Source organism: Podarcis vaucheri (assembly GCF_965113315.1).
Source record: "Podarcis vaucheri genome assembly, chromosome: 2".
Taxonomy (NCBI): domain Eukaryota; kingdom Metazoa; phylum Chordata; class Lepidosauria; order Squamata; family Lacertidae; genus Podarcis; species Podarcis vaucheri.
In genome coordinates this window covers 24,727,461-24,957,231 of record NC_138760.1, presented here as the reverse complement: position 1 = coordinate 24,957,231, position 229,771 = coordinate 24,727,461, and the positions used below count along the sequence as shown (strand labels likewise).

Genomic DNA, 229,771 nt, shown 5'->3' with positions numbered 1-229,771 from the left:
GCCGTATATAAGCCACACATTTGAAAGTAAAAGAGATCCACTGACTCGCTTATTAGGAAGATGCTATGAGAAAGGTGTTTTCCTCAGCGAATATAATCCCTGGAGTAGCTTGTTTTGGTTTAGCTTTATATAATTAGGAATATACTTAAGCTGAAATGAAAAATGAAGTACGTGGAAAGAAGTCTATCCGTAAACAAAGTCTTCAGCTTTGTGAAGTGGATTTGAATAATCTTCGTCTTACAAATGCCTTGAAAATTTACTCCTCTGGTGAGCCTAAGCGTTCTTAATTGGTGGCATTTTGGCAAATACCAGGTTTCCATTTCTCCTAGTCCTCTATTCCCCCTGCACCCATACCGCTGTCTCTGCTGCTGGCCCACAGCAGGTGTAGAGGGTAGAATAACCTGCTGTACAGGGATGAATGAATTAACTCTTAGGTCCTGTGCCAAATGTTTGCAGGAAAGCACCCAAATACGCTCCCACTGCAGCACAAACTTTTGATCACCATTTTTCTTATCACTTGCCCTTTCTCAAAAAAAGGAAAAAAAGAGCTTAGAGTGGCTAACGAAATTCTTAGAAAGACGGTGGCAAAATGAGCAGGGAGCGTGCCTATGTCTCTGCGGCATTGTTCGGTTTTTTAAATGAAAAAAAGTTTATGTCCGGCTCAGTCGCTAGCAGAATCTGGGAGTGGGCGGTCCTTGTACCTCCCCCAGCATAACAGTCACGTGACCCCCAGCCTTCTCCTCCCTCCCTAGAGTCTGTCAAGACTGGCCCGGACGGGCAGGGGTACCTTTACCTTTACCTTTAACCACACCAACACCTGACAGCAGCTTTCTCTAAGTTGCTGCCTTCCAGTTGATGCTGATCTTCAACTCTCATGCTTTCTGGGCCGGATGGGAGTTGTGGCTCAACAGGAGGGCAGCTGGTCTGGGAAGGTGGCATGGATGTAACAGGCATCATTCAGCGATGTGGCAAGCAAAACCTGTTATTCTGCCACAAGCTTTCAGAGCCACAGGGGTCCTGCCTAGAATAAAAAGTGGGCTAATTAACCACCTTACTTGGTATTGTGTTCAAATTGCTGCTTGATTGCTATTCAGCAAAAGCTTTAGGTGTTTTAGCTGCCCCCACCTGCTAAAAAGGATTCCCAGAAAGGGGCAAACTGCAACCTTGTCATCCTTGGCTGTTTCCAGGATAGGACACCTTGTTAATATTATATTTTGTTAGGCTAAGGTTACCAGAATTTTTTCAATGAATCCAGGGACACTTTTCAACTTCAATGGATTTTGTATGGGGACTGATTTGTAAATCCGGGGACTGTCCCCAGGAAACGGGGACGTATCAAACCGGCTTGGACTGGTTCAAACCGGACTAAACCAGTTCGAAACGTTCTAGACAGGTTCCAACCAGCTTGGACCAGTTCAAACTGGTGAGACCAGTACTGACCAACTTGGTTTGGTTTCTACCAGTCCAGTCTCAACCTGTTCCAACTGACTTGGACTGGTTCAAACTGGTCTAAACAGGCTCCAACCAGCTTGGACCGGTTCAAACTGGCTTTGACCAGTTCTAACCGGTCTGAACCAGTTCCAACCGGTTTAGACCGGTTCCAACCAGCTTGAACCGGTTCAAACTGGCTTTGACCCGTTCAAACTGGATTCGACCGGTTCTAACCGGTCTGAACCAGTTCCAACCAGTTTAGACCGGTTCTAACCAGCTTCAACCGGTTCCAACCGGCTTTGACCAGTTCCAACCAGCTTCGACCGGTTCTAACCGGTCTGAACCTGTTCCAACCGGTTGAGACCGGTTCCAACCAGCTTCAACTGGTTCAAACCATCTTTGACCAGTTCTAACTGGTTTTGACAGTTTCCAACTGGCTTCAACTGGTTCCAACCGGTTTGAACCGATTCTAACCCATCTAGACCAGTTCCAACCAGCTTGGACTGCCCAAACCGGTTTCAACCGGTACAAATCTGCTGTGATGGCCTGGGAATCTGATTCAGAATCTGAACCTGAGGAGTCCCAGGCTGCACAGGAGTCCCCACCTCCAGGGGCGGCTGAGCCGGGGCAGGGGCTTGAATCTGAAGGGCCTGCACCTGTGCCGGATCCTCAGGAGCAAACACCAGATGTATCCACTCTGGCTCCAGAGGTGATTGAGGGCCCATTGCCTTCATGTGCGCCTCTCCCAGCCCTGTCAGGGGATAGTGAAGCTGCCCTTGGGTCCAGTAACCCTCCAGCCTCTTCTGAGCTGCAAAGGCTCAAGGCAGAGAGGCGGGGGGGAAATAAGTTCTCTGAGGAGGAGTGCTCACCTTAAGGCCAGGAGAGGCGGATCACCTGTGGGCCGGGATCGCCCCTGGCCTCAGAGGAGATAAAGGCCAGTCAGCCCAGTCCCAGGTTGCGGGAGCAATGTCGTTGGAAACCTGTTTCTGCCAGCACCCAGACCTGTTCTTCCAGAGTTCCTGTCCACACCCGGCTTCTTGCTTCGGACTCCGCTTTGCCAGTTCCAACCAGCTTGGACCGGTTCAAACCAGCTTCGACCAGTTCTAACCGGTTTGAACCGGTTCTAATCGGTCTGAACCAGTTCCAACCGGTTTAGACCGGTTCCAACCGGCCTCAACCGGTTCTAACCAGTCTGAACCAGTTCCAACCGGTCGAGACCGGTTCCAACCAGTTTAAACCAGTTCAGACCAGCTTTGACCGGTTCTAGCCGGTCTGAACCGGTTCTAACCGGTCTGAACCAGTTCCAACCAGTCTAGACCGGTTCCAACTGGTCTGAACCGGTTCAAACTGGCTTCGACCGGTTCTAACCCGTCTGAACCAGTTCTAACCACTCTGAACCAGGTCCAACCGGTTTAGACCGCTTCCAACCAGCTTCAACCGGTTCCAACCAGCTTCAACCGGTTCATAACGACTTTGACCGGTTCAAACCGGCTTCGACCAGTTCTAAGCGATCTGAACCAGTTCCAGCCGGTTTAGACCGGTTCCAGCCAGCTTGAACTGGTTCAAACCGCGTACGACCGGTTCATACCGGCTTTGACTGGTTCTAACCGGTCTGAACCAGTTCCAACTGGTCTAAACCGGTTCCAACCAGCTTGGACCCGTTCCAACCAGTTCGAACTGGTTCCAACTGGCTCAGATGAGCTCTAACCGGTCTGAACTGGTTCCAACCGGCTCGGACCAGTTTCAACCGGTCTGGACCAGCTCGGACAAGCTCCAACTGGCCTAGATCTGTTCCAACCAGCCAAGACCTGTTTCAACCGGTCTGATCCGGTTTCAACTGGCTCGGACCAGCTCCAACCAGTCTGAATTGGTTCCAACCGGCCGGGACCTGTTCCAACTGGCCTGGACCTTTTCCAACTGGCTTGGACCTGTTCCAACCAGTCTGAATCTGTTCCAGCTGGCCTGGACCCATTCCAACCGGTCTGAACCGGTTCCAACTGGCTCAAACCAGCTCCAACCGGTCTCCACCGGTTCCAACCAGCTCAGACCAGTTCCAACCGGTCTGAACCAGTTCCAACCGGCTCAGACCAGCTCCAACCGGTTTGAACTGTTTGCAACTGGCCTGGACCTGTTCCAACCAGTCTGCATCTTTTCTAACTGGCCAGGACCTGTTTCAACTGGCCTGGACCTTTTCCAAATGGCTTCAACCCATTCCAACCAGTCTGGGCCGGTTCCAACCAGTCTGAACCGGTTCCAACCGGCTTGGACCAGCTCCAACCAGTCTGAACCAGTTCCAACTGGCTTGGACTGGTTCTGACAGGGCTGGGCTGGTTCTAACTGGCCAGGACCCATTCCAACTGGTCTGGGCCGGTTGCAACCAGTCTGAACAGGTTCTAACCAGCTCGGACCAGTTCCAACCGACTCGGACCAGTTCCAACCAGTCTGAACCAGTTCCAACTGGCTCGGATCAGCTCCAACCGGTCTGAACCAGTTCCAAGTGGCTCAGACCTGTTCCAACTGGCCTAGACCTGTTCCAATCAGTCTGCACCTGTTCCAACCGGTCTGGGCCAGTTCCAACTGGTCTGAAACAGTTTCAACCAGCCTGGAGCTTTTCCAACTGGCTTAGACCCATTCCAACCGGTCTGGGCCAGTTCCAACCGGTCTGGGCTGGTTCTAATCGGACTAGTCCTGTTCCATCCAGCTCGGGGCAGTTCCAACCAGTGTTGGCTAGTTCCAATTGGCCTAGACCTATTCCAACCGGCCTGGACCTTTTCCAACTGGCTTTGACCTGTTCCAGCTTGTCTGGGCTGGTTCCAACCAGCTTGGGCCACTTCCAACTGGTCTGAATCGGTTTCAACCGGTCTGGTCTGGTTCCAACCGGACTAGTTTTGTTCCAACCAGCTTGAGCCAGTTCCAACCAGTGTGGGCCAGTACCAACCGGTCTTGGCCAGTTCCAACCAGCTTGGACTGGTTGGAACCGGCCTTGACCTGTTCCAACCAGCTTCAGCCAGTTCCAACTGGTCTGAACCGGTTGGAAAACAACTATATCTGGGAGGCATCCCGTTGAGCTAGATAGACCATTTGTCTGACTCGGTGTATAAGGCAACTTCTTATGTTCCTGTGCTGATAGTTCAACTATATTAGAAATCATTATTAGCATTACTTTTGTGTGAGAATACAACCAAGCGAACATTCTCACTTCCCCAAATAGTTGCAGACAAGTAAAGTGTGCCACAGGCAACCCAAACATATTCCCTTGTTTCCTGATCAGTTGTGGAATTGAGTCATCTGTCTATATTGGGCAGGGAATTTGCTTTCCAACTTTGTAGAATTGTGCATTTAGCCAGAAGTGTTACATAAGAAACTGGGTCCCTTTTTTCCGTTTAGAAAGCCACAGGAATATAAACCAGAATCACTGAAATGAAAGTTTTCCAATATGGTAAAATGCATGGAAACAGCCCTGTAGCGAGTGAAGTGTTATTATTATTGCTGCAACCCCGGTGCTGGTTGCTGTTAAGATGGCTAACCATAATTAGAGACACTGGACCTCAATTGTGTTTTGATCATTAAAGTAAACAGTTTTAAATTATTTCATAACAAACTGTGACCTTATACGCACGTCACACTAAGCCACATTTATGTGTGGCTTTTTTTTTCATTTACAACAAGGAAGGGGGGAATTCTTTTTGAAAGATGTCTAAAAGAGCTTAGAAGTTGGAGGAAAAGATGTAGGTTCTGACATTCTAGTCACTGGCCAATCAGGCTTATGCTGAACTTGAACCCAGGCAGGGAATTGTATGTGTACAAGTATGGTTCCACTGGGAGAAAACTCCTGCTATGGTGTGGAGTGAATGAACACTAAATTAAAGAGCCAGTTTTTGTTGCGATCTATCATAACATGTAAGGGACGCGGGTGGCGCTGTGGGTTAAACCACAGAGCCTAGTGCTTGCCCATCAGAAAGTCGGCGGTTCGAATCCCCGTGACGGGGTGAGCTCCCATTGCTCGGTCCCTGCTCCTGCCAACCTAGCAGTTCAAAAGTACATCAAAGTGCAAGTAGATAAATAGGTACCACTCCGGCGGGAAGGTAAACGGCGTTTCCGTGTGCTGCTCCGGTTCGCCAGAAGCGGCTTAGTCATGCTGGCCACATGACCCGGAAGCTGTACGCCGGCTCCCTCGGCCAATAAAGCGAGATGAGCGCCGCAACCCCAGAGTCGGCCACGACTGGACCTAATGGTCAGGGGTCCCTTTACCTTTATCATAACATGAAGTGGTGAGGAGAACAGTTCAATGGCAGAGCACATGCACTGCAGTATGCTTGTCACAGAGCTAAAATTCTCAAACTTTGGTTCCTAGGATTCCTTGATGCGAGGGGGAAGCTAAAGTGAGAGAAGTGTGGGTGCAGAAACCTATGACATTTTTATCTGTCAGCTTGACTGTAGAAAGTAAGACTCCCGTCTGTTGCTCCACCCACTTTCCCCCTGGCCTTCCTCGCTCACTGGCATGCAGCATGTAAGGGAATGTGGCGGGGGGCAGGGCAGGAATCCCCCTGCTTTAAGGTGCCGTGAAAGTCGGTTATGCTGCAAAAACCAAAGCAGGCGACCCCTCCAAAATCCATTGTTAACAGTTCTGCAGCAGCTTTTCCTGTTCCACTCCTTTTGCAATCCTTTTTATACAGTACACACACACACACACACAGAGAGAGAGAGAGAGAGAGAGAGAGAGAGAGAGACTTTCCACCTGCTGCAGCAAGTAGCATACTTTCATTTTACCCCACAGTAGCAGGTGGGCAAATGGGGTAGGGACAAGCCCCGCTGTCACATTATTAAAGGTAAAGGGACCCCTGACCATTAGGTCCAGTCGTGGCCGACTCTGGGGTTGTGGCGCTCATCTCGCTTTATTGGCCGAGGGAGCCAGTGTACAGCTTCCGGGTCATGTGGCCAGCATGACTAAGCCACTTCTGGCGAACCAGAGCAGCACACGGAAACGCCGTTTACCTTCCCGCCGGAGCGGTACCTATTTATCTACTTGCACTTTGATGTGCTTTTGAACTGCTAGGTTGGCAGGAGCAGGGACCGAGCAACCGGAGCTCACCCCGTCACGGGGATTCGAACCGCCGACCTTTTGATCGGCAAGTCCTAGGCTCTGTGGTTTAACCCACAGCGCCACCTGTGTCCCGTCACGTTATTACACACTTTTTAAAAAGCAAACTTCCTTGATATGTGTTCCATTGCACAGACAATAATATCTTAAGTAGGTTTAAAGAACACAAACTATTCACATAAGAATTTGAGTGAATAGAAGTCTCGTAACTAGCGTTTAATCATATACCGTAACAGCATGTTGAAAAGATCAAAGGTGTGTGGTGTGTTTTGTTTTTTCTTCCTTTCAAAGCAGTAAGCAGAACTCATTAATTTGATGCGGACTGTACCTTCTGGAACAAAAGGTGAGGGGTGAATTTGGGTTTCCCTTTTAAAGAGACGTGTCCCACCGTTTTGTACTTAATTTCAAAATGTCAGCAGATAAGAGGTTACTTACTTCATTTCACTGTTAAGATTTAGACTCTGTCCTCCAAGCCTATTTTCAGGACTGCTTGTAATGAAGCGTTAAACACAGTAAAAACTCATACACAAAGGCTAAGAATAAGCTTATCTGTACAAAAGCAGACTAAAAATAACAGCCACTGAATATTTTGGTGTTTTGTTTTGTTTTTATAAAAGAGGGCATTCCTGAAGCCACAAGTTTTGCATATCCAGGGAGGGTTTGAATATGCTCATCAATATATGAGCTTTTAAACAGGGTGGGGTATTGTTTTTGTTTGTTACTGTGGCATGCATTTTTTTGTGCTTTCGTGTTGCAAACTGCCCTGTGCTCCTTGAATGAAAGGCGGTATAGAAATTTAATAAATGAATAAAATAACGTAAATATATCAAGGAGCTCAGAACAACTGCTGGCCCTGTGAGCTAGGTCTGACTGCAAGTATGGGGCTTCCTCAAAATCACACTGTGTGCTTAATTCCTAAGTGGGCATTAAAACCTGGCTTTCCAGTTTCCCGGTTTTTTCACCAGCATGCATTTGCACTGTACTTCTGAATACCAGTTGCTAGAAACCACAGAAGGGCAGAGGGTTTCCCACAGACAGGCACTTGTGAGTACAGGATGCTGAGTTACAGGGGTGTCTTACACATAGAGGCTAGTGGCACGGGGCACCGGGGCGCCAAGTTCTGGAGGGCGCCAGGGCAGAGGCGGAGGCTGGACGTGGCGCTTCCTGGCATCAGCTCGCTGCCCTCGCCCGCTTCCGCCATGCTGCGCCAAAGCAGTGCCGCGCCCGGAGCCTCCGTCTGCCGTGACCACTGCAGCACGAAGCAGCCAGCTGAACCAAGAGGCACTGCATTCAGCCTCTGCCTGTTCCCCGCCACAGGAGCTGCCCTCCAACCGCTGCCCGCCTCCTCCAGCCCCTCCGGCAGCACTGTCCTCCCTAAAAATCTGGGAACCGCAGGGGGGCTACAGAAGGAGCTTTGCACCACACGCAAGATATGCTTAAGACAGCCCTGCTGAGCTGGATGGGCTAGGGGCCTGATCCCACAGGCCTCTTCTCATCTTCTTATGCCACAGACAAGTCCCTATTTGGTAAACTCCTGTCCCTATTTTATCCCTTGCTTGTTGGACTATTGTTAATGTTGCTAACATTACAATTCATCGTTGTCTAGGTGCCTTTTCCGGCAGGGTCCTTAAATGTTGAACCTCTGGGAGGGGGAGCCGCCACACCTTGATTCTAGTGTGCACCCACCTATGTGAATGTGTGTGTAAGCCCAGACCCTCCAAGGGTCCCTATTTTCCAGGGACAGTCCCAGATTTAGAGAAGCTGTCTGATTTGATCCCGGAATGTTCCACTTTTCCTTAAGATGCCCCTATTTTCATCAGAGAAATGTTGGAAGGGCGCAAAGTATTGGAAGACACAAGATCTACCCACCCTGGAAGAATGGCAGATGAAGGTGATAGATTACATGGGACTGGCTGAAATGACCAGCAGAATCCGTGACCAGGGGAAAGAGACGGCGGATGAAGACTGGGAGAAATTTAAAATTTATCTCAAGAAACATTGCAAAATTAATGAATGTTAAAATGTTGAGGTTTTTGAAAAAAGGGGATTACAGCTGTAAAAGATTAAGTAAAGGAAAAGATTAGGGGGAAATTATGATGAAATTAAGGGGTAAGATTTGCTGAAACAAATTTGGAAATTGGGATGCAGAAAGGGGAGGTATGGGGAAGTCAGTGAAGTAAGGTTTAAGAAAAAAGGATTTGAAATTATACATGTTTGTTTATGTGTTTGTTTGTTTTTATTGTGTAATGTTTGTGTTTATAAAAATTGTGGAGAACCAATAAAAAATTTATATATAAAAAAAGAGAGAAATGTTGGAAGGGATGGAGTTATGCGACTCCCGAGCTAAGGAGATAAGTAACTATACAACCTTTAGAAGGCATCCCTGTATAGGGAAGTTTTTTTAAAAAAAAAGTTTAAGGTTTTATTATCTCCTGGTGGATTATGAAGTCCAGGAAGCATGAGGCCTCGATGTGCTTCCTTAATAAGGTACGAGTGTATAACTGAGGAAAATTTAAATCTGAAATCTGCTGCGTATTAATATAGCAGGCCATTGTGTTCTGCTGTAAGAGACTTGCAAATCTGGTGCTGTTTTTTAAGATCACTATTGGTGAATTGGCAACAATTAAGTAACAAAACCAAAGCGTATTTGGAATACTGCAAAGGGAAGCTTTTTAAAGGCTTATTATGTTTCTATATATGTTGGAAGCAGCCCAGAGAGGCTGGGGCAACCGTGTCAGATGGACAGGATATTATTATTGTTATGTACTGAAGTTCTCATCCTGGCCACCAGGGGTATCGTGTGTGTATAGTTTTCACTCAGGTCCACGTCAGTTAATTTAGGCGGGAAACCCTGGGTTGTTGTTGTTACAATGTTGACAGCCGGCTGCCTATAAAAGCAGGTCGGCTGAGCTGTTTGCTGTTCAGTTCAGTTCCAGCTTACTTATAAAGAACTACTTGGAGAAATCTTTGTGTTGTCTACTATGTCCACCCACTATTTTATTATTATTATTATTATTATGGACATCCCTATTTTCATCAGAGGAATGTTGGAAGGCATGTAAGCCTACTGATGCTGAGGTATAGCCATGAGTTGCCATGTTAGCACAGCCGCACTCTCAGAACGGCCAAACCCCAGTTCCCTCCTCCCCCTGATAACCAATTGAGCAAACAGAGCGAATTACTTTTTAAATTATTCTTCTTCGCATAGTGACAGTGCCCCGGGGAGTGCTGAGTCAGTGCGTTTGCCGGCAAGCGAAGCGCCCCCCCCCCCCGCTTCTAGCCAAGTTTCCTAGACACCTTCCCATCCCTCTCGGTTAGGCCTGTCACTCCCACTAAAATTTACAGAGTCAAGAAAGGCATGGGAGGAAAGAGGGCTGTCATTTTGTTGTGCTGGGACTGGAGAGAAAGAAGCCCTGGGGTGAACCCACAAGGAAGATTGAGGCGCTGAGCAGAGCTTCCTATTTACACGAGTGGTTTGAGCCAGGACAATTGCATGCATGGATTGGGGGGCAGGACTCTTCATGCAACTCTGGTGTAAAAATCGCCAGCTTGGCAAAGCCGGTTTGTGTGTCTCCTATAAATACACCACAGTTGGTACAGACTATCATTTATGGCGGTTGTGCAGGATAATAAAATAATTTTGGGACATGGTTGCATAATGAGCTTAAGAAAATGTTTAAAAGAGTGTTCCCCCAAATCCAGAAGACTTTCTTCTGGGAATAGTAATGACAGAAATCCCAAAGAAACAAATAACATTATGGATGTACATATTTGCAAAAAAAAATGGAGAACAGATACAGTACCACCGAGAGAAGAATGGCATGTCAAAATATTAGAATACATAAAACTAGCCAGTATGACAGATAGATTAAGAAATAAAGAGGGTAAGACACTGAAGGAGGACTGGATATTATATACGGATGATATGGAAAAATATTATAACAAGAAAATAATAGTAACAGGTTGAAAAAATACTCAGCAGTACATGAGATTATGTAAGACAATGAAAATAATTTAGTAGTATTTATTCAACTTATGCACTGCCCTATACCTAGAGGTCTCAAGGCAGTTCACAACAAGAACACAACATATAAAATCAAATGAAAAGCAGTAACCTAATAACACCCCCCCTAAAAAAAGCCACATTATAAAAGGGTTTGGATGTAAATCCGGTCAACCAAAGGCCTGGTTAAAAAGGAATGTTTTTGCTAGGCACCATAATGAAGGAGAGCATTCCACAGACAGGGGGCCACTGCAGAGAAGGCCCATTTTTGTGTTGCCACCCTCTGGACCTCTCAAGGAAAAGGCACACGAAGAAGGGTCTCAGAAGATGACCTCAAGGACTGGGTAGATTCATATGGGAAGAGGCAGTCCTTGAGGTATAGAGGTGCTCCAGCCACTCCGGGCAGCTTCCAACATATATAAGAACATAATAAAAACACTTTACAGGATTGCCTTCAGAGAGCTCAGGGGTCGGATAACTCCATACCCTCCAACCTTTCTCCAATGAAAATAGGGACATCCTGAGGAAAAGCAGGACATTCTGGGATCAAATCAGAAACCAGGACGCTTCTCTAAATTGTCCTCTAAATCGCCTCTAAAACAACTCCCCCCCCCCCCAAGCTCAGCAACTTTAAAAATTAATTAAAATCTCAACTTTTTTTGTTTCCGGATATTCACTTTTTGAAATATGGCAACCCTACATCCTGGACCTTCACATCCCAGGTTTTGGAACAGTTTAGAGGTGCTACCTTTTTCTATGTCAGGTTCCTGCACTTTGTCACAGCTGAAGCTTTTTCCACTAATGAACTTCTTTCTTGGGGAAAAGCCTCAGCTGTTACCCGTTATGAATCTCTCCATTACTGAGAAAGGTAGCAGACCTGTTAAACCAGAGAGAATATTGATCCCTCAATAGCTTCAAATTAAACTGAAGACCCCCCCCCTTGAGGTTTCAAGATCCAAATTTGGCCAAGATTAGAAAACGAGATATTCTCCGGGCCGAATGACTCGAGCTGGGGCAGAGAGATAACTTATTTTAGTTTAGTGCTGGAGTCGATCACCGTCTAAACTTTGCTGCTCAGTTTTTCTCAGAACAGATCGCTATCTCTTGGTGGATGATCAAGTCCAGGAAGCAGAAGACCTTGGTGTGCTTCCTTAATAGGTAAGAGCCAGGTACATGGCGTAAAACGGGGGGAAATTTAATTCTGAAATCTGCTGTGTATTAATATAGCTGGGCACTGTGTTCTGCTGTAAGAGGCTTGCAAATCTGGTGCTGTATTTTAAGATCACAATTGGTGAATCGGTGACAATTGAGTAACAAAAGCAAAGCATGTTAGGAATACTGTATAGGGAAGCTCTTTTAAGGTTTAAGGTTTTATTACGTTGTGTTTTTTAAAAAAATAATATTTATTTGATTTTACAAGTATAAAATTATAACAATGCAATCATACACATCCGGTGCTTTTTTTTCCTTAAAAAAATGTTTAGGGGTACTCTCATTTTGACCCAAGAAAATCACCATTTTTTAGTTCAAATTGGGAAAAATAAATACAGTAAATGGACAAAAGTACAGTGGTACCTCAGGTTAAGTACTTAATTCGTTCCGGAGGTCCGTTCTTAACCTGAAACTGTTCTTAACCTGAAGCACCACTTTAGCTAATGGGGCCTCCTGCTGCTGCCACGCCGCCGGAGCACGATTTCTGTTCTCATCCTGAAGCAAAGTTCTTAACCTGAAGCACTATTTCTGGGTTAGCGGAGTCTGTAACCTGAAGTGTATGTAACCTGAGGTACCACTGTACAAAGATTCACAAAATGTTTAGGGGTATGCTTACCCCTGCATCCCCCCCCGGGGGGGGGAATCCTCATGTTTATACAATTCTTGTTGTCTGTCTGTATTCATTTACCACTACTGTTAGTTATATTAGTTTCCTTATACATTTTGCTTATTATTTTCATTATCCATCACTTTTCTTAATCTTTCCCGTTATGAGGTTTGTTTCCAATTCTACTGGTTTTACTATTTCATCTTATCTTTCCTATATACAACATAAATTTTTCCCATACTTTTTGAAATGTTTCCTCGCCCTGTTGTCAAATTTTCCCTGTTAGTTTGGCTATTTCTCCATATTCCATTACCTTCTGTCGCCATAAGATTGGACTTTTAGTCACTTTAAAGAAACCAAGCTTGTAGCTGCATCCCTACACATCCTTCCGATACTTTTATAGCCTTTCTAACCTCGCTCTCCTTTGCTTAACTTGTTCTGCAGAGCGCTGCAGATATTGCCAGTGCCATAGAAATAACAGCATCTCCAAAAGCAGGTATCATTAGGAATATGATGTGTCACTCGGTACAAGTGACATTTTCTTCATGTTTAGGAATTGGGAGAAGGTTAAATACTGTCGGGTTGGTTTTTTTTTAACCTACTAAGCTTTAGCAAAGAAGATTTTGATGTGTGTGTGTGTGTGTGTGCGTGTGCACTCTTGAATACAGATAGACCTTTTTCTATTGCCACCTCCGATTGCTACTTCTGTTGCTTTTAAATGCAGATGCCTTTTTTTATTCACATATATCTGTTCTCATATCCTTTCACAGGCAGCCTGCCTGTAAGCACAACAATAATTGCCAGTGCATCAGGCTTTTAAACTATGTTTTGTTCACTTAGATAATGAAAGCTCATGAAAGTGCTTAAAGTGGCCCGAAATACTCTTGGAGTTTTCTATCCCTTCTCCCCAAAATCACTGTTGTTGTGGGCGGAAGGGGTGGAACTATTAAAAGCAGCACAGATAATAATTCTGCACTCCAAAAGAAAAAGGGGGGGGCCCTATGCTAACTATGAGTTAGAATAGGGCACATTCACAGATCTCAAAGCAGTGTCAGTACATAGCATAATATCCAATGTATTTTGTAATCTTGTGCATAGTTACCTGGAAGTAAACTTCATTGAGTTCAGTGGTGCTTCCAATTCCGTTATTCCTGAAAGAAAGGCCTCTGTTTTGTTTTGTGGTATGTGTGTGTGTTTTTGAAACGTCAGCTTCAACATCATTTTGAGCTCAACGTAATCTCCCAGGGACATGGGTGGCGCTGTGGTCTCAACCACAGAGCCTAGGGCTTGCTGATCAGAAGGTCAGCGGTTCGAATCCCCACGACGGGGTGAGCTCCCGTTGCTCAGTCCCTGCTCCTGCCAACCTAGCAGTTTGAAAGCACGTCAAAGTGCAAGTAGATAAAAAGGTACCGCTCCAGTGGGAAGGTAAATGGCGTTTCTGTGCGCTGCTCTGGTTCGCCAGAAGCGGTTTAGTCATGCTGGCCACATGACCTGGAAGCTGTATGCCAGCTCCCTCAGCCAGTGAAGTGATATGAGCGCCGCAACCCCAGAGTCGTCCGTGACTGAACCTAATGGTCAGGGGTCCCTTTACCTTTAATCTCCCAGAATACTGCCTATTTCTAAGCCTCTGTTGATAGACTCATCCTCCACAAATCGGTATAACCAACTCTCACTTGTATCTAAGATAGCATCCACCAGATGTTTTATGATAGCATATTTCATAAAATAATTGTGTATTTGGGTGAAGGTGTGCTCTTACTTTGTTCTGTTTGTCCTGGCTCCCCCACCAGCCAGTTTCGTTGGGCCGACCCTGTGCTCTGGAAGTATGAGAGAAGCAGGAAAATGTCTTTTTATAAACTTACTTCATACCGTGCATGATTTTATAGACCTCTGTCATTTCCCTGCCTGCTTAGTTGACTTTCCTGCACCTTGCAAGCTAATAAACCCCACAAGGAAAAAATTTAGGTAGTCATTTTAGGAAAGAGCCTCAAGCCTTTCATCGTTTTGCTTGCCCAACTCCATCCTTGTTCTGAGAAGGAGTAACCCAAATTGCTACAGTATTCCAAATATGACCAGGCCATAAATGCATTATAACAGTGATTATAATAACGGGGTGGGAAGGTAAATTAGGTTCTCTTGGTGATTTGATCACCAAAGGTTTCTTATTGCCAATGGTAGTAACAACAAATTTATTTTCCCCCCTCCAAAAAATCCCCAAAACCCCCTCATCCTGCTGACATGACGATATATTGTGTTACCAAGGAGTAACCAGCCATAAGTGGGTTTTTATGTGGCATGACAGTGAGCTCAGTTCAATTCTGATATTCAAAATAAATTCCTGAGCTCACAATCATTAACCACGCTCTGTTTGGTGGATCTCTGTTGTTGTTAAAACAACAAGAGCAACAACCCAAAGCTGATTCTGCAAGCCTGAAGATCTGCCCATTCCTGGATTTTAAGACCTTATTTCCAAACCCATCTTCATTGCTGCTGCTTACAGAGTTGGTGTTTTAAGTGAACTATCCACACGAACCTAGGCTCTGTGTCCTGGATCTTAACCCCCAGTTCCGTTTAGATCTCTATTAATGTTATTATTTTACCCATAAGTGCTTCACTTTTCACTTACATTGCCATTTGTGTTGTGAGATCTAAAGATGAAGGACAGTAGACAAATTCAATAAACAAATAAAATACATTGAATCTTTATTGCCAGTTAGCCCATTCATCTTGTTTGGAGAGATCCCTTTAGTGTTCTAATTGGTTGCAATAATTTGGTGTCCTCTGCAAACCTGCAAATTTGGCTGCATCACTGGTCAGTCTTAGCTATGCAAAATGTATAAATATTTAAAAAACACACCAGCCCTCATATGTGACCTGGGGTGGAGGAACCCCATTGTTTAACTCCCTTCATTGTGAGGGTTTCCCATTTACTTTCTGTTTCCACTACTGTATTTAACCAGTGTCTCATCCATAAGAGACCAGCCCGATATGCAGTCCATAAGAAGACCAATCCTCTTATTCCTTTTTTGCTTTCAGCACAATAATTATAATCTTCTGGGTAATGAACAACTTGAAGGACAGTTATTCCATTATTTAATGTGATATAAATGTATGAAAACAGTTTTAGCAGGTGTCAGAATGTTGCAATGTCAATTCCACCTCCCTTACTTTTTACTGCTTTAACAGCTGTGTGATGAGCAGAAATTCGGCGCATGAAACTTCTTTCGTGAATGCATTCTTCCTCTTAAGAGGTCCATGTAAATATCTGAGCCCATGCAGAGGGGGTCAAAGTATCTGATTTTCTAAAATGCTATATGTTTTTTGTAAGCTTCTTTGGTTCAGTCTGCAACCCATTGAACTCAATGGTACTCCTGAGTAAGCTTTGCAGAGGCCTGCACTGGTAAATAAATTATAGATCCCCCCAAAAAGTCCCCCACAGCCTATCTAGTCGAGTGTTGTCTATACTTCCTGGCAGTGGCTGATCAGTGTTTTCAAACAGGAAACTTTACTGATGCTCCTCGGAAATGACAGGGGTTTAACCCTGAGTATTACAAGAGGGACGCGGGTGGCGCTGTGGGTAAAAAGCCTCAGCGCCTAGGGCTTGCCGATCGTAAGGTCGGCGGTTCGAATCCCCGCGGTGGGGTGCGCTCCCGCTGCTCGGTCCCAGCGCCTGCCAACCTAGCAGTTCGAAAGCACCTCCGGGTGCAAGTAGATAAATAGGTACCGCTTACCAGCGGGAAGGTAAACGGTGTTCCGTGTGCTGCGCTGGCTCGCCAGATGCAGCTTTGTCACGCTGGCCACGTGACCCGGAAGTGTCTCCGGACAGCGCTGGCCCCCGGCCTATAGATGTGAGATGGGCGCACAAACCCCAGAGTCTGTCAAGACTGGCCCGTACAGGCAGGGGTACCTTTACCTTTACCTTTATTACAAGAGAAATGCTCTGCACCTATTGAGGGGGGGGGGAGGAGGCAAAATAGGCTGAGCTACCTGGGTTGCCCATCATCAGGGAACTCACAAACTCTGTCTAATAGTAGCCCCATGACACCACAGAACTACATTCTGGCACTTCAAATCACAGTGGCTCTGAATGAATCACATTTCCCCCAGCGAAAAGGACATTACATTTTGAATGCTGGCCTGGCGGAAGAATGCAATATCCATGAAAGTCTTGGATTGAACATTTTATTCTTTAGAGAAAGTGTGTGGTTCCTGCAGACACACATTTTTTGTTGTTTAGTCGTTTAGTCGTGTCCGACTCTTCGTGACCCCATGGACCAGAGCACTCCAGGCACTCCTGTCTTCCACTGCCTCCCGCAGTTTGGTCAAACTCATGCTGGTAGCTTCGAGAACACTGTCCAACCATCTCATCCTCTGTCGTCCCCTTCTCCTTGTGCCCTCAGTCTTTCCCAGCATCAGGGTCTTTTCCAGGGAGTCTTCTCTTCTCATGAGGTGGCCAAAGTATTGGAGCCTCAGCTTCAGGATCTGTCCTTCCAGTGAGCACTCAGGGCTGATTTCCTTAAGAATGGATCGGTTTTATCTTCTTGCAGTCCATGGGACTCTCAAGAGTCTCCTCCAGCACCAGAATTCAAAAGCATCAATTCTTCGGCGATCAGCCTGTGCAGACACACATACCTACACACATACACACACAACCCACACAGCAGCATTACGTCTTTGTTGCTTGATTTTCCAAGAAGGACCTAACATTTTATTCTGATCTTTTTCAGACATGGAAAAGAACAGTCAGGCATTTGAAAGTTTTGATGAAGGGATCTGAATTATGTTTCAAACTGCCACGGTTTCTGTTTTGCTTTTTTTAAAACTCGCCTCTCAGGCAGTGGCGTAGCGTGGGTTGTCAGCACCCGGGGCAAGGCAAGTAATTTGCGCCCCCTCTGCCCTAGGGGCAGAGAGCTGCGAGTGCGAGCGCACACACACACACCCCCGATGTTGCGCCCGGTGCGGCCGGCCCCCCCTGCACCCCCCACGCTATGCCACTGCTCTCAGGTGCTGATCCCTCAGCATAACATTTTCACAGCTACCTCCTCATTTTCTACCATGAGGGCTAGAAACGCATACATTTTTTTAAAAAAAATGAAAGTTAGGGTTCCCCACGGAACCTGAAGGAGGAATACAGAAATGAGCACTTTTAGACTGCTTGGCCGCTTCTCTCTCCTCCTGATTCCATCTTCTTTCCCTGCCTCATTTTTTTTTACCTTCCCATTGTACCCAGAAAGTATTTTCACCGCCCATCCCACACATGCTGTTCTGGAGACAAAGACTCTGCTTAATAGGTCGGGTGCTCGCCTACACAAGAGTAGGAGATGGTACTGGAGAAGCAGGTACACAGTGAGAGAACACCCCCGACCTTGTCACTCTGTCTTCTTTTGCTGATGTGTAGATCAAACTTGCCTTCACTTCTGTTGCCGCTAAAGACGCCTTAGATTATTTAATTGCCAGTGGGACGGGGACAATTCTAATAAACCCAAGACCTCTCTATCTGAAACAGGCTGTTGTGTGAGCAATGGACCCAGACCTTGTTCTGAGGCGACTTTTATTACTAACTGTACTTGTGTGGAGGACGGTCACAAGAGCTGTGTGTACTTCACGTTTCTGCAGAAGCAGAGAATTTGGCAGTGGTTGGAGAATCTCAACTTCTGCTTTAAAAGAAGAGAAAAGAAAGACAGGCTTCTAGCCCCTTTAACTACAAACAAAGGCCGGTTACATTTCACAAGCCAGACAATAAGCTAACTAGGATGTCCAGTGATCAGATCGGGGCGTTAGTTATGAGGTTTTAAAAAAATCCTCATCAATAGCACAATAAATAAAGTAAATTAAAGTAAATAAACCCCTCTGCTCATTTTGTGTCTTAGGCTGCAAAAATTAGGTTACTTAGATGAAGGAGTCCGACGCTTCCACCTTTAATACATAAAGTGTAGATATACAGTGGTACCTCAGGTTAAATACTTAATTTGTTCCGGAGGCCCTTTCTTAACCTGAAACTGTTCTTAACCTGAAGCACCACTTTAGCTAATGGGGCCTCCTGCTGCCGCTGTGCCGCCAGAGCACGATTTCTATTCTCATCCTGAAGCAAAGTTCTTAACCTGAGGTACTATTTCTGGGTTAGTGGAGTCTGTAACCTGAAGCGTATGTACCGGTAACCTGAAGCGTATGTAACCCCAGGTACCACTGTACATGATTATTGCTCCTAATATCACACACTACAAACAAATACCTCTTTCATCTAGAACAACAATTGAAGTGCACAGTCTGTTCTGTTACAACTGGCCAATAGCAATTTGCTCCAGTAGAGGCTTATGCACAATGATCCCATCAAGTGTTACTCCAGCGTAAACCCAGGCAGGGTCAGTTATAGCAAAGTAAACCCAGTCAGCAGACTAGAACCACTTGCATTTCACGGCTTCCCAAACACACTTTCAGGATTAGAATGGGGGAAAGGGTGGCCATCAGAAAGGACATGAAAGCCAAAATTTGTGCACTGTCTCTAACCTGGCAAGTATCTCTATTTGTTTTTCTTAAAGCAGGGCTATCCTGCCTTTCTGTTTGACAGTCTGCCCCAAAGGCAGCGAACAGTCATTTAAAGCACATTAATAAAAAGGACAAATTACAAAACAAGCCAAGTAATTTAAAACAGCAGCAACGAAATCAAAGCCAGTGTAATAAAATCGTCTGGGAACCACATGGCAAATGAACCAAAAGCACACTGAAATAAAGCAGTCTTAACCAGGCATTGAACCATCGCAGGGCGGGCGGGGGGGAGAATCAGCCCCACAGGCTGGGCACTGCAAGCAAGAAAGCCTTGTCCGGCAAACCCGCCAGCTGCACTTGTGATAGTGGCATGGGAGTTGGGTGGCGCTGTGGTCTAAACCACTGAGCCTCTTGGGCTTGCCAATCAGAAGGTCGGCGGTTCGAATCCCCGCGACAGGGTGAGCTCACGTTGCTCTGTCCCAGCTCCTGCCAACCTATCAGTTCAAAAGCACACCAGCGCAAGTAGATAAATAGGTACCGCTGTGGCAGGAAGGTAAATGGCGTTTCCGTGTGCTCTGGTTTCACTCTGGTTTCTGTCATGGTGTCCAGAAGCGGTTTAGTCCTGCTGGCCACACGCCAACTCCCTCGGCCTGAAAGTGAGATGAACGCCACAACCCCATAGTTGCCTTTGACTGGACCTCATCATCCAGGGGTCCTCTACCTTTTGCCTTTAGTGGCATGGGGCACAGAGCAGGGGCTTCTCAAAGACCTCAGCAGATTGGGGCGGCAGACCAAGTGTCTGTCTTTACAAAGGACATGTGGCTGACAGCCCTATACAGTGGTACCTTGGGTTAAGTACTTAATTTGTTCCAGAGGTCTGTTCTTAACCTGAAACTGTTCTTAACCTGAAGCACCACTTTAGCTAATGGGGCCTCCTGCTGCCGCCGCGCCGCCGGAGCACGATTTCTGTTCTTATCCTGAAGCAAAGTTCTTAACCTGAAGCACGATTTCTGGGTTAGCGGAGTGTGTACCCTGAAGCGAATGTAACCTGAAGCGTATGTAACCCGAGGTACCACTGTATTTGAAGGGCTGCTGGGTTTAAAGATCAAGAATCATAAGGCCGGGAGAGCAGGGCCCACAGCTTAGCCACCTGTGGCCGAGAATAAGATAAACATCGGAAGCTGCCTTATACTGACTGATTCAGACCATTGGCTCGTCTACCGCAATGTAGTCTACGCCATGGTTTACCAAACTTGGGCCTCCAACTGTTTTTGGACTACAACTCCCATCATCCCTAGCTAGCAGGACAAGTGGTCAGGGATGATGGGAATTATAGTCCAAAACAGCCTTACCTGGAGATGTTGGGGACCAAACAGGGGACCTTCTGTGAGCGATGCTCTGCCACTGAGTTATATCATTTTCCCCAAACAATTCTGCATCAAGCAGTTCCTCTGGAGATAACCGGTGTGATGTAGTGGTTAAGAGCGGTGGACTCGTAATCTGGGGAACCGGGTTCGCGTCTCCGCTCCTCCACATGCAGCTGCTGGGTGACCTTGGGCCAGTCACACTTCTCTGAAGTCTCTCAGCCCCCAGGAGGAAAAAAGTGAGTGTTATGGTGCAAAAAATACGGTAATCCTTTCTTTTTTAACCTTGCCTTTTTCCTTTCTTTAATCCTTTCTTTTTTTAAACCTTGCCTTTTTCCTTTAAAAAAATTCCAAGAGCCACCATAAAGGCAGATAATGTTGGTTTTTTTAAAAAAAAGAAGGATTATGAGTAAATATAAATTCAACAATTTTATAATTCAACAAATTCACCCCTCTGAAAGAATCCACTTATTCTCAAATCCCTTACTAGGTCTGGGGGCTGCTAAGTAGATTCTCAGAGAGAGAGAGAGAGAGAGAGAGAGATATTTTGGCTTCAATCCTGAACCATTCTGGAGGGAGCTGGTTGTGCTTCTCTTGTGGGACCTGTTGCCGAGAAACAACACTGAAGGCCAAATCTGTGCCTTTGTCATGCAGGAATAGCAGCAGGTGATGCATCGGAGTGAGACAGCTGGAGTCAACTGCTATGAAAGAAATCAATGTTGGGATGGGCATGTTTTGAACCAGGCTGCTTATATAAACTCTTTCAGAGGGTTCCAACGCTTACAACTTACATGTGCTGCACGTTGTATCTGTTCAATCTTCTTTGTTTCAGTGCAGCTTATAAAAAAGAGGTTTCTAGCCCTCATGGCTTTTGAAACTTCCTTATTGTAGATTGAACAAAGGCTTGCAAAAACAGAAGATCTGCTCATTGAAAGCGAGTCAAACAATCTTTTTGGCACTACTCGGGAGTAGGCCTCCATGGGTGCAAGAGAAGCAGGGGCCAGTGGCGTAGCGTGGGGGGTGCAGGGGGGCCGGCCGCACCGGGCGCAACATCTGGGGGTTAGGGTTAGGGGGCGCAAATCCACGGGTTAGGGGGCGCAAATTACTTGCCTTGCCCTGGGTGCTGACAACCCACGCTACGCCACTGGCAGGGGCATCATATGAACCTGCCCGCCCTATGCGTCTGAGACCCCATCTGTACTACAGTGGTACCTCAGGTTACATACGCTTCAGGTTACATACGCTTCAAGTTACAGACTCGGCTAACCCAGAAATTACCTCAGGTTAAGAACTTTGCTTCAAGATGAGAACAGAAATCGTGCTCCAGCGGCATGGCAGCAGCAGGAGGCCCCATTAGCTAAAGTGGTGCTTCAGGTTAAGAACAGTTTCAGGTTAAGAACGGACCTCCGGAACGAATGAAGTACTTAACCTGAGGTACCACTGTATGCTCTATCACAGCATCGCACTTTAAACTGTCACAGCTTCTCTCAAAGAATCCTGGGAACTTGTAGCTTATAAAAGGGTGCTCTGGGAGCAGGTGGCACTGTGGTCTAAAGCACTGAGGCTTTTGGGCTTGCCGATCAGAAGGTTGGCAGTTCGAATCCATGCAATGGGGTAAGCTCCTGTTGCTCTGCCCCAGCTTCTGCCAACCTAGCAGTTCAAAAGCACACAAGTGCAAGTAGATAAATAGGTACTGCTGCGGCAGGAAGGTAAACAGTGTTTCCGTACACTCTGGTTTCCGTCACGGTGTCCCGTTATGCCAGAAGCAGTTTAGTCCTGCTGGCCACATGACCCGGAAAGCTGTCTGTGGACTAACGCCAGCTCCCTCGGCCTGAAAGCGAGATGAGCACAACAACCCCATAGTTGCCTTTGACTGGACTTAACCGTCCGGGGTCCTTTATCTTTTTTTATATAGTAGTATTGGGGGTGATGTTACTGGCTTACCTTATAGGGTTGTTGGAAGGAGTACTGAAATCACGTGTGTGAAGTGTTTTGAGCACTTGGGGAAAGTAGCATATTGCGATATGAAGTCCCTTTTACCTGTGGCATATTAGAAGCAGGACCCTTGAATCCATCCGGCAAGACCATTGAAATAAACAGGACACACCTGTTCATGTGACTGCTTATTGGAGGGTGCGTTTGTGTGCAGCAGGTATACAAGTTAAGGACCCTCTCATCTGTGCAGTATCAACAACAGCACAATAGAGCCATTGTCGTTGCTGGTATCCCTTAGTTTTTAAAAACCACCACCACCAAAAAAACCAAAGCAAACACCACAGCTGAATCTCTTTACTCAAGCTGAGTTAATTTAAATACAGGTGTTGCCATTGAAATTTCTTTCTACTGAGTGCAGGAGTGAGGAGGTGTTAGAAACAACCAGGGGCTCTACGAAGTATTATTTCACAAGAAGAGAGTGAAGGGCTTTCCTGCTGAGTTAAACTGCTCCCTTTGGAAGAGGAAAATAACAGGCATTGATTCTTGTTAACAGGCTCCCCCAAGCAGATGAAACTTCAGGGCAACCTTTATAGGGTGATTTTTTTGGGGAGGGGGGAAGAGGGAGATGTAGGGACTTCCAGTGCCTTTGGAATAATCTGTTTTAAAAGTGTACAGGTTGAACAGGCATTACTTGGGTGCAGAAACAAGCAGGCAGCCAGGCAGCCCTAGTCTCAAAGCAGCACAAATTCACCCCCTCCAAATCTAAATCAGCCGTCAGCCAGCCAAATCTGCTTTTGTACAGCTCCTCTCGCACAGATCAAGACTGGGCAAACTGGCTTCTTGCTTTCACCCCTTCCCACAGTGCAGACAGAGGTGATTTGATGTGGCTCTAGAGGAGGTGCAGAGATTTCTCCAGTTGGCTCAGTATAACAACACAGCTTGCAATCTTTGCCAGATTTCATTTGGGCAAGGCATGCTTTGCATTTTGCAGAATCCAACATTGAGAGCCAAACGTACAGTAAAGAAGACACTCGTACTATTGCGCAGCCATTGCTGTTGTCATGTCTGTGTGGAAGAATTTCCTGCACTCCAGCAAAATCGGAAGTGCAGGAAGCTGCGCCCCCCAATTTAATCCTCCCATGCTGTTTGACAGTGCAACTGTCTCCTTTGGGAGGTGGTGGACTCTCCTTCCTTGGAGGTTATTAGGCAGAGGTTGGATGGCCATCTGCCATGGATGCTATAGTTTAGATTTTTGCATTGCGGGGGGTTGGACTGGATGACCCTTGGGTATCCCTTCCAGTTCTGTGATTCCATGATTCTATGCTGTGGTGTCTGTGGGGAAAGGCAATGGATGTTCAGGCAGGTAGATTCTGTTCTCAATGGTTTAATAATATGAGTAGCCATGAATGGAAAAGAAGTCAGTAGGGACTGGAAACCTGTCCTTTTTCTTACTTGGCATCTGTCTCTGGAGTGCACCTTCAGGTCAAAAACTTTGTAGAGTTAAAGAACCTGCTCTGGATGTAGATACTGAAACGGGAGAGACATGTTTCATTGCAGCTGGGGCAGATGAAGCTGTCCAGTTGTGCTAATGGAGGGGTACCATGGTTTCTTCTTCCTGTGCACCTCCCAGCGGTCACTTCTCCTCTGGTCTCCTCTGGGGATGCGGGTGGCACTGTAGTCTAAAGCACTGAGCCTCTTGGGATTGCCAGTCAGAAGATCGGCAGTTTGAATCCGTGCAGCAGAATGAGCTCCCGTTGCTCTGTCCCAGCTCCTGCCAACCTAGCAGTTCAAAACCATGCCAGTGCAAGTTGATAAATAGGTACCACTGCGGTGGGAAGGTAAACAGTGTTTCCGTGTGCCCTGGTTTCCGTTACGGTGTCCCATTGAGCCAGAAGCGATTTAGTCATGCTGGCCACATGATCCAGAAGGGTGTCTGTGGACAAATGCCAGCTCCCTCGGCCTGAGAGCAAGATGAGCGCCGCAACCCCAGAGTCGCCTTTGACTGGACTTAACCATCCAGGGGTCCTTTACCTTTATCTCTCCTCTGGTCACTGCTGTGGATACACAAACTGTCTACAGGTGCTGCGGTCGTCTCTGGAAGGGATTTGCACATGGCAGGGTTGATGTTGCTAGGCTTCATGTCCTGTTTGCAGACCTCTTTATAATACAAAGTTGGTCTGCCAACAGGCTTGGTGCCAGCTCCCCATTGAGCACGTCCTTGAGGATCCTGCCATCTTACCTTTCGTGGACATGACCAACCCAGGGCAGACACCACTGAGACAGGAGTGTGCAAACATGCTGGGGAGAGCACACATTTGTTTGAGACTCTGCCCCGCCATGTGATGCCTCAGACCTTCCTGACACAGCAAACGTGAACGAACATTGTCCCCTTTCCCTTGGACCATTCCCTTTAAGTGTAAGGAAAGAGGGGTTAGTTTTAGTTACTTAATTTTAAAAGTTTGACACACTTAGACTTAGTGGGTGAGCTGCTCCTGTGATGTGCAAAACTTCAGCCAATTTATTTCCATTGTACCAGAAGCGGTTTAGTCATGCTGGCCACATGACCTAGAAAGCTGTCTGTGGACAAACGCTGGCTCTCTCAACCTGAAAACAAGATGAGCGCCGCAACCCCTTAGTCGCCTTTGACTGGGCTTAACTGTCCAGGAGTCCTTTACCTTTACCTACCTTCTACTAAAGGCACAGAGCTGGCATATAAAGTGCAATCCCTAAAGTTAAATTATTTTGCCCAATTTCAGCTTTATAGCTTGCAATACAGAGCCTGTCAAAACCCACTGCTGTGGAGTGGCGTTCTGATATTTGAAAACACCGTATAAACTGGAGAATCTCTTCCCTGCTAACTCTGGAGATCTCTGTAATATTCCACGGCCTCTCTCACTGTGGACACTTGGAAGATGCTATGGCCGGGTAGAGTCACATGAAGTGCATTTATGGCAGCCTCCCATGTGAAGACCCAATGCTTTTAAAGAGTGCACATTGGAGCTAATTGCTGGGGGCCGAGGGGTTCCCCCAAAGTTGACGGGTCTTGCCATTCAAATGGTGCACATGCATCTCATCATGTGATCAATTATGCAGGGCAAGGCTTAACCCCCCCCATATTTTATTCAAGTTGGCACGCCTGAGGGTGCGTGTTTTTCATCCTCAGTCCATTTCAGTTCTCTTTCTTTCTTCAAAATAACAGACCCAGGTTTTAGTTACAGATGGGTAGCCGTGTTGGTCTGCCATAGTCAAAATAAAAAAATTCCTTCCTGTAGCACCTTAAAGACCAACTAAGTTAGTTCTTGGTATAAGCTTTCGTGTGCATGCACACTTCTTCAGATACACAGATACTTGTGTATCTGAAGAAGTGTGCATGCACACGAAAGCTTATACCAAGAACTAACTTAGTTGGTCTTTAAGGTGCTACAGGAAGGAATTTTTTTATTTAGACCCAGGTTTTGTGCGTGTGTTCTCTGAGACACGTGTAATCTGCCAAAGCAAAAAAACAAAAACAAAACAAAACTCCAAACTTGCAACTCTACAGGTTGGCTGTCCCTTTAAGGGAGAGCCACCGGGTGTGTCTTAAGTAGCTATGGTAACTTTCAAGTTGAGGATGCTGCGCGATGCTCCGGGTGGCTGAAATTGACGAAAGATGGTTCGGAAAGGGGAGGGAGTGGGCTTCACTTAACAGCCGCTTCTTTCCGAGGATTCGATTAACCGCTGGCCGAGGAGCTGCCAAGTCACGCGAATGACAAAGCGGAGCAACTTTCGGCTCGGGGACGGTTTGAGGATCTGCAGAAGAAGAAGTGGCGACGGCAGGAGGAGGAGGAGGAGGACGGCGGCGAAGGCGGCTCTGCGCTGAAAAAGGCAGCGCCTGGAAATTATGCCCCGGGCGGCCAAAGCTTTGCTGGCGATCGCGACGCCTGGCAGTTTCTGGGACTTGCCGTCGGAGTTGCGAAGGCGCACAGACCGGAGCGAGCCGGGGACGAAGATGTTGGCGCTGCTGCAGCGGGGACTGCCGGGTCCCAGATGGGGGCGCGAGGAGAGGGCAGCCGGTGGGGAAGAAGCCCTAAGCCCCTACGGCTCCGCGGATGGGGACGCATCCTAAGCAGGTGGCAGCCGTCGGGGGACTTCCAGCCGGGATCTCCGGACCACGACCCGGGCTTTCTTCTTTTTCTCGCTCCGTCCAGCCCAGCCACTTGGAGGGCTGAGCCGGACTTCGCGCCAGGCCACGACCGAAGGGGACTAGGGTCCGTCTGCCTTTGGAGTGGCTGCTCATTTAGGAAGGGAGGGCGCCCCCTCTCCTTTTTGCCGTTTCTTTGCCGGATGCGCTTGCCTTGCTGTCTGGGCACGGGCGAGATCCGAAGGCTGGGGCAGCTGTAGACTTGGCAGCCAGCCCCGCTGCGCCCCACAACGAGTGGGAGTCGGGTGGGTGGAGAGATCCTCTGACTTGGGGAGACTAAGGGTGTTTCTTCCCCCCTCCCCCCTTCCCCCACGACTTCTGGATCTCTTTTTCTCCCAACCATTGGACGATGGAGAGGTCCTCGAGCAAGTCCTAAAATGCCGGTGATGAGGGGCCTCCTGGCTCCCCAAAACACCTTCCTGGATACCATAGCAACCCGCTTTGATGGCACGCGTGAGTTGACTTCCCACCCTCTCTTTTTTTAAAGTCCTCTCCCCACCCCCACCCCCAAATCCCAACCTTGTTGTCTTGGCCTCCGTAGGCAAGCTCGAGGGCTGTCACGTCTAGTTGTTTCCTCTGCAGAAGACCTCCACTCGCTGGGGAAACATCTCTCCAAACTATGTTCAGGTCCCCCTCACTCTTACCACTCACAATTCCATTCCTGAAACCTTTCACCCGAGCCAGCCGAGATGGGCTGCTCAAGGAAGCGGTGGTGATAGTGGGTTAGCACTCATTCGAGCTTAGAGGCCTGTTTCGGAGGCAACATGATTCCTGCATGCAAAGCGGTCCTTCTGGGTGGGGAAGAGCAGAGCAAATTAAAACGGCGTGCGTGTGCATCGTGCAAGGGGACACATGCTGGGAACCTGCAACTAACTGTAGCTCCCCAGGGTGTGATGTACACGCAACACACTTGTGCATTTATCACATGTGGTGCAAGCCTCGTATGGGCTGGGTGCTATTCTTGAGTGGGCTGCAAATTCAGTCAGATTTCTCCCCCCCAATCTCAATGGACTCTCCAAAAACCTATACAAAGGTTGTTGGCGTTTTGTTTTGTTTTTACGGCTTGCAACTGGGGGTTGTCAGTTACAGACCGTGGCCGCAGAAACAGTATACCTTTTAAAGCACATTCTTTCCCTCAAAGAATTCTGGGAACTGTAGTTTTGTTGAGGGTTGCTGGAGGGTATATTACAGTGCCCAGAATTCTTTGAGGGAAAGAATGTGCTTTCAAGGTATAGTGTTTGTGAACACACTCCATGAGAGGGCTGCTATGCCTTTTAAGATTTGTGCTAAAGGTAGAATTTCATCAAGTGGAAATTCTCTCTCCCCCCCCCCCCCCATTCACTGCACCACTGTGGCTAAGGAGAGCAGCATTTAGTGGAAATAGTGGCTTTTATGTCACTTACAGCAATCTCTGGAGTCTCCATTTGGTGACCCAAGTGATCAGGTATCAAAAATAGCTTTTTCTTTTTTTCTTTTACTGTGTTCAGGATCTTTTTTTCCCAGAATTTAGGCCTAGGATTCCTAGGGGATGAATATGTCCTTCCTTTCTTTCTTTCTTTCTTTCTTTCTTTCTTTCTTTCTTTCTTTCTTTCTTTCGGTGCTTCATGTATAAACCTGAGAATGCAATGTGTGAATGTGATAGACGTGTTTGCAAACCTGTGTGTCATGAGATACACTCCTTAGAGCACCATTATGAACTGCACTTTCAGGTTGTATACACTTGTGGGTTGTGTGGCATGTGAAATGGACCTTGGCTATCTTGCATCGTGTGCACCTGAAATGCAACAACCAGGTTTCTACAGACACAGGTCATCTGCAAGCTGCGGTTCCCTGCTGGGTCTACACTTGGCAGCAAACCTTCATTTGTCATCCATATTCTGTGTGAAATGGAGAGCTGGGCAAAGAGTCCTTTTTTTAACAGGACTGGGCTTTGGAAAGGTTGACAGTTCAATTTACGCCCCTGCCATTCTTTTATGGAGAGTGGTCTGTTCTGTGGCGTCAGAAGGGTGTAGCTAGAGATCTGATTTTTCATTTTGACTTTCTTCCAATGAGCTCAGGATGGCATACTCAGTGTCCCCCTCCTTTTATCTCTCACAACAACCTTGTGGGGTACGTTGGGCTTGAGAGGTGATGACTGACTGGCCCAAGATCTCCCAGTGAGCTTCTCCTCTGAGCAATGGTTTAAACCTGAATTTCCTCACTCCAAGCCCACGACTGCAGCCACTATCCCGGGACTTGGGTCTAAACCACTGAGCCACTTGGGCTTGCTGATTGGAAGGTTGGTGGTTCGAATCCCCATGACGGAGTGAGCTCCCATTGCTCTGTCCCAGCTCCTCCCCACCTAGCAGTTTGAAAGCACGCCAGTGCAAGTAGATAAATAGGTACCACTGCGACGGGAAGGTAAATGGTGCTTCTATGTGCTCTGGTTTCTGTCACGGTGTTCCGTTGCGCCAGAAGCAGTTTAGTCATGCTGGCCACATGGCACAGAAAGCTGTCTGCGGACAAACACCGGCTCCCTCGGCCTGAAAGCGAGATGAGCGCTACAACCCCATAGTCGCCTTTGACTGAACTTAACTGTCCAGGGGTCCTTTACCTTTTTTTACCACACAGTCTCTTGAAATAATCCTGCAAAAATAATTATTGTCAACATGAAAATCTAAAGAATAGAGGTGAACTGAAATGGCTGGATGTGTGTGTGTGTTTGCTAAGGGGCAGGGTGTCCTTTTTGATGAGGGAAGTGTCCTCTTTACCTTTTGTTGCGACGTTTATTAGTGTCTTCTTTTGGAGAGCTTGGAAGGCCACACTTTTGCTAAAATGGGGGCGAGTCAAGGGATGGACCATGTAGATTTAAGCAAGGTTCCCCCAACTCCCCTTCCTTAAACAATTCAGGCATTGTTGAGATGGCTCGTTGTACTATGGGGAAGAATCAAGGGTTCTGGGATGAAGGACTGAGTCACACAACCTTTTTAGAGAGACTTTTTCATCACCAGATTGGCTCCCCCACCCCCCAGTTGAGCAAGTTTGAATTGGCTTGTGATGACAGGTGATTTGACTTGGCAGCTCATGATCTCTATTCAAAGCTGTATACAATTAATTGCAAAAAACCCTACAAAGAAACCACTACCATATATAAAATAATGCACCACTACCGTATAGAAAATAATGCACAACTTGAGTGTGGACCATGGTGTGTGTGTGGCTAACCTGTGCAGGGGCGCTGACTTATAAAAAATATTGGGGGGGGCCATACCAGGGTCCATACTGGCGGCAGGATGGCAGTGGTGCTTTTGCATGCAAGAACCGGCCTGCCCTCCCCAGGCTTCGCGCCGGGAGGCGGCCACCCCCTCCTACCAACGTCACCTTAGCCGAACCCAGAAAAAAAGCCCCGCTCCGGCAGCGGGAACTCCTGTCCCCTCCATTCTCCCCTCACCCCGGTCCCTCGCCGGCGACGAATATGCCGTTCCTCGGCCCCGCGGCTCCATTCCTTTCTAAAGTCCCACCACTGGGGGTCTTCCTCTGACTGACCGACCTGCCCACCCCTTCTCAGGAGCTCCCGGTCACTTTGGGAGGCACGCGCCGGAGTCCCCTGCGCAGTTTTTGGCAAGGTGCCTAATAATTTTCTTAAATTATTGGGGGGGCTGAGCCCCCCCAAACGAATTTTTGAGGGGGCTCGGGCCCCCTCAGGCCCCATGGAGTCGGCGCCTATGAACCTGTGGCCTGCCAGATGTTGTCCAACTCCCATCAGCTGCAGACAGCATGGTCAGGGATGATGTGAGTTGTAGCCTGACAACATCTGGAAGGCCAGGGGTTCCCCGCTTTCAAATGGACACATATAGAAAAGATAAGGACATACTGAGTTTTCACCACACCAGCCCAAGCTAGGAACTTGTGCTTGACTTCCCAATGACTGTGGCTTCTCACATCAGAAAAGGCTTGGATATGTGATCACCCCATGCGCCTTTCTACACCCAAGTTGCACATCAGTTGCTACATGGAAGTACCTTCTGGATAGGAATGGTGTGAAGTGCTCTCCTAAATTAGTACCGAATGCATCCTGCGCCCTGTGGCTGGCTATGTTTAGCTTGGAGAAAACAAAGTGAGCGGACTTGAAGTATTGGAAGGGTTGCCACACAGAGGATGGAGCAGGTTTTTTGCAGTGTTCTTCAGCCTTTAGTCTCCAGATGTTGTTGGGCTACAACACCCATCATCCATGGCCAATAGCTAAAGCTGGCTGGGGATGATGGGGATGGGAGTTTCACAACATCTGGGGTCCCAAAGTTAAACACTCTTATAGGACAGGACCAAGGGGTGGAAATTACAGGGGAGCAGATTTAGGATAAAGATTAGAATAAATCTCCAACAGGCAGGAGCTGTTCAACACTGGAACAGACTGCCTCAGGAGATGATGGGCTCTCCTTTGATGAGAGCATTTAAGCAGAAGTTGAGCAGCCAACTTTCAGGGATTCTGAAGCTGGCACCTGCATTGCAGATTCTGCAGTGAGCAAGGGAGTTAGACTAGATCTGCAAAGATACCTTCCAACTCTGGGTGGTATCCATCTCAATAATTGCAAGAGCGGAATAAATTCTAGTTGCACAGTTGGACTTTCCCCTCTCTCCTCCCCAGAGAATTCCTAGATGCCAAGATCCAAGGTTGGGACAAGTATACTTTGGCGAGAGAACTCCAGCAGAGATTTTAAATCACAAAATATGCATCAAAGTATGGAGATATAGGCTATTAGGTAAAGGTAAAGGGACCTCTGACCATTAGGTCCATTCGTGGCCGACTCTGGGGTTGCAGCGCTCATTTTGCTTTACTGGCCGAGGGAGCTTCCAGGTCATGTGGCCAGCATGACTAAGCCGCTTCTGGTGAACCAGAGCAGTGCACGGAAATGCCATTTACCTTCCCGCCGGAGCAGTACCTATTTATCTACTTGCACTTTGACTTGCTTTCGAACTGCTAGGTTGGCAGGAGCAGGGACTGAGCAACGGGAGCTCACCCCGTCGTGGGGATTCGAACCGCCGACCTTCTGATTGGCAAGCCCTAGGCTCTGTGGTTTAACCCACAGCGCCACCCACTATTAGACCTTTAAAATATACTCTTGTGAGTTACAAAGCTTCCTCCTTCCCCTAGCATAGAAAAAGACCACACGTTTAGGTAAGTTTAAAATTGTTTACTTACAAACTCTCCAAAGGTCAGTTTCATGTGCTTTTCCATACTGCATCCAGGAAAATGTTGCACATGCAGTAAAACTTACCTTAGTTACAGTGTTGAAAGTTCCTAAATTGGTATAGGAACTCAAGGAAGACTTGTTAGAGCCATGTGGCTAAGCCGGAACAACCAGTTCAGACCTCACATGCTGAGTTCATCAGGTAGACTGATTGCCTTCCTCCCAAGGAAAAGGGGAGAAACCTAGCTAAGCCTGGCAGGACAGCTTACTATATGGCATTAACCCCTTAGTGCATAAATTAGACTTAAGCATGTTGAATATACGAGGCTGGTTAGTCCACAATTAGTAGGTGGTGGTTTTTTGGTTTAAATTATCCCACATTTTAGCAAGGAACCCTCCAGTCTGCTTCCTTGCCTTGCTGTGGTTCTAATCAAGTTAACAGGAAAGGATGAGAGGAGGGGAAAGGATGGGGGGCTTTTCCTACCCTGCATTCTTATGTGCATCCACACATGCACCAATTCCTTTTCTACTATTTTCTCGCTGTACCTCCACCTGACTTTTCCTATGGGAGAAACACAGAGGCCAGCCCTACCATTGGGCAGTGGAAACCAGCCCATTAGGGCAAAAGGGGTACTGCTCCACCAGCTTCAGCCTGCTCTCCTCTTTAACCCCAGCCCTTGTAGAAGCCAGAGGGGAGGAGCATGGTGACAAAAGTAGGAGGAGTTGCTCTATCGGTCGTTGGCTCGGGCTTCCCTGCCTTCTAGTCCCAATGGCCAGTAGCCACTGCTGCCATTAGGCAGAGTGCAGTGACCTCCTCAGACAGCAGATGCTAGGGAGCAGTTCCTTGGCTGTTCCCTTCTTCGGAGGACAGAGCTGTGTCCTGCACTCCCCCCCCCCGCCTCGCAGCCTTTGACCCTCAGATGCAAGAGGTGGGGGTGGATACTATGACAACCCTAGTACTGAAATAACGGCCAGTCCAGTTCATGGAATGCTTGGTGGTGAAGGGGGAGGGGGATGAGGAAGGCGCCATCTTGTCCTTTGCCTCAGGTGGCAAAATGTCTTGGTCTAGCCCTGAAGCAGTATTATTGATTCATTGAATTTATATACCGCCCTATACCCGGGGGTCTCAGGGCAGTTCACAGAAGAAAATCAAGATATAAAACCACAAAATACCTAATAAAAATAAAAAACAATCACCCAATGACACCCCTCCCCCAGAAAGAGCCACATTTTAAAAGGGTATGGGATGTCTCACAGATCAACGAAAGGCCTGGTTAAAAGGGAACGTTTTTGCCTGGTGCCTAAAAGCATATAACGAAGGCACCAGGTGAACTTCCCAGGGGGGGACCATTCCAGAGACCGGGGGGGGGGTTACTGTAGAGAAGGCCTGTTCTTGTATTGCCACCCTCCGGAAGGAGGCATATGAAGAAGGGCCCGGGTAGGTTTATATGGAAAGAGGTGGTCCTTGAGGTCTTGCGGTCCTGAGCCATTTAAGGCTTTATAGGTCAAAACCAGTATTGCTTTCCTTTTTCATCTGGAGAACCAAAGGAGGGAAGCTTTCGCCCACAAAAGTGGTTCCTGGTGTGGGCTAGTTTTTGTTGGTTTGTGATGGTGGGGCATGGGAATAATCAGTTGAATATTTCTGGAATAACTGCTCATCCATGCTTCCTTTTGTGCCATGCTTAAATAAAGTTTACCAAATAGAGCCTGAAGTAAAGGAATGTGTAGTAAGATGCCCCCCCACCCCACCTCAGGAGCAACCAAACTTCACAATGTCGCATGTAAGCTTTTGAGATACACAGATCTCTTTCTCTAAAAACTGAATCTGAGGAAGTGTTCTGTGTATACATTTAGATTGTTCCGTTTTACTGTATGAATGATTCCTATACGCTTCCAAAAGTATTTTCTCCTTTCCCTTTCCCTCCCACCTCTCAGCCACCCATTTTTCTGAATGTTTCCAATTCCACCAAGGGAGCTACCGCCACTTTGCAGGTGCCCCTAAGCAAACTATTGTTTTTCTTGTCTCCAAGACAACGTCCAAGCTGAATCATTTGCAGGTTGGTTATTTGGGACTGAGAGCAGCCTTACAGAGGAGCAAGGAGAAGGTACACCAAAGGAGAAATTAAAGGAAGCACCCAAAATGTACCGGGAAACTTTATGTAAGAGTATCAGCACACTACCCTGAAATCCGATACAATGCAGGCTAGCATAATTAATGTTCCAAATTAAAGAGAATATCCAAGCTATAGGCAAAGGGCCCCTCTAGACCAGGTTTGGTCTTTTAATTGGGTGTATTCTGCAACAGGTCATTGATGCAGTAATAGTGCATTTGTGGTGTATTTATACTGAGTGATTTACAGTGGTGCCTCGCAAGACGAAATTAATTCGTTCTGCGAGTTTTTTCGTCTTGCGAATTTTTTGTCTTGCGAAGCACGGTTTCCCATAGGAATGCGGTTTTAAGAAAAAGGAAACAAACTTGCAAGACGTTTTCATCTTGCGAAGCAAGCCCATTGGGAAATTCGTCTTGCGAAGCAACTCAAAAAACCATAAACTCTTTCGTCTTGTGAGTTTTTCGTCTTGCGAGGCATTCGTCTTGCGAGGTACCACTGTACTTGCTTTATTAGTGGTTCTTTGATGCTTCCCCAATGTCAGTGCATTGCTGCTGTCTGGAAGTATAGCGCAACAAAAGTGGGGCAAGGCTATCTGGAACATTTGTCGTATTAAAAAATAATAATACAGGGTTTCAGAGGAAATCAAGTGATGTGCACTAATGGGGGGGGGAGCAGCATGCCTGCCCCTAAACTTTTGCAGGTGCAAACAGTATTAAAATAAAAATCAAGTACAGTGGTACCTTGGTTCTTGAACACAATCCATTCCGGAAGTCTGTTTGACTTCCGAAATGTTTGAAAACCAAGGCGTGGCTTCCGACTGGTGCAGGTGCCCCGGAAACAATAGCTGACAGCCGCGTCGGATGTTCGGCTTCCGAAAAATGTTAGAAAACTGGCACACTTACTTTTGGGTTTTCAGTGTTCAGGAGCTGATTTGTTCATTGACTAAGCCGTTCGAGAACCAAGGTTCCACTGTATAGCCCCTGATACCATCGTAAGCACAAATAATCATGAATGCACAATAACAAGGATGGTTGGCTGGGGCTGGGGCCCACTAGGAAGTTTACCACGCAAGTCCCATTGCAATGATTAGCAACAGCAACATTTCTACAGTGTTTGCAAATTATGTGCCTCTATTATTAAAAAAATAAATCAAAGAAGTGTCCCGTATTTAAAGACATCTCTCTTCTCTTCTCTTCTCTTCTCTTCTCTTCTCTTCTCTTCTCTTCTCTTCTCTTCTCTTCTCTTCTCTTCTTTTCTCTTCTCTTCTCTTCTCTTCTCTTCTCTTCTCTTCTCTTCTCTTCTCTTCTTTTCCCTTTCTGGTCAACGGATTAAAGTGGTGGCAGCCCATTTGGTGGTTTTGTTTGTTTGACCCAAGCACAAGCTAATTGGGACCAGCCCTCTTGGGAATGCAGTTTGCCCAGGGCTAGGATAGCCTGGATAGCTCAGTTGGTTAGAGCATGGTGCTGATGATGGTAAGGTTGCAAGTTCGATTCCCGTATGGGACAGCTGCCTATTTCTGCATTGCAGGGGGCTGGACTAGATGATCCTCAGGGTCCCTTCCAACTCTAAAATTCTATGCAGAGGAGTTTGGCCAGCTAGGACTTTCTGAGAAAAAGCTCTGTGTGTTTTGAGGGAAGTTGTAGGGGTGCGGGAGGGAGAATTTGCTCCGAGCCGAGCTTACTGCATCTTAAGCGTACGCCCTGCAGAAGGCTTCTTTCCGCTTCACAAGTTTGATCTTCAAGTTCTGAAGAAACTCTTGCATCTTATTCCCTTAAGAGAAGCTTCCATGAGACAGTAGCAGCATCTATCTACCTCTTGCCCATGGGATGCGCTTTGCTTTGCTTTTCACACCACAGGAGACACACGTGTATCACGGTCTCTCTCTGTCTCTCCCCCCATCCCTATGTTCTGCAGAGCTGCTGACCCATATCAGCAGATTAGCCTGTTCCCGCCCATTGCACCAGACCCTTCTAGTCTTCTTCTTCTTCTTTGGCAATCACTCATAGCTGAGTAATAATAATAATAATAATAATAATAATAATAATAATAATAATAAATTTTATTTATATCCCGCCCTCCCCAGCTAAGCCGGGCTCAGGGTGGCTGAGTAAGGTTGTCTTCCATAAACACAGTTTTAACAGTGAGTCCATAAGTGACTGTGGAGGCCAATTCTGGATCTACACGTTCTTCCACAGTGGGGACATAGGTTTCCGGGCGGGAGCTGATCACGGTGAGGGTTTGCCAAGCGTGCCTTCCTCTTAGCACGTTTCTCCCTTTCATCCTGAGTTTGAGTGTCTTCGAAACTCATGACACCTTTGGTAAAGGCTGTTCTCCAAATTGGAGCGCTCTCAGGCCAGCGTTTCCCAGTTGTCAGTGTTTATACTACTTTTTTTAGATTTGCCTTGAGAGAGTCTTTGAACCTCTTTTGTTGACCACCCGCATTACGCTTTCCATTTTTAAGTTCAGAATAGAGTAGTTGATGATAATCAGGCATCCGCTAAACATGACCAGTCCAACAAAGTTGATGTTGGAGAATCATCGCTTTGACACTGCCAATCTTTGCTTCTTCCAGTACACTGGTATTAGTTCGCCTGTCTTCCCAGGTGATGTGTAAATTTTTTGGGAGACACACCATTGATGGAATCTTTCAAGGAGTGGGAGATGGCATTCATAAGTGGTCCACGGTTCACAAGCATACAGTAAGGTTGGTAGTACAATAGCTTTGTAAACAAGCATTTTGGTTTCCCTGCGAATGTCCTGGTCCTCAAACAGTCTGCACTTCAATCACTCGCAGTACCAAAGGAGGGATGGCAGAAATCCAAAAGGAATAATGAGATGGCGGGGATCGCAGGTCTGTAGCCCAGGAGTGCAACATCTGCCTTTCACAAGCCTGGATAGCTCAGTTGGTTAGAGCTTGGTGGTGACCATACCAAGGTTGCAAGTTTGAGCCCCTGTGCGTATGGGACAGCTGCATATTCCTACATTGCAGAAGGTTGGACTAGATCAGGCATAGGCAAACTCAGGCCTGCATATGTTTTAAGACTACAATTCCCATCATCCCTGACCATTGGTCCTGTTAGCTAGGCATGATGGGAGTTGTAGTCCCAAAACATCTGGAGGGCCGAGTTTGCCTATGCCTGGACTAGATGTTCATCAGGATGCCTTCCAACTTTATGATCCTGGGTGTAGTTGGTGAGATCTCCATTGAAAGGCTCTGAAGGTTAGGGAAGACCTCTGCCTGGGGGCCTAATTTTACGCTATATCATCACTACAGCACAGAGAAAAATGTACCAAGGAAGGAAGGAAAATCGATACCTGTGTAGCACATAATTGGGAGAAACTATTCCCAAATGTGATCTCTCTCTCTTCCTCACTCTCTCTCTCTGAAGCAAAAGTCGTGGTCCCTGGGTCAGGCAGTGGCAACCCAGCGGAGAAAGAAGAGCACAAGCTGGCTGGCTGTAGAAGCGAATGCCTTTGAGCAGGCTCAGCTCTTTTCTATTTTCATATTATGTAGCTAGCCTGCTTACGCAGAGAAAGGTACTCTTAGGAAACCTGGGTTACAGGGCTTGATATCAAGTTGTAGAACAGATTTAGTGTGGGCTGTAGTGTACCAACAAGCCCTCTTTCTCCCCCTTGTTTTCTTTCTCCTCCCCTCCCCTTCCTCTCCTTGCAAAAGCAACTTGGTCACATAAATCTTTTGGGAGGATATTTTCAGAGCTCCTATGCCCGTGGTTGGAAACTGACATTGCAAGATACTATGAAGTTTTGGTCCCCCCCCCCTCTCTCTCTCTTTCTCTCTCTCTCTCTCTCTCTCTCTGTGTGTGTGTGTGTGTGTGTGTGTGTGTGTGTGTGTGTGTGTAAGAGAGAGGGAACTTGGGCTGGTGTTTAAGCCGTGGAGTCTGTTGCATCAAGTCACCCTCTTAAGGTGGAATGTGGAAGGAGGCAGCAGGCTCTAAGAGGTGCTATTTCACACCTACACCTGCTAGAAAGGAGAAACATTCAATGGTTTACCCCTAATTTTTTTTTAAAAAATCTGGTTTTTATCTTGGATAGCAGCTGGATTTTATTTTTAATTTTTTTAAAGCGGGATCTTGGAGAGCCACGGCCATTCAAGGACCCTCCAGATGACCTGCTTAATCAGCATTCATCTTGCTTTGCTTGCACAATGCTTACAGACTGGTTAGACCCATGGTTCCCAACGTGGGGCACATGCTGCACAAGGGGGCAATTCGAGCTTGTTTAGACCAAGTTAATGGCCTTTTAGGCTTCCTCCACATAAATAGGAGTTCACTTTTTGAATAATAAGATTAGTATATGCCACGAGGGAGGTTGGGCATCATGATTTTAGAGAGGCTTAGGTGGGGCATGGCCAAAAAAAAGATTGGGAACCACTGGGTTAGACTATGCCCAGTCTATGTTGAGTATTTGTTTTGATTTGTCCGCAAGGTTGTTTATACACCCTGTCACTTTCCAAACCACCAAAAGACTGATTCTTTTTTTTTTTAGTGAATTTGCTGTGCTAGGGCAACAGAATGCTGAAATCCATTTTCACCGTGCAATTGCAATTGGATCCCTCCTGCAAAACAGTGACAATCTGGAGACACCCTCAGAGACCACAGTGCTGGATGACAGCAGCCAGTGGTCTTGCTGAGTTCTACTTCCTTATCTCCTTTGCTTGGAAGGCTGCAGCTCCAAACAGGGAGCATAGGAAGTTATGCAGGGCTTTGGTTCTTAAGTCTCACGCAGAGGAGGATTGCATGGAAGCTTGCCAGGAACAAAGGGCTACGGCACCGCTGTTGTTGCTTAAATTTGTCACACGGGTGTCCTTCCTCCACCTTTCCCCTTCGCTCTCCTTCCCTTGTATGGCTTGTCTTTTTAATTTGTTAGCCTGAGTGCAGGACCTGCCCCCATTTAATGGATGTGAATGGCTTTGGGAGACGTTTGCCAGAATGCCTAGGGAGGGGATTCCGCCAAGAGGGGGATTCCACAGGGGGAAAAGCCCTGCTTCTCACACTTGCTCTTCTTTTTGATTAAAAGTAAATTAGGTACGTTCGGGCTAATGTGCTTTTAGGTGTTGTTGTTTAGACATTTAGTCATGTCCAACTCTTCGTGACCCCATGGACCAGAGCACGCCAGGCACTCCTGTCTTCCACTGCCTCCCGCAGTTTGGTCAAACTCAAGCTGGTAGCTTCGAGAACGCTATCCAACCATCTCGTCCTCTGTCGCCCTCTTCTCCTTGTGCCCTCCATTTTTCCCAACATCAGGGTCTTTTCCAGGGAGTCTTCTCTTCTCATAAGGTGGCCAAAGTATTGGAGCCTCAGCTTCACGATCTGTCCTTCCAGTGAGCACTCAGGGCTGTTTTCCTTAAGAATGGATAGGTTGGATCTTCTTGCAGTCCATGGGCATCAATTCTTTGGCCACCAGCCTTTTTTATGGTCCAGCTCTCACTTCCATACATTACTACTGGGAAAACCATAGCATTAATTATACGGACCTTTGTTGGCAAGGTGATGCCTCTGCTCTTTAAGATGCTGTCTAGGTTTGTCATTGCTGCTTTTAGGTAGACTCTGGCTTTAGCAAGGCTGTCTGAGCTAAGATTTGAAGACTGGAATTTCCAGTCTAAATCCTTTGGGCACTGGACCGGATGCACCCATTGCCCGATTGAGAAGATATTTTGAACTACAACTTCCACCATCCCTAGACATTGACTATGCAGGTTTCTGAATTTTGGGCGTTGGGGTTGGGAGGTTTTGAAATCCAACAACATCTGGATTTGGAGAATGCTGCCATGTTGCAGATGGCTACTGGTTTAGGGGGAGCATAAAAATTCATACAAGATCACCCCATCCCATGAATTTCTCTGCCCATCACTGGCCTTGCTGAGGATTCTCCAACATACAAGCAACCGATAAGCCATGCTATCTAAATGGAATGTCCAGTTTCAGAAGCAGTTACTGGGGGACAAAGAATGAGGACAGCTTTTGACTTCATGTCCTGGTTGTGGAGAGATCAGATTTAGTCACTGATAAATGGTTGCAGAGTTATCGAAGGACTGGCCCTTCCGCTAACGCCACGACACTGCTTTTTTGTGTCCCTTTCTTCAAAGAGTTTTCCTTTCTGGATGAAGCATTCTGGATCCACAGTATATTAAGGTCTATGGAAAATGTCGGGTCAAGACAGTTTCTCACAAATCCTTAATGCCCCACCCAGTCAATTAAGGTTTATATACTATTGTTGTACTGTGTATTTTGGGTCTATGGACCGCAATGAAGCTGTGTGTGTTTTAAGGCCCACATCTAGGGTTGGCATCCATGTCCTGGGAGAGGCTTGGTTTGCTTTTAACAGCCACATATTATGTGGAAATCCAGAAGTCATGTGCCCATTTCCCAGCGATGCTGTAGTGTGAAAAGCTGCACCTGCCAGACTTCTGCCTACTTTACTGTTAAAGGCAAGACTCTACTTGCATTCTTCTGCTGGTTGGAGCATCCTGTTGTTGTTGTTTAGTCGTTTAGTTGTGTCCGACTCTTCATGGCCCCATGGACCAGAGCACGCCAGGCACTCCTGTCTTCCACTGCCTCCCGCAGTTTGGTCAGATTCATGTTTGTAGCTTCGAGAACACTGTCCAACCATCTTGTCCTCTCTCGTCCCCTTCTCCTTGTGCCCTCCATTTTTCCCAACATCAGGGTCTTTTCCAGGGAGTCTTCTCTTCTCATGAGGTGGTCAAAGTATTGGAGCCTCAGCTTCAGGACCTGTCCTTCCAGTGAGCACTCAGGGTTGATTTCCTTCAGAATGGATACATTTGATTTTCTTGCAGTCCATGGGACTCTCAAGAGTCTCCTCCAGCACCATAATTCAAAAGCATCAATTCTTCGGCGATCAGCATCCTAGCATTTAAAAATGCATGTTCTTTCCTCCCCCCCCTTTCTCTAAAGCAATTTAAGCAGTTCCTATAACAATACTACTACACTGTGTGTTTGTTTTTTAATTTAATAATAGGGCACACCTCTGTAGCATGTATAAGATCATTTAAATCAATTGGGGCATTTTAAGAGTGGAATACCTTTGCAAATGTCTCTAGGCATGGAAGCCGGGCCGGGGGGGGCGACGACAATGCCTGCATCAATCTATAAATAAATGATCCCTCCATGTAGTACTTAGTAATATCACTGCAGTTGGGCTGCTGTGTAATTTGAGTAATCTGGGTCCATCTCCTGCACCCTTTCCTGTTATTTTGGGCGCAATTAGAACTCTACCACGGCGACATGAACACGCACGTTGAACTCTGGCATTCTGTGCCCACTTTGTACAGTGTGGTTTGTATCTAATGGTCTTTCTGGATATATTTTTTTTAAGGTGGGGTAATAGTCTTGAATGAGATGAGTGTGCTGCTAGCCTGACCTGCTGGTATATTTTTAAATCCTAGGAGGATTGGAAGTGGGAAAATAAAAGTATTCAGAAAGAGAGGCTTTTGGGTCTTTTTCCTGTTTCCCCCCTCACGTATCATTATCACAAGGGTTAAACTCTGCTAGATGCAGAGAGATGATCCCTCATTAGCGGGCATTGCAAATGTGCCTCAGCTTTGAGATGAGCTGATATTAGCTCACACTTTTCCTTCCTAATCATTGGCTAAATTAGTCAGATTTCTGCAACACTGATAGTTACCATATCTCCCTAAAGAAGATAGATCTGCTATGTTAAATATGTGTGCGTGCATATGCGGAAGCATAAACACACACCTGTTACATAAAACGGATGCAATAGGTGCAATTCTATGCATGTATCCTTGAAAGAGGGACACGGGTGGCGCTGTGGGTTAAACCACAGAGCCTAGGACTTGCCAATCAGAAGGTTGGCGGTTCGAATCCCCACGACGGGGTGAGCTCCCGTTGCTCGGTCCTAGCTTCTGCCAACCTAGCAGTTCGAAAGCACGTCAAAGTGCAAGTAGATCAATAGGTACCGCTCTGGCGGGAAGGTAAATGGCATTTCCGTGCGCTGCTCTGGTTCGCCAGAAGCGGCTTAGTCATGCTGGTCACATGACCCGGAAGCTGTACGCCTGCTCCCTTGGCCAATAAAGCGAGATGAGCGCCACAACCCCAAAGTCAGCCATGACTGGACCTAACCGTAAGGGGTCCCTTTACCTATCCTTGGAAGAAGGTCCCACTGTGTTTGATGAGTTTTACTTTCAATGTGCATAGAATTGCAGGCCATATTGCTGTGGAACAGTTGCATCCCCCCCCCCGTGCTGCGGAACAGTTCTGCGCTCTTTGCTTGCTTTCTAGGCTTGGGTCTGAACAGTTTCCCCCCCTGCCTCCAAGGGAAAACTCACTCTTTAGTGGTAGCTCAGAACAAATGGCAATCGGGGGCAAATCTGAATTTCTGTTTACTCTGATTGAATGCCAAAGAGAGGTTTTCCTTGGAGAAAAGCAGCGGGACAAGGCAAAATGTGGATAAGCTTTGAGAGACGGAGCTAGACATCAGAAACTCGGTTTGAATGTTACCTCAGCTATAAACTGAACTTTGCGGCCTTAGACACCCCCTCTCAGCCTCAGTCCTTCCCTGTGAAATATTGTGGGGGGCATAATTATACTAACTTACCTTCCAGGGTTGTTGTTGTTGTAAGGAATACTGCAAGGTAATGTACACGGGTAGCGCTGTGGTCTAAACCAGTGTTTCCCAACCTTGGGCCTCCAGCTGTTTTTGAACTACAATTCCCACCATCCCTGACCACTGGTCTTGCTAGCTAGGGATGATGGGAGTTGTAGTCCAAAAACAGCTGGAGGCCCAAGTTTGGGAAACACTGGTCTAAACCACAGAGCCTAGGGCTTGCCGATCAAAAGCTCAGCAGTTCGAATCCCTGCAACGGGGTGAGCACCCGTTGTTTTGGCCCAGCTCCTGCCTACCTAGCAGCTCGAAAGCACATCAAAGTGCAAGTAGATAAATAGGTACCATTCTGGCGGGAAGGTAAATGGCATTTCTATGCACCACTCTGGTTCACCAGAAGCAGCTTAGTCATGCTGGCCATATGACCCGGAAGCTGTCTGTGGACAAACGCTGACTCCCTCAGCCAGTAAAACGAGATGAGCGCCACAACTCCAGAGTCGTCCGCAACTGGACTTAACAGTCAGGGCTCCCTTTTCTTTAATGTACATTGAAGCCCTTTGAATGCTTAAAAGTGCTATCGAAAAGTTAAGTAGTAGTATTCTTATTCATTACAGGGACATATGGTGTAAGTAAACCCATCTCCTATGTTTTAATGCTGCACAATGCTATTTTTATATAATCCACTTGGAGATTTTCTTTACAGTCAAACGGTAGCTGCATTTCATTAGGTAAAGACCGATTGAATGTGTTCTCATGCCTTGAGAGCTTACACATGAGCAGAGCCTTTTAAAGCCTTTGGAAATTTCCTTACATAGCCTACTATGACATGTGTTCTTTGGGCAGCGCATCCTCCCTCCTCCCTCAGATCTGTGGGGGAGGCATAGCTCCATGCGCCACCTTTAATGGCAGCGCCACTGCCGCCACCTCCTCCTCCTCCGCCTCCTCTTTAGTGGTGCCCACACTCCAGAAAACTTTGCAGACAGAGGAACGTCTGGCCATTTCACTGTCGGCTTTCTGGCATTTAGTTCTAAACATGGGTAATTCTGGAAGGCTGTTAAAATAAATAAATAAATAAATAACACTGGCTGGTGACAGTTGGTGTTGGGCTTTTTGGGGTGTGTGGGTTTTATTTTTGTTTTATTTTTATTTTTTTTGCCTGCCAGAATGCAGGTTGAGGAAAAAAACATCTTTGTGTTTTTATTTATGCTTTGCTCTATTTTTTGATACCGGGTTTTAAATGTTTAGTATTATGCTTTGTTTTTGGATTTTTTTAAAATCACAGTTCTGCATTGCTTTTTTGGGTGCTGCTGGGGTGGCAGAGAGAAGGGTGTGGCGTACATGTTTTTAAATTAATATTTTCCACATTCACATGATATGCATGGCCTCCACCCCTGCCACCTCTGCCAGCCAAGTGCCAATTGCTGGGAACAAACAATAGATATCTATAAACACCATCAGATTGGCTGCTGTGTGATGCAATATTAGGCTGACCTTTCTGTTTGATCCAGGAGAATGTTTCTTATTTTCTTGCCCTACTGGTTTTTTTTAAAAAATCTTATGCTGTTGGATAGAAGCTCACAGTCTATTTAAGGTAAAGGGACCCCTGACCATTAGGTCCAGTCGTGGCCGACTCTGGGGTTGCGGTGCTCATCTCGCTTTATTGGCCAAGGGAGCCAGCGTAGTTTCCGGGTCATGTGGCCAGCATGACTAAGCCGCTTCTGGCGAACCAGAGCAGTGCACGGAAACGCCGTTTACCTTCCCGCCGGAGCGGTACCTATTGATCTACTTGCACTTTGACGTGCTTTCGAACTGCTTCAGTGTTGGTAGCAGCATGCTGATATTTTTCTTTTTAATGTTGTCTTAAAGAAATCAACAATTTGCAAAGGAAGGGATGCCTCAAAAAGTGAAGCCAGAGGCCTTGGCGAAGACCTCTTTCCATGAATCAAATGAAAACCACAATGTGCTCCGTGGAATACAACTGTTCAGGACCTTGGACAGTTCAGCATTCCTGAGAGATCTTGAACTGAAATTTGTGTGTGTGTGATGTTTTTTCCAGTTCTAGCTGCTAGCAAGGCTACAGCTCCTAGGCAAGCAGGCCGCTTAAACGTTTTCCACCACAGCACCTTTTAATATAAAAAGTTTGGTACAGTTTTCAGGCATGATGACTAGGGGCGGAAGCCTTAATTGGTTCAATCAGTAGATTAAACAACTAAAGCTTTAGTTGATTAGTTGGTGGTAGGAAAATTTAATTGGTGCGGCTGAGAGTTAAAGGCACATTTTCTTTCTTTTAAAAAAAAGTTACGTTGGTTCCAGCTTGTTGATTAGAACAGGGAGTAGAAAAGAAAATGTTAAAAGATGGCTTTTTTCTTTAACTGCAAGTTATCTCATGCTTCTTTTAACATACGAAACAGGGCACCCGTGTTGAGCTATTGGTAATAGGAAGAATATCGTCAATGAATAAGCGATAGGTCGGTTAAAAAAGAGTTAATTTTTAATCAACTAAAACTGGGATTGGCTGACAGCCCTAGTGGTTACTTTTGAGAATCTTCCAGATTACTTTTATTATGGATGCTCAGAGCACTCTTTCAGCATTTAACTTCCAACAACTCTGATGTGTTACCACATGTTGCTTAACATATGACTTTCCCAGATTTTTTTTGGGGGGGGGATGGAGTTTTCCTTTCCTTTCTATATTTCTCACACACGTACTTAGTTCACCAGAGTCTCTTGAGACAGGAGCGTATGACGCCATTGTTTGAACGAGCCCTTTGTATCTCCATGGGAATGTAGACTTTAGGCTGAAAGAAATTAAAAGAAACTGTGTGTGTGTGTGTGTGTGTGTGTGTGTGTGTAAATTTAATTCAAATTCTCAGATTACCGATAAATACCCTTCAGTCAAAGCGTTTTAGTTGCAATTTCAAAATTTAAAGGCACCCAACAACTGAAGCTTAAAAAGAGAAAGAGAGAGAGTTCATCAACTGGCTTTAAATCAAGACCAGGATATATTAGGGTTGTGGTGAATTTTTGCCCATGAACATTTTGAGGGCAAAAGGCTGGAGGGGGGAAGTATTTCATGATCCTCCCTCATATGCTGTTTCATCACCTATTCAAAGCTGCTTATTTCTCCAATCTGTTACTTTGGTGCTGTTTTCATTTATGAACAGGGGCTTCTTTCTGAAGTGATCCCAGATCACAAACCAGATTTTAACTATATGACGTGGTCTTGAGGTGAAAACAGAATGGGGGATGGATGAATGGTATCGTTCTGAATCATGGGTAGGCAAACTAAGGCCTGGGGGCCGGTTCCAGCCAAATCACCTTCTAAATCTGGCCTGCGGACGGTCCAGGAAACAGCATGATTTTACATGAGTGGAATGTGTCCTTTTATTTAAAATGCATCTCTGGGGTTATTTGTGGGGCCTGCCTGGTGTTTTTACATGAGTAGAATGTGTGCTTTTATTTAAAATGCATGTCTGGGTTATTTGTGGGGCATAGGAATTCCTTCATATATTTTTTTCAAAATATAGTACTGCCCCCCCACAAGGTCTGAGGGACAGTGGACCGGCCCCCTGCTGAAAAAGTTTGCTGACCCCTGCTGAATGGTACTGTGTACATGCTAAACTTTTAAAGCATGTTTCCTCCCTCAGAAAAATTCTGGGTGCTGTAGTTTGTTAATAGGAAGGACTTCGCCCGGAGTGGGGGACAATCTCCCCCATTGGAGCAACTCTTAAATCTCCCTCACCTTTCTCTGCTGGCCCCAAAGGGAAATTCTGCTTCCCCGAGCTGAACTCGGTATACCCCTGTGCTTTTAGCATGTGCATTTACCTCTTGCACACCCACACCCCAGCCCACCAATAGCAACTGTTCCAGTGAGCTGCACTCCCCGACAGACTACTTTCCCTGAGTAGGCGAAGGGACATCGCAAGAGGAAGGAGCACACGGTGTCCTGGGGTATAAATAGCTCCAGCCGTGAGTTGTAACAATAGCTGCACCACCTGTGCTGGGAACAAGTTGCCTATATGCAGGAGGGAAGCTGGTGTCAGTTCTCCCCATCTCGCTGGCACATGCATACCCCCTGAAGGTATAGATTTAGTTGTGTGTGTTGCTCCTATACAGAAGGAAAACTCTGGATTTCCTGTGCAAGGTCTGTGGCTTTGCATTACTCATTAGGCTAAGGGTACCATAGCATAGAGTCCCAGTCCTATACTACAATGTTCTGATGGGAACCTCAGCTGCCAGGGGCAATTTGTCTGAATAATAATAATAATAATAATAATAATAATAATAATAATAATAATAATTAATGCTCCACCCATCTGGCCAGGTTTCCCTAGCCACTCTGGGCGGATCCCAATTAAAAACACAATGAAACATCAAACATTTAAAACTTCCCTAAACAGGGCTGCCTTCAGATGTCTTCTAAAATTCTGATAGTTGTTTATTTCCTTGACATCAGGTGGGAGGGTGTTCCACAGGGCAGGCACCACTACCGAGAAGGCCCTCTGCCTGGTTCCCTGTAACCTCACTTCTCGCAGGGAGGGAACTGCCAGAAGGCCCTTGGAGCTGGACGTCAGTGTCTGGGCTGAACGATGTGGGTGGAGACGCTCCTTCAGGTACACTGGGCCAAGGCCATTTAGGGCTTTAAAGGTCAGCCCCAACACTTTGAATTGTGCTTGGAAACATACTGGGAGCCAATGAAGGTCTTTCAGTTAATATGGTCTCAGCGGCTACTCTCAGTCACCAGTTTAGCTGCCGCATTCTGGATTAGTTGTAGTTTCCCCCAGCATGGGGGGGGAGAGTGAGAAGCACCCCTGCCCTCTAGGGCCATGGACCCAATCCAAATTGTTCCTCTCCCTCTGCTTCATTTACCCTTTTACAACACCAGAGGTCTGATCACAGGCTCTCCCCCCCCCCAGTCTTATCTAGTTGCATTGTGAGGGTTATGCCTCAAAAATTTATACAGCTCCAAATTTGGCGACTGTTCCCTTATTGGGGGATCCCTTTTGACTAGATTAAGATGAACAGCTGAGATGGTGAACGGGTGCCTTGTATGGACACACCATTCAAAGGAATAAGCTCATGTGTCACTGATGAGCAGCAAGGTAGAAAACTGCAACCTCAAACAACATTTTGCAAGGAATGCCAAGGTGCGCATTGCAACCTCGCCACCTGGATGCAACATCAGAACTTTTCACACATTATTTCTTTTTTAAAAAAAACGAAAACCCCATGATAGTTGAAATACTTGTTGCTGCTCTTCATTCACACGTGCCACAGCTTCTCTGAAGATGGCATTCACTTTAGGGATTTACTTTCTGAAATCCTGAGGACCGGAAACTTCATTTTAATCTATTTTCGACCAATCTGCCATTCTGTCAGTTTGAATCCCAGGGTGCATGATGCACGAATGTCAAGGAAAAGTATTACAGCAGCCAGGGCCGGCCCACCCACCAGGCAAGTTGAGGTGACGGACTCGGGCGGCAGGATTCACCGGGGCAGCAGATCTGGCCTCCAAGAAACCCAGCTTCAGCCACCACGGCTGCAATGGCAGCAGGAGCTGCAGCACTCTCATTGGATGCCAGATCTGTCACCTAATTGGCAGCCCCACCCAATGCCTCTTCCACAGCGGCTCTTAGTGAATAGGGGGCACTGCTGGTCTTCCCCAACCCCTAGGGAGGAAATGGCAGGAGCTGCCCTCAGGGGTCCCCTGAGCTTTGTACCTGCCCAGAGTGATTCAGAATGGGCCACTTCCCCCCCCCAGTGGCCTTTGATTCCCAGTTCAACCATCAGGTCAGGTTGGGTTGATTCTCACCTCTGCTTTTTCCTGATGTATATCTTCATTCTCACCTTGTTCCCAGTGTACATCTTCCCTTCCCCTCTTCTTCCCTGATTGGAGGGGGGCAATTCTGTGATTCGCTTCAGGTGCCAAAATATCTAACACCATCAGGCACAACTTCAGACCCTCCAAGTATCCCTATTTTCCTTAAAGGGTAAAGGGTAAAGGACTATTAGGTCCAGTTGCAGACGACTCTGGGGTTGCAGCACTCATCTTGCTTTATTGGCCAAGGGAGCTGGCATATAGCTTCTGGGTCATGTGTCCAGCATGACTAAGCCCCTTCTGGCGAACCAGAGCAGCGCACGGAAAGTCCATTTACCTTCCCGCCGGAGTGGTACCTACTTGCACTTTGATGTGCTTTCGAACAGCTAGGTTGGCAGGAGCAGGGACCGAGCAACAGGAGCTCAGCCCGTGGCGGGGATTCGAACCACTGACCTTCTAATCGGAAAGTCCTAGGCTCTGTGGTTTAACCCACAGGGCCACCTTAGGACGTCTCTATTTTCATTGGAGAAATATTGGAGGGTATAGAGTTATCTGATCCCCGAGCCATCCGAAGGCAATCCTGTATAGTTGTTTTTTAATGTTTTATTGTGTTTTTATGTATGTTGGAAGCCACCCAGAGTGGCTGTGGCATCCCAGTCAGATATTTGGGGTGTAAATAGCAAAATGGAATGGGACGTACCTATTTTCATCAGAGAAATGTTGGAGGGTATGCAGCTTATGTTCTAATTTAGCAAATGCAGAGTAGTCCAAATCGCTGGCTAGTATTCTTGCAGTTCTTTTTGGCACAACGTGCTGCAAAGAACATTGAATTGTTTCTGATGTTTCCCACCCTCTCACCCTAGCTGTATACAAATAGGCAATCAAGTTGTATTCCAAGCCAACGTATGGCGCAACTTCTGTCCAAATAGCTTACAGTAGATGGGGAAGTCGGTGGGATGAGGGAGAGGCCAAATGAGCCCCCACGGTGGGGCAATGGAGGGGGAAGCAGGGCTGGCATGACTGGGAATCTGCCCACAAGGGACGCAGTGGTCCTGCTGCAGTGAAGAGGCAGCCTGACTGCTGGAGGGGAGTGGTGCCAATGAAGGCATCTTGCCTGAAGCTGACACAGGAGTTGAGTGACAGTGATGGCCAAAGGAAGGCACCAAGAGGGAGAAGAAGAGGGAAGCGGCTTCTCGCATTGGAAGCAGGGGAGTGTAGAGAATAGCTTGACAGGGAGAGGGAGAATAAAGGAGGCAGATGTGTGCTGTGAAAGAGGAGGAGGTTGTGGCAGGGGCTTGCAGGAGATCCCAGCTCACTCTCTCTCTCTCAGGACCTCTGGAGATCCTTCGCTGCACCAGACCTGGTGACTCACAGCCATGCATTTGACCCACCCCAGGGGGGCCTTGCTAAACCCCTCGTTGCTGCTGCCTGCTCTGCTTGGAACTGAAAAAGCAAGAAAGAGGATTGCCCAGCTCGCACCGGGTGGTGGTGGTGGGGAAGCAGGGTCAACAGTAAGGTTAAATACAAGGAGCCAACGGGCCGAGTGGGTTGCTCAGGGTGCCTGCTCCCTCTTTTGCTTTCGTCCGCTGCACTTAACCAGATAACTCCCCGAGGACCCCAGAAACCCGGCTGCTCTATAAATACCTAACCCATCCCACATTGCTAATAGTGAGTAACAACAGCAGGCAAATTACAGAGCAGGTCTCGGCGTTCTCGTAGGCACCAACTCAAGCAGATCTAACGGGTGCATGCGAAGCCTGAAATCTGCTGTCACCCTGGGTATAATTAGAGGGGAGAGAGGAGCTGGGGGAGCACAGTTAAAACAGCCAGGAGGAGGCGGAGGGGTGGGGGGGGGCTCCTGCCTGCCGCCACCACCCTGCCACCCCACGTCTTAATTGCCTTTTAATTTCAAAAGAGCTGCAGCGCGGCTCGGAGCGATGTACAACAGAGCAGTAGGGAGGTGGGCCCTCGGAGCTGCGTGTTAAACGGCGATGCTCACACAAAGCAAGGCTGCCTTGAGGGTGAAGGGTGTGGGGCTGGGGTTGTGGCGTTGTACAGAGGGCCGGGCCAAAAGCGTGGAAGGAGGAGAGCGCTGGAAAAGAGCAGCCCAGGGTCTGATGCAACCATGGCAAGTTCACTTGGTGGCAGAGGGAGGGAGGGAGGGAGAGAAAGGCCTCGTTTCACCTTAACGAGAGAGCAATCGTGTAGGCTGGCGCCTTTGCATGCTAAGGGCTGCGTGCCTTTGATATCTGGTGCAAGCACGGAACAAGAACGCAGAATGGCACTAGGCACAGAAATCCCTAGAAACTGCAGTCTTTAGAAGCAGGTCTTTGCATAGCAAATCGGAGTTCCAAAAGAACATGAAATCCCAGGACTCGTAGAGTTAGAAAGGGACTGCGAGCGTCACCCAATCGATCTCAACAAGTGGTTACCCATCCAATTTGAAACCAGACTAGACCCTGCTTAGCTTTGCAAATGTGCCAGCAGTTTTATCGCTGCACCACTAGGGTCGCCTGAGGAGAGGAGGGGCTTCATAATAATATTAATATTCATAATTTATTATTTATACCCCGCCCATCTGGCTGGGTTTCCCCAGCCACTCTGGGTGGCTCCCAGCAGAATATTAAAAACACAATAAAACATCAAACATTAAAAACTTCCCTAGGCCTTCAGATGTCTTCTAAAAGTGGTACCTCGGGTTACATATGCTTCAGGTTACAGACGCTTCAGGTTACAGACTCTGCTAACCCAGAAATAGTACCTCGGGTTAAGAACTTTGCTTCCGGATGAGAACAGAAATCGCATGGCGGCAGCGGGAAGCTCCATTAGCTAAAGTGGTGCTTCAGGTTAAGAACAGTTTCAGGTTAAGAACGGACCTCCGGAACAAATTAAGTACGTAACCAGAGGTACCACTGTAGTTGTTTATTTCCTTGACATCTGGTGGGAGGGCGTTCCACAGGGCGGGTGCCACTACCGAGAAGGCCCTCTGCCTGGTTCCCTGTAACTTCACTCCTCACAGCGAGGGAACCTCCAGAAGGCCCTTGGAGCTGGACCTCAGTGACCACTGGACCTTCAGTGCTCCTCACCCCTTCCCCCTAGCTAGCAGGAGCAGAATATTGTTGAGAGCAAGCAAATCAGTTCAGTTGCACTTCATCAGAGCAATGGTTGCAGAACCCAGCTTTTCGTGATAGAGAGTTTGGGCTACCCTTGGTACTAAACGTCTGGGTGGTTTTTGTTTTGTTGTGAAGAACACAAGAGTACATGTAGCTGTGAAGTTAGGGACCCTGTGCCTTGTGGTGCAGGCTCTTTCTGCACCAGGGATCTTTCCCGGGCACTGAGATAAAGCCGCTGTCTCTTGGAAGGAGGGACTGCTATTTATAAAGCATTTCCTCATCTGGTGCTGTTGATTACAGCTGCAGCCGCAAGCATATAGGCAATTATAGGTAGCAGCCTAGGGCAATCATTTGTAAGGTTAGCACCTCTGTTGCAGCAGCAGATGGAATGGCCCTTCGCTGCAAAGTGCCACTGTGATGCAAAGAAGGAAGGAAGGGAGGGAGGGAGGGAGGGAGGAAGGAAGGAAGTTAGGAAGGAAGGAAGGATTCATTCCTGTATAGACAGTGAAGTATTGGGAGGCTTGGCAGTGGGCGAAGGCAACCTAGCAGCATGATGGGATGGGAGAAGTCCAATGAGAGATTTTAGTAAACAGTAGGAACCAATTCCCATAGAGGCTGCATGCACAGCTCATGACTTCCCCCAGAGAACTCTGGGACAGGGGTCAGCAACCTTTTTCAGCCGTGGGCCGGTCCACTGTCCCTCAGACCATGTGGTGGGCCAGACAATATTTTGAAAAAATAATAGTGAACGAATTCCTAAGCCCCACAAATAACCCAGAGATGCATTTTAAATAAAAGGACACATTCTACTCATGTAAAAACATGCTGATTCCCAGACCACCCGTGGGCTGGATTTAGAAGGCGATTGGGCCGTATCCGGCCCGCGGACCTTAGTTTGCCTACCCCTGCCCTGGGAACTGTAGTTTAAGGGTGCTGGGAATTGTAGCACCGTGTGTGGTAAACTAGAGTTCCAGGAGTCTTTGGGGGAAGTCATGGGCTTTAAAGCATTTGGTGGGTGGGTGGCACTGTGGTCTAAACCACGGACCTCTTGGGAAGGTCGGCAGTTCGAATCCCTGTGATGGGGTGAGCTCCCATTGCTCTGTCCCAGCTCCTGCCAACCTAGCAGTTCGAAAGCACACCAGTGCAAGTAGATAAATAGGTACCATTGTGGCAGGAAGGTAAGCAGCGTTTCCATGCACTCTGGTTTCCGTCAGTGTTCCGTTGCACCAGAAGCGGTTTAGTAATGCTGGCCTCGGTACTGCCTGGTTAGTGTGACCTGCAACAGGTCTGGTTCTCCATTTGCGAAATTCCCTCCCTGGGGAAGTGCATGTGTCTCCCATATTATTAACACTCACAGGGAATTTAGAAGCATCCCTGCTCATCCAGCAATTTGATGCTGTTCCTGGAATCCTTACTTTGAAATGCTTAGCTGTGAGCATATGTTGACTGATTTAAAACGTTTTTAGGTGTTCTTAATGTGTGGGGTTTTTTAATAATAATAATAATAATAATAATAATAATAATAATAATAATAATAATAATAATAATAATAGAAAAGTTGTATTGTTTTGCTGGTTTGTAATTTGATGCCCTGGGCTCCTCCGAGAGGAAGGGGAGTTAGTAAGTAGTAATAATATTAATAATAATAATCATCCCCATAGGTATGTGTATCAATAATAATAATAATAATAATAATAATTTATTATACCCCACATATCTGGCTGGGTTTCCCCAGCCATTCTAGGCAGCTCCCAATAGAATATTAAAAACACCAAAAACTTCCCTAAACAGGGCTGCAGCTCAGACTGACACATCACGCACCTGACAACGTGGACTGCAACTCATGAAAATCGATGCCAATAATACATTTAAGGCGCAAGAAGACAAACAAGCGCGCACACGCCATGCATTTAAATCACATCCAAAACCTATAGCTCCCCCCCTCCAATCCTGGAGACTGTAGTTTGTTAAAGGGTGCAGGGAATTGTAGCTCTGCGAGGGGAAGCGAGTTCCCAGGATTCTTTGGGAGAATACATGTGCTTTAAACATATGGCGTGTACGCAGCCTTTGCTGTTTTTGCTGTAACACGCACTAATAAGCCACCCCCTGTCGTACAGTGGTTGCAACCTATGAGGCTGAGTGAAAGAGTGGGAAGGGCAAACAGAAGTCATGGACTGGGTGGCTGGAATATAGTACTGGGGGACGACGACACTGATTTACATACTTTTGGCTGCAAACGTGGACTTCTGCCTTTATTCTGAGTGGATTTATTAGGACGGTAGGTGTACCAAGGGCCAGATACAGACCATCACGGCAGCATCCCAGGAGAGTTATTTGTCTGTGATATGATGAAGGATCCTGCAGGAATTGAGAATTGTCAAACCTTCGGGCAGCAGTCAGATTTCTGTGACAGTTTCCAAATGCCCAGGACGTTTCTGTGATTTGCAAAACTGCCGAACTTGCAAGGACCGGCCTCGAAAATGCTATTTTGGGTTCCTTATTGCCCTCCCTTCCTGCTCTCGCAGTAGCCAAGATTTGAGGAAACTGGGTTGTGCTTTGCTTGGAGTGTGCTAGTGCCTCTTGAGATTGCCCCCTGGTGGGGCTGCCATTGTGAAGGGAAGGCCATTAACGACAGTGATGGCAAACAGGCAGGCTAATTGAAATAAGCAAGTTTGGAGAGAAGAGAGTCCTTCCAGCTGAATTGCAAGGAGAGGGGCTCTCCAGCTTAAACTGGAGTAGGTGAGATGATACCTTCTATCGTACTGGCTTGCCTGTGGAATATGGAACAGAATGTTTCCTGCTTGGCAGGGGGTTGGACTCGATGGCCCTTGTGGTCTCTTCCAACTCTATGATTCTATGATTCTTCTATGATTCTATGCAGGCTCTGGCGTTGTTCAGAATGAGAGTTGGCTGCAGGAGCCAGACAGATGTCACTCAGGTTTATAGAAAGGAGTGGGGTCCCTTAGATGTTTGGGGCAAGGGCACCTTAACTCGGAGCAGAACCTTTAGTGTGGTTGCCTGTTTTGCGGAATAGCATTTCTGAGATTTGACAGGAGCCCACTCTCTGCATTTCTTCCCCTGTGTTGGCAAAATGACAATTGCCCAGCTCTGAAGTTTCCTTGCCTAGGCGTGCCCCTCCTGTTCTCCCGGGTTCTCCCTCCGCATTGCTCAATCCCCACTACCTACCCCTCTGCCGCCCAAGGATAGGTGGGCTGGCTTATTTAATTTAGTAGCCTTTTGACTTCTTTGGAGCATCCTGAAGACTCCTGCTTTTCCAAGTACTTGCGGCTTTATCAGTTGTTAGGTGAGCTAGATGAGAAACTTGTGCCATTGAGCTTTATTAACTTTGCTAGGGGAGAGAATGGGGACGCGGGTGGCACTGTGGGTTAAACCACAGAGCCTAGGACTTGCCGATCAGAAGGTCTGTGGTTCAAATCCCCGTGACGGGGTGAGCTCCATTTGCTCGGTCCCTGCTCCTGCCAACCTAGCAGTTCGAAAGCACATCAAAGTGCAAGTAGATAAATAGGTACCACTCCGGCAGGAAGGTAAACAGTGTTTCCGTGCGCTGCTCTGGTTCGCCAGAAGCGTCTTAGTCATGCTGGCCACATGACCCAGAAGTTGTACGCCGGCTCTCTCAGCCAATAAAGCGAGATGAGGGCCACAACCCCAGAGTCGGACACGACTGGACCTAATGGTCAGGGGTCCCGTTACCTTTACCTTTTTTAGGGGAGAGAAACCATAACTCTTGGTGGCAAACCACCTGCATTACATATTGAAGGTCCATGGTACCTGGCCTCTTCAGGTGGTGGTGGTGAGAAGAAGAAGAAGAAGAAGAAGAAGAAGAAGAAGAAGAAGAAGAAGAAGAAGAAGAAGAAGAAGAAGAATTTATTATTTATACCCTGCCCATCTGGTTAGGTTTCCCTAGCCACTCTGGGCAACTCCCAGCAGAATATGAAAAACACAATAAAACATCACACATTAAAAACTTCCCTAAGGGCTGCCTTCATATGTCTTCTAAAAGTCAGATAGGTGTTTGTTTCCTTGACATCTGATAGGAGGGCATTCCACAGGGCGGGTGCCAATACCGAGAAGGCCCTCTGCCTGGTTACCTGTAACTTCACTTCTTGCAGTGAGGAAACCGCCAGAAGGCCCTCGGAGCTGGACCTCAGTGTCTGGGCTGAACGATGGGGGCTGGAGATTCTCCTTCAGGTAGGGCTGGGAATGTCCCCTTCCTGAAACCTTGGAAAGCCATCCTTGCAGACCATAATAGTGAGCTAGATGGACCAATGCTCTGACTCAGTATATGTCAGTTTCCTATGTTCCTAGTTTGGGTTTTGCTTTATTTTGTATTCCACTAATTGTTCACCCCTACCCCCCCCCCCACCTTCCTTCTTCATTATTTTTCAAATTAACTTTTTTATTATTTTGGAGAATAAAAGAGGTTGGCTGGTTGCTTTAGGTCACTGTGGTTTTATCTCCCATGAACAAGGCTGCTTGGCCAACACACTCACAGAGTAAGGATTCTCCCAGTAGTCTCCATAGCAGGGGCATATTCACCTACAGAGAACCAGGCAGAGGGCCTTCTTGGTAGTGGCACCCACCCTGTGGAACACTCTCCCATCAGATGTCAAGGAGATGAGTAACTATAATTTATAAACCTTTAGAAGGCATCTGAAGGCAGCCCTGTATAGGGAAGCTTTTAAATGTGTAATGTTTTACAGTGGAACCTTGGTTGTCAAACATCTCCATTGATGCACGTTTCAGCTTTCAAACACCGAAAACCCGGAAGTAACTGCTTCGGTTTTCCAAAGATTTCCAGTAGCCGAATGTACCTCACGGCTTCAGTGTTGAGTTTGCCTATTGTATTGAGGCTTCAGCTTTCAGTTTTCGTTTTTTGAACATTTTGGAAGTCGAACGGTCTTCCAGAATGGATTACATTTGAAAACCGAGATTCTACTGTATTCTGTTTTTATATATGTTGTAAACCACCCAGAATGTCTGGGGCAACCCAGTCAGATGAGTTGGGGTATACCGCAAATAATAAAATTGTTGTTGTTGTTGTTACAAGCTTACACTAGGTTAATGGGCTTGATTGGTGAGAATGCTGAGAACGCCCTGAAAAAGATCCTTAAAACACACATACCCCTCATAGAACTACAATTCCCAGAGTTCCACGAGGACCGGAGATAATTCTGGAGCCAGTTTAAGTCTGTAGTCCTAATGTATCTGCAGGTCCTTCCCACAAGAGAGAGTCTGTCACTGATGGCTCCACATGTGTATTCCTGGAAACAGCTCAGTTGCACTGTGTCACTGCTGGTTGCATGACCCTGTCTCTCTCTCTCTCTCCCTTCCCTGGTGGCTCATTGCCTTGGTACCCACACAACATCTCCTCAGAGGTTTGAGATGAGCACATCTTGCCTACAGGTTCGGGGATAAGCTCTCCCTTTGGTGTGGAGTCAAGGAGGGGCAGGAGAGGCCCGATTTCAGAGGGATATGAAATTAGCAATGTCTGAACTGTTCTAGGAGATATGGCAAGGGAGAAGGTTGAAATAAGAAGTGTTAAAAGAGGTGTAAAAAAATAATAATTCAGGAACACAGAAAGCTGCCTTCTACTGGGTCCGGTGATTTATCCATCCATCCCTGCACTGACTGGCAGGGATTCTCAACAGGGTTTAAGGCAGGGACTTCCCCAGAACTAACTAGCTGGTTCTGCTCTGCTCCCTTGGGAGAATTCTGCTTTGAGCCTTGGAGAAACAGGTCTGTTGGTGGTGGTCTCCTTGTCAGGGGTGCCAACTTGAATAAAATATTGAATAAAAAACAAAAATATCACATGATGGGCATACCCACCCCATTTGAATAGCAATGTCCATCAACTTGGGGGGGGGCTGGCACCCTCAAATATTTTATTGTGGGACGTCGAAGGGACCTCTCCCCAGTCTTTTGGAAATGTAGCATTATTTTTAGGTTATAAGTTTTGCTTTGGAAATAGATGGGAAACTTCTAGCTACTAAAAAACATTTTTTGTTTAGGCAACCCTATCCAGAGGTATAGAATGTTGTGTGTTTTAATCTGGTTTCAGCTGATTGCTGGTTTTAATTATTTTTGAATTTTTAAATAGTCGTTTTTAACTGCTTTTTAACATATACTTTTATTGTTCTGCTCTTTCCGTAAACCACTTTGGGGTCGTATTACAAAAAAGCGTTATGTAGATTATTATTTTAAAAGTATTTTCTATTAAAGATTTCTTGGTTTCCAAAAGCATGTGCAATGTCTCTTTTTTCAGGTTACATTTTCTACAGATCAGTTTCATTTGTTATGTAGATAGAGTGGTACCTCGGGTTAAGTACTTAATTAGTTCCGGAGGTCCATTCTTAACCTGAAACTGTTCTTAACCTGAAGCACCACTTTAGCTAATGGCCTCCTGCTGCCACTGTGCCGCCGGAGCACGATTTCTGTTCTTATCCTGAAGCAAAGTTCTTAACCCGAGGTAATATTTCTAGGTTAGAGGAGTCTGTAACCTGAAGCATATGTAACCTGAAGGGTATGTAATCCGAGGTACCACTGTATTGTGAAATCAGTCAATCAATTAAACAAATTCTGCTTTAAAGCAGAGAGCAAGTGCTTAATCCTTTCCCTGCCAGCTGTTTCCCCTTTTAAACCCAACCCCCTCAAGCTGCTTTTCTCTCTAATAAAAAAGTTCCTTCCAGTAGCACCTTAAAGACCAACTAAGTTAGTTCTTGGTATGAGCTTTCGTGTGCTCATACCAAGACTTAGTTGGTCTTTAAGGTGCTACTGGAAGGAACTTTTTTATTTTGACTATGGCAGACCAACACGGCTACCTATCTGTAACTGCTTTTCTCTCTGTAGGGGTAAAGATGCCACGAACCAGCCTTCCTTTGCTCCTGATTGGCCACTTCTGGGTTCCACAGAAACTTGTGTAATGTGTAGTCTGGCCTTTGACACACAGAAAGGCCTGGGTAGTTATGAATGCCAAATCAACTAATCACCTTCACCAACTTTCAGTGCTTATAAACCAGGGGTCAGCAAACTTTTTCAGCAGGGGGCCGGTCCACTGTCCCTCAGACCTTGTGAGGGGCCGGACTATATTTTGAAAAAAGATATGAACGAATTCCTATGCCCCACAAATAACCCAGAGATACATTTTAAATAAAAGCACACATTCTACTCCTGTAAAAACACGCTGACTGTCCGCGGGCCAGATTGAGAAGGCAATTGGGCCGCATCTGGCCCCCGGGCCTTAGTTTGCCTTCCCATGCTATAAACCTTCCTATATTAATGGGTTCGCTCACTCAGGTTTTAGGCATGACCTGGTGTGTGTCTTAAATTGGCTTGTCCCGTTCCTCTGCTGTTTGTAAACTGCCCCACTGCCAACCCTCTTTTACACACACACACACACACCATTTCTTCTGCTGTAGCCACTAGGCCTCACTCTTCTGCCTGTTCTGGCAAAGCCCTCGCTCTTTCACCCTCCTCCTCACCAAACAGCCTTCTCTAGGATCCATTTCCAGCATCCCACCTCCACACAGACTGATCCTCTGGATATAGTAGGGACAAAGAAAAATGCCACTCCAGCACCATTCCTATTCAAATCTATGCAAATGAATCAAGGCGGCCGGGGGGGAGGCGGAGGGGGGAGGGCTCTGGCTCTCCACTGGTGAGAAGTTGGGGGTTTGAGTCCAGATGCTGCAGGCGATGACTAACTCTGCATGGAACAAACAGGGTAAAAATAGTCAGAAACTGGGGATGTACCAGATGGTGCCAACTCCTGGGGAGACGGTGGGGAAGAGGAACTAGGAATGTTGACTCCCCCTCCCCTCCCTTCCACCCCATACTGGGCAACTGGAGGATGGGACATGATAAAGCATTTTTACATTCCCAACTCCATTCTGCATCTATGGTTCCTCAACGCACCTTCTTCCTTTCCATTACCGGGTTATTTCCCCACTCTTTCCTGATGCCAGTGTTTCGTGAATGCTTGCATTCCTAACCTTGCGAGCCTAACCTTTTGATTCCTAACCTTGAGATTCCTAACCTTGAGAGCCAGTGTGGAGTAGTGGTTAAGAGCAGTGGACTCGTAATCTGGTGAACCGGGTTCGCGTCTCCACTCCTCCACATTTAGCTGCTGGGTGACCTTGGGCCAGTCACACTTCTCTGAAGTCTCTCAGCCCCACTCACCTCACAGAGTGTTTGTTGTGGGGGAGGAAGGGAAAGGAGAATGTTAGCCGCTTTGAGACTCCTTCGGGTAGTGATAAAGCGGGGTATCAAATCCAAACTCTTCTCTTCTTCTTCTTCTTGCACAGCTCCCCAGGTCCCCTTCCAACAGTACCAGGAGTTTCCCGCCTTGCCACTGGTGCTGCTCCCTATATCTCACTTAGCCGTGCATTTTCAGTAGTTTCAGTGTTTATGCATCGAACATACGTGCTCCTTTTCTTGCACATGTTGCACCATGAATCCGTTTCTGATGGTCGCTGCTGAAATCCGGGGCTGGTTGCATTTCGCTGTGGTATGTGCAAACAGTTGAAAAGAGCTGTGTCGTCGCAATGCCATGCATTGTGAAAGTCACTGATGGCTTGGTGTCTGTGCAGTATGCACAGTGTGGGTGGTGCTGTGGTCTAAACCACTGAGCTTCTTGGGCTTGCTGATCAGAAGGTCGGCGGTTCGAATCCATAGCTGTCAACCTTCCCTTTTTTTGCGGGAAATTCCCTTATTCCAGAGCCGTTTCCCGCTGCTTCCCGCTGCTATCCCGGATTGTTAGATATCCCGTAGACTGTCCCCAGGACAGGTGAGGCTGCTGATCCCTTATTTTTGAGGCTGCTGATCCCTTGTTTTCAAATCTGAAAGTTGACAGCTATGTTCAAATCCCCACGACGGGGTGAGCTCCTGTTGCTCTGTCCCAGCTCCTGCCAACTTAGCAGTTTGAAAGTATGCCAGTGCAAGTAGATAAATAGGTGCCATTGTGGCAGGGAGGTAAACGGCATTTCCGTGTGCTCTGGTTTCCATCACAGTGTCCAGAAGCGGTTTAGCCATGCTGGCCACATGACCCTGAAAGCTGTGTGTAGATAAACGCAGGCTTCCTCAGCCTGAAAGCGAGACGAGCACCGCAACACCATAGTCGCCTTTGACTGGACTTAACCATCCAGGGGTCCTTTACCTTTACCTTTTTATAGTTGAGCCCTTAGTTCAAATATTCAGCTGAGAGCCATGGAGTGTTTACATCATCAAGCAATGAGATGAGATCTGGGGGTTTCCATGTGTTTTATTGTGCATTCATTATTTGGGCTTGTGAATGGATAGTTCCGTTGGTTAGAGCATGGTGCTGATATTGTGTCAAGAACATGTTGCAGAATATGCCCACAATTAAACATCATAGATGTTGACCTATAAAGCCCTAAGTGGCTCAGGACTGCAATACAGTGGTGCCCCGCAAGACGAATGCCTCAAAAGACGGAAAACCCGCTAGACGAAAGGGTTTTCCGTTTTGGAGGTACTTCGCAAAACAAATCTCCTATGGGCTTGCTTCGCAAGACGACAATGTCTTGCAAGTTCCTGCTGGTTTTTTCCCCTCCCCCCCTTTTCTAAGCCGCTAAGCCGCTTATCAGCTGATCCGATCAGCAGATAAGCCGCTAAAAGCCGCTAAAAGCGCTAATAGCTAATTAGCTAATAACGCAAATCCACTAATCCGTCAATGGGCTTGCTTCGCAAGACGAAAAAACTGCTAGACGAAGAGAATCACAGAACGGATTCTTTTCATCTTGTGAGGCACCACTGTACCTCAAGAACCGCCACTTTCCATATGAATCGACCCAGACCCTGAGATCATCTTCTGAGGTCCTCCTTTGTGTGCCTCTTCCTCGAGAGGTCCGGAGGGTGGCAGCATGAGAACGGGGCCTTCTCTGCAGTGGCCCCCGTCTATGGAATGCTCTCCCTAGGGAAGTTTGTCTGGGGCCTTCATTACACACCTTTGGGTGCCAGGCAAAAACGTTCCTTTTTAACCAGGCCTTTGGCTGACCTAATCAACAACCTATACCCTTTAAAATGTGACTCTTTTGGGGGGGTGTTATCAGATTACAGTATTGTTTTAATTTTTATTTCATATATTATGACCTTTTGTGAAATGCCCTGAGACCTCCGGTTATAGGGCAGTAAAAAAGGTAAAGGGACCCCTGACCATTAGGTCCAGTCGTGACTGACTCTGGGGTTGCGGCGCTCATCTCGCTTTATTGGCCGAGGGAGCTGGCGTACAGCTTCCAGGTTATGTGTCCAGCATGACTAAACCACTTCTGGCGAACCAGAGCAGCGCACGGAAACGCCGTTTACCTTCCCGCAGGAGCGGTACCTATTTCTCTACTTGCACTTTGACGTGCTTTCGAACTGCTAGGTTGGCAGGAGCAGGGACAGAGCAATGGGAGCTCACCCCGTTGAGGGGATTCGAACCGCCGACCTTCTGATCAGCAAGTCCTAGGCTCTGCGGTTTAACCCACAGTGCCCCCCGCGTCCCCGACAGGGCAGTATATAAATTCAATAAACAACAACAACAATAACAGCCTGGAAGGGCCCCAAGCGGTGTGAATGCCAGACCAAAGGCTAAGGAGTAATGACTTGCCCAAGTAATTCTTTGGCTTAGGTGGCGGGTTCTTGAACTAAGATCTTCACCAGAACCAAAGTCACCCAGTAGGCATCTCTCCCTCCCTCCCTCTCTCTCTCTTGCAGACAGCAATTTTGTACTGGGCAATGCCCAAGTCCGTGGCGCCTTCCCTGTGGTCTACTGTTCCGATGGCTTCTGTGAACTGACCGGCTTCTCCCGGGCTGAGGTCATGCAGCGCTGCTGTGCCTGCAGCTTCCTCTATGGACCTGACACCAGCGAACTCGTACGCAACCAGATCCGCAAGGCGCTGGACGAGCGCAAGGAATTTAAGGCAGAGCTCATCCTCTACAGGAAAAGCGGTGAGTCCTTTTTTCACAGATGGGGCTGCCCTGGTAAGGACCTCGTGACTCTGTGGGGCGTAGTGGGGAGGTGTCTCTCGTATGTTGGAGTGTAGAAGTCTGAAGTCTGGGGCGGGTTGCTGGATTGGCCCTTTCACAGCAGCAAAGTGGAGTCTTGGGTGTGGGAGGATATAGATCCCTTGTTTTCAAATCTGAAAGTTGACAGCTATGTTCAAATCCCCGTGACGGGGTGAGCTCCTGTTTCTCTGTCCCAGCTCCTGCCAACCTAGCAGTTTGAAAGCACGCCAGTGCAAATAGATAACTAGGTACCACTGCAGCGGAAAGGTAAATGGCATTTCCGTGCACTCTGGTTTCTGTCACAGTGTTCCGTTATGCCAGAAGCAGTTTCGTCATGCTGGCCACATGACCTGGAAAGCTGTCTGTGGACAAACACCGGCTCCCTTGGCCTGAAAGTGAGATGAGTGCCACAACCCCATAGTCGCCATTGACTGGACTTAACCATCCAGGGGTCCTTTACCTTTACTTTTACCTATTGGACCAGGCATCCCAGTAATGGCAAGAAAGAGTAGGTGAGGCACAGACAGGCTGTTTAGCAGCTCTTCTCAAACCCTAAGGTCTCCAAGGGAAGAGAAGGTGAAAGGCAAGGCAAGGCAATTGACCCATCTGTCCAAGTAGAGTCTCCTCTGTTCTGTAATCTAGACCAGGGGCTCCCAAGATGAGGTGTGCTTTCATCCAGGTGGTCCACGGCACGTCTGCGAAGAGCACTTACAATTTCAATTCTACAGGAGTCAAACTGTAATTCAATAAATTGCAATGCAGCCAGATACAATGATCAATAGAATACAATGGAAACCCATGCAGCATCTAGCACAGTGCATTACAGTTGCTAAAACAGTTATTACCATCTGACAAACAAGACTGCTTGTCTCCTTAGGTGTCCCCTTCTGGTGTCTCCTGGATGTGGTGCCTATCAAGAATGAAAAGGGAGAAGTGGCTCTTTTTCTAGTCTCCCACAAAGACATCACAGAGACCAAGAGCAGAGCACCTGCGGACAACTGGAAGGAAGGAGGTGAGGAGACAGACTGGCTAGGGAGAGCAGAGATTGTCCCATGGACAGGTCATTTTAGAGAGTGAAACTTCTTCAGCCAGGGGTCTTAAAAATAAGTTGTTGGGTGAAGTCCCATATGCTCAGAGACTTGGAGCCTGTTCATTGGGGGATATAGGAAGTCCAGAGCCCTTGTTCTTTAGATGTCCCTTTTATGAAGAGGCACTGCTGGTGAGGCTCGCTGACCTCCTGCAAAAGCAAAAATTAGACCTTTTCCTGTTAGGCAAAGATCATAAGACAACCCGGATGGCTGCCAGATTCTGGGTACAGATCTATAGGTGCAGACCATCCCCCGACTCAAACTAGTTCGTTAAGAAAATCCCCAAACTCGGTTCCATGGGTGATTCTGGGTCATCTCTCTGTGGCAGCTTATCTTAAAGTTTTAAGTGTCTATACGCTTATCGCATTTATAAATTTTTAATTTATTGTTGTACATTGTTTTAAATGTTTGCTTTCCTTCTGGGATTGTACCCCTAAGTGTGTTTTATAAGCTGGTCTCCGACCGTAATATAGAAATATATATAAAATTGTTGGGTGTGAGGAATTCAAATCTGAAGGTTATTTTTTTGTGACTGGAGACATTTAGCTTGGTAAGTCTTTGTTTGGTGAAGAAGCACATAAACTGCTTTTTAAAAACAAATTGTTACTGGTTTTTAAACAAATACAAGAAGCACTAAACAACTTATCCAGCAGTACATCTTAATGATGTTTGCTTTATCCATTGTCTCTAGACATGCACTTACACGTTCAACATATTACTTAATGTAACCACTCCACTGAGAATATTGAGTGGTTGGTGTATTGATTTTGGTCATTAGTATAGTTAAAGAAAGGGGTCCACGTTTCTTGGAAGGTATCTCTATTCATTGTGCCTTCAATTGTCCTCCTGTGTCTGCTGAAACACTCAGACATTGCTGTATCCCAGATATTATGGTATTTTCCTATAGGTTCAGGGGTATTTCAGTCTGGCTCTTCTACTGCTGAGCTATCGCTAATCGTGTTGTGGTCAATAAGAAATAAACTGCATTTAGGAAACGGTAGAATTTTAATTTTGCCTTCTGAAAATGTCAGGTAATTTCGAAATAACAATAACAACAATAAATAAATAAAATAATATTAATATGTAACACAACTGCAAGTACTTGGCAATTGTTTCAAATGATTTCTGTGCAGTTTGAGAAACATTTTATTTGCCAAGCAAAACTAAAATATATTAATTTGACCCAAATATCTTTCGAATTCCCAAGACATGTTACAACTTTTTAGCATCCTCATTTTTGGAATTCAAAAGCTGAAAAATTCAACACACCTGAATTGGGCTACGGCAGGGTAATGAACACGATGCCTTCAGGATGCTGCTGGACTACAAATCCCATCATCATTGACCATTGGCCATGCTGGCTGACGTTGATGGGAGTTGTAGTCCATCAACATCAGGAGAGTACCACATCCCCAAGCCATGGTTGGACCAGAGAGGCCTGAGAGCTCTTAGAGATTGTGCGATGGAGAAAGGTCATATTTCAGTAGCTGGTAGAGAGAGGAAATCCTAGGGAAATTGCTGATGTGGGGAGTGTATCCCACACCATCCCCTATTTTTTCCTGTGCCTTTACATCTTTAGCAGGGCTTCATGTGAGATAATTTTAGCAGATTTCCTTCCTTCTGACTACCAAAACATGCTGCCATTTTTAGCCCGCAATTCTAAAAGTGAAAGGCAAGCATTCCTTGAACAGATGCTAAAGAAGGTGTGAATTAGGACAGGTAAAGAGGAGGAGGAGACAGACAGAGAAAATAAATAAAAAATACTGCTCCAAATGACTTGAAACTTTACCAGTAGAAACCCCCACAAACACACACAAACACACACAAACACACTGTAACAGAGTTAGCAACACACAGTCCCGGGCCTGGCTCCTGTGTCTTTAATAGCAGCGTGACAGGCAGGTGAAGTTTGTTCCACCCTGTGGAACACCCTCCCATCAGATGTCAAAGAAATTAACAACTATCTGACATTTAGAAGACATCTGAAGGCAGCCCTGTTTAGGGAAGTTTTTCATGACTGGTGTTTTAACGTCTTTTTAATCACGGGTGGTGCTGTGGGTTAAACCACAGAGCCTAGGACTTGCCGATCAGAAGGTTGGCGGTTCAAATCCCTGCGACAGGGTGAGCGCCCGTTGTTCGGTCCCTGCTCCTGCCAAGCTAGCAGTTCGAAAGGACGTCAAAGTGCAAGTAGATAAATAGGTACCGCTCTGGCAGGAAGGTAAACGGCGTTTCCATGCGCTGCTCTGGTTCGCCAGAAGCGGCTTAGTCATGCTGGCCACATGATCCGGAAGCTGTACGCTGGCTCCCTTGGCCAATAAAGCGAGATGAGCGCCGCAACCCCAGAGTCGGTCACGATTAGACCTAATGGTTACCTAATCTTTTGTTGGAAGCCTCCCAGAGTGGCTGGGGAAACCCAGCCAGATGGGCAGGGTAGAAATAATAAATTATTATTTTATTACAATTACAATTACTATTATTATACCTACATCTCTGTGCTGGGAAAAACAGCTCTGTTTGGGTGCCCTGCCCACAGTGAAGTGGCAACCCTATTTATTTGGCATATCCCGGCACATGCAGCGGTGAAAAGGTGGACTTGCGTTAAGTAACTCTCCCCCTTGCTGGAAATTATCTGAAAATGTTAAGTTTCCCCTGTCCCCCATGTCAATGTAGTTTCTTAAGTACATTGTACTTTAATGCTCTGGTCCTGTCCAAATATCTTGTGATGGTTCTGGCATCTGCTGCCCAAACCCTTCTGCTGATGCAACTGTGCTGTTTGTTCTCTGCTGCCTCCACATTCAACTCCCCTGCCAAGGGAAGCCAAACGCTGCATTCTGAAAAAGTTGCCCATATTTTGGCATAATGTATGTTGCTTTTGCTAGCTGCAAAGAGGGACAGCGAACAGTGTACCAAATTGGATCCCTGCCCTGCACCTGGGGAATCTTGCACAGCCTTCTCTGGCATCTGAAATTTCATGAAAACTGCCCATTCCAGCCTCCCTGATGACCATTGTTCCCTGTGTTTTTCATTTCACAGGGAAACATGGTTGGACAGCAGCAACTTGCAGGTGGGGGCCGTGGAGTTAATAATAGTACAGTCGTACCTTGGTTTTCGAATGGAATGCGTTCCGGAAGTCCGTTCGACTTCCGAAACGTTCGGAAATAAAGGCGCGGCTTCCGATTGGCTGCAGGAGCGTCCTGCAGCCAATTGGAAGCCATGGAAGCTGTGTCGGACATTCGGCTTCCGAGGCAAAATTTGAAAACAGGAATACCTACTTCTGGGTTTGTGACATTTGAGTTCCAAGTTGTTTGTGAACTAAGCTGTTCAAAAACCAAGGTACGACTGTAATGTTTATTTATTCATTCATACATACCCCGCCCATCTGGCTGGGTTTCTCCAGCCACTCTGGGTGGCTCCCAACAGAATATTAAAAACACAATAAAATATCAAACATTAAAAACTTCCGTAAACAGGGCTGCCTTCAGATGTCTTCTAAAAGTCAGATAGTTGTTTATTTCCTTGACATCTGATGGGAGGGCATTCCACAGGGTGGGTGCCACTACCGAAAAGGCCCTCTGCCTGGTTCCCTGTAACCTCACTTCTTGCAGGGAGGGAACCGCCAGAAGGCCCTCAGAGCTGGACCTGAGTGTCCGGGCTGAAAGATGGGGGTGGAGATGCTCCTTCAGGTATACTGGGCCAAGGCTGTTTAGGGCTTTAAAGATCAGCACCAACACTTTGAATTGTGCTCGGAAATGTACTGGGAGCCAATGTAGGTCTTTCAGGACTTCTTCCCTAGCAACTCTAGGCGGATCCCAACAGAACACTAAAAACAGAATAAAACTTTATGTTATATAGTCTCAGCAGCCACTCCCAGTCACCAGTCTAGCTGCTGCATTCTGGATTAGTTGTAGTTTCCGGGTCATCTTCAAAGGTAGCCCCACGTAGAGTGCATTTCAGTAGTCCAAGCAGGAGATAAACAGAGCATGCACCACTCTGGCCATTTTACAGAGGAGCCACACTTCAGAGATGTAGGTGGGCAGCGGGTCACAAGTGCATCTGCAAAATCCAATTTTTTTGCAGGTACAATAACAGCAATTGCACATTTCTGTGTGCCCTACAGGTGCACAGAATCATGCAATTAACACAATCATGCAACTAGCGCTGTATTTAGCTTGATCCTTGGGCACACTTACCGGCAATGTCTTTCCCAACCTTGAGATAGTGAGCATTGAACCTGGGACTCCTTTTTTGCGTGCATACCATGTGCTCTGCCCCTGAGCTTGTACAGAAACATTTAATTTTTCACCTAGGTCTCCCATTAACTTTACAGGCATTTGTTTGCTTTACTCTCTGTGAATTGTGCCCCTGGGTTTTGTGCGTGCAGGAAGAGGTGTTTTTTCCCCCCTTCTCCTACATTTGGAGATGCATGTCTAAAATAATGTGTTTATACTCCTTCAGAGCAGCAATGCCACACGGAGGATGGCATTACAGCCAATTAGTTCTGCTAGCTGGCAGAGTTACTCTGCTAGATGGAATTTCTGACAACTCCTTTGTGTGTGTGCAAGATTAGCATTGTTGCCTGTGCATTGTCGTAGCTAATGGGTAAAGAGGAGCGTATGCATGCCAGCGTAGAAGGAGGGTATAGACAGAAGACATACGGCAAGACATTCAGGCACACAGGAGAGATATCTGCAATCAAAATCTGAGCAGGATTCTCACTGAATTCCATAGTGCTTGGAACTGAGCTATAGGATTGTCCTGTAAAGTATCTTATCATTATTAAGGACTTAGCATATCAGTGTGCTATGGAATCAAAAGGTTTTGTGTCTCTCTTGTAGGAAATGCGTCCTTTTTTGCGTGTGCGTGCACACACACATATATATGCACACCCCTTGGTAATGTGATGTTAATGAGCAGATAAACATGAGTATGGTCATAGAATCATAGAATTGGAAGAGACCCCACGGGTCATCTAGTCCAACGCCCTGCGATGCAGGAATCTCAACTAAAGCATCCATGACAGATGGCCACACAACCTCTGCTTAAAAACCTCCAAGGGAGGGGAGCCCACCACCTCTGGTGGGAGTCTGCTCCACTGCCGAACAGCTCTTACTGCCAGAAAGTTCTTCCTGATGTTTATTTAGTCAGAATCTTCTTTCTCGCACACGAAGGCGTTTTGAGTCCTGCCCTATAGAGCTAGAGAAAACAAGCTTGCTCCAGTGTGTGTGTGTGTGTGTGTGTGTGTGTGTGTGTGTGTGTTCTCGTGAGCATGCTGAAAGCCTTGTCATTGAAACTTAAGGATCTACATATGCATGAGATTCAGGAGAAATGGAGATCCACTCTAGGCAACAATAGAGAGGAATGTGTGGAATCACCCAGAAATGCAGGTGTGACTTTCAAAGTGTTGGTGCTGACCATTAAAGCCCTAAACAGTCTCAGCTCAGTATACCTGAAGGAGCGTCTCCACCCCCATTGTTCAGCCCTGACACAGAGGTCCAGCTCCAAGGGCCTTCGGGCGGTTCCCTCACTGCGAGAAGTGAAGTTGCAGGGATCCAGGCAGAGGGCCTTCTCAGTGGTGGCACCCACCCTGTGGAACGCCCTCCCGTCAAGGAAATAAACAACTACAATGGTACCTTGGGTTACATATGCTTCAGGTTACAGACTGGGCTAACCCAGAAATATTACCTCGGATTAAGAACTTTACTTCAGGATAAGAACAGAAATCGTGCGGTGGAGCCGCGGCAGCAGCAGGAGGCCCCATTAGCTAAAGTGGTGCTTCAGGTTAAGAACAGTTTCAGGTTAAGAACGGACTTCTGGAACAAATTAAGTACTTAACCTGAGGTACCACTATATCTGACTTTTAGAAGACATCTGAAGGCAGCCCTTTTTAGGGACATTTTTTATGTATGATATTCTATTGTGTTTTTAATATCCTGTTGGGAGCCGCCCAGAGTGGCTGGGGAGGCCCAGCAAGATGGACAGAGTATAAGTAATAAATTATTATTATTATTAGTTGTTGTTGTTATTTTCCGCTGGGCACATGCACACCTCAGACTTGCCCCTTCCATAAGAATGTAAAGGAGCATCTCTTATCTTAACCCACCAAATGTCTGCCCTTGTCAGGTGGACGGCGACGTTACAGCCGAGCTGGGGCCAAAGGCTTCAACGCCAACCGTCGCCGGAGCCGGGCTGTGCTCTACCACCTCTCCGGGCATCTCCAGAAGCAGGGCAAAGGGAAGCGAAAGCTCCACAAGGTATGTTTGCATGGGCAAGGGAACCTTTTTAGATTGCCTGGGCTGCCTGCGGTGCTTTGCTGTCCACTTACCGCGTGGCCTGGACTGTGTGGGTTTTGATGCAGGGGCAGCCGATATGGGAGACAGCCCTGTGATTTGGAGTGGTGACCGCTCTTGTTCTTCTCTCCCCCCCCCACCAGGGTGTCTTTGGGGAGAAGCCTGCCCTCCCCGAATACAAGGTGGCTGCAGCGCGCAAGTCCCCCTTCATCCTGCTGCATTATGGGACCTTCAAGGCCGGATGGGATGGCCTGATTCTGCTGGCCACCCTGTACGTGGCTGTGACCGTGCCCTACAGCGTTTGCTTCAGCGGCACCAAAGATGAGGGGCTTCCGGAGGCGGCTCGGGCACCCCCCAGCATCTGTGATCTTTCGGTTGAGATCCTTTTCATCCTAGGTAAGGAGCTCAGAATCGGACGAAAGACTGGGAAGGGGCCATTACTCAGTGTTAGAACAAGCAGAAGGTCCTAGAATCAGAGAATTGTAGAACTGCAGAGTTGGAAGGGACCCCAAGACTTATCTAGTCCAACCCCCTGCAATGTAGGAATCTCAACTCAAACATCCATGACAGACGGCCATCCAGCCTCTGCTTCAAAGCCTCCAGTCAAGGGTCTCGGCTTCAGTTCCCAGCCTATCTGTCAAAGATGCTTCACGGCCAAAGGAATGCATACAGCAGTTAGGTCACTCTCCGATGTCTTTTCTCTCTGAAGTATTTTGTATTTTATTTTACAAGTATCAAATTATTACAATACAACCATAGGTAAAGGTAAAGGGACCCCTGACCATTAGGTCCAGTCGTGGCTGACTCTGGGGTTGCAGCACTCATCTCGCTTTATTGGCCGAGGGAGCCGGCGTACAGCTTCTGGGTCATGTGGCCAGCATGACTAAACCGCTTCTGGCAACCCAGAGCAGTGCACGGAAACGCCACTTACCTTCCCGCCAGAGCGGTACCTATTTATCTACTTGCACTTTGAGGTGCTTTCGAACTGCTAGGTTGGCAGGAGCTGGGACCGAGCAACGGGAGCTCACCCCATCGCGGGGATTCGAACCGCCAACCTTCTGATCGGCAAGTCTTAGGCTCTGTGGTTTAACCCACAGCGCCACCCGCATCCCCATACAACCATACACATCCACATTTAAAGAAATCTCTAGACTTCCCACCTTCCCCTCCATTTGTCCTGCTGTTAACTTTTTCAACTGCATATTTTTCAATAGTCCATGTTTTATATGGCTCAATTATCTCCATAATTCTTGCTAAATTACAAGTGTTATTGCAATCCTGCTGTTGTTTTCGTCTGCTTACAGTGATCTCCAAGATAAATTACACATTTTCCCCATTCTTTGTTAAAGTTTTGGGTCTTCTTGGTTCCCAAGCTTTCCGGTTAGTTTTGCCATTTCGGCATAATCCAACGGTTTAATTTGCCATTCTTCTCTGGTAGGTGCTTTATCTTCTTTCCATCTCTGGGCTAGTAGCATCCGTGCGGCTGTCGTCGCATACATACTCTTCATTGTCAAAGAATGAACACTTACCACTGTTTCCGTGGCTCCGAATACCCACGCACGCCAGTCTAGAGTCTAGGCAGCTATTCCCATGTCCATGCTTCATGTAACACTTGCAGCAACTGAGGACCACTCCAGCAGTTTATGAACCTTCCCCCAACGGGCTGCGCACATGCCGCCGGAGGCTATGCCCGCATGGAAGCTGCCTCTGCTCTTCTCTCTTCCGTTCCCTTCTGGTTCTGGGAGACAGGGGCGCAGGAGAGGGTGGGGAAGCGCCTGGTTCCTACCCTTTCCTGGGAGGTGGAGCCAGACGTCTCCGCAGTCAGCGCTAGGTAAGCACACTGTGGTTGACTGAGTAGCAGTATTTGCAAGATCTCCAGCCTCTCTTAATCCACAAGAAAAAGTTTACAGTGGTACCTCGGGTTACAGATGCTTCAGGTTACATACGCTTCAGGTTACAGACTCCGCTAACCTAGAAATAGTGCTTCAGGTTAAGAACTTTGCTTCAGGATGAGAACAGGAATCGTGCTCCGGCGGCGCGGCAGCAGCAGGAGGCCCCATTAGCTAAAGTGGTACCTCAGGTTAAGAACAGTTTCAGGTTAAGAACGGACCTCCAGAACAAATTAAGTTCTTAACCCAAGGTACCACTGTATTCACAATATGACCTGTTCCTGTTTCCAGCTTGTGTGATTTGTTTTAACTTTTATACGGATACGGAGTTCCCTTTGTTTGTTAAACCCTTGCTTTGCAAGGGACTGAATCCGCTCACCTTTGCTGATGTCAGGATCCCTCTGCCAAGTTCAAGAAGCAAAATGGCTTTGTTCACATGTGTGTGTGCATGTAACAGATACCAGACTTTCGACAACAAAGAAGCAATGCGATATGCGGTGCCATGCTTGCCAGCTGCCAACCGTGGCTGATTTCTCCATTTGTTTATTTCGTAAAAGTTATATACCGGTTGATTGGGGCGGGGGGGGGGAGAAAACACCCTCAAAGTAGTTTACAAAAAACTAAAACTATATAATTATTACTTTTCATTTCATTTCACTTTAAATTTGTATAACTCCTTTCTATAGTACTACACACAAGGCAGTTTATAGCGACAAAATATACAGCGAAGAACACACACCTTATAATAATCTGATCCAATACAAAAGGTCATAATAAAACATAACATTAAAATGGAACGACTTATATCTTCTTCTTTCTTCTTCGGCAATCGCTCATAGCCAAGTAAGATTGGTATTACCAGTGAGTCCGTAAGTGACCGTGGAGGCCAATTCTGGATCCACACGTCCTTCCACAGTGGAGACATAGGTTTCCAGGTGGGAGTTGATCACAGTGAAGGTTTGCCAAGCGTGCCTTCCTCTTAGCACGTTTCTCCCTTTCGTCCTGAGTCTGAGTGTCTTCAAAGCCCATGACACCTTTGGTAAAGGATGTTCTCCAATTGGAGCGCTTGCAGGCCAGTGTTTCCCTGTTGTCAGTGTTTATACTACATTTTTTAAGGTTTGCCTTGAGACAGTCTTTAAACCACTTTTGTTGACCACCAGCATAACACGTTCCATTTTTAAGTTCGGAATAGAGTAGTTGCTTTGGAAGACAGTAATCAGGCATCTGCAACAATCTATTAGAATATAATAGTATGCAATAAAATTAACTCTCAGAATATCAGCAAATAATAAACAGAAATTCACTCTTAACAATTACAATAAATAATTACTAAACTATGATCAATAAAAATAACGGCAAGTCAAATTGCCTGAAATACCACAATACATACAAAACCACGTAAAAGGATCAAATTGAGAAACAAAGACACAAAACTTATAAAACTATTTTTTTTTAAAATCCTAGCAAGTAAAACAAACTACAGTGGGTACCTCAGGTTACAGACGCTTCAGGTTACAGACTCTGCTAACCCAGAAATAGTACCTCGGGTTAAGAACTTTGCTTCAGGATGAGAACAGAAATTGTGCGGCAGCAGCAGGAGGCCCCATTAGCTAAAGTGGTACCTCAGGTTAAGAACAGTTTCAGGTTAAGAACGGACCTCCAGAACAAATTAAGTTCTTAACCCGAGGTACCACTGTATTTAATACGTTATAAACTGAAACCCACAATAAACTGAAAAGCACACCAGCATTCTATATATCTGGGAAGGCTTCCCTAAACAAAAATGCCTTTAGCAGACACAAGTAATAATACAGTGAAGGCGCCTGCTTGATCTCAGTGTGCTGGCAGTTCCAAAGTTTAAGCGCTGCCACACTACCTCCTAGTGCTTACATGCAAAGGTGTAAAAGTTTCCCTCCCTCCTCTATCCCTCCTCTTGTGGTTCCCTCATTGCGAGAAGTGAGGTTACAGGGAACCAGACAGAGGGCCTTCTCGGTAGTGGCGCCCACCCTGTGGAACACCCTCCCTTCAAATGTGAAGGAAATAAGCAGCTATCTTCTCTTTAAAAGTCGTCTGTTCAGGGAAGTTTTTAATATTTAACGCTGTTCTGTTTTTAACACTTGATTGGGAGCCGCCCAGAGTGGCTGGGGAAACTCAGCCAGATGGGCGGGGTATAAATAATAAGTTGTTGTTGTTGTTGTTGTTGTTGTTGTTGTTATATCACAACATCAGGCAGAGATTCTGTCTAGCAAACTGCTTCCTCAACCAGCAGGCGCCTTTATAGCTCACATTACCTCACATTACCTCAATTCAGTAATTTCCAACAGACACTGTCTTCACATTCATTTCTGAGTCATCAAATGATAGGTCCATTGGTAGAGCACACACACACACACACACGAACGAACACACAATACAACACTTTAGTGTGCAATCATTAATTGCTCCCATTTATCAGGTGAAGCAGTTAAGGCAGAGCCATCTTCTTTACTATTCATGGTGATTTTCAGCCCACAGCCTCCGTCCTATGCCTTCCTCAGCATTTGAGCTGAAAGTGTGGGGATGTTCAGGGTGGCAGGAGAGGATATATTGTTTATTAATATCCTTTTTACATTCCCCTTTTTACATGCACAGCAGATAGCTGGTTGCAGGCTCGTGTGAGCTTCTCACTAATATACAGTTCAGTCTGTCTCAGACTGAATCGTACATTCCTGGTAAGCTCCCTTGAATCCCTCTTAAAAGGATAAAGACACCAGAGTCTTATTGATAAGTAACAAAAGGAAGGTTTACTCATGATCAGGCAGAGCACAGTGTGATCCCTGGAAGCAGACTTAGTAACAAATATGTACATGTGGATCTACCCCATAGGGAGGAATGATCCCAGTGCTTTGGCTAGCTGGAAGCTAGCAGAGCAGTCCTAGCTAGAAGCTGGTCAAATGAAGAATAAGAGTGAGGTGTGCTGCATGACTCGTCCTTTTGTTACTTGGACAGGTTAGGTCATGCCCACCTTCTATCACATGCCAAAGGAAGGATGCTCCAGCCAGGAGGAACAGAAACAGGAAGTTTTGATTGGCTGGACCAAACATTCCCTTGCATGTCTTCTCTAGCATTACAAGGAATGTTGTACTTGACTGCTCCCAGTGGAGTACATCTCACAGAAAGGAGGCAACCAATCCCGATTAAAGCTGTGTTTCTTTATTTATTTCCATTTAGCTTCACCGCAAGCCATAGTCTAGCTCAGCAGTGATGGGGAAACATGCCCTGCTTGACTCCAACACCCATCAGCCCCAGCCAACATGGCCAACGGTCAGGAATTATGGGAAATGTAGTGCAATAGCAACCACAGGTGCAATTGCTGCGGACTTGCTCCTTAACATTTCTGCCCTTTCTTTCCAGATATCGTGCTGAATTTCCGCACCACCTTTGTGAGCAAGTCAGGGCAGGTGGTATTTGACCCTCATGCCATTTTCCTGCATTACCTGACCCGCTGGTTTGTACTGGACCTCATAGCAGCACTGCCGTTCGACCTCCTCTATGCTTTCAAGGTCAATGTGGTGAGTTTTGGGTGAGGCGCTGTGTTACAGGATGCAAAAAAAGGGCTGAAGTCTGCAGCTGCCCGTAGATCTCCCGCTGGTGCCTGGTGCCATTTTGCTGGGCAAAGCTGGTATTATAACCTAGTTGGGTTTGGGGTTTTCTCCTACATCACTCCCTGAGACTTGTCTCTCTCCCTCAACATTTAATTTACATGTAAGCAAAAACAAAACCAAAAAGCTGGAATATGTTTCTGCAGCAAAGTCATGCCTTCCGTCCCTATGGATTACAAGAACCGTGATTCATCCGGCATGAGAGAAATCTACTCTGTATATGCTCAGAGGTGCTCTTCACCCCAGGCATGAATTAAAATAGCCCATGCTAATGCATCGTACGGTTGGTTCAAGTTATCAACATTGTCTGAACCACACTTCAGAGCCCAGTGAGGGCTAATAATCACTAGCATCTGGGCTTAAACACTTTGGAAAAGGTGGCAGGTCCTTCCAAGCTCGGCAATGGCCCGATGGGATTGGTAGAATCACCTCTGTGGCGATGTACGGCCTCCTCAGCGGGAGACATTAATACAACGATAAAAAGAAACCAGCTTGCTGAAGATTCTTAGGTGATTGCCCAGACATGATGTTAAAAACATGAATACACTGGAATGCACCTGTTTTTTGTTTTGCGAACTATAACAGCTTCAGCGCTGTGTGTGTGTGGGAGGACAAGCAGGACTGCAAATATTGTATGTGGGGAGGCAAGTTTCCTCTCCCCCCATCCCCTCCATGGTGCGGTTCTGCTTAAAACCCCTCCCCACTTCAAAACTGCTGTTAGCGCTAAGCCAGAAGCTTCCCTTTGCTCCTATGGAACTCTTCGCTCTTAAACAAAGGCATAGTGCTTCCCCTTTCCTAGGGGGCTGTCCTGCTACCTGGGCTCCAACCCAGTTTTGAGCTCTACCCACCCAGCTACATGCCCCCCTCCCATTTTTCAGATGACCTCCCAGTTTGTGGCAGGCCTATATCCAGAAATGTGATAATGAGATGGCCACTTGGGCTGTTGGCTGGTGTCTTGACGGAAACGGTAAAAACCTAAATCTAAGTGTGATGCACTTTAAAGCTGTTTAGCTAATTAAGCTAATTCATTAGCAGTCCTGGCATATATTTTATTGTTATCCTTTTCCTTACTCTTCCCCCCCCCCCAAAAAAAGTCATGCTTTAAATTTTGGGAGGAAAGATAGTAAGCTTACATACCCTCCAACATTTTTTTTTTATGCAAATAGGGACATCCCATTCCATAATGATAATTTTACTGTTTATACCCCCACACATCTGACTGGGTTGCCCCAACCACTCAGGGCAGCTTCCAACATAAATAAAAACATAATAAAACATTAAACATTCTCTGTACAGGATTGCCCACAGACGGCTCAGGGTTCGGATAACTCCACACCCTCCAACATTTCTCCAATGAAAATAGGGACGTCCTAAGGAAAAATGGGACATTCCAGGATCAAATCAGAAACAGAGGTGGCTTCTTTAAATTATAGACATCCATGGAAAATAGGGACACTTGGAAGGTCTGAACTTGCATTTAATTCAGAGGGAGATGCATTCTGAAGGGGCAAGCTCACCACCCCCACCCACCCACCCACATCTACTTGAAGCCCCATTCTTGAGGATCCCTTCTTCCATCACTAGGAGCACCAACCTGTCCCCACAACCGTGGGTGCCTGGGGCCATGGGTGCCATTTGCCCTGGCACCAAAATTTGTGGGTGCTTGTTCCCTTGATGGAAAATTTTGTGGGAGCTCGGGCACCCAGGGCCCCAGGTAGTTGGCACTTATGCCCATCACCCTCCCACAATTTCCCCTCCGTCAGCCCTCCAGGACCTCCTCTTCTTCCATGGTTCGATTCCCACCCCGGCCATCCACATTGCAGCCCGAGGGGCCAATGCAAGTTGACGCAACTTCTCTCTCTCTCTTTCCTTTTCCCTCTCCTTCCCACCCCACTCAGTACTTCGGGGCTCATCTGCTCAAGACGGTGAGGCTCCTGCGGCTGCTGCGCCTGCTGCCCAACCTGGACCGGTACTCGCAATACAGCGCCGTGGTGCTGACCCTCCTCATGACCGTCTTTGCGCTCCTGGCGCACTGGGTCGCCTGCGTCTGGTACTTCATCGGGCAGCGCGAAGTCGAGAGCAGCCCCTCTCAGCTGCCCGGGATCGGTGAGTGGTTGTTTTTCTTTTGGTCTTTGCTCTTCCCGCCACATAAGCAAGCATTGTGCGACTCAATGGGGGCGTGCACACGTGTGTGTGCATGTGCGTGCGTGCACACCCGTGCATGCAAACCGATGCTGCAGGTGCCACGTAAATAATAGTCCTGGCGCGCACGCTCGCTTTCGCTTTGGGGGCGATGAGTTCTCCTATAATTACTGTTGTCTACCTGACTCCTGGGACTGCGTGACGGCAGGCTTAGCAAGCAACCGCTGCCTTTACCTTGCCAAATCTTCCGGGACTCGGATCCTGACAATCAGCGGGCGGAGCCTCGGTGCTCCAAAGGTGGCGCTTATTGCCACTTGGCGCATAGTCGGGAGATCTCTCCCAAGCCCCTCGCTTACTTGATCTCGTGGGATTTACTGACACAAACGCACACCTTTTCTCCCCCCCCCTTTTTTTTTAAAAAAAAGCAAGCACTATTTTTTTCCCTTGATAACTGCAGCTGGCGCAACTGATGTCGGCGGGGTTGTTTTGGGGCATGTTTTGGGCTCTTCTTGTTTTTAGCAAGAGATGGAAAGGGGCTGTTCGTGCATTTCTGTGGAGCTTGCCTAAAGATCCCAACTTCTCCCAACTTCGGAAAAAAACAAAGCGAGTGAAAGGAAACAGACCACGCCCCTCCGCTGCCCAATTTTCGTTTGCAGAGATAACGGTGGGCAGAGATGAGCAGAGATCTCGTGCCCCCACCTCGTGTTCTTAAATGAACGAGATGCTAGCCAGGAAGTAAGCCCAACTGAATTCAGTGGGGGCTTGTTGTTTAATCGTTTAGTCGTGTCCGACTCTTCGTGACCCCATGGACCAGAGCACGCCAGGCACTCCTGTCTTCCACTGCCTCCCGCAGTTTGGTCAGACTCATGTTTGTAGCTTCGAGAACACTGTCCAACCATCTCATCCTCTGTCATCCCCTTCTCCTTGTGCCCTCCATCTTTCCCAACATCAGGGTCTTTTCCAGGGAGTCTTCTCTTCTCATGAGGTGGCCAAAGTATTGGAGCCTCAGCTTCAGGATCTGTCCTTCCAGTGAGCACTCAGGGCTGATTTCCTTCAGAATGGAGAGGTTGGAGCTTCTTGCAGTCCATGGGACTCTCAAGAGTCTCCTCCAGCACCATATACACACACACACACACACACACACACACACACATTTAAATGATGCTACACTCTTTTCCAGATCCTTGGTTTCTTTGAAGGTTTTCACCAGCTAGCTTTCCGGAGGAGAGGACCTTTCTAATACAGTGGTGCCCCGCAAGACGAATGCCTCGCAAGACAGAAAACTCGCTAGACGAAAGAGTTTTCCGTTCTGGAGGTGCTTCGCAAAACGAATCTCCTATGGGCTTGCTTCGCAAGACGAAAATGTCTTGCGAGTTCCTGCGGGGGGTTTTTTCCTCCCCCCCTTTTTCTAAGCCACTAAACCGCTTATCAGCTGATCCGATAAGCCGATAAGCCGCTAATAGCGCTAATCCGCTAATCCGTCAATGGGCTTGCGTAAACCGCTAGACGAAGAGAATCACAGAACGGATTCTTTTCGTCTTGCGAGGCACCACTGTAACCTGCTTTCCCCCTTCCTCTTCCTCCCAGGGTGGCTGCAGGAGTTGGCCCGTCGCCTCGAGACGCCCTACTACTTGGCTCAGAGGAACAGCAGCGCTGAGGACGACTCCACCAACGGGACCAGCCCGGCTCTGAACGGCAGCACGTGGGAGCTTTTAGGGGGGCCCTCGCTGAGAAGCGCTTATATCACCTCTCTGTACTTCGCCCTCAGCAGCTTAACCAGTGTGGGCTTTGGCAACGTGTCGGCAAACACCGACTCGGAGAAGATTTTCTCCATCTGCACCATGCTGGTGGGGGGTGAGTAAGGCCCTAAGCCTGGGGCGGCAGTGGGCTGGGAGTGAGGAGCATTGGCAGGTTTTGTTTTGCTGTTTTATTAAAAAAAGAAAACAACAACAACATGTCATTCTGCTCTTCCTCCTCGTTTCCCTTTTCGTAGCTCCTGGGCAATCTGGTTATCATGACAACCACGGGGCAAGCACCTTCTATAAATACGGCTTTTAACTTGGTGCTGTCCCAAAAACCCAGCAGCAAGGCAGTACTGGTGTTTTGAGAACCTTCCCTTACGGCAGGAAGGTAGTTTCATGGCCCCAGTTCTTAAAAATGGTTGGTTCAATACAGGCCAGAGCCAGTGTGGTGTAGTGGTTAAGATCAGTAGATCCGTAATCTGGTGAACCGGGTTCGATTCCCCGCTCCTCCACATGCAGCTGCTGGGTGACCTTGGGCTAGTCACACTTCTCTGAAGCCTCTCAGCCCCACTCACCTCACATAATGTTTGTTGTGGGGGAGGAAGGGAAAGGAGAACATTAGCCACTTTGAGACTCCTTCGCGTAGTGATAAAGCGGGGTATCAAATCCAAACTCTCTCTAGCTGTTGTCGGACTTCAACTCCCAGCAAGCCCCAGCAAGCATGATCAATGGTCGGGGATGATGGGAGTTGTAGTCCAACATCAGATCCCACCAACCCACTGTCCTTAGATGGAAGAAGGTAGGAAATAAACGAGAAGGGGGAAACGTGAGGATCTGCGGATAGTATCCACTCTTGCCAACCATCAGCAAGGAGGATGCAGGTGGGCCCAAGCGTTGGGAGTTTGTGGCATTCTTGGACAGGGACGGGAATGTCCACAAGCTTAGCCAAGGCCTGCTGCACTCATGCCTACTGTCCTAGAAAACGAAAGCAGAAAGTCCCGGGATGCTGGCTTCTGCACCCAGCACCTGTTTCTGTGCACTGTGGAGCGGTCTCAAAATAAGGGAATACCTTCAGCTTCCGCTAAAGTTAATGAACTGGAGGTGAAAAGCCAGTTCCCCCTCACCCCCAAGAGGATTACAAAGAGAGAGAAATACGCAGCACAAGGTCTCATCTGCAGCTCTGTTTCTACTGAGGCCTGCAAATGCAGCAGAATGAGCTTGGAGTGAGATGGGTTAACTTCTGAGGTGGTGGAATGGCCTGTACTACTTTACGCTGCGGGGTGTGTGTGAGAAATTGTGTTTTTAATGCTCCCTTATGTGAAAAGCAGGAACGCGGGTGGCGCTGTGGGTTAAACCACAGAGCCTAGGACTTGCCAATCAGAAGGTCGGCAGTTCGAATCCCCGTGACGGGGTGAGCTCCCGTTGCTCGGTCCCTGCTCCTGCCAACCTAGCAGTTCGAAAGCACGTCAAAGTGCAAGTAGATAAATAGGTACCACTCTGGCGGGAAGGTAAACAGCATTTCCGTGTGCTGCTCTGGTTCTCCAGAAGCAGCTTAGTCATGCTGGCCACATGACCCAGAAGCTGTACGCCGGCTCCCTCGGCCAATAAAGCGAGATGAGCGCCACAACCCCAGAGTCGGCCACGACTGGATCTAATGGTCAGGGGTCCCTTTACCTTTTTTTATGTGAAAAGCACCAAAGCAAGTAGAAAACTAGTACAGTGGTGCTCCTTTTTTAAAAAATTACTTGCAGGGAATTTAATTTCCTGCTTGGGGGGGGGGGCGTTTCAAAAAAGTGACCCACCACCTGCAGCCTGAAGAGGTACATTCTACTACCTCAGAATTCTGCAACCTGCGTAGTAGTAGTAGTAAATTTATACCCCTACCATCTGGCTAGGTTTCCCCAGCCACTCTGGGTGGCTCCCAGCAGAATATTAAAAACACGAGAAAACATCAAACATTAAAAACTTCCCAATACAGAGCTGCCTTTAGATGTCTTCTAAATGTCAGATAGTTGTTTATTTCCTTGACATCTGCTGGGAGGGCGTTCCACAGGGCGGGTGCCACTACCAAGAAGGCCCTCTGCCTAGTTCCCTGTAACCTCACTTCTCGCAATGAGGGAACTGCCAAAAGGTCCTCAGAGCTGGACCTCAGTGTGTGGGCTGGACGATAGGGGGTGGAGACGCTCCTTCAGGGCCGAGGCCGTTTAGGGCTTTGAAGGTCAGCACCAACACTTTGAATTATGCTCGGAAACGTACTGGGAGCCAATGTACGTAGGTTGCAGGTCAATGGATTTTTGTTCAGGGCAAGGCAGGGCGGGGAAGACCAGTGTCTTAGCCGCCATGTCTTGCTTGTGCTTTTAGGTCACATATAATGCTTGGACTTTGCACAGGTAGGCAGAACAGGGTAAACATTTATCTCACGTTAAGGGGTGGCAGAGGGGACATTCTGCTCCATGTTTGGTGGACTACCTTTGACGCCGCTTTCCTCCCTCTCCTCTCCCTCCCCCCCCCCCGCCCCAGCCTTGATGCACGCAGTAGTCTTCGGGAACGTGACTGCCATCATCCAGCGCATGTATGCGCGCCGCTTCCTCTACCACAGCCGCACGCGTGACCTGCGCGATTACATCCGCATCCACCGCATCCCTCCGCCGCTGAAGCAGCGCATGCTGGAGTACTTCCAGGCCACCTGGAGCGCCAGCAACGGCATCGATACTCGTGAGGTGAGGCGGGAAGCCTGGGTGGGGTGTGGGCCCGAACCACGAGGAAGAAGAAGAAGAAGAGGAGTTTGGATTTGATATCCCGCCTTTCACTCCCTTTAAGGAGTCTCAAAGCGGCTAACATTCTCCTTTTCCTTCCTCCCCCACAACAAACACTCTGTGAGGTGAGTGGGGCTGAGAGACTTCAGAGAAGTGTGACTGGCCCAAGGCCACCCAGCAGCTGCATGTGGAGGAGCGGGGAATCGAACCCGGTTCACCAGATTACGAGTCTACCGCTCTTAACCACTACACCACACTGGCTCTCCCACCCAGAAGCTTTCCCACCCAAGGGGCAGGGGATTGGGAGGAGACAGGGAGAGCAGCTGGTGAGGAAGTAGATTAGGGCACCTCAGCAGTGCGCAAGTGCCTCAGGAACGCCGGCAAAGCCTTCTGTTCTGCTGAACGCTTCCTAAAATCAAATCCAATGCTATACTCCTGGACACCATGCAGTTCAGGGGAGTGGCATAGTCCCCTTCACTCTCTGCTTCACAGAGTTGTGATGAGGATAAAATTGGGCAAGGGGCATGATGTGCCATGCTGAACCCTTGGGGTTTTTTCTGGGGGTTGAGATATGACAGGAAGAGTGGAATACAGTGACGTAGCAATGAATGCATAGAAAAAGTGATTTGGCTATTAAGGGGGCAAGGAAATAAGAGTAGGCGAGCATAAACTAATGGAAATGTTTGCTCACCCCCAGTCCTTGCTGAAATCCGCCCTCGTCACCCTACACACTGTCAGTGCTTTAACCTTAAACCAGGCACCCCCAAACTCAGCCCTCCAGATGTTTTGGGACTACAATTCCCATCATCCCTGACCACTGGTCCTGTTAGCTAGGGATGATGGGAGTTGTAGTCCCAAAACATCTGGAGGGCCGAGTTTGGGGGTGCCAAACCTTGCATTCCATTCAGAATCTTCCCCTCCGACCATCTTTCATTGCAGAACAGCTGCATCAATGGTTCCCTAACTTGGGGGGGGGGCTTGGTTCCTTGAGCTCCTCCCCAGCACTCCCTACCCTGTAAACGAAAAAACAACAACCATTAATCAGAAGAGCGGTTTGCTCGACCCACTGAGGCTAGCATAATAAAATTCGACACAGAAACAACTGCACATTTATTCAAAATCCAGTTAAAATTATTTCATTTATTCACTTGATCCAGTGATGCCAGCTTTTCAAAGTGTTATGCAGTGGTACCTCGGGTTACATACGCTTCAGGTTACAGACTCCACTAACCCAGAAATAGTGCTTCAGGTTAAGAACTTTGCTTCAGGATGAGAACAGAAATTGTGCTCTGGCAGCGCAGCGGCAGCAGGAGGCCCCATTAGCTTAAGTGGTGCTTCAGTTTAAGAACAGTTTCAGGTTAAAAACGGACCTCCGGAACAAATTAAGTACTTAACCCAAGGTACCACCACCAGCGTCTCCTTGCTACCCCCTTGCTTCTTAGTGCCCCCCTAGGGAATCCCACTGCCCACTTTGGGAAAATCACTGAGCTAGAAGGTAGTCCATTGTATCAAACTGGCCTATCAGAGCCTGGTGGGGAGGAGGAAAGGGAAGCACACCTGTGAGACCTTTTCCCAAGGATGCATCTAGTGCAGCACCCTGTCCTCCCAGCGGTCACCCAGATGCCAGTGGGAAACCAGCGAGGAGGATTTGAGCACAAGCGCTCTCTCTCCCTTTCCCGTGGCTTCCAGCAACTGGTATTCTGGAGCATTGCTTGGGTGTGGGAAGAGCTGTGTGCACATGGTGCTAAAACAGAAGGCGGGAGACATCAAAATGAGCAGCTGAATTCTGCGGCTTGTGTAAGACCTTCATATCAAGCCAAGCCTGTGCGCTGGGTTTTTGTGTGGTTTTATTCTGCTGGTCATGGAGAGGGGAAGAGCAGCAGCAGTGTCCTGGCCAGTGGAAACTGCTTCCGCTAAGGTACATGAGGTTTCACAAAACCTTCCCGTATCTTTTCAAGCATACGGGCTTGAAACCTGTTTCAAAACAAAACAAGCCATTGTTCGTCAGGTGCTGTTTGGTGCCCGCTGCAAAATTCCGCACTATCTCTGAGCTCAGATAGAAACGTAGCAGATGCAGGTGGAATTAAACAGTATGTTTGTTTTGCCACATTGCCATCCCATCCTTACTCCCAAGGGATTCAAAGCAATGTAGAAGGTGTTATCCTCACGAGTCATGACGACGTGTACAGTCGTACCTTGGTTGTCGAGCGCCTTACGAGTCAAACGTTTTGGTTCCCGAATACCACAAACCTGGAAGTGAGTGATTCGGTTTGCAAATGTTCTTTGGAACCCGAACGCCTGACGTGACTTCCAATTGGCTGCAGGAAGCTCCTGCAGCCAATCAGAAGCCACACCTTGGCTTTCTAACGTTTTCAGAAGTTGAACGGACTTTCGGAACACATTCCATTCGATAGCCAAGGTGTGACTGTATCAGCAATGGGTTGTGTGACTGGCTGTGGGTCCCACAATGAGGAACAACAGAGGCTTTCGATCCAGACCACCCCAGTCCAAATCTTGCATTCTAATGGTGACTTACATTGACTCCCTGCATTCAGGAAGAAAGATCTACTGCTCCTTGTAAATCTTGGGCTGAATCACTCTTTCCAAAAGCCTCCTTCCAAAAGCTGGGGTTGAAGGGTAGAGCCGTAGAGGCCATCCACTTGGGGGACTTGGGGTGTGTGTTTGTTTGTTTGTTTGTGTGTGAGAGAGAGGGGGGGAGGGGGGGAGGGAGAAAGAAAGAAAGAGATAGAAAGGAATGTGTGTGTGTGTGTGTGTGAGAGAGAGGGGGGGGAGGGAGAAAGAGATAGAAAGGAATGTGTGTGTGTGTGTGAGAGAGAGAGAGAGAGAGAGAGAGAGAGAGAGGGAGGGAGGGAGGGAGGGAGGGAAGGAGGAAGGAGGGAAGGAAGTCACTATGGTAAGAGACCACAAACCGTAGAATCTACTCTGTAATTTTCATTTTGTCCTCCATTGTGATGTGGTCTCTACACTTGAATTTTATATACTTGGTTGCCATTAGTGGCGATGGAGGGTGTTTGGGCCCAGACTCTCTTCTCTCACTTCCGTCACTTTTGTGACGTGCTTTTGGGGGAAAGCAACGGGGAGTGCACCACCAGTCCATGTGTTGATGATGGTACCAGTCGTGATGCTGCCACCGTGACCATTGTCTCCCTTTCCTCCCTCCAGTTGCTGCAAAGCCTCCCGGATGAACTTCGCGCAGACATCGCTCTCCACTTGCACAAGGATCTGCTGCAGCTGCCCCTCTTCGAGGGGGCCAGCCGGGGCTGCCGGCGCTCCCTTTCGCTCAGCGTCCGCACGTCGTTCTGCACGCCAGGGGAGTACCTGATCCGGCAGGGGGATGCCCTTCAGGCCCTCTACCTTGTCTGCTCGGGCTCCATGGAGGTGCTCAAAGACGGCACTGTGCTTGCCATCCTAGGTACAGGGACCTCTTTTGTTCCTGCCCCTTCTCTTCCCTCCTAGAAGGGGTGGGGTATTTGATGGCATTTGGGAGGGAGGAACAGGCAGGTAGACTCCTCTGCTTAAGAGCTGCTGCATGTGGAAAACCAAAGGTTCAGACTAGGGTCTTCTCCTTGACATGAGAGCAGGCCTTCTCTGCAGTGGCTCCCCATCTGTGGAATGCTCTCCCCAGGAAAGCTTGCCTGGCACCTTCATTGTACACCTTTAGGCACCAGGCAAAATCATTCTTTTTTAACTAGGCCTTTAGCTGACCTGATTTACCCTTTTAAAATGTGAGTTTTTTTGTGTGTGTTGGGGGGTGGGTTGCTGTTTTTATTTTTATTAGGTATTTTGTGGTTTTATATCTTGATTTTATTCTGTGAACTGTCCTGAGACCCCCGGGTATAGAGCGGTATATAAATTCAATAAATAATAATAAAGTTTTTAGATGAAGGCGAAATTTAAGCATATCACTCCGCAACAGCATCTTGAAGTTTTATACACCGCCAAGACAACTGGAACATTTCCACCCCAAAGATGAAGATCAGATTCCCATTCTGTTCTGTGTCCTCAACTCTTAAGCCCCGCCAATGCCACTTTCCAGTTTGGGGGTTCCTTTAGCTCCTTTTGAAAACCAGCACCCTGCTTCTCTTGCTAAGGCAATCCAGGTAGGTGCTGCAGGTTGGCAGACCCAGGTGTGCACCCCCCGCTCGCAACAGGGTTCCACAGAACTAGCTCGACGGACCTTTTGATGCCAAGGGAGAAGGTGCCTCATTCAAAACTGCGGCTAGTACTATTTTGCGAGTTGGATCTCACAAATTGCCTTTCGTTCTTTCAGGTAAGGGGGACCTAATCGGTTGCCACATCTCATCCAGGGATGAAGCAGTCCAGGCCAACGCGGACGTGCGGGGCCTCACCTACTGTGACCTACAGTGCCTGAGCTTGCCTGGCCTTCTTGCCAGCCTGGAGCTCTACCCAGAATTTGCCAGCAAATTTCGCCACGAGCTCCCGTGCGAGCTCAGCTACAACCTGGGCGGAGGCAGCAGCTTCCAGGTGAGTGGAAAGAACAGCTGCAACAGGGAGGAAAGCACTGTAAGGAGTAAGCAACAAATGCCTTTGAAAGGGTCGTGGGTGCACTAAGGCCCTTCAATGTGACCTGTTTATTGAGCATTCGTCCTGATTTGCTTGCACAAAGGGTTGGATTGTGTCTGGGTCTTTACTGAGCATTTGTTCTGATCTGTGATATGACAATCATTTATTCTGATTTGCTTGTGGGATGTTTACATGCCTGCCTTTTAGTCATACATTCATTCCATGTTGTTCAATTCATTTTCCTGTTGCTTTCAAAACTGCATAATGTCCAATTTTTTTAAAAAAGTAGATTGGTGACAGAATCCCCCAAACCACTATAACTGTGCAAACCTAGTTTTCCAATATGCACTTGAACTCTTCCTACAAAACAGTGGCTTTGTGGAGACACCCCTTTGTGACACTGTCATTAGGCAGAGCTCTTTCTTCTTATTGCCCTTTCAACTTAACCTAGAAAGCATTTATCCAGATGCAGCCTCAGATACGACTGGCCAACTCTTCAGCACCCACTCCAGAAACAATCCAGAGCTAATAAATTACTTTCCTAGGAGTCTGATGGGTGTCTAGGAGGTTAACCTAGATTGTGTCTGGACCAGCCTCCTTGGCAACATTGGGTCATCTGGGGAAGGTGGTAACAATTAGAGAGGCGAGTTCACCTAGTTCCTGCTTGCTTGGACACACCTAGCACAGCTGGTGCATTTACCACTTTTATACCATTAGCTGAACTCTCAGCCATTTCTTCTCTGACCCTGGCATCCCCAATTTCTGGGGAGAAATGGGGATGCAGGGTTGCATCCATGGCATGAGAGCAACGGTAGCAATGATACGATTGCTGCATTGCCAGGACCTAGATAGCGTAAGGAATTTTCCCACCACCCCACAAAAGTGTGTCTGCAGACCACATACCAGCAGTGGTCAGAGCCCAAGTATGCCTGCATCCATGCACATACACATCATACTTGCTTGGATTCCAGTCTGTGCACTGAGCAAGGGTGTTCCCTTTCTGCACAGCCAGCTTGCTTTGCTTCCATGCTGTTTAGTAGAAAAGGGGAGCTTTCTCGCCCAGCAGCAGTGGGCTCCCTCTTTCCTGCTCTGCTGAGCTGTACTCTCCACTCCCTGCCGTCTCCCACACAACATACATGCACGTAACACACAGAGAGAACTCATCTGATTGAAGGTGGCAGCTCAGCAGTGGGGAAACTGTAGCCCCTGATCAACGGTGGGCCTAGATGTATCTCGGCAGTACTGAGCCCAATCTGGATTGATTCTGGACCTAACACAATGGATGGCCCAGAGCCCAGTCTGGAACTGACTTGAAAGAAGTGGATGTAGTAAATGAACCAGGGATTCTTTCTGGATATAGTTGGCAACTGTAGCCTCACTATGAGGACTCCAAAACTGGTCTTCGTCTAGTCAAAAGATTAAGATGGAAGGCTCTGTTCAAAGTGAAGAGGTTTTTAATATCCACATGTATGTCAGGTCAGTGGAAAACCCGCATAAACACTGCAATGAATGTCACTCCTGGATGCAAGAATTCTGCTGCGTGCAAATGCAGAGAAGGTCACCATTGGTTTGGGCTTCTCTTGCACATGCATCTCTCTTGTAGAATCATCTCATTGCCTTATGCTCTATAGTCAGTGTCTAATCATTTCCCCCTTTTGCAGGGGACAATTCAGAGAAGGCAGCAGGTTGTAAATGCGGCAACAGAAAAAGGCTGCATCTGCTTTTTCTTCCTTTGCAGGCTGAGACCCCATCGCTGAGCAACAGGGCACCCACCGCTTTGCTTTCCACCTTGGGGAAGGACTCTGATACTTCGTTCCCTTCACGCCGTAGAACTCCGTGCTTGCCCACAGAGGCTGTGGACGAGCCCTCCAGCCCCTTGCTCCCCTCTTCTGCTGGAGGCCACAGCAATCACCCGCCACGGCCAGGCTTTCCACGCCACCCACCTCCTGAAACTTCCTCACGTCCCACAGCGTTGCGGCTACATACAGCTCCCTGCAGTGGCCCCCCAGACCTCAGCCCCAGGTAAGGAGCACGCAAAGACAGACAAGATGATGAACAGAGCAGTTGAATGGAGAACACAGGCAGTGGCGTGGGATAGCCTAGCTTGTTGTCTAGGCTCTGACAATCTCTGGGTAAGATTACTGCAGTGTGTTATATGTGGGACTGCCTTTGAAACTGCAGCAGGTAAAGAATTTAGCAGCCAGATTGCTGATCAGGGCAAGATGGTCTGCAGGTGTAACAGCAATGTTGGCATGACTGCAACGCCTACCAATTAGTCTACAGGCTTATTTCAAAGTGCTGCTTTTGACCTATAAAACCCACAGGCAGCTCAGAACCTGCAAGAACCATCTCTCCCAACATGAATCCGGACACTGCATTCATAATCTGACACCCTTCTCAGTGGGCTGTCTCCAAGGGAGTTGCAGAGGGTGAGGACACAAGAACAGGCTTTTTCAGTCGTGGCTTCCAACTTACGGAGTGTCCTCTCCTCGGACGCATGCATGGCACCCTTATTGTATGCTTTCAAACTGCAGGCAAAAATACTTCTATTTACCCAGGCCCTTTGGTCTTTAATATGGAGAGTAACCAGTTAAAGGACGAGAATAAAAAGAAATCACAGGCATGAAGCGGGGTGGTAGGAGTTTAGACACAAAAACAGACACACAATTTAGGTTTTGTTTTATTGCTGTTCTTATATTTGGTTTTAATGTTCCTTGTTATTTTTATCCCTGTTATTTCTATTTTTATCCTGTAAGTTGCTTTGAGACGCTTCAGTGTAAAATGTGACTGATACAGTGTAACAGATGAATAACGTGCTTCTATAGAGAGAGTTCCCAGCATTTGAGTTCTCACAGAGAGGGGGCATGGAAGGGTTTTTGTCCTGCAGGAAACATCTGCTGCCCATGTGCCCTCAGTCCCCATCTGGCGTACCTGAGCCACCTGCGGCACTTGTCCCCTAAGAACCTGCCCTGCCCCTCTCAATGTGTTCTGTCCCATTATTGGAATGTAAGCTTATTGGAGTTTTCTGGTTACTCCGTAGGGACAGGCTTGGGGATCTGGAGTATAGAATTCCATCCTCCTAGGGCTGTATTTCAGCTGCTCTTTCCCCCCTTCCTATCTCCCTCTGAAGGGTTGTAGACGGCATAGAAGACGGATCCGGTTCCGACAAACCCATGTTTAGTTTCCGCCTCGGTCATTCGGGCCCGGACTACAGCAGCCCTTCACCTGGCACAGGTAAACCATTCTGCATGGCCTTACAGGGAACAAGGCATGATAATTAGGAAAACGTGGCAGCAGCACACAAGTCAGTGAGCTCCTGTGGGCTTCATTTCCCATGCCTTTGCTAAACCAGTCCGCTTCTCTTCTTACAGACAGCGGCCTGCTCACAATCCCCCCAGAGCTATCTGGTGCCGACACCATTGAGAAACTGCGTCAAGCGGTAAGGTTTTTCTTGTTTGTTTTGTTTTAAAGTGGTTCATATACAGGCCTGGGCAATGTATTGATACATTGCCCAGGACTGGTATGAGGGCCAGACCGTGATGGTGGCTTCACCCGCCAGTAGGGCTTTCAACTATCACCAGCCAAATGGCAATAAACCCTGATGTTGAAAAAAGCTGCATTGGTGCCAGATGAAACTGCCACAGCTCTCACAGCGGGAGCTGAGGCGCTTTAACCCAGGCACCCCCAACCTGCAGCCCTCAAGGTGTTTTGGCCTACAACTCCCATGATCCCTATCTAACAGGACTAGTGGTCAGGGATGATGGGAACTGTAGTCCAAAACATCTGGAGGGCCGAAGGTTAGGGATACTTCAGGGCCTCGTGGGCTGCGGCCAATACTGCTGGCCCCAGACTGCTGCTCAGCTGGGGGATGGAAGAGCTCCTGCCCCAAGCCCCCCAACGCTTGCAAGGTGAGCTACCTTGCCTGCTTGCCCCCCACTCCCCGAAGACTGACCAAGCGGTGGGAGTCTGTCAGGTTCTGTGCATTTGACTGCCTTCGCCTGTACGGGTGCACTGCCTCTTTCGTCTGGGGGGGGGGAGCGGGTGTCCTTCACCCCAGGAGGAAAGACGCAGCCCACCCTCCCAGGCAAAGTCCACAAGGCGTGCGGTGCAAAGCCACCCTATCTGCACCTTGCGGAGAGGGGCTGCTGGCAAGTACTGGACCTGCCAGCAGCATCAACAAGTCCTGACACTGACTGGCTGCCTTCCACCGGGAGGATGGGCTCTGTCTTTCTGGGAGGAAAGGCGCAGCACACCCACCTTGGCAAAGGCAGCCAGGCGGTAGCTCTGCTTCTACTCATGTGCAAGCAGGGTCGGGGGTCTCAGCTGGGAAGGGGGAGCACTTTAACGGAGCCCCCTTCCTTGCTGTGGGCTCCGTAAAACTGCTTGGCTGAGGCAAGGGCAGCAGCGTGCTCCTCAGCCAAGCAGTTTAAAGAGGGAGGAACAAGCTGTATTGGCACCTCGCTGATACAGCTTGTTTCTCCCTCTACAGAGCAGAGTGCAATCGTGGTTTCACCAGCGATATACTACTGAGTGAAGCTGTCATTGCAGTCTCCCCTCCCATACTGGTCTTGGGCGATATTCTTCTTTGGTGATCACTCGTAGCTCAGTAAGATTCTCTTCCATAATCATGGTTTTAACAATGAGTCTGTAAGTGAGTTTGGAGGCCAATTCTGGATCCACAAGTCCTTCTACAGTGGGGACATTGGTTTCGAGGCAGTTGATCACGGTGTGGATTTGCCAAGCGTGCCTTCCTCTTAGCATGTTTCTCCCTTTCGTCCTGAGTTTGAGTGTCTTCAAAGCCCATGACACCTTTGGTAAAGGCTGTTCTCCAACTGGAGCGCTTGTACGCCAGTGTTTCCCAATTGTTGGTGTTTATACAGTGGTACCTCAGGTTAAGAACTTAATTCGTTCCGGAGGTCCGTTCTTAACCTGAAACTGTTCTTAACCTGAAGGACCACTTTAGCTAATGGGGCCTCCTGCTGCCACCGCACGATTTCTGTTCTCATCCTGAAGCAAAGTTCTTAACCCAAGGTACTATTTCTGGGTTAGTGGAGTGTGAACCTGAAGTGTCTGTAACCCGAGGTACCACTGTACTACATTTTTAAAAATTTGCCTTGAGAGAGTCTTTAAACCTTTTGTTGACCACCAGCATTACGCTTTCCATTCTTAAGTTCGGATCTATTGCCCAGTACTATATCACGGGTGAAACAGCAGATGCTCCTCTGGTGCCAGAGAGACTCAGAAGCAGCTGGCAGGCAGCTTCGTCAAAGCGCTTCTCTCAGTGGAGCAGTTTAACCTGCGAGGTGGGGGCTTGATCATCTGAGAAGCGGGGCAGTTTAAGCAAGCTTGCTTATCAGCTGTTCAAGCCCCCCTCCTCCAGCTGGCACAATTGCCTCATTTGCCTTCACATGGGCAGGCCTCCTGGGAGAAAGAGGTGGCCCGCCCATGGGAAAATGGGCAGGCTCTGTGCACTTGGCACAGTGGCTGCCTTCAGGCAGGAGGGTGGGCTATGTATTTCCTCCTGGAATCAGGAGTTAGGAAACTCTGCACCCGCTAGGAGAGGTATGGGCACTGGAGAGATATGGGCGCTTCCTCCCTAAGGTGGGGAGGAAGAAGCAGCCAAGATACACCAATATATCACAATGTCTGGAATGTATCACAGCATTTAGCTGCTGATGTATCACAATGTTGAAAACCAGATACAGTCATACCCTGGCTTCCGAACACAGCGAACCCGGACGTGAGTGTTCCGGTTTGCGAATGTTCTTTGGAACCCGAATGTCTGACGGGGCTTCCGATTGGCTGCAGGAGCTTCCGTTCGACTTCCGAGGTACGACTGTATGGCCCAAGCCCTACCCCACTTCCAGGTTGCTATTGCGCCCAAGAGAAGAGTATAAGCAAACAGAGGCTGCTAATACTCACCCAGTTTCTCCTTGTCTCGCTTCCCAGGTGGCCGAGCTCTCTGGGCAGGTTCAGCAAATGCGCGAAGGTCTGCACTCCCTTCGCCAGGCCGTGCAACTCTTCCTTCTCTCCCAGACGCCGACGCACTCGCGGGCCGACCCTTCCGCCTACATGCCCTTTCCTCATGCAGATGCTACTCCTGCCACGCCTCTGCTAAGTCCGCTCCGAGTAGACACAGGACTCCCGCCTGCCTTCTGCCCCCACAGCGTCCCACCCGCCCCCTGTCCCAACGGTGCCTGTGGCAGGGTACAGTGGATGTGGGCACCGCCGGCCGGACAGAGCTCGCCCTGGCCCGGCATGTACTGGGCACGGGGGCCAGGCAAGGACTCCGAGACGGTGCCCATTTCGCCGGCGGGGCACGGATCCAAGGACCAGGGAAGCAACGCACAGCTGCCAAGCCAGCTCCAAAGAGAGAGCTCCCTTTCCCGAGCTTGCTCCCCCACAGACCCTACGGGCCTCACGGAAACCAAAACTTCCAGGACTCAAGCCTGCGATTCCTCAAGCCTTGAGATGGTGCTGATTGGTACTGGGGATGATGGGTCTGTGTGCGGCGCCCCCTGCTGGCCGGAGGAGGAAGGCACAGGCCTGTGAGTCTGCTTTTGGAAACATTGGGGGGGGGGAATGTCTTGCAATACTGGGTGCTAACTTGCTTGGGGGGGGGGGAGAGGAGCCGAAAAGCCCCCATATGGCATTTCAAGAGAGGGCTGCAGCAGCTGTCAACACAGGGACGGGAAGAAAGAACTGGAACGCAAGCTTATGAATACTCTGCAGCAGGCTGGAGCAAAAGCAAGACCCAGAAGCTGGACCTATCCTGCCTGGATCGGGAAAATACATCCATTTCAAACTCAGATGCTTGAAATATGCAACTCTATATATATGTGTGTGTGTATGTACAAATACACATGTTATATGTGTATGTACACAGCCACCCCAGTTTTAGCTTCTCTTCTTTCTTCTGGCACTTTTGATTGTTAGCCATGGGATGGTGGGGGAGATAAGGCTGTGAATCCCACTGTGCATGCTGTTCCTCTGGTGGGAGGGCAGAGGACTTTCCTAGCCATCTGCAGCACTCGGGCTGGGCTAAAGCGGGCACTCGTTTTATAAAATAAAAGTACGTTTTGGACTCTGACCTCATGGTTTACTAGCTAATTACTCTAGCTTGGGGTTTATTGTCCTCAACACCAAGGGAGGGGTGAATGGGGGGTGATAAAGTGAACAAGTGGCATGTTAACTAGGCCTGGCCGATGTATTGATACATCACCCAGGGGCAGAGCGCAACGGCAGCTTCACCCAGCAGTATATTGTGGGTGAAACCAACGCCGCTCCCGTGTCTCTCTGCCACCATTGCTGCTTTCAACATCAGGCCACTGGTAGCAGCAGCAGTTCCACCAGCGATATACTGCAATCCGCCCAGAGTGGCTTGGGAAACCGAGTCAGGTGGGTGGGGTATACAGTTGTACCTTGGATCCCGAACGCCTTGCTATTTGGACGATTTGGCTCCCAAACGCCGCAAACCTGGAAGTGAGTGTTCTGGTTTGCGAACGTTCCTTGGAATCCGAACGCCTGACAGGGCTTCCGATTGGCTGCAGGAGCTTCCAACAGCCAATCAGAAGCCGCCCTGACTTCTGGAACGGATTCCATTCGACTCCCAAGGTACGACTGTAATAAAATAATGAATACTGTCGGGTCAAGCTGCCATTGTGCTCTGCCCATCATACCACAAGAGGAGGAGCTGGCTGCGTCGCTAAGGCCGATACAGCTTGTTCCTCCCTTGTCGTCTTTGAACTGCTCCACAGAGGCATAGGAAGCCACATGCTCCTCAGTGGAGCAGTTTAAAGAACCCCCCCCCCCCAACATACGAGCCAGAGTGGGGGCTGCATTAAACTGTTCCCACTCCCCAGCTGAGTGAGCCACGATGCATTCTTTGCACACGAGCCAGAGAGGCATCGGGGCTCACTCAGCTGAGGGCAGGAGCCTTTGCACCCCACAGCTGAGCAGCTCCAGCAAGAAACCTGGATCAGGCAGCCTGTTCACTCAGCCTGTTGGGGAGAAAAACTCTCTCTGCCCCTAGCATTGGGAGCAATCTTCATCATTCCTGGTACCAGGGTGAAACTGCCTCATTGCAGTGTTATCACCAGATTGCAGTGCTGAAAACCTGAACACCGCCCAGGTCTAATATTAAACCCTCATAGTTCAAAAGACATTCACACCATAAACCAACTCTTCTACAATACTGAAAGAACCACATCTTACACACATCAAGAGGAGCCCCTGATTCTGTCTACAGAAGCTACACAGAATAACAAAACATAATTAGCACAACTGATACCTAAAGAATGTTTGCCAAAAGATTGGCAGCATCAGAGAATACAACTCTGGGTTTCCTCTCATGACCAAAGCCAACTCTAAACACCACACTGGAAACTTCAGTAAAAGCAGCAGGTGGCAAAATTATAGCCTGCATTATAAACACTAGGCGTGATCTGATTTCGCCACTGCTTTTTAAACAGAAATCATTCTTGACAATTGTCACAGTACCCTTCAGAATCTTATGTGACCAAACATAGTTAGGCAAACCAGCTATTCCACTCTTCCTTTAATAACTTTGTGAAAATTAAACTCTAGACTACGCTGCAGAGAGAGACAGGCAAGGCAAAACATGAATCACTACTGCTGCAGAATAATGTAAAGAGAGCATAGTATCAACTGACAGACCTCAATCATTGCATGACTGCTTCAAAACATGTTCCTCCCTCCACCCCAAATGTGAGAATCTATTTGGCAAGAGCTGAAAAGATGGTTGTGTACAAAGAAGCAGGCCACCAGCACAACACAGAGTAGTGAGATTTGCAACTATTTATTAGCTTGTTTTGACACTTACTCCCCGGCCCTTAATCCTCCATGGTGGTTTTCGTCACTCCGTCCCAAAGTATCCAGCGCAACAGCCGCACAACCCTCACCAGCAAATGCCCCACACTGCCAAGAACACCCAAACAAGGTGCTGGTCTAAGGCCTGGCTCATACCTTTCTTTTACATAGATCCGCTGACTGATGAAGCAGAGCTCGTCCTCCTCCTCAGCCGCAAAGGAAAAGGCCCCCAAGAAGTTTCAGTCCTAGCCTAAGGCAGGGCAGGCTCTATATAGCTGCATCTTCATCATTAAGCATGGTGGTCCCTGCTGGCAAAAAGAGTCCGGGGCAGGGGGTGGGCAGCCACACACAGGTCCAGTGGAGCCTTGGGCTTGATCCAAGCCTCAGGGCTGGGCAATTTTGGCAGCCTCTGCCTTAATAAGCGCAATCAGGTCTTGGTTGATGAGGAAGACAAAGCGCAAGCTTGCGATCTAGGGAGAAAGAGAAAGGCTGTCAGTCTGGGTGGGGTGGGGTGGGGCGGAAGGGAAGAAGTGAAAGCGCTGCATCTTTTACAGCAGAGCTTTCAAAACTTGTCGTGTTGGTGATACACTTTTTAGACGTGCATCATTTCACGACACAAGGAATTCAGTTTTTCTAGCAGCCGACACGCTAATGTGCCACAACACACACTTTGGAAAGCTGTGTTTTATAGCCTAGCCCACCTCACTGAGAGGCCAAATTGGCTGCTGCAAGAAACGATGTCTTCCCAAACCGGAGGCTCTCTGGACAGGTAATAAACCAACCTCAAGGAAGTTGTCTACCTTCCAGCTAGCACCAGGCTCTTGGCGGACAGCAGCTGAAGAAACTACACCCCAGCACTTTTTATTTATTATGTTTGCTGGTTCTGTGCAGAATCAAAATTCACAACAGGCAAGGGAGTCTAGCATCCCATGGATTTAGGGCCGGGCTCAGCTGCTCTGGATACTGGCACCATCTTGTTATGGAACCATCAACCAAGAAGACTGTGAAACCTTCCACCACAAAGCAGCCCTGCCCACCTCCAACAGCTCACCTCCACCACTGAGTTGTTGCTGAGCTTCCATTTGCTGCCACAAAGCACCGGGCGCCCATCCACATAAATGGGCCGCCGGCCTTCGTTTGCCAGGAAAAAGTCGCCATTGTTCTTCAGTTTGATGACACCTGTGTGTGCGCATGGAGAGATGAGAAGTTAGACTTTCCAAGCAGAAGGAAGAAAACTGGCCACAACTGCTTGCAGAGAATGCCTCGTAAGTCGAGGGTAATTGAAACGGTGTGTTTTGTAGCAGGTTAGAGACCCTGAATCTGCAATATCCTTATTGGAAATTTTGGCTCTCAAAAGTGCGCAGCTCAGGTCAATTTTTCCAAGGCTATTTTAAAATGTGCAAACTGGGAAATGTCACTGAATTTGGACTTTCCTAATTGTGCCTTTTTAAACACAAATATTATATTAATTATATTATATTATATTATATTATATTATATTATATTATATTATATTATATTATATTATATTATATTATATTAATTATATTATATTATTATTATTCACTTTGTGTTGCAGCCTCAAGGGCCAGCAATTTAATCTCAGGCAGATCCAACCCCCTTCTACCTGATCATTTGCATTTACAAGTTGTTTGCTAGAATAATAATTTATACCCCACCCATCTGGCTGGGTTTCCCCAGCCACTCTGTGTGGCTCCCAACAGAATATTAAAAACACAAGAAAACATCAAACATTAAAAACTTCCCTAAACAGGGATGCCTTCAGGTGTCTTCTATAAGTCGGATACAGTGGACACTTGGGTTGTGAACGTGATCTGTGCGGGAGGCACGTTCGCAACCCGCAGCGCCGCGTCTGCGCACATGCGAGTTGCCATTTGGTGTTTTTGCGCATGCGCCGAAACCCGGAAGTAACCCGTTCGGTGCAGTGCGCAACCCGAAAACGCGCAACCTGGAGCATCTGTAACCTAAGGTATGACTGTAGTTGTTTACTTCCTTGACATCTGATGGGAGGGCATTCCACAGGGTGGGCGGCACTACCGAGCAGGCCCTCTGCCTGGTTCCATGCAACCTCACATCTTGCAGTGAGGGAACCGCCAGAAGGCCCTCGGAGCTAGACCTCAGTGCCCAGGCTGAACGATGGGGGTGGAGACGCTCCTTCAGGTATAGTTAAAAATTCTACAGATTTCCATCTAATGTCTTGGAAGTCCTCATGTGGCCTTCAGTTACCAATTCCTGATTTAGGGCAAGGAACAGCAACTGCCTCACCTGCAATTTCTGACACAGCAAAAAGCCCAAAGGCACCTTGATATCACATGGCATTCACATCAGGAACCACGGAGAGAAATTAAACAAGGAGGCGTAACTTATCAGCCATACGCAGGCATTCAAAGGGCTGCCTTCCCTTTCCATCCTACCACAGTTTCACACCCCTTGTCCTACAAAGTCCTTCTCCCCGAGCAACTCAAAGGCAGTAACCCAATCTCAAGCACCTTGCTTGCGGGATATTTTCCAGGCTGGCCCCTCGAGCGCTAGATCCACATCAATCTGATTGTCTTTGGTGGCTCTGCCAAGTGTGATCTGGAAGAGGAAACAAACAGAAATGTTCACCGTGTGTCAAGGGGACCAGCATTTTGCTCCAAGGAAATTGCAATCCACAGCCATCAAAATTAATTAGCCAAATCAACACGGCTATGGCAATCGTTCCATCAGCGCAAGCATTTTACCTTCCTTGCCAAACAGATCAACCCCCCTCTCTCCTCCCTTTGCGTGCTGTTATGGGGGTTCTCCTGACCCCCTCAGAACCAATTTAGGGGTGAGCAGTGGAAGCCCCATTGAGCTAGCCGAAGTTCCTGTGTGGGCTTCATTAACTGATTCTGGCTCACTGCGTTTTCCAGCTGAATTTGCGCATTGCATTCTGACATGGATATTGAAGCTGCTGTTAGCAAAAGCCTGAAATCTCTTGGGAGGCTGATTCCAGATTCCACATTTCAGATAAAGTTGCACCATAGCAGAAGAGGAAAATGGAGCTCCTTAGAAGCAGAATCATACTGAAGATACTTACTTGTGAAAAGGAGTTCTCCAACTCTTGAATGTAAATACACACACAAACACCCCTACAACTGTTATTTTTGGCTTAGAAATATAGTTGAGAATTCTGTAGAGGCTACAAATTTATATATATTGGTAAAAGGTAAAGGACCCCTGGACGGTTAAGTCCAGACAAAGGTGACTATGGGGTTGTGGCGCTCATCTCATTTTCAGGCCGAGGGAGCCAGCGTTTGTCCACAGACAGCTTTCCAGGTCATGTGGCCAGCATGACTAAACTGCTTCTGGCGCAACGTAAAACCGTGACACAAACCAGAGCGCACAGAAACACCATTTACCTTCCCACCGCAGCGGTACCTATTTATCTACTTGCGCTGGCGTGCTTTCAAACTGCTAAGTTGGCAGACAGAGCAATAGGAGCTCACTCTGTCGCAGGGATTCGAACCCCCAACCTTCCGATCGGCAAGCCCAAGAGGCTCGGTGGTTTAGACCACAGTGCCACGCACCCACGTTTTAAAATAAGTGTCAGACACTGATGTTCTGTTCTGTTAATGTTGGCTCTGTTACTGACAGAACTATATGCAACTTGCTCTCTCTGATGCAATCCTACCTTGAAAAAGCTCTGCACTGTCTCAATCTAAGCCAAACGACAGACTGGACTCACCTCCCGGGAGCGCATGAGATAACGCACCATTCTTCCACGCAGCACAGCCAATGTTTGGTTATCAAAATCAGGGGAACTCATTCCTGGGAGAAAGAAAAAGAAGGATTAGACAGACATGGCCATTTGAAGGCCATGGTAACCAAAGCATACTGGGCAAGGAAAGGTGGGTTGTGTCTCCAGGACTCTTACTCAGTTGCTCTCACCAAAGGAGCCCTTTATTTAATAGTACTAGTAGTTATTGTTGTTATTGTTGTTGTTTATTTGCCAGCCACTCTGGACAGCTTCCAACAAAATATGAAATATCAAACACTAAAAAAACCTCCCTGTACAGGGCTGCTTTCAGACGTCTTCTAAAAGTCAGATAGAAGTTGATTTCCTTGACATCTGATGGGAGGGCGTTCCATGTTTATTCAATGAAAATTTATATATTACTGAATAAAAAAATCAACCTCTATGAAGTATTCACTCAAAAACAGCAGTAACAGCAGACTTTAAAAACAGTAAAAGGTAAAGGTAAAGAGACCCCTGACCATTGGGTCCAGTCATGGCCAACTCTGGGGTTGCAGCACTCATCTCGCTTTACTGGCCGAAGGAGCCAGCGTGACTAAGCCGCTTCTGGTGAACCAGAGCAGCGCACGGAAATGCCATTTACCTTCCCGCCGGAGCGGTACCTATTTATCTACTTGCACTTTGACGTGCTTTTGAACTGCTAGGTTGGAAGGAGCAGGGACCGAGCAACGGGAGCTAACCCCGTCGTGGGGATTCGAACTTCTGATCGGCAAGCCCAAGAGGCTCAGTGGTTTAACCCCCAGTCCCTTTAAAAACAGTAGGCAATATTATTATTATTATAGAATACAACATTGTAAACTGTGTTGAGGTTTCTTAGAGTAAAGCAGTATATAAATAAAACTATGAAAATGGAGGCAAAAAAGCTTTAACAAAAACAAATGCACATAGGAACATGAAGCTGCTCTTAGCAGACGTCTTAGCAGACGTCAAAAGCAATAAACAAACGCGCTTGCCTAATGTTAGCTGGAAGTCCCAGGGGAACAAGTGCTGCAACACTAGGAGATGGGTTTCTCGCCCGCGAGAAGAGACATGGTGTGCCTCTTCTCTCACCTGTTATGCTGTCCACCAGCACCTGCCACTTGTGGAGCTCTTGCTCCAGTTGCCGGATTTCACGCTTCTGTCTCCGGTCTGCCACTGTCAGTTCTGCGTGGAGAAAGGCCACAAGCATGAGGAACAGATTTTTGAAAGGAAAACAAAAGGAAGGTAACTTCAAATAAATAATCATGAAAAACCAGGAGAGAGAAAGAGAGAGAAGTGGTCTTGGGGCTGGATAAATTATTCCACTGCAGGTAAAGCTCGCTTCCGTCTAGGGTTGGACCTACATTGTTCTTCTAAACGTTTTCAGATTTAACATTCTATAATGCTTAATGCAGTTTCCCTTTGCTGGTGGCTCGCTGCTCTGCAGCGCCCTCTGGCGTTTTTAACACATTTTTACCGTTATAAACCACAAGTGTAGATCCAGCCTGCAACCATTAAGGCAAGACTGAGGAGGCGGGGCGAGGAGAAAGCTTAGCTCCTCTCTCTGCAAGCACCCAATCCATGTTGAGAGAGCTGGCCTCCACAATGAAGGGGCGGTTTCCTTACATATAGAATATGTGAGGCTCAGTCCTGCTACCTGCCCATAGCTGCCCAACAGGGATTCTAACCCATTTTAAAAGTGATTCCGAATTTACAGATCGGAGTTTTTTTCAGTTTCCTCCAAGAGCTGGCTCACAGGGATACACCATCCAGAGTCACAGAGAGTTTTATGGAGACGGAGTCATTTGAAGAGCGTTATTTTTGCTCCACCTCTTGAAACAAACAGCACACAACTCACCATGCTCCAACACCTCGTCTCGGACATCCCTAAAGAAGAGAGGAGGGAGGGAGAGGGAGAGAGATGTTAGATCTTGAATTGTTAACTGATCACTCAACTCCAGTGCCTGGGCCACAGATAAAATATATATATATTCTCAAAAAACACTAGCCTGTGTTGGCTGGATTAGGGCTCTACCATGTGCATGTTGAGAGAAGCACAGTACAGTGGTGCCTCGCAAGACGAAAATAATTCGTTCCGCGAGTCTTTTCGTCTTGCGATGTTTTTCGTCTTGCGAAGCACGGTCCGTCGCAACTACGCCTCTTCAAGCGGCTTTTTAAAAAAAGCGCAAGACGTTTTCATCTTACGAAGCAAGCCCATAGGGAAATTCGTCTGGTGAAGCAACGCAAAACCGAAAAACCCTTTCGTCTAGCGAGTTTTTCGTCTTGCGAGGCATTCGTCTTGCGGGGCACCACTGTAATGCTAAAAACTGCAGCACAGCAGGAGCCAGACTGCTAGATGAAAAATGAGGAGAAACAAAACTCACCATGGACTCCACTCATTAACTAGTATTACCCTAGGTCTGAAAGGCCCCACATCTGCTCTCTCAAACAGGTGGCCTCAGGCATTAAGTCACACTGTGTCCTCATCTGGACAATGACAGCAGCAGCGACTTGTCTCGGATTTTAAGCTTTAAGGATGATGTGTGCCAACTGGGCACCGTATTATATGTTATGCTGCCCCCTAGTCTCCCTATCTAGAAATGCTTTGGTTTTCCCAGTGTTGATCTGATCAAGCCTTAGGATCAGTTAGAATGCATCAATTAATTGCTCCCACATTGAACATCTACCTAATCCGGTTTAGACCAACTTGTTTAGGGGGAAAACCCCTCTCTATGGCCGCCTTCTTGGTCACTTTGTGTTGCAGCCTCAAGGGCCGGCAATTTAACCTCAGGTAGATCCAACCACCTCCTATCTGATCATCTGCATTTACAAGTTGTTTGCTATAATAATAATTTTTAATTTATACCCTGCCCATCTGGCTGGGTTTCCCCAGCCACTCTGGGCGGCGTCCAACAGAATATTAAAAACACAATAAAACATCACACATTAAAAACTTCCTGATACAGGACTACCTTCAGATGTCTTCTAAAATTCAAAATATATTTTTTAAAAATTGTCCAGTAGCACCTTAGAGACCAACTAACTTTGTTCTGGGTATAAGCTTTCATGTGCATGCACACTTCTTCAGATTCAGATTCTAAAAGTCAGATAGTTGTTTATTTCCTTGCCATCTGAAAGAAGGGCGTTCCACAGGGAGGGTGCCACTACTGAGAAGGCCCTCTGCCTGGTTCCCTGTAACCTCACTTCTCACAGTGAGGGAACCACCAGAAGGCCCTCGGTGCTGGACCTCAGTGTCCGGGCTGAACGATGGGGGTGGAGACGCTCCTTCAGGTATACTGGGCCGAGGCCGTTTAGGGCTTTAAAGGTCAACACCAACACTTTGAATTGTGCTCGGAAATGTACTGGGAGCCAATGTAGGTCTTTCAGGACCGGTGTTATATGGTCTCAGTGGCTGCTCCCAGTCACCAGTCTAGCTGCCGCTATTCAAATTGCATTCACGTTGTAAATAAAAAAATGAAGATAGATTCCTATTCAAGCGTGGACTGGATGTGAGTTTAACTAACCCTTAGGCTAACATATGTCCAGGCTGGAACCTAAGGTTCTCCAGCCACTAAGCCAGACAAGCGTAGGCCAGGAATACTGATGGCAGAGCGTTTCTAATGAACAGAGGGAACGCAACTGGCCTTAGCCGCACCCCTTTCACATAATAATAATAATAATAATAATAATAATAATAATAATATGTTATTTATACCCCGCCCATCTGGCTGAGTTTCCCCAGCCACTCTGGGCGGCTTCCAATCAAGTATAAAAAACAATAGAGCATTAAATATTAAAAACTTCCCTAAACAGGGCTGCCTTCAGATGTCTTTTAAAAAGCAGATAGCTGCTTATTTCCTTCACATCTGAAGGGAGGGCGTTCCACATGGGAATACAGGAATACAGATGGCAGAGTGTTTCTAATGAACAGAGGGAATGCAGCTGGCCTTAGCCACATCCCTTTCACTTACTTTAGTTTGCTGTCATCTATCATGTCTTCGGCATCGGAGAAGTTGAGCACCTGGTCTCCTTTGGGCAGTGGCTGCACTGGAAGAGACCAGAGAGGGCAAAGGACGGTTCAGAATCGTGGCACAAGCCGCAGGTTCCAAACTTTACCTGGCAACAGATTAGCTGGCCATACCTGTTTGATCATCCAAGAGGTAGTACTGCTTCATGAGTTGCCAATGCGTCTGTAGGACCTTGGCAGTGCGGGAAGGGTAGAAAACCTCGGGGTGTTTGTGCAGGAGGTCCTGGAAGGTGTCCAGGGTGGGTTGGCTGGTCTAGGAATAAGAGAAAGGAGGCTCAAGCAGGAAGAAAAGAACCTCCGCCAAAGGCTGCTTTCTCACATTTATTTTCCACGAATAGAGACTTTAACTCTAGTTAAGCCCATCAAGTTAAAAGTCAACTGTCAAGAATACGCACAGCTTGCAGACTTAACATAGAGAACAAGAAGAACATACGTTTAGAGAAGATTGGAAAACGTTTATTGAATATATGGGAAATAACTGTGTACAGCTGAAAATGCTGGCAGCATTAAGATAAATTCAACAGTGTAAATAAGTTTTGATGGATGTAATAATGGAATCCTGAATGGTATAGTGTTTGTAAAATATGCAGGGATTTATGATATGTAAAATGAACCATAGAAAGAGAAGAAAGGAAGTCACTGATATTTTAAGGATGTAAAAATGAGTACTTTAAAATTGTAAAACAGAAAATCTAATAAAAATTAGGGGGGGGGGCGAAAGAACTGTCAAGTTTTCTAGAAAGACGAGAATGAAATTTACAGGCCGCAAACTTTGTGTAGCCATTCAATCATCTCAAAATTATACAAGGGAGGCCTTCAAGAAATTGTTGCTGCGTGGAATGTTTCTGTTTGGGCTTCCAGCTTAGCCAGTGAATGCCCTTTGAGAAACTCTGTTCCATTATCCTTCGTCCCTTGGTCTTTTTGCAGCATCCCCCACCCCAGTTACAGAGACAGGGCATTCTGCGCCCTCGTTTCTGGTTATCTCCCTCTCTTCAGGCTCATTTTTCTAATGATTATGACCATTTCTGCAAACCTTAGGGTTTCCCCCAAACCTGCTGACAACCCTCTTTCATGAGGAAGTGGTGTCATTTTGGGTACATAAAGACAACACTTAGAAATGGAGTGTGCTATTAGTATACAAGATATTACAATCTCTCTCACACACAAATATTTACACACATAAAGAAGAAAAGGTTTGTAAATGCCAGGGTGGCTGTTATATCAAGCAAGCCACTTGCTATACAGGGTACGGCAAAACTCTACCAAAAATCATCAGGGAGAAAAGGAGCTACTCTGAACCCTGCCTTCCTTTCCTCTAAGGCAGCCTTTCTCAACCTGTGGGTCCCCAGATGTTGCTGAACTACAACTCCCATCACCCCTAGCTAGCAAGGCCAGAGCTCAGGGATGATGGGAGTTGTAGTACAACAACATCTGGGGACCCACAAGTTGAGAACTGCTGCTCTAAAGCATGGGTAGGCAAACTAAGGTCCGGGGGCTGGATCCGGCCCAAACGCCTTCTCAATCCGGCCTGCGGACAGTCCAGTAGAATGTGTGATTTTAATTAAAATGCATCTCTGGGTTATTTGTGGGGCATAGGAATTCGTTCTTTCCTCCCCCCAAATATAGTCCAGCCCCCCACAAGGTCTGAGGGACAGTGGACCGGCCCCCTGCTGAATGTTTGCTGACCCCTGCTCTAAGGTAACCAGGGCTGCAGCTAAGTAGCCGTTCTTGATGCTTACCGATCCCACTTTGCTTAGCAGCTGCTCCTCTGCTTTGCTGAAGAGCACTTTACTCTGCATAGAGGCTATGGCTTCCGGATGCAGCTGCCGCATGGCCTGGCAAGACAGCCTGGTGGAGGAAGGGGAAAAGAGAATAAAAAGGGACCAGTCGCCCCACACCAAACAGCAACCAGTAGCATTCACCCAAGAAAATATAGAACTTAAAAAAGAAAAGGAAAACATAAACAGGGGTGTGTAGTTGGTTTTCTATCCTCACAAATGCCAAGATGGACCCATAGGGAGTCTCATTTGTGCAATCAAAACCCACTTTTATTAGGGGTAAACACTCTTCAAACTTCCAATAAGCCTCATAAATGCCTTAACCCCAGAAACACAAGCAAAATTGCCTTCTTAGGTGAGGTTTGGATATGCCAAAGAGGCAATTCACTTTCAGGCACTGAGGAAGCAGGGAACAAACGCTTCCCAGTGAAACCAGCTCTGCTCTCAGCAGCTGTTTGGAAACAAACAGTGCTGCGATTCCATCTTTCAGTGCCATCTCGTCAAGAAGCCTGACTTTATTTTTAAAGGGGACTAAATTGAGAATATCGCATCCTTCCTCCTACTCTGTAGGGCTGCAGAACGGAGAGGAAAGGACAGTAAAGGAACTTCCTTGCCCATACACAGAGGCTTCCATTCCAAAAACAAACTTCAAAGGCAAGTCCCACTCATTTCAAAAGAATTTACTTCCAAGTAAGAGCGTTTATGAAAACTTTCGGAGCTAGGAGAAAACCATGTTCCTCCACCGGTATAACGGATTGTCTTCCCTCCCATCACAAGCTGATCTAGTCCTGGATGGTCCATAGATGCCAGACAGAAAAGGAAGCACTTTGTTCTTGGGAGACAAGACACCCTTTTAATAGGATCAATCCCCGTACCTCCCACTCTCAGAAACATGACTCTGTGCAGAGGAGAAAACTTACTTGGAAATCACGGGGTCATACAGCAGAGCGTACCACCTCTCCTGGATCTCCCGCAGATTAAAGCGGCAGCTGAACTTCACTCCCAGGTGCACAGAGGTCAAGTCATTGGTCTTCGGAGAGGAAGAGAAAGAGAAATTACTCTTGGGAATACAGTGGACGCTTGGGTTGTGAACGTGATCCGTGCGGGAGGCATGTTCGCAACCTGCAGTGTTTGCAACCCGCGGGTTGTGATTTAGCGCTTCTGCGCATGCACAAAGCGCGATTTAGCGCTTCTGCACATGCGCCAAAACCCGGAAGTAACCGTTCCGGTACTTCTGGGTTTGGCACGGTAAGCAACCCGAAACGTCTGTAACCCGAGGTATGACTGTAATGGCTCTTCCTTGTATGTAACAGATGTCTGTGAAGCCTGACCATACGAATCACAGTCGCTCACACAGAGATGCCCAAATCTCCATGGACAACCATGCTCCAGCCTAGGGCAAGCAGACTATTTTGAAAAAGACAGAAAGGAACCCAAGGAACCCCATTGGCTTCAACTGCTTTGTGCTCAAACAGAACACACTGGACGACGAAGTAAGAGGGTTATTGTTCTTATTTTGTTTTTATGTATTGTGATCTTTTCTGTGAACCGCCCTGAGACCTCCAGGTATAGGGCAGCACAATACAAATACCTTTATTGGCATTACAAGTTAAGACATTTCAAATCACTAGGATAAATTTAAAATGGGCAGGGGTGAGGCTGTCGAGGGTTACAAGGCACTCGATTGTTCTGTTTCACCCTGTCTATTCCCTAGAGCAGTGATGGCCAAACTTGGCCCTCCATCTGTTTTTGGACTACAACTCCCATCATCCCTAGTTAACAGGACCAGGGGTCAGGGATGATGGGAATTGTAGTCCCAAAACAGCTGGAGGGCCGAGTTTGACCATGACTGCCCTAGAGGGATGAGTCATTAGGAACCCTTTTGGGTAAGATGGAGATTTAAAAGGGCAGTATATAAATTTAATTAATAAATAAAAAGGTAATTACTGAGCAATGTTGAAAATGCATGGAATTAGAACACATGAGAATATATATCAGCGGTTCTCAACCTGTGGGTCCCCAGATGTTGTTGGACTACAACTCCCATCATCCCTGAGCTCTGGCCTTGCTAGCTAGGGGTGATGGGAGTTGTAGTCCAACATCTGGGGACCCACAGGTTGAGAAAGGCTGATATATATATGAAGCTGCCTTATATGGTCCATCTAGCTCACGTACTGTCTACACAACCTGGCAGCAGCTCACCAGAAAATGTGGGAACGCAAGGCCCCAGGAACATACCCAGGCCAATATGGCAACAGAGAATGGGCTCAGGGCATTACATATGTCATTATTTTAACATCTGCACATGGAAGACTGCCTGGGAGCCTCACTTCAGTCACTACGAGTTTCTTGAAATCAAATACTGTTCCTGATCCACTGTGGATCTTGATTTTAAGAACGCCTGGCATCCCTAGATCTGCATCTATCTATATGTCTTAACCCTGTTCTGCTACCTGAAGCACAGCGTTGATCAGCAACAAATCATCAGTGGGTTTCCAGCGGCCCAAATCCTTGTTGACCTGCAAGGGCTGCTTGCTCTTCTTCATCCGCTTGGTGAGGCTGGGGTTTGGAGCTGGGCTTGGAGTGACAGGTGCAGAGACAGATTTGGACACCTGCGGAAGCAGAGGTTGGCATACAGACTACAACAGGCACAGCAACACAATGAAGCCAAAATGTAGCAGAGAGCCGTGGCCACTGACAAATTGCATCACAAGGTGGGGGGCACTCGCAAGAGCACTGGACAGCACTGAGATGAAAATGTTTGCAAGGATTTCAAAAGCATCAAATTTGAATAATGTGGCCACAGATCTGCTATGGTGGCTCTTAACGAGGGCGGTACCGTATTTTTCGCTCTATAGGGGAATGAAGGGGAAATGTGTGTGCGTCCTATGGAGCGAAGAAGCCATAGCCCCGTGACCCTCTCCCGGCTGGAGAGGTGGAGCGCGGCTATGGCAGGAGCCTCTTTAGCCACACACCACTTCTTTAGCTAAACAAGCCCCCCGAGACCCTCTCCCGGCTGGAGAGGTGACGGGCGGTTTTGGCAGGAGCCTCTATAGCCGCGCGTCACCTCTCCAGCTGGGAGAGCGCGCGCACGGCTAAAGCAGCCCCCCACGACCCTCTCCCGGCTGGAGAGGTGACGCGCGACTATGGCAGGAGCCTCTCTAGCTGCGTGTCACCTCTCCAGCCTGGAGAGTGCGCGGGGGGGGGGGGGCTATGGCAGGAGCCTCTCCGCTGCGCGCCACCTCTCCAGCCGGGAGAGCGAGCACGGGGCTAAAGAGGCTCCTGCCGTAGTCGCGCGTCACCTCTCCAGCTGGGAGAGGGTCGCGGGGGGCTGCTTTAGCCGCGCGCGCGCGCTCTCCCAGCTGGAGAGGTGGCGCGCGACTATGGCAGAAGTCTCTTTAGCCGCACACCACCCCTCCGGCAGGGAGAGCGCGCGTGCAGCTAAAGCAGCCCCCCGCGACCCTCTCCCAGCTGGAGAGGTGACGCGCGACTACGGCAGGAGCCTCTCCAGCAGCCTGGAGAGCACGCGGGGGGCTATGGCAGGAGCCTCTCCGCTGCGCCTCTCCGCTGCTCCCTGACCTGTTCTTTGGGGCTGGTGGTGGGCTTCCCCCTGCCAGCCCCAAAGAGCAGGTCGAAAGGAACCTGAAGCCTGGAGAGCGAGAGGGGTCAGTGCACACCCACCCCTCTCGCTCTCCAGGCTTCCAAGGTAGCCGCCTGAAGGCGACTGAACGCACCTTAAACGGCACCTTGTTTTAGAGGGGGAAAACAAGAGGGGGAAAATTCTCCCCCTCTCTGCGCAGCGCCTCCTGCCGCTTCGTTGAAGGGGTGCTGGGCAGAGAGGGGGAGAATTTTTTCCCCTTGTTTTCCCCCTTCTAAAACAAGGTGCGTCCTATTGTCCGGTGCGTCCTATAGAGCGAAAAATACGGTATATGTCACCCAACTCACCTTCTTCTTCTCACTGGAAGAGGGTTCACTGCCAGAGCAGCGCCCTGGCTCCACCCCACTGGGGCCCTTAGCACGGCTGGATGATTTGGCAAGGCTGCTCTCTACCAGTTCATCATCAAACTTCTTCCGCTTGATGAACCTAGAATGAGGAAATTCTGTATTATATTGCAGCAAGTTACCTCCACCAGTGGCCTCATCAGCACTGCTACAAACAATATGAATATGGGTTGTCAATGGAACTTCCTGAAGGCTGAAGTCCACAAAGGGATTCAGAATGACTGGGGGGTTTCCCCACTTAAAGGAATTTGTTTACAAGTCCAGTGAAGAGGAAGAAGAAGAACAGCAACAACAACATTTATATCCCGCCCATCTGGCTGGATTTCCCCAGCCACTCTGGGCGGCTTACAACATATATAAAAACCTAATCAAACATCAAATATAAAAAAGCAGAATATCTTATACAGACTATAAACCAATAAATCAGTAGGAACTAATAATACTAATTGTAATAGTAATAATAAGAATGCTAGTAATAATAATAAAGTTTACAGTTATACCCAAATTCAAATAGCCATCAACCCCATGTAAACATTTAACCAACCCCAACCCAACAAAAACAAAACATAGGAACAAAAATTAGAACTATTTAAAACGTTATAACACATTTTAGCCAAGAGTTGTTCCAGCAATGTCCCTCCGGCCTCCCAGGAGCCTTTTTTAGCTGTTCGAGGCGAGTCTGGGCCCCAGCTCCTAGGCCAGGTGGAAATGGGCCTTGCAGCACGGAGCAAAGAAATCAAACAAAAATGGTCAAAGCCTGGACCGTAAGGGGAAATGAATAAGGTGCCAGGTTACAACTCTGAATGGGGCATATTTGGTTCTGAACCCACCAGGACCACACTTGCAGTTACAGTGGACGCTCGGGTTGCGAACGTGATCCGTGCTGGATGCACGTTCGCAACCCGCAGTGTTGCGACTGCACACGCGTGGGTTGCGATTTGGTGCTGCTGCGCAAAGCGCGATTTAGTGCTTCTGCGCATGCGCAACCGCCGAAACCCGGAAGTCACCCATTCCAGTACTTCCGGGTTTCGGCAGTCTATAACCTGAAAAAACAGAACCTGAAGCGTCTGTAACCCAAGGTATGACTGTATTTATATGAGCCCTTTGCAAATAAGATAAATACAAAGGGGCTGCAGGCAGCACCGCTCCTCCTAGCTTCTCGTATGTTGAGGCATAACTTACAGAGTGGAGGACAGAATCTTTTCCACCTGTGGAAACTCCCTGTGTGATTTGGAAGTCAGGGTTCTAAACTGTCCACGACTAGAAAAGGCTCTCCACTTCAGAAGCCATCCCTCAACAGACACGGGGCCAGACTAGAAAACCTAACCAACAAACTGAAACTAACACGGGGACCAGCAAAAGAGGATCGCTTCACCCCTTTATCACATACACATCTCAACAAAACAACATAGCGCCCCCTATAGAATACAAATTGATATAGCTAACTTGACGCAACAACCCCCTCCTACACAAAGAAAACTCACTGCAAGCAACTAAATGCACCCAATCATGCTACGGGCTCTCCAAGCTCCCACGCTGCCAACAAAATCAAACAAACAGGTAAAAGAACCTATCATCACAATGCTGAGACAAAAAACTCTGCACATGCACTAAGCAAAAGCAAGAAAAATCTCATGTCCACTTCTTTCTCACCACCACCGCAACCTCACAATGTCTATAACAGCAGAGTCTCACACCAAACATAACTGACCTGTAGAAAGGACTCGATGAATTGAGAACAAAGACATTGTATGTACCCTTGTTAACTATGAAAATACTTTAATAAAAAGAACTATTTAAAAAAACCCACAGATACAGGGCCAGGAGAAGCTGCTTAACTTAAGGAATAGGGTAAAATGCACAGCTTCTTTAGAGCCATGTTGTCCCTTCATGTGAGTCGTATTGTAGGATTGTAGTCACATTGTTTCAGGTTCCTCCTCCTAATTAAAAGAGCTTTTAGGGTTTTATGCTGTGGCCCCACAGGTGAATTTCCCAGTTATCTTCAGAACAGTAGAAACCCCTAGGGGGAAAAGGAGCCAGACTATTTATCTACCCTTTAGCACCTGGATTTCAGGGGGGGGGGGGAACCATAGCCAACCCATAATGATCTCTATTCTATTCAGCTGCTCCAGTCTCCAAGCTCAGGCACCAGGTGTTCTCCTTTTCCCTAGCTCAGAGGTTTTCAACCTTTTTGAGTCCGTGGCTCCCTTGACCAACTGCATTCTTTCTGCGGCACCCCTGTGGGGCTCAGGAGCCCAGTTATGTCACCCCTTGCCTGCAGAGCTGCAGCCTCTCACCCTTTTTCAAACATGCCCCCTTGTGCAATGTGCCCTCAGCCGTCTCTCCTCTCCCCTCTCCTTGGAAGTCCTCTGGGTAGCTGCTGCTGCTGCTGTCCCTGATCTCTGACCCACCCACTCCGCCCCAAAGAGAGGTGCCTTCTCATGCTGCCCCATGGGCCTGGGAAGAGGATGCCACCAGCCTTAGCGGCCTGAGGGAGACTGGCCAAAGATGAATGTGAGGCCAGCACCTTACATTGGGAGGCAGCAATGGCAGCAGCGGGCACCGCCAGTCCTGTATGGTGGAAATACTCCCCTTTGGAGCTGGGCACTCAGCTCCCAGGCAGGCCTTGCATACTGTAAGCGCAAGGCCAGCATGCCTAGGCTCCCACTTGTCCGTCCATTCCCAACAGCAAGGACTGGCTGGCTGGGCTTCCTCGCCCACTTGCTTGCTTACTCTGTCCACCTCAGCTCCTGGCAACCAGCACCCCTTGGCCAGAGGCACCATTCGCCCAGGGAGCTAGTAGCCAGGGCTGCTGCAACAAACAGCCGTGCAAGCCTTTGGGAGGCAGAGACACGAGAGGGCATCAGAGGGAGGGAGGGATGGAGGGACAAAGGCCAATATTGCCCTGAATATCACTCAAGGCATCCCAAGGTGCCACGGAACACTGGTTGAAAACCACTGCCCAATGTTGCCTCCCCAACCCAGGATGGTACCTGGAAGAACTGCGCCGTTTTGGAATGGCACCCGACACTTGTGAGGAGCTCCTTTTTTGCCCTGCCAGGGACTCTTCGTCTTCAGAGCGGCTGGCTGTGCCCGACGCCATCAGTCTGGAATACAACACGTCTGCGACAGAAAAAAAGAAACAAAATCACTGGCTGCACTACTGCTCTGTTTTAATACCATGCTGGGCTAATTTTAACCATGCGGCGAATACTGGATGCTGCAGATGATAAGCAGTAAGGTCCCTAGGCACTCATTCACAGATTTGTCGATTGATTCACCCATAACCTGGCAGCCCCAGGCATTCAGAAATCAACGGAGTTTGGTTGTGCTCCACAAGAACCCTTTGTTTGTGTACAGTGGTACCTCGGGTTACAGACGCTTCAGGTTACAGACTCCGCTAACCCAGAAATAGTACCTTGGGTTAAGAACTTTGCTTCAGGATGAGAACAGAAATCGCGCGGCGGCAGCAGGAGGCCCCATTAGCTAAAGTGGTGCTTCAGGTTAAGAACAGTTTCAGGTTTAGAATGGACCTCCAGAACGAATTAAGTTCTTAACCAGAGGTACCACTTTATTCCTAAATACATTTACCTGGAAATGTAGCACCCGAGAAACCTGCTTCTAAGGAAATGTCCTCAGTCACTCTTTTTATTATTAGACAGAGAACACCTTCCATGGAAATGGCTTCCACAAATCTATTGTCACAATGTTAACACAGTACTAACATTTGGGGCGATCCAAGGAAGCTGAATGCTGGAACATTCAGGATACACAAAAGGATGATTATTCAACATGCTCTACATGGGGCTGCCTTTGAAGGGACATGGGTGGCGCTGTGGGTTAAAACACAGAGCCTAGGACGTGCCGATCAGAAGGTCGGCGGTTCGAATCCCCGCGACGGGGTGAGCTCCCATTGCTCGGTCCCTGCAAGTAGATAAATAGGTACTGCTCCGGAGGGAAGGTAAACGGCGTTTCCGTGTGCTGCTCTGGTTTGCCAGAAGCAGCTTTGTCATGCTGGCCACATGACCCGGAAGCTGTACGCCGGCTCCGCCGGCCAATAAAGCGAGATGAACGCCGCAACCCCAGAGTCGGTCACGACTGGACCTAATGGTCAGGGGTCCCTTTACCTTTACCTATGTGGGGCTCCCTTGAAGACAACTTGGAAGCTTCAACTGGTGCAAAATCCAGCAGCCACATAGCTAAGAGCAAAGGCCGTGGGGATGAGCAGTCGTCTCCCAGCACCACCTTCTAGAATTCTAAAAACAGGCTGGCCGTTGGGGCAAACCAGAGGTTGAGACTAGGGAGGCCTTTGGTCTGATCCAGCAGGGCTTTTTTTTCGATGTGGCTTTTCACATCATCCCCTGCCTGACCCCTTTAACTGGGAACTGAGCCTGCAACTGAACTAGCACCAGAGAACTAGTTTCAGTCCAGGTCGTCTGGAGCTGCACAGCAACCACCCACTCTTTGCCCCCCAAAAGGGTATATCTGCAGTGACTGGTAGTTGCTACACATTCACTCAGTTTACGGCATGCCCAAACATTTATAGAGCTGCCATACGTCCGGAATTTCCCAGGCATAGACAGTCGTCGGAAACTGTGTCCAGGCGGAAACCACTGAAATCTCCCGGAAAATCCAGACAAATGGCAGCTCATGCCAGAAATGTAAATTTTGAAGAATTCCATTTTTTAAAAAAGCACTCAACAACTTTCCCGTCTGGGTTTTCACTTTTTGAAATATGGCAACCGTATTTTTAAGTTTTAACAGGGTTGTGTTGCTTACAGCTGGGACAGCTGAGCCAGGGCTCTTAAACCCAGGGTTGTGGGTTCAAATCCCACATTGGGCAAAAGATTCCTGCATTGCAGGAGGTTGAACTAGATCAGTGTTTTTCAACCACTGTTCCGCGGCACACTAGTGGTGTGCCTCGTGATTTTTTTCATGAAATAAGTGTGCCTTTGCCCAAAAAAGGTTGAAAAACACTGGACTAGATGACCCGTGTGGTCCCTTCCAACTCTTATTCTGTGGTGAAGCAGCTAGTGTGACAAATTTGCGCCAGGGAGACAAAAATTCAGAGCTCCACTCAAGGGCATGGACAGTTAATTAAATCAGTATGGGGTTGCCGTATTTCAAAAAGTGAAAATCCAGACACAAAAGTTGTTGAGCTTTACAAAATCTCGAAGAACTTGGACGTTTCTGAGCGATTCGGGGGGGGGGGGGGTGTGCGTCCGGGAAATTCCGGACGTATGGCACCGCGGGTTCTAATCGGCGGGAGCGCGGGCAGAAGCTACTCAATCTGCGCAGGCTTGCAGGGGTTTCGCCCTGAATCTCGCTCAAACCCGACACGAGGGGAGAAACGCAGGCGTCGCGCGCCTGCGCAGCGCCGCCGCCCTCCCTCCTCGCCCGCTGTCGCGCATGCGCTTTCCACCCTCAGCACTGCCGTTTTCGCCCTTAACCGACTGTGGGAAATGTTTCCCCCGCTTAACGGTGGTCCACCTCCGAGGTTTTAGAAAAAGTTGCCCCGAAAATGCCTCACCATTCCCGAAAGTTACGACGGCTCCTGCCTCTCTCCGACGTCCATCTCGGAGACGCGAAAGAAAGCTGAATCACTTCCGGGGGGGAAAAGGAAGGAGTCCACGAAGCCACTTCCGGTTTGTCATAGAGAAGCCCAAGCGAAGCCGAGACGGCCATCTTTGTTAAAGGTACAACAGTTGTTTGGGGTACCCCAAAACCGCGTAAACAGCATTTCCATGGCAATGTGCCGCGAACATATTAATTTTTTATTATTATTATTATTATTATTATTATTATTATTATTATTATTATTATTATTATTATTATTTTATACACACACACACTTTTATATTTTCTGTTTTACAATTTAAAGTACTCATTTTTACATCCTTAAGATATCAATGACTTCCCTTCTTCTCTTGCCTTTTTTAAATTACTGATTTTGTAATTAATTTATTTGCATGCCGGCTGCTAGGCATGTTGGTTTTGATTCTCAATAAATTGGAACAAACGAAAAGAGGTGCTTACTAGCCTGTGGAATTCACTGCCATATGAAAGGCTGAATGGCTTAAAAAGGGGTTTAGGCAAATTCATAAACGTATCAATGGCTGTTATGCATGATGAATAATAGAACCTTCGTGTTTAGAGGCAGTTTAGAATTGTGAATGGCAGTTCCTGAGGAGCAACAGCAGGAGAAGAGGGTTGCCTTCATGTGCTGCTTGGGGGCTTCTCGGAAATACCTGATTGGCGCTGTGGGACACAGGGTGTTGGACTAGATTTGGTCATCTGAGTTTGTGAATGGAAATTGGTCTTTGGGCTCCAAGCTATGTAGTGCCCAAGTTCTTCTTTACTGTGCAGTCCTAAACTTAGTGGGTTACTGCTAAGTAGACATATATAGGATCGCGCTGTAGGGTTGCGCTGTTAATCCTGGCAACGGTCAGGCCAGGGCACACATAACATTAAGCCAAAACATGGCTTAGTGCAAAAGCACAAGCTTGCAGCTTCCCAGGAAGAACATCGTGGTGGCTTTTTCTGCTTGTCCAACCCTGCTAATGTGCTGCTCTGAGCTAAGCTACGGTTTGGCTTAGCATGTTGTTTGAACCTCTGGGTAGAATCTAGACACATATAAAAACTGTTCTGAATATGCTTTGCTTTAAAGAGTTTTGAAAAATGCATTGTGTTCTCCATAAGGCTCACCATTGCCATCTGGCAATATTGTATATTGCACTTAAAACACACTTAAAATGTTTTACAGTCATACCTCGAGTTGAATGTGCTTCGGGTTGAGGGTGTTCGAGTTGCGCTCCACGGCAACCCGGAAGTAACAGAGTGTGTTACTTTCGGGTTTCGCTGCTCGCGCATGCGCAGATGGTAAAAAAGAGCGTCACACGCATGCGCGGAAGCGGCAAAACGCGACCCACGCACGCACCGTCGCGTCTTGCATTCCAGAACAGATCCTGTTCGCATCCCGAGGTACCACTGTATTTGTGGCTTTACAGGCATACTTTGGATCCCAAATGCCTTGCAAGTCGAAAGTTCTGGCTCCTGAACGCCGCAAACCCGGAAATTAGTGTTCCGGTTTGCAAATGTTCTTTGGAACCCGAACATCCAACGCAACTTACAAAGCTTCCAATTGGCTGCAGGAGCTTCCTGCAGCCAATCGGAAGCTGCGCCTTGGTTTCTGAACGTTTTGGGAGTAGAACGGACTTCCGGAATGGATTCTGTTCGACTTCCGAGGTACCACTGTATAGCTGTGTTCCTCCAGACAAACCACAAGTTATAACCAAGGTTCATTCTGTAGGGTAAGGTAAAGGTAAAGGGACCCCTGACCATTAGGTCCAGTCGTGACCGACTCTGGGGTTGTGGCACTCATCTCGCTTTATTGGCCGAGGGAGCCGGTATACAGCTTCCGGGTCATGTGGCCAGCATGACTAAGTCACTTCTGGCATACCAGAGCAGCGCACGGAAATGCCATTTACCTTTCCGCCGGAGCAGTACCTATTTATCTACTTGCACTTTGACGTGCTTTCGAACTTCTAGGTTGGCAGGAGCAGGGACCAAGCAACGGAAGCTCACCCCGTCGCGGGGATCCGAACCGCCGACCTTCTGATCAGCAAGTCCTAGGCTCTGTGGTTTAACCCACAGCGCCACCCGCGTCCCTATTCTGTAGGGTAGCCACCCTCTAATAACTAGCATGCTTGAGTCTAATTAATACAATAAGGGGTTAATGCAGTAGAGTCAGCTGTCCTGCCAAGCTTAGCCTACCGTATGCCATTTCTGCTCACCTCTGCATGTGAATTTGGCGTGTGAGCAGCTCTGGACTGTGGGATATAAAGCTGTCAGTCAAGTCCAACATTCCAAGAGAGGACTAACTGCCTCTATGTAAACTAAGCCTGCCTTCAGGAATAGCTCTGTAAACCTGAATGAATATGATAGTAAAGTAGTTTATGTTAATATGATTCAGATTCATGTGTGTTTTCTTTAAGAGGGGCAGAAAGGGATTATCAACCAGGAAGGTAAATAATTATCGATAGGACTCAAACGAGTTAGCAACCTGCTTGTCGTTGCATAAACTCAAACAGGGGATCGTTTAAACTCTGCTAAATTATATAAACGTTTCCACACAGATTGCTCCCTCCAGCTGCCTGGCTTTTACCAGCCTTTTTCAGACTAGAATGGAGTCTGAAACAAGTACTCTTCTATACCAATAGTTTTGGAAAGTCAGCTACGTTTTAAAGCCTGTGCATCTTTTTCTGACTGCTGTATGGAAAAGCACATGACTGACCTTTGAAGAGTTTTGTAAGTAAACCATTTTATAATTTATCAAACAGGCTAGGGAAGTGGGATACTTTGGAAATGACTATTAAAGGGGACATTTCGGAACTCACTGGAAAGGGCACATTTTAAAATATTTCCACACTTTTCTTGGCTCCATGTTTTGCCATGTTAGAACTCTGCTGGGGTTTTCTCACCAGAGTACTTGCCCCAGACTTGGGTCGTAGTTTCCAAGGATTTCCAACCAGCGGCGTAGCGTGAGTTGTCAGCACCCGGGGCAAGGCAAGTAATTTGCGCCCCCTAACCCGGGGCAAGGCAAGTAATTTGCGCCCCCCCTAACCCCTAACCTGCCGATCTGAGGCGAGTTGCCGCTGGCGCTGCCGCCCAAACGACGCCGCTTGCCCAGAGGAGGAGGGGGGCAGAGAGGCGAGGAAAATGCAACATGGCCCAGCAGCTGCTGCAGCAGCAGCGGAGGCGGGGCTGTGAGGAGGGGCTGCCTGGCGCGTCCTCCGCGGCGAGCGCTGAGAGCAGCTGCCTGCCGGGCGCCTTCAGCCCGGGCGCGCGCACAGCTCATCGGTTCCGTGAGACATGGGGCTCTGCTACAGCCTGCGCCGGAGGCTCTTCGGCGAGTCCGGAGGCAGCAAGCGCGCCCCCCCAGATGTTGCGCCCGGTGCGGCTGGCACCCCTGGCACCCCCCACGCTACGCCACTGTTTCCAACACATTCTTGGTTGGACAAGCTTATGGTTTGTTTGAAGAAGGAAACCTATTGCATTTGCAGAGTCATGATTTGATATAGCATTATGTCACAACTGCACCTCAAAATCTTTCACCAGGGCAGCTCACACAGTACTTTTGTTTGTGTATATACAAGATATGTTATGCATTAATTAAGAGTATAAAGTGTGAATATGTATATATGCAGTGTTATTTTTCTAGATAACGTCGACCATGAACTTCTCTCTTGTTCTCTTAGAATGGCAATGGTGCCCACCTGAAAGGTCAGGAGCTAAGCGCTAGTGAGCGCAAGCTGAAAAATAGTCCTGAATATAAGACTTTTTTAAACAAGATTTTTTTAAATTGCTGTAACTCACCCTGTCTCTCTAGGCAGGTGGGGCTGTACATTAAATATAAGCTTTGTTTACATCTTGTCCATATGTTGCTGTGAATTAGTCTTGATCATATTTGCTTTTTCCTAGCTTCCTCTAGGCTTGCTGCCATTAATCCCCACCCACTCTTTAAATGATGGTTAGTCTCCTTCTGCTAGAATAGTTTTCACAATATTCCAGAAAGTAGAGCCAGAGAATAAGCAGGTCATTTTTGCAATGAACAGCTATATAGGATTGTATTAACGACCTGGAACTTTATTTATTTATTGTCATGTGCACTAAAGGGCCAGATCTGTCAATAACTCCAACCACCAGTTACACTTTCAGCAGCACTTTCTGGAGCACATAGGTGAGCATGTTGCCTTTCTGAGGCAAATAAACAGAGAGGGAAATTGAGGTGCTTATAGGCGCACATTGCAAATGGTTTGTTCATTTGTGAAATAGTTCACATTTTTACACAGGGGAAGCAAACTTGGTGCCCGCCGAATATGGAGGACTCCCAACTCCCATCAGTCTTAGCCAAAATAGCCAAAAGCAAGGGATGATGGGAGGTGTCGTCCAAAAACCCTTGTAAGGTACCCTATTATAACAGATCTGGGTCCCTACAGAGGAAGTGCCAAAATCAGGGTAGCTGAGCTTTTGGAATCGGTTCCTTCAAGTTCCTCAGTTGCTCCATCTGCCTAATTGATTGTCCCTCTTGCACACCCAGCCCCAAGTCATGTATGGGCAGTAAATTTGCTCTCTCTGCCATATGCTGGGCTGATGTTACCATGTGAACTAATTTTATTTATGGCTAAAATCCTCAGTGCAATTGTTGTGGTTTCAATAGCGTCTTCTGTTGCACGTTTTGGATCCAGCAAATGGATCCAGCAAATGGTTCCATTAAGACAAATTGGTAGGCCCCCTCCCTTAACTGTCTGGTAGCTGGAAAAACAAAGACCCTTGTTCAGAGCTGGAAGCTGGAAGCAGCAGGATGGAAAGCCAAAGAGAGAGAGAGAGAGAAATGCTTGATTTCTGTTTGAATCCAAGGTTCCAGCTATGGGAGATCCAAGGCCTTCTTGGGAGTGTGAATGCTGTGAGCCCCTCCATCATAGCTGTTGTGTTTTGGCATAACATGCAGTTGTTTGGGAGCATGACAAGGAAAAATAAACAACCCAAGTGTGCCTGCAGCCTTTTCTCAGGGTCCCTTGCAACTGAATGTCACCCTGAGGGATTTCTGTCCAGATGTTATTAAGAAGTTTCATGCTTAACGTATTACACTTCATCAGCAGGCGGCTGGTTTTCAATCCGCAGGCGCCTTCTGTGTTTTTCAAGCAGCGTAATCCAGATACCATGCAGGAGGTTGTGTTTGGGAGTTTCCCTTCTTTTCTCTTAGCCCAAGTAGGGGAGTTGTGTTCCCTTTATCAGCCAGGCACTTTCATTTTGCTGCCAACCTTCTGAGAAATGCAACATAAACCCACTGCAGCCAAGACCCTGATCACAGCAGTCATTTAACAGCAAAGAGGTTTGCAGCACAATAAAGATTACCAGATTTATTGCGTGGCATAAACTGGAGTGTGGACTGGAGACCTTATGCTTCGGTGGATCTGTAGTCTTTTGAGATGCCATAGTCCTTTGCCGTTTCTACTGCACTAACTCTGGCCTCCCTTCCAAAAGCCATTTAACAGTGGGTTGAATGGGTTTGCTGCAAGGTCTTGCTTTTATGAGTTTCAGTAAATGCTCCAAGGTGGAAAGCTCTTGCCCTGCATTTTCCACACCTTATTCTACCCACTAGTGATTCTGGTCACATCCACACGCCCTACACTTAAAACACTCTTTATACCACTTTAACAGTCGCAGAGAATCCTGGGAACGGTAGTTTTGTTATTTTACAATCAACAATCACAAAAAGGTAGATCTGAAAGCAATGGCCGTCTGCAAATTGTCACCATTTGCGTCTGACAAGAGATTGGAAGGGACAGTCCTTCCCGCAAAATTCAGATTAGTATTAACACACACACCCCGACCTTGGAAAAGGCACAGCTTGTTGGAAAGCATGGAGTTGAATGTAGGATCTAAGGGCACCAGTAAAAAAAGGGTTATTGGCACCTGTTCTTCTTGAAGAGTGGTCAGAAGGGGTTCTAGAGCAGTGAACCCTTTTAGTAAGGATACTGGGAACCCAGTGTCTCCTATACCCACCAACTTCTGATACTTTATGATTTAAAGAAATCCATTTTCTTCCTGCATTAAACATCTACGTCAACAGTGTGGTTCAACAGATCAGACCCTCCAAGTGTCCCTATTTTCCAGGGATGTCCCTGATTTAGAAACCATCCCAGTTTCTGATTTGATCCCGGAATATCCCACTTTTCCTTAGGATGCCCCTATTTTCACTGGAGAAATGTTAGAGGGTTAACTGAGCCCTGAGCTGTCAGAATGTATAGGTAAGGGTTTTTTCTTTTTCTTTTTCTTTAAAAAAAGTTTCATTATGTTTTTATATATGTTGGAAGCTGCCTGGAGTGCCTGGGGCAACCCAGTAAGAAGTGTGGGCTATAAATAGTAAAATCATCATTATGGAATGGGACGTCCCTATTTTCATCGGAGAAATGTTGGAGGGTGTGGTAGAGAAGGGTAGGGGGCTTGACCCTGGCTGCCATTTTTATCATCCAAAATTTCAGTGACGTTTTCAATAAGGGCTGTGAAGTCTTCTGCTTATCCTGCTCACCATCCTCACACTACCCTAGCGAGGCAGGTCACTGCCTACCAAAGTTACAAAGAAGGAACTGTCAGCAAAGAGGTAGGGGAGTTGTCTAGGCCACCAAGGAAGGAGGTCTGTGTGTGTGTGTGTGTGTGTGTGTGTGTGTGTAAGTGCGCATGTGTGACAACCCAACTGAAGTTGCCACTGCCATATGGTGACCGAGGAAGAGAGCGAAGGGGCTGGGAGGTATCCTTCTGCATTCATTGTGTGGCACAATTTTTAAAAATGTTTTTCCTGCAGGCCCTGCCCTTGCCACTTTGTCCCCTACCCAGGCTGTGGTTATTAGCATATGATTAAGACTGGCATTGATATCCTTCCAGAATGACAATAGCCTTCCTTGTTTTTGGAGAAAGCTGCAAACCATACCAGAGAGCCACCAACGTTATTGAAGAACTTCTGTTATTACACCAGGGATGGAGAACATGTGGTTCTCTAGATGTTGCTGGACTACAATTTCCCATCATCCTACACCATTTTGGCAGCACTGGTTGGGATTGATGGGAGCTTGAGTGTAACCTCATACAAAAGGCTGCAGGTTATTCACTCCTGCACTAAAGCATGTTGTCTTAAACCCAACCTAGTTCTCAACTTCAGGCATCAAGGCTCTCCAATATTAGTTAGACAAAATAAATTACAAAAAGCTAGCATGAAGAAAGTGATCTTGCTCAGGAAGGGGGAATCTCTCGTCTTCTTCACCAGGGGTGGTTGGGTGTGTGTGTTTTTTTGGCTTTGAACCCTTCTAACACACCCAAGGAATCTAGGTTCTTCTCTTTCCCAAAGAATCAGGTCTTGTAGCAAATGTATGCCCCATTTGCAGTGGGGTAGACAGTGACAGATGCTATTCCAACTCTCAGCAGCAAAATACAAAGTTCTGTTCCCAGCAGATAACGCTTTAGGGAACTAGAAATAGAGGGTTCCTCCTACTGCTGGTTCAGTTTTCTGCATCGGCTGCTACCCAGCTTTGCAAGGAAAAGCAGAATACCAGAAAAAAATATCCTTAGCAACCTTTGGCCTTGCAGAATCTGTCACCATAACCTCCATGGTTAAGCACGTGTCCCCCTGAATCTCTGCTGAATCTCCCACAAGAAACGGGCAGTCCAGTGTCCGCAGATCTTCCAGAGAGGAGAGCAGGCAAGGAACCCTACTATCAGCCAGGCTGGTGCCAACACAAAGGTTTATCCAGTAGCAGCTCTCTCTGCCAATCAGAAGCATGCCACAGGGAGGCCAGGGCAGGGATGTATCTAGGCCGAGACAGGAACGTGACCATCGCCCTCCGCATTCCAGTTAGTGACCCAGTCCTTCTTGGTAATGGTGCCCGTCTTCTCCTCCCGGAAAAGCTGGCGCTCCTGGTGAGGAATCTTGACTGCGTGATACTGCGGCACCTTGTCTTCATGGTAGCGGGCACGTTTGAAGAAGCCAAGCTGCGGAAGAAGAAGCCACAATATTCAATCTATGAAAGTAACAAACAGATTCCCTAATGGAACTGCTGGAAGGCAGGGAAGGATGCCCGCTGTTTTGCCACCAACCCATGGGCTGCATCCAGGAGCTGTAACCAGCGGTGATGATGTATGTTCCCATGGGTCCTCTCCAGACCCCGTTCTTCATCCCCTGTTCACCACACACCATGCATTGGGAAGACATAGCCTATTAGCATGCACTTTTGACACTCACAAACACTCGTGAGGATTCATTCATCAGGGCACTCTCACCCCCTTGCAGCCATCTACAGATTTCCCCTCCTGTGTGCATTTGCTAGCAGATTACTGAAAAACGTCTTGCACTTTTGCACCACATCCAGGGGGACGTTTACCATATTCTGGGCTTGTAGGGTGGAACCTGTGCCCCTCCAAATGTCGTTGAACTACTGCTCTTATCATTCCTGGCCCTCTGTCATGCTGGCTAGCATTGGTGGAAGAAAGTGTCCCATCAACATCTGGTGAGTCACAGGTTCCCCAACGCTACTACAGCACAGGAAATATTCTGGACAAAGGCAGATACTCTGACAGTCCTAATGGGAAGCCAGGCGTTTTGGCAGTACACATCCTGTCAGCTGTGGTAGCTTGCAGGGATGGAGGAGATAAAAGCAAGACCAGATAGAAGGACCTGCATGTCTGGACACTGGAGGTTCAGAAGTGCTGAATTAGGGTATCTGTTCCCATAAACCATCTGGGTGTGCCCCTGTTGTGACATAGTTTCTAATCCCTTGCACATTCACACACAAACCCGGTATCAGCTCCACGATCTGAGAGTTAGGTGGGATCAGGGGCAGGATGTCCTCAGTGGGCCCACCTCCTCCTTGCTGTCACTGCAGTCCATCCACTTGCCATCCCACTTTGGATCCAGTGCATCCAGAGAGAAAGAGAGAGAGGAGAGGCAGCAGCTCCTTGTCCTTGCCTCTAGCTGCTGACTTACTTAGAACAAGCAGTGCCACTAAGGAGAACACGCAGTAGAGCTGGGGGGTTTCAGGGGTTTGCAGTGGGTTTGGGGCCTCATTGGGTGCCCAGCAATGCCATCCAGGCACCAGCTATCTTAACTAGCCTGAGGATTTTGTAGACTGTCATCTGCACTTGTGAGCATATACCTGAGTAGCAGCTAAGTACTTCACACTCCTGCTTTTTTTGCATGCATGCACCCAACTCTCAAGGCATTTGCAGAATTATATTCTGCTACACACTCACATGCCGTCATTTCCAACAGCATTTAGGCTTTTGGTGCTACTGCTTCCTGAAGTCCTTGACTATCTGTGGATTATTTCATGGCTATGTATTGTTAACAGTCAACATCCTCACAACCCACCAAGAAATCCACATGCACAAAATAATGGTAATCTTGTATGTTACGATCTGCAAAATCCTCCACACACACACACTCCCGGGTGCACTGAGGGCATACTTTGAAGTCCACTGGCCTGCTGTTTGCTTGCACATGCACTAATATTTTTAGTGAGCTCACATTAAGAGCACTCCATCACTTGTTATTCCCATTCCCACATCTGTGCCCTCACTCCTACACACGTACAAGCAGAGGGTCAGTCAGGTGGCGAGGCCGGGCATTACCGCTAGGCCTCCATGGCCTGCCTATCGGCATCAGACGGCTGTATGGCCAGCCGAGCCCGGTAATAGTTCGTGGAGTATTTGGATTCCCGGCTTGTCCTCTTGAAGAAGCCGCACTGGGAGCGAGGAGAAGTATGAATGGCGTTATCAGCTTTGCATATGACCTGTCTCCAGGGATGGGGTCTAAAGGCCTGAGCAGCAGCAACAGGATGGCATCCTAAGACTCATCCGTGTTCATGGGTACCACTCAAGCGGACTCCATCTCCCATCATTCTCCACAGGGTAGAGGCTTTGGGTTCCCTGCCACCAGGCAGTTAACTTCAAAATGTAAATCCCATCTGATACAGTCCAATTGTTTTGAAAGAATGTGACCTCGGGGCTCTGCGGCTGTGGGGAATGGCCTCTAGGGGTTGGACGTTTGTTGCAATGGGGATAATCTCCAAGGGTCTTTATCAAGGCAATTATTTGCAATAATGGACTTTGTTGTCCAGATTCAAATTTTAGTGTGATGAAGTAAACTGGAACCACCTTGTAAACTCTGCTCCAGCATCACAGAATCGTAGAATTGTAGAGTTGGAAGAGACCCTGAAGATCATCTAAGTCCAACCCCCTGCAATGCAGGAATCTCAGCTAAAGCATCTATGACAGATGGCCATCCAACCTCTGCTTAAAAACCTCCAAGGAAGGAGAGTCCACAACCCCTGGAAGAGGGGCAAATCCCCACAGAACCACCCTGGTCACCGCTGCCCCTTTCTCCAGGCCAGCTCACCTTCCATAAGATGGAGACGAGCAGCCCCAGCACTAGGATCCCAGCTAGTACCGCAATGAGGATGATCCACCAAGGCACGCCTCGTGCCACGGCTACGCTGGGATCCAAGTAGACCATCACTGGGATCTGGGGGGGAAAGCAAGGTTGCAGAAAGTGAGAGAGCAAACCAAAATGTGGTGAAGAATGGCAGCCTGAGCCACTGCTCAGCTCAGCTGTAAAACCACCTCCCTCTCCGAGGAACAGGCACCCCTATCACTGGCACTTTCTGAAACAAAAGACTGTGATCAAACTAAGGGTGCTTACAGACTGGTAGTATCTTTGGACAGTCTGCTAATGCTATTTGCATAGGGAGGAGGTTCAGTCTGCATGGCATCCCATGCCAATACTGTTAGCAACACTCTGGGCTATGTGCATAAAAGCCCGTATCTGATTTAAAAGGCTGGTTTTCTTGGACAGTATCTCACTCCTCATTTTCGTATCCTTCCCCCCTCCCTTTTTAAATGGGCATTGCATATTTTACTGGGACAGGAAGAAGTGGAACTGCTGCCGAGACCACATAAAACCGGTCTTGAAAGACCTACACTGGCTCCCAGTACGTTTCCAAACACAATTCAAAGTGTTGGTGCTGACCTTTAAAGCCCTAAACGGCCTCGGCCCAGTATACCTGAAGGAGTGTCTCCACCCCCATCAACTCAGTCCAGACACTGAGGTCCAGTGCCGAGGGCCTTCTGGCGGTTCCCTTGTGAGAAGCCAAGTTACAGGGAACCAGGCAAAGGGCCTTCTCAGTAGTGGCGCCCGCCCTGTGGAATGCCCTCCCACCAGATGTCAAAGAGAAAAACAACTACTGTACCAGACTTTACAAGACATCTGAAGGCAGCCCTGTTTAGGGAAGCTTTTAATGTTTAATAGACTATTGTATTTAATATTCTGTTGGAAGCCGCCCAGAGTGGGTGGGGAAACCCAGCCAGATGGGCGGGGTATAAATAATATAAATAAATAAATAATCATATCATTTCAGTTAAGATTCCTCTTCTCTCTGACCCGGCAGCAGCAACGGGGGGGGGGGGGAACAGTGAGAAAGGCATAACTAGAAATCATTTATTCATTTATTAAATTTGTACGCTGCTCTTCGCCCAAAGATCACAGGGCAGTTCACAACCTAAAGATACAAACTGTCCTTGGCTGCAAAGTATTTCAGATTGCGCAAGGAAAATAGCAAGGGGCAAATGAGCTCCAGTACCTGCGCCGTGGCATCCTTCAGAACCAGGTTGCGGATGGTAGATTTCACAGTGATGCTGGCTCGAACAATCACTTCCACCGATGTCGTGTCATAGTACTCCTAAGGGCAAAAGGGAAGAGGGCTCAGAACAACCAAAAGTCATCATAGGATTGTAGAGTTGGAAGGGACCCTGAGTGCCAACTAGTCCAACCGCCTGCACTGCAGGAATCTTTTGCCCAATGTGGAGCTCAGACCCATGGCCCTGAGATTAAGAGTCCCCTGCGCTACCAACAGAGCTATCCCAGGGAATGGACAAGCCTGTAGTTAGGATACTGAAAACCATTGCCATGAGTATTGCAAGGGTTCCCTCGCGTCCAATGCATGACTTCATTTTAGGTTCTAAATGGCCCTTTTAAGTGGAACGCTCTCATCTAGGATTGCAAGCAATTACCACTGTGAGCCAAGCCACACAATTCATGGAGGTACTCCCTAAAACATATTATTGGTAACCTGAAATTAGCTGAGCAGGGAGAAGTCCTTGATTTGCGCAGTCTACCCCAGAGGTTATTTAAGGGACCAGGTGGTGCTGTGGGTTAAACCACAGAGCCTAGGACTTGCCAAATCAGAAGGTCGACGGTTCGAATCCCCACGACGGGGTGAGCTCCCATTGCTCGGTCCCTGCTCCTGCCAACCTAGCAGTTCAAAAGCACGTCAAAGTGGAAGTAGATAAATAGGTACCGCTCAGGCGGGAAGGTAAATGGCGTTTCCATGCGCTGCTCTGGTTCGCCAGAAGCAGCTTAGTCATGCTGGTCACATGACCTGGAAGCTGTACGCCGGCTCCCTCGGCCAATAAAGCGAGATGAGCGCTGCAACCTCAGAGTTGGTCACGACTGGACCTAATGGTCAGGGGTCCCTTTACTCCAGAGGTTTACACATATTGCTGTTCATCTAATATCCAGCAGGAGGAGCCCAACTAACCTCTAGGAAGGTGCTGTTCCAGAGACGGCCCCAGATGCTGAGCACAGCTGAACGGTCAAAGCTGTAGAGAGGACACTGGAAAAGCTGGCAATGAGCAGTGCCCACAGCACAGTCCTGAAGCATGAGACAAAGAGTCATCAAGTATTTTAGTACCAGTCGGTTTGCCAGAAATTATATCCTATACATCAGAGATCCATCAAAACCCAGGTGTTTAAGGTTGTTGTTTAATGAAAAACGGGTTAAGAGACAGCAAAATTTGAGTGGAGGGCCGGCAGACGTAATGCTTTCAACGTGAAAAATCTCACTCACCAACGTGACATTTTTTTGCTTTCCCCAATAAGTCAGTGGCCGGTTGGCAGGCACCTCAGGCGGCTCCGCCTCTCGCTTCTTCCTACCCTGGTGAAGAGGCTCCTGAAGAAAAGAGCAAGGGATTGGGGACACTTTAGAAACGTGTCGTTTTCTGATCACAAACCAAAAACTGGTCCTCACCGCTGCCTCAAGGAAGCAACCGATTTGAAGGCAACTGTCAAGGAGCCATTAAACACACACACCGGACACAAGGCAGAGAAAAACCACCAGCAAACTGACACACACATAAATTGATGAATTGGACCATGGGTAGGCAAACTAAGGCCCGGGGGCCGGATCCGGCCCAATCGCCTTCTAAATCCGGCTCACAGACGGTCCAGGAATCAGCATCTTTTTACATGAGTAGAATGTGTCCTTTTATTTAAAATGCATCTCTGGGTTATTTGTGGGGCATAGGAATTCGTTCATTATTTTTTCAAAATATAGTCCGGCCCCCACAAGGTCTGAGGGACAGTGGACCGGCCCCCTGCTGAAAACGTTTGCTGACCCCTGATAGATTAACATTAGGTCTTTGCTTTTGAATTAGGAAGAATGTGAAACAAAGTCAGCCCTATGCTTTCGCATGGCCAACTGCGCCCAGAAAATGGGGCTTTTGAATAGAGGTGATTAGAACCTGACCGTGTCTTGGTATGGGAAACAGCATACAACAAATCCTTGTGGATAGAAAATGATCTGTGATTTAACCAGTTAACAAATCTTCATTGATTGGGAGAGGAAGCAATCCTAGCCCCTCCTCTCCCATCATGTTAGTTGCTGGAGGGAGTTAGGCTATGGCAGAGTTGTCTGTCCACTGGTATCCTAAGAACAGATGAGTGGCCAGTGGTACATCTATTTTGCATCCACCTGCCGGTTGTGTATACGACACAGGGAACAACAAAAACCAGGAACCGTGCACTTCGTATCAATGCAAAAACAAAAAACCACATCTCTTTCTACAGATAAATTTCCCACCCAGGAAGGCAGAAATAACTGCAAAAAAAGAACGGGCAATGTTTGGACATCCCTAGGAGAAATCATGAATACACAATATTAATTGTGCTTTCACTATTACACACAGCAGGTATTTATTAAGAACCTGGCAGCAGTGGGAGGACCTGACTACTGTTTTTATGTTCATCATAAAAACGACAAATGAACCTTAAAAAAACAACAACCCCATGGCAACTAGTACCAGAATCAAAGACACATCTGCCTGGAAGAGAGGAGATGAGTGCTATCATCAACTGCTATCATCAACATTGCCTGCTTATCATGCAACCCCTGTTTGTCAAGTTCCCACGGCACCTACCAGAGCCAGATTGAGTGAGTTGGGTTTTGGGCTGCAGATCGTGCGATGCTGCGGCTGGGTCGATAGCTCCAGCTTCAGTGGGTAGAGGAGCCACTTTCCATTTGCAATTTCATGGGGCCACATGACGTTGAGGAAAGCTGAGCCCAGCGTATTCAGGGACTGGCCTTGGTTTGAGACCTGGTGTGTTGACAGAGAAGGACAAGCTGTGTTGGAGGAGAATGAAAGGGAAACTGGGTGCCGAAGGGAAGCAAACTCCTCCTCCAACCTTGCGCCACCCCCTGGGTTTTACTCCATATAAACAAGGTTACACTTGTGTGCTTTGCATTAAGCTGGACTCAGTACCCCCTCCAATAGTTATTAACACGAGTGAAATCCCCACCATCCATAAATATGCATTGAAAAGGCACATACATATTTCATGATTAATCTAAGTAACTTTGATTAAGATTATTCTTTGTATTTGTGGGGTAGGTGAGGGAGAAGATCTCCCCCATTATATTCTCCATTGTCAGCACTATCAAAACCCCAGAAAGAGATTTTTGGAACAGACACTGGCACCGCCACAGGGACAGAACCCTGAAGTGGAAATATGTTGGTTATTATCTGGCTGTGATCTGCTTGTCACATGCAAAACAGCCCTATTTTCTAAAGTCGCTAAAAAAGTACTCATGCCAGCTGTATAAAAGACAATACTGTGCAGGCGATTCATTAATTTGACTTATTGTAAATGGATCTATATCTCTGGGTTTCTTTTAACAGGTTTTAATTGACTTGCTGGATCTGTAACTGAATTTGTAATGGCTTTTAGTCACACACAATAAATGTTCGCTTGATTGATTAAGATTATTGGAGCAGGATATCCCATTGATATACAGTGGTGCCTCGCAAGACGAAAAGAATCCGTTCTGTGAGTCTCTTCGTCTAGCGGTTTTTTCGTCTTGCGAAGCAAGCCCATTGACGGATTAGCGGATTAGCGCTATTAGCGCCATTAGCGGCTTTTAGCGGCTTGTCGGCTTAGCGGATAAACGGCTTAGCGGCTTAGAAAAAGGGGGGAGGAAAAAAAACCGCAGGAACTCGCAATACATTTTCATCTTGCGAAGCAAGCCCATAGGAGATTTGTTTTGCGAAGCACCTCCAAAACGGAAAACTCTTTCGTCTAGCGAGTTTTCCATCTTGCGAGGCGTTCGTCTTGCGGGGCACCACTGTATAGAGAAAGGAAGAAAGTAAATCGGCAGTTGCACAGGGAGGACACAGTAACCATAAATAAAAAACCCACAATCTCTTTCTCTCAAACACCCTAGATCCCATTCCCTATTCAGAACAGACCCCCACCTCCAAACCTCCTGAGTTCTAGCAGTAACTGGCTACAATACTCTAGAAATACTCTGATTGAAGGGTTTGCGAACGACGGCTCAAGGCTTCGATCTGGAGGGGACAAGTGTCACTCACCGTCACTTGGAGGAGAAAAGGACTGCCCACCTCGCTTTCCCTCTTCATGGCACTTTCGCCCCGCACCACCCCGCTGAAGAAGAGCTTATTTGGTTCGGCCACTCTGCAGAGAAAAAGAAGAGATCGTTTATTAATTAGATTATTTATTCTCTTCCAAGGAGCTGAAGGTGATGTACGTGGTTGTTGTCGTCGTCATCCCCATTCCATCCTCACAACAGCCCTATGAGGCAGGGTTAGGCTAAGAGACGGTGACTGGCCCAAGATCGCCCAGTGAGCTTTGTGGCTGAGAGGGGATTCAAACCCTGCTCTCCAAGGTCCTAGTCCAACACTCTAACCATTACACCACATGAGGGTACATGGGAAGCTGGAGAAACAGAAGCCCCGGGCACATCACAGGTGCTGGGAACTGTAGCTCTGTGACAGGTCTCCTCCCATCTCTCAGCATCCTGAACAAACCTCAATTCCCAAGATTCTCTGAGGAAGCCATGAAGGTCAAAGAGGTATAAGAAAGCTTTAAATGTATGGGGTAGACGTGACCTCAATCTCTGCTAATCTGCTCTGTATGGATGCGCATTGAGTTTTGTGCACAAGCAGCGTAGCTTTTTCGATTTATTCTCTTTGGCCATGTGAACAGGCCCCCTGGCCAGGGCCGGATTGAGGTTTGATGAGGCCCTAAGCTACTGAAGGTAATGGGGCCCTTTATATGTCCAGTTGTCCTTTGTCAACAACAAATTGTCGCTGTTTTTTGTGTTGGATATATGCTGTGTGGTAATTTATGGACCTAATAGGTATGTAGGTTTTATTTGTTTTTCCTCTTATATTTGGAAATGTACATCCAGTTCCCCCCCTTTAAAAAAATTTTTGGGGCCCCAAGAGAGCGGGGCCCTAAGCTAAAGCTTGTTTAGCTTATATGTAAATCCGGCACTGCCCCTGCTACCAATGATTCAGGACAGAACCAGTTTATTTTGGTGTGCAGTTCACCACCCTAAGTGGAGAAAATAAGGTCCCGTGAATGTCTATGATTGGCAGAGAAGGTCAAGGCAGGCTAGGAGCAGGGATTGACTTGTGTATGAAGGCAGCCCAATATACTCTTATGAACAAAATACACATATTTAACACATTTGCATGCGATTCCTCTTACAATGCAACTTTTCCACCATTGGAGCGTTTTGGAATGGGCTTCATGGAAGAATGACATGCGGGAATTGTTATATCAAAATTTAAAATACAAGGTAGATTTTTTAAGAATGACCCATGAGCAAATACAGTGGTACCTTGGTTCTCAAAAACCTTGGTTCTCAAACACTTGGGTTCTCAAACTCCAAAAACCTGGAAGTAAGTGTTCCAGTTTTTGAACATTTTTTGGAAGCTGAACATCCAATGCGGCTGTTGGCTTTTGTTTCCGGGGCACCTGCACCAATCAGAAGCTGTGCCTTGGTTTTTGAACACTTCGGAAGTCAAATGGACTTTCAGAACAGATTAAGTTTAGCACTTTTGTTTTTGCTATTCATTTTGCATTTTTGTTTTTGAGGCTTTTTGGTTTAATTTGTTTTTGTGACTGTGTGGAACCCAGTTCAGCTACTGGTTGATTGATTGTGTGATTGTGGAAGTGGATAAAATCCCCCCATCCAAACAATGACTATCATTAGTGCAGGTAAGAAAAAAAATTAATTGTAATTTTTATCATCTACAATACTGTCTTAATTATGTTATAGTACAGTACATTGTTTATTGCTTTCATTTTATGGATCAATGGTCTCGTTAGATTGTAAAACTCATGTTAAATTGCTGTTTTAGGGGTTGTTTTTTAAAGTCTGGAACGGATTAATCCGTTTTGCATTACTTTCTATGGGAAAGCGTGCCTTGGTTTTGGAACGGACTTCCAGAACGGATTAAGATTGAGACCCAAGGTACCACTGTATTAAATTCCAGGTGGCTTTTTATCATGCATGCTTCTAGAACGCTTCTGTTCTGGATGCATCTCTCAGCAGGTGCAAAACTTTTTAACACACTGACAATGAAGTAGCGTTAACTTGAACTGGATGGGAACTACCCCCATGTGACCCTTACCCAGAAACAGAGAGAGGAAGTTCCATGATCACGTGGGCACGTGCTTGCACTGGCGCCAACCCAGGCTGCTCTGAGATCCTGTGGAAGAGAAGAGAGTTGCAGGAGTTTAGCTTACAGGTCTCTCCAGACATCCTGTTTTATTGCGCATTCGTGCTAATTAGCGCTTGTGGTGCTATCACGAGGATCATATGCAAGCTCACTTTCAATATTGTTTGTGCCTAAAAGATTTCAGGGTAGTCACAATGCTTCCTGTCACCGCAGATGCTGCCGACATCCCGTACGTTTTTTTTACAACAACACTTACGGTTTAATTTTGTTGTACTAAAGCCCCTCTGGATTGCAATGTGGTAGTAAAGGTAAGGTAAAGATAAAGGACCCCTGGACGATTAAGTCCAGTCAAAGGTGACTGAGCGCTCATCCTGCTTTGAGGCTGAGGGAGCCAGCGTTTGTCCACAGACAGCTTTCTGGGTCATGTGGCCAGCAGGCCTAAACCGCTTCTGGCGCAACGGGACACAGTGTTGAAAGCCAGAGTGCATGGAAACACCATTTACCTTCCCGCTGCAGCGGTACCTATTTATCTACTTGCACTGACGTGCTTTCGAACTGCTAGGTTGGCAGGAGCAGGGACAGAGCAACGGGAGATCACCCCATCACAGGGATTTGAACCGCCAACCTTCTGATCGACAAGTCCAAGAGGCTCGTGGTTTAGACCACAGTGCCACCCGTGTCCCCACTGGGGAAGTATGGCAGAACAACTAATAAAGCAGGCTAAACCAACCAGCAATTATTGTGTCAAGAACAGTGCTTTTTTGCCTAGAAAAATAAGTGCCACTCACCACATTTACAATAAGTGCCACACTTTTTAACAACAACAAAAAGAGGTGCCAATACTGCGTACCCTTGAGTATCCCCTGAAAAACAGCACTGGTCAAGAATATTTTGCAGAATACAGTTTCAATAAACACCAGTTTGGATGGAAGTAGCCCAACGACAGGGACTGATACCCCCACATGCCAATCTCTGCTACCTGTACCCTCTCTTTCCCTTGATAAACTGCCTGACTCCTACTGCAGCCTCCCCATCGCCCCTGACCTGAGGAATTTCTACAATCCCCTGATGATAGCAAAAGATACCTAAATCAAGGAGTTCCAAAAACATAAGCAAACCCAAGTTGCTTAGCAGTTTATATTTCTTGGAGGCTGACCTTGCAAGATCTGAACTCAGGGCCATCAAATTTACCCAAATAAGCTTGTACAGGTCTTGCACTGCTTGTGGAGGAGCTCCTGCAATGTGCTTTTGCTTTGGCTCTAGCAAGCTCAGCTCTGGGGAGGAAGGGACGCCCTACTCACGTGCTAAGGTTTAGCCCTACTTCCAGCTCGGTGGTCTCCAAGGTAATGCCTGAGGTTTCCAGAACAAGGTAGAATCGGACCTGAAGAGAGAAATGGGGTGGGTTTAAGGTGAAAGTAAGAGCTGTGAAAGAAGCATGGAGGGGAGGGGAGTGGTGGTGCAGATCTGAACCTCACCTGTGTTCCACGTTTCATGGGGTTCCCAAGCTCACATTCCATATAAGAGGCACTCTGGTTAGACATACAAGTTGGGGCCTTCTCCTATGAAAGACAAGGTTTTTCTTTCATCACCAGAAGGTTTGCAGAGCTGTGTGTTTATCTATGCTAACAAGAAAACAAAACCTACCAACCCACAGTGGCGTAGCATGGGTTGTCAGCACCCGGGGCAAGGCAAGTAATTTGCGCCCCCTAACCCGTGGATTTGCGCCCCCTAACCCGTGGATTTGTGCCCCCTAACCCTAACCCCCCGATGTTGCGCCCGGTGCAGCCGGCCCCCCTGCACCCCCCACGCTATGCCACTGCGAACCCACACCGATCTAAATCCTGCACCAAGGATCCCAAACAATTCAATGAGAATAAATGGCTGCATATTATCGGCTCGAACAATTTCCACACCCCAAAGATCAGATTTCAAATAATTTAGAAAAATATGGCAAGGACTGAAGCAATGGAAAGATATGGAAATTGCCATTCATTGTGCTATATATAATAGCTCAATAGCCTATACAGTGGTACCTTGGGATGCGAACAGGATCCGTTCCGGAGCCCCGTTTGCATCCCGAATAGAACGTAAGACGCGACTGTGCATCCTGCCGCTGCCGCGCATGCGCGTGACATCATTTTGACCATTTGCGCATGCGCGAGTGGCGAAACGCAACCTGAAATTCTTATCCTGAAGTGTATTTATCCTGAGGTATGACTGTATTACTCTAAGTTACGATTCAAAAGTAGCCCAACGTGTTCCCTAGCTTTTCTTTACAATCGTGTTAAGAGCTCCAAGAACTGGAGCTTGAATTTGCTTCTTTTCCCCTCACCATTCCCTTTGTATTGTGTATTTGTAAGCCCGTGGGTGGGGACTGCCTTGTTTTTTTAACCATTTGACTGTAAGCAGCTCTGGTAGCCTTTTCTGGCTTAAGAGCAGGGCGATTATGTTTTGCAAAAATATTTACAGCAACCTCAAACTCCGGTCAGCCTCCAACCACAGAGGTAGCTGCCTCCTTTGCGGAAGCAGCTGGTGGAGGCTGGTCCATTAGGGTAAATGAGGCAGTGCTCCACACACCTGTCTTGAATCCCCCAAGGCTCCGCCTCTCATTAGTTCTGGCTCCACTTACTGTTGGCCTGCCCTACCAGTCCCAAAGAGCACCAGGCGCCGCTGGAAGCATCTCTTCTGAGTGCCATCAGATCTGTGACAGCCAATCCCATAGATCAGCTCTTTCCTATGCTCCCCTCTGTGGACTATACAGTACATTACAGCCATTTCCAACGTGTACCATGGCATCGTAGAGGCGCAAAGCAGAATAGGACAAGGTAGGTGGCAGAGAGACAAGCAGCATGGCTTCGTGGGCATCGTCTCCATCCCGCTGTGGCTCAGCTGCATCCGAAGGAAAGTTGGTGACATGGATCTCAAGGGCTACGACTTTTTGGTCACTCATGGAAAAGACATCCAAGCCATCGTCGCCTCTGGAGGAAAGGAAGAGAGGTTACCATGAAGGCCTTGGGTTTTTTTGGGGGGGTTATGCCTAGGTGAACTGGTCCTGGTCTCAACCAGCTGCCTGTTAAGGTTGACCTCTGCAGCATCCCTTCACAAAAATCTAGGAGGGATGCCATTGTGTTGGAGTTGCACGGTAAGGCACAGCAACTTGCGTGTTTCTGCACTCACAACTACTGTGTGACACCAGAAACGTTTCTGCTAAAATTATTTTTAGAAAAAAACATTTTTGTACCACCTTTTAGCCCCAGCAAGCCCCCACCCCTCCAGTGATTTACAAGAACAGAAAACACAGCAAAACCAAATAATCACATCAATGCCAAGTGAGAATTCATACTCTGCTCTTACCTGGGCAGGGGATGGAATACAGCGTCATCAACACGAGAACAGAACCGGTAGTTCAGCTGCAAGTTGCTCTGACAGATCTTGTCCTCCCCACATCCCTGCTTGAGGAAATTCACCTGGGGGAACACAACACCCAAAGGTGGGGGGGCATGGCAGAGCTACAAGCGGGGGCAGCTCCAGAAGCACTCTTACAAAGACCCCCTACAGGAGACAAACACTGGCTTAAAAGCTGCAATAGTGCACAACCCAATGCACAGTGCAGATCTTTGAACAAGCCAAAATGCACAGGGGAGACAGAATAAATGGCAAGACATAAGGCTCCTCATTTGTTTCTCTCAATGAAACATGCCTTTGCTGCTCACGTGTTGAAGGGGATCCAGGCTTCAGCCTTGGATCCAGCTGTCACACATGCCTACCTCTGTCCTCTGAGTGCTGGGTGGCACAACATTCAGCACCGGCATTAGTGGGCCCAGCGTGGCGCCCTGGGCCTGGCGCTTGCTGCGGGCATGCTTGATGTTGTAGTTCATCATCACCACAATGGGATGCAGCTTGTCCCGGACTTGGTCCTGCAACAGAGGCCATTGTTGTTTTTTATGGAGAGAGAAAATTCCCATGACTCCCTTTTCTCCCACAAAATGACAACAAATTCCAACCCCCTGCTGCTCAGATCCTGTCCAGGCCCTAAACAGATTAGTCAAACGTGTTCCTGCCTCCTGACCCGCAGCATGAGATTGTATAAAGGTAAAAAGATAAAGGACCCCTGGATGGTTAAGCCCAGTCAAAGGCGACTATGGGGTTGCGATGCTCCTCTCGCTTTCAGGCCGAGGGAGCCGGCGTTTGTCCACAGACAGCTTTCCCGGTCACATGGCCAGCATGACTAAACCGCTTCTGGTGCATAAACACCGTGATGGAAACCAGAGAACACAAAGACGCCGTTTACCTTCCCGCCACAGTGGTACCTATTTATCTACTTGCACTGGCATGCTTTCAAACTGCAAGGTTGGCAGGAGTTGGGACAGAGAAACAGGAGCTCACCCCATCGCAGGGATTCAAATCACCAACCTTCTGATCAGCAAGCCCAAGAGGCTCAGTGGTTTAGACCACAGCGCCACCCATGTCCCATGGGCTTGTATACTACCCAGTGACCCAGCACAGGATTTCTAACTCAGGGATACTAGAAAGCTGGGGTGTGGGAGAGATAGTGTGGGTTGTAAGCCTAGTGCTTAAACAGGGCTGCCATACCGCTCCCTTCAATGCCCAAGTTCCTTTATTCCTCAATTACTTTTAAGTGGCTGAGCTCCCAAAGCTATTGCAGGTGGTTCTAACAGCCCAAGGATGCTCCAGTGAGGGACCCACCTTCAGCTGCAGTGTGGCCTTGGTACAAGAACGGACATGTTGCTGGGGCAGCTCCACTACCCCGGAGAACTGGTGCTCGGCGTCTGTGGGCTTCCGGTTGTGGAAGGTGACTCGGGAAGCCTGGCCTGATTTCCGGCGGTCGGTATCAGCGTCAAAAGTGTACTCAAGCACTGGGGGAAGGAGCGGAGGCTGTGAGTTGGGGCAAGGGAGAGGGCAAAAGAGGAAGAGACGGAAAGCTCCTTCTATTGGTGTCAGGATTCAGCATCTCCTGGGTTTCCTTATTATCTCAGTGCGGAGAGACAGATACTACTACAAAGTCCAGATGCAACAGGGGGGTGGGGAACACAGTGCGCTGCCTTGTAACCTAGCTAAGCACCACAAAGGCAACAAGTAACTACTGATGAGGCCCAGTCAATACTCACTGATGGACGGGCTGTAGCTTGGGGGGTTGGCGGTGTAGCTGAAGCAGGCTCTCACATCCATGCTAAGGAAGAAAGCAGAGAAGAGACTCTTATTAACAGTAGAGCTCTCCTGAGCTCAGCAGGCTTGAACATATCTTGGGTGTGGGGTACCTCCGTTTTCTAGAGTTAAAGAGGACTAGTCCTGGATTAAGAGAGCTATGAACACTGAAGTGCGTCACTCCCCCTGGGCAACATTGAGTCTTCCCCCAAATCATTAGATGTACCCCAAAGACCACACATGCACTGTGGGATTCTGGCAGGAGATACACTAACTGGACAAACAGCTCCAGAAAAATAAGGTGTCCAAACCCATAGCTCTGCTCTGGTGACTGTAAAAATCCTACCCATAGAGGCATGCAGGTGATTGGCATAGTGTTAGGTCCACTGGATCAGATAACGGTCAAAAGGTAAAGGACCTCTGGACGGTTAAGTCCAGTCAAAGGTGACTATGGAGTTGCGGTGCTCATATCGTTTTCAGGCCAAGGGAGCCGGCGTTTGTCCACAGACAGCTCTCTGGGTCATGTGGTCAGCATGACTAAACTGCTTCTGGTGCAATGGGACACTGTGACGGAAGCCGAAGTGCACAGGAATGCCGTTTACCTTCCTGCCGCAGTGGTACCTATTTATCCAGTTGCACTGGTGTGCTTTCAAACTGGGGCATACCTAACATGCAAGAGGATAAGGCAACAGGTGTATAGGCGCATCCATGAAAGCACCATTTGGCATCACGTGCAAAAGGGAACGGGAAGAGCGGCAAAGAAGCAAGGAAAGAGACTGTGCATTAAGAAGACTAGTTCTCACCAGATGCCCACATGGTGGCGACAGTTCATGGCCTCCAGGTCAACATTCTGGGGGGAGATGGTGACATTTCTGGAGATGCGGATGACAGGTCGGGATCTAAAATATAGATTGGACATTCATAAGTGATTGGGTCACTTGCAGACAAATTTGGGTGGGGTGGGTGTCATTGGACCCTGCTTGGTAATGCAGAGTTCTTAAGAAGGGTGTTGCTTGCTGTGTGTTCAAGGAAGCTTCAACAGAACATCCAAGTAAGGATGGGAAAGCTCCCAGATGTAAGCAAAGAGATACTGTATCTTCCCTGTCTTGCTTTCTCTATTTCCCCAAAGTCCCAACAACGTCCATGCTTTCTATCAGCCTCTTTCTGACACACATTGCAGCAGCAGCAGCAGCAGCAGCAGCAGCAGCTTTTTACATTTTACAAAAGTCTGAACAGTCACATCACAGTGGTGATGGGAGTCCAGAAGCCAGCCACCTTCCTGTACTGACATCAGCAATCTCTTTTGCAGAACGGTTTGGCTGCAGGAGTTCTGGATTTGGACTACAGTCTCGGTGTCATCCCTTGGTGACCTTAGATTATGTGTCAAGTTCCTCTGTGTTGGTCAGCAGCTTTCAGGAGATTCTGTACAGAGCCCATGGATGTGTCGTGGCCCCTGGCTTATCCCATCCCAAAGGAAGTGAAATAATTCACATTGCCATCTAAAGAGCCCCACTGTTGCAAGAGTATTAAGTCCAGAGTCTAAAAAAATTACCAAAGTGCACCAGTGAAAAAGAGGGACCTGAGAGACAAGGAGCATGGCAATGGGGACACTGGGCAGAGGTCACGACACCAAAACCTAGTCACGACACCAAAACCTAGTCACCCAGAGAGTCCTAAAGTGAAGCCTCCCCCAAGTCAGCAGCCCCCTGGGCCAGAATCCTACAATCACTATGGCCACCTTGGTCTCAAATTCCTACACTGAACCTGGCAAATCGTACAGCTATACCAGACCTTGATGGATTAAACAGGCAGCATGGGGCTGTCTGGGGTTCTGATGCTCTGGTATGACCTAATCTGCTACTTGTACTGACTCTCTGTTGTTGGGTCTGCCCTGCCACAGGGACCTCCTCTTGCTATCTGGTCTTCTGTTTGCAAGACAGGACAAGAGACTCTCCCAGTGAAAGAGGAGCACCCCATGCATGTCAAGTTGCTGGCTGAAGGATTCCTTCTTAAGGGAAAGCAACTGTGTGAGACAGACTGTGGGTTGAATTCCATCAGACTGTGAATCCATAGGACTAGTTGCTGTACTGCAATATATTTTACGCCTCTCAAATCAATGAGGATTTGTTCCTCTGTCCTTCTTTATGCTCACCTGTATAGGACTACTGTGTTGGAAAGAGATCCCACTAGGAGATCTGGGTAGAGGTTGCCATCAATATCCAACCCTCCAGAAAAGGAATATCCAAACATCTTGACGCCAACACTCTCCCCAGTCAGAATCTGCAGAGGATGACGGGGCAAAACAGGGTAGCGATAAATTGGGTCATGATTGGGGTGAGAGCAAAGGACGGATGCACAGCCAAAGAGAAAAGGGAGGAAGGCCACAGGAACGCAGTGTTCCCCAAACCGCTCCCTTTTACTGCAAGGTGGGGATAAGGGAGACTGACCTGAGCAGGTTTGGTGACAAACCCTGAATTACTGCCATGATAGATGTAGACCTTGCCATCGCCATCCAATGGGGCTCCCACTGCAAAGTCTGGAAGAAAACGAACAACAGCGACGGTAAGAACTGTCTTTGTCTCCCACATTTCTGGACTTCATATTGGCTCTCAGAAATGAACTGAGATGTATAATTATACCCAGATATATGGAAGAGCCACAATGCCACATAAAGGAAGCCCCATCTATTGTCACATGATACGTATAGATACAAACCTGGGCAAAAATGGCTGCAGATGCATCAGACTCACCTGCCAGCATTTCACACACAGCCAACCTAATTTGAGTCTCTCACATAATTGCATACTGCCACAGATCATCGTAATGTACATAGCAGTCTACAAAGCGGGCACACCTTGCCCTATCTTTATCACATAAACCAGGGCAGCACAAGATATCCACACCTCTGCGATCATCACAGCCTCTTGCATTTTTTTTCCTGTTTCACATTCGCATATATGCAGCTACTCCCCCTCCTTTAACCTGCCCATGTTTTTCTCCCAGCTGGATCCTCAAGAGCCAAACACTTCAATCATAAACATGCACACTTGGACGTTCATTCCACTGATGCTAAGGGAGATGGCTTTCAAATGCAGACACTCAGCTCGATTCCTAGATTTCCCTTGTCATGAGCCATGACCCAGAAACCATGCAAGATGCTTCTTGCCCAGAGATGGAAAGAGGACAAGATACCTACTAGGCTGGGTGGACTGGCAAATGAAACTATTGGATTACATTACACAGAGATGGCACGATTAACCAGGAAAATCAGAAATTGGGAGGATCAAAACTTCAACAAGGAATGGGACAAATTTATATTGTATCTGAAAGACCACTGTAAACACTTGAACTCTTTGGCAGCTTTTAAATAACTCTTGCAATGAAACATAGATTTTGGATACAATGGAGGACCGCAAAATAGATGGACTTATAATAATCAGTTTAAAAAGATACTTAAGAACTCACGGAAGAGGGAAGTCTTAAGATTCGGAAGATTCTTGTGCAACTTTTATTATTTGTAATAATATTATTTATGTGAATGAATTTGTAAAATCAAATAAAAACTATTTCACAAAAAAAGAAACCATGCACTGCATAATGGATGTCTCAGAGGAGGATGAGCTTCTAGCTCCATCCTGGAGGTAAGAATTGCCAGGAACTTCATCAGAACCCCTTAACTTAGCAGCTGGGCATCTCTCTGCATAGCATGCAGAAGGTCACAGGTTCAATCCCTGGGTCGGGCTGCAAATGTCCTTCATCTGAAACCTTGGGGAGCTTCCAGACAGACCAATGGTCTGGCTCAGTATAAGGCAGCTTTGCTATGCCTCCCTCAATGACTTCAAAACCAGTGGAGATATGTCAAAACAGTAACCTAGATCCTCTCAGCTGGAGGACACAGTCCTGCTGCTCTCCTCTAATTCAGAGAAGTCTCCCATAGTAGCTCTGTCTCTCCAAACCACAGGAGTCAAAGACTGCAAAATAAGGAAAGGAGCCCTTTAACCAGAAGTCAGCCTCTCTTGGGAGGAGGGCCATACTGTATACACTACTTGTCCAGTCAACATATAGAAGGCTTCGATTCTAGCTAGGTGTTTTCAGAGGCAACAGCTTGTTTAGCTGCCACAGGGAGCTCTCCGTGGTCCTGCAGGTGCTGTTGGTGCCTTGAATTGCTGACTCAGGCCATTGATTGGGTCCCCTGTGACCCTTGACAGGACATCCCCTGCCTCTAAACCTACAGTCATAGGTACTTCAAGCAGACCAGTTCAAGAACCCCCACCAGCCAATTCCCACAGCCACAGGCTCTCTCAGTTTTCTCACCTTGGAAGCCGTCTTGGTTGAGGTCTCCAACAGCCCCCACTGTGATACCAAACATAGAGTCATAAGAACCATTGAGGCGGATGGGGAGGACATTGTCCCAGTGCCCTGCCTGGTTGATGTAAACGTAGACTGCTCCTCCGATCCCTTCCTTGCGGTCAAAGAGGTTTGGTGCTCCGACCACCAAGTCCATCCAGCTAGAGAAAACATGCAGTGAGTGCGGCTGCCATGGAAACACCCATTGCTCTCAGGGTATCCGTAGCCACATTGGATACCCAGAATGAGAAAAAGAGCAAGCGACTCAAAACCTCTTATAGCAAAACCCACACATTGTTACTCTTCATTCACTGTGTTGCGAGTCTTATTTTCCCCTGCTAGGGGAAGCCCGCAGGGAAGACATTATTGCCCACATCTTTTCCAAGAGTGGAGTTGCTAATCCGATGGAATAATGGGATTCCAAATTTTAGATGGGATGTAGCTACTTCTGCTTTCCCACACGCAGCTCACTTTCTGCAGGATTGTTAATCCACCAGAAAAACAACAACAGCCTGATCTGTTACTATGCATTTATTGGCAATTTAATGTGCAGAAACCAGGCAGGTGTAGCCTTTTGTATCACGGAGATAAACAGCATTATTTAGTAGTGTCTACACCTCACGATGCTACATTAGCCAGCTGAAATATTGGCAACCCTATCCCCACCCCCACCCCACCCCCAGTCCAAGAGGGAAGAACACATCCAAATGTTATTGGACTACAACTCCCATCATCCCTGACCATGGCTAGCTGCGGCTGATGGACATTGGAGTCCAACAACATTAGGAGACCCTCAGGTTCCATACCTCTAGTTTGACACTGTTCTAGCTGCTGTACCACAGTGGCTCTCGCAATGTGTGCTAGGAGTCCGTTATCTTGTAAATCACTGGAGCAAGTTGTAAACCAAACCCAGCTCCAACTTCTCCTGTACCCCTTGCCCACCTGTGCTGTAACTCCTGCTAGTAGGGCACCTTATGCTCTTATTACCACCCAACAGACCAGAGTAGCCTTTAAAACAGAGAATGGGCCCAAGCATCATTCAGGCAGAATGCTGCCTCCATCCCATGTTGCTCACCCATCATGATTGAGGTCCACCACGGCCAAGGAATAGCCAAAGGATGAAGTGAGCTTCTCTCCTGGGATGATAACCTCAGGCACCAGGCGGTTGACGTTGTCTTTGTGCAGGATCACCACAGCCCCCGTGTGGTTGGCTCGAGGAGCCCCTGTTACAAAGCTCAGCTCATTCTTCCTGGTAATCCCCACTCCAGAGTCAAGGGAAAACCCTGGAACAACAGAAAAGCACGTCAGTGATCACGGAGGGTGAGGCTGTTGTGGAAAGGTGTTAGTATGAAAAGACGGATGCGGTCCCCAAATCACCAATAAAAGCTTTAAAGTCGTAAGATCTCAACACTGGTCCAACTCCTGGCTTCTGAACTTAATGTGCACATGCGCATGTACACAATGCACATTGTACGAACCACCAATGCTTAGAAACTGTCCATTTCATTTGGGTGGGGGATGTAAATGAAAGCTGTTATTTTCACAATTTTGTTTCATTGGAAAACTGCTTAAAGTCACATGTGAACAAACTTATTTCTTAATTCCTAGGTAGCCAGATTTGTTCTCCATTTTCTCAATTTGTTGCTTTTCACCTACCCCATGTTAGCCTCAGTGGGTAAGATAAGGAACATGTTATCTGCCTCCTCAGCTGCTTGAATTTGGAATTGCATATCTTCATGTTTCTTGACACTAGGGCTAATTTAGGGTTTATCCACACTTACCTTTCCTCCACTCTTTCCAGACATGGTCCGTACTTTAAAGCTCTGTGTCTGAGCACCCTCTTTTTCTGCTCTGGAGCTTGCCCCATGATAACCTGCTCTTTAAAGCTCAGTTGGAGCAAACAGCAATCCGAGGAAAACCAGAATTGACTTTGCTCCGATTGACCACTAAAGAGCGAGTTGTTACTAGGAAAGCTCAGAGGTAACACCACCACCACCCCCCAAAAAAAACTTGGGCACAGAGCTTTAAGCACATACCTGTGGCTGGAAAGAGCAGGGCAAAATATGTGTGGATAAGCTCATAATGGCCAACCAGTGGCCATCAAGTGGCCAACCAGTGGCCAACAAGTGTCACAAGCAGCTGGGGTTTATGCCATTATCTAGCCATGAATATGGATAATGTGGGTCTGCCTATTTGTGATTTACAGCAGGTCAGCCAGCACACTGACCTCCAGAAGTTGTTGGACTCCAACTCCCATCAGCCCCAGCCAGCAGAACAAATGGTATGGGATGATAGGAACTGGAGTCCAACAATGTCTGACCAACACCAGGGTGGGGAAGGCTGTACTAAAGAACAGACTTCTTAAAGGAGGAGCAAGTTCTGTCCAAGGACTGGGAAACATGCACAGGACAGGAGCAGGATGTCCAGCTGACTGGTTTTAAAGCAGCCACCTTCTTTAAGATGATTATTATTATTAGTTCTCGAAAGAGCTGCTGCTGTTGCTTTTTAAAGCTGGGCTTCAGCATCACAACAAAGGGCAATTAAAATTTATATACATTTTAATGAATTAACAAATGCAATTGAGAAACATGTGAACTAGCTGCTGAAGGAGGGTCAGGGATGCCTCCCACCACCTCTGATGGCTGCGGAGTTAAATACTTCTCATGACAAAAATCTGCCTTTCTGAAAAGATTCTTCCTGCAGGAAAAGCCCGTGGACTCTCCACCCCCTCCTTCCCACCCACACTCTCTCCCTGCCACCCCCTTCCCCACTGTGTGTTGTGGGAGTCAGAGAACTGGGAGAAAGTCCACGGCTGAGGGATGGACACTGGCCAGGAATGCAAATGCGACTCCTTATATATACATTACAAGTAGGCTCTGCGTGGTGGGATGGGAAGCAGCAGCGGGACTGGGGGCCTCTGCTCTGGAGAGGAGGTTTTCGATAAATGTGTTTGATAGGGCATACAAGGCTTTCCCCAGAAAGCAGCCTTCAAGGCATAGGCTGCCTACGTGCCACCATACATTGAAAGCACGTGACTTCCCCCAAGAAATCCTGGGAACTGCCGTTTGTTGAGGGCGCTGCGCTCACAGCTCTTCTCTGCTTCTCAGCCACAACCGTTTTTCAGCCCCAAAAGCACATGGGACTTGAAAAGAGGGATGAATAAATGAAAGGGGGAAAGACAACAGCCAGGAGGACTCTTCCAGAGCAGCAGTGAAGCCTGCTGGCGTGGCAGGGCTCAAACGACGATAGCGCTGGCATTAAACCACAGCTCTAAAATATCCCTTGAAGAACCAAGATCAAACTTGGAAGGGATGGTGATAGGTTGCAGGGGAAATAGGAAAAGGCACTTTGTAGCCCCGGGACTAAAATCTGGTCCTATCCATGGCACAGCCATTGCTCAGAGTTGGCCAACATGGTGATTATGGCTCCCATCAGCCCCGGCCAGCAGGGTCAAAGGTTAGAGAAGATGAGAGTTGTGGGGTGGAACTCAAAGTCATGCTAAGGTGATCGTCCCATCAGCGCAAGGACCCTTGCTTGCCAGATGGAAATATTTCCCCTCTTTCTCTGGTGAATGCTGTTCTGGGGGGTACTCCTGGATCCAGGGGGGTGGAGGAAAGAGGGGAAAGCCCTGCATTGCCAGTGGGATTCATTGCACTGGTCCCTGCTAGCTCAACTATTTAGTTGAATCCGGCCTATAGTCCAAAGACATCTGGAAGGCAATGTGTTGGATACACCGTCTGTCCAGCTCTGAGGAGGCAGGAGGGGCTGTAATGGGTGAAATGGTGGCTGGGTGGAAAGCAAAGGCACACTGTGGCTGGCATGCATGCAAGAGCAGTCCGTAAGCTGGGTGGCAGACTGGGAGGGTTGGAAGAGGCAGGCTGTTGAGACTTCCGGTTGGTGCCAGCGCTTAATGGCGGTCCTACCTCCGAGCTCCGGAGAAGGACTGCTCCGCAAGTTTGGGTCTTACCCGCTACGGCGAGCGGGGGACCCCTAAAATCTCAGGCGCTGAAGCCTGAGAACAAGGAGATTCGGTGGGCACCTTTGCGCCCCCCGGTACTGCGAAAGAGCCTTTTTAAAGGCTACGGAGCGGCATCGGGAGTGAGCGCGGTGCTGAGAGTCGTCACCCAGCCTGCGGAGTGAAGCCGCGTCGCCATAAGCGGAGAGCGCCGATTCCTTCCTGAAAGAAAATTTGGACTGAATTCCCGTGAGTAGGAACTGAAAACAATTGGGACCCCTCAAATTCTGAAAATCGGACTAAAAGCGGGGAGGTTAAATCAAGGAAGTCTCCCTCCCCCCGACTGCATGAAAATGAAAGCAACGGAACTCTAAATCTGCATCCGTTGAAACTTGCTTTTATATAACTAAACCGGACACTCAGACTTTAGATCTCCCCTCTAGCTAGCAGGGCAGAGGGGAGCTGAAAGAGACTTTAGTAACTGCACGACCTATTTACAGTAAAAATCCTCTGCTGTCTCAGCTAATAAAAGTATGAAACGGTCTGCCTTTTAGGACAATAGAACACTGAACTGACTTTCTCCTGTAAAAGTGATACTGCGATACAAAGTTTATACAGTGCCTGGCTACAGTACATCACAAGATGAAACAGTATATATTGGGAAACTGTGGCAATTTGTAGCTATAAGCCTCCAGTTATACTTGCTTTAACTGCGTTAAAAAACTTTTCTTTTTACATCCTTGGATATTCTCCTTTGTCTTTGTATTTGGACATTTTATTTTTGGCCATTTTGATTTGCTCCCTCTAGAGGGTAAAGTAAAACTTGGCACAGCTTGGGACAGTGGAATTTCCCAACGGGGAATAGCTCCCGTGAGAAACGACCTTGACATGAGTGGCTCACAAGAAGAGATAGTTACAAGAGCCAAGACCAAGCAACAACAACAACAGCAGCTGCAGCAACAGACAAAGAAAAGAGGCTCAATTTCAGGCGTAACCATTGGATCTGCAGGAACAACAGGACAAGAAAAAGGGACGGCTGCCTCTATGGATGCCGTGACAGAAGCCCTGCTTAAAATAAATCAATCTTTGGAGTCTCTGACAAAACAGACTTCAGAAAATACACAAAAATTAACAGAAATATCAGCAAGACTAAACCAGAATACAGAATCAATAAATAAATTGGTGGAGGAAAATGCTACTACGCGTAAAATTGCTGAAGATGCCAAAGTTACTGCTGAAGGGACACAAGAGAAATTAGAGCCGATCGCTAAGAAGGTTTATGAACACGACGCAACTTTGGCCCTGTGGGAGTTACAGAGAAAAGAGAGAAACTTAAAATTAAGACTGATTCCAGAGAATGAAGGAGACAATCTCGCAGAATATCTGACACGGGAGTTTGTTGACTGCTGGGATCTTGAAGAAGACGAATTCAAAATTACAACAGCTTTCAGACTGGGCAAAAAGCAGGACAGAAAGACCCCGAGAGACTGCCTGATTACATTTAGATCCAAGGACGAAAGAGACAAAATATTAGGACTACACTTTGGAAAGGCCTTGCAAATTGGAAATTCAGCTATACAGATTTTTAAAGATATTCCAAAATATATTCTGGATTTAAGAAACTTCTACAAAGATTTGACTCTTCTGCTGAAGAAAAACTCTATCCGCTTTAGGTGGGAATTCCCACAAGGACTGTCATTTGATTACAGGGGAAAGAAGGTGAAGATAAAGACTATTCAAGACAAGGACAAATTTTTAGCAAGAAATCAGGAGGACCTACAGAAGGGGACAGTGGACGTACTTGCAGAACAGAGGAGAGTACTAGATATCTTGAATCTCTCGTTTGGACAAAAACCACCACCATCAGAAGAAGAGCAACAACTTGGAGCTGTTGGAGGAGTTTCAGAAAAATAATAAGATGGCCTTGCAATTCCTTAGCTGGAATTGTAATGGACTGAATGGGCCTTTGAAGAGAAGACAAGTGTTTCATATTTTGAACAGAGAACAACTGGACTTGATATGTCTACAAGAAACTCATATAACTAGAGCCCATAGAAGACTACTTATAAATAAAAGACTAGGACAAGAATTTATTGCATCAGATAAAGTCAAGAAAAGAGGAGTTGTAATATACGTGAAAGAGAAATGGGCCCCAAGAATGATATTTAAAGATGAACAAGGGAGACACCTGGCTGTGGAGATACAAATACAAGGAGAAAAACTTTTAGTTGTGGGAATTTATGCACCAAATGAAGGTAAATCTGACTTCTTTAAGAGACTTCATGAAACTCTGATGGACTATCTGGATTACAATATGATAATTATGGGAGACATGAATGGTGTGGTCTCCACTAACATGGACAAGGCACAAAGACTAACAGTTAGCAAGGAAGGGAGACTTCCTAAGACTTTCTTCGAAATGACGGAAAACATGGATTTGATAGATATATGGAGAACAAGGAACCCTCTGGAGAGAGAGGGAACCTTTTTCTCTCAAGCAATGATGACCTGGACCAGAATCGATCAAATTTGGATTACTAGTGGTATGGCTCCAAAGGTTAAGAAGGTGGAAATCTGCCCAAAAACTTGCTCCGACCATAATGCCGTGAGGATGGAGATGAAACTTACAACAACTGGTCAATTCAGATGGAGAATGAATGACACCCTCTTTCGAGATAAGGAGATCCTTATGAAGGCCCAAAAAACTCTAAAAGACTATTTTGAAATAAATTTGAGGACCGATGTGGAAAAGAGAGTGATCTGGGACGCAAGTAAAGCAGTGATGAGAGGCTTCCTGATTCAACAAAATTCAATAAAGAGGAAAAAACAAAATGAGAAAAAAGAAAAGATTTTGGAAAAGATAAAGGAAGGAGAGAAAAAATTAAGAACAAAACCAAAGTCCCAGGAGATTCTAAGAGAGATCAAGCTATATCAAATACAATATATGGAATTGATGAACCAAGAGATTGAATGGAAGATAAAACAAATGAAACAAAAGACATTTGAATCAGCAAATAAATGTGGCAAACTTCTGGCATGGCAATTGAAGAAAAGGCAGAAATTGAATACGGTTACAAGCCTAGAAGTGGATGGAAAGAATATATCTAAACCTAATGAAATTAGAAACTGTTTTTTGAGTTATTTTAAAAAGCTATATACTCAAGGTTCGCAAAGTGAAGAAGATATAGACAAATTCCTTGATAAATATGGACTACAAAAAATCTCTCATCAAAGTAAGATGGATCTGAACCAGAGAATATCAGAACAAGAGATAGAGGCCGCCATTCAGAACATGCAATTGGGCAAATCTCCAGGACCAGATGGACTGACTTCTAGATATTACAAATCGTTGAAGGAATGGTTGACTCAACCATTAAAAGAAGTCTGTAATGAGATCCTTGAGGGAAAGAAGGCACCTGAATCGTGGAAAGAAGCATATATTTCACTCATACCAAAGACAGAGACTGAAAAGACTCAACTAAAGAACTACCGCCCAATATCACTACTTAATGTGGATTATAAAATTTTTGCAGACATTTTGGCAAAGAGATTTAAAAGAGTGTTGATGGAAAGGATTCATAAGAACCAAGCAGGCTTTCTCCCTAAAAGACACCTGGCAGACAATGTAAGGAATGTAATAGACATTTTGGAAAAGCTAGAGGTGAATATAAACACTAAAGCAGTATTGATTTTTGTGGACGCGGAGAAAGCCTTTGATAACATTTCTTGGAGCTTTATGATGAAGAACCTTCATGGGATGGGGGTAGGCCAAGGTTTTGAGAATGGTATGGCTGCAGTATATTCTGAACAAAAGGCTAAATTGATTGTAAACAACGTAGTAACTGAGGAGCTTAAGATAGAAAAAGGAACACGACAGGGGTGCCCAATTTCCCCATTACTTTTTATTTCAGTTCTGGAGGTGTTGCTGAATATGATAAGGAATGACCAGCAGGTTAAAGGAGTGCAGGTCGGAGCTAAACATTACAAGTTAAGAGCGTTTGCAGATGACTTAGTTTTGACTTTACAAGAGCCAATCACTAGTACGAAAAAGGTTCTAGAAATAATACAACAGTTTGGCCAGGTAGCTGGATTTAAGTTGAATAAACAAAAAACCAAAGTTTTAGGAAAAAACTTAACAGATATGGAAAAGGAGAAATTCCAAGAAGAGACAGGGCTGACAGTGGTTAAGAAGGTTAAATACTTAGGGGTTTATTTGACATCTAAAAATGTGAACCTGTATAAGGACAACTATGAAAAATGTTGGTCAGAAATCAAAAAAGATCTAGAAATATGGTCAAATTTGAAATTGTCAATGTTAGGCCGAATTGCGGTGATCAAAATGAATGTATTGCCTAGAATGTTATTTTTGTTTCAGACCTTGCAGATTCTTGACAAGTTGGAATGTTTTAAGAGGTGGCAGAAAGATATTTCGAAATTTGTCTGGCAGGGCAAAAAGCCCAGAATTAAATTTAAAATATTGACAGATGCAAAAGAAAGAGGGGGTTTTGCCCTGCCGGACTTAAAATTATACTATGAGGCAGCTGCTTTTTGCTGGCTGAAAGAATGGATGCTCCTCGAGAATACGGACATTTTGGATCTGGAGGGTTTCAACAATGCTTTTGGTTGGCATGCATATTTATGGTATGACAAAGCTAATAGCGCTTTTAAAAATCATATTGTTAGGAAAGCATTATATAATGTTTGGACAAGATATAAAGATTTGTTGGAAAACAAAACCCCTAGATGGGTGTCACCAGTGGAGGCTAAAGCAGTGAAGAAACTCAATATGGAGGTCGGATGGCCGAAGTATTGGGAAATTTTGGAACAGGATGGAGATAAGTTTAAACTACAAAGCCAGGAGAAACTGAAACATAAAGTACAAAATTGGTTTCAATACCGTCAAATAATGGAGTTTTTTAAACAGGATAGGAAAATTGGCTTCCAGGTGGAAAAATCAAAACTAGAAACTGAACTATTAGAACCCAATACTAAGATTTTATCTAGAATGTATAACTTGTTGCTGAAATGGAATACACAGGACGAAACAGTTAAATCGGTTATGATTAAGTGGGCACAGGACGTTGGGCACAATATCATGTCAGCTGACTGGGAATGGTTATGGAACACCGGTATTAAATTCACGGCATGTAATGCCTTAAAGGAAAATATTATGAAAATGGTTTACAGGTGGTACATGACTCCAGTCAAGCTGGCAAAAATTTACCATTTGCCCGATAATAAATGTTGGAAATGTAGAGAGACTGAAGGTACCTTCTATCACCTCTGGTGGACGTGCCCGAAGATTAAGGCTTTCTGGGAAATGATCTATAATGAAATGAAAAAGGTACTTAAATGTACTTTTCCTAAAAAGCCAGAGGCCTTTCTCTTGGGCATTGTCGGCCAATTGGTGTCAAAAGGGGATAGAACTTTTTTTATGTATGCTACAACAGCAGCAAGAATACTCATCGCGAAGTATTGGAAGACACAAGATCTACCCACGCTGGAAGAATGGCAGATGAAAGTGATGGACTATATGACATTGGCTGAGATGACAGGCAGAATCCGTGACCAACGAAAGGAGACGGTGGAAGAAGAATGGAGAAAATTTAAAAGCTACCTTAAGGACTATTATAAACTTAATGAATGTTAAAGTGTTGTGGTTTTTAGAGACAAAGGGATACAGTGATATATGGTCAGAACATAGAGAAGACTAAGATGACAGAGGTTGGAAGTAACAATTGGGAGTTGCTAAAAATTATGGACATTGGGATGCAGAAAGGGGGGGGGGAGGGGAAGTCCAAGAAAAGAGGTTTATGAAAATATGGTATGAAACTATACGTGTATGTTTGTCTTTTTAAGTGTTTGTTTGTTATTTAAAAACTTTGTAAAACCAATAAAAATTTTATAAAAAAAAAAAAAGGAAGAGGCAGGCTGTTGGAGGAAGGTGGGGCTGGAAAGAAGCAGGAGCGTTTGTGACAGAACTAAAATAGGAAATCTTTGGCCCCAGCCCTGTAGGGTCCCCCTCACGTCTTCAAGCAGGGCTGGTCATTTGCCACCCCTTGTCCTCCTCCATCAGCAGCAGCTGAAACCCAGTAGGTTCCTTTCCTACTGTGAGACAAGGGATGCTCTTTTGAGGACAGCAGGGGGCGGGGACAACTATGAGTAGAAAGCTGCCCCACAGCCCCATTCCCTGTTCAGTGATTGGCCCACTGTAATCCCAGGAGGGTCTGGTGCATTAGCGTAGCGGTGAGGACTCTGGGTGCTGCTGAACCTCCCAGCATCCCTGACCATAGTGGTTGGGGCTAATGCGAGTTGGAGTCCAACAATATTTGGAGGCCAGAAGGTTCCATATCCCTGTCTTAGAAGGTAAAAGGTAAAGGTAAAAGACCCCTGGATGTTTAAGTCCAGTCAAAGGCAACTATGGGGTTGTGGCGCTCATCTCGCTTTCAGGCCAAGGGAGCCAGCGTTTGTCCACAGACAGCTTTCCGGGTCATGTGGCCAGCATCACTAAACCGCTTCTGGTGCAACGGGACACCGTGACGGAAGCCAGAGCTCATGGAAACGCCGTTTACCTTCCCAATACAGCGGTAACAATTTATCTACTTGCACTGGCATGCTTTCAAACTGCTAGGTTGGCAGGAGCTGGGACAGAGCAATGGGAGCCAACCTTCCGATCGACAAGCCCAAGGGGCTCAGTGGTTTAGACCACAGCGCCACTTGCATCTTAGAATATGGGAGAACACATGATGGACCAAGCATGGAGCTCCTGCATCAGGTAGGATCAGCCAGAATGAGCATTCTTCCCCACTGCTTAGAAACAAGCATGCAGACAGGCACAAGCAACACAGACACCATGCAACAAGGGGCAGTCAGTGGCAAAAGGGTGCTTCCAGGCTCCCCTAGGTGCCAACCCCCACACCTGCAGTCTAATCCTCTTCCTCTTGCACTATATAGTTTTCCCTGCTCGCATTTTACCTTTCTTATCTATGCTCTGTGAGTTACACAGAAGTTCCCACCCCACCTGCAGCTTTTCACTCTACTCCTCCCCACCACCCCCCAGCTTACGGTGACCCACTTGCTCCTCAGCTGGTATCCTGCTGACTAGCATTTACAGCAGAGGATTGGCAAGGGGTGATGCCAGTCCTTGGCGCGTACAGTCTAAGCCCCTTCCAACGCCGCCATCACCTGCAGTTGCCAAATGTCTCTGCCACCTCCCCCCAACGGAGCTGGGTAAAGTCAGGGGCCGAATGTTAATAGGGGCCCTTCACAGCTCTACATTGGAGAGGTGTCCATTCAAATTGCTAGAACTCACGGTCAGCCAATGAAACTTACTGAAGGCGGATTCAGGAGAAGCAAAAGGAAGTGCAAATTGATATGCAATGTGAGATTAGCTTATGGAGTCCATTGCTACAGAATGGCAGGGCAGGGCATTAGCATAAATAGCTCTTAAAAGGGTTAGCCATGCTCACTGGGAAGAGGTCTATCTGTAGTTGGTAGCTGTAACATCAAGAAACTGAATCCTCTTCAAGCAGACTGGATACCTCTATTTAATATATATACCAGATATAAATAACAGAGGGCAGCTACCTCTTTCACACCCCACTGAGACATGGTGCTAGACTACATAGATCTATGGCCAGACGTCACGCTCTTATGTTCTTTCAGAGCAGCTTGCACCTCTGATGTTGATCAGGGCAAAGGGCACCTAGTTTTCAGAGGAGCCTGTAGCCAGGCTTCAAGCAGTGTACATCATCCCATCCCGTGCCAGTCACCGGTGCAGGATTTCCACCGCAAGGAGCCTGGAGGGTTTGCAGGCTGTGTTTGCTCATGAGAGCAAGCCATAGTTAACGGCAGGCCATGAACACCCTGATTGCTCCGGCATGACTCCTCCTCTAGAGGGAGCAACAGACCACAATCCACAGTTTGGAGTTGGCAACCCAAACCATGTATCATGGTTTGGTTTCATTCCAAACAGAAAGCAGTGTGAAGCCAAGGTCTGAGTGGGCATCTCGGAAAGCTCCCCCATGTCAAAAACGGCCTTCATGTAAAAAGTGAGCGCATGAGAAAGAAGTGTCCCAGCTCAGACTTCTCTCTTATGTGCTACCTTCCAACATGTACAGAGTTCATGATGTAGGAGAGCATTCAAGCTTGCAGTCCCAGACCTCCCCTTGTTAGACCCGTAGAATCGTAAAACTGTAGGGTTGGAAAGGGATCCCGAGGGTCATTGAGTCCAACCCTCTGCAATGGAGGAATCTTTTGCCCAACATGGGGCTCAGACCCACAACCCTGAGATTAAGAGCCTCATGTTCTACCGACTGAGCTATCCCCCACCTGAAGGCAAACATTGCAAGATGCTTTCTTAAACATGCAAGTTGGTTCTGAGTGCATGTGTGTAATGTTTGCGTTGGGGCATGTTTGAGTGTGTGTATGTGCGTGTAAAGTTGCTATTTATACACTGGGAAATTTGCCTGCTGCTTCTTTTTTTGGGTGCTTGTTTGTTTTTGTGGAATGCCGTGCATTATCTGGAATCTGGTCCCCATTCCCAGGAATCTCATCTTTCATTTGTTGAAAACAGCAAGAATACAATCCAGCCAAAAGCAAAGCACTTTTAAGTCGCACTGGAAGAACTGAGCATGTGCTCCACTCTTAATTCTTATTATTGCTGTTATACTCCACCTTTCCTCCAAGAAGAATGGTTCTTCTTTCCCTCCCCATTTCATCCTCACAACAACTCTGTGAGGTAGGTTACTCACAGAGAGATGGTGGCTGGCCCAAGGTCAAGGCCCAAGTATCACCCTCTACTCCCCAAGGCAGTACTCAGGACCTCTCAGTTTTTGCCTTGCAAATCTAGCATCCCTGTAAAGCAGCTAATCTTCCCATAGTTAAGTGCAATTGTATGCCTGTTTACTCAAAAGGAAGTCCCCACAGTGTTCACTAGGGACTCATCTCCAGGTAAATGTGCATAGAGTTGCATCCTAGGTTTTATCTTCCCCCACTGAAGACTCTGCCGTAAAAGAGCTTGGTTGAGATTGCGATTCAGGTTTCTAGCTGTCAGGGTTGCAAGGATGTATTTTGCAGTATCAGCAAAAGAGGCTCCTGTTAGGAAGGTAGAACTTCTGTGACCAAGCTCAGACCTGCCCTTCATGGCTATCACTCCCTCTCTTGTGACGTTTTCCACTCCAATCTAGGCTTACAGCTCAACATTTGGCTTCCTTTCCAGTTCTACTATGCTCCTCCCTTTCACACACACAAAACTGAAAGTTCTATATTCTCTCAGAAGCTCAGATAATACTGGGATGAAACTAAAACATACCAACATTATGCAAGAAGACATATAAACGGCATAATTTCTTTGGAGCACAGAACTTGATTATTTTCTTCAATGCACCGAATGCAGCACCATGTTCTTCAAAGCACACACAAAACCTCTTGTGCTCCTCTACCCCTTCTCTAATTGTTTTAAACATAGGTTTTGTCTGTTTATATGTTTCAAATCTTTCTTCGTTGCCCTTTATTTAAAAAAAAAATTACAGGGACTATACAAAAGTGCAAATAAGATTCATGTAATCTATAAATAGAACTTAAAACCAACAAATAAATGAAATGCAAGACATAGGTTTAAAAAATCAAAATCAACAAAAACCCAAAATCTTAAACACAGAGTAAAATAGAATTCAGGGAGTAGGGAAAAGATCTATGATGTAAAAATGCCCAGCTAAATAGACCTGGCACTGAAAAGCTTATAATGTTGGTGCCGGAATGCCTTCTTAAGAAGGGCTTTCCAAGTATTAGGGTGCACCTGCAGAAAAGGCCCATGGCAAAAAGTCAATTTAATACCTAAGATACTAATGATAACGCATATAGAGACTAACTGCACCTAGATGTCAGTTATTATAAAGCCACTTACCCAGAACCGCTTCTCCTAAATCTGTCACAGCTGCCTAAATTACTTGACTATTGCTAAATCAGAACCTGTAGCTCTCTGCTCTACCCCACTCCACTCATGTATTGGTGGGGGGGGGGGGTTGGGGGGGAGGGGTTGTTGGGGCTGACAAAACACAACAGAAAGGGGGAAACAACATAGACTAGCAGGGGGAAAAAGAGAAATGCTAAAGAAGAAGAGGGATTTCCGGGGAGAAAGGGCGAGAGGCAGAAATCACAGGAGACGGGCACACCAACACCTTACAAACCTAAGAAACTATTGTGGGCCACATCTCCAACACTCCCGGGAACCCGTTCGCTGGGCTCTGGCGTTTTATAGACCAGCTGGTCAGGGTCTGAGCTATCAATGTTTGTCACAAACAATATCCCTGCAAGGCCAACGGAAGGAAAGAGAGAGAGAGAAGAGAGAGAGGTTAGCAGTATGAGAAACCCTTGGAACCCAGGCAGGCAAGCATCACAGAGCGCTGGGCAGGAGTCGGGCAGACTTAGCAGGGCCTGGGTCGCACCTGGTGGGATTTTTTTTTCCCCAGCACTGCCTTGTCTCTGAGCCACCAGTGTCAGCAACTAGCAAATCAGTTTAGCCAGGTTTGCCCTAAGGTCAGGAGAATGAAATGTCTGCTCATTGAGAATGCCACAAGTAAGGGTTCTCGTTATTATTTTTCATGGTTGTATTTATGGCTAGTCTTGAAGCCAGAAGCCCCTTTCCAGATGTTGTTTGTTAGCCTCATCAACACCCTGCCCTGCGGGTGGCCTGTCCAATTGCTCTGTGATGCTTCGCCTGCCGGGCGCAACCCCGTACCAAGGTAGCTGTTGGCAGGCAAGGGGATGAGCGAGGGGTCCTGGTCCTTCTCTCCCCCGGCTTCATACGGCCCGTCGTCGTAGTAACTCAAATTCAAGCCACTCAGCTCTGCCCGTATGGTCCCTGCCAAACCAAACACCTGTTAGTGATTGGCGGGAGGGGGGAGGAAGAGGTTGGGTTGAGGATCCACGGCCTCACAGCACAGTACAACAGCAACGCGTGGGTGAATTGCACATTGCACTTTTCCCAGCTGTCTCCATTGAGACTCGGAAGCCATACCTGGTTCATCCACCGGGTCCATATGGGGGGGTGTGGGTTCACAACCCAGCAGGTACTCAGAACTGGAACGCTCATTGGGCTGTTCCAAGTGGCAAAGAGATGGCAGGGGTGCGTGATGGGCATGCCCATCGGTGATTCACGTGGTTCTGACACCCCTGTCTACTAGGCAATCAAAGGTCAGAACTGCCATGCATCCCATTAGCATTTCCTTGGAGGAGGTGTAAATCATCAGCAATGCTGACCACCACAAGGGGGGGTGCTGATCAAGGTGGGAGCACCCACTGACTCTTCCATCTGGCACAGAGGTGCAGTACTGGTCATGTTGGATAAGGGCCTTAGCTTAAGGTTACCAGACGTCCCCATTTCCTGGGGACGGTCCCCGGATTTACAAATCAGTCCCCATACAAAATCAATTGAAGTTGAAAAGTGCCCCCGGATTCATTGAAAAAAATCTCGTAACCTCACCTTAGCTCAATGACAGAGCACATGCGGGAAGTCCTGATTTCACTCCTGGCATCCTCGGGGGGAGGGGGGAGGAATTCTGCCTGAAATCCTGGGGAGCAGCTGCAGTGCAGACAATACTGAGCAGAATGAACCAGAGGTCTGACCAGGCAGCTCCCTGTGCTTGGTAAAGAAGGCACATTCCCAAGGAAATGGAAATGGCCAGGAGGATGCCCTCTGGCCATGCTCCATTCTCTAATTTTAGGGGAAGCAACAGGACCTTCACCAACTGGCCCACTGGAGGCTGTCATAGCCTCCAAAGCCAGGACAGTTGGTTTGCATAATGCTGACAGATGTCGGGTCACAGCTATGTTATTTAACGCTCCCCACGCTCCCTGGGCCAGGCATATGTGTGCCAGCTTACCCTTCCAGTTGTAGGTACCAGGCGCCCCAAAGAGGATATAATGCCTATCTGCAGTGAAGCCGGTCGCCACCCCTTGCTGGCAGAAGCCAAAGCGGTCGTGTCCCTGGGGCCGCCCTTCGCAGAATTTCCACTCGCCGCCATCCAGTTCGTCAGAGACTTGCAGCCCCTCGCTGAGCATGTAGCAGCGGCCGATTACGTCCCTCGTCTCCAGAGATTCGTTTACCCGGTTACGTGCTTCGTACAAGTGGGCACAGGTCTGGGATACATGGGAAGGGAAATGACATGGAAAAGTGGGTTAGGGGGGAAAAATCTGCTGCCTTCTGGCATTCCTGCACAGAACTGCATGGTTATATCAAACATTTAACCTAGGAAGCTATTTACGTGGCTTAATTGCTCCCTTATGGTATCTAAGCAGAAGGTATTTAAATGTCCCGATATGGAAGACCATATGACAACATTTACTCCAAGTTAAGTCAGTTCTTGGGTAACAAGGCTTACTGAGGACACACACATAAACAGGTGGAAGGGGAATAGTCCAGGGTGAGAAACCGATAATGCTGTTAGAAGATTCCAAAAAGCAGGAAAGCATAATCAATGAGTTGTGCTTTCTCTTCCCAAGGTCCTTCAGAAAGAAGGCCCAGCTCTTAGTTTGCACAACTTCCCTCCACAATGAAAAGTATCCATGTATATATGGGGTTGACAATTTCAAGTTTATTGTCATAAACACAGAGAGAATACAATAAAAATGATAGATGTGGACATATGGCAGGCCATGTCGGCAGTGCTGTTTAAAAAGTAAAAAAAAAAAAAAAATCCCTGCACTCAGAAAGCAATCATGTCAGTAATAAGGGTTGGCCTAACCTATTCCCTAACACACTAGCTTTCCATGTGCACAAAGAACTTAGTGTGTGCTTTCTCTGATGGTGCAAATTGGCTCAGACACAGACCATGTTCACGAATTGTTATTTCAGATCAACAAAGTTGTTATTTCAGATCAAAAGACCCTTAATACATCCTGACTTCTGGGCTGTTCCCAAGTGACACAGGTGTACAGAAGTGTGTGTTCCTCTTTACAAAACAGCAAACACACCACTAGAATGATTTATTCATGTGGATGTTATCAGAGTTGAGCCTTCCCCAACTATACACCCCTTCCCAGGGTGTTTCAATTACAAGACACAGAAAAGCTGAACTTTCTATCCAGGAAGCAGAGCAGATACCTAGGAGAGCCTCACAGAACTCCACTGAATGTGATCCTCTTAACGGGGGTGTGAAATACAGGAACACCTTTCTGAATAACCCCACCTACCAAATGACCTAGAATTGGTTTCCACTGCTAATGTGAACGGGGGCTGGATGATATACAGTATCAATATGATAATCCAAAACTGGTTTAGAGCTCATATCCTACTATGGGCTTCGTAATTTTTGACCTGGCAATATATCGCAAATCATGATGCACGTTTGTGTGTGCTAGGCAAAAATCATGATGTGGGAAAAGCCCTGAAGCCAGCCAATTATTTCAGACATCACGATGTTATCAGTATATTGCGATGTTCATCAGGTGATATATCGCGATGTTAACAACCAGATATCGCCCAGCCCTAATATGGACACAAAAGCAGCAAGGGGGGGGGGCTCTTCTTAACCTCACCTTATCCCATCTGTCCTCAGCTCATCTGAAATCTGTCTCCTTTTATATCCCTCCACCCACTTGCCACTATAATCTGCTAAACTCGTGGTTCCCAACATGGGGCAATCTGGTTTTTAAGGGGGGGGGGGCAATTCGAGAATGAGTTATTAACAGTGAGTGGCCTTTTAGGCTTCCTCCATGTGAATAGGAGTTCACTTTTTGAATAATAAGAATTTTATGTCACTGGGGGCGGGGCGGAGATCAGGATTTTAGAGGTGCTTAGGTGGGGCATGGCCAAAAAAAGAATGGGAATCACTGCACTAAACTGTCCCTCCCCCCTCCCCAAAGAAAAACCCTGAGGGAAGAGCAAGGAGCTCCTTCTGCTGCTATATATAACACAGAGGACAGCAGCCTATACTCTGAAATCCAGACCCAAACAGGTTAACAGAATGACCACCCACCCATCCATCCATCCATGGCCACTGACCACAATCTTGCCGCCGGGGCCCTGGCTCTTGACGGTGACTCCCAGCCATTGGTTCTCCTTGCTCTCCTTCTTCAGGTCAACTGCAAGGTGTGGAGGAGATGGAGAGGAGATATCAATCTCAACTTAGGGAGAGGATTCAAGCTCCTCCCTCCATTATGCAGGACAGGATATGGAGCATTTGCTCCTCTCCTAATACGTTGGGACGGGAAATAACCTCAACCAATCCGGTGGCCAATGAGGGCCAGACTACTTGTGTCTTGGGAGATCCACAAATGGGCCTCTTGAGCTAAAATTAGAAGTACGGTGCCTGATTTGCATAAAGCAGCCATGAGCCTTGGAGGGAAAATATTCAGGTGTCAATCCGGGCCCTGCCATATTCAGCAGTTCTGGTAAGTTGAACGTACTCAATAGAGCAGCCGTAATGAATTTGTGTTGGTGCACTGGCCAGGATTTTACACAGCGCGCATGGGCCTTGACAGGATCTCTCAATTAAGAGCAGGTACAATGCAAGTAGTTCTGTGTTTCTCTCTGAAGCTCCATGGAGGCAATTTGGGCTGGAGCTGCAGCATGAGATCTCCCTCACATAGTACTGTTGCTCCCGTCCACCTAATGCACACACACCTCCAGTCACTTTTAAGAAATCTGGCAGATTTAATTGCAGACCTCCCGTATCACATGTAGTTTGGTCCTAAGGAGTAGAATACTCTGGTAAGCATGTTTGTAACAATGTGGTAGAAACCCAGAAAAAGGTGTTACACTGGCAGCAATAATTCTATGCTGGAATACCAAGGTGTCCAATCCAATCCAGTGTCCATAGGAATTCTCATCATTGCACTCTAAGAAGAACTGAATTGATCCAGATAAGATTTAGGAACCATAATCCAGACTAGCCTTAGTACATCTTATGCTAAATTTCTGGAGGTCAAGGTGCCGGGGCAAGCTTGTGAGAACAGGGTATTGTTACATAATGGTAAAGGAAATTGAATCAATATGCCCTCAGTCACTCAACCAATTCTTATTTAACATGTTCAGAGTGTGAGCAGGTGACTGAAAAGCAGGTTGCAGGTTTACACTGTGGAAAATCCAGGCAGGATCAAATTAAGCCACGCACAGGATGCAGGAAATGGTATCAGTATAGCTGAAGGAACGCCTCCACCCCCATCGCTCAGCCCAGACACTGAGGTCCTCCTCCGAGGGTCTTCTGCTGGTTCCCTCACTGCGAGAAGCAAAGGTACAGGGAACCAGGCAGAGGGCCTTCTTGGCAGTGGTGCCCTCCCTGTGGAATGCCCTCTCTTCAGATGTCAAGGAGATAAAGAATTACAAAACTTTCAGAAGACATCTGAAGGCAGCCCTGTATTGGGAGGTTTTTAATGCTTGATGTTTTATGTCAGGGACGTAATGATCTACCCAAGTTTTGGCGGGTTCAGGTCAAAGTTATTGTTGAACTTTTTCTAGGGAGGAATGTCCTGGTTTTTTTTGGGGGGGGGGGGGGTTCAGAGCAAAGTTGATGAGCTTTTTTTAGGGGAGGGTAAACCCATTGGGGGGGGCAGGGCAAAGGAAAAAATGAATTAAACTGCTCACCAAGGGATCACTTATGAAACAGCCGGTCTCGCAGCAAGACCTCCGTCTTTCGTACTGCCGATCTAGAGGGCAGGGCGAGGGAGCGGGGCCAGATGGAGGAGCCAGCGATCAATCGTGATCTACCAAAACCTCCCAGGGTTCGACCAGTAGATCGCGATCGACCTGTTGGACATCCCTGTTTTATGTTTTCAGATATGTTGGGAGCTGCCCAGAGTGTCTGGAGAAACCCAGCTTGATGGGTGGAGTATAAATAAAATCATCGTCATCATGCCCAACTCCAATTCCAAACTGACTCCAGTTTAATCACCCTGATCCAAATCAGACACTGAATGACACCATATGACAGCCTTGGGTGTTTTCACAGTGCTGCTCACTTACCTCCCTCATCGATGGGCACTCGTTGGCAGTCATTAATCTCATGGGTCAAGGGACAGGCATACAAGCCGCCAGTCCTGCTGGCCTTTTGACCCGGCAAAGCAGCCGCCTGTGGCGCTCCCACCAGCAACCTGAAAGAAATGGAGCAGAGCATTAGCGGGACTGAGAAAGAGAGCTGCGAGAGTGTGACAGGGGTCCCTGGGGTGGTGGGGGCGGCAATTAGAAGCATGCTCTGATCCCTGGTCCCACTGCAACTGGGCAGCTTTGGGATGCTGAGGGCTAAGACAGGTTAAAAGATAGGGGGGTCCTAAGCACATTCTACCCCACCCCCTATCTCAGAAGCACAGACTGCAGTTTCTCTTCTGCCTGTATTTACATACAAAGGAAAATGCCAAAGGCTTGTGTACCGATACACACACTTTCCCTTACATCAGTCCTTAAAATCACGTGCTGGACAAAAACTAACTTGTCTCATGTTGGCAACCAAACAACGAAACCAATGGCGAGTCCATGTCCTGGGTGGAGATTGCTTTTCCAGCTTTCTTCCCGCCTGGCAAAAGTCTGTCTCTGGCTGCTGGGTTCTGAAAATTATTTCAGAAGGTTACCTAATAGACTTCTTTTCAGTTTGTCCCTTCCCCACTACCAAAAAACCAACTTTGTCGTCAAGCCATTTAGTCTTCGATTCATCATCTTCTTTCCGTGGGAGCTATAGTTCCAGTTCCTTCACACCAGCGTCTTTGTGGTCTCTATTCCATCTTCTTCATTGTTCCCGTCACTGGTTTCATTATCTGGTTGTCTCATGAGCTATCCTTGACTCCACACAGAGGTGGTTAACCAATTTCAGTTTGAGGGCCACCTTCAGGCCGGGCAGCCCTCCAGGGGCCACAGGCGCATGAGCGGTCATGGCCAAAGTGATTGTGCTCATTTATGCATGAACACAAGAGATATGCACCACTCCTACACACTCACGGCATATGCAAAGCCACACATGCAGCATACATTATTTACCACACGTGCAGGTCACACAACACAGAGAAAGACCAGTGTCTGAGACCCTAGAGCAGGGGTAGTCAACCTTTTTAGACCTACCGTCCACTAATGCATCTTTCTTGATGGTAAAATTTTCTTACCGCCCACCAGTGCTCGATGGAAGGAGGATTCAGCTTGCGCCGTAGAACCCCCCCTACTGCCAACCTAGAATCCTGAAAAGCCCACTAGTGGGCAATAGGGACCAGTTGACAACCCCTGCTTTAGAGGACTGCTGCCACTCAGTGTAGAGACCCAAAGGTTCTCAAACTGTGGTCCACAGAGCCCTGGTGGTCTCTGAGCTCCATTTTGGTGATTCACATAGAGCTCACAGTTTCTGTCTATAACTAGCCATGAACTTGATTTTTCTCTCTAACAACAGAAACAGAGGCCTTTTTGACTAGGGCCAGATTGATCAAACAGGCCAATAAAGCCCCAGACTAAGGGCCTGTAATTTTCACAGAGTGCTTGTGCAATTTAAGAGCCCATCCAGACATCCTTTTTATTGTGCCTTTATGATGATTTGTGTGCTGATGGTGCTGACTTCCTTCTGTTTGTGAGTTGTTTTAAACTGCTTTTAACATTGTGTTTTAATTGCTGTAACCTGTACTGGAGCTTTAGGGTGAAGGCGAGGTAGTAATAATAATAATAATAATAATAATATGTTAATAATGTTAATAATGTTAATAATGTTAATAATGTTAATAATGTTAATAATAATAATATTAATAATAATAAAACAGGCATGCTATATGAAGGACAGGCAGCCTTGAATAAAAGCATGGGAGGTTTGACTGGGTGCAGAAAGTGAAGGAAAGCTGACAGTCTTTTGCAGTAATTCAGGGAACAGTTTGCTACTGCAACAAAAAGTGGGTTGAACAAGCATTGGAAAAAGAATAGGGTGATTTGGGCATAAGTGCAGGGGGTGGCTGCACCAGCGTATACCCTCCAACATTTCCCAGATGAAAATAGGAACACCTATTATTACTATTATTATTATTATTATTATTATTATTATTATTATGCCCCTCCCTTCTGACTGGGTTGCCCCAGGCACTGTGGGTGGCTTCCAACATATACAAAAACATAAACAGAGTATTAAAAAAACTTCCCTATCCCTTCAGATGTCTCCCAAAGGTTGTATAGTTACTTATCTCCTTGATTTGGGGGGGGGGGGGTTGCATAACTCCATACCCTCCAACATTTCCCCAATGAAAATATGGGTGTCCTAAGGAAAAGCAGGACATTCTGGGATCAAATCAGAAACCGGGATTGCTTCCGGGACTTGAGAGGGTCAGCCAGCATAGGGATGATATATAGGAGAAAGCACCAATGAACGAAACAAAGAGGGATAAAAAGCGCTGGGGGGCCAGATTTCTGCTGAGCCGGCTAAGGCTGTCTGCCTCTTTTCCATTACGCACTGTGCCTCAGTGACCTTGAGCATCCCACCCCTCCCCACGACATTAAGGGGCTTAATGAAAACGCCAATTAGTTAAAAGGGGAAATGAAATCAAATTCCACCACAGGCAGTTTTTGTGGGGAGTGAGAAGGGTGGAGGGGAGGTGGTGAGCAGAGGGGGAGACCTTTCAATCCCTTCCTCCAGCAAGGAGAGGCGGCGGCAGCAGCGCACTCCTCAGAAACCATGCGCCTCTCAGACCACAACATTTGCATCCATCACCTGTTCCTGGATCTCCACTGCAGCTGTCGCGCCCTCCCTCCCTCCAGCTCTTGAAACACTTTATGAACAGGGACATGAAGCGATTTCGACCAGCCCACAAACTGTTTCACAGTTGCCTTAAGGGACAAGGGCAGCCTCTCTCTCTCTCTCTCTCTCTCTCTCAGCTCTCTCTCATAGTCCAATATCAAAACAGATTAAAGAGAAAGCTCCCAGGCTGAACTATATCCTGAGGCTTCCCTACACCAGTCAGTTTTGTGTGGCTGTTTTATGTACCGTATTTTTCGCTCTATAACACGAAACAGACCATAACACGCACATAGTTTTTTAACAAGAAAACAAGAAAAAAAATATTCTAGAGATAGTGGCTATATGATTTTTGTGGTTCATGCTGTGGCCACAGACATGTGATCTGACAGTGAGTTTGGAGTAGCCCAATGCAAAAATCCTGAGGATCCATGTGGATCCATGCTTTGTAACCACGGAGGAGGGAAGGAAGGGGAACCATGGATCCTCTGCTCATGACTGCAGCAGATCCCACCCGCAGGCATTCACTCCATAACACGCACAGACATTTCCCCTTACTTTCTAGGAGGAAAAAAGTGAGTGTTATGGTGCAAAAAATATGGTATTTACTCAGTTGCACACTTGCTTTGGAAGCACATACACTGGCTTTGAAAATGAAAACTCAAGGCGGCTTACCGTAATAAAATACCTAACAATGCATAAAGCGAAAAATGGCAGTACCACAAACAAACAAAAATTCCGATCATAATGAAACTGTATTTTACATAATCAAAGCAAAAATTAGTACAAATGGCAAACAGTTTGTAGCATGAGACAGACCCTGCTTCCTGCCCAGAAAAGTGTGATGCAACACAATCTTAAGGGGAAAGGCTGTAGCTCCGTGGTGGAACACATGATTCCCTTGCACAAGGTTCTGGGTTCAATTCTTAACATCTCCAAACAGGGCTGGGAAGCAATCACCAGACACATACTCAAGACTTAACCATTGAGTATTTTCCCGGTAGCCTCAGGAGACAAGGGTAAGCAGGCTGGCAGAGAAGGGAGAGGGTGCCCTGTCTCTCTGTGCTCAGCACAGAAACCAAGCCGCCAGAGGAGGGAAGTTGCCTCTTCTGTGCCCTGCAGAGAAATGGAGTGGCCTGGTCCTCTGCCAGCTCCCAACTCCAGCTGGACAGTTTTTTAAAAATCAGGCTAGTAACTTTCGGATACTTGGTCTAAGAGCTGCAGAACAGGAGAACAGATTTCAGTCAGTACTTATCAAGGAACACATCAAAATCTGAACCCCTGGAGAAGAAAGGTCCGATACATTTCTTTATTTCGGGTGAGGGGGAACATGATGTTGTTGGACAACAACTCCAAGCAGCCCTGGCCATTGACTGGGCTTGCTGGGGCTGATGGGAGTTGGAGTCCAACAACATCTGGATGGTCACAGGTTCCCCACCCTTGCTTAGCCTGGTGCTTCTGTGAAACCTTGGAATCCCTTTTCCAGAATTTCCTGACTCTTTCAGACCAACTTTGAAGATGTAGCATAGATCTCTCTCTCTCCTCCCCTTGCTGCCGTAGAAAGTGGCATACAGTGGTACCTCGGGTTAAGTACTTAATCCATTCCGGAGGTCCGTACTTAACCTGAAACTGTTCTTAACCTGAAGCACCACTTTAGCTAATGGGGCCTCCTGCTGCTGCCGTGCTGCCGGAGCCCGATTTCTGTTCTCATCCTGAAGCAAAGTTCTTAACCTGAAGCACTATTTCTGGGTTAGTGGAGCCTGTAACCTGAAGCATATGTAACCTGAAGCGTATGTAACCTGAAGTACCACTGTATTCACTGTAGTAGCCCATATAATCCATCCACACCCTGCCGTGGTCTACAAGCTCCAGTGTGCATGCCACTGTTTTAGAGGCCCAAACTTTTCCAAACCCTTGTGAATGTCAGCTCCTTTGGGGAATGAAGCTTTTAAAGCACTCTCCTTTCTCCCCACATCCAACATCCTGCTTCCCCTCCTCTCAGGGACCTAGAGGCTCTTCCCACTGGATTGTCATGGCTTCTGGACAGAGATTTTTCCATTAACATGGCCAAACAAGTGGGTTGCAACAGTTGGTGGGGGGGATATGCTTTCATAAATGATTTCCCCCAAGAGAGCCAAAGCAGAATGTCAGATTCAACTGACTGTGCTTACCAGGAAAGGGTCTTATGAGAAGAGGGGTGGTTTGAAGGGGGAAATCTAGCACAGGAATGCTTTAATATGGCAAAAGTTGTGGGCAATTATGGGTACGGTGTCCATTTCCCCTTTTCTCTTGGATCAAGGCATCTGCCTACGCACCATGGCCAATACAACAATTTAGTATGCTGAGCAGCTGCGAGCTTTGTTATGGTGCTGTGTTATGACTGCAGAAGCCCCATCCAATGTTAGCTGCTGCCAGCTTTCCTGGCTACAGGGCACAAGGAAAGCTGGATGCAGGGCTCATCAGCACCTGCCAGTCCACATATATGACCTTTCTCCCCTACTTGCGCAGATTCCCTCTTGCCAAATGCAAAGCAATAAAAACCCTCATGATTAATGCCCCTCAGAATGAAGTGGTGAAGATGAATCTACACTTAAGGATGGAGATGGAGGGCTAAGAATGATGGCCAGGGCTGTCAGCTTGGTAAAGATGCCAGGAGGGTGGAATGGGAAATTGCATCTGGAACAGAATATGGGTAGCTGAGAATTTCAGGGTGTGTGTTTTTTAATAAAGAAAAATAGTTCCTGGCCATTACTCTAGACAGCTATTGCACAATACCAAATTAGGTGGATCAGTTCTCTGACCTTACATCTAGGAAGCCTAGATTTTCAGTCCTCCACAACATTCATCCATATACATTAATACATTCAAAGGGCATAAATGCATGATAATTGCCACAATTACAGAAGTTTTCAAGAAGTCACAGAGGGAAGCTTTCATTATGCCATAAAAAGGCACAAACAGCTATGCATTCCCCTGCTCAATTGTGCACACACAAAACAGAAGAGGACACAAAAGTGCGAACAATCCTAAAGTTGTTCTCTGCCGGTGCTGGAATGAGAAAAAACCCACACAGGGTGCTTTGATGGATTGGTAATCCACCACAGGGACACAGAGGAGAAGTGAGATCCTGATACACGCAAGTTTACACGGGTTAACTTGAGAGCTTTTGAAGTGAAGAAATGAAAGAGGGAATCGTTTTAGTACAGCAAACTACAAATTTATAACTTCCTTCAAAACACACACACACATCACAACACAAATAGTTTTCAAAACCTAGGCCTTCAGAAGGGAAGGGTAACTTCCATAGGGATATATGGGAAGTTGCCAGAGAAGTGCTAACTGCGCCCTGATTCCCCCACAGCAGAGACTGTCTCTGAAAGCTTAACCTTTAGCTTTATGCTACCAGCGTGAATATGTAGAATGTTTCTTTAAAACTCCATAGTTAGTAAGGGGGTGGTATGTCTTCTCTACCCAATGACAGGATGGTGCATCCTGGCTATCAGTGGCATAGCGTGGGGGGTGCAGGGGGGGCCGGCCGCACCAGGCGCAACATCTGGGGGTTAGGGTTAGGGGGCGCAAATCCACGTGTTAGGGGGCGCAAATTACTTGCCTTGCCCCGGGTGCTGACAACCCACGCTACGCCACTGCTGGCTATTAGAGGAGAGGGAAGAATCTGCATCTAGAAAAGGGACCTGTTACAAATAAAACTGAGCAGAAAATCCCTTGATCTTGCACTTTTCCCCAGATATAGAATCTGGTGGAGAGCAGAAGCAGCCTGGCTTTCTAAAGATCTGCTTCTAATATCCTGGGGAAGGGGGATATGGGTGCCTTTCTACCAGCCGTCTTGAAACTTTATCCATAGCTTTGGGCACAGGGACCCCTCTGTAAGTGGCTCTGTTTTGGCCTGGCAAGGGACACAGCAGCAACGATACTTCAGGCACTGATCTGGAACTAATGACAAACTAGTTGGGGGCTGCGTTCGTAATGAAGGAGGAATGATGTCTGGTGAGCACAGCTGCGGCAATGCCAGGAACTGGCATGTACAATAAATAAGCTGCCTCTGAGTAATTAATCAAGATAAGATGAGCCACCGAGAGGAGAGGGGAAAGATGGTGGGGTCAGGATGAAAGCTTCCTCTTCCCTGATCTTCCCTAGCTAAACGCACCCTCTGATCTGAGCTACATCCGTGCTGCAGAAAATTCAGCAAAGTCCCAGGGGAGTTTTAACCATAGCCTGTGAAGAACTCACTCTGACCCCAGAAGCCGCTCTAGATTGAATCCAGAGTGAGTTGGGCTACGTGGCCCATATGGTTGGGTGTCCAGGAAAGAGATTTCCACCCGAAGAGTAACGAGACACAGGGCGTGTATACAGCGCATAGGGACGTGAGTGGTGCTGTGGTCTAAACCACTGAGCCTCTTGGCCTTGCCGATCAGAAGGTCAGCCGTTCGAATCCGCATGACAGGGTGAGCTCCTGTTGCTCTGCCCCAGCTCCTGCCAACCTAGCAGTTGGAAAGCATGCTAGCGCAAGTAGATAAATAGGTACCGCTGCGGCAGGAAGGTAAACGGCACTTCCGTGTGCTCTGGCTTCTGTCACGGCGTCCCATTGTGCCAGAAGCGGTTTAGTCATGCTGGGCACATGACCCGGAAAGCTGTCTGTGGACAAATGTTGGCTCTCTTGGCCTGAAAGTGAGATGAGAGCCGCAACCCCATAGTCGCCTTTGACTGAACTTAACTGTCCAGGGGCCATTTACCTTTACCTTTTACCTACACAGTGTGTGATAATGTGCATTCAGTGCTAGATGCAGGCAGATAGGGATTCTGTACACATAACAATGTCCCCAAGTCATCCCTGTCCCACACGGTTGGGTCTATCTAATGCACAGTCTGCAGGTCACCTCCTACTGAAGCAGATCTAATGACTCCATTCCTGCTTTCCTACCAGAGTTTCAGCACAGTAAGCCTGCAACGCGTGCAGGGGTTACATTCCAGATATTGTACCTAAAGCCAAATTTCATAGAGACAAAACACATTGGGTTCAATAGTGGGTAGGATTGCCAAAGTCATTTTTCCTGGAACCTCGCCCCCTTTTAAATTTCATCTCTCTTTTTCTGCCACACACAGAAAGCTGAATGCGCACAGGTTAAATGTGTGTAAATTGAGAGATTAACTGTACACTGAAAAAGTGTGATTTTTTTAAAGTGAGAAAGGATGCAGGGAGCTGTTATGTCATTTCTGCCAGCATTGTGGGGACATGGATAGACTAACTGTGGGGAAGGGACAGTAGGTTGGTGCTACTGGAAGGAATTTTTTTATTGTGGGGAAGGGAGAACAGAATATTGATGAACAGAATATTCACACACACACACACACCCCTGCATGCACACAGACAGTAATAATTCCTACTTTAGGCAAAGAAATCACATGAAGGTATGTACAACTGCAAAGTACTACGTAGAAAAGTACTCTGTGAAAAAACCAAGCTCTATGCATTTCAAACCGTATGTACACAGCAACAATGGAACCAAGTGGTCACTTTCAAGTATCCACAGCAACAGAACAAGCTAGGAGCAACCCTGAACAATCATGTAGCTTCCTGGAAGAGTCCAAGAAAAAAGGGGGAGCAGTGCCCTCTAACCACAAGGAATTACTGCAGAACAGAGGTTAAAAGGAAACATATCCTAAAAGCAAGCTCTCCCCCCCCCCGCTACTCCTTGACCATATCCCTAAACAGGCTGTTAATTAGAAGGTATTTTCTCAGCAGAGAGGGTGGATACTGAGGCCATAACAATTGTGCAGCTGTTGAGTTTTCTGCACATGCATTCACACCACCATTTCAGTTGGGTTGCAACCACTACAATTTGCTTTTTTCATGAGGTCCTGCAGTCTTGCGGTGCAACCAGATAGCAATAGATACAGCTCATTCTCAGAAGCTGTTGGAAAATGGGTAAAGCCTGAGTGCGTCATATCGTAAATGGAAAAACCACTCACTCCTCGGTTCAACACAGGCAACTCTAAATACACACAAAAGGGACGTTTGGGTTGACTTCAAGTCAGAAAACAACAGGTGTGGAAATCTGTCCGTGCATAAATGTGCCCCGCTACTTTCTTATTTTCCCTGGACTAATTCCACCCAACTTCAACATGCTTAGAAACACACACACATGCAGGGTGGTACATTTTGGCACATGCAAGCTTAGACATTTCCTTGAACAGCTGCGAATGCAATCCCATGGGAAAGTGAATGTGCCTTCACTTGCAAGCACTCGGTGTATCCATCCTAGATAAACCCTTATGCCTGTTCCCCATTGGCTACACACCATCTCCCCAAGAGCCTTCAGATCATGCATATATTAAACACAATGAAAATGTATGTGATGCACTCGAGTATACTGAAGGAGCCTTGGGTTGAAGGGAATCAGCTGGAATAGGTTCTGGGTATTTTCTCATTGTGAAATTGTGGGGCTGGCCGGCTGGAAGGAAAGTCCAAGCTTGCCACTTAAGAGACAGCAGCACTCTCAGGCTCCCCTCCCTGCTGAGTGCCATCCGAAATCCTCTGTTTTTATTCCTCTTTTCTACAGGGTTGTGTGCACACTTGCGCACAAACACAGGAGCACACACACTCTTTAACCACTTCCCCAGGTACGAAAGTATCTACTCAGTCACTATTCTCAGGCACAGTTTCCTTCCTCAATGGTTCCTCCTTTTCCATTACCACGGGGAGCATCTACAGTGTGGCCTCCCCACCCGACAGCCTTTAACAAAACTGGAAAGGTTAAGAGAAAATATTGTCAATTGCACTGGCTCTTCTTCATTTTCTGCTTTTGCTTCTGGCGCATGTATGTGCACACCAATACCAGCATGAATAATAATAATAATAATAATAATAATAATAATAATAATAATAATAATTTATACCCCGCCCATCTGGCTGGGTTTCCCCAGCCACTCTGGGCGGCTTCCAACAAAACACTAAAATACAATAACCTAACGTTAAAAGCTTCCCTAAACAGGGCTGCCTTCAGATGTCTTCTAAAAGTTTGGTACCTTCCATGGAAAGAAGATATCAGTCTGTACCTGTGCAAGTTTCTTGGTGAGGTTGATGGACTTCCATTTCATGCGGCTCAATGTGGTGCCTTCCATGGTAGTTATTTTTGGTAGTTATTTAAAGTTTGGTAGTTATTTAAAGTTTGTTATTTATGGTAGTTATACATGGTAGTTATTTAACGTTTGGTAGTTATTTTTCTCTTTGATATCTGGTGGGAGGGCGTTCCACAGGGCGGATGCCACTACCGAGAAGGCCCTCTGCCTGGTTCCCTGTAACCTCACTTCTCGCAGGGAGGGAACCGCCAGAAGGCCCTCGGCGCTGGACCTCAGTGTCCGGGCAGAACGATGGAGGTGGAGACGCTCCTTCAGGTATACTGGACCGAGGCTGTTTAGGGCTTTAAAGGTCAGCACCAACACTTTGAATTGTGCTCGTAAACGTACTGGGAGCCAGTGTAGGTCTTTCAAGATCGGTGTTATATGGTCTCGGCGGCCGCTCCCAGTCACCAGTCTAGCTGCCATGTTAAGACAAAGCAATCCAGAGGAAAGGTCCACGAAAGTGAGAAGACTTTCATCCTCAGTTTTATTAGAGACCAGAGAGGGATGGCAATGAGCAAAATGGGAACTGGGTAGCAATGATGGTGTGGTGTCATAGTGTCAGCCAGTCAGAAACAACCTGGAGGCTAAAGGCATGCTCAAACTGGCCACTTTTATACTGAATGGTGCACCAATCCAGAACATGTTTCTAAATGTATCATGCTACCAGCATGCCCCTTGCTTTTTCTAAAACACAATGTTGCAAATCTGGCTTCAAATGGATTCTTTGCCCTTTCCCCAAACCAGAGGGGGAATAGAGATTCTTCAGCCATCAAGGCCTTGTTAACTTCCAGTTGTTACATTCCAGACAACCCACTGAGGAGATATCAGTGAATCATTTCTGACTATTAGCAAGCAATCAGCTTAACAAAGGATGGTCAGGAGCCAACCATGTAATCAAGCACAATATTCTCTTTGCCAACTGGGGAAAACTACAAAGACTGTTATGAACATCTCATTGCTCAGGGAATAGAGAAGAAAAGACCTTACAAACTGTGAAATGTCACCATGCAGGAAAGCCCAGAGCAACTGGTGAAAACAAGGCAAGAGAGTTTGGAGAAGGTCTGAATGGCACACTGAAGGCCAGCCAGGCTGAACCAAAGTTGTTAAATTGCAACAGGGCTGAAATGCCTGGATACTATGAAAGCAGCTTGTTTAATGCTGAAATCATTGTAACAGGTATAATTCAGAGTAAAAAGGTAAAGGGGCCATTAGGTCCAGTTGTGACCGACTCTGGGGTTGCGGCGCTCATCTCGCTTTATTGGCCGAGGAAGCCGGCGTACAGCTTCCGGATCATGTGGCCAGCATGACTAAGCCGCTTCTGGCGAACCAGAGCAGCACACGGAAACACCGTTTACCTTCCCGCCGGAGTGGTACCTATTTATCTACTTGCACTTGGACGAACTGCTAGGTGGGCAGGAGCAGGGACTGAACAACGGGAGCTCACCCCATTGCGGGGATTCGAACCGCCAACCTTCTGATCAGCAAGTCCTAGGCTCTGTGGTTTAACCCACAGTGCCACCCGCGTCCCTATAATTCAGAGTACCGTAGTTACTTACAAAAGCATGGGAACACGGCTACTTAGATGTCACCTAGATTAGAAACCAGGGTCAAAGCCAGACAAAGCATCTGCACACATGGCACCATCCGAGGACTGTGCCTCAACGTCCCCTGCCACATTGCAAGGAATCCTGGAGTATGATTATGGGATTATTAGCGCTTCTAAAATACTACCATCTAGAATGCTTGCTTGAGTCGCCCACTTTTTACCATCTCTCTATGCTGCTCCCCTCTGTGAAAAGAGCAGTCTTTGCCCCTCCCTTATTCCCAGAACTGACACCCCTACTCTTTTAAGACAACATTGCATGGTGACTGGGTTAGCCAGGAATTGCAGCCCCCTGCTATAGATCTGGCTTAGGGAAGAGGGTAATTCATAGGCAGGAAGGAGTCTGGGAGGTGAAGGGCAGAGAGAGAGAGATGGTAAAAATAAACAGGAATTCACTCAAAATAACTCAGCATCCAGCATGTCCAAAAAAGGAGGAGGCCAGAAATATTTATGCAACTGTGTGTGTGTGCCTGCTGCCCCAGGGGTATAACCACCAGGTTCCAACCCCATGAGGGGCACTTGCAGGCAAGATATAATTACTGCACAACTTTCTCAGTGGATACAAGCAGCAAATGTTTCCCTCCAACTTGGGGCTGCCCACATTCAGATGCCCTAAAAACATTCAAGGATGGGGAAAACGCATGGAAAAAGAGAAAATCCTATTAGCGCCACTTATTGCCAATCTCTCATCTCAACCTGCTTCAGCCCAGTGCTCCCCAGTCAAAATCAGCCCCACCATTATGCAGGGTGTGAGGCAGGCAACAGGTTTTGGAAGAAGCATAAAGAGCAGCAATGTCTTAATTTGCTTATTTTATTATGACGTTTTCAGTATCATGTGGGCAAGTCAGTGTTGGGATTTCTTGCCCCAGGCCCAAAAACGTGTTGGGGTCATCCCACTTTACCTGGCAACAGAACCTCCCCTTCCCTGTCCATGATGCTTTCCTAAATCGTGCTGCTGCTGCTGCAGCACTGATTCTTGCAAATGAAAGCAGTGCCCTTCCCCCAAATGCCATGAGTGAGCGAGACAGAAGACAGGAGCCCCTGCCACAAATACCCGCCTGAGACAACCAGGAGCACAAGGGACAATCAAAAATAACCAAAGACATGACAAGAATTTTGAGTGCTTGTTTGTTCTGCCCCAGTTAGGTCACCAGCCGCTTGTGATGTGCATGGGAATGAACCAGAGGGGTAACATACATTTCAGTATCCCACCGACTGCCCCTTTTGGATAGCAAGGCTATGTCTGGCTTTAACTCTGGCTCCATCTACTCAGTGAGGTGGTGTGGCTACATTACAGAGCACGGAGATTCCCAAATGTCTCCCAGCGCTTTTTGCTCTTGCTTCAGGTAGATGAGGAAAAGTGTATTTAATCCAGGGATGGGGAGCCGGTGGCTATCCAGCTTTTGTTGTATTACAACTCTCTAAACCATCTAGACAAACCTAGACAGCATCTTAAAAAGCAGAGACATCAGCTTGCCAACAAAGGTCCGTATAGTAAAAGCTATGGTTTTCCCAGTAGTGATGTATGGAAGTGAGAGCTGGACCATAAAGAAGGCTGATCGCCAAAGAATTGATGCTTTTGAATTATGGTGCTGGAGGAGACTCTTGAGAGTCTCATGGACTGCAAGAAGATCAAACCTCTTCATTCTTAAGGAAACCTGAGTGCTCACTGGAAGGACAGATCGTGAAGCTGAGGCTCCAATACTTTGGCCACCTCATGAGAAGAAAAGACTCCCTGGAAAAGACCCTGATGTTGGGAAAGATGGAGGGCACAAGGAGAAGGGGACGACAGAGGACGAGATGGTTGGTGTTAAGTTGTGGGCGAACATGTCAGACCTCACAGCGATTCTTTAAACAGCTCTTCTTTATTCAGATGCCAGAACAGAACTAGGCTGAGGAGCTCAGTCAGCCTGCTTATATAGAGCTCCAGAACAATGCAACTGTTGCCATTTTCTAAAACTATCCAATCACAGAACGTCACTTTTCGATCCTTCATTTGCATACAAACTATCCAATCACTGAATGTCACTTTTCGATCCTTCATTTGCATAACTATCTACAGTATCCCCCTGCTGGCCCAGGGTGAGAACTTCAGTACATAACAGTTGGATAGTGTTCTCGAAGCTACCAGCATGAGTTTGACCAAACTGCGGGAGGCAGTGGAAGACAGGAGTGCCTGGCGTGCTCTGGTCCATGGGGTCACGAAGAGTTGGACACGACTAAACGACTCAACAACAACAACAAACCATTAGCTGTGCTGACAGGGGTTGACGGAAGTTGGAGTCCAGCAACATATGAAGGATCACTGCTTCCCATCTCTGCCTTTATCCATGCTGGCCATAGACCACCCCTACATCTTTTACTTCAAAGAGAAGGGAGCCTGCAGATGTGCACACCCACACACCGCTTTTTCAATTCAGGGCCCTTCCAGATGTCCGTTTTATGGTGCACTTACGACGATTTGTGCTCACGACGATCTTGCGGTGGTTATACACAATCCAGCTTTCAATACTGTTTGTACCTGATGAGGACATACTGCTTCATTTGCAAACGGTGCATGTCCCATAACCCTCAGCTGTAACCCTATAACTTTTCATACCGTGAATGATCTGGGTTATTTATTTTTTGGGGTCCTGCTTCTATTGTGTGCTATAGTGTGTCCCTCCAGAGACATCAACATGACATTCACATTGGAAAAGCATCACAGGACAACTAAAGAAGCAGGATATTGTGTGGACAACGACCGTTCATTATAAACCCACCACTACTAAGCTATTATTGCACCAATAACACAACCACACAAAAAGCCACCTGTCTGGAGGGGCTCTTAAGCTCTCTATGCACTTCTGAGTGCTGTGGTCCAACACTTCATAACTGTTTGGCAATGGCCTCAATAGTACATTAGGCCCTAGCACTTTACAGTACTTGCTGTCACTCCAGCAGACTGCCCTGCCAACTCAAGGCACAGCATGGGATCTACAGCAATGGGGAAGAAGATCTTAAGAAAAAGAAGAAACAAATAAGGAGAAAGAGGTCACGGCTCAAATCTCCTGGGAAGCCTCTCCCTCCTCCATCTTTGCCTCATGGAATTTTATTTTGAATTTTTTTAAAAAAAGAAATACAGGCAGCAACAAAAACAGAACACACATCGTAATCCAAGAAGATCACTGAAAGTATAAAGAAATTCACTAACTATAATCCTTAGCAGTGCTTTTTTTTCTTTAAAAAAATGTTTAGGGGTATGCGTACCACTGTGCCCCCCCAGGAAAAAAGCACTGATCCTTAGTATATCACGCTTTACGAAGTAAAACAGCCCAAGAAGCTCACTAACTACAAAATGTGTAAGTTATGCATGACACAGGCATCATGGTCAGAGAAAAATACAGACATCTGTACTTCTTTTGATATAGGAGAACCTAATCCCAGGTTTACACAGCACCAGCTGGGGTTACTCAGTGGATTACAAAATTTCCTCTGCACATACTCAGAGGCATTCTTCATTATTACTTAACACATGCCAGGGTTATGTCCTTGCACTCAAAACAAGCTTCAGGACTAATGCTGGGCTCAGATCCAGCCCTGGTGAGAGGTTTGTAGATATTACCTTGTAAAGAGCAGATAATGCAAACGGACATGTTTTCACCACGGTAACTAACTGTCAGATAAAAACAGAAGAGCGCTCTAGCCACTTGGCTAATCAACAAGCTAAATCAGGAATCAGATGAGAAGCCCCTGAGAAACCGGAGCTGATCACGTGGGGAAGCAGCTTCACTCTTGAGTGCTAGAAAAATGCACCAAGCCTGGTACAAGAGGGGACAGAAGGGACCCTGTTCAAACCTTCCAGGCTCTTTGGAGAGAAGTGATCGTAACGGCATTGACGGTATCTATTTTCGCTAAGCTGCCGTCTTGCCTTCGGTCTGTTGCACAGAAAGTATCAGCAAATCCCCTCGAGGAGGAGGAATGCGGAGAATGTTTGATGGGATTTATAATGGAGAAAAATAATGCAAGAGATGCTCCTATACACACACACTCATACACACACACTCATACACACACATATTGTGAAGCACATGGGAAGCCTCTCGATTCCAGCCAAGCTCCTTGCGACCATTAACATTGCTTGAAAGACCGACACTGGCTCCCAGTACGTTTCCGAGCACAATTCAAAGTGTTGGTGCTGACCTTTAAAGCCCTAAACGGCCTCGGTCCTGTATACCTGAAGGAGCGTCTCCACCGCCATCGTTCTGCCCAGACACTGAATTCCAGCGCCGAGGGCCTTCTGGCAGTTCCTCGCTGCGAGAAGTGAGGTTACAGGGAACCAGGCAGAGGGCCTTCTCAGTAGTGGCACCCGCCCTGTGGAACGCCCTCCCACCAGATGTCAAAGAGAAAAATACCATATTTTTCACTCTATAAGACGCACCAGACCACAAGACGCACCTAGTTTTTGGAGGAGGAAAACAAGAAGAAGAAAAAAATCTGAATCTCAGAAGCCAGAACAGCAAGAGGGATCACTATGTAGCGAAAGCAGCAATCCCTCTTGCTGTTCTGGCTTCTGGGATAGCTGTGCAGCCTGCATTCGCTCCATAAGACACAAACACATTTCCCCTTACTTTTTAGGAGGGAAAAAGTGAGTCTTATAGAGCAAAAAATACGGTAACTACCAAACTTTTGGAAGACACCTGAAGGCAGTCCTGTTTAGGGAAGATTTTAATGTTTAATAGGTTACTGTATTTTAGTGTTTTGTTGGAAGACGCCCAGAGTGGCTGGGGAAACCCAGCCAGATGGGCGGGGTATTAATAAATAATAATAATAATAATAATAATAATAATAATAATAATAATTGTAGCAAGTCTCACAGGGAGAAAATGAGCCAAAGTCACAGGCTAATATCAAAAAGGACCAATTGTTCCACCCTGCAACAAGAGATGGCAGGTTGTTGTTAGGCAGCTGCAGCTTGGATGGCAGGGGAACATCTGGTTTCAAGACAGGGTGCCCGAAAGAAAGAGGGGAGCACAAAAGCAAAGGGAACGACAACTCTTTATATGTCACCCATCAAGTCTGGTTTCCTTATCAGGAGCACACCTCTAAGGTTACTTGTTGCTGGAGTGAAACAGAATGCACAGCCTTTCACACTTCACCTGGCAGGGATTCGTATTAAACTGGCATTGCATATGGAGGAGGTTCGCAGTCCGTGGGCATGATCTGGAAACTGGACAATGCTTATACAACCAGAGTCAGAGTCTGTAGCAGTCCTGCCAGGAAGCCAGCTAACACCACCCTGGAATCTCTGTGGGCGCTTGCCTAACCCTGACAGCTGACCAACAAAGAGCTTACACATAGAGCTGGGAATACCAAGGTGCCCTTGCCCGCACATTCCTTCCACGGCTGCCAGCTCGGCCTCTGAGTCACAATGAGCAGGACTGTGAGCAAATGGCGCCTTCTCCGATTCAATTGCTGGCCAGCAGGTCTTCGTTTGGCTTACAAGAAAGGGCCCACAGGCCCAAAGAGAGTTCCTGTTCCCGTTCTGGCTGCAAGCAGTGGCACTGAAGTGGCACAACGGGCAGAAAGGGAAACTGCATGATCACATCTGGGGCATTTTTACTAGGCAGGGACTGCAATCCACCCAGGATGCCGTCCTACAGAGACACCCAACAGTCGCTTTCTGCTCTTGAATGAAAGCTTAACAAGAGTTCCTGGTATACAGCAACAAAGGCAGCAGGAAAGGAGGGCTAAATCTCCTTCACCCTCAGCATCACTGTACTGATCCAAACAGATGGATTGGTTTGGATCTTTGCTTAGAGGTAAAGCAGATGTTCTGCATACAGAAGGTCCCAGGTTCAATGACAGAATTCTAGAGTTGGAAGGGACCTTGAGGATCATGTAGTCCAACCCCCTGCAATTGCAGGAATATGCAGCTGTCCCATACGGGGATCGAACCTGCAACCGTGCCATTATCAGCACTATGCTCTACCTAACTGAGCTATCCAGCATCTCCAGAAAGGACTGGGAAAGACTCCTTGAGAAAACTACTGCTAGTTAGGGCTCATCCACACTTTTGCTTGACTCACATTTTGATCATATTGTGCACCGATTAATTTCCCTGGGTCCGAGAGCTTTTCTCATTGTTCTGTGGTTGTGCCTTGTGAAAATCCAGTATTGCCTGCTGAATCGGATCTCATCAGATACACAGAAATTGAAGGACAGACTTTGCTTAACTGAGGGCTTGTCCATACTTAGTTCTCCTCCCTTTCTGGGCACGGTCTGTCCTTTAAAGCTCTGTGTCCGAGCGGTCTTTGTTTTTGCTCCAGAGCTTTCCCTGCAAAAAAAACCTGCTCTTTAAAGCTCAATTGAAGCAAACAGCAATCTGCGGAAAACTCGAACTGCTATTTGCTGCGGCTGAGCACTAAAGAATGGGTTTCCGATGGGAAAGATTGGGGAGGGGGGAGCTTCAGAAATGGAACTTTTAAGCACGGACCCATGCCTGGAAATAATGGGGTAAAAGATGAGTGTGGATAAACCCTGAGCTTCAATTCAACAGTTAAGGTCGGACTATACTATACTATACTATACTATACTATACTATACTATACTATACTATACTATACCTTTAAAGGTAAAGGGACCCCTGCCCATTAGGTCCAGTCATGGCCGACTCTGGGGTTGTGGCGCTCATCTCGCTTTATTGGCCGAGGGAGCCGGCATACAGCTTCTGGGTCATGTGGCCAGCATGACTAAGCCGCTTCTGGCGAACCAGAGCAGCGCACATAAACACCGTTTACCTTCCCGCCAGAGCGGTCCCTATTTATCTACTTGCACTTTGACGTGCTTTTGAATTGCTAGGTTGGAAGGAGCAGGGACCAAGCAACGGAAGCTCACCCCGTTGCGGGGATTCGAACCACCAACCTTCTGATCAGCAAGCCCTAGTCCTTTACTAGTTGTATAAACTAGATGAGATGCAAGAGTTTTACCCACAACCCACACGGCAGTGGAGAAGTGGAAACTGGCAGAGGCCAGATGACTGCCCACCCCCAACAGTAAATTATTATTATTATTATTATTATTATTATTATTATTATTATTATTATTATTTATTACTGATGAAGATGCTATGCCCATAGTGCTATGTATGTCATATTCCCCTCCGCTACAGCACTACATGCCTAAATAAAAAGAGTATATAAAAAAACATACTGAAACTCTCTCTAAGGTCATTTTTTAAAAAAAATATCTGTAAGGGTTTTATTTATTTTAACACACACCCTTGGGCCTTACTAGGGCGAACACAGATTTCCGATTTCCAGCTGGATTATTGATTTCAGCTGCCTTTGAATAATTGAGGAGTTGGGGCGGGGAGGGGGGCAGCCAGTCTACAGCAATAAAGACATCAGGAATGGAAGAAGCTCCCTGGGTTGCTGGAGGGGGGGGATACATTTCACCCCCTGGGAGGCTCATGGTGAAGGCCAGATTGGAACATATGTGTGGTAGGTGGGGTGGGGGAGGGAAGAGGGGAAGGGGGCTGCGGATTTGGGTGTCCCTGCTCAAATGTCCCATTAGCGATTCTACGTGTAGTCAGTGGCTGGAGGAGTTGTGCTATAAATATTCATCACTGCATCCATTAATTCTATACAGCCCCTTTCAGTACTATAATGCTTTTGGCAGGAAAGGCCGAGTGAGAAATGAAAGCGATCTTATCCCCGGGATTTTCTCACACAGAAAAGCATTAGGGTATCGCAGAAAAATGCACAGAACAAATGCGGATTGTCACACGGCGTGACATGCGAACACGCGTCTTTCTCCAGAGAGACTGCAGTTGAACTGTGGCTCTTCAATGCATGTCACTGTGCACAGATCTAATGGAAAAGGCACATGTGCGAATAATGTATTATAATGATGATGACCTTAATGCAGGTCTCGTTCATTTCCCCGCACCAAATAGCTTTCTGAGTGGGAAAACAGTAATGCCCTATCAACATTCAGAAATAGGAGGGGATATGATGGCGGTCCAGGCCAAGTTTACGCAATCAGATTGGAATTGCCCTACACACAAGCAACTGCAGTGTAATTGTTATCACATATAGAAGCAAGCTGGCTGTGAACTGGGCTGTACAAGGAGACAGGTGGCAAGCATCCGTTTCTCCCCTTGCGACAATGGCAATAATATCCACAAAGAGCCTAGGTGGGTTGCAATAAGAGTCTCATGAAAATGCAAGCATTTATATGGCCAAGGGGGAAGCCATGATTGTTGTTGTTGTTAATAATAATAATAATAATATCATTACAAAGGAGCTCAAGGTGATGTACATGGTAGTTTAGGCTGAGAGACAGAGAGCGGCCCAAGGTGAGCGTCATGACCGAGTAGGGAGATATGACCAAAAGGTCTTCTTCAGTGGTCACTAATGTATGGGTGTACAGTGGTACCTTGGGTTACATACTCTTCAGGTTACATACGCTTCAGGTTACAGACTCCGCTAACCCACAAATAGTACCTCGGGTTAAGAACTTTGCTTCAGGTTGAGAACAGAAATTGTGCTCCGGCGGCGTGGCGGCAGCGAGAGGCCCCATTAGCTAAAGTGGTGCTTCAGGTTAAGAACAGTTTCAGGTTAAGAACGGACCTCCGGAACAAATTAAGTACTTAACCCGAGGTACCGCTGTATTCCATACCTTATGCTGTGTGGAATATACACACAAAATAAACGCTAAAATATTTCCAGCAATGAACCTTAGTTGTTTAAAATAACTGTGTGAATCAGAAGCAACAACACTCAATTAGACCAATTATAATAATCCAGATCAGGTCAAATAGTGGCCCTGCACCCCAATTTTCCTGGAATTACAAAAGCCATCCCAGCTTCTGATTCGATCCCAAAATATCCCTATTTTTCCTGCTGCTGCTGCTTTGTTGGTGTATGTTTTTCTTTTTGTAAATCTACCAATGAATAGAATAGAATAGATTGAGGATCAAGGGTTGTTGTTTTTCAAGGCAGAGGTTGTGCTGTGTCCCATTGCTGTAGCGGTGGTAGCACTCACCCTTCTTTGATAGGAAATGCTGAGGGGGCACAAAAAAGGGGGGGTAAAAGAGGGTCAGTTTGTGGGGAGTGAGAAATGTCTCTATTTTCAGCTGAGGAATGCTGGAGAGTGTGGTCCTGTATATAAGATAATATAGAATGGTTATATTTGTCAGCATGAAGTGAGCGTCACAAGCTGAACCAGAGTAGGAAAGTTATGTTTGTTTATTTACATTATTTTTAAGCCACCCTTCATCCAAAAAGATTCCAGGACAGTGTACAACAGACATAAAAACATTAACATATCAGGTATAGTTCCACATACTCCACATACACATAACATTTCTCCCATGAAAATAATGATAATTTCACTATTTATACCCCACACATCTTACTGGGTTGCCCCAGCCACTCCAGACAGCTCCCGACGTATATAAAAACATAACAAAACAACTTCCCTAAATAGAATGGCCTTCAGACGGTTCAGGAGTCGGATAGCTCTATACCCTCCTACATTTCTGCAATGAAAATAGGGACGTCCTAAGGAAAAGTGGGACATTCTGGGATCAAATCAGAAACCGGGACAGCTTCTTTAAATCAGGGGTATAGAGGCACTTGAAGGGTATGTAGTTCCATGAAAACAACATTCAAACCACAAAGTGCAAAACTATAAAACAGAGTGAAGCAACATAGACATTTAAATGCCTGGGTGAATAAAACTGCCTAGCCAGAAAGTTTGCAGTGTTGGTGCCAGTCAAACCTCTTTGAGGAAGTCATTCCCAAGACAAGGTGCCAACACAGAGAAGGCCCCGCTCCTTTACACGTGCACACAATTAGCATCCACCACAAACACACTTGGACAACAGGCTCAAGAGAATATCTTAAGATGGGGAGAGCAACCTGCAGCCCTCCGGATGTTGGTGGACTACAGCTTCCATCATCCCTAAGGATTGGCTATGCTGGCTGGGACTAATGCAAATTGCAGTCCAACAATATATTGACAGGTGCAAGTTGCCCACTGTTGCCTTAAGACATAGGAAGAGGTACTCCTGAGTATTTGGGCCCCAAACCATTTAGGACTTTAAAGCCAAGTGCCATCATCTTAAACTGGGCTCTTCCATGCATTGCACAATAATTCTACATGCAGACATCACAGAAGCAGAGCATCTAATAGTGACGTTAACTAACATAAGAGCACATTAAAAGCCTTGCTGGATCAGACCAAAGGCCCATCTAAACCTGCATGCTGTTCTCAAAGTGGCCAACCAGATGTGTATGAATAGAATATCAAAAGAGATGAGAGAGCACAGCTTGTCTCATTTTTAGGATCTTCAAGCTGAGAACTACACCCCTCCCCTGACATACACATACAGAATACTGCATTTAAGATAGATTTTTAAAAAAATGGGAACTGGAACGTGTGCATTCATAAACTTCTTGAAGGTTCTTAAACAAAGGCAGGGGCTGGACCCTTGACAAGCGAAATATGCTATGAAGAATAGGAGGCTGTTCATTGGCCTCAAGCACAATCAATAACTCGCTTGCGATGCACAGATTATGTGGGGGTGGGATGCAGAGTGGGTTGGTTCACTGGCTTTAACAAAAATTGAGATGGATAGGGAGCCAAGGAGGAGCTCATAACTTCCCTAGAAGCTGCCTGTGTCTCCCTTAGAGATCTTCTTAGACTGCAGTGATGGATGGTGTGAGAGCCGGAACTGGCCCCCAAAGCAATTTTGTCTGGCTTCTTGCAATTCTACCAAATATTAATCAAGATATGGTTTTTTTTAAGTTTGGCTGCACTTTCCATTCTAAGAAAAAGCAATGTTTTCCAGTTGCAAGAGTCCATAGTTTAACGTTATATCACGCTGTAATTGATTTTGTACATTGCTGTTGACATCCATTTGTCTCGAGAAACAATGGAGTGTGCCTTCGGAGATGAAGTCAAACCACTGTATTAGCAGTGCCAAAGTGACCTCCCTGGGGTGCAAGCCTGGACAGCGTGGATGGAGGTCCTGGGCTGCCCAGATGGCAAGACCCCCCCCCCCGCCTCGCTGATGTGGTCCAAAGCAGTGGCGTAGCGTGGGTTGTCAGCACCCGGGGCAAGGCAAGTAATTTGCGCCCCCTAACCCCTAACCTGCCACCGCTGCCAGCTTCTTCTTGCTGCTGCCTGGGCTGGTCTGGTGTGGTTCTCTCCCGCGCTCAGCGCTGCGCTGGGTGGCCGCTGCACTGTCCCTCCCCCAGATAGTCCCTCGCTCTCTCTCCGCACCGCACACCTGGCACCCACCCCCTCCACAGTGGGCGGCGACCCAGCGGCTCGGATTGGATTCGCACAACCAGCACTGCAGTGAGAGAGAGTGAGTGAGCCAGGTAGGGGCAGAGAGCTGCGAGCGCCCCCCCCAGATGTTGCGCCCGGTGCGGCCGACCCCCCCTGCACCCCCCACGCTACGCCACTGGTCCAAAGGAAAGCAGAGCAATACGTTCGGCACCAGCTTGGCTGCAGCAGTTACCAGGAGGAGGCATACAAGACACCATCCAACCATCTTAGGGACTTGGGTGGAGTACCTGCATACACATACATGTACAGTCATGCAAGAAGTATCACTGAAGTTCAAAGTCACTTTCCAGCCAAGTTAAAGCACTTGAGGAGTGTGTGAAGAAGGACGGATGTGGAGTTAAGCATGGGTAGAAGGCATGGTCTGGGAAAGAGTTCCAAGGGTCTGACAGAGAGACTCTGAGGATTGTGTTTGGGCTGAGGTTCCTCATGCCTTGTCTAGAGAGTGGCACTCAAGAATGAGGCCATGTCAGCCCTGTTCATAACTCATAGCCAAGCAAACCTTTGTAGGTACCAGGGAGCAGGCAGGGACTGGTCCCTGATTTCACACTGAACTCATCAATGTCAGCTTGAGGTCAGAGGGAATCCACATCACTCCAAACCCAAGTGCAGCAGAAGGGTTGGTACTTGTTTCTCTTATGCTCCGCCGGCAAATTTCTATGAGCGTCGCAGAAGTACAGCAGCAGTACATGAGAAGCATAGCTGTCAACTTACAAATTTGAAAATAAGGGACCAGCAGCCTCAGAAATAACGGATCAGCAGCCAAAATAAGGGATTTTCAGAGCACAGGTATGTTCGACTTCTGAGCCCCTCCAAGCTAAAGGCAGAAAGCCTAGCCAGCAGCCAAACGAAGCCTCAAGCAGTGGTTCCCACAGTGCAGCAACCCAGCAAAGGGGATGCAGCAAGGAAAACCACCGTCACCACTCCGCTGGGAAGCGCTGAGCAAAGGCGATTCCCAGACAACGCGGCCGATTTGATCGGCACAGGGCATGCAAGCTCCATCCCCCAGTCATTCTTAGACTCCTTATTGGGTGAGCAACGCAGCCAAGCAACACAGTTGGAGCCTCCCTCCTCCCTGGCCGGCAGGGAGGGAGGGAGAGGAGCTGCTTCCTTTGAAACCTGGGAAATTTAAGGGACATCATCAATAAGGGACAGCAGTGGAACACGGCGCTGGGATAAGGGACTTTCCCGCCAAATAAGGGACGGTTGACAGCTATGATGAGGAGTTGAGTCCTCCTCTCAAATTTGAAGCAGAGGGGTGGGGCCTGGGGGACTATTTCTGCAGCTGTGTTACACAGAACAAGCCCCAGCCCTTCTCTCAACCGTGGAGCTGGTGAAAAGATGGGGGGAAATCCCTACAGTTGTGCTGAAGCCCTCTGAGCACCTGTGAAGCACAGTACAACTGCTGGAATAACGCTCCCCTCCCCAAGCCTTCAAGCTCAAGAGGAGGGCTGGGGTTGGTCCCTGGTCTGTTGTGCTTCCAAGGTGCTTGGAGAGCCTCAGGAATGTGGAAGTCTCGGCTGCGAGAAGGCGGCTAAGGATTGTTATGCTTTCTGGGCTTGGTTGTATCAGGGAGGACATGCCATAGCAAGTGTGGCCAGTGGAATTCTATAAGCTCGTAATTTAATTAGGGCTGCACTTGCAGAGTCTCTGCGCTCCTGCAAGAGAAACAGAATCCCCATGGTATGTTCCCATTTAAGCATGAACATGGCACAGGAGAACACAACGTCAACATTGCTGCTGGTTGCACTTGGCTCTGTCCACAGTGTAGATGGAAAAATGGGAGGTGTGAATCATAGCAAGGATGGCAGGAGTCTGATAAATACCATACACACTGGATACACACAAGTCCTCAACTGCAGACACAGTCTTTGAGAACCAGGGCTCAAGTACCATTCTCCCTGCTAGAAAACAATCATTTCCTTTCTGGTCTTCTACCACCTAGTTGGTGCTACAGCCTGAAGGCTGTATAATGTTCTGCAGCTGAAGTTAAGTAGGGATGCCTCCAGAATAATGACATTTTGCAGGAGAAATTCAAAAGTACACAGGAACTTTGGGGTTGTACATTCAAAGTGAATCAAAGGGCTTCTTTGGAGAGAGAAAAAAGGATTTTCTGCAGGAAGGAAAGTGACAGGGAAATGCAATGAAAAGTGGTGGGTAAGCAAATGATTAACATAGAGGCATGTAAATGCCCCACAAGAAAATCAGGGTGAAGGCTCATTGCCATTTAACCAGCCTGCAAATAAATCAGAACTTGCCCAATAAAGACTAGATATATTATAACGACCACATAAGCTTTGTGCAAGCAAATAAACAGGTTATCTGGAGGGCCCAAATATTTGGTTGCATGAGCTGCCTGGATGGGAAGTTATCTGGGAGACCTACGTAAGCCTCTCTGAGCTCCAGGTAAATAAATATTACTTTGGTAAGGAACAATCATTTATGATGCACTTTAGTCTGCTGAGCCCTCTGTAGTCTGCACTTGGTTTGCTTTCATGATCCTGATATTATTATTCCCATTTTACAGATGGAGAACTGATGTTTAAGGCAAATGAATGGATTCATGAAACAAGACGGGCTTGAAACAAGGCAATCAAGTGCTCAAGTTCCCTAGCCACAGGACCATACCGTTAAATGGCAGCAGTAGAACTAACTTCTTTCTCTGCAGCCCAGGATCGTGTATTGAAGAGAGGCTCCAAGCAATGCAAAACGAAATGAGCCAGCCATTCTTAAGTAGACACTGTACCATCACCAATGTGAAGTAATATTCAACGGCTCATCAAGTTTGCTTTTGTGCTTGAAGTTGTGTGTGTTGGGGGTGGTGCACCAACTCATCCTTCATCTCAGGCAGCAAAATGCATTGGACTGGCCCTGGCTTTGAGTGGCTCCCAAATCAATTATGGGAGTTTACAGAGGAAGCTAGCCTTAAGAGAACGTTACTCAAATTGTGGGATGCTGACCTGGGACCGAGACCTAGGCAATTGCTGTTGTTGCTGGTGCCGCAGTCCTGGGTGCAATGTTTCCTTAAGACACTATACAATCACAATTATCCTATGAAAATGAGGTAGCTAGGCTCTGAGCAACAGGAATACTGTACTCTGAGCAGTACAGTATTCAGGGTGAATGGAAGACGCAGACAGGCAAAGGATCTGCCAAAGCGGCTCAGGAGGTCTGTTGTGGCCTATAGGCTGCCTATTGAAGAACAAGGTTTCAGGGGCACATTCAGAGCAATTAGGAGCTTCATGCTGCGTGGTACCCTCAGGGCAGGGCTAGAGGGCAGACCACTCCTAGATTACAGCATCGCCATCGCAGCAAAACACAGGAGAAATCAAACACTTAAAAGCAAGCCACCAGAATTCCCCCACTCCTCCAGATTAAAGGCAGATAATCTCACCCCGGTCTTTTGGGACCACAGGCCTCATAGTGATGCTGCCTGCCAAGCCTTCCTAATGCATTTGCAAAACCACCATGATGAGAGGTTAATATGTCCACACCCTGGTTTTCCTCGCCTGACCATTCGCCACATGGCCAGCTTTCTGTCCGTTCGAAATTATGCGACTCCCATATACTACAAGGCATGGCAGCGGAGGGCGGGGGTGCAGGAATGCCTGTGAAGCTCCACAAGCTTCAGTTCAGTATAGTGATCTTGCATTTACCCTAGAGAAAATTAAGATGCTACTACGATCAGAATCCATCCCTGGCCTTGTGGCAATCAGTGGCTGGCTGTGAATTTCATCCCTGGAAAACGGAGAACCACATTCAGCAACGATCAAGCTGCAGAATCACTGAATGAGTCTGCATTCATCTTTGGAAACTGATCAGAATTTGACCTTTCATATCTCCGCCAGGATGCAGTAGCAGCAGCAGCAGCAGGAGAAAAAAAAAATCAGGGTGCATTCCAGAAAACAGATCACACACATGGACAAACAAAACATTTCAAAATATGTCAGCTGGTTCATTAGTGAAATTCAGAGGGGTGTGTTCAGTGGGGGGTGGGGAGGCTGTAGGGAAAAGGTTTGTCAAGACAATAGTTAGCAACACAGTAATACAAAGTCTGGCAACTAATGCTGCAGGTCAAAGATTCCCTTCCCTCTAAAGAAATATTATAAATATTTAGGGTTGGGCAGTGGAGAATGTAATGAGGGTCTGTGTGTGTCCACATTTCCACCCTGCAAACAATGTACTATAAAAGCATAATAAGAATGGAATTTATGCTTTCTTTTAAAAAAACCACACCACCACCCACTCCAGGGGCAGAGGAAACAATTTTCCCCAACATCAGCACCTTCCACAAATCCCAACTACAACCAAAGCACAGTGCAGGGAAAGAACACCTTGTAAATAACTCAGCAGCAGCAAAGGAAGTATTACAGACCACACAATTCACATATTTCAGTCCCAAAGCGGAAGACACAATGGACATACTTTTTAATTCCAATAGTCTGAGAACGAAGCAGAGATTATTTAATTCACACCCACATACAGAGTTTCGGTGCTTAAAACCGACACGCCAAATTCAGAAGACCACCTGGCAAGTTTGATGGCTCGGGAGAGACTTCAGTGCCTCATCTTCCTTGTGTGTGCACGCGCGCAAATCCTCACACTCACCTTTCGGACTTGCCGTACGGAGAGAGAGAAAGAGAAAAATCAGAATAAGGCAGCGTCATGCACTGCACGGAACTCACCAGCTGACAGGCTGTGGTCTGAGCTGCTGGTGCAATGCCACTGAGAAGCCAAAGAAGCTGCCGTTTTCTCCATACTTGAGGATGGTTTCGGTGACATCCAGGTTGAAGGCTGAACTCCCTAGGAGGTGGAGGCTGAGGCAGAAGAGACAAAAGTAGAGTGTCCCAGACATACTCGGTGGCTCACTGCAGGCACAATGGTTGGGGAATGCCACTGCAACTATTCCCAGCCGTCTCCCTCCCGTGGCTTTAGAGACAGTTGCCTGGCTCCTGTCACACGCCTGCTCTTTTTGCTGCCTGCCTGCCTAGGCAGCTTGAGGTTGCAAAAATCCTCAGGCAACCTTGCCTCACATCCCTTCCTGCTCCAGTCTCCCTCTCTCCCTCCCTCCTGTCTCTCTCTTCCATTCTGTATTGCAGCTAGGAGGAGCACAGCTTTCAAACAGCAAACACGCCCCCTTCCTACAATCCATTACTGGACATGATGGAGAGGAAAGCGGCGAAAGAAAAAGCAGGTGTGAGGAATCCGAAAACCGCAGATCCAGGGGTTATTATGAGGAAAACTTTGGCCAAGGAAAAGAAAGAAAGAAAGAAAGAAAGAAAGAAAGAAAGAAAGAGAGCTTCCCAACCTTCAAGGGCCCACATCTCATCAGATATTGCAACTTCCTCTTCTTAACAAGTATTAAATACTTTAGAGTGCTGAAGACAAATAACTGTTCTTAAGACAGCTGAAAGTGATTTTGAGAGAAGCATCACTTCCCATGATACACAGACACACAAACACCATTTCTTTTCCCCCTCACATTTGTTTTCATGCTCAAACAGGTTTGTGTTTGTTTGTTTTTTTTAAAGGAAAAGGTGAATTTTATTAGCCCACAAGAGAAATTCTAAATTGCCATATTAGGGCAATACCTTGGTTTGTTAAAAGAAAACTTGCAAGTGCAGTTAACCATCTGGTCTACATACTAGATCCTTCAACTCTCTGGGGGGAAAAAGTTAACACCTGCCTCAAGCCTTCAAGGTATTCGTGAGAAATTAAAGGAGGAGGAAGCTTAACCTGACAAACCATAGACCCTTCAGCCTGCACTGTGTCAGTAGCTAAATGTATATTTATTGCAGCAGGGTATAAGCATGATAAATTCCTTTTTCAATATTGGCCGCTGCCCATTGCAATCATATAATTATGCTTATCCAGTAACAGTATTATAATTCAATTATTAAGTATGAAATTGAAAAACAGGTCACTAAACCTAATCATCACTGGAGCTCCTAATTAATCCACACAACAATTTTCAAATGAAATAGTGACAGCAGTTGTTATGATGATGCCACCCAAAACAACCTCCCATACATCCTTTGTACGTGGAAGATCCCAGCAGGGATCTCAAATCATCTTCTTCTTCTTCTTCTTCTTCTTCTTCTTCTTCTGCTGCTGCTGCTGCTGCTGCTGCGGCAATCACTCGTAGCCGTGTAAGATTATCTTCCATAAACACGGTTTTAACAATGAGTCCGTAAGTGACTGTGGAGGCCAATCCACACGTCCTTCCACAGTGGGGCTATTGGTTTCCGGGTGGGAGCTGATCACGGTGAGCCGTGCCAAGCGTGCCTTCCTCTTAGCACGTTTCTCCCTTGCATCCTGAGTTTGAGTGTCTTCAAAGCCCATGACACCTTTGGTAAAGGATGTCCTCCAACTGGAGCGCTCGCAGGCCAGTGTTTCCCAGTTGTCAGTGTATATACTACATTTTTAAAGATTTGCCTTGAGACAGTCTTTAAACCTCTTTTGTTGACCACCAGCATTACGCTTTTCATTTTTAAGTTCGGAATAGAGTAGTTGCTTCGGAAGATGATCATTAGGCATCCGCACAACATGACCAGTCCAACAAAGTTGATGTTGAAGAATCATTGCTTCAACACTGGTGATCTTTGCTTCTTCCAGTACACTGATATTAGTTCGCCTGTCTTCCCAAGTGTAAAATTTTTTGGAGACACTGTTGATGGAATCTTTCGAGGAGCTGGAGATGGCGTTTATAAGTGGTCCATGTTTCACAAGCATATAGTAAGGTTGGGACTACAATAGCTTTGTAAACAAGCATTTTGGTTTCCCTGTGAATGTTCCGGTCCTCAAACACTCTGCGCTTCAATCGGGAGAAAGCCGCACTCGCAGAGTAATTTCCCTCAGCTGAGTAGGGACCATCTATGCATATTTCCCACAATTTCCCTTTAGAATGCAAGCAGCAGAGACCAGAAACACTGAAAGCAGCTATTTCATAAACTGGAATACCCAGGACTTGAAAAACCCCAGGTTCTTAAATGCCTATGCTCCTAAAAAATTGATACGAGAAATTGGAAATATTTCCCCAAGCCTGGGCATATATCAGTGTAAACACATGAATAACTTGCTTCAGATGTTTGTGGGTTGATCCCTGTCACTTGAGAAGCTCTGGGGATTCAGACCTGGTGAACCCCAGTTCAAACCAACTCAGTCCAGAGATGCCCATAAACGTATTAAAAAAGAGAGACCAAGAGTCCTGTTAATTCAGCCCCGGCCATGAGCCGCATAACAGGAGGCAAAGCATCCATCACATTTTCCAGTACATGGGGGCTATTTTTAAACAGCTGCAAAAGCTTTAAGAGGCATTGGAGCGTTGGCAGAGGCCCCTCGTCCCTGGGAATCCAGCTCATTTGCAGGACACAGCAGTAGAAGAACAGCACAAGAGTCACAGGAACTTGGAAGTCCTCAGTCCCTCGAGATTCCTGTTCTCATTTTAGCAGGGTTGTCCTTTTTACAATTCATTTTGCAGCTTTACTAGCCAAAAAGTGGGAACCTGTCACTTAGTGGGACCCCATTTTATACTCTTTCTGGTGCCCTAAATCTGCATTTATGTCCCTCCCACCTGGCTGGCTACCTCCCAGTTTTTGATATAGCTTTACACTGTCACAAGCAGGGCATAATCATTGCTGGGAAATGGGTGCTTTATTCTGAACAAAATCTGGGAACTGACCCAATTCCTTCTGAAAATCCCAAGTAGTATATTTCTCGATTCCCGCAACTCACCATTTTGCGCACGCACACACACACACACACACATCCATGAATAGATGCTCCATGCTATATTGGGCAGCTTGGCTCATAAGCAAAAGATTTCAGCTTGCATGCCCTTCCCACTTGGTAATATCTTTAAAATGACCCTCTCTGGGAGGATGTCATAGGTCAGATTGGATAATTATAAACAGACTCTGGAGTTAGGGAACACAGGAGAACAAACACTGTCTTTGGATCTGCAGCGGTGTTCACTGAAACTGTTGGGCTGTAGCTGTATTTGACTGAGTGTTTGGTGACTATGAAACCTCCCCTGCAGTCATTCTGTTAGGCATTTTTCAAACTTCTAATGCCATATCCAGGCATGCAGACTCTTTATACCACACATCAGAAGCTCGTTCTAGATTTAGGCTGTGCAGACACATTCATTTTCTCTGCATTCAGTGTGCTCACACTGTTGGCCTGGGAAACAGAATACACTTGACATTAGCCACAATCCATATCTATCCTACGAACTCTTATGAAATACAGTGGTACCTCGGGTTACATACGCTTCAGGTTACAGACTCCGCTAACCCAGAAATAGTGCCTCGGGTTAAGAACTTTGCTTCAGGATGAGAACAGAAATCGCACGATGGCGGCGCAGCGGTAGCAGGAGGCCCCATTAGCTAAAGTGGTGCTTCAGGTTAAGAACAGTTTCAGGTTAAGAACGACCTACAGAACAAATTAAGTACTTAACTTGAGGTACCACTGTACTGGGTTTTGATGCATTTTCCCCAAAACAGCTGCAATCTGAATTGAGGGGGGTGGATTACCAACTGCATTTTAAGCCACTAATGTTTCATAGAATTTTTAGACCACTTGGGTTTGGTTTGGTTTGTTTGCTCCCTTACATTGTTTGTTTGTTTTCAAAGTATTTCTGCGAATCTGAGTTCCTCTGAGCAGACTGATACCTGCCTTTTTTTACATTTCCCAGCTGGGCTGGTGCACACCATTCTTCTCCATTATTATTTTTTTAAACCCCACATATTTACTCAGGTAGAATAATAAATACAACCAGGAGGTATATAAGATGAAAGGCAAGCAGGCTTAAGCTACAGGATGCTCAACAACAGATACAGTGGTACCTCGGGTTAAGTACTTAATTCGTTCCGGAGGTCCGTTCTTAACCTGAAACTGTTCTTAACCTGAAGCACCACTTTAGCTAATGGGGCCTCCTGCTACCGCTGCGCCGCCATCGTGAGATTTCTGTTCTCATCCTGAAGCAAAGTTCTTAACCCGAGGCACTATTTCTGGGTTAGCGGAGTCTGTAACCTGAAGCGTATGTAACCCGAGGTACCACTGTACAGAAAACAGGTCACTGCCGACAACATGAGAGAGACAACCAACTTTTTTTTTTTTTTACAATGTATATGTGGACAACGGATATCTGCAAGCCATACTGCTTCAACCAGCACCAATGAACTGGTGTTGAAATGGAGAAGCAAACTGGCGACTACTTTAAGTACCTTAGCTTTCTATTCTGAAAGGTTCCCTCCTTATCTCTCTCATAAAGTCTCTCACAATTGCAACCTCTTTTTCCAAGTTCTTCGTTATGCACTCATCATTCCATCTTACGAAATCATATTTTGTGCCCCAGCAGAATTGCCATGTTTGGTATCGGAGGATACTACACTGCAGCGGTGGTGAGTAAAAGGATTGCCTTCTAGCTGTCTCAGAATGGCCTTTTGGAAAGAACAAAAGGCATTATATAAATGCTACTTCTCCGCATTAACTCTAGATGACAGAAAGTGTGTATGTCCCTCTTGGAACGGATACAGATTTCTTTTTCTGATGCTGTTACTTCAGAAGTGGTAGCTGGGGAGATTTTCCTTGAAATACAAGTGCCAACTTCCAAATTAGGTTGAAGGCACTCTCGCACTATCCCACCCCACCCTACTCTCTCTTTCTCTCTCTAAATTTAATTCTGAGGGAAGCTTTTTCCTTAACAACTAAGTTGGCGGCAGGGAGATAGCATCAGCTGAGCAAGGTTGCCATACATCTGCAATTTCCCGGACATGCCTGGGATTCAGCCATCGAAAACAGCATCCGGGTGGAAATCGCTGGAATGTCCGGGAAAATCTGGGTGTATGACAACCCATATTGGAAGCGGCGATTTCTGGGGAAAAATAGCTCTAAAACCTCAGGGTTTAGAGCTCAACAATTTTGCATTAAAAAGCTCAACAACCTTTGCATCTGGACTTTCATTTTCTGAAATATGGCAACCCTAGCTTAGAAGTAGAATTTGTCAAGTGAAAAGAATTCCTTGTTTAGAATATTCAGTAAGCTTCTGAGCCCTTTCTTGGAATTAACAAAATCTTTTTTAAAAACTCAAACCTCCATTCATGCTGGCTTCTGTGAAACTATCTGGTCAGCTTTCAACTAACTATAATAAGGAAATTTGACAGCCAGGGTAGCAGTCAGCCATGAAGTCTTCCTTTGGTAATTTTGAGTAGCCAAGGGGAGGCTATCCGTCCTTGCCTCTTTCAAGAGGCAGTAAAAAGGTAAAGGGACCCCTGACCGTTAGGTCCAGTCGTGGCCGACTCTGGGGTTGCGGCACTCATCTCGCTTTATTGGCCAAGGGAACCGGCGTATAGCTTCCGGGTCATGTGGCCAGCATGACTAAGCCACTTCTGGCGAACCGGAGCAGCGCACGGAAACACCGTTTACCTTCCCACCGGAGCGGTACCTATTTATCTACTTGCACTTTGACGTGCTTTCAAACTGCTAGGTTGGCAGGAGCAGGGAGTGAGCAACGGGAGCTCACCCCGTTGCGGGGATTCGAACCGCCGACCTTCTGATCGGCAAGTCCTAGGCTCTGTGGTTTAACCCACAGTGCCACCCGTGTCCCTTCAAGAAGCAGTAATGTAAAGGTAAAGGTACCGCTGCCCGAACGGGCCAGTCTTGACAGACTCTGGGGTTTGTGCGCCCATCTCACATCTATAGGCCGGGGGCCAGCGCTGTCCGCAGACACTTCCGGGTCACGTGGCCAGCGTGACAAGCTGCATCTGGCGAGCCAGCGCAGCACACGGAACGCCGTTTACCTTCCCGCTGGTAAGCGGTACCTATTTATCTACTTGCACCCGGAGGTGCTTTCGAACTGCTAGGTTGGCAGGCGCTGGGACCGAGCAGCGGGAGCGCACCCCGCCGCGGGGATTCGAACCGCCGACCTTACGATCGGCAAGCCCTAGGCGCTGAGGCTTTTACCCACAGCGCCACCCGCGTCAAGAGGCAGTAGGTGGGGCTAAAAAGACATATAATGTAGAACAATAATGTAGAACAAGTGAGTGCCAAGGGAGCTGAGCCCACTGGTTTCTTCTTCCAAGAATATGCAAGGAAGGACAGAGCAAAAAGCGAAATTGTCCAAAGAGCCACACCTATGAATGCTTATTCCGGGGGGGGGGGGAGGAATAACTCACCTTCACTATTTATTCCAGATAATAGCTTCCAACTATTTAGAAGTGCACATTAAAATATCAGGCAGTGGATAAATGGGAAGTCAAACACTAGAGCAGCCTTCCCCAACCTAGTGCCCTCTAGATGTTTTGGATCACAGCTCTCATCAGCCCCACCAATGGCCAGACTGCGGCTGATGGGAGCTATAGGTCAAAATATCTGGGCTACAAATGTAGCCCAGGTCATGGAAGGTTGTAGCAAGAGAGATCTTTGTGATGACCACCTTTCCCCCATGATCAGAAAAGGACACCATAAACACCTGCACCTCTGGTTCTGTAGGCATCTTTGGAATAGGACAGTAACTATCTGCTTGAGCACACTGCAGACTGCGCTACTGTAAACGAACATTTATTTCCTATCTTTTTATACCACTTTTCATTTTTTTTAAAATCACCAAAGTGGTGCAGAGAATGTCAAAATTAAACCAACCCCAACAGGGAACCAGTGGATGGATCATTCACCCTTGTATCTAGAGTTGCTTTAGGCGTAACTTGATCTGTTATGACCCTGGGACTCTAAAAAATCAGGCCCAGTTTCCATTCCCTTCCCTCAGTTCACAAACCCTACTATTTGATCTATCCCATGTATCTCTATCAAAGCTCAGCTTCTCAAATTATTTCCAACTCTTGTGCTCCTTTCTTCTTCCAGCTACAGATCTCATCTTTCTACAAGCAAATACTTTTCTCAACTACAGTACTAATATGGGGTAACATCAGGTGTAAGGAAGAAGAAGAAGAGTTTGGATTTGATATCCCGACTTTCACTCCCTTTAAGGAGTCTCAAAGCGGCTAACATTCTCCTTTCCCTTCCTCCCCCACAACAAACACTCTGTGAGGTGAGTGGGGCTGAGAGACTTCAGAGAAGTGTGACTAGCCCAAGGTCACCCAGCAGCTGCATGTGGAGGAGTGGGGAATCGAACCTGGTTCCCCAGATTACAAGTATACCACTCTTAACCACTATACCACACTGGCTTTGGCCCTCCAGATGTTGCTGAACTACGACTCCCATCAGCCCCTGAAAACTTCCTCTCCATTCTTGATTTATACAGGCACCCTTGACACAATTCTGCCACTAAAATCAGAACTGCTGGATAAGTGAGCAGCCCACACATTTCCCCAGAAGCTGTCATATTATCATAAAGTAGGAAGAGATTCAGTGACTGAATTAATTCAACCCCTGATAATGCAGGACATCCTAGCCTCTTATTTTTCTACACATGGATGAAAGGAAAGTGGTGCCAGCTTTTTCTCATTCCTACTTTAATGGGCATATATTGTTTCAGATCAATGGAGTCGCACAGAACAAACACCAAACATTCACAACACACCATATTTTTCTGCTTCTTTTTAGCAACCCTAAAACAATGTTCCCATTAAGCTTCTTCCTCCAAGAAAAGATTCCACCAGTCAGTGGCCATTCCACCTGGCCATATATTTAAGTAATGTATCCGAATTTCTTTGTTTCACTTTCCTGGCTTCTGTCCCATCTTCCTTTTTCTGGTATTTCTGTTACACTGCAAATCATTCTGGCAACCACCTATCAATTTTATGCTTTTTTATGCAATTTTATCAATTTTACCTACCAGAATGTTAAGTGCTAAATAATCTTATCAACCTGCAGAACTCAGTTGTTCCCTTGGGACTGCAATGTTCAAAGGATTCAAAATTAATTGATAAAGGGGGTTCACTGGCTGGCATTAGCTAAAACAGCCAGTGGGCAGGCATCAAGCTATTGGGGGAATTAACCTATTTATACTCTAGCCTCTGTTATATATTTCTCTAAAGCATCTAATGCTAACTGTTGTTAAAGACTGTCAAAGAGCTGTTAGACAATGCATCATGTGCATGACCGAGACTGAAATTGTATACATTTACAATGAAATAAGTTCCATTAGAGTTCTACTTTTGAGTAGACATGCTTAACAGTGTAAGAAGAATTGAATACCTACCGTATTTTTTGCTCTATAGGACTCACTTTTTCCCTCCTAAAAAGTAAGGGGAAATGTGTGTGCGTCTTATGGAGCGAATGCAGGCTGCGCAGCTATCCCAGAAGCCAGAACAGCAAGAGGGGTTGCTGCTTTCACTGCACAGCGATCCCTCTTGCTGTTCTGGCTTCTGAGATTCAGAATATTATTTTTTTCTTGTTTTCCTCCTCCAAAAACTAGGTGCGTCTTGTGGTCTGGTGCGTCTTATAGAGCGAAAAATATGGTACTTTATGTCATCAAAAGAGTGACAGGTGCCCCAGCCCCTTTCCCCTGATGTTCCTCCTTTTAATATAAATCTTATATGACTTGATATAAATTGTAACACTAGTCCAGATGTCAAAGGTAAAAATACATTAACATAGGGCCTTTCCTTTGTCCAGGTACAAGAGTACAACCCTGTCCCTACACTTTTTTTATTACATAAAATAGGTATTCTATTCTTCTGTAAGAGTGCAATCCTATGAAGACTTATCTTGGTGTAAGCTCCACTTACTTGCGAGTAAATCCCACCAACCACTGACATGCGACCCCCCTCAAAAGGCTGCCCAGAAGGGAATGTGGCTCTCAGACTGAAAAGGGTTCCCTGCCCTGAGGATGAATTAAAATAGGGTTTGGGGAAGATAATCTAATGGCACCTGAATGCAGTGGGACAGTAGTTAGAGGAGACAGCTGATGATGTGGAAAGAAATAAGAAAAATGGCAGGGGAAATGAGAACAAACTCGATTAACGTTAGAATTACAGAGGTATGTTGAACAGTTAGATGAAGATGTCAAGATGGCCATCTCCTCAGTAAAGTATATGCATATGCAAGTAAACCCAAGTGCAGTTCATGAAAATTTCCTCAAGATTCTCACACAGAATCTATAGCTGGGTACTACCGTATTTTTCACCCTATAGGATGCACCGGCCCATAGGACGCACTTATTTTGGGGGGGGAATAAAAGGGGGGATTATTTCCCCCCCCCCCGAGCCCCAAAGAGCAAAGAAGCCATGACAGGGAGCGGGATGGATCCCGCTGGCTGTCCTGGCTTCGTTTTTAGCCTCGGGGCTGGGGGTCCGGGAGCGAAGGCGAGGTTGCGCAACTTCGCCATTGCTCTCGGAGCTTGTGGGGCTGGGGAAGCCCGAGCTTCCCCCGACCCCGGCCCCCAGAACGGGTCCAAGAGCGATGGCGAAATTGCGCGCAGCTTCGCCATCGCTCCCGGAGCTTGCCGGGCTGGGGGGATAGCTTCCTGAAGCCTGCATTCACCCCATAGGACACACACATATTTCCCCTTCATTTTGGGAGGGGGAAAAGTGCGCCCTATAGGGCGAAAAATACAGTATATCACAGCCACATAGATCTCAATGTATCATATCCAATTGCCCAGCCTTTATTCTTGGGACTTCTTTGTTCTTTTTATCTTTTTTCTGTTGTTCTTCCCTACCTTGTCATTACAAATGGCAGTGTCCTCGATCCAGCCCCAAAGCATTATTATTTTTAATCCAGCTCTAACTCTGATTCACATGCTAATCAACCCTGTGAAATCAGATGCTGTGTCAGAGTTTGCTGACTCACCCTCCCTCTACAGTTATCGATGACAGGGCACTGCCAACAACCCTTCATTACGATAATGTTCCTTGGTTCTCTTAGAAATAGCGGCTAAGTTCATCCCTGTACCATAGCCAGCTCCTTACCGATTGCTCATTTTAGATCATCATCTTTCCAGCCCATCACAAGGTAAACAGCAAAACATATCCTTCTTTTTTCTTATGGTCTCTCCTAAGTGCAGGCTTAATATGCATGGGAGAGAACATGTAAAAGCAGAATAACCTGGGATAGGTTTCTTTCATATGCATGCCATATTTCCATTTTGAAGCTACTGTCCATATTCAACAAAACAGGACTCTATGTTCTATGAATGGCCAGATAAATTTAAATTTATACATCAAAATGGCAACTATCTGAAGAAAAGGAGAACTGAAATAAAAGACTTACATTCCCAGGACATAGCTTGGATTGACGGGAATGCTGCAGCACTGGCAATGAAAGGAGCCTTTGTAAGACTCTCAAAAATAACTTTGTAGAAGTTACTACACGTCTCACTATTCCAGTACGCTATTCTTTAAATATGCTTTTACACTGTTTAACAGAAGTCAAATATCTTACCGACCAAGGGATCTAGAGGCATTTTACATTAGCAAAAACTGGAGACTCGCATTCAAAGAATCACTGTGGACATAGGAAAACTGTACTTACATTATACAAATAAGCATATATAAATGGTTGTGAGCAAAAAGTATCTCATTTGTGTGCATGAAAATATGTAGTAATCCTCCAGTATGAAAGGGAATATGGAAAATATATGCGGAAACATGTGGAGATTCTTGCGACAAAGTAACCGTGGAATACATAAATGAATCACACAGCCCTATGTTAAAGTTGAACCCTGCTGTTTACTTTGCTGAAATAGTCTTCAGGATGTTTTTTTTATGCAGGCAGGGAGTCCAGAAGGAATAAGAATGCTAGAGCACCAGCTTTGTGGTGGAATGGTAGATCGTAGAGCGGGAAGGGATCCCAGGGGCCATCTAGTCCAACCTCCTCCAATGTGGGGATCTCTGCTAAAGCATCCATGACAGACAGCCATGACAGGAAAGGCCGTGGCTAAGTGAGTTGTAGAACAGCAGGCCAGGGCTGGGACAGGCCCCTGCCTGAAATCCCAAAGTGCTATTACCAGCTAGTTTAGACAATACAGTGGTACCTTGGTTCTCAAACTTAATCTGTTCCAGAAGTCCGTTCGACTTCAGAAACTGTTCGAAAACCAAGGCATTGCTTCTGATTGGCTGCAGGAGCTTCCTGCACTCAAGCAGAAGCCGCGTCGGATGTTCAGCTTCCAAAAAACGTTCGAAAACCAGAACACTTAGTTCCGGGTTTTCAGTGTTTGGGAGCCAATTTGTTCGACAACTAAGCTGTTTGAGAGCCAAGGTACCACTGTACTAAACTAGGTGGCCTCAATGGTCTGATTCAGTATGATGATGATGATTAATATCCTGCCCATCTGGCATTCTGGGCGGCTTACAACATATATGTAAGACATCTCCCAGTGTTTCTATGATAAAATGGGATACAGCCAAGGAGATGTTCAGGGTGTTGTTTTCGGAGTAACTCGACCAACTTACCAGAGCTGTGTGACAGGCAGAAATTTGACAGGTGAAGCACCTCACCCACCCCAACTGCTTTCCCTTTTTTATATACAGTATACCGTAATTATTTTTTTTTACTTTTTTCTGTTTTACACTTTAGAATATTCATTTAAACCACCTTAAAATGTCAAGGGCTTCCCTTCTCTTTCCACGGTTCATTTTGCATATCATAAATCCCTGCACATTTTACCTAAACTAAACCATTCAGTATTGCACCCAACAACAAAACTTGTTTACACTGCTGAATTTATGCTATAATGCTGCCAAGGTTTTCAAGTGTACGCAATTTTCACCCCACCCACTTTTCCAATTTCAGCTGCATCTGAATATGACCTCACTGTATACAAGTGACAATGAAGTATTTCAATTCAATCTGTTGTACCTCTGCCTATATTAAAAACGCAAAACTTCGAAGGGCGTGGCGAGATGGCGGGAGGGAGATGGTAACTATATATCTCGCAGGGTTATTTATACCTATTTTCGAAATCTTGCTCCTCCAGTGACGGGAAGAAGGGAGGGGGGAAAGAGAGCGCGCGCGCTTGGCGAGTCATGTGACGACGGCTGGAGTCATATGACGAGGAAGAGGAGCGAAGAGGACTCTCTCCCCGTGTGGCTTCTTCGCAGCCATGCTCTCCCGCTTGCTGAGGGAGCACCAGGCGAAGCAGGGCGAGAGGAAAGAGCTGCAAGGTGAGCGCGGCCTAGCGCCCCTTCCGAAGCCTCCGGGCTCGCGTAGCAGTGAGCTCGACTGCTTCGGACGCAAAAACCAAAACACCGCGGGGCCCCGGGCGCGCGGGCCTTGCTCCGAGCGTCGCCTTGGCAACCGCCCACCGCCAATGAAAACGCCCTTGCGGCAGCGGTGGGTTGTCGTTATTGGTCCAGAGGGCTGTCATTGGGGAGAAAAGGGGAGGGGAGGAGGAGGAGTGCGTACCTGCCGGCCGTCAGGGGCCAAACGAACGGGAGTTTCCGGCGCCTCTGCTTTACTCTCTTGTGTACGTTTGAGCTCAGCTGTGAATAGGAATGTTACGCACTTTACCTACGGCATTTCGGGCCCTCCGGGTTCCCATACCCCCCAACATTTATCCGATGTAATAGGGACTTTCTATATTATTATTATTATTATTATTATTATTTACTATTGATACCCCACCCATCTGACTGGGTTGCCCCAGCCACTCTTGGCGGCTTCCAACATATATTAAAACATAATAAAACATTTAACTCCCCCGTCAAATGGCTCAGGGTTCAGATAACTTCATACCCTTCAACATTTATCCGATGTAATAGGGACTTTCTATATTATTATTATTATTATTATTATTATTTACTATTGATACCCCACCCATCTGACTGGGTTGCCCCAGCCACTCTTGGCGGCTTCCAACATATATTAAAACATAATAAAACATTTAACTCCCCCGTCAAATGGCTCAGGGTTCAGATAACTTCATACCCTTCAACATTTATCCGATGTAATAGCGACGTTCAATGATGATGATGATGATGATGATTTACTATTTATGCCCCACCCATCTGACTGGGTTGTCCCAGCCATTCTGGGCAGCTTCCAGCATATATTAAAACATAACAAAACATTAAAAACTTCCCCATACAGGGCTGCCTTCAAATGGCTCCGGGTTCAGATAACTCCATACTCTCCCAACTTTTCCCTGCTGAAAATAGGGACGTCCTAAGGGAAAGCAGGACTTTCCGGGATCAAACTAGAAACAGAGACTGTTCCTGGAAAATAGGGACACTTGGAGGGTTTTGGGTTCCCGCTGTTTACTTTTAGAAATTGAGGGTCACGTTGAGCTCAGCAGCAATGAAAGCCAGGAAATGGCGAGTTATGGAGCAAGGTTTGGTGGGGAACATGTGGCTTCCTAGATGCTGAGGGAAGTGTTTTGGACTGTCTAGGCCAGGGGTCTGCAACCCACGGCTCCGGAGCCGCATGTGGCTCTTTTACACCTTTGCGGCTCCGGGGTGGATACTAGCGAGGGGAGGAGGCGCATTGTGCGCCCCGACACTCCCCACTGTGGTGGGCACTGTACTGGCTGTGACGTCGCATGGGGGCGGTGCATGCGTTAGTCACGCACCGTCCCAACATCACCTTCCCGTCCGCTGTCAGATCGGAGGGCAGCTGCGCGCATGCTTTAAATGTCGCAATAGTTTTGCGGCTCCCAGTTGTTGTTTTTTCTTCGGAAACGGGTCCAAGTGGCTCCTTGTGTCTTAAGGGTTGCAGACCCCTGGTCTAGGCCCAAAAAAGTGTTTTTCCACTTGGGCATCTCTTCGCGTTGGCGCTCTGCCACTTTATCTGTTGGGTGGCTTGTTGCTGTTGGACCACAACTTCCATCACCCACTGGCAGCTTAGCTAATGCTCGCGGCTGATGGGCGTTGTAGTCCAACAACTGTAGACCAACCCGAGGTTGAAGAGCACTGCCAGACTCATTAAAAGGCTCCTTCTGATTATTCTGCCTCAGTGTCCCCCTTCCAGCACACTGTCAAATTAGTAGGAAGGATACGGATGCACAAATATAAGTTCGTGCACACATTTAAGGCTCGTCCACACTCCTGTGTGTCCTCTGCTAAGAAAGCACAGGCCAGATTGGTTTGCTGCTTGCCACACTCCTTTCCCAGGGAAAATCTGCTCTTAAGCTTTAAATCGGAACAAATTGTTTGTTCCAATTGAGTGCTAAATAGCGAGTTGGGGGGGGGCACAGTGGAGATGTTGAAAAGCCCTCAGTGTTTGCTTAGGGGAGTGGAGATGAAAATACCAAACTTGGAAGAAAAGGCAGCAGCACGTGCATGTTTGACGATCTAGTTCCGGCATTATGAGGACAAGTTGCACGAAGCAAACAAAGCGTTGATACATCTTCAATTTGTGCCCCTCCCGCAAAACGTATAGACAACACTATAGATAACAACGTATAGATAACACTAAAGAGGCCTCTGCTTCCCCTCTCTCTAGAACGGCGGAGGCGAGAGGCCATTGCTGCAGCCACTTGCTTAACCGAAGCCCTGGTTGACCACTTGAACATTGGGTAAGCGGTACTGAGTAATGATGGCTCCTACAAATCTTTGGTTAACAGTACCACATACGTGGATGTTACCCATTTCGGCGTGTGAGCTGTTTTCCACCTTTAGGCTGCTAAATTGCTCCCTAACAAGGAAATGTCAACTGAGAACCTGCATAGTAGTGGGGGACAGTCATGACTCAGTAGAAGTTCCAGCTGGTGCAGAATGCAGCAGCTGGACTGCGGACAGCAATAAATGGCTCACGGCTTGTGATACCGTTGCTAAAACATCTGCACTGGTCATGTTCAAGGTTCTTGTGTTTATATGCAAAGCCCTGAAAAACGTGGGTCCAGGATACCTTAAGCCCAGCTCAATCGCAGATGATGGTACACTTTCTATTGAATTCATATCTTTCAAAAAAGAACGACGCAGGCTCCATTCATAGGCTATTAGTTTCCCTTCCATGTTGAACACCTAACTGGCCTGCCCTAGGAGTTGGGCATTTCATGTTGCCAGCCCCATATTGTGGAACAATCCTCCAGCCCAGATTCTAGCTAGCATCCTCGCTTTTTTACTTTCAGGCATCTCTTGAAGACTTTTTAATGTTGGCAGGCCATGTCTTGTGGCAGTGAATTTCATCGTTTAACTAGACGTCATGTGAAGAACTACTCCCTTTGATCTATCCTGAAACTCCCCATCACTCAACTTCATCAGATGACTCCTGGTTCTAGTATTACAAAGCATGTTGCTCTCCACAGCATGAATAATTGCATAAAACTCTCACATCCCTCCATAGTCACCTTTCCCCACTCCTAAAGAGGCCCCAAACATTTTATCCTTTCCTTGTAGGGAAGTTGCTGCAGTCCTCTGGTCCCTTTGGCTGCCATTTTCTGTACTTTTTCAGTTCTATAAGATCCTTTTTGAGTACCGCAGCCAGATCTATACACAACATTCCAAGTGTGGTTGCATCATAAAGTTGTATAACGGCATTTCGATCTTGGCAGTTTTAGTTTTCCTTTCATAATGATCAGACATCATCTTGGTACACTGCTTTAAGTTGCTTAGAGCTGAATATTGAAGACCGGACTAGAGAGTTCCTGTGTCTGCTGAAGTAGCTTTCCAGTTCCTTTAATTTTTGCCTTAGCTGATACCTCCATATTGCTCAGCAAAGCAATTTGCCTTAGCCTGAGAAAGTTTGATATGATTGGGAGAATATTAGCTTTACAAACCTAAGTTTCTAGCCTGCGGAGTTGACTGTAAAGGTTTTGGAAGAGTGACTTAAGATCCACAATGCAGAAGGAATAATTGCCAGGAATAATGGCTGAAAAACACCCTAAGGCAAGAGCTTTTTACGTCAGCAAAGTATAACATGCTAATTAGAAGGGCATTCTTTCTTAATTTTGGTCAGCTAAGCTCTTTGTGGTCCATGTTGCGTTTTAAAGTTGTTCTTCCCCTATTAAATTAAACAATATTCATAAACAGTGGACAGAAGGGCCACTAACCCTATGCCTTATCCAAGCTGCAGACCTGCCTCTCACTGCCATGAAAAGAGGAAGTTGCTGCATATCTATAGCATGACCTATTGTCGCCTTGACAAGTGGTGTCCAGTCTCTGCTATTGGCGCCATCCAGCTCTGTGGTTAGCTGATGAGAAGTCTCTGCTGCTTCATTCTTCTGGCCCACACTTCCCTAGGGGTTTTTGGCAGCATTGCTAAGTCTGTATTGATTGTTTAGAATGGGAGAGACCACACGGCTACCCTTGCTTTGCTCTTTCCCAAGGATATTGCCACACAGTGTAGATTGGAGGGGAACACAGAAAAGAAGGTCTATTAAGAAGTAGTAACGTACGTGTTAAAACAAATCTGAAGTAAGCTTTCAGGCGTCACTACTTCTGCACAGAAAGCATGCCTCCAGTTCACCTTCCTGCTTCTTGCCTGCTATTTTAAAGCAGGGATTACTTCACTGTTCCCAAACACTTGCTGTATTTAGCTGCCCTGGGAGAGTTACTTGGATTCCAGCTGCATGACTTCCAGGGCTGGTGGGATAGTGGGGAAACAACATCTCTGCTTTGACCAGTCAAGCTTCTTGAGTCTGTCACAGTTCAGATGCTAGAAGGCAATGTGAGGTTAAAACCCAACGCTGCTATTTTCATTGTCGCCTTGCAAAATGTATGCAGACAAGACCATTTGTTATGGTATCCTGATCTTTTCCATCTCACAGAGAACCACCTGTGGTCACTCTAGAGATGTTGGTGATGGGACATTTCCCCCCAAGCTTTTGATGGGCTAAGATGATGTTTTTGCAGTTACCGTACTGCCTCTTCCCTTCTATTGGCAACCTTTGCTTGATGTTCAGCTTTGAGGAGTAATTCCCTTCATTATATAGTAATTTTGAAAGCTTGGCCATAATAGGGGCTGCTATTTGTATGTGGGCTTGATAGAATGCAGAATTAAAGGCGCCCAGCCTCATAACATGCGTACATAACCTCCTGAGCTGTAATTGCTTGAGTAATCCTTTCTTCGAAATTCAATCTAGGAAATTTCCATTGATATAAAAATATTTTCCATTATTTTCCATACTCAACTACATTGTGTTTATACAATAAATTGTAGTTTGAAGAAATATAGTTCTCCATGCTCCATGCTTATTAAAGATGGAATGGTGCATTTCTGTTGTTCTTTTGTCAGTTGCCATGCTAAAAACATTCCTCGCTTGGTAGCTTTTTCAAAACATTTCTTGTTTTAAGGAGGCAAAGGATTTTTCTGCCCTGTATATGTACATGAATCCAGCGCTAACTCAGAAATAGTACCTTGGGTTAAGAACTTTGCTTCAGGATGAGAACAGAAATCGTGCTCTGGCAGCAGGAGGCCCCATTAGCTAAAGTGGTGCTTCCGGTTAAGAACAGTTTCAGGTTAAGAACGGACCTCCAGAACGAATTAAGTACTTAACCTGAGGTACCACTGTACTGTGATGAAAACTGCAAGCTGCTCCCTCCTCTTGTCATTTCTAGCTGCTAAAATACTAAAATGGTCCTCTTTAAAAACATCCCACAATACTAAACCTGCATCAACTCGTCCTTCATTTATAATACATTATATCCTTAATTTTTGGTGGGTACAGGTTTCTTAATTGTCACTCCAGCTTTTCATGTAATGACTTTATTTTCTTCCATCTAAGAAATATTATAATTCCCATCTCTGTGGAAAATATTTTTTCAAAGGGATATCAGGTGAGGAAAAACTCATAATTGATTAATGTATCTGCATTGGAAAGGAGAGGGGGGGGACCTCCAAGCATCCTAGACTGGCCACCTTGTGCTGACCTTTGTTGATCTTCTGTCAGCATTAGACCAATATTCTTGCTGACCTCATGTCTTCACTTCCTTTCTCCCATCTTTCTGCCTTCCTCACGAGAGCAGACATACTTGGAACTCTCTTTTGAGATGCAAGAACAAGCATAGCTTATTGCATCTCCACATGTATTTCCAACAATAAATATTAGCTTACAGTGGTGCCTCGCAAGACGAAATTAATCCGTTCCGCGAGTCTCTTCGTCTAGCGGTTTTTTCGTCTTGCGAAGCAACCCTATTAGCGGATTAGCGCTATTAGCGGCTTAGCAGCTATTAGCGGCTTAGCGGCTAAAAGGCTATTAGCAGCTTAGCGGCTTAGAAAAAGGGGGGGTGAAAAAAAATCGCAACACTCGCAAGACGTTTTCGTCTTGCGAAGCAAGCCCATAGGGAAATTTGTCTTGTGAAGCAGCTCAAAAACGGAAAACCCTTTTGTCTAGCGGGTTTTCCATCTTGCGAGGCATTCGTCTTGTAGGGCACCACTGTACTTATTTTCGGAAAGTCAGAGCCTCAGTGTGATTGTATCCAGAGTAAAGTGTACTCCTCAAACGGGGATTCTGTTTCAGCCCACCTTTTGACAGGGTTCAACTCCCGATGCTAAAATGCAGCCTGTCGGGCTGGCTACTTCTGCAGCAGCAGGAGCATCACACAAGTAGAATTCTGCTCATATAAGCTCTAGATCCAGGCAAATGTGTCCAACCCTGCTGCCCTATCCTGATTGAAGCACGGACACATACAAGCAGTGGCGTAGCGTGGGGGGGTGCAGGGGGTGCCGGCCGCACCGGGCGCAACATCTGGGAGGGGGCGCTCACACTCGCAGCTCTCTGCCCCTACCTGGCTCACTCACTCTCTCTCTCACTGCAGTTCTGGCTGTGCAAATCCGATCCGAGCCACTGGGTCACCACCCACTGTGGAGGGGGTGGGTGCCAGGCGTGCGGTGCAGAGAGAGAGAGAGGGACTATCTGGGGGAGGGACAGTGCAGCGGCCGCCCAGCACAGCGCTGAGGAGAGAACCACACCAGACCAGACCAGGCAGCAGCAAGAAGAAGCTGGCAGCGGCGGCAGGTTAGGGGTTAGGGGGTGCAAATTACTTGCCTTGCCCCGGGTTAAGGGGCGCAAATTACTTTCCTTGCCCCGGGTTAGGGGGCGCAAATTACTTGCCTTGCCCCGGGTGCTGACAACCCACGCTACGCCGCTGCATACAAGAATCTAAATACTCTTTAACTATCACTTAGCTTTCCTTACTGTGTTTATTTAGAGCATTTGTACCCCTCTCTTCAGCCAAAAAAGGCTCCAGGAGCAGCTTACATACAACCAATTAAAACAAGCCAGCCCCTGCTCACAAGCTTACAATCTAATCTTCAAACACTTCCTTCAATTCCCCCAAAAGTATTTAATATAATTAACACACTTTATTATACGCACAAAATATTTCCTCACTATAGAGCTTAGTAACAAGATGCAAATCTTGTTGAATAACAGGAGACTTTTGTAAACGTGTTTGACCAGGTGAGTTAGACTGTTCGCATTTGTAAGTTGAAAATGTGTGCAATGAAGTGTTTGATGACAAGCCTCTTGCTAGGACAATACCAACAAACGCTGGTCCCTATTTTCGACTGATTCACTACTTGCACAAGAATCATTGCTGTCCCATATGCCAGATTTAACCCAGCTCTTCTGCCAAATATGTGTGTCATTGTGACAATTCAACCAAATATATACAGTTGAGTAAGAAAAGAGAACACATGAACTTAATTCAGAAGTCCCGTCCCCCCCGAAAATATATCCCCTTACAAAATACAAAAAGAATTAGCTCACTGAAGGAACATTTTAAAATGATTTAACAAGGACTATTAAAAGACTTCATTAATTGCCTAAGTTCATTAAAGACAGGAACTTAGTGGATTACAACAGTTCATTGAAGGCTAGGGAAGTATTCTCAAAAGAATACCTCAGATTAAGCAGCAGAATCTCAAATAAACGCCTATTTGATTAAAGAAGGGACTGGATCAGAACGCAGTAAATAATTCATTAAAAACTACTGAAACTTAATTAACCCACTTCATTAGGCAGGAATAAATGAGAACAACATTTCATGAAGGGATGTTAAAGACTTACTCGGAGAATGGCATAGATGAAATTCCTGTCAAACACTAAATGCATTAATAGGGATATATATAATTCATATAAGCCAATTTAGGTGGGTTTTTTCTACTACGTGCATCATTCAGGAACCTGTTCCATCCAACTAAGGCAGGTGTGGGGGACATTTTTGGTTCCATAGGCCAGATCCTTATTAGGATCAGCCTCACGGGTCCAAACTTGACAGTTGGGCGGGGCTGCCCAGCTGTCAGTCACATGACACTATTATTGACAGTCACATGATTGACAGCCGGGCTCTCCTGCCCATCTGTCAAAATCCCTCGCATGGGATTGCCAAGCACCCGACAGCCACTGACCATAGGGCTGGCAAAGTGCTTCCTTCTCCTCTCCCCTGGGAAAGAGAGTGATAGCCCAGCACCTGGCATCGTAAACAGCATACGGGTGGATGAGTCAAAACCGGCAGCCGAAAGTTTCCGTGAGCGTTTCTCCTATTCTTTCAAGCTGCCTTCGCCTTTATAGCAAGTGTTCTTCGCTCTCTTATGTAGTCAATTTACTTATTAGAAGAAGAAGAGAAGAGTTTGGATTTGATATCCCGACTTTCACTCCCTTTAAGGAGTCTCAAAGCGGCTAACATTCTCCTTTCCCTTCCTCCCCCACAACAAACACTCTGTGAGGTGAGTGGGGCTGAGAGACTTCAGAGAAGTGTGACTGGCCCAAGGTCACCCAGCAGCTGCCTGTGGAGGAGCAGGGAAGCGAACCCGGTTCACCAGATTACAAGTCCACCACTCTTAACCACTACACCACACTGGCTAGTCAGGGTATAAAACCGTTTCATCTGCTTCACTTGGATATCTCAAGTTACCTCGTTAAAGTTGTCATAAAACAGTATGTAACCAGAACGGGCAAACTTGCCCTCCCAGTTTCCGTTCCAAGGGTGATATTTATATGGCAGAAGAGAGCTCCAACAGCTCTTCCAGCTCCCCAAAGGTGGGCTTACTTGTCTGCCTTTCCACAGTGACATGGCGCTTCACTTTCTTTTACCTCTTACCAAGCAAGAGACATTCATTTTCAAGACAGGTGCTGGCTGGACACAGCGACTTGCATCTTGCTGGTCCTGTGGAGCAAGGTCCTCCCGTTAACCACATTGCACCCTGTGTATGAATTTTGGAGAACACAAAATCAAATTGACATTGATAAAACCAAATAGAGGACTGTACTTGTGACTTATGACAAACCTAGACAGCATCTTAAAAAGCAGTGACATCACCTTGCCAACAAAGGTCTGTATAGTTAAAGCTGTGGTTTTCCCAGTAGTGATGTATGGAAGTGAGAGCTGGACCATAAAGAAGGCTGATCGCCAAAGAATTGATGCTTTTGAATTATGGTGCTGGAGGAGACTCTTGAGAGTCCCATGGACTGCAAGAAGATCAAACCTATCCATTCTTAAGGAAATCAGCCCTGAGTGCTCTCTGGAAGGACAGATCCTGAAGCTGAGGCTCCAGTACTTTGGCCACCTCATGAGAAGAGAAGACTCCCTGGAAAAGACCCTGATGTTGGGAAAGATGGAGGGCACAAGGGGACGGCGGAGGACGAGATGGTTGGACAGTGTTCTCGAAGCTACCAGCATGAGTCTGACCAAACTGCGGGAGGCAGTGGAAGACAGGAGTGCCTGGCGTGCTCTGGTCCATGGGGTCACGAAGAGTCGGACACGACTAAACAACAACTTGTGACTTCCCGATCCCATGCCAGTCGCTTATGGCAAAAGCGACTTCTGGTGCTCCAACAGAGGCCTGGGTTTTATGTCCACTTTTGGCAAGAAATCAATTTCTCTTGGCTTGTAACTGAAACGGGGCAGGATGAGGGGTGTTGGCACTCCAGTGTTCTGTTTTTAACTAGATGTATTACTCATCCATCCATTTCCCCACCCCACATATGGCTATTGGAGCATACAAAATAGTTCAGGTAGTGCCTCATGAGCCAGTAATTTTTTAAAAAGTTTGGATGTCAAACTTACAAGTTGCATAGAACCATTCCTCAGGCTGTAAAATCTGTATTGTTTTCTGAAAGTGTTCTGGAAGCATGGAAGCTTGCCACCCTGAAACGCACGCAATCGACCCAATAGAATCTGAATTGCTTTAGATCCCGTTGTCTCTTCCTATAACAGCAGCACAGCAACATATCTTGAAACTACCATGGCTGCCCGCAGTCTCCCCACTCTGGCCACACCCTTACTGTTTTGTGGGGGTAACTGACCTGCCCTTCCCTGTTACCCACCCTTGTTTGGGCGATTTATTCTCCCTTGGTGAGGAAAATCACTCACACGCCTTATCATTGCCCAGCCCTTCACCTGCCTTTGCCTCGGCCATGATAGGTTCCAGATGTTCCCAGTGCTGCATAATGATTGCCAGATGTTGCTGAGCCGTTAAATCCTCTACAGCTTGGGAACTTACCCAGCTGCAGACTCTCAGCGCCTGCCTCTGCCCCTGGGGTTAGCTCGCTCCGAGCTGGGAAGCCACTCGGAATGGCGGAGAGCCGAGCAGAAAACGCAGCGATGGAGGGATTGGCAAAAAGAAATATCCTCTGTTTCCCTCCCCTACTTGTCTTAATTAATCGCTGAGCCTCTTTCTCTCTCCCTCTCCCACTCTAGGGTGGCGCAGGCCTATGTGAACCAAAGGAAGCTCGACCACGAAGTGAAGACATTGCAGATCCAGGCTGCCCAGTTTGCCAAACAGACCGGCCAGTGGATCAGCATGGTGGAAAACTTCAATCAGGCTCTGAAGGTCGGTGGGATAGCTGCTCCTACGGGAGAGGCACATATCTTGCACAGTAACCTCAAGATTAGCCTAAAAGTTACAACAGGACTCGATGGGTGATGGGAGGTGAGGTTTGGGGATGGGGAAGCATGGGTTTGCGCAGAGAACAAGGGAGAGAAAGGGGCTCGTGGGCAATAAAGGAGAATGGATTGGGGCAGGCTTTGGTGTGTGCCAGAACAATTGAAGTAATAACAAATTAGCCCTTGAGTATTGTGGCTTGCTGAGTAGTCAGTTTGTCCCTGACATCTGAGGCAGTAGGTGATCATAGAATCAGAGTTGGAAGGGACCCTGAAGGTCATATGGTCCAATCCCCTGCGATGCAGGAATCTCAAATAAATGGCTCAGTTGGTTGGAGTGTGGTGCTGATAATTGCCAAGGCTGCAGGTTCGATCCCCATATAGGACAACTGCGCATTCCTGCATTTCAGGTGCTTTGACTAGATGATCCTTGGGGTCCCTTCCAACTCGACAATGCTATGTTTCTGAAGCCTCCATGACAGGTGGCCATCCAGCCTCTGCTTAAAAACCTCCAAGGAAGGAGAGTACACCACTTTCCAAGGGAGTCCATTCCTCTTGCTGTTAGAAAGTTATTCCTGATTGTCTGAGAGGGATGCCACAGTGTATTAAGCCTATACCTGCGAGGGAGAACTTGAAAGTATGCATGGGGAAGCAGAGAATGAGAAAACACCTGGTTGGAATTAAGGAGGGTGAGACACGTTGGGGAAACCCAAGAGCATGCATATTCCAATTCACAGCTTTTGTGCCGAAACAATATAGACTCCCTGATTATAGGATTCTAGTCATGGAGCACACTTTGTGCTGCTTCCAGTTATAGGGGCTCCTGACAATAATCAGTTGGAGAGCTCCACCTGCTGGGCATGGGGCTGCCCATGTTATCAACTTGGCAAGAGAGACAAAATAATCAGAATATGTTATCCCCACAGAATTGTATATATATGTGTGAAATTTGTATCTGGTACAGTTTTCCACCCTAAATGTTGCATGGAGAAATTTATTTAAAGCTGCCATATAGAGCTGTTTAAAAACCCACAATATATAGCTGTAGTGTCTTGTGGAATTGTTCTCAAAAGAGTATAACGTTCTGGGACATTAATTGGAAGTGTTAGCATGTCTGGTCATGCCTGATCCTGGCAGAGACTGCTAGTATATGTAGTTCTTCTCCTGTGCCTTAGTTAGCCATTTCATCTATTGAAATGAAGTCGCAAGCAATTGAAATAATTGAAAGTTGCTTGTGAACGGTAATTCTTAATACGGTGCTGTCAATTTACATGGCATTTTGCAAAGTAGTATAAGGAAGAGAGATGAGTTTCTGTCCCAGTGAGACCACAGTCTTTTTGTCTGTAGTGTAGGAGACAACAAGGATAAACTTGGGCAAATGTGTTAAGCTTGATGGAAAAAGTGAGGGCTTCAAGGAGGAATTTGGAGAAAGAAAAATGCTGCATAAAGAGGAAGGAACCAAAGGAGGATCGCAGAGGAGTTAGGCCAAATCAGAGAACTCAAACTGTACACAGTGTGCTTTGAACTCACCCGAAATCTTCCTGCCCTAACTGGGTGTCTGGGAGTAAGATTGAGGGCAGGTGGAGAAACAGGGCGCATGCCGTTTGATACGCAAAGAGATGAGTGTTTTGACTGTGACTTCTTCTTTCCGGCAGGAGATTGGCGACGTGGAAAACTGGGCACGTAGCATTGAAATGGACATGCGGACCATTGCCACGGCCCTAGAGTACGTTTACAAAGGGCAGCTGCAGCCATCCACCTCCTGAAATGGACACCTTTCCTCCTTGGACCCCCTTCCCTCGCTCCATGCAGCCAGCAGCGTGGGGGCGCAAGTAAAGAAATGGCAAATCCCTTGTCTGCCAGCCCTTATTAAATGGTCAGCAGCTGCCTTTTTGCAGCAGCGGGCGAGATCTGCCCTTGGCCCCGCCCAGCGACTGAAAGGCACGTTGGCCTGTGTGTGTCACTGCTGAATGAGTGGTAGTGGTATCTGGCTCTGGGGAATTAAAAACAAACCAGTATTGATTCAGGAGAAACACAACATACACACAATGAAAGTTGGAGAAGGGGTTGTGCAGACCAGCTTTTTCCTCTCGCTGTGACAAAGCTAGAAAGAACAGAATAAAAACAAATGGTTTAAACGCATGTTGAGTGTTGGCATGAATCACTAAGGGGAGCTCAGCGTGTGTCCTGGCTGCATCTGCTGCCCAGGCCCATCTTGGAGAGAAGCAAAGATGGTATCCAGGCTCCCCTTATCCAAACAGGCAACCTCACAGAGACTTGAGTACTTCGGTGTGGGTTTGGCTCAGTGCCCGATATGTCTCCCAGCCTGGCCTCCTCATCCTCTTTAGTTTTTAAATCCTTCTCTGAAGGTCCTTTTCATGCCTTAACAAAGGAACCGTTCTCCGGCTAGTTTTGTCCTAATCTACTGTGATTCAACATGCAGCGCCTGCTTGTTAGGGGGCGGGGTGTGTGTGTAATGGAATGAGAAGAGGGTTAAACCCCCCAAGTTCCAGCCTCACTTCCCTTCCCCCTCCCCACCAGCCCACCTTGCCGCACAGGAGACAGAATCTTCTATAAAAGCCCAAGGAAAGCGAAGTCCTTGACATCTCATACTCCTCCTACTTTTTCTGTGAGATGCCTTACTATTCAGTCTCTTCAATCCCACTGACCTCTTAAAAGTAGATTTAATAACTGTAGTGATGGGAGCTCTTGAATCAACAATGCCTTTTCATTACGTTCCTTCCAAGCAAGTCCACTGATCACAAGACTTGGGGCAGAGCTTAGGCATGGGATCCTGGCTTCCAACACACTCCTTTATCCTGCACGCTCGGATATTTTCAATGGCAGGTTGTTCCCCCTTGGACTTAGGAGGCTCTGTCCCACTTTAAAGCAGAGAAGTGGCAGTATCCGACATTTCTTCCAAGTTGCTTAGGATTCCCAGCTGAAGGATGTCCACACATGGAAGCAGCCTTCATGTGAGCCTCACTTTGGTGGAGCAGGAGATGTTTAACGCTCATCGCTACACTGCTTTCCATGCTGCACGCTTGGACGCTGGTGGTGTTTTTTTGTTTTTAGTCAGCCCTCCTGCCATATTTACACCCCCATCATATGTGAACATAATTCCCTTTTTCCTGGCATCCCCTCCAACATAACACCGATATTCCTTGTTTATTTGATTTAATCTGACTGGTGTTAAATCCCATCTCCAAATTAATTTATAATAATTTCCTTTTATTCTTATAGACAACATTTTCAGTGTAAGATTCTCCCATATTTCCCCCCAGCTTTGACTATCTATCTGCCCTGTTGTCTCCTTTTCCCACACCTCTTTTAATTTGTCTTCTTGATCCTCCATTTCTACTAATATTTTATAAATTTCCCAGGTAGACAGCCCTCCTGCCAAACAGTACCATAAAATGCAACTCATAGCTCGTTCACAAAATGGCAGTGGACAGAGACTACCTAGCCATCTCCAGTCCAAAGGCCACACAGAACATAACAGGCTATATTCAGCCAGGACCCATTGAAATTAATGAACCTAAGTTGGACACGGCTGCTGACTTCAGCAGTTCTACTCTTGAGTAACAATTGTATTGATTACCACCCTATGTTTTCTTAAAAACTGAAGTCCAAAAGACAACAAGTGGGGGCATGCGAACTTATCTCAGTCCCATAAACAAGGCGACTATGACTTACCACTGAGTGTGCCACAGATGCAGCAGATCTTGAGATGCTGTCCGCAATGGGTGCAGCGTGGTGGACACTTGAACTTCCCTAAGGAAAGGTGGGATACAAAATATTTTAAATAAACTTCAGATGTGCATCTGATTTACCCTGATGTGATTAAACTATGGAAGGATTTTTCAGTACCAGCTCTCCTCTTCCCACACCCTCCGGTTGTTTTCCCTTCTCAAGAGTTTTATTGTATGTTTTATGTTGTGCATTGCCTCGGGCAGCTTTTAAGAAGAAGGGTGGTTATCACATAAATGAAATTGTTTTTAACAAATAGTCTTGTTCCACCCCGAGCATGGTCCGTGAGGACGGGTTTCAAGGAAATGCAACTCTTATATCCTTGTATCAGCTTCTTCATCATAGCCCAGCCCTTTAAGTCTAAGATTTCTCCGATTCCCCAGTACACATCTCCTGAGAGATTTAACTGGAATTCAGCTGAGTGGAGGTTAACCGGGCAGATTGCTTTGCAGCTGCATCAAGGGTTAGTGCTGAGGCTGTGTCCCTGCCCCTTAGCGTCCACCGGGAAGCTGATTGGCGAATGCTCTGGCTTCTTGCCCTCCTGGACTTTGGCTAGGAGCAGAACTTTTGTCCGCTCTGTACAGCAGAAGCCAAGCAGGGTAAATAGTCCTAGACCCAGCAGAGACTAGCTGCTGCTTCTGCCGCTGGAGTCTGCCAAGCTTATCAACAGCTGCATCTGGTGAGAAGGTAAGGAGGACAATGGGTGGGTGGGGTGGTATTGCACTCCACCTAAGTCCCAGGAACTTAACGGAACCAACCTGAACCATCTTCCTCTGCATAGCTGCAACCCTGTGGATGGCAAGATGTGTCACTAATCAGTCCATCTTGCAGCTGAGGAAGCTGGGGGGGGGTGTCTAATGGGAAGAGCTGAAATCCGAGTGTGATCTTGACACCTGAATAAACTTACTGTCTGCTTCAGCGCAAGTAGCAGCTGTTCTCTTCTTGAGGGAGCTGAAGTCACACATGCAAGACGGGAGTGGAGTTAGGAATTCAGGCTCCTAAGCTCCAACTCTGGAAGAGAAGACCCAGTTCCGGAATGTCTTAAAAGCTTGCTCTTTGAAATCTTGAGTTCTGTGTTGGCTTCAGCCACTGTGGCTGTGCCAATGCACAGGTGCCCATCTCCTCTGCATCTGGTGGGCTCTCACCACTGGGTTTGAAAAGTGGTATACACACGGCATTAGCTCCATTCCACATCTATGCTGCTGTTTGTTCTGAAATAATTGTGGTTTGATGCATCTACCGCCAAACTAGCTTTGATCCAAATTGAGGGGGAGAAAGATCAGCCTAGCTGCATTTTAAGCCAGTAACATGTACAAAGCCTCTCTGCCTTTAACTGGACCCGAGATCTTTCACCCTGAGCCCGATTCGTACAACTTTCTTCCTCCCCTGGGGATGTCTTCACACTTGCCTTGGAATGAAGAGCCACTGGCATCCAAGTTCCGCATCCTTTCTCTTTGAAATGGTGTCGGATCACAACCCAAGGTTTATGCAGAAGACCTGGGTGGGTGTAGATGGGGCACCATAAAGTGACTGCAGAGGGTCTCTTGAGAGGGGGTGGGAATGTTTTTTTGTAAATATTTGGCCTGGTCTACACATGCAGTAGAATGTGGTGGCACAACTCTGTGGCAATAGAGTGATATGTACAGCCCACAGGTGTGAGAGAGCATTTGTGATCACCTTTCATGTCCTAACAATACCCAAAGGGCTAGAGGGTTTTCTATCCCTGCCCTAAAATTTAGTTATACTGTAGTACCTACTAAAGAACAGTAGCCTAGCCAGTTCTGCATATCTAGACATAATCACCTTTGACCCTCTGCTTTGCAAAAAGAGTGTGACCTCTGCTCTGTACCAGGTGAAGTAAAGGTATAAGGTAAAGGACCCCTGGTTAAGTCCAGTCAAAGCTAATAAGCCTGCAAGGTAAATCATACATAAGACTTAACACCTCAGACTGATCGGTGTTTAAGTGTGATCTCTGCGCTAGAAGTACTGCAGGAGTGAATGTGCTTATATTTAAATTACATTTAAAATAAAGACTATCATTTGCCACAACTGCTAGGACAAAGGGAAGAAATCTTAACTCACCATCCCTTATTTGGCCTGTCTGAATGAATAGCAGAGAGATGCTTATGAATTGTTTTTGAGCACACGAGTCCTCCCCTGACCTTTATGTGCTAGATGAAAATATAGAGCTGCATCATATGGTATGTAATGCGGGCCTCACGGTCCTTGACCCTGAACGGGACCAGGCCACTTACAAAACTGGGTTATGAAAGCTCCCCTGATCCTTGCATTCTGGAGCAAGGGGGAAATCCTCTAGTACCCAGCCACTGGAGTCTCAAATGTATGGACTGAGCTTCCGTGTGAGAGAAAGTCAGGCATTGAATTCCCCAAGAATTGAGCTGGAATTAATAAGGTACCGCTGTCTTATCCATGTCAGGTAGCAGATGTCAAATAGGTACCGTGCTTGTTGCTGGATTAGTTCAGATTTGGATTCGAGGCCGAACATAGTGCCTGCTGACAGAGATTTCCCAAAGGATACGGCACACTTGCATTTGTGGCTGTTGATTTTGTTTCACGATCCCAAACGAAGTCTGACAGCTAGGATGCCTTGCTTTGCTTCCCCATCCACTGCCTGGGGGTTGGGGGGAGCAAATGACAAGCTACTTTTGCAAACTCACAGCCTTGCACTCTTCATGAATTAGTCCAGAGTAGCTTTCTTTCAGCAACTTAAAAAGCAGAGACATCACCTTGCCAACAAAGGTCCGTATAGTTAAAGCTATGGTTTTCCCAGTAGTGATGTATGGAAGTGAGAGCTGGACCATAAAGAAGGCTGATCGCTGATGCTTTTGAATTATGGTGTTGGAGGAGACTCTTGAGAGTCCCATGGACTGCAAGAAGATCAAACCTCTCCATTCTTAAGGAAATCAGCCCTGAGTGCTCACTGGAAGGACAGATCCTGAAGCTGAGGCTCCAATACTTTGGCCACCTCATGAGAAGAGAAGACTTCCTGGAAAAGACCCTGATGCTGGGAAAGATTGAGGGCACAAGGAGAAGGGGACGACAGAGGACGAGATGGTTGGACAGTGTTCTCGAAGCTACCAGCATGAGTCGGACACGACTACACAACAGCAACAAGCTCTCTTTGCTGACAAGTTTCCCAGCACAGCTTAGAACTCCCTCTTTACCCACAAGTATGCATGCAAAGAATGGCAGGGTCCTGTGCTTCTGTTGTTGCTTTTACCACATGACATGTAAAGCATGAGGCCAAATGTGCACACACATTCTGTGGTTTAGTAATTGCTGGAAAGAATAGTTTGGGTGATTTTTATTTTAGTATTGTAAATCAGTTGCTGGTGATGGTGTGGCAGTTGGTGAAATCCACAGAGGAATTAATTTCATACCCATTAGGGGTCTACCACAAAGGTGGGTCCAGCCAGCCTCACACATTTGGGTTTTTGAAACAACTTCAGAGCGCCTGGTGGTGAGCTTGGCTGACATGGAAACACACACAAACTCCTCACAACACCCCTGTGAGGTAGATAAGGACTGGGGAGTGTTACTAGCCCAAAGGCACCCAGTGAATTTCACGGCTGAAAAGGGATTTGCCCCTGGGACACCCCAGTCCTAGCTGGTGACTCTAATCCAGGCATAGGCAAACTCGGCCCTCCAGATGTTTTGAGACTACAATTCCCATCATCCCTGACCACTGGTCCTGTTAGCTAGGGATTATGGGAGTTGTAGTCCCAAAACATCTGGAGGGCCAAGTTTGCCTATGCCTGCTCTATTCGCTACGTCATGTTAATATCACCTAAGCAGGGATATTATTGGACTTCCACTCCCATCAGCTCCAGCCAGGGATGACTGGACTTGTAGTCTAGCAACAACTGTATAGGCCCCTGGCTTAAAGTATATTAATATTCTATTGCGACGAGTCTGTATTAATTGGCCCGTTTTAAAACTTAAGAGGTTTTTGCTCTGTGCCTCAAATATATCTGTATAAAAAGAGTACAACCCTACGTTATGCCTATGTTTGTCCAAAGAACTAAGACACGAAGTTGGAAATCTACTGCTGCTGTTGTTGTTATCCCATCTAATCTCAGTCACACCCAGGCTTGTGGCCTAGTTTAGGGCAGGTCGCCATGGCAATCGCTAGAGCAGGAAGGATGTAGAGGAATGTGTGGCATAAAATGTGTGTATGAGCCCCAGCTTAGAGCTGTGGGAACAACCAGGGCTGATAACCTGCGTCCTGCTCTTGGACTGCACTGCCAAATTCTCCCGCTAGATGCAATAGCTCTGGAGAGAGTTTGCTTGCATCTACCTCAGAGAGTCAAGTGGTCATATATAGACAAGGACATGGCTGACTCCTCATGAGAGCACTGCCAGTCGCAGGCTTTGATCCGGAAGATTCCCAATCCCTGGCCCCCCTGGGACTTGTAGCTTCTCCATCTCTGTGTTGAGCAGAGTTCGTCCAGATGCTATAACTTATCATGTCCACAGGAAACCTAAGACTACATGCACAAAGAGTGCAACTGAATGTCACACGAATACAATCAATCCATCAGCATAAGCATTTCTGCTTGCCACACAGAATGGTCTTCCCTCGACCCTCCAGACCAGTTCAGAGCTAAACCACGTGGGAAACTGCTGTCAAATACAGCGGCGTAGCGTGGGTTGTCAGCACCCGGGGCAAGGCAAGTAATTTGCGCCCCCTAACCCCTAACCTTCCGCCGCTGCCAGCTTCTTCTTGCTGCTGCCTGGTCTGGTCTGGTGTGGTTCTCTCCCGCGCTCAGCGCTGCGCTGGGCGGCCGCTGCACTGTCCCTCCCCCAGATAGTCCCTCGCTCTCTCTCTGCACCGCACGCCTGGCACCCACCCCCTCCACAGTGGGCGGCGACCCAGCAGCTCTGATTGGATTCGCACAGCCAGCACTGCAGTGAGAGTGAGTGTATGATCCAGGTAGGGTCAGAGAGCTGTGAGTGCGAGCGCGCCCCCCAGATGTTGCACCCGGTGCGGCCGGGCCCCCCTGCACCCCCCACGCTACGCCACTGGTCAAATATAAATAACAAGCTTAAAGCTAGTTAATGCATGGAGGGGTGAAGATCGCAGAGTTGTATTCCTAGACCTGGTTAGGTCACGTTCCCTCACCTCCATTTAGGAGGAAGTGTTATTCGATCTCCCTTCCTCCCACATTATGTTCCCAAGCCACCAAGGATGCCTCAGTACCAGTTATTTGTTGCTGTTTTTAAAAAATAAAATACTAGCCACATGAGGGTGAAAAATGTAGCATTACGTTTAGTTTGGCCCTTAGTGTGCTGGTTCGTTTACGATTACCTCTTTGGAAGAGCCTAAAATGGGTTAAAATATGTTGAGGATTAATTAAAGCATTTGTTTGTTTCCTCATCATCTCTTCCTATTACCTCAAAATATATAAAGGACAATCTATTTTATGTATTTCTTACTGGCCCTTCACCATAAGGTCCAAGAATGGGTTATGTAACAACATTACTGTATATACCTGTATAAAAACAGTGACATTTTTAAAAACAAGTTAAACCATTACAAAATGATATAAATTCAGCCAAAGAGGTGGACCTCACAAAACAAAATAGCTTAGCTGCCAAAGGCCAGGGTTGAGAATCTCCCAAGAGTGATTAACATGACTGATTAGGTAACAGCAGAGTAGAACAATATCAACAGACAGCTTCGTTCTAGATTCAGAAGCCTACTGATTCTCAGGGATTGGGAATCTCCTGCCCTCCAGTACAGCCAATGATCTAGGACAGGGTTTCCCAAACATGGGCCTCCAGCTGTTGGACTACAACTCCCATCATCCAGTGGTCAGGGATGATGGGATCTGTAGTCCAAAAAAAACCACACACAACTGGAAACCCTGGTGTAGGGTAATAGGAGATGTAGTCCAGGAACACACTAGGTTTCCCACTAGAGCCTGGCCTATGTGATTAGGATAGATGGATCTTCCTTGTCGACCTGAAAACAAAAAGCAGAATTCAGCACTTACTTGTGCTCAGCCCACCTTGCCCATTTCCCCTTACCCTGCAGGTCTTCGTCGAGACTCCACTATGTTGTGTTGCTATGCGCTGCTCTTCAGTATCCTCTGGGTTGTGGTGTGGTTCTTGCGCGACCGGCAGACGTTGAGCTCCTACAAGGACAAATATGTCTTCATCACAGGCTGCGACACGGGTTTCGGGAACATGCTGGCCAAGCGCCTGGACAAGAAGGGCTTCCAGGTGCTGGCAGGTTGCCTAACCCAGAAGGGGGCTGATAACCTGCAGAGGTCCAGCTCGCCAAGCCTGCGCACCATCCTGCTGGACGTCACCAACTCCGAGAGCATCTCTAAAGCCGTGCAGTGGGTGAAAGGCGAAGTGGGAGAGAAAGGTGAGTCTCTCGCCCCGGTAGAGATCTGGAGGGTGGGGGGCAGTGGGGTGAGTCAGGTCTGAGTGTGTGTTGTGCTTCTACAGAAAACATGGAGGAGAAAAGTCAAAGTTCTGGACACTGAAGTCAACTTTCTAAAACTGCAGCTTTCAGGCAATGCAGTACTAGCCGGAACAAGAAAAGCTCTTGAAAAGAGCAGGGTTTTGAGACTGCATTACTCAAAAACACAGGGCAGCTTAACTGGCTGGCTACCAGTGTGCTTAAGGATTAAGACAGCAGCACAACTGCTAGTATAAATGCTGCTTTGCTGCTGTTGCTGAACTTAAGCCGCTGCCTTATGCCTGACCATTGATCCAGATAGCCCAATACTGTCAACAGTGGCTGGCAGTGGCTTTTCATTGTTTCAGACAGGAGCATTTCCCCAGTCTCCTAGAGACTGAAACTAGGTTGTTCTGCATGCACGACATGTGCTCATTAATGCTCGAGTTGCAGCTTATTACTAGCTTTAATTTGCAGTGTGGTGTACTCATTATATTGCGATCCCAACATAGGTCACAATTATACCCATTTTACAGGTAGGGAAGTGAGATAGAATAATGTATACTGTCATACCTTGGAAGTCAAATGGAATCCGTACCAAAAATCTGTTCGACTTCCAAAACATTCGAAAACCAAATCGCGGCTTCTGAGCCGCGAAAGCCTCATCGGACATTTGGCTTCCAAAAATTGTTCGGAAACCAGAAGAGTCACTTCCAGGTTTCGATCATTCGGGAGCCGATTTGTTCGGGAGCCAAGGCATTCGAGATCCAAGGTATGACTATACTCTTAAACCCAGATCTCTAAGCTTCGGCTACAAGATGTTGGTAACAACTCAGCATTTTATCCCCCATAATAAACCTTTGCATACAAAACATCTCAGGCTTAATCTTTGATATCACCCATTAAAAAGGGGTAGTAAGGCTGAGTTTCCACCTGAAATTTTGGGAGAGACGCTGGCAAGCACGGTACACCGCACTAGGTCATTTGAGACAACAGTCTGACTCATTATAAGGCAACTTCGCGTAGCATCTTTTTTTCCCCACAGCGAAAAACACATGATGCTATAAAGCCAAGGTGTGATCTGTCTCTTTTCCTCCGCCCCAATAATTCTCCCTCTCCAGGGCTCTTTGGCCTGGTGAACAACGCAGGTGTGGCCAACCCCATTGGCCCCACAGAATGGATGAGCGTGGAGGATTACCGCAAGGTCATGTCTGTCAACACCTTTGGGGTCATCGAGGTATCTCTGGCCTTCCTACCTTTGCTCAAACGGGCACGTGGCCGAGTGGTCAACACCTCCAGCGTCTTGGGTCGCCTCTCAGCCAATGGCGGTGGCTACTGTGTTTCCAAATACACTGTTGAGGCCTTCTCCGACAGCCTCAGGTAGGAGAACAGGTAGGGCTTTGCTTGTGCTCACCCCATAGTTGCGGTCAGGTTTCCCACATCTGATTCTCATAGCCCTTTGCTTCCTTGTATTCTCTTCCATCCCTTTTCCTCCTGCTTTCCTCATTTCCTCACATTCTCTCTTTTATATTTATATACCACTTTTCCTCCAAGGAGCTCAAGCTCATGTAAATGATTCTCCCATGTTCCCATTTTATCCTTGCCACAACACTGCGAGGTTGGTTAGGCTGAGAGACCGAGGTTACCCAATGACCTTCAGGGCTGAGGGAGGGGAATTTGAACCCTGGCTTCCCAGGTCCCCTTTCCTGACACCCTAACAACTGTGTGGCACCGATTCTACATTGCCCTCCACGGTAAGCCTACTTTATTCCAGTAGACATCCTCTCACAGGGCCGGCCCACTCATGAGGCAAAGTAAGGCAGTCGCTTCAGGTGGCAGAGCCGGGTCCAGGGAGCATGCAGCTAATCTGTACTGCTGCTTGCAACCTTCTCCATGCCTCCCGCCACCACAGCACAGTGGCGGGGGGTGGGGGGTTTGGGGGTGCAGCAGCACAGGTATGGCAGGGGAGGAAATGGCAGAGGAGAGTGGGCCTGGATCTGAGCAGAAGGAGTGGCCATAGGGATTGTTGCCTCAAGCAACAACATGTCCTGGGCTAGCCCAGCCCCCTCTTCTTTAATATGGGGGTAGACTTTGGTCTTTCAGATTTCAGCAGTGCCCTGTGCCTGGCCAAAATATTGGCACCCGCACCACTTGCCTTCTGTTCTGCTCAATTCTGTGGCACCCTATACACCTAGAAGTTTGCAGACATAGCCGGAATACTGCAGTTGACTTGCCGATCATAAGGTTGGAGGTTCGATCCCCTTGACGGGGTGAGCTCCCGTTGCTCTGTTCCAGCTCCTGCCAACCTAGCAGATCGAAAGCACACCAGTGCAAGTAGGTTAATAGGTACCAATGCGGCAGGAAGGTAAACGGCGTTTCCATGCGCTCTGGCTTCTGTCACAATGTTCTGTTGTGCCAGAAGCGGTTTAGTCATGCTGGCCATATGACCTGGAGAGCTGTCTGTGGACAAACGCCGGCTCCCTTGGACTGAAAGCGAGATGAGCGCCACAACCCCATAGTTGCCTTTGACTGGACTTAACCGTCCAGGGGCCCTTTACCTTTACCTTTTTACTGCAGTTGGAAGCAGTGTTCAGGTGGAAATAGGCAAAGAAAGAAAAAGGTCCAGGAAAATCTGGATGTGTGGCAACCCATGTCGGCAGTGTCAAAACAAAAACCTTTTTTAAAAAATAAAAAACCACCTCAACAACTTTTGACAATTCCTTCAGCCTCAAGCTCCTTTTATAGCTGAATTTTGCCAGCAGGGGAGAAACACCTTAGATCAACTGCTCCTCCTGCTGGTGGGAAAGGAGTAGTATTTGCCTTTGGAAGGATAATGCCCAGTTCTGATGTGTTGTAGCTCATTCTGAGCCATGGATTTAGCATCACATCTGAACACAGTCAGTGTCCCACATCTAGAAAGGATGGGTTGTAGCCAACTAAGTGTTACTCAGAGTAGACCGCTTGAAATTAATGGGCTTAAATTAGTGGTTTTCAACAGGTCTACTGTGAGAGTGACTAATGTTGGATGGAACCCCATGGGTTTCACACTTCTGCAATTGGGAAATGCATCAGTCCATTTGGTGCCTGTCCTCAGCATAAATTCCAGACCTCCACACTTCGAAACTAGATGGTGAGACAAAGCCCAATCTCAAGCTATTGCCTTTTCAGATCTCGTTCTACACACTCTGCAGCTTCAACCTAGGGGAAGCCAATTCAGTCTCTTCCCATCCTGCAGTTCAGCGAGTCTCAGCATGGCACTCCCATCCAAACAGGTGGAAGCGATCTTCTGTTCTGGTTGCCAATTAATTAGCGTATCAATTCTCTGCATCACCACCCTGGGCTAAACCAGAACCTAACAGGAGAGCACAAGTGAAATCACATAACAGGTGGCAGGATACAGTATACATTAAATCAGTTGTTTTTTTAAAGCGGATCTTTAGATATGGAAGGGTGCAAGAGACTTCTTCATCGCCTTTTCCATCTTGTGTTCCCATACCACAGCTGCTACAATTGCCAGGAAGGAGAAGGTTCACTGATAATGGCTTTTACCCAGGTTTTCATCCAGGTTCTAGCAGTGCAATCACGCTAGCACTCCGAATTATTTTAAGCTGCGACGTAAAGTAATATAGGAAAAAGGAATTGTTTTGATGACAAAAGTCAAGTGTGGCATCACAGAGGGGCAGATTTCCCACAACAGGAAGCTGCTTGGGTGTTGAGCTTCCCTCTTTGTGCTGGCCGAACATTGGAGTTGCCAAGTTTTTTTTTGCTGGCAGCAATCCTGTACTTTTAGCCACTGCACAATAATAGGTTCAGCAGTTGCATTTCCCCCATAATAGAAATAAAGAGCTCTAAGCTTAAAGGTAAAGGTAAAGGTACCCCTGCCCGAACGGGCCAGTCTTGACAGACTCTGGGGTTTGTGCGCCCATCTCACATCTATTGGCCGGGGGCCAGCGCTGTCCGAAGACACTTCCGGGTCACGTGGCCAGCGTGACAACGCTGCTCTGGCGAGCCAGAGCCGCACACGGAACGCCGTTTACCTTCCCGCTGGTAAGCGGTACCTATTTATCTACTTGCCCCCGGGGGTGCTTTCGAACTGCTAGGTGGGCAGGCGCTGGGACCGAGCAGCGGGAGCGCACCCCGCCGCGGGGATTCGAACCGCCGACCTTTCGATCGGCAAGCCCTAGGCGCTGAGGCTTTAGCCCACAGCGCCACCCGCGTCCCTTTTAGCTCTAAGCTTATTTTATGCAAAAAGTAAAGGTAGAAGCCCAGCCAGTAAAAAAAGGTGGAAAACATATGTACACAGACACATGTTCACGATCACTTGATATAGGCTGTGTTTACCTTTACAGTTGCAATCAAATTTATTCAACCCCTCTCCATTGCAAATCAGGTTTATTGTCAGAATTGACAGACTTTCAGCTGTTTGCAATGAGCAAATCAAACAAAAAGCAATGGAAATAGCTCTACACAAAGGATGCTTCAAGCGGTTTGCCCAAATTCAGCTGAAATTGCAACATACTGGCGTCTCCAGTCTCGCTATTATTCAACCCCTTCATGGCAAGCTCATGTAGTGTGTTCCTAATCCTTGCAATGGTGAGTATGGAATATGAAACTCCTCTTTTTTTCTCTTTTTTAGGAGGGATATGTACCATTTTGGGGTAAAGGTCTCTATTGTGGAGCCGGGCTTCTTCAAGACGGCTGTGACCAACCTTGAATCAATAGAAGCCTCCTTAAGGCTACTCTGGGACCGATTGAGCCCAGAGACTCGGCAGAGCTATGGTGAAGACTTCTTTCCAAACTGTGAGTACCAGTGCAGCCACTGACTGCTGGAGGGAAAGCAAGGTTAGATCTTGTTTCTGAAACACAGGGCCGTTAGCTGTACAAAAGAACAGAACAGGCACAGAGCAGCAAGAACTTAATTCAAGCCCTAGGCACAAGAATGACTAACCTAAGTTTCCAGACCCAAAATGATCAAGGGTCTGGAAACTAAGCCTTATGAGGAACGCTTGAAGGAGCTGGGTATGCTTAGCCTGGAAAAGAGGAGACAGAGGGGAGATATAATAGCCATCTTCAAATGCCTTAAGAGCTGTCACATGGAAGAGGGAGAATGCTTGGAGGTTTTTAAGCAGAGGCTGGATGGCCATCTGTCATGGATGCTTTAGCTGAGATTCTTGCATTGCAGAGGGTTGTACTAGATGACCTTGGGTCCCTTCCAATTCTAAGATTCTATGATTCTAACCTGTGGCCCTCCTGAAGCTGCTGAACTGCACCTTCCATAGACCCAGACTATCAGCCATGCCGGCCAGGACTAATGGAGGATGGAGTCCAACAACACATGGAAGGCCAATTTTCCTATCCATACTATTTCTCCCCTACACCTCATTAAAAGTAAAGGTAAAGGGACGCCTGACCATTAGGTCGTCGTGGCCGACTCTGGGGTTGCGGCGCTCATCTCGCTTTACTGGCCGAGGGAGCCGGCGTACAGCTTCCGGGTCATGTGGCCGGCATGACTAAACTGCTTCTGGTGAACCAGAGCAGCGCACGGAAACACCGTTTACCTTCCTGCCGGAGCGGTGCCTATTTATCTACCTGCGCTTCGTGCTTTCCAACTGCTAGGTTGGAAGGAGCATGGACCAAGCAACGGGAGCTCACCCCGTCAAGGGGATTCGAACCGCCGACTTTCTGATCGGCAAGTCCTAGGCTCTGCGGTTTAACCCACAGCGCCACCCATGTCCCTATACACCCAATTACTTGCAGCAAATTCCAAGCCTGTTTCAGCTTCTTCTTTGTAACCATCACTTTTATCTTTCATCTGTCAGCTCCTAAGCAGCATAATCCTGCCATGGTTTCTCCATGGTTCAAGTACAGTATGTGCTTTAGTTCCTTGGTAGAGGCTCCCAACACGAGCTAGCGCTGGATCCCTAAACCCACACTACAACTTGCTAGGACTGCTGGCACTTGCAGAGTTCCCTTCCTCCATCCTTCCTTTGGTGGTAATGTCTTGGCATGCACAACTTCTCATATTGAGGTGGGAGGGAAGACACATACTCTAAGCTCAAGCTAATCTTTCACCTTCTAAGACTGGAGCTGGGCAGCTCGGCTCAGGCATGAAGACATCTGCCAGTTTCATAATGGGGCTTATAAAAGGATCAAATCCTTGGTGTACACTTATTTAGAGGCATGGGATTAGGGGAAAATCAACTGCCACAGGAGAGAGGTGACTGCATTTTTAATTTCCTCACTGCATTCTTATAACCCCCCCCACACACACACAACTAAGGAACTCAAGGTTTTTCCATCTCCATGTTATCCTCCCAACAACCCCATGAAGTAGGTTAGGCCAAGAGACAGTGAATGGTCACCCACTGAGCTTCTTGGAGGAGTGTGGATTCGAACTCTGGTCTCCCAGGTCACAGTCAAACACTTTTAACCGTTACACCACACTGTGCCTCTGTTCAGATAAGAAGAGGTCGTGTCCCCTGGGCAAAACCAACACGTGGTGCAATCCGAGATACATGTTTCGTAATGCACGCAGAGCCTGTTACTAGTTCCTCTGAGTTTAACAATGTTCCGAAAGCCATCAAAGTACTCTGGAGCCATAGGGTTACATACACTCCAAAAAAAGGATTGTGCAGATGTGACTTCCAACATAGATGCAAATTTTTAAAAATGCCAAGCATGTGCATAAAAGTTCTGATTTCGATCTGAAGTACTAGGTCCAAGACCAGGGGAACCAGGGGTGAGGAGGAGGAAGAGGGTAGATAGTAATTAGGATGGATGCACTGCGCAAGCTAAGGTAAGAAGGCAGGCAGTTCGTAAAATGGTCCCTCTTTGTGTTTTTGATGACTGCAATTATACTTGCCTCTCAACAGACCTGAAAGTCCAGAAGTTCATCATGAACATCATCTGCGACCCAGACCTCAGCAAAGTGACCAACTGCATGGAGCATGCCCTTCAGGCCAAATACCCTCGCACCCGCTATAGCGCTGGCTGGGATGCCAAGTTTGTGTGGCTGCCAGTCTCTTATCTACCTGCCTTCATGGTGGACATTGTTTTGGCTACCATCCTACCCAAGCCAGCCCATCGGGCTCGCTAGACTCCCCGAACCTCACGCCTCGCCACTCTCCAGGACCAAGCCTGTGGACCAGCTGTCAATCAGACAGACCACATTTCTTCGCAAGAACTATGAAGAAATAAAAGTGTCATTGTCAGTAGGAAAAAAGCTGTTTGCCCAGCCTGCTTGCTCCTCTTCCGCAGATCAAAGGGTGTTATGGAAACTTTCGACAGTACTCCAAAAAAGCATGAATATTGTAGATCATGGTGTTTCTAAGCCAGGCACCAACCATATATAGAAGGGAACAATAATCCAGACTGGGAGCACGATTAGGGAGAAACCACACTTGCAGCTTTCATTGTGAGCTGGTCAACCAGTGCAAAATTAGAAGCAGAGGATATTGCAGCAGCTGAACTGTCTAGGGAAGTGGTTTTTTTAAAGGTTTCTAAAGCAACATTTTGTAAGAGATGCTCCTGACAGTTTGGCATTGAATCCTCGAAGGTTGAGGATCAAGAGAACGCTATACAGGGCAGTTGCTGAGGGTGATGGGCTTTTACATCAGTCCACGAAATTCATAGCACTTTCACGAGTCAACACATTACAGGGCAATAGTTGCAGAGTACGGAAGCG

The 229,771-nt window shown here is 47.0% G+C and overlaps 5 protein-coding genes across 12 annotated transcripts; 3 read left to right on the top strand and 2 right to left on the bottom strand.

Moving 5' to 3' along the window:
- The first annotated feature begins 25,616 nt into the window (after positions 1 to 25,616).
- Positions 25,617 to 93,090, top strand: KCNH3 (potassium voltage-gated channel subfamily H member 3). The gene is made up of 15 exons (XM_082212417.1): positions 25,617 to 26,772; positions 61,862 to 62,095; positions 63,030 to 63,164; positions 69,361 to 69,491; positions 69,671 to 69,923; positions 74,810 to 74,967; positions 76,956 to 77,163; positions 78,787 to 79,053; positions 81,462 to 81,661; positions 84,881 to 85,130; positions 85,989 to 86,203; positions 87,981 to 88,264; positions 89,373 to 89,476; positions 89,614 to 89,681; positions 92,192 to 93,090. Exons 1-15 carry the CDS (start codon positions 26,697 to 26,699, stop codon positions 92,792 to 92,794), a joined length of 3,186 nt encoding a protein of 1,061 aa, XP_082068543.1. The 5' UTR covers positions 25,617 to 26,696; the 3' UTR covers positions 92,795 to 93,090.
- Positions 93,091 to 95,044: 1,954 nt separating this feature from the next.
- MCRS1 (microspherule protein 1) lies at positions 95,045 to 114,311 on the bottom strand. The gene is made up of 14 exons (XM_082212682.1): positions 114,166 to 114,311; positions 111,629 to 111,758; positions 108,579 to 108,717; positions 107,087 to 107,245; positions 105,554 to 105,663; positions 104,595 to 104,703; positions 102,970 to 103,108; positions 102,800 to 102,875; positions 100,687 to 100,715; positions 99,921 to 100,013; positions 98,802 to 98,884; positions 97,582 to 97,669; positions 96,123 to 96,250; positions 95,045 to 95,541 (listed from the first exon to the last, which is right to left on the bottom strand). The coding sequence occupies exons 2-14, from the start codon at positions 111,736 to 111,738 to the stop codon at positions 95,455 to 95,457; spliced, it is 1,350 nt and encodes a 449-aa protein (XP_082068808.1). The 5' UTR covers positions 111,739 to 111,758; positions 114,166 to 114,311; the 3' UTR covers positions 95,045 to 95,454.
- A 5,231-nt stretch (positions 114,312 to 119,542) lies between these two features.
- Positions 119,543 to 216,451, bottom strand: ITGA7 (integrin subunit alpha 7). 7 transcript variants are annotated; one of them, XM_082212397.1, is made up of 29 exons: positions 216,416 to 216,451; positions 215,604 to 215,681; positions 201,550 to 201,626; positions 188,928 to 189,059; positions 161,438 to 161,565; positions 159,479 to 159,558; positions 157,359 to 157,614; positions 156,215 to 156,337; positions 142,594 to 142,801; positions 141,486 to 141,679; positions 139,619 to 139,707; positions 139,324 to 139,451; positions 137,975 to 138,070; positions 137,135 to 137,196; positions 136,713 to 136,882; positions 135,773 to 135,922; positions 135,360 to 135,472; positions 134,794 to 134,983; positions 133,481 to 133,564; positions 133,307 to 133,386; positions 131,958 to 132,035; positions 129,888 to 129,990; positions 128,439 to 128,615; positions 127,091 to 127,192; positions 126,782 to 126,895; positions 125,825 to 125,923; positions 124,585 to 124,710; positions 123,781 to 123,931; positions 122,043 to 122,183 (listed from the first exon to the last, which is right to left on the bottom strand). In XM_082212397.1, the coding sequence occupies exons 1-28, from the start codon at positions 216,434 to 216,436 to the stop codon at positions 123,821 to 123,823; spliced, it is 3,369 nt and encodes a 1,122-aa protein (XP_082068523.1). In that variant the 5' UTR covers positions 216,437 to 216,451; the 3' UTR covers positions 122,043 to 122,183; positions 123,781 to 123,820. The 7 variants fall into 7 exon arrangements, with proteins under 7 accessions (XP_082068521.1, XP_082068522.1, XP_082068525.1 ...); XM_082212398.1 differs by having other exon boundaries at positions 123,819 to 123,931; XM_082212395.1 differs by lacking the exon at positions 123,781 to 123,931 and having other exon boundaries at positions 119,543 to 122,183.
- Positions 201,166 to 214,049, top strand: BLOC1S1 (biogenesis of lysosomal organelles complex 1 subunit 1). Its single transcript, XM_082212945.1, has 4 exons — positions 201,166 to 201,308; positions 203,584 to 203,656; positions 211,725 to 211,857; positions 213,563 to 214,049. The coding sequence occupies exons 1-4, from the start codon at positions 201,248 to 201,250 to the stop codon at positions 213,671 to 213,673; spliced, it is 378 nt and encodes a 125-aa protein (XP_082069071.1). The 5' UTR covers positions 201,166 to 201,247; the 3' UTR covers positions 213,674 to 214,049.
- Positions 215,710 to 229,309, top strand: RDH5 (retinol dehydrogenase 5). 2 transcript variants are annotated; one of them, XM_082212802.1, is made up of 5 exons: positions 215,710 to 216,336; positions 221,716 to 222,051; positions 223,209 to 223,467; positions 226,724 to 226,887; positions 228,960 to 229,309. In XM_082212802.1, the coding sequence occupies exons 2-5, from the start codon at positions 221,736 to 221,738 to the stop codon at positions 229,181 to 229,183; spliced, it is 963 nt and encodes a 320-aa protein (XP_082068928.1). In that variant the 5' UTR covers positions 215,710 to 216,336; positions 221,716 to 221,735; the 3' UTR covers positions 229,184 to 229,309. The 2 variants fall into 2 exon arrangements, with proteins under 2 accessions (XP_082068928.1, XP_082068927.1); XM_082212801.1 differs by having other exon boundaries at positions 215,713 to 216,344.
- The last annotated feature ends 462 nt before the right edge of the window (positions 229,310 to 229,771 follow it).

Coding starts and splice junctions, on each gene's coding strand:
- BLOC1S1 (XM_082212945.1), top strand. CDS start 201,248: ATGCTCTCCCGCTTGCTGAGGGAGCACCAGGCGAAGCAGGGCGAGAGG. Junction 203,657..211,724: donor GTTGACCACTTGAACATTGG/GTAAGCGGTACT, acceptor CTCCCACTCTAG/GGTGGCGCAGGCCTATGTGA. Junction 211,858..213,562: donor ACTTCAATCAGGCTCTGAAG/GTCGGTGGGATA, acceptor TCTTTCCGGCAG/GAGATTGGCGACGTGGAAAA.
- ITGA7 (XM_082212395.1), bottom strand. CDS start 216,436: ATGCAGAGGAAGATGGTTCAG. Junction 157,615..159,478: donor GCCCCGGCGGCAAGATTGTG/GTCAGTGGCCAT, acceptor CATGTATCCCAG/ACCTGTGCCCACTTGTACGA. Junction 137,197..137,974: donor CGCCACCATGTGGGCATCTG/GTGAGAACTAGT, acceptor TTTCTTCCTTAG/CATGGATGTGAGAGCCTGCT.
- MCRS1 (XM_082212682.1), bottom strand. CDS start 111,738: ATGGCGTCGGGCACAGCCAGCCGCTCTGAAGACGAAGAGTCCCTGGCA. Junction 105,664..107,086: donor TGATCAACGCTGTGCTTCAG/GTAGCAGAACAG, acceptor TCCTCTCCGAAG/ACCAATGACTTGACCTCTGT. Junction 98,885..99,920: donor GCTGGTGGACAGCATAACAG/GTGAGAGAAGAG, acceptor TCTTTCTCCCAG/GAATGAGTTCCCCTGATTTT.
- RDH5 (XM_082212802.1), top strand. CDS start 221,736: ATGTTGTGTTGCTATGCGCTGCTCTTCAGTATCCTCTGGGTTGTGGTG. Junction 223,468..226,723: donor GCCTTCTCCGACAGCCTCAG/GTAGGAGAACAG, acceptor TCTCTTTTTTAG/GAGGGATATGTACCATTTTG. Junction 226,888..228,959: donor TGAAGACTTCTTTCCAAACT/GTGAGTACCAGT, acceptor GCCTCTCAACAG/ACCTGAAAGTCCAGAAGTTC.
- KCNH3 (XM_082212417.1), top strand. CDS start 26,697: ATGCCGGTGATGAGGGGCCTCCTGGCTCCCCAAAACACCTTCCTGGAT. Junction 79,054..81,461: donor CTGCACCATGCTGGTGGGGG/GTGAGTAAGGCC, acceptor CCCCCGCCCCAG/CCTTGATGCACGCAGTAGTC. Junction 89,682..92,191: donor TTGAGAAACTGCGTCAAGCG/GTAAGGTTTTTC, acceptor CTCGCTTCCCAG/GTGGCCGAGCTCTCTGGGCA.